Below are 235,610 nucleotides of genomic sequence, written 5' to 3'. Positions count from 1 at the left end.
TATGAAGATCCATCCTGACTCCCCTCTTTGCGCTTCCTGTTAGTCTGCTCCTTTCCTTTCGATTGTAAGCTCCCATGAGCAGGCTCCTCTTATCCTCATGTCCTTTTCCTCCTGTCCATCTGCCTTCAGCATCATTATTAGGACCTTGGTCACCCCTTCTTCCCTGCCTTTGCAACCCCTGTCTCCATTTGATCCTTATAGTACAGTACTCCTAGGTACAGGTTCAGCTAGTTTTAGTACACCCTCCCCCCCCCCCCTCCCACACACACAACTCCCCCTTTTTCTAGTCTCTTCTCTTAAGTGTTCTGGCACCACTTATACCTCTTTGCCCGGTGTACCAGGCTTGAGCTGGGTCGTTAATTCAATTTAATTGGACTTTGTTTGTATACCGTTGTTTCAGCCCATGCATTCTCTGTAAGGCAAGAGCATTTGTTACACCATAAAAATAAAAGATAATAATAATATAAAGACAACCATTTCTCATTAAGTCTTCGTGAACTATGGAACTCAATGTGTTTTCAAGATTCAAAGGTCCATTTTCTCCAGTCGGATGCAGTGTAATATCCTGTTATGATATCGGACACGCCACAGTTTAGCCATGAAAGAAGGGATCCATGATTGCTTTTACACCAGGAAACTTGATTTTATAGTTCTCTTTTTATCAGGCATTTTGCCATTAACAATGACTGGATGATGCATGTTTTTTATAGTATACAAGAGAATGTGGTCAACTGATGTTTATGTTGATAGTGGATTCTAAATTTTCTCAGTTTGAGACACCCTAAAGGTCTCCATAATTTTTTCAATGCACCCCTATGCCAAAATAGTTACTAAGTAGTTGGCACCCAAATGAGATTGAACAGTTTGGGAACCGCTGAGTTAAGAGAACTTATAGCTACAGCATTGCTAATTTGTCATGCTATGTGTAAATACATTGACTATATAAGCAAAGGGAGTAGTCCCACCTCAGAGCCTTAACATGGACTAGAAAACAGCAGGGCCCGACTGTGTGACTTGTTCCACAAAACGTGCAGGAATCTTACTCCCCTACTGTGGAAACTGATCACTGCCACTTCTGTATGCTGCTTTCTTATCACTAAAGCTATGCAAAATATATTCTTTCCTATCCATGGTGTGGTGTCTTTCTTTCAAGATTTTTCTGACATGTGACTTTGGGTGCATTTATGGGGTTGTATTAAATGCTGGAATTGGTTGCAGAGTTCAATCTGTTCCTTGTCACCATTACAGGGCATACTTTACTCTAAATCGAATGAAGTCATAGGGTTGAAAACAAAAGTAAACATTTCAGGTGTTCACCTTTTCATTTTCAGTTTGTCTTGAAGAGACTGCTCATAACGAGCCTGATGGACTTTCCTTGTTATCAACATAAGAATATTAAATGTAGCCTGGATTTAAAAGTAACTAACAACTAGGTACTAGTTAAAGAATTAAACAATGTATATTATAACTAGAGTGCATTGGCTTCCCTTCTGTATAGGGCAACTCTGTAACACAGGGCATGAATGTACCAGTTTTTGCTACACAAAGTATTTAAAATGAACACTTTATACAGACTGCATGAGCAGAAACAGAATCACACAGATCCTGGACACCGTATATTGCAAATGAAATGCCTGCCTGTCAAGGGTCAAACAGTTTTATAATTACCATAAGAGTGTGTATACAAATCCTATAATTATAAACAAAAATAACTTATTACACAGACCCATTCTATAGCAGTAATGATTTTGGTATCTATTAAGTAACTAAGTAACTATGTGGTACAAATCACAAACTTACAGCAAGAAAGCAAATAAAGCAGAGCTTCAAAACATTTCGTGAACACGACCATTTAAATAATCATACCTTCATTTAAAACCCTGAGCATTCTTATTTTCTAAACACAGTCTCACTTTTCCTCCAATGTGACTTGGGCGATCTTCAAGAATATTTGAGCTATTTATTAATATGAACGTTCTGATGTCTAACAAGAGATGTTTTACGGGAAAAACATTTCCCACATTCAGAGCAACAATATGGCCTTTCCCCTGTGTGACTTCTCTGATGTGTAATAAGATCTGAGTTATTGATAAAATATTTTCCACATTCAGAGCAAGAAAATGTATTTTCTCCTGTGTGAATTCTTTGATGTCTAATGAGGTATGAGCTAGTGTTAAAACATTTCCCACATTCAGAACATGAATACGATTCCTTCCCCGAGTGTATTTCCTGGTGTTTAACAAAATCTGAATCACTAATAAAGGATTTCCCACATTCAAAACAAGAATAAGGTTTCGCTCCAACATGAATTAACTGATGTCTGACAAGATTTGATCTTCTGCTAAAACATTTGTCACATTCTTCACAAGAATATGGTTTCACTCCTGTGTGAATTCTCTGGTGTTTAACCATAGCTGATTTTCGTTTAAAACATTTCCCACATTCAGAGCAAGAAAATGGTTTCTCTCCCGTGTGAATTATCTGATGTGTGACAAGATATGAGTTACTGCTAAAACATTTCCCACATTCCAAACAGGAATATGGTTTCTCTCCTGTATGAATTCTCTCGTGTGTAAGAAGTCTTGAATTACTGCTAAAACATTTTCCACATGCAGTGCAGGAATATGGTTTTTCTCCTGTGTGACTTCTCTGATGAACAACAAGTTCTGAGCTTGTGAAACAACATTTTCCACATTCAGAGCAGGAATATGGTTTCTCTCCTGTGTGAAATCGCTTGTGTATAACCAGATATGAGTTACTGTAAAAACATTTTCCACATAAAGTACAAGAGTAAGATTTAGGACTAGTGTGAATTCGCAGGTGTTTCATTAGATTTGAGTTACGGGTAAAACATCTCCCACATTCACTACAAGAATATGGTGTCTCTCCAGTGTGAAATCGTTCATGTAGCACCAAGTAGGAGTTACTTTTAAACATTTTCCCACATACAGAGCAAGCATAAGATTGATCACTTGTGTGGATTTTCTGATGTTTCATTAGATTCGAGTTACGGATAAAACATTTTCCACATTCAATACAAGAATATGGCTTCTCTCCTGTGTGACTTCTTTGATGCCGAACAAGATCTGATTTTTTATAAAAAGAAGTTTCACAATCAGAGCAAGAATATGGTTTCACTCCTGTGTGACTCTTCAGGTGTTCGCTAAGAGTTGCCTTCCAGGTAAAACTTTTCTTACAAACAGAACAAGAGAACGGCTTCTCTCCTGTGTGAATCCTTTGATGTCTGTTGAGTACTGACCTCTGGGTAAAACATTTCCCACATTCAGCACAGGGAAATGATTTTTCTGGATTATAACATCTCCCAAGTTCAGAGCATGAAACCAGATTATTCTCGCTATCAATTTCCTGATGATTACCTTCCTCAAATGAGTCAGATTCCTCCTTAATATGAGTAATCAAATATTGTGTATGATCGGTGGGTGAGTCAATGTCAGCATCTGTGAGATTTCCTTCTTTACATGACTCGGATTCTTCCTTAACAATAGCAGATGCGTATTGTGTATAATCGGTGGGTGTGTACGTGTCAGTGTTGGTGAGACTTCCTTCTTCACATGAGACAGATTCCTCCTTAATAAGAGTAGATGTATAATGTGTATGATCCACGGGTATATACATTACAGTGTCTGGGATATCGCTCTCCTCAAATGAGACCAATTCCTCCTTAATATAATTCGATTTACACTGTGTATTATCCGTTAGTGTATAATTGTCAGGATCAATGAGATGCCCTTTTCCACACGAGACAGATTCCTCCTTAATACGAGTAGATGTATACGGTGTTTGACCTGTGGGTGTATAAATGTCAGTGTCTGTGATATTTCCTTCCTCAAATGATACTGACTCTTCCTTAATATCAGTAGATGTAAAATGTCTATGATCTGTGAGTGGATAAATGTCAGCATTGGTGAGATGCTCTTTTGCACATGAAACAGTTTCCGCCTTAATATGAGTAGATTTATATTGTATATTATCCGTGTGTGTATAAATGTTGGTGTTAGTAAGATTCCCTCCCTCACATGAAGTTGGGTTCTCAGTAACGTTCTCCAGGCAGCTGGTCATGTTTTGTTCATTTGTTGATAAGTTCTTTGTAGTCTGGATATTTATAACCATACTGTGGTCCTCATTCAAACAATCCAGCGAAGAAATAGGGGTGTAAGGTCCTCCAGATATTTTGGTATCCTCAGTGAAATCTGTTGGAGATAAACAAATTGTGGTTAGACGCTATAAATACTAGAGTAATAAAGAGGAGAAAGGGCTCTTGCGAGTGACATTCCTGCAGAGAACATTTTGTAGTCTGTGGCTCTACTGACTGCTGATGCTACAGGTTGTAGGAGGAGAAGTTGTAGTCTATGGCAGGAGAAGGACAACTGCCAGCTCTCTGACTGTGACCATCTTCACCCGGTAATCTCCTGCTCTAGTCTCCCATCTCACCCCAAACCAAAATATCCTCTAACTCACACAAGCCAATAACACACAGTCACCTATACCGACTTCTCACAGACTGTTATTTACACCTGTGAATTCCTGCACTGTGTAAAACAATGTTGTACAGAAGAGGTTATTGTTACACCCTGAAACAATATAGTGCGCTGTATTGCCAAAGGCAAGTAAATTCCGCAAGAAACCTGGCACAACAGAGGTACACACACATATACGGGCACACAGTAAATTGCAATCATTAAAAACTCCTATTTGCATCATTAATAACCCCTCAATTCTACAGTATTAACTCTTCCTCAGCGGATTGTCATTCTGCCATCATTAACTCCTTCCACTCACTCCCCATAGCTCTGCTCCTCCATTTACTGAGAGAGGATCTGATATATCAGTTTCCCTGTGAGTACTGACATAAAAGAATCACTTGCTCTGATAGAAGAAAAGATAAAGGATGAAAGGATTTAACTATAACTAATAGCACAAGTCCCATACTGTGGAGCTAGGTGATAGTCAGCCTTTCATAGTGTCTTAGATAAAACTGATGGCCTTATAATCTATTAATAAAGCAGGAATATGTTGCACTACAGTATTTTTTAGCTTTCAAAGATAACAAAGATGCTGCTGTCTTGAACAAACTCAGTGGTAGCATCTGTAAGCAGGTAAAAATGTAGAAATCCTAGAGACACAAATTCAATTTTAGTTGGTAGAATATGGAAAATATGGAAAGCACTCTACCAAACCCATCTATCCACAAGACCTCCAGAATCCATTTACAACACTGTCACCTGTAGTAAAATTGTGACTACCTGAGTAGCCAGTATACCCATTTTAAATTACCTCGAAAACAGCAAATCTAAAAAGGCAATACCGAGAAATGCCAAACGCTGCCACAACCACCATTCTCTATCCGTATCTTGATCAACCTTCCCGTACAGAAATACGGCCAGAAATAACTTATTTTGAACAATAATCAGCGCACAGCGCCTTGTGGATATTACTGTAAATACAGAGAGTGTATTAAGTGTAGAACAATCAGAACATGTTTGTGTCACACTCGCATGATAATTACCATCTGATCTAAGCAAAAGGTGGGGAATAGAAATCACAGTGGAAAACGCTATTCTTTTGTTTGAATACCTAGCGTGGGTGTAGGGGTGGGGGCTTCATATGGAGGGTATTACTGTTTCCAGTGGAATCTATCACAATGATGAACCATGTATTGATTTGGGAATCACATATTACTGTGAATTGTCTTTAAAACCTAATTTTAGATTTTAGCCCATTTTACACTGGTCCCAGAACTATTGCCTAATGCTAACAATTAATATCTAATATTCCTGTGTTGGAAGCTCTACTGGTTTTCAAGTGGTGAGGTCTGACCTCCAGATTGGTCACCCTGCTCAAACATCTACTAGGATTGGTCCAGTATTTCAAGTGCATATTTGAATCTATGGCAGAGGTAGAAACCGGTTTTGGCTGTATACAAGGAGCACATGCTGCTGTATTCTGTGTGTACATTCCTGTATTCCGCCAAGGTGCATCATTACTACTACAAAGTCATATGGAAAAGTCCTTCTAAGAGTTATATGTGACCAATAAAAACTACTCTTCCTACAAGATCCTGCATGACAGCGAAAACTTGCTGTCACCCTGTGACTTACCAATAAGAGCTAACACTCTAATCTGTTCCCCGGCTCTCTTGTGTTGATATAATGAACCCAGCGCCTGAGTCAATGTTCTGCCTGTTACACTGAATTCCTGATCCTTAATAAACGGTCAGGCGGAATCAGCTACAGTCACCAGGAAAGAGATTCTGCAGCAGCTATACACAACACCTATATGTACGTGGTTCCAAGTGCCCATGGCAGCGACTACTCTACTACTGGTGCACAGTTGGCACTCATAGTGGGTGAGTGCCTGATGGCCAAGTAATACCAGTAGGAGAGGTCAGTAGCAGCAGGTCACTGTCAGTAAAGTAATCCTAGGATGAATAGGTAAAACTAATGATAAACAGCGACGGACATGGGGGCAGAGTAAGAGCACTTGTCACTGTATCACATGAATTACCCAAATAATGTGGATGGAGACATTTTTAAGCATACAATTATGTCGCTATTTCTTACAGAAGTGACAGGCTACAGTGATGTCACAAGATCCAAGAGAACTGATTGGCTGAGGGCCAAAGTGAGGTTACTAATTTCTAGAGAATTGATAGTCCGCTTGCCATTACTTCCTAGTGAATTCATAGGCTGTGTGCCTCAGTGATGTCACCAGATCTTAAAGAATCCCCAGAATGAATTTTGATATATACCCAAAGTGAGACTAACAGAATAAGTGGTTGAAATAAATTAGTCTGCAATCTTTTTTAAATCCCCAACCCCGCACAGACCAGCCAGTCATCCATCACAGAACAACCCAATATGAAGAGTGATGAAGCGAGACAACATTTATTTTACATAAACATTAGCTTGACACCCATTCTGGAAAAATACTGACTCCCTAATCTTTGTTATCTCCATGTCTTACTAATAACATTCATATAGAGTCCAATTTTTACTGGCCAGATAGTTCATACGCACTGATGGTCCTGAGCAACACCAGAGATCATCATTGGTACATTTGATCATTATGGTAAATTCTGCCAGTATAAATTTGTGTTTGCAAGTGCCGGATAGACCTTATAATATACATGTACAATCTTTGTTCTACCTTAAGTGCATTTTAACTAAATTGCCAACAGTCAACTCATGTGATGAACACAGATGAAGGACAATCACATCAACACTGGTAATTTGTAAAAACCCAATGTGCCTGAGAGCAATTCACATTCTAAGCTGGGCATTTCATGTGTGTTTTGATGTTGGCGAACCCACCAGTAAGGTATGATGAAACTGTACATTTGAAACAGAATTGACGTTCATTGGCCATTGTCACATGATTGTGCCAAGTTGAGGGTCGTCGCCTGTAGCGGCATTAACATTACTCTGTGTAAATACGACTTCTGTTTATTGAGATCAGATACAATAAAATCATCCTCTTGGCAGCACCCAAAACACGAATCAGTTGTACCACATGGTCCAGTAGTTTCAAACTGGGAATTTAACTCATCCCCACCCCAGTCATATGCTGCAGACTTTGTGTACAGTAGGTGGTTGCAATAGTTCAGTGTAGCAAGGACAAGGGTAAATTAAGTGTTCTTAAATATGTGCATACAGCTAGGTATACATATTCTGAACCAAGGTGGAGCCAATAGGAGAAGGTTGTATTGTCCTTTTCAATTCTATGTCTTATTGCTCTGCAGTTAGTTATGTCAGGAATGTAGATAACATCTAACCAGCTATTCCCTGTTATTAGTATAAGTGCTTCCAGCCCCGAACACAGGTAACTACTGAGAGGGAGTCAGTGACAGTTATTATATGACAGGAAGTGTCCTCACCATTCCGAACAATGTACAATGATAATAGCACATAGACTATTGATATACATCCCAGCAATGTCCTCTTTCTGTTAGTGTATGTGACTCCCAGATCCATCATCCTCACACTATATACATGTAACAATGTATTAATACACACAGCGATCAAATCTCCTATATACACAGACATGACTGGGATTAAACCTTCTCTTACCTTGTGATGTGAGGGGCTGGTGATTCTCCATCATCACGTCCTTGTAGAGATCCTTGTGTCCTTCTAAATACTCCGACTCCTCCATGGAGAAATAGACAGTGACATCCTGACACCTTATAGGAACCTGACACACACAATGATACAGTCATCACCCAGACACATCCCCTGGTGTTACTGTATAATGTCCCATTCCCAGCAGTCACCTCTCCAGTCAGCAGCTGGATGATGTTCAATGTAGCACACGTTCTCCTGACAGCTCAAACTACAAACAGAAAAAAACTTGATAAAAACAGTTACAAAATCTAAAGGCAGCATTCTCACAATGTAGACTCAGGAAACAAGTATTAGAATATAACAGATTCATATAAATTGTGTTAAAGCTTAAATTGTGTTAGCTCCATGGTTAAAGGATATATTACATCCTAGTGGTAATTAATGAATGTGATTTATCTTTGCGAGCCATCTTGGATCAGGGGGCGGTGTTACCCCCTGCTAACAGTTGTGTTAGAATCTGTATAGAAAGGAGCTCTGTTTGACCATGTATCAGTATACAATCTTTAACTTCTGGAAAGCTCGCAAACAGATGTGTTTAACTGTCCTTAGAAGGGCTACTTGAGCTAATAAAACAACATTGCTACGAGATCCTGCTTTGACGACTACTTACCTGCTGTAATTCCTGTGACCACAGCTTAGACCAATCTAATCTGTTATCCGGCTGCTCTGATGTTCGGACCTAGCATTCCAGTACCATTGCTTTGCCTGCTACCAGCTGCTATGGCCAGTGTGATAGGCCAGGGGGAATCATCCACAGCAACCCTGATCTGAAGGCAAGAGGTCAGGAGTACCAGCCCAGGTGCCCAGTAAGGGGGTACACTAGCAGCTAGAGTTACCCAGAAGGACGCAGTTCTAGGTGCCGCTAAGGAGCTTAGTGGTGGCAGACACCTACCGCAGTTAGAGGGCACATTTATATTAAACTCATATTTCGGCAAGCGGTAAGTTCCCTTTTACTTCTGATCCTAGATTCCTACAACCATGCCCTTAATTCTAACCAGACAGATTCTCACTTTTAACTCACCCCTTTATATACATCATGCTTGTAAACACAGCCCCCCACCAACATTGCTAATGTAGGTTACTCGCTTCCTTTCTAATTCATATCTCCTATCTAACCAATTTAAAACTTCTTTATTGTTCTGTTTCTGTTTTACGCCCATCTACCTTCCAATAACTGACCTCAGCTTGGGCATTCCCCACCAACTACTTTTCTAGCAGACTCCAAACATCCTGTAAATTGCACCAACTCCTCTCAGAGTGACAATAGTCTGCATATGTCTCAGACATTTATCAACAACAAATCTGTGCAGATAATGCAGTGGATTCTCAGAGACATGTTCAGTCAAGGTTGAAATTTGTTTATTATTTGGCCAGTTTAATAATCACTTATGAGTACCTGTGTTTTTAAAGCATAAAATATATTGGACCACTATTGGGTAGAGCGTATACACGCAAGTTAAATTTAGAAGGTACAATTAAAGGTTTTTTTCACTTTACTAGTACATTGGAGATTATCCCAATTTCTTAGACACCACAATTTCATCCAATCAGTTCTGGCAGCTGCAGGACAAAGACATCTGACACAATAATTGAACTGTCAGCTCCTGACTAGTTGGCCAGGGAACATGACCAATCAGGAGCTGTCTGACATTTCAACCCTTCTTCAGGTCCTTTAACTCTCTCAGACTGCTATAAGTCCCCTGTCATAGTAAATACAGGATCATGCTGCATTGGAGAAAAGGAGGATGACCACACCCTAATAGGGCAATTTATGCCACCCAAGTTATTTAATCCTCAAGAAAATACTTTTTCAAATTATTCTGTTCAGTGCCAGTTTAAAGTGACAGGAGTCATTTGGGGCAGGCTGGACTGCCGGTGATTTCACCACAGATATAATAGAGTGTAACACTTTGCCCCTGTCCTGTTATCTGGGGGAGGATAAATTGATGATTGCACCTGTACCATGTGGAATAGATAACATCTTATAATAAATGTCATCGCTTGACGTTACTAACCGATTAATCAGCAGCTGCAATGTCTCCTATTTCCCGTCTTCCATGTGTGTCAGAACCGGAAGTTGCGAATAAAGCACATCCTGCTTGTGCGTTCCAACAGACTCATTGTGCGTTCCAGCTGTGGGTTTAATCAGGCTTTCTAATAGTGATGCGTTGCACTGCTCTCCTTTGTGCCATTATAACTGAACTATAGAAGTAATTATATTGTTTTAAATATTCATTTTAGGTCCATAGTGGCTACAGCCTGCTCTGAACTCAGTGTTTTCTTCCGACCGGGCGGTAAGTGGAACGCACAGGCCGGAAGTCAGTCTGGAACGCACAGGCCGGAAGTCAGTCTGGAACGCACATACACTGCTGTGTTGAAACCTTCCTATTCAGAATACAGTGATAGAAGTATAGCATTGATACTTGTATTATAAACTGTTATTATGCATACTGCCCAACACTGAGACATGGAAATTCGGGACAAAATATTATTATATAAATATATCTATCACACTTATGTAATAATTCACTCCACATATAATACAGGTGGAGCAGACTATTTGTGTCACTATCCTGCCCTGTCTGATTATAATTAGTTTTAAAAAAAAGTTTCAGTGCCAAGAGCTCCCTTGTGATGTATATGTCCCTGTAACATCACTTACTGAGCATAAACTACCCCTTCACACCCTTCACCCCTTCCCACATCACCTCACGTTGCTCCGCACCACTGCATCCTTCCCTGGACACAACCCCACCCTTCCCCTGATCCTCCGTGCTGCTGCGCTTTCATAACCAATATTTAATAAATTTTTAGTGGCTCTACATATAGGTATGTCCCATGTAACAATGGGGCACTGTAAAATCCATCATAACATGCAAACTGGACTTTATTATTATGTAATTTTTTATATATTACATCCTACTAACTTTTTGTATTATCTTACAGTGCGGTTGTCAGGGACAAGTGAAGCATCAGAGTAAGAGGATTTATGTCACTCCGGTGCTGCAAGCCTCAACATGAATGTGTTAAAGCACAGCGGAACAGTTACATGAACACGCAGTTAAGGCAAAATAATACGTAGTGTATAGACGTACTTATTGCAGCCACACTAGAAAATAATGAATAAAGTTAAAGGAAGATCTGGGGGAATCAAATGTTCAACTGACTATGTTCTTCAGATGATGGGCCACTAATTATAATGAAGAGAATGTTATTGCAGAAGATCAAAAAAGCTGGTCTTTTGAATATGTTTTTTAGTCTGTTCACAAGGAAAGAAGAAAGGATACAGGATATAGCTTGTGTAGCAATAGCCTATACACACCATTAAATATTACTTATCTAACACAGGAGGAGAAGCAGTTACATCTAAAGAAGCTAAAGACTTATCAAGCACCTGACACAAATGGAATCCACTATTTTAGTTATGGTCTCCCCCATAACGAGCAGTGTCACAAGATTGGAAGAAATGGTACAGCACATGCCGTGCCAATCTTTAATAACATTATAAGCATGTGTCATTGGTAAATTAATTGAAGGAATTTTGAAGAATGTGGTTCTGAATTATTGTAGAACATAGTTTGATAACATGTTAACAACTCTAATGTAGCCCCACTGAATCCAGGGTCACCCCTACTTTACTCCATTACAGATTATGAAATGTGGGTTTGAGGTTGTTCTCTCCTTGAACATGAGACAAAATGAGTCATAAAAGTACAAGCTGGGTGGGTGGGAAATGGTATATCTTCTGTGGGATCTACTCAACAAAGGGGAGATGGACACTTTTCAGGGTTCTCCCAGACATTCTGGGGCTCAATTGCTTCCAAAATATGTTGCAGATGGTCGAATGATCCCCACCACCACCCCATTAGTCCTAAAAGAATCTCCACCAAAAGCAGAGTCTATAAGAGTAAGTTCTGACAAAGGATCTTCGGTTCATGGTAGTTCTGTAAATGATCGAGTAAAGCATAAAAAGGTCTATTTAAATCCTGTTCCCATGAATGGAACCTACAACTCTGTACTTTCACCACAGCTAATAGGATTATTGATCCAATTTATCAGAGCTGCAGAGCTAACTATGTAATCAGCCCTGCACAGAGATTGGTAGCAGTGATTCACACTAAATTATTGGGGGTATTGGTGTAGACTGCAAACCCTTGAATTAGAGGAATGAATGCGAACCTGAGACCCTGACTTGGCATGGAATTACCCAGAATAGATCAAGTGCATGTGGCTATTGGATAATAAATTGTAAAATGTAAGTACATGCTGAGTATTTTAGGCAGTCTCCATACCTCTAAGAGTTTCCAGTCCCACTGTCCTGGATATAGACTAACTAGAAGAAAACCACCAGTGGCCAGGGAAAGATAGATCTTTGGGCATCAGATGCATACGGCCTAGCTGTATTTTATATAGGTACTGACTGTTTAAACTAATGACATAAATAAATGTAAGAGGTTAAAATTGTGTTCCAAAGAAAGAATTGGGACAATGGGAGGAGTAGGATGTGAGATTGTGCAGAGCTTCTCTGCCATCATTAAAAGTTGAGCCAAACCACACACATGGGAAATTAAACCAGACTCAAAAGGTGCTTCAAATGTGGCATGGCTTTAAAACTCACACCAAGGAAACTGCTCACCAGCATGGTTGTAGGAGAATCATTGCTGCTTTCATTAGGCTCTGTCCCTAGCACCTGGAACTGCTTGCTTCTCGGTGGTGCTGGTTATTCTGGCCTTATCATCTTGACCACGATTGCTGGATAGCGGAAAGATGATTGACTCAAGATATTGCGTGTTCTTTGATCAATGTACTACCAGTGTGAGGGAGGGCTCAGCCCCCTCTACTCCATAGCTCAAGTAATTCTGGATGTGGAAATATAGGACCTCATTTAAAGCTAGGAGCAAGTTCAGCTGGGGTACAAATTTGCATCTGGCCATACCATGTTGAAATGCAAAGGGTACACATACAATTTGCACGCAGAAAAAATACTGGCTGCTTTTGCATTTAGCACACAAATCCTGGGCAGCTTATTTTACACTGTGGATTAGAGTGAAGCTAGGGTTTGGATTTGCACTTTTTTTTTTTTATACAATGGGCCTAATTCATCAAGTGACGTATCTGCCGTTTTTGTGTACCCATACGCTAAATTACCGTTCTCTTGCTCAGAACCAGCTCATATGACACTGAACGCAGCTACATCCAATTCATCTTCGTTTGAAAATGACACTTAATACAGCCTACGATTCCTGGGAGGGAACAGTGAGAAAGGGGCTTTCACTCATTGTCTATGTACAGTAAAGATGTGCCAAACTCCAGCGCGTGCAGCCACGTCCGATTCAAGCTCTGGGCATCTCAAAGGTCCTAATTTTTTTACGTATCTCTTGCTCCAACCATATAACATGTTTGCCAATAGGAGCAACTGTAAAAATGCATTTTATGCTCAATTAAGATGTATTACATGGGGAAAAATATATTTAAAAACATATATTTTATTTTTTTAAATTAAATTCTTATTGGGTTTTCCAGAATATACAGATTAAATATAATGCGCAATGAAATTCACATTACTGGTTGTCTCCTAATATATATATATATATAAAGCGAAATAGGGGTCTGATTCATTAAGGATCATAACTTGAGAAACTTCTTATTTCAGTCTCCTGGACAAAACCATGTTACAATGCAAGGGGTGCAAATTAGTATTCTGTTTTGCACATAAGTTAAATACTGACTGTTTTTTCATGTAGTACACAAATACTTGATAGCTTATTTGTACACTGAAATGTAAAGTTGATATCTGTGTGCTACATGAAAAAAACAGTATGTATAGTAGTTTTTCTCAAGTACACAGAAAAATGACAAAACAACAAAATATAACATATGTACAGGGGTTAGGAAATGGAAAAGAGGGAAGGTTCAAGGAAAGGAGAGGGAAGCAGATCCATTTTTCAAGATCCAGGAAACGATTCTCTATTAATCAGAAGTTCTAAATGATGAGCTCTGTTGATTTTAAAACTATATTAAGTTCTATGTAAGCTGGTAAGGGTGAAGATATAGATAAATATTCAGGAGAATCAATAAAATCCAACCATGGACCCCAAATGGTGTAATACATTTCAATTTTATCATCTGCCGAGAGAAGCATATGATCCATAGACCTGTAGAATTCCGGTCTTCTAAACCATTCCTGAATTGTAGGGGGTGACGTAGATCGCCTATGTAATTTCAGGAGGGATTTCTTAAAGTAAGACGGGCAAAAATGAAGAATCAGAAATCGATCTTCTCAGGACTTTTTGATTATATTTAACAGATGATATTAATTGAATATGCTTTTTTTTTCCTGTGCCTTCTTTTGCGAATGTATATTCCACATATGCATTGGACGTATCCTGCCGTGTCTTGTGCAGTAGAGCACAGCAGACCTACACCTGAATTCATCAGCAAACGTATCTTCAGATCCGTTCCTTGTTGAATTCAGGATGGCTCAGAGCTGATTTACGTGCGTTCTGGAACAAAGGCACAATGCACTCAGTATGCGTTCCTTTATGAATCAGGCCCAATATGTTCCTACAACGTCACTTACAATGGCCTGAGTGAGATTGCTGGCTTAAGGCAGCAATGGGCGGACCCGCCGCCTGTATACATTATACAGGCGGCGGGTCGTGGCATTGCCGCCTTAAATCCAGCAAACTCACTCTGGCCATTGTGACGAGATTCCTACTCACCGCCTTTTCTCCACTCGCAATTTACAGCAGCCGTACATGACAGGTATCGGATATACTGCCTATGTGAATCATAAGTCTATATTTCCTATTTCCTCCATGTCGCCCTTATAGTAATCGTCCTTTTTAAGTCGCTCTAACTATTGTCCCCATTACTGTATTTGTAAAAACATACCCCACCCAGATATATAATGTATGTGGTAATTTTTATCTTTCAGTCTCGTTATAGGGCTGGCCACTTTCTTTTTACAAAGAACTTTATCCAAAACTTTCCATTTTTGTTAACAAATTCATAAAAATTAGGTCTATTTAGCAGAAATAATCTTTAAATGTTTTTACATGAGATATATTGCAGTTTGCAGTGTACACCACACGTGCATACCACAGGATATTTCAGTAGATTTGTTTAGCCTCCATGTCGAGTACCTGTGCTCTATAGTAATGCATTGTCACTCACCGGACTGTGAGTGCCACTTCCCGTGTATTCAGGAACCGTGGCCGTCCGCCATCCTGAGGGGCTGCGCATGTGCAGCCCTTTCAAACCTTCAGTACCTGTTGCTTTTAATTGATTGGATGATCAGGCAACCCTCCCTATTTAAACCACCTGTGATCATTACCTGGTTGCCTGATCTTGGAGTCTCATTCCCCATGAGCCTCTGAAGGTGTTCCTGTGTTCCTCGTGTATTCAGCTCCTGCTGATTCCTGTTTACTGCTATTGTGGTTTCCAGACCACTTCAACTCTCCTGTGTTCATCGTGCCTGCACTCAGCTGATTCCTATCCGCTGCCTCCGTTACTTCTACAGAGTTCCTGCTCACTTCAACTCTCCTGTGTTCATCGTGCCTGCACTCAGCTGATTCCTATCCGCTGCCTCCGTTACTTCTACAGAGTTCCTGCTCACTTCAACTCTCCTGTGTTCATCGTGCCTGCACTCAGCTGATTCCTATCCGCTGCCTCCGTTACTTCTACAGAGTTCCTGCTCACTTCAACTCTCCCGTGTTCATCGTGTCTGCACTCAACTGATTCCTATCCGCTGCCTCCGTTACTTCTACAGAGTTCCTGATCGTCTCAACTCTCCTGGGTTTATCGTGTCAGCGCTCCGCTGCCTCCACCTCTACTACTGGATACCAGACAGCCTCAACTCTCCCGTGTTCTTCATGTTTCCAGTTCCACTTACTACTGCTTCCTGAGTATTGCTTCGTTCATTCTGGATTACCTGCCGTGCGCTGCACCAACCTGATTACCGCTTCCACCTTCCAGTGGTCTCTCCTCCTGCCGGCCTTCAGCCGTTCAGGTATCCCTGCACGTCTCTCTGACAGCCTGCTCTCCTGAACCGCGGTATGCATACTTTCCATTGACTTTGCTTGTGTATTGCATATCCATCTGGACTGAGTTGTGTTCTCCTCCGGAGCCTCCTATCCACTGAAGCTATTGTTACCATTGACTGTGTTTCCTATTGCCTGGATAGTTATTGTGACTTTGTATACTTAAGCAGTGCTGGTCAGTTATCGTTGTATTGTGGATATCATCGTGGGATCAAGTTCTGTGTGCCCCGTGTATACTCTGCTTTACATTCATCTCCTCGTGCCCCTCCTCACATATATATAGCAGTGGTACAACTTGCTGACGCAGACCACTGACTCCTGTTCCCTGTTTCACCAGTTTCAAGTATCCTCTCACATAAGCAGTGGTACAACTTGCTATACGCAGACCGCTGACTCTCACTACCTCCTCGCTACTCCTGGACTTTCCACCTCACTATAGCAGTGGTACAACTTGCTATACGCAGACCACTGACTTTCCTCACGTTCCCTTGTACATCTGGTTCCTCGTGTACATTCATCTACTCATTACCAGTTGCTGCTAGTCATAGACTTTGCTCGAGCATTCTCTCACCATCTGCTGTTTCTCATGTTCCGTTGTCACCCTGCTACCAGAGAACCATACTACCAACTATATTACTCTGGTAAGTCCATCATCTGGTGATATCCTGTGCAAAGACTCCTAGTGCCCGTGACATGCATAAGCTAAAGGTATTTAATAAACATGTGTATATATATATATATATATATATATATATATATATATATATATATATATATACATACAGCGATCAGCCACAACATTAAAACCACTGACAAGTGAAGTGAATAACACTGATTATCTCGTTAGCATGGTATCTGTCACAGGGTGGGTATATTAGGCTGCAAGTGAACAGTCGGTTCTTGAAGTTCATGTGTTGGAAGCAGGAAAATAGGCAAGCGTAAAAATCTGAGCTAATTTGATAAGGGCCAAATTGTGATGGCTACGACTGAGGCAGAACATCTCCAAAACAGCAGGTCTTGTGGGTGTTCCCAGTATGCAGTGGTTGGTACATACCAAAGGTTGTCCAAGAAAGGACAAATGGAGAGGAGGTCATGGGCGCCCAAAGCTCATTGGGAAGCGAAGGCTGGCCCATCTGATCCAATCCCTCAGAAGAGCTACTGCTACACAAAATTACTTAAATAGTTAATGCTAGCTATGTTAGAGAGGTGTCAGAACACACAGTGCATCTCAGCTTGCTGTGTATGGGCTGCGTACCCGCTGCCCGGTTATGGTGCCCATGCTGACCCCTGTACACTGCCAAAAGTGTGTATAATGGGAATGCGAGAGCCAAAACTGGACTAGAAGCAATGGAAGATGACCTGGTCTGATGAATAACATTTTTATAAATCATGTCGAAGGCCGAGTGCATGTGCATCATTTATCTGGGTAAGAGATGGCACCAGGATACACTATGGGAAGAAGGCAAGCTGGAGATGGCAGTGTGATGCTCTGTGCAATGTTCTGCTGGAAAACCTTGGGTCCTGACATTCATGTGGATGTTACTTTGACACATGACATAGCACATAGCTATACATTGTTGCAGTCCAAATACAGCCCTTCACGACCAAGGTATTCCCTGATGGCAGTAGCCAGGTTCAGCAGGATAATGAACCCTGCCACACTGCAAAAGTTGTACAGGAATGGTTTGAGGAACATGACAAAGAGTTCAAGGTGTTGAATTAGCTCCAAATTTCCAAGATCTCAATCCAATCAAGCATCTGAAGGATGGGCTGGAGAAGCAATTCAGAGCCATGGAGACCTCACTTCGCAACTTACAAGATTGAAAGGATCTGCTGCTAACATTTTGGTGCCAAATTCCACAGGACACCTTCAGAGGTCTTGTGGAGTCCATGCCTCGATGGGTCAGAGCTGTTTTTTGTAGCACAACAGGGACCTATACAATATTAAGCAGGTGGGTTTAATGTTGTGACACTTAAGATTGCATGGCCTTCAGTAAAAGTGAAAAGGGCATTCTGTTAAAGTGATCTGGCCTGTGTTTGGGCTATATATGTCAGCACATGTAATAAAGAGGCACTCCTCCATGTCAACCTTTAGTTGGAGAGCAAAGATTATTAATTATCTGCTGTTGTGAGTATTGGGGGGTGGAGGAATAGATTTTGGGAGCAGATTCTGCTTTAAAGTGTTTCCCATAACAATGGTACCTGGACTGTAACCAATGATTAATTCCTTTAACATTATTTGATCCAACATTAAATAAGTCAGCTTTCTGTTAGGGACATCTATCTTGGTAGCCTCCCAGTACGTAGGACTGGCATTACTCATACTTACCAACCCTTAGTGAGTTATTTCTGGGACATCCCAAGCAGGGGGGCATGGGAGGGGTGGGGCGCAGTAATTTGTGCCATTTTGGCCCCGTCACAAACCGCCGTTTTTGTCGCAGGGGGCGGGGCCAAAATGGCGCAATTCACCGCGAATCTCGTCATTTTGAGGAGTTGATTCCATATCCGGGATATTTGCCTGCTCTCCCGGGAGACCTACCCAAATTTCAGGAGTCTCCCAGACATTCCGGGAGAGTTGGCAAGTATGGCATTACTAGAGGGATTCTGCACCCTAAAATAAAGGATCAGGATAATTAGGTGGCAGAGAGCAGATAAACCAGGACTAGTCACAACCAACAAGGTGTTAACAAAGAGGCCCTTGAAGGACCACATTAAGCAAGCTTATGAGAAAGATAACTGTCTGTAAGAGGAACTGGACACAGGGGAATTCATTAGGGGGGATATGGATGATAATTACAGGAGATAGTCTGTTACTAACTGTTACTACTAACATAAAAATGTAATTAGACCAGGAGCAAATTACTGCAGGTGTCTAATAGCTTTTCAGCTTCTAATTATGCATACAAGCATTCACATGTACATAGACCAGTGTTGGCTAACCTGTGACACTCCAGGTGTTTGTGAAACTACAGGTCCCAGCATACCCTTCCAGCAATAAGCTGCTATATATTGGCAAAGCATGCTGGGACTTGTAGTTTCACAACACCTGGTGTGTCACAGGTTAGCCAACACTGACATAGAATGATATCTATAAATTAATTACATGTCATTAAACATTTAGTAAGCAGAGGCAAAGCAGGGGCACCAGCAGACCACTCCCAAGTATGCCTCAGAGGAGGTTGGAAGGCACAAGCAGCCCCTGCTCATTACATACCTCCCAACTTCCTGCCAGTTGGGACAAAGTGCTGATCGCATGGGACAATCGGCAGTCATGCAATTATGATTCATTCAGTACAGGTATTCGGAATAGTAAATTAAGTGGATGCAGGCCAATTTGTACCAAGTGGAAGGGTCTGCATACCCCCTGCTCAGAGACCATTACACAGGAAAGCATCCCATGACTTGCAGTTCACCTGTCTGTATAAAGTAGGTTATACTTTTGTTAATTACAATTCTGCAATTCTCACTTACTCCTCAAACACTGAATTAAGCCGAGTTGACTCAAATATAGTCATTCACAATTCTGTTCTAGACCAAACTGTCTGACTGTACCACCAGGGAGAAGCTTGCAACGCATAACCAGGAAATCAGGTGGACCGCAAAACCAGGAAGTCATGTGGAACGCATATACAGGAAGTACTCTGCTAACCACATCCTACCTAGACAGAAGCAATAGAAAACAGAGAGGAGATTCTGCTGATAGTAACACCAGGTAATGACATTTATTATAAGATGGTATTTATATGTTTGTGTCTTGTTAATTATTTCACTTAGTGCAGGTGGATCAGACTGCCGTGATCTGGTGAACACCCTGTTGTTGTTATTATAGAGGTGTGTGTTCTATGGCTGATTTAAACCTGTTTAATGGCCATATTATTCTGTGACACACACATTAAACATTAAATGCTGTATGAATATTATGCAAGAATAGCACCTTTTTATTTTATTCCTGACCTCATATACCTTGAGGAATTCATTTAAATTCCTTTATGAACACTGTAGCTCTGATGTGATTAATGTATTTATAAAATATGCAGTATGCTCCAAGTAGACATAAGAGTCCTCTCAATCTGATCCCATGATACCAACAGCTCTCATTACCTACAGAATATTAAGCAGTGGGTGACAGAGAATCATGTTCATATAAGTTAAGGTTTTTTTCTTCCGTTGACTTTGTTATATGAATAAGGAAAACATTAATGTCATATTTGTCTTTTATATTGAATGGTATTGCGAGCAGTTGTAAATGTATTTATAGACATAGATATACATAGCTGAATACACTGGGTGTTGTATAGCTGACAATAAGTCAGTAGTGTTTTAATTACTATGGTTTCAAGTAATAAACAAATGAAGCTTGTAATGTAGTAAGGTATAATTGATCCTATAAAAACAAAAATGTGGTTTTGGGTGTTTTTTCATAAATGGAGCCCATGCTCCAAAGGTTACTTACCCAGGATCTGGCATTCAAGCTTTCCAACAAGTCCCCTGATATCCTGCACGCACCTGCTGCCATTACGCTCGCACCTGCACGCACCTGCTGCCGTTACGCTCGCACCTGCTGCCGTTACGCTCGCACCTGCTGCCATTACGCTCGCACCTGCTGCCGTTACGCTCGCACCTGCTGCCGCTACGCTCGCACCTGCTGCCGCTACGCACGCACCTGCTGCCGTTACGCTCGCACCTGCAGGCACCTGCTGCCGTTACACAAGCACCTGCTGCCGTTATGCTCGCACCTGCTGTCGTTGCGCTCGCACCTGCTGCCGTTACGCTCGCACCTGCTGCCGTTACTCACACCTGCACGCACCTGCTGCAGTTACACTTGCACCTGCTGCCGTTACGCTCGCACCTGCACGCACCTGCTGCCGTTACGTACGCACCTGCTGCCGTAACACTCGCACCCGCACGCACCTGCGACCGTAATGCTCGCAGCTGCACGCACCTGCTGCCGTTACGCTCGCACCTGCACGCAACTACTGCCGTTACAGTCACACCTGCTACCGTTACGCTCGCACCTGCTGCCGTTACGCTCGCAGCTGCACGCACCTGCTGCCGTTACGCTCGCAGCTGCACGCACCTGCTGCCGTTACGCTCGTAGCTGCACGCACCTGCTGCCGTTACGCTCGCACCTGCACGCACCTGCTGCCGTTACGCTCGCACCTTCACGCACCTGCTGCCGTTACACACGCACCTGCTGCCGTTACGCACGCACCTTCACGCACCTGGTGCCGTTACGTTCGCACCTGCTGCCATTACGCTCGCACCTGTACGCACCTGCTGCCGTTACGCATGCACCTGCACGCACCTGCTGCCGTTACGCATGCACCTGCACGCACCTGCTGCCGTTACGCATGCACCTGCACGCACCTGCTGCCGTTATGCTATCACCTGCACGCACCTGCTGCCGTTACGCTCGCACCTTCACGCACCTGCTGCCGTTACAGACGCACCTGCTGCCGTTACGCACGCACCTTCACGCACCTGCTGCCGTTACGTTCGCACCTGCTGCCATTACGCTTGCACCTGCACGCACCTGCTGCCGTTACGCTCGCACCTGCACGCACCTGCTGCCGTTACGCTCGCACCTGCACGCACCTGCTGCCGTTACGCTCGCACCTGCACGCACCTGCTGCCGTTACGCTCGCACCTGCACGCACCTGCTGCCGTTACGCTCGCACCTGCACGCACCTGCTGCCGTTACGCTCGCACCTGCACGCACCTGCTGCCGTTACGTTAGCACCTGCACGCACCTGCTGACGTTTCGCTCGCACCTTCACGCACCTGCTGCTGTTATACACGCACCTGCTGCCGTTACGCACGCACCTTCACGCACCTGGTGCCGTTACGCTCGCACCTGCTGCCATTATGCTCGCACCTGCAAGCACCTGCTGCCGTTTCGCTCGCACCTGCTGCCGTTTCGCTCGCACCTGCTGCCGTTACGCTCGCACGTGCACACACCTTCTGCCGTTACACTCGCACCTGCACGCACCTGTTTCCGTTACGCTCGTACCTGCTGCCGTTGTGCTCGCACCTGCACGCACCTGCTGCCGTTACGCTCGCACCTGCATGCACCTGCTGCCGTTACGCTCGCACATTCACGCACCTGCTGCCGTTACGCTCGCACCTGCTGCCTATATGCTCCCACCTGCTGCCGGTACGCTTGCACCTTCAGGTACCTGCTGCCGGTACGCTCGCACCTGCGCGCACACCTACTGCCATTACGCTCACACCTGCACGCACCTGCTGGCAGTGTGTTGCCTTAATAAAAGAGGATGGTAGGAGTGAGAAGATTGTGGCAGACACCATTGGACTTTCATTGCTCCTGCAAAGGTGATCTTATTTTTAAACAGGCACTGCAGGAGCAAGTGGTGCAGCAGTGGATGCATGTGGGAGGTTGGTCGGACCCATTGGAGAGCCTGAACACTTGACAACACATAAGTGGCCTTTGGGGACCTGGTTTCATTTAGCATATTCCGCCCAAAGCTGAATTATTAGTTTGGGTTGTGATTATCCTTTAATGTGACAGCTACAATTTTTTCCTTCCTAGGGTGTAGCAACATTCCAATGCTAATTTTTGGAACCTTTTTACCAATCTTTCATTGTTCTTCTTAATCCTGATAAAGGCCACAAACCCCAAGCTTAAAAGTAAAAAAGATAAGTTGCACAATAGGTTTATAGCAGAATGTGCAGACAATGGAGAAGCAATTATTTAGTTACTAATTCACTCCAATTACCTTATGTATTAAAATTATTAATATTATTGTGCTCAGTAATTTGCAGCCTTTGACATGCCAACGTGATATAGTGGCTTTTCTTGTGCAGGCCACATATGCGGTTATATAGGCCATTTAACCCAAATCAACAAGTGTGTGTGGCCCTAAACAAGCACAATGCCGAGAATAATCTCATTACAGTCAACTGACCATTATTGTTTGTAAATACAGTCAGAACATGACCTCTTCCAGCGGCACTAACAGGCCTCGGTGTGGTCTGTGGAGTGCTCTGAAGAACTGGTTTTCATATTAGTCATTCAAGTCTGTGGCCAAATTAGATATCCATCCTCTTGCCCCGCATTCATATCCGTCCAGCATTATCATGAAAGTATTTGTAGTGGTCATTATTATATAACATGCAAGTACTGCTAATTAATATCAGCTTGAATATCACAGATAGTGGTAAACACGGTGGCTTTAGGCCTGTACATACCTTACGAATATTTTATTACCAGTAGTATTAATACATATACAGTAGTACATCATACATATAATATGTGGTGCTCATGTTTCTAAGTGGGAAATACTGACTAGTTTGTAACCTAAGTTACAGTATTATACTACAGGTTGGGTTGCAAAACATCAACAAAGCTGCACCAACAGACATCTCCTCTCTTGTCTCAAAATATCTCCCAACTCAGCAACTTCGTTCTGCACAAGATCTGAGTCTCTCATCCACCCTCATTACATCCTCTAATTCCCGGTTACATGATTTTTTTCGGGCTGCACACACTCTATGGAATTCTCTTTCTCACACAATAAGACTCTCCTCTGGTCTACAAACTTTCAGGCGTTCTCTGAAAACCCACCTCTTCAGACAAGCTTATAATATTCCTCAACCACCCTCTTAACCTCACTACATTACCCCATTACCACCTGTTACACAATTTCACACAAGACAACTACCCCCTGACCAACATTGTTGTGGGACAGGATCATTTAGCCTATGAGTCACTTTTACCTTTGCAGCCTGGCTGGGCCGAAATGCAAAATGTAGACTTAGCCTTAGCCTCATGTGTCAAACTCCCATTGTCCCATAGATTGTAAGCTTGTGAGCAGGGCCTTCTCACCTCTTTGTCTGTTTTACCCAGTTTGTTTATTAGTTTACTATGTTTGTCCCCTATTGTAAAGCGCTACGGAATATGTTGGCGCTATATAATTAAATGATGATGATGTACCAGTAGCACCCAACACATTTTCCAGGAGAGCCCGGCACATTTACTGCACAGTGGGCAGCATGTTCAGCAGTGCCTAATACGTTTACCCAGCAGGTGCCTCCCAGCAACTAAACTGCCCAATATGTGCTTGCAATGTTCATCACATACAATAATAATAACCCATAATAATTACAAAAAGAGATGAAACTGCAGGGACAAAGTACACTGCACTAGTGTTAGGAAAACATTTTTCTAAAGATCATCATCATCAACATTTCTTTATATGGCGCCAGAAAATTCCGTAGGGCTTTACAATTGGGGCCAAACATAGTAATAAGTAAAAAAGACAATACTGGGTAATACAGACAAATAGGTGAGAAAGCCTTGCTCGCAAACTTACAATCTATAAGGAAATATTGTGTGAAGCCAAACAAAATGAGGGAATAGAGAGAAAATATAAGTCTTGTTCAGAAAGAGACTTCAGTTGGATACCAAGGGGTATATTTACTAAACTGCGGGTTTGAAAAAGTAGAGATGTTTCCTGTAGCAACCAATCAGACTCTAGTTATTTATTTAGTACATTCTACAAAATGACAGCTAGAATCTGATTGGTTGCTATCGGCAACATCTCCACTTTTTCAAACCCACAAATTAATAAATATACCCCCCAAAACTCCATCTTGTTTGCTAATGAGGGAGAATGTAATAATATTACCACATGAGAAAACACAGCTCTGCCATGAGCATATGAAAGGGTTCTTTCAGGGGCAGACTGGGCTTTGCCGAGACAAAGCAGCATCCTAAGGTACAAGCGAAGGCAGATCATTACAGAACCCAGATATTTTAGACAAAGGTAGAGATTGACTTATATTACTTCAAGTTGTTAATGAGGTTGGGGGCTTCATGGTAAGAAAGCCATAAAGACTACTATAGCGGTGGTAATCATTTTTACGATTACCACTATTCCGACATGTTTAAGCCCTAAAAATAAAATCCGAAATGTTCAATCGGAATCACTTGCTGTCAGCATGGTGCTTTCATCGGAGATGTCCAGCGTCGGGTCGAAGGTAAGTCTGTTTATTTTCACATCAGTTTTTCATAATTTCGGATTTTATTTGTAGGGCTTAAACATGTCGGAATAATGGTAATAGTTAAAGCGTACCCAACCCATACTATAGAATTTGATTTGTCAGTCGTGGATTTGTAATGTGCTCCTTGTGATGTGTCTTCCAGATCTTCCTGGATGCAGCTAAAATTGTGGAGGGATTGAGGTAGGGTGGTTCAGTTAGCGCTACTGGGCCTTTTTCCACATTTAACATGTGCATAATAAATCTTGCCGCATGTATGGAAATGAGCCGTGAAGGAGAAAGAAAGAGGGACATATCACTAGATTTACTCCAGTATTTTTATTTGTTTAATAAAACCTATAGCAATGTTAGTCAGAAATAATAAATAAAGACTTATTAGGTAGCTGGTCTCAATTAGTCTCTGTAAGGCTAAATTGGTAACTTTACCACTAGATGTGTAGCTTGGTCCTCCAATGGATCAACAATATTAGAATTTGAGAGATTGAACTTGATAGACTTGTCTTTTTTCAACCTTACTAAGTAATGTATGGTTTACTTGCTACAATTGTTGTATGTCATTATTATTATCTTTTATTTATAAGGCGCCACAAAAGGTCCGCAGCACCCCGTACATGACATATACAGAAAACAGTGATCCATAACACATAACATGATACATGAAGAACATATCTGTATGTCTTTGAACCGTTGAAGGAAACTTTGAGCCTCTGGAGGATTCCCCAGCAAACACTAGGAGAGCATACAAATTTCACATACATATCGACCAGGCAAGGAGACTAAAATGTTGGGTGTCGGGCTCAGTTACAATTGCTCAGTGGATGAAAATGTAAATTCTGTTATTGAAGGCTGAATTCACCTTTATGGAATTTGTTTTTGTTTAATGTATTTAGTTGTTATATGTTAACAAAGGGTCTTTATTTACAGATATAATCATCATTCCCTTAGATTGTACGCTCCTCTGAGCAGGGCCATCTCTCCTCCTGTTTCCACCACTTCTAACTCTGCTCTCCAGCTACTTAGCCCTCCTCCTCGAGGGTCCTCCACCCCACGTCCACTCTCGCTCCCTCCTCCCCCCTGGGGGTCTCCCTATCTTCCACGCCCTCCTTCTTGGGCCCCGTGGTTTGCGGATCCTCCCTTCTCCGCCCTCTCTAGCTGTGCATTGAGCTTATTGAGTTACTGTGCTTACTGTTTACTGTACTGTGCTGTCTCCCATTGTATTGTAATTTGTTTGTCCCTGTACGGCGCTACGGACACCTTGTGGCGCCTTATAAATAAAAATTAATAATAATAATAATAATCATCAGCTATTTATATAGCGCCACTAATACCGCAGCGTTGTACAGAGAACTCGCTCACATCAGTCCCTGTTCCATTGGAGCTTACAGTCTAACTTCCCTAACATACACAAAGACTATGGTCAATTTGACAGCAGCCAAATAACCTACCAGTATGCTTTTTGGAGTGTGGGAGGAATCCAGAGCACCCGGAGGAAACCCACGCAAACATGGGAAGAACATACAAACTCCACACAGATAAGGCCATTCGGGAATGAAATTCATGACCTTAGTGCTGGGAGGCAGAAGCTAACCACTTAGCCTCTGTGCTGTCCGTAATCCCCATGCTATCTGTACCTGTGTGCAATATACACTATCTAATAGACTGTACATAGCACTTACCTCATAATTGCCAACCTTTTTATTGTCCCCTCTGGGAGATCTCTGTGGGAACATGATGCACAACTGCAGATCAGAATCATGTAATGAAGACCCCATCTCACCTACTTCACTAGGAAGTGGGCAGGATGCGGTTGAGTTGCCTACTCTCCTGGGATTTGAGGAGACCTACCCAAACTTTGGGAGACTCCCAAGAAATTCCGGTAGATTTTGTAGGTGTGACTTACCTCCTGTACAGCTCCTGCCATCTTCTTTGGACTGAACAGAGACGTCATCAGGTTTGAACTGAATAGCTTGAATTGCGCAAAGTGATAGATGGGACGCGTCCTATTTTCAGAATATATCCTTTTGTTTCTGTTTTAAGACATGCAACCACATAGCCAGAGTCTTCCTTTATTTAGTTGAATTTACCTAGGTGAATTTTTCCTAGGTATGCACTAAAAATGATCAGACTGTAATAATTGTATTGCTAATGTGTTTAAAAACATGATTACAGAAGAAGCAGTCGAACATGTGTTAGTTTAAACAAGGATATTGATTAATCTGTGTCTTAAAGTCATTTAATATTCTAACTATTTTGTGTTTTGTGAATTATCAGGTGTAAGGATATCATTGTCTATTACAAAGAGTGGTATTTAGAAGGGCACAAGGACGTGATGATGGAGAATCACCGGCCCCGCACATTACCGGGTAAGAGGAGGATTAATCACCGTCCTGTCTGTATATATAGGAGATGTGATCACTGTGTATAAATACATTGTTACATGTGTACAGTGTGAGGATGAGAGATAGAGGACTTTGATTGCTGGTACCTGCTATATACTGGTACAAACAGACAGTAATCTGTCATGAAATAAAAAAAGAACTTAAAATGTGAGATACTTAAAAATAAAGTAGCATTTGATCGATATAAATTAAATAAAACCAGAGGCAAAAGAACTGACTCAACCATCTGGTGAAGTTCCTTGGATAGCAAATGGTCCACAAACACAGGACCTGGTAAGTGAGGCAAAAAACACACTGGGCCTTTCTTTAGAAATATCCTGGTTAGCTAAAACTGCGATCAAAAAAGTGTGGTCTATTTATTGAAGCTCAAAATTTACTATATTAAATTTGTCTCAAAGCTTATTGCTGTTGGTCCTCCTACCAGCCAGTGTGAACAGTCGCTGCTCCATGCCATTTCATGAACTATTTGCTCTTGCTCATCTTACCTGGCTGTGTATTCATTTGTTTACTTCCCACAACAGGTCAAGCAACTTAATCTGTTTGCTCTATTGCATACTCTCTATGTTGTCCCCCTCCTCCCTTCCTTCACCTGCTCACCCGCATCCTACATCCCCCATCCACAGCTCTGTCCCTACACCCTATGCCCCCCTCCCCTTGCTCCTCCACGCCTGCTCTACCGGTAGCACCCTCTGCTCCCCAAGTCTCACACCTAGGTGTAAATGTATCAAGCTGAGAGTTTTCTGGCGGGTTTGAAAACCCAATCAGATTCTAGCTATAATTTATTTAGTACATTCTACAAAATGAATGCTAGAATCTGATTGGTTCCTATCGGCAACATCTCCACTTTTTAAACCAGCCAGAAAACTCTCAGCTTGATACATTTACCCCCTAGTCTCTATCTCTCTCCACAAGGCCCTATCTGTCCGTCTCGCCCGCCCATCCCCTTCCTCAAGCACCAACCTCTCCATGCTCCTCTCCCCCATCGCCTCCTCTCGCATCTTCCTCCTCACTTCCCTCCTGTTCCTGTCCTCAGCCCTGCCCTGGATCCAGCCACCCCTGCGCATCCACATCATCCTACTTCCCTCTTTCTCCTGTGCTCTCTGGTAAGCCATATCCATCTGCACTAAACTGGCCTCTATTCACAACTCTCTTGACCTCCTTGCCATCAAAGAAACCTATTGTCCACAAATACCAATTCCCATTCCGCTCTCTCCTTTGGTGGCCACTCAGCCAGACCTCTGGGACTGACCAGTCTCCAGTGTGGGCATCCTTCTCTCAACAAACTGCACCTTCCATGTCATTCCCCCTGAGCCCTCCCTTTCATTCTCCTCCTTTGACGTCCATCCATCTCTTCTACGTCCTCCATCTCCAGAACTTGGTCATCTACTGCCCCCTTGCCCTACCTCCCAATTTCCTGATAACTTTGTGGTCTGGCTCTCTAACTTTCTGCCTTTTAGACCTTTCCTCCATCACCCTGGGTGACTTCTCTGTTGATAACCCTGCTAACATCAAACTTCTCTCAGCCTCTTGCCCTTTCACAATAGAATTTATTTCCCATCCATTGTCTCGATCACCCCTTTGACCTCGTCTTCTCTCACCTCTGTGCACTTAGACTTCTCCAAATTTCCCTTCCCAGTCTCCGACTACCACCTCCTCTCCTTCATCCTCCCTCACCAAATGTAATATTGATACCCTTGACCCTGCAATCTGCTCCTCCTCACTTTAAACACTTCTCTTCCAATAAGCATACTGGACTGACCCAACCTCTACAAATATATCCTCTGCTGACCCCACCACCTCTGTCAGCCTCTGGTGAACCAAATCCCCAACCTTGGCATTCTAAACTTACCAGGTTCCTATAAAAATGTTCTCATACGGCTAAATGCCACTGGAGGGAATCTGACTCCCTTGGTGACTTCCTCCACTTCAAGTTCATCCTCTTCTACAGCTGTACCCTCTCCCTTACCAAACAATCCTTAAGTCTCTCGCCTCCTTCCAGTCTCCTTCCAGTCCAACTCTGCCACCTCTTGGCCACCTTCAACTCTGTCCTATTCTCTCCCACCACTTCAACACCACTGACTTCACCACTTCAAAAATTGATACCATCAGACGTGAAATCTCCTTCTGCCAAGTCCCTCCTCTCATGCCATTTATATGTCATGTTATATTATGTCATGTCTCTTGTCTTGTTTACCTGTTTCATCCTACCTACTGTACACTGCTGCTTTTGTGGAACCATATAAATATTAATTAAATCAACAGCATTAAATGAAAATTGAAGCGGGCAAACCACCAGCCTGCAGCTTCAGCGATGCCACCCCTGACATGTCTGCAAAATCATCCTGCATGGAGTAGTAAGAAAGGATATTCTGAGTGCACTGTTCACGATGAGGTGTATATGGAGAATGCAGGTTCATGCTCACCACATGTAGGTCCATGTTCACTATATACAGCCATTTGTTTCGCTCATGCCCACCAACCCCAATCCCTTGCCTACCATACACTAGTTCCCACCAGCATGTTTACTGCAATCCCAGGCTTGTCAGCCCAATATAGCCACCATAAGCTGCACTATGCCCAGCTTTATGACCACCAGTCTCTTGCCTGCCATATACTTCTCAGTCCCCAGCCTTATCGATGCCAGTTCATTTCTGAATGCCCACTATATATGGTCATTTGTTCAGCCAAAGATTCACCTCTACCCTTTTCCCTGTTTTGGTTGTGATTAGTTTTTTCTTCACTTTAGCAGAGACCAGAGCACACTACTATCCAGGTGAGTCAGAGGATAGGAAACCTTAGCAATTTCATCCAGGGAAATCACAGATAGAGTCATCCAATAAAACCACCATGATTTAAGTCAGTAAAGCCACAGCAAGTGTGGTCCCTTTTGACTGGAATACTCACATAATATGATTAGACATATAAATCGAAGGTGGAGTGTGACCATTTCAAGGGGAAATGTCCCTCTTCAGTTATGTTTTACTCAACTTTTATTTAATGAATTTCTTTAACATCCTAGCTTCTGTGCTTTTCAGTTGACATGTTTATTATCCAGTAGAGGTTTAATTTCGTAGCCCCTGGGATACGACACAGCTCTGCCGAGCTCCCTGCATTGCATACAGTTGTATACAAAGACCAATCTTTTGTCCTATCCCAGAGCAACATCTATTAATAACACTGATATATTTTTATGATATAAAGAATTGGTTAAAAAGCACAGAATAGAGCTATGAAGAATATGAATATATAAAGTAACACTTTCAGGAAGAGCAGGCCCAATACATTAAAGTTACATGAGGGTGCATATCACCTTTTACATGAACCTACTGCACAGCTTAAATGCCCATGTTTGTATATGTGAGATTCAATATTTCTTGTGTGTTAATATATATTATTTGTATGAGAATCTAATATAACAATAGGATGCAGACAAATCTTGATAAATCTGTGCAAAATCTAGTAGGCAGCTCAAATTTTACTGCCGATTATTTCCCACAAAACGTAAACAGATATAGGTATTAATCTATCACTACTACCTGTGAGGATTCTCTTTCCCGTCTGCTCTACTTACAATTATTAGTTTGTTATTTGCTGATCAAGTTCCTGTTCTGAACTCCAGCTGCCAATCAGCATACAGCGGAAAAAGGAAACTGTACTCTCAGCCATTAATATGTTCAGAGCAGCTGAAAGACCAGGTGAGAGGAAGGTAGTTGGCACTCCAGGTGGCAGCAGACGTGTTTTGATCACCATGGCATACTGGCTGTGGTAAGAGGATTCAGCAGGATGGATAGGATATTTAGCCCAATCAGTTAGGTGAAAAAATAAACCGTTACATAGCACCACATGTGCATACTGCTGATTAATATACCAATAAACTGGTATAAATGTCTCGCATAAAAAGACAGGGAAAATACAGAGAATAACGCACTTGTAGAATACTGCTTTAGTACTCCTCCAGGGAACTTGAGCTCTGAAATGTTCCATTGCTGTCAATGTGGCACTGACACTCAAAATGGCAAATTTATAAAAGATAGAATTAAAATCCGTTCTTTGTACTCCCATGTTGGCAAACAGTCCTTGGTGCTCTGGGTACATGCAACACAAAAATAACCCATTCTATTGCACCCAGAGTAACCTGAGATGAGGGACATATTTAGAACATAAGGACTAAAAACAATACTAGGAAACATGCTATACGCTGTAGTTCCCTTTATGAGAAAGGGGGTACCAGGCTAGTTTGACCTTTATTAAACACTGTCCAAGTATCCCATTTAGCCACACTGGAGGCCTGGATGACTGTTATAATCTGTATCAAGTATGTCCACGATACAGTAAGTGATTTGTTGTGATGGATAAAAGGTACTGTTAACATTCACATGTTACATATATAAACATTTAAGGAAGTTATTAAAATGTAAGAAATTTCACATAAAACAGTGATTATGACAGGCAAACTACTCCGTCTAAAACACTGCAGGGAAAAGTAAAAGCCTAAAATGACCTAAAAAAAAAAAAAAAAAAGAACAGCCTCCATATCTCTTCATTGCAATATTACCAACGATTTGGAATATCCTATGTTTTTTTCAGATATTGGAATGACAGAGTGTAGTGGGTCTCGTATGTTTCTGACAGACTTACTATCCCTAGTGTTGTGTTACACAGTGCTGGGTTTCACAAATATCAATAATACGGGGAGCAGCCTGTATTCGTGTCTATATTATTGGGCTGTGGGAGTGAGGGTACTATGGCTGGGAGTGAGATGGAACAATTGAGCAGGAGATCACTTCCTGAAGATAGTCGGAGTGCTGGCATTTGTCCTTTTCTCCTTTTTATTATCCCAGTTTTTATATAATCTAACCACAATATATTTCTCTCCAACAGATCTCACTGAGGGTACAATAATATCTGGAGGATCTCACACCCCTATTTCTTCACCAGATTGTAAGAATGAGGATCGCAGTATTGTTATAAATATCCAGACTGCAAAATCCTCATCCACAGATGAAAAAAATACAATCAACTCTCTGGACAGTGTTACTGAGAATCCACCTTCATATGAAGGAGGAAACTTCACTGACCTTTATAGATTCACAGATCATACACAATATACATCTACTTATATTAAGGGGGAATCCGTCACATGTGAAGGAGACATTGCTGACACTAACATTTACACACTCCCAGATCATACACAATATATAGCTACTCGTATTAAGGAGGAACCAGTCTCATGTGAAGAAGCAGACCTTACTGATACCGACATTTATACACCCATAGATTATACACAATATACATCTATCAATGTTAAGGAAGAATCGATCTCATGTGAAGAAGGAAACCTCACAGACACAGACATGTATATACCCACATATACACAATATACATCTACTCATATTAAAGAGGAATCAGTCTCATGTGAAGAAGGAAATCTCCCACATAATGATATTTATACACCCACAGATCAAACACAATATACATCTACTCTTATTAAGGAGGAATCGGTCTCATGTAAAGAAGGCAATCTCCCACATACTGATATTTCTACACCAATAGATTGTACACAATATCCATCTGCTGTTAAGGAGGAATCTGTCTCATGTGAAGAAGGAAGTCTGCATTCTGAATTTGCTCATACTATGGAACATTGTGCAGTAGACAATAATATACAGGCTAGAAAAGAGGATGTCTTAAAAAATGGTTCAGGATATGATAAAGATGTACATGATATATCCGTACCATTAAATCATCAAACCAATAATATTACAGATTGGATATATAACTGTTCTGAGTGTCAAATGCTATTTACCGACAACTATGATTTTCTTAAACATCAGGAAATGCATAAACAGAATACGGTTCCAGGCTCTGAAAGTGGGAAATGCCTTACAAGAGAAAAGTCGTTTTTGTGCGCTGTATGTGGGAAATGTTTTACCCAAAAGTCAGCTCTCAATAGACATCAATTGGTTCACACAGGAGAGAAACCATTTTCCTGCTCTGTTTGTGAGAAAAGATTTACATGGAAGACAAATCTCATGGAGCATAATAAAATTCACACTGGAGAGAAACCATATTCCTGTTCTGAGTGTGGAAAATCTTTTGCCAGTAACTCCACTTTTATTAGTCATAAGAAGATTCATGGAGGAGAAAAACCATATGCTTGTACTGAATGTGGGAAGTGTTTTATGAAAAAAACAAATCTTATTTGTCATCAAAGGATCCACACGGGAGAAAGACCATATCCTTGCTCTGAATGTGGAAAATGCTTTATCAGTAACTCAGAACTTGTTGTACATCAGAGGATTCACACAGGAGAGAGGCCATATCCTTGCTCCGAATGTGGAAAATCTTTTGTCTGTAGATCAGATCTTGTTAAACATCAGAGAATTCACACAGGAGAGAAACCTTATTCTTGCTCTGAGTGCGGGAAATGTTTTGCCAGTAATTCAACTCTTCTTACTCATCAGAAAATTCATATAGGAGAGAGACCATATTCTTGCAACGAATGTGGAAAATGTTTTAAGAGGACAACAAATCTTATTACTCATCAGAGAATTCACAAAGGTGAAAAGCCATATTCTTGTGCTGAATGTGGAAAGTGCTTCATTAGTAATATTAGTCTTGTTCAACATCAGAGAGTTCACACAGGAGAAAAACCATATATGTGCTCTGAATGTGGGAAATGTTTTGTCTCTAGGTCAGCTTTAGTTAGACACCAGAGAATTCATACAGGAGAAAAACCATATTCTTGTACTGAATGCGGAAAGTGTTTTATCTGTAGGTCAGCACTTGTTAGTCATCAGAAAATTCACACTGGAGAGAAACCATTTTGCTGCTCTGAATGTGGGAAATGTTTTATTAAGAAAACAAATCTTAATAACCATCAGAAAATTCACACAGGAGAAAAACCATTTTCTTGCTCTGAATGCAGGAAAAGTTTTATCAGTAACTCAGAACTAGTTAAACATCAGAGAAATCACACAGGGGAAACACTATGTGTGTGCTCTGTTTGTGGGAAATGTTTTACTCTGAAATCAGCACTTAATAGACATCAGAGAGTTCACACAGGTGAGAAACTTTTTTCATGTGTTGTTTGTAAGAAAAGTTTTGCCTGGAAGTCAAATCTCACAAAGCACGAGATGAGTCATACCCAAGATAAACCAAAATCTGTTTGTGAGAAATGACTTGCCAGTTACTCCAAATTTGTAAACTTAAGCAGTTTCACAGAAAGAAGCTGCAAGGATCTTGACAATCCATAACCTTTTTTGGCACTTGTTAACCATATGTGTGCAACTATGACTCACCAGCAATGTGGCATTTACACTTGAACCACTGTTTCAAATCTCCTATTGTCTGGCTGACATCCATAAATTGTAATGCCAACAGTGTCCAATTTCTTGTCCTTTTTCAGGTTCTTGGTTGGAGCTTCCTTAGGGGATACGGGCACTTTCTTGGATTGTCTCTTTAGTGACAGCAAAAGTTTCATTACTTGTTCATGAGAAGCATCGCTAGTTAGCTACAGTCAGCAAAGCAGATGTGCTCTAATCTCCTGCTGCCTGGCTTTTTTTCTTTACTCTTGAGGGCTAGCTAGAGGGAGATTTAAAACAGCAGTTCAAGTGGAAGTGGTAGGTTATAAGGTTGCCTGTAAAATTAACCATTAACCCTTTTTACAATGTCCTAGACATGGTGTCCCTTGTTCCTTCTTCGATCAACAATTAATGTGTATTATAACAATCTGTTCCCTCTATAGAATTGAGAACTTACTATTGTTGTATGTGTTGCATGTGTACTTTTTATACTATACAACAGGGGTTAAACAGCATTTGTATAGTCTCCTATGTTTCCATTCCACCATCTCCAATATATAGAAAAGTACCACAAGGTTTCAGTTCTCAGTGTGATCTTATTAGAAACATTAAAGGGTTACAGTTTTGGGCAGTCCCTGTCTTTTATCAAGTGGAATGTAATAAGTAACAATATAGCAAAAAGTTATCATTAAATAAGGACAAATGTGAAGTAAAATACGTAAAGGTGTAACCACAGGTGTAATGTGGTTAATCTGCACAGAAACTAGAAAAAAATATGTATTTTATACAGACGTAGGTTTAGACTGTAGCAAGAAACCAAATCTGAATAGGACTATATCCGTAGTTTATTATCCTGCAAACTAATATGTTTGCAAAATATATAGTGGGGAAAAATACAAATAATACCCAGAGATAAACTATTAAGACACAAGATACATCCTGTTATAATAAGAAGAATAATTCTTATAAATTTTTAATCACGATTAAGACCCTATGGCCAGCATATGTTGAGTTAATGTATTCTGTGTACGTCACACAGACTGAGCATTAAGGTCAGGTGACCCCCTTTCCGGGATTTAGGTATATGATCAATGATTTGGAACATGGCTATACCTGGACATTTACAGACAATTGTTAATTTATTTGTACAAAGGGTACAATTCAGATACAAGTGGCATACGGGCAGATTGTGATGAAAATCTAGTGTTAGGATTTAGTACATGAGCAAAAATATTTTATTCATTCTGTAATATTGATTTGGGATAACGTCTTTTCATTAATGTTGTTTTCATTTTCTCTAAATCAGAACTCGTTCTAATATACTAAAAACCATTTGGTTACAGGGTATTGATGCAAATACACTGGGTCGGTGGAAACTGAAAATGTAGCAACTAATTACAATCGGTTACTTTACTATGTGCAAATCTGTAAAATAATTTTGTGTTGATCAATAGATTCTATACATGTAATATTTAATTGTGGAATCACCAAATAAATGTGAATGAATTCAAAGCAAACTTGTCAACCCGCTTTGAGAATACATGATTTATGATCATACATTGGAATTGACATGATCATCAAACATACCCATATTTACACTAGAGTGAGAACCCATAAAAACATTTCCGCCCCATGTAGTTGCAGATAATTGCTATTATGAAACAGGAAATTATTACTTTTCAATATTAAATGCAAAAGTTGTATTAAAAAAATGAGTTTGCAATGAGGTATATCAGCCATTCTTTTCTAGCAATGATGATACGTCCACAATACCCTGTTCTTGCACAGTATAGGCCTGATTTAAGTGCAAACGCAACTTGCACACGAGTCATATAATAAGTTTCGATTTGAATCTGGGTGTAAGTACACTCTGGCTAATCAGTACCTGCCACACGTAGACAGACAGAACAGACTGGTATACGCACATGCTTAATGATGGCTTGCTTCACTGATTTTGACAGCTCTTTGGATCTCATATTGAGAGTCGACAGCAACAGATTCCAAATGCAAGTGTCACACCTAGAATCAACTCCAGACCTTTTACCTGCTTACTTGATGAAATAACGAGGGAATAGCCCACACTTAGTAAGTTCTTCATTGGTCCAGGCATGATGGCATTCCAGTTCCTTGCAAGTTATAGGTCAGTTCATTTGATCCTTACAGAGGGTGAGGGGAACATCCCCCACCCTATTGTTCCCATGATTTGACTCTGAATGACCAGTTCAAACTGACCCACATAAAAGTATTTAAGAGCATTAATCCCATATTGCTTGTATCTTGCGATCGCTATTCCATCCACACCGGGTTAATGCTGGTGAAATAAGCTTTAATATGAGACCAAACTCTTTATATTTTAAAACACCTGAACCATAAAAACCTTTACTATAGTATTATATATAAATAAATATACAATCTAATACATTTTACTAATAAATGAATGTGGATTGGAACCTTTAATAAATATGAAATATATAAATAACCAAATGTTTTAGTGCGAGTGTGTGCGTATTTTACCGCGTCATGGCGCCATGCCCCGTGTAGCGTGGCATGCTGAGTGCAATCGCACGATAAAACAATATTAACCAATATACTTTTCGTTCATCCAATTATACGACTTCAACACTGCACACAAGAGATGAGTGAAGAATATTCCTTCAGGAAGATATTTATTCCAGAATAGCATAAAGTCAATATATAATCATTACGACAATTGTGATTCATTATTTAATTAACCATTATATGAAAGTCCCAAAAAGAATAATATATTGCTTGGATTTCAAAGTATACATAATTATACAATAAAAATCTTACAAATGTATTCATAAATTGTAAAACATTCCCATAATTATTATTATTATTATTATTATTATTATTATTATTAATTTTTATGTATAGGGCGCCACAAAGTATCCGTAGCCCCGTACAAGGACTAACAATGGCACAGTACAAGGTGAAACAGCACAGTACAAGTAACAGTAAGCACTATAACTCTGGGGGCTCAGGCACAGCATGAAAGAGAGGGAGGGAGGGGAAAAGTGAGTATAGGCAGGTAACTATGGCCCAAGAGGGTGGGCACGGATGACAGGTTGACTGAGGAAAGCGGAGAGAAGCGAGAGGAGACAGAGGGCAGAGGGACAGAGAGGAGGTGAGCTGAGTAGCTGGAGAGCATAGTTAAAAGTGATGGAAACAGGAGGTAGGAGAGCCCTGCTCAAAGGAGCGAACAATCTAAAGGGAGTGGAAGACAGACAGACACATGGATGAGACGGAGACGGAGTCGAGGAAGGGGGAGAAGGGAAGAAGGGATGAGAAAGAGAGGTAGCCGACCGGTGGGAGTTTAGGCATGAGACTCTTTACCCCTTATTTCTGAGCTCTTTTATCGTATCAAAGATGCAACCATATACTTTAAATAGAAATTTAGGGGTACATACAAACCTATCTGCATCAGAGAGCGGGGTGAAGATGGCCTTTAAACCAGGGATGGGAATTATGAATACCTAGGAATGCATTTTGGTTTATTTTAATGCTATGTCTTCCAAAACTTAACAAACAAAATTTGGTAGTATGTGGTATATCAATTTGTAGTTATGTACCTGGATCACATACTAATCTTTTCTCACAACACTAAAACTCACAAGGAACGCGTTGTGGAGGTTCTAATACATCTTAAGATTCATCATGTATACTGTAAGTTAGAGAAGTGTATATTCAAACATCAACAACTACCCTATCTGGGTTCTATAGTGTCAGATTCCAGTCTCCAGGTGGACTCTGACAAGGTAGAAGCTATTAGAAACTGGCCTTAGCTTACCAGAATCAAAACCATCCATTTCTTTCTTAGTGTTCGCTAACTACAGCAGTTTATTAGAGGAAATTCCATCTTGGTTCCTCCCATCACAGCCATGACCCATAAATCTGCCAACCCTAAGGTATGGCCTACCGAGGCATCCCAATCCTTCAGCTTCCTGAAGCAGGCTTCTCTTCAGCTCCCATTCTTAAGCAATATTATATCTTCCATCCATTCTTCTTTGAGGTTGATGCCTTATCTGTTGGGGTAGGGGCAGTCTTGTGTCAACATGTCTCTACTGGAAATTGCCATCCTTGTGAACTCTTCCCACAAACTCCAGCAAGCAGAGAGGATTTACACCACTGAAGATGAAACATCTTTCAGAAATCAAATTGGCTCTAGAGGAATGAAGGCATGTTCTTGAGGGGGCTACATTTTGCCATGTTAGTCTTTTCCTGAATAAGATCTAAACGGCTAAAGACCCAATAATCGGGTAAACCAATAATACTGGTTATAGCAAAGGTATAAAATAGGCTATGGTAATACACACAAGTTCAAATATGCAAGCTGTAGTAATAAGCACAAGTTCAAATATGGAGGCTCTGATAGCAGACAGTAGCTGTTTCAGTGGTACAGCATGTGGAACGAGTGGTGGAATGACACCATGATACCAGAGGGAGTCAGAAGCAGAGAGACAGAACTTGTGCTTAGCGATGCAGAGCTTGATTCAAAAATTAAAGGTACTGGAGTTCCAGGGCTTAAGCGGCCGCCAGATACTGATCAGACGACAATAATCTGGCAACTGTGGACTGCTTTTATAGGCAGGGGTCTGGAGGTCTACGCTTGTGATTGATTAATTTGTCTTGGGGGTTGCTGCCCAATAGAGGGTACAGGGGATCCAGTCCTGTGGTTTTACAATTTTGTGTTTGGAGATTTTTGTGGCTCAGTATAGGTTATTGTGATGTTTTATTACTGCTGACGTGTGGATGTTCTGTGACTAGAATCGGCCACTCTCTTAGTTCGGTACATTATTGTTTTTGGATGGATGACTTCCTAGAGGATGGGCGCACATTTTTGAATACTGAAAACCGACCATAGAAACTAGTCTACTTGTGAATTTGCTCTTTTGGAATCATTATTATATCAGTTGGAGATATGATCCCCCCCCTCACCGCCCTCCTTCCCATTCGCAAACCATAATAAACAACCATCTATATAATTATATTGAATCTAGTTTAAGGGGCTTCTTTTCACCCTGCCAAGATCTGACACATTATTTTTTATTTTAAGCTGGCTGTGGATGCCCAGACGCAAGGAGCACATCTGGGTGCAAGCAAGACGTACCACTGGCTCCAGAGGCAAATCTTCCTGCGTGGATTGCATGACAAAAACAAACAAACCGTGGTTAAAAACACTTAAAGCTAAATATCTAGTAAATTAACTAGACAACTACACAACTTGATCCTCCTCCTCCCTCAAAAATATGAGAAAGCTGCTTTAAGCACAGCATGTATTGTTCACATCACATATTTGTGTGTGCTTGTTACAAAATATTCAAATATTACATATAACAAACCAGCTGTCTGCAGTATGAAGCAGCACACAGAAGGCTCTGGTAAGGTTCATTTACAGTGACAAGTAAATTATTCCACTTGCTGGTCACATGTTCTATTTGAACGCTTCCTTAACCAGGCGAGCTTTTAGCAGGGTCTTGCAGGTAGAGAGAGAATACTTGGTAGGCATTCAGGTGAAGAGTTCCAGGGGTAGGGTGCAGCTTACAAGAAGGGTTGTAGTCCTGAGAGCTGTGGTAACCTAGGAAGAGAAGGAAGGTTGGCGTGAGCAGAGAGTTGGGATCTAATGAGATAGTCAGCTTAGATCTTAGTAGAAAGCACTAAATACTTTTGTAGTGAATGCATAATATAATAGGAAGACAAGGTGATTTCATTAAGAATAAGGCAGATGATGATCAAGAGGAGAGAGGTTATTCTTGTAGCAGAAATTTCAAAAAGATTCTTATAATGTTCTTATAAGATGGGGACTATATATTTGGTATGTTCTTATAAGATGGGGGTTATATATTTGGTATGTTCTTATAAGATGGGTACTATATATTTGGTATGTTCTTATAAGATGGGGACTATATATGTGTTATGTTCTTATGAGATGGGGACTATATATTTGGTATGTTCTTATAAGATGGGGGTTATATATGTGGTATGTTCTTATAAGATGGGGACTATATATGTGGTATGTTCTTATAAGATGGGAACTATATATGTGGTATGTTCTTATAAGATGGGGATTACATATGTGGTATGTTCTTATTTCCCTAATGTTATCCTGAGCCTCTGTACAAGGTATAGGGGTTACCCTAATGCTCGGTTCTTCATATCCTTAATGTGGTGACTTACTGCTCTTTCCATGTAGGGCCTCCTGTAACTGGGTAATCTGAACATTACACAGATCATAGGCCATCCCTGTGATAAACAGAAATACAGGTTTATGTATATGTCAGGGTCAGCAGTTCATAGTCCTACCATGTACTTTAGCAGTCCAGGCCGTTCATCAACAAGTGCTGGGTGCCAACAACTTATCTATCACTGTAACTGAGAGCTGGAAGCAGCTGATGGCTGCTTCCGTTGTGTTGTCTCTAGAATCACAGCTTTGTGAGAGCTGACATGGATTTACATACTCAGAATCAGCAAGACAAAAATTACAAAATTACAATGATATTTAAACCCAAAAATATATGACCAGGTTGGCTCTATGTTGGAGGGATAGTTATTTCCTCTTCCTGAATTGTGTATTCTCTGATGGTCTCCTAAGTTATTAATGCTGGAAGTAATGGTGCTGTAAACCAGAGTACATCCACCCTCCCTCAGGTACCACCATCAGACCACATTTTGAGCACTCTCCTTTTTTTACGCAAAGATGAACTAACGCATTTGATCGCACCAGTAATTATCCCACATGTTCCTGAGCTGTTCTCATAACCTTAAGCGTTGCTGTTTATTTCTCGTGTCCATAGTGGCTACATCCTTCTTACTGTTTCAGCTGTCTGTTTTGCTATCAATAAACAGTGTGTGTGTGTGTGTGTGTGTGTGTGTGTGTGTGTGTGTGTGTGTGTGTGTGTGTGTGTGTGTGTGTGTGTGTGTGTGTGATTTCCTCTCCTGCCATTTTATGATGTGGTAAGTACTTTGTCTATGATGGTGTCTCTCCCTCTTGTCACTAACTTGATGTCATCAGGGTTGAACTGAGTGGCACAAATTTTTTTCTCGACTGTATTATGTTGACAAGATGACGTAGTAGCAGGACCAGCCATACAAGGACTCATAGTGGACGTCCTCTGGCTGATGGGAGGAGTTGCAGGCACATTAGTGCTATGTATACTGTACTAGAGCGATTATACAGCAAATGATTACAGATAGGGGTTATGTTTGCAAAATAAACCATAGGGTCTATCCCCAAACTGTAATAAGTGGTGTTTTCCTTTTAATGAATAAAAGGAACCCCATTCTTTTCACCAGGATGGACAAGAGTCTTCATGGAAAGGTCACATCTATGTTTGCAGGCTCTTAAACATGTCACCACAAAAGCTCAATAGGGCTGTGGATGGTAAACCTTTGTTATGTAATGTCTGTCTGTATCCCCTTGGATGGAATGTAATACAATGGAGGATATTACATTATCCATTAAGTGCTAACAGGACAAGATTTTCTTACTTCTGCGCTCTAATAAGTTTTCCTATAACAAACCACCATGGCTGTTACCAAAGTACTTTACATTTATCCAAAGCATGGGAGACCTTCTGTCTGTGGATATCTAATGTCACCCATCATTAATGCAATGTATGTATTGACTAACACCCTTTACATATGAACCCTCCATTCATACATTGTTAGAATGTAAATTTACCTCATAGCAGTTATTTTTCCATAATACATATTTTTTTGCTTTTGGACTTTACCTGTCAAGTAAAGAAATATAAAAGTTCTGTTACCACAGAGAATTATACAAGACCTATGTATAATATTTGGTCAGCATTAAAAAATAAGCAGTATTCACATATGATAGTTTTGCAAAAACCCATCAAAGCTCTCAGACTGCACTTGTTCATTTTCTCATTTCTCCCACTGCAGTCTGAAACCATTAAGTAAATTTTCCTCCCTCCGTTGTTGGGACAGGACCCACTCTGAAATTCACTATGGGAGTCATAAAATGACTACAGCACAAGTAGAATGATCACTGTCCATTACTAATTATATATCACTTAGTGTTAGCACTAAAACACACATATCACATACACTGCAGCTGGGGGAATACTCAGTCACACTGTTATAATATACAATTTGCTGCCATGTAACCAGCTGATACACTACAATGTGTCCTGTGTGTAAGACTGATCTCTGGGATTAATGCCTGTACAGCAGATCACACTGAATAAACCTGACAGAGAAGACAATTCCTCCATCTGCAGTCAGTATAAAATATTACAGTTTGTAACTAGATCACTGCTCTGTCTGATTCCCCATCACTGTCATAGATACACAGGGACACTGCAGCCTCCTCTGTGTACCACGTGACTACAGCTGTCACATGACCTGGTGACCCGAATACTTTCAGTAACTACACAGGAACATTACAGCAGCCTTAGCAGCCTCAGCCTCCTCTGTGTACCACGTGACTAGAGCGCCCACATGACTTGGTGACGTCAGAAGGTCCTTTAGCTGAAGGGGATCTAGCTGTTACCCTGAAAGAACTAGTGACACCAGGTAATGACATATGTGTATAATGACATCATTGGACTGTGTTTTCTGATTTACCCCACATAGTGCAGGTGGAGCAGCCTCATGTTTACCGTTTAACTGTTATTTAAATTGTAGTCTTTATATAATGTTTAATATAAAACAAAGGCAACAACATAGAGAGAGTTAGTGCAACAAAGACAACTAGAGGGGTATAGTACACTTGCCAGCTCTCCATAATTTCCATGGACAGCTCCAGATTATACATATTTGTTCCTGGAAATGTCCCTATATTTTTAAAAACTGCACATTACATATTTTTATTTTTCTGCCACTTAAATGCAATTCTTACCACCTATTCTTAATATATGGCTTACTAAACCTTAGTGGTTGGCATCAGGGTGTAGATATTGGCACAGTGAACAATTGAATTTAAATATAATTTAAAGTTTGCTGTGATTCCCAAATAACTGCATATGCCTATACAGATTTGGTTTACAATTGAGATAATTTCCACTACTAGCCTCTCCTTATACAGGAACACTCCTCACTCTGCACTCAATCATCAGAATGTGGTGGTCAAGGTAACACTATCCCCCTACCTGGGTTCAGATCAGAGACTCCGAAACATGCCATGTCCTGTGTCACAGAATCATGCAAACATGCTGTGGGCATCCTGTATCAGAAAGTCAGCACCTAAATACATTTTCTTTATTGCCAATAGAATACACTGGACGTACTGCACTGTCAATAGAAATACATTTATACAATGTTATTTGTCCACATTTATGCAGGTGAAGGGAATCCAGAAAGATAGGTGCATTGTCCATTTATCGATTGGACGGCTGTGAGGGTTGTTCGCACCCAACTGAACGGACAGCTATTCTGTACAGACTGAAACTTCTTCAGGCTTTTATGTCTGTAGCTGCATCTGGTAAAAGAGGAGAGAAAGATTGTTGATACATTTTATTTGCCTGGAGTGCTTATTTTAAATGTGTGTCGAAGGGAAGTTTGTCCGTGTCAAGTGTAGAGAGGAATAGCCTGAGTCATTAAGGAAAGTAAGACAAAAAAAAGGAGTAACTGTTCTCTGGGACAAACCATGTTACAATGCAAGTGGTGAAAATTAGTTTATTATTTTGCAGATAAGTTAAATATTGGCTGTTTTTACATCTAACAGACAAATACTTGCTATCTTTAATTTTACACTGAAATTTAAAATTGATCTAGGACATGCCCTATACCAACTATAAATCTGTACCCACATTTAACATTTACCTCTCCCTCCAATGCACAATGCAACAGGGTTTTGCCAAAAGTTACTCCATTTTTATGCTTTGCTCTCCTTAATGACTCGGGCCCGAAGTGTGTCTGCCTGTCAGTGTGTGGTGTGGAGGGGATATGTGTCTCTCTGTGTCTAATGTGGAGTTGAAGTGTGTGTGCTATATAGCAAGTGGAGTGGATATATGGCTGTGTCAAGTGTTGAGGGGACATGTGTGTCTACCTGTATAAGGGTTTGAAAGAACTTTTGTTTCTCTGTGTAGAGTGGAACTGTGTCTCTGTCGAGTGTGAAGGGAAAACATTTGTCTGTGTCAAGTGTGTTCGTTTTAATATATTTAGAGCCATAATGGTGCGTGAAGGTGAGACCCATCTGCAGGGAATAGATTCCTGTACACATCATCCAACTCACTCATTTATGGATAAAGACAAGAGTAACCTGACTGAGAGGATATTAAATCTCACCCTGGAGATCATCTTCCAGCTGACTGGAGAGGTGAGGGGTTCTGGAAATGTGACTGTGAAATCACACTTATCTCAGTTGTGTATAGAGACAAGAGTATGTTTATTCATTTCATACGGGAAATAGTATATGATAGTATATAGGAAATAGAAAATAGTATATAGAAATAGGAAATAGTATATATATTAGTGTGTATATGTATATTATAACGTTTATTGTCTCTTAATGCACAGGATTACACAGTAGTGAAGAAGACCTTTGGAGAGCATGAGACACTGATCAGTTGTCCCTGTGTCTCTGTGGGATTGAGCAGGACCCAGAGCCCTATCACGGTGCCTCCACCTCACTCACTGATACATGAGAGAAACATTGACCAGAGGATTCTAGAACTCACCAACAAGATCATTCAGCTGCTGACTGGAGAGGTGACTGCTGGGAATGGGACATTATACAGTAACACCAGGGGATGTGTCTGGGTGATGACTGTATCATTGTGTGTGTCAGGTTCCTATAAGGTGTGAGGACGTCACTGTCTATTTCTCCATGGAGGAGTGGGAGTATTTAGAGGGACACAAGGATCTGTACACTGACGTCATGATGGAGAATCATCGACCCCTCACATCACTGGGTAAGAGGAGACTTTATTGTAAAGAAGAGAGTGATATTGAGGATCCCCCAGATGCATATATCATCTGATAGACACATATTAACAATGTATTAAATCACTTTGTGTGTTTCCTACAGATGGATACAGTAACAGAAATACCCCAGAGAGATGTTCCCGTCTTCCTCATTCCCTGGAGGATACAGAGGAAAATCAAAAAATCTCACACGATTATCAGGTAGATGGGATTGGGTTTCGAGATACCAAAGACATAATTCAATGTGTTATTCATTTTTTTGTGTTCAATTTAGGGTGAAAACCTGAAAGATGTGAAGACTGATTTATCATACATTGATGATGGAGAAGAGAAGTATGTGAGGGGTGATCAGCAGTGTAAAGAGGAGGAAACTACAGATAACAGCACAGGTTGGTAATAACCAAAAAATATAGGAAATAGTCACATATTCTCCTTGTTCGGTCTGCACACCCTCCTCTGTCAGTACAAAGTAATGAGGAAAAAGTATCTGCCTAGTGGGAGAGTCAGAACCCATCAGCCCCAATTAGACTCCTGTTCTCCTCCTCACATCATATCACTGTGTGTTACCAGACAAGAGATCTGACCAGTCTCCTCCACACACTCTCTGGTGTTTCTCATACATCAGGAGACATCAGCCCCTATTAGACTCCTGTTCTCCTCCTCACATCATATCACTGTGTGTTACCAGACAAGAGATCTGACCAGTCTCCTCCACACACTCTGTGGTGTTTCTCTTGATTACCGGTAACCAAGCTATATACTGAAACTGCACAGTTGTTAATCTTTTTAGTGACGTTCAAGACCATGCATGTACATTTTTTTTAAGCATTGCCGTTTTTAAATGCTTTAAATTTTAAAATATAAAGGGTGAATGATTACCCTGGTGGTGGAATGGATCAGCTGGTCCCAGTGGTGTTTGGGCTTTCATCCGTGCTCCCAAATGCTTAGAAGGGTTGAAGGCAGAGCTAGCAGGCCCACCACAATAGCTCTCTGCAGGGTTCACATGAACCTTAGAGGAGTGAGTGTGTTAGAGGGGGTGAGCAGCATTTGGGCTGCTGCAACTTGTTTCCCCCAGCATTGCTGAACACCTTTCCTATAGCACCCGAGGGGATCAAATGTATCCGTGTGGTTTGCTGCCCTCTGCGTGTGCCAAGAGGAGCAAAGCAACACAGCTACGTCCAAAATAACCCTGGAATCTGGGTGGAGCTGATTTCGGCTTGGAGATGGCACTAGACCCTGTGCAGAAGTCCTAGAAGTTATTTTTGTCAGGGGTTCTAGAGATTAAGGGGCTAGTATAGAGTTTGGAGCTAACCAGTATGTGTAAGCAGCCTGCAAGGCCACATAGTGTTTGATCTTCAACGTGGTTTGCTCTGCTGCAAATTCTGCACCCCATCAAAATCTCCTGGCCCAGACTTAGTGGATGTCCCCCTAAGTCCACGCACTTTGTGACCCTTCCATCCTCCCTGCCACTAAAAGCAGTGGTTAAAAAAGAAAAGAAATGCTAGACCTCAACTGGTTCTTTTAAAAGTCCCAGCTGGGACTGGTTAAATGGACTTGGGTCTAGTTTACCCCCTGTCCACAGGTTGTGTGAAAACTGTATAAAACAAGGGCTTGCATCTCACACAGTGTACAACACCTTCCTTACCACCAAGTGTTGGAGTGTGTAACAGCTCTTTTAAGAGCTATTTATGAACAATAAATCATTACAACTACTACTGATCCTGCTCTGTTCCTGGTACACTGATCTGTGTCCTACAGCTAAGAGATAACACACTAATCCAGGCCTGGCCAACTTTTGGCTTGTCAGGTGTCGTGAAACTACAAGTCCCAGCATGCTTTGTCAGCAGATAGCTCGCTGATATCTGGCACGGCATGCTGGGATTTGTAGTTTCACAACACCTGGAGAGCCACCGGTTGGCCACGCCTGCACTAATCCATTTATCTCCCTACGCTGTCCTGTGTTCGGACTCCAGTACCGCTCAATACCTCAGCTGGGCATGACCTGAAGATGTGAGAGGGTTATTCAAAACAAAGCCACCTGGTTTGTCCAAAAATGACAAAAACTTTTCCAAAATTACATCTCCCACATCACTTATAAACTATCAGGTTCTGCCCCCACTAAGATCTGATTCAAGAGCTGACACTGTTTAGTCTTCAGTCACTCCCTGTCATATCCCACAATCACAACCTACCTTCATCAGGGTTACTGTACCAAACAATTATTTCACTTAAATATATCTTATAAAATAAGCCTACCTGACATGTGAATTATTTAAGATCACAAAGAGAGAATGTTATTAAGGGGACTTTAATATGACAAAGTCACAATGATTATTATATAAAAATGGTAACAAATTGACATACAGAAAAACAAATACAAGACCGTTTCTTAAAACAAACAGAATAAAAATAGATAACTGACAGACTTTTCTGTTGCATTGGGGAAGACTAGAATGTCAGCACATTCTCGGTAGCAAAAACTGACAATTTTCAACATAATTTTAGCATATTTTAAGCAGTCTCGTTCCTCTAACCTTTCCTGAAAGAAGTCTGTGAGTATGTTAATCGGCATTACAACTGCTTTTATTGCCTCTTCACAAACTCTTTTAGTAGTGAATTCTATATCTGGGATATCTCTTCTTGGGAACATAACAGAGATATAATAGAAAGTGCAATAAGCACATTATGATTCCCCGCATGCATACATACATATGAAACATGAATATGCTTGATTGATCCTTTAAGAAATTACATATTTTTCTATCTTCCTTTACTGCTAATGTTTATTAATGACACAAGTCATGTGGCTATTAAAGATCTGTACAGAATTCTTCTGAAACATGTATTATGAAAACTATTGTTTTGATGTATTTCCCTGCATGGAATATAATGCAAGGAGGTGACTGTAACTATTGTTTGTACTCAGAGCATCTGGGCTGTGCCAGGAACCACAGATGACTGCTGGTCTTATGTTGTTACTGGGTCCCAGGCTTCTCCAAGTATAAATGTTCCAGCTGGGGTGACAAGACACAGGCCTTTAGATTCAACATCCCTTGACCCCCGGTTTAGTTGCATATATTATCTTCACAGTTTTATATAATTCATATCTTACAGAATATATTATTTTTTTAAACCCCTGATTATGTCATAATCATGAAACCCACTATCCTGCCTCAACACTTTACCAGTTACCCAACAATCCTGATCCAAAGTAAGCAGTCACGAGGATTCAACTAAAGTAACCGGCAAAGAGTTGCTGTAGCAGCTACCCGCACCACCCTGAAGCAAGCGGTTCCAGTTGATGTTAAAGGAGCCTAGTGAGGGCAATGATACCCTCCTACCACTGGGGGCACCAACTTGGTGCACATCTGTCCTATACAAGTGACTAATTTGGCCAATCAACACAAGTAGAAATGGTCAGTGATAGCGACTTACTTACTTTAATGAAACCTAAGAGTGTGGCAAAATAAGCCCATCCTGATACAGATAATACTGGTGGTCACTACAATATGCCTATCAATATTGTCATAATTATGGCATAGTCAAGAGGTAATAAAATAATATATAAATATTCATTCCACACAGCAGGATTTGTTTCTATCCTGTGATTGTTATGTGTATCAGTAACCCAGGGGTTAACTTTGCTGAATCTCTTTGTAAGGCCCGTGGAATCTTTGAGATTGGTGTCTAAAGTGTCTGTGTCTTGTCACCTAGTTCGGTTGTTTATATTCTGTTGTGGCCTAAAAACACAGCTAATGGAATTTCTGGTAAGGTTTTAAGGCACCCTCCAGATGCTAGGCCTATAGAGCACAATGTGACCATCCCAAGCCTTCATATATATCATATAGGGGATGTAATACACCAAACCACTGGATTTTATGAATCCATATTTAGGAGGGTTACTGTATGTATTTATATTCTGGATAATTAGCTGCATCAAATACGTCAATAATAAGTACCAGTATTTGAAGAAAAATAAAGAGGTGCATGTATTTGTGTGCGAATACATTGTCCGGAGCACACAGGTACTGCCAACGCTAACGTGAGTGGTTTTCGCCAGGGATATCTTCGAAGAAATAAGATCTTTGCGGCTATCCCCACGCAGGTCCTGGTCCTCTGTACAGATATCGGTCATGACCGGCAGGTAAATGTAACCAAGAGCAGATAGAAGATGAGTGGAGATACCAGGATAGTACCGGATAGATGTAGATACCAGGAATAAACCTGGTAGGTGTTAATATGGTGAGTGTGCTGGATAGAGGATGCCAGGAACACACTGGAACAAGAGCCAAACAGTCAGGATAGTACAGCTAGATAGACCTGAAGATCTTGCACCATATTGCAGCATCAGCTGAAACGAAGGCACAGAGGCAGTAGTCAGTTGGAGAAAAGAGGAACTTATAAATAGTGGTTGTGTGCGCCCAAGAACCAAGATGACTGTCGCCATCAACAGTGTGAATCAGCAGCGCCCGAGGGGACCTGTCCTGTGTCGCTACCTGGAAGACCCATGGGAGAGTACCGGACCCCAGTAGTTTGTTGATTGGACTTATTTTATTTCTATGATTTCCCAAGAAAAGATATTTCATTCATAGAATTCCTGACTAAAGTGTGCTGAACAAAAGTCCTAAAACTGATTAGCATATGCACAGACTTTTTGTTTAGAGGCCTTACAGTGAAGGGAGGGTTGGTGGGCAGCAGTGAATGTTTAAAAGTAAATGTAATGATTTGAGAAATTGTAATTTCTTGTGGTCAATCTAAGATTGAAGATCTGTCCCATGTTTCAGCCTCCCCTGGCACAGTCGCACAAAAGTATGGGAGTTTTTCTCCTGTTTATTTTACGGAACGCTTTTGCAATAATATTACAGTAACTGATTCATATAAGTTGTGAGTATATTTTGAGATAGTTCAGGGATTAATTGAAGACGGCTTTAGAGTGTCCAGTAGAACTAGGTCGGTAATAGTGGGTGTGAGATAATTTGGGGCAGTTAAGCATCTTACAAATGCTCAGATGGGTCTTGCAGTACCAATTGTAAAAATAAAATTGGTATAAACATTCATTTTTTCCATATTTCTCTTATCTACAACAGATGGACACGGCAACATGAATACTACGGGTGGACATCTCATTATATCCCCAGATTGTAAGATAGAAGATGATATCATCATACTAGATTATACAGGAGAAAACCCCATTACCCCAAATATACATCCAGTACCTAACAATGCAGAAATATCATCTGATCCCTCTACACATGGGATTTGCTTTCCTGACAACTCAGATATTGTTACACATAATACAGCTCAAATGAATGAAGAGATGTTTACATATACTAATTATGATGAATGTTTTTACGATACTGGAAATCTTGCTTTGCAACAGAAAATGTACCCAGATGAGAAGCAATTTTCATATTCTGCGTGTGAAAATTTTACAAAGAAATCAAATCTATTTGTACATCAACAAAGTGAGAAGCCATTTGCATGTTCTGTATGTGGAAAATGTTTTACCCAGAGATCATATCTTGTTAAGCATCAGAGAATTCACACAGGTGAGAAACCATTTTCATGTTCTGAATGTGGGAAATGTTTTATAAAGAAATCGCATCATCTTCAGCATCAGAGAATACACACAGGAGAGAAGCCGTTTTCATGTTCTGATTGTGGGAAATATTTTGCACACAAATCTAATTTTGATAAACATCAGAAAATTCACACAGGTGAGAAACCATTTTCGTGTGCTGAATGTGGGAAACGGTTTACACAGAAAACGAATCATCTTCAGCACCAGAGAATTCACACAGGAGAGAAGCCATTTTCATGTTCTTATTGTGGAAAATGTTTTACACAGAAATCAGGTTTTTATAAACATCTGAAAATCCATACAGGTGAAAAGCCATATGCGTGCTCTGAATGTGGGAAATGTTTTACACACAAATCACATCTTATTCAACATCAGACAATTCACACAGGTGAGAAACCATTTTCATGTTCTGAATGTGGGAAGTATTTTGCACACAAATCAAGTTTTTATAAACATCAGAGAGTTCACACAGGTGCAAAGCCGTTTTCATGTTCTGACTGTGGGCAATCTTTTACGCAAAAATCAAGTCTTGTTAGACACCAGAGAGTACGCACACATTTACGCAGGTGAAAAATTGTAGATTTGTTTGTAAGTGGAAAGAAAAACAAAACAAAAAAAAAAAGTATTCACCTCTGACACAGTGATTCCACTTATTTTGCTGATATAAAAGTTTGCTTTTTTTATTGCAGTTTTGCCTGTCCTTTCCCATGTATATATTGGCTGGCAAATATCCCTCTTTAAATTATATTTCATGTATAACCTACTGGATTATTGTCATTGTATGCGTGTCCAATCTTATTTTGCCCTTACAGCATTGAACAAAAGTACTTGGATTAAAATAAAGTTTCATAACATCATGTGTAATGATGTCACCCATTTATGTGATTTTCCATAAACATTAATTTGAAAAGATTGTCATTGTCATCCCTTCCCTATCCTACCGTTGGTGGTATAGTCTTGCATATTTATGGAAATATTCAACAGGGAGCTCAGACTGGTGCAGGGGTTATCTCTCCATCAAACTAGGTGGACAATTTGGAGGGTAACCTCCAAACAAATTGTTGGTCACCTAATGTTGGAAATCTTGGGTTGTGTTCAATAACAGTCAATCTCTTTGAGGAGTTGAGGGTGTGACTTGACTTGACTTAACACTGTTCCCTCGTGAGAAATGGCAGGTAATACATACCTTTAAGACTCTGGCCTGAGACTTTGGTGCATATAATTTGCTGCTGTACAGCTAAATAGTGGGGCAATTGTCTATTAAAGTCTCGTAGGTGTATACATTAGTAACAGGTAGAAGGTTCGGTAGCCAACTGCAGAGGGGCTTTACTTTTCTCTCTCCTTCACACCTTCCTCTTGCTCATCCCAAAGACATCACTTCTCTTCTCTTACCTGAGCTGCCAGTGTAGAGGCAAAGACATTCTGTATGGCTTCATCAGGCATGAAGGCCAGATTTTGTTTTAAGAATGTCAAATATTGGTCCACGATGGTGTGAGACGGAAGCACAGGAAGTTTGATTTAATTATAAACAAGGAAATTTCAACCGAAAATCACATAGTATTTCTCCTTTCTAGGTTTACAAACTCAACTATTGGTTTCTATTTTTTACACCAGAAAGTTGCCTAGTACTTACAGCACATTCCAAAAAACAATTGCAGCCATCCCATAGATTTTACAGGAGACCTTGCCTTATACTTCTAATTTTTAATCCAATTTTTCCAAATTCCTGGAACCCACAGTATAAACAAAGGAATTACGTGATCTAACAATTCCATGCCTGTTAAAGCTTCCTAGTATCTTCTTTATTGTCCTCCTCGAGAATCAACTTGTTCTTTTTATCTAAAGGGGCTTAACTGCAGGTATGTTATCCGTTTGCCAGAAGACGGACCTTTCCTGAAAATCCCCTGGCATCGCACAGTGGTACTAACCAGTGGAAGGCCACATGTGCAGATTGTCTTTTCCAAGGAAGAGTACCTTCTGCTGGGGCAAGGAACTATGTAAGGCTATTGGGGGCTGTACTTTAAACAATGCAGGATGCCTGGAGCATCCATGAGACCCAGTCACATGATGATGGTAATGCAATGCATATTGGGGTACATAAATCTTTAATCCTGTGGAGTGCAGCATTTACTTCTATTGTGGCGGCATGGAGGATAAATATCCCAGCCACCCTGAGTAAGACCCAAGGAGTTTTTGTTTTTTAGCTGATAGGATTTCATGGAAAAAAATGAGAAAGAAAGAATACTAGCCCCCGATCAAGAAACCTAAATATAAGAAATTAATATGAAATATCAGAATTATATATTAAGGACAAATAAAAAACAAAAAAGGTGTTCTCTGATCTATGTGGAGATGAGATTGTACCATTATTTTTTTTTTTTCCCCTTTGTTATATGATGTGATCCCCACCCTGCCCTCATCTGTTAATCTGTGGTTCTCTTATCGTGGGTAACCTGCCATTCCTGATCACTCCTACTGGTGTTACTCGGCCACCAGTCCCTCAGTCAGTGCCAACTGTACACCAATTGTAGGAGAGTAGTCGCTGCCACAAACAGGCTCCGTCACAAGCACCGGAAATGACTTCTGAGTGTTCTGTATCACTAATTGCTTGTGGCTGGTACCTCCTGACCGCTTACTTGGGATCAGGATAGTGGGCAGAGCGTTAACTGGGAGCTGGGTTCAACACAGGACAGCCGCTCAATGGATTAGACATCTAGCTCTTATCTGTGGGTCACAGGAACACAGCAGGTGATGGGCATTGTAAGCAAAATGGTGTTGCTTATAAGTAGTCCTTACAAGGACTGTTGCACATCCCCTTTGTGATAGGGATGATACACAGAACTTGAATACAAGAAGATACACACACAATTCAGCAACATGTGCTCATTATCTAGAGCTTATATCAGCTTCCACCAGTCTATCTGGGAGTGGAGGTAGAGTGAACTGAGCCAACCAATCCGGACTAGATTTTACTGGGCCAATGGGCAGGGTCGTTATGCCCATGCCCAGATCAATTTGCACCTGGCCATGCAAGAAAAAGAGGCCTCATCTGCTGCAGACCAGGAGATCTTTCAATACGGGGATATCACATTTAACATTTTTTATCATTGGGTGTCTGACCACAGAGAGCAATGAGTTGTCTAAAATTAGGCTTTAACCACAATTTACAGTAATATGTGATCCCCAAAGAGCTGTATTGGTTCAACATTAGGAGAGTTTATCCTATTATCTTTAACACACAAACATATACACACACACAATGAGGACCCCCCTCTGCTGGAAAAGGACTGTGGTGGTCAAGGTAACTGTCACGGTTTGGTAATCTGGATTTGTGGGTCTGCCTAACTTGGCGCTACTTCCAGTAGGGCGCAGATTGTAACGGACGGATGGTCTTCACCAGTGACCACCGCAAGGTGATTTGGGCTTAGCGGCATCCGCCCGCAGGTTGCGGCCCCTACCAGGAGGGTCAGGCGAGGCCCTAGGGGTGTAGATAAGTGCAGATGTTACAGGGAGACACAATGAAGGCAGATGGAGCGTAAGCTCTTTGGCCAGTGGGAAAATGGAGACAATGGAGCGTAAGCTCTTCAGCCCAATGGCAGAGTACAGACAGATATATGGTGGGCAATTCAGCCAGCAGAATAATGAAGACAAGTGCAGCTTGAACAGTGCAAGCCGTAGTGAAGTGACCCAATGAAGATAAGCGCAGCTTGAGCAATTCAGTCCGTAGTACAGCAGCGCTACAGGGGTAGGTGCAGCAAGAACAGTCCAGCCAGCACGGTACCGGAGGCAGGTGCAGCTTAAACAATTGAGCCCGTAGTCTAGCAGCACAGCGGAGACAGGTGCAGTGTGAACAGTCCAGCCAGCAAGGTAACGGAGGCAGGTGCAGCTTGAGCAGTTGAGCCCGTAGTCTAGCAGCACAGCGGAGACTGGCGCAGTGTGAAGAGTCCAGCCAGCAAGGTAACGGAGGCAGGTGCAGCTTGAGCAGTTGAGCCCGTAGTACAGCCGCACAGTGGAGACAGGTGCAGCGTGAACAGTCCAGCCAGAAAAGTAACAGGTGCAGCTTGAGCAGTTGAGCCCGTAGTATAGCCGCACAGCGGAGACTGGCACAGCGTGAAGAGTCCTGCCTACAAGGTAACGGAGATCAAGGAGGCGTTGAGGATCCAAAGTAAACGCACAGGACACAGACAAAGTCTAATCAGGCAGGTAACTTGATCAACAGGCACTGAGGAGAATGGGGAAGTGCCTTTTTAAGTTTGTAGCCAAAGCTGGTAGCCAATAGGGGACATACAGAGAAAACTAAGGTTAACATCTGCGCATGCGCAGAACCAAATCCAAAACGCCAGCAGCTGAAGCATGAGTAAATGAGGAACAGGTTAGCGTGTCGGTCTTCGTTTATGGAAGCCGAATGAGCGCCGTGTGACAGTAACATCACCTACTTGGCTCAAGTTGGATGTTAATTTACATGTGATTTTACAATGCTGATAAAAGAAATGCATTGAAATAATAAGTTATGTCTTCCCATTTTAATGTGAGTGAAGGTGGATCCAGCCGTTCTCCTATCAGGGACCACACAGGGGAATAAATAGGAGTCTCTGGCACCATCAGGGTGTCAGAGTATTGGTTTCATCCTGCTCCAGCACTTGTTAATTTCCTGATCCTGTTCCAGTTCTGACCTGGCTATCACATTGACCTTCCTTTTGATTACGCTTTGTACCTTGCTGCTAGTCTGGTTTCCTGATTCCTGGCCTGCCTCTGACTATTCTTTGGATTATCCTCACATACCTTGCCGCCTGTTTGCTTCTGACCCAGATAGATTGACTACGCTTTGTCCACTCTATTGCTACGCTGGTGGCTGTCCTGGAGAACCGCGACCTGCGCAACCTCTTACAGCAAAACCCAAACTCCCTTGTGGAAGTCCCTGGTGAATACTTGCAGTGCATTAGACTCCGCTCTTCCTTGCTCAGCTGCGCCAATACCAGCTAGCAATTCCTCTCTGAACATGACACCCACTAATACTAAAGATGTTCACTGACCCCCATGTTTTGGTTTTGGATCTGGATTAACTTCGTGTTTTGGTTTTGGCAAAACCAACCTCGCGTGTTTTGGTTTTGGTTTTTTTCCCTAAAATCACATAATTTGGCTCTTTTTGTTCCTACATTATTATTAATCTCAATAACATTAATTTCCAGTCAATTTTTGTCAAGTAAGAAGAACACTCCTACCCCTCCTGTTTCTGTATGAGCAATGGCACTGAGCAATGTCACTGGAGAATGGAGAGTGACAAGAACACTGCTACCTCTGTTTCTGTGTGAGCAATGTAACTGAGCAATGTAACTGGAGAATGGAGAGTGACAAGAACACTGCTAACCTTGTTTCTGTGTGAGCAATGGCACTGAGCAATGTCACTGGAGACTGGAGAGTGACAAGAACACTGCTACCCCTGTTTCTGTGTGAGCAATGGCGCTGGATCTCCTGGGGAGGGAGGTACCTATGGAATCCAAAACCCGCGAGATCCGACAATGCAACAATGACGTTTTGCCTCGATTCAGATCAGAGGACGCGCGAAAATGCAGAGCCGGCTCGTGAGCCTACTGGGATCCCCTAAGTGGGTTTTCGGAAAACCGAGCCCAAGCATCTCTAATACTATAAACTATAAACACAGCAAGTACAATTTGATCCAAATATATAAACATAACTTCTCAACAAAATCACTTTACACAAAGGATCACTTCTGCGACTATCGTACAACCCAGTTACAGAAAGAATCACTTGGAAACTGCAATAATGATAGCTAAAATAATATTCCTTTCCCTCTTGTTTTCTCCGCTCATGTCCTTTATGGATCTCTTTCCTTTCCCTTCCCTCTTCTGTTCTCTCTCCCTCCTGTTCTTTTTCCTTTCCCTCCTCTCTCCCTCTTCTCCCATCTCTGGTTCTCTCTTTTTCCTGTATGTCCTCCCTCTCCTCTCAGTTCTATTAAAGTATTTTCATAGTTTTCCAATAAGCATTGTCGAAGCGATTTGTGTGGTTCCAAAGCACAAGCAATTTATTTAGCAAAAGCAAAATTTTAGCAGTTCAATAAATAAGTAAAGTACAGTACAGCCGATATATTATACATACATACATATATACGCTGCGACCGCTGCGCTCCGCTGGCACCAGCTACAATCCTTCAGTCCAGAAGACTGTGGTCAGAGTGACTGTTTAGCTGATCTCAGGGAGCTGTATATATACACTTAGTGATACAGTGAGAACAATACAGATGATGTGGCTTGCTTCAATAGGTCCAGGCTTCAGGAGGGTCCAGTGTAAAGCAGTCCATGGGCTAGATTTACTAAGCTGCGGGTTTGAGAAAGTGGGGATGTTGCCTATGGCAACCAATCAGATTCTAGCTGTCATTTTGTAGAAGGTACTAAATAAATGACAGCTAGAATCTGATTGGTTGCTATAGACAACATCCCCACTTTTTCAAACCCGCAGCTTAGTAAATCTAGCCCCATAGGTCAGTTCAAACAACCCCCTCCAAGGATGGGGGTCAACATTCCATGGGTGGGGGTCAACTCTCCAGATGATGCATATTGAACTTAAAATATCACTAAAGTGTATATATAAACTTATAATATATAATTATAAACCAAATAACATCTGCTCATAAACGACTGTGGAATGGAACCATTATAAATAGGAAATATATAAATAAATGAATGTAAAAGCGCGAGTGTATGCGTGCGTGTTTCATCGTGTGATCGCGCCATGACACGTAAAGCGTGGTATACTGATCGCAATCACACAGTAAAACAATATTAATCAATATACTTTCTTTCATCCATTATACGACTTTGACAGTTCTCTCTCCCCTCGGTATCTCTCCTTCTTCCTGCTCTTCCCTTGCCCTCTCTCTTTCTGGTTCTCTCCTCGTTCCCTCTCCTTTCCAGTACTCTCTCTTCCCCTTAATCCTGTTCACCCCCCAAATACTATACATACCCAAGGAATCAATAAAATATAAAAATATTTAATGAATACATAAAAACAAAAAACAATCACATTAATATCAATGTAATAAAAAAAAAATATATAATGAACCATGGACCACTTTGGCAAAGCTCAGAAAAATCATTGTATCAGAAGTATATCTTGTTAAATGTTCAGCAGCATATATTGGAAAAAATATAAAAATAAATAGTTTTTTCTTTTCTTGTGATTATCCTCTGTATTTTCATTAGATGCTATGTGTGCTTATAGCACACAGCAATAATTCCAGATGATATATTGTATCAGTTCAAATAGTAGCTGGAATAACTCCTATCTTCGGGCTTACATCGTTGTAATCACGGCTAGATAAGTGGGTGCGTCCACACACTCTCTTGGGGGCACATTTATCAAAACGCAAAAAATGAAAAATAGTTTTCAATCCTTATCGCATTGATAAGGATTGAACTATTTCTCATATTTATTAAAAAAGCAACACAGGAACAGCAGTTCCAAAAAACTGCTGTTCCTGTGAAGTGGAAATCATACTTACCTCTCCATCTTCGTACCCGAAGCAGCATGCGATGAACGGGGCTCCTCTTCTGACTCCAGTGCGCATGTACCGAGTGAAACCCTCGGGCATGCGCACAGACATCTCTGCTCTTGCACTGCAACTATAGTTGCAGAGAGTGAGTGGAGAGTGACAGGGAGGGATCATGTGATCCCTCCACACATGCGCTGTCCAGCTCTGCTCTTCGGAGCAGAGCTGACAGCACTGAAACTTTTCATTAATGATAATGTACGCCAGCTTCTGCTGACGTACATTAACATGTTTGAAAAGTTAATTACATTTATTGTTAAATAGCGTTACTGAGCACTCCCCATACATTGTTATGGGGAGTGCTCAGTAAAACGATAGGAGATGCAAAGCAGCAGATATCTATGATATCTGCTGCGATGCTACTATCATAAATAGCAAATTAGTGTTTAATCCCCGAAAACTGTTGTTTTCTGGGATTTTACAGGGTAGAAACCTTTGATAAATAGGCCCCTAAGTCCAAAGCCACTTGAGGTTAATGTCCTTAAAGATCGCCTCTGTAAAAAGCGTAACTCGCCCGATCTAGAAGAGAATAGCTGGATATAAAATAACATCCTTTAACATGCTTCGTCACAGACATCTCTCATCAGCTGTTCTTGTTTAGTGTATCCTGTAGGTGCGACTGGTGAGACTGTCCGGACAGAACTAAGGAAACCAAATTTTTGTTCCTTCACTGATTACAGAGGATATTGTATCACACTCTTGCTGGGGATAGCGATCTCCACAATAATAGTACTCTGAGCCTCCAAATATGTAGTTAGGTACAACATAAGTATTAGAAAGCGACGCGTTTCGTCTGCACCATGCAGACTTTCTCAAGCCATGTCCTTTGCTCAATGCTTTTTCTTGTTGAGGACTGACACTTTCTCCTATGAGCAGCTGCGTTTGGGATCCCTTACAACATACCTTGTCTTTCTACAACACACAATTAAGCGCCTGAGACTCCTTTATTTTCTGCAGCATTACTCTACCCGAGTATAAAATAAGTGATTATTATATACAACCGTAGATGGCAGCAGTACTACATCTAACTTTTACATTTATTGCTATATTTCTTCTCAGGGTCGATAACCATCCAGAAAGACAAGATACATATTTTTCCAGCATAAACACCACAAATACCAGGTATCTGGCCAGTTGGTACAGTAAAGCCCTGAGTTACATATATAGGTTTTTAAGTTTAGTGCAATGTTCATGAATCAAATACTGCAGCCAAACTTGTATCCAACAGGTACAGAAGTTTTTCTTCTGATTGAATTTGTTGAACATATGCAGTGAAGGCCGTCTAGGACCCTATAACTGATCACACACAGCGATCTCAGCATCAGTATTACGTACCAATATTTTAAGGAGGGAAATCAGGACAAGAGAAGCCCCTCCCTTCATCCACCAAAGCCACATCAATACCTGCCAGATCACATCCACACTCTTGTGTAGACAACCCTTTCAGATAATGAGGTCAGTCCTGCCAAAGAACCTATTAAATTTCAGACAACAATCTGATATTCAGTTGGATTATTATCAAACATATTGGGAAATGTGTTCTGAAGATGACTGCTGTTGGGCTATGTATACAGCAATTTGTTTCCATTGCACTCCCATCCCCAGTGAAGCCAGACAGCATCTCTGAAATTCTTGACTCTTGTGCCAAATGTCCAAATCTCAACAAACTGGACACTGATCCTGCTGCTAGGAGCTCAGTCCCAATGGCCCAGGTCACAGTATTACAAAGCTGTTATTTGGAAGTGCTGTGGTTCCAGGACCTGGAGGGCTCAATCTCCCCGGTGGAATGGACATTATTGTGAAACAGAGCATGCTTGCCAGTCTACAAACCTATGCAACCAACTAAACTTGTGTAAATCGCACCAGGAGTGTTCTATATCCTTATAGGTTATGGTTGTTTAATTGTTTTAATCCATATAATTAATATTTTTATATAGTACCATATATCCTGAAGGTGGTGCTCCCACACAAGATATCAAGAATTCAAGTCAACAGAGAGCCAATGTGTTTAAATGGGGCACTCATAGATTAGAATCAATATAAAACATATTCATTTTTATTGATATACATTAAAATAAAATCATCAAAAATAGTAAATAATAGAGTAGTGAAATATTAAAAGATGTAATTGACAAATTAAACCAAAATGATTTGTGAATATCTGTTAAGACTAGCAATCTCTGCTAGTACGCGCCGTCCTTTCTTTTAATATATTCTATCAATTATTCTATCTATATTAAAAGAAAGGACGAGACACTGGAACTCCAGGAATTCCAGGATTACGCCTTCCTATCTAAACTGAATACACTGAGATGAGTGACAATGGATACACTGTGACAGCAATAAAATAGCGACACTGTTGAAAGTTACCACTAGAGGGTGTTGTGTAAGCAGATATCTATTTAGTGAGACTATATCTACAAGCAGAGTATCAATCAAAGCGTCCTGGGAATAGTAGTCCTAGCGTTCGTGTACACTGGACTACAATACCCACAATTCACCTCAAAAACACATTTTAGACCGATAATCTAGTTGAGTCCAATACAGAGATCAATACGAAGTATCATAATATATTGTAGTTTGGAACGCACAGCCAGGAAGTCGTATGGAACGCACAGCCAGGAAGTCGTATGGAACGCACAGCCAGGAAGTCGTATGGAACGCACAGAAAGGAAGCGCTTTGTTTGAGCTCTGTCCGGTTGAGACAGAAGTAGTAGAAAGCAGAAAGGATACATTGTTGCTGAAGTGACTGTGAGTAATGACGTTTATTATAAGCACTTATTATATGTCTGAGTAATTTTATTTACCCCACACAGTACTGGTGTTCCAGGGAAGTGTCACATTTTTATTTAATGTAGAGAACAAAACAAGCAGTATAATTTAACACTTAACACTGTAGGGGACAAGATATAATAAGAGAAGAAGAAACAATTAATAAATTAGTTTGAATGGTTCAGAGGGACACCCTTATACTACTATACTGGTACTACTACCCCATAGTGCCCCACCATTCATTTATATTGTCCCTGGAATTGTTTTAACAGTTTAGCAGCTATGGACACAGGCTTTAAAAAAAGACAGTCTAATATATTGTGTGTCCATCAGTCCTTTAAATGATAACTAGTTATTAGGTAGGATTTGCCACTGACTTGCTCTCTTCTGTTCCAGACTGTCTCCCCGATGCCTAATAAAAAGAGTGGGGAAAGCTCTTGTTTTCTGAAATTCTGAAACTTAGGTGTGGTCTTCTCCTGTTTGCAGGAGATACATTATTTCTACCAGCGTTTGATTGTTCCACTTCTGATACCCGTCTCATCTCTCATTTCATGTGATTTCCTTATGTGTTTGATTTTTATGTGGCGCACACTATTATAGATTCTTCTTTTTCTAACAGGAATGCAGGTTGGTATAAGTATTTGTCTTTGGATTGGCATCATCTAACCCATAAGTGGACAAACCCTGGTTGCCAAGTTACCATGACAAATAAAATGCACAACATGTCAACCAGATTATTTCCCTTCCTATCTGTAGAGAAAACCCCTTTATAGTACGTTTGCTGGGAACAGCTACAACTGGATCCCAGTGATTAGAGATCGCAGGCACAGCTCTGTGATACGTAGGGTTATATTTACTAAACTGCGGGTTTGAAAAAGTGGAGATGTTGCCTATAGCAACCAATCAGATTCTAGCTGTCATTTATTTAGTACATTATACAAAATGACAGTTACAATCTGATTGGTTGCTATAGGCAATGTCTCCACTTTTTATACCCACAGTTTAGCAAATATACCCCGTAGTGTTATGTTAGCAGTAAGAGCTGCAGTTCTTGTATTTATCATAAAATCTCGGTGGTATCGTGACCAGGATTTTAATATTCAAGAGAACATCCCTAACTTATGAAAACGCTGTGCTTCCAATCTCTTATCACTGGGAACCACTGCTAAAGAGTCCTATAGGCTGGAATAATAACCAGATAATTTAAGCAATATAATGTACTGCATACCTCTCTCAAGTGTATAACTACACACCTAAAAAAAAAAAATATGTGTAAAAATAAAGTCGGCAGTGATAATGTCTACGATGTTATGATGTTGTCCAACAAAACGTTTACAAGTTCATCATATCTACACATACATAAAATGTGGACACATTTGACACGCTGTCATAATGTCGACATAAATAAATAGATCTAAACAAAAAAAATGGCAATTAATGTAAAAACAAAAACAAAAAAATGGTGTGCCCCCAACATTACTATTCCCAGCAATAGGCTTTGCCAGCCTGGGCAATTGGCACTATAGCAGGGAAACCCGCAGCAAGCTGTAATGCACTGTGTACTTACACCTTTCTGTAATAGTCAACATTATCTTTTTTAGCAATTTTTGCTACAGTAGCTCTTCTGTGGGATTGGACCAGGCGTTCTAGCCTTCGCTCTCCACGTACATCAGTGAGCCTTTGGTGCCCATGACCCTGTCGCCAGTTCACCGGTTGTCCTCCATTGGACCACTTTTGGTAAGTACTAAACACTGAATATAAGGAACACCCCACAAGATGCTCTGACCCAGTCGTCTACACAACACAATTTGGCTGTCAATGTACTCGGATCCTTACACTTGCCCATTCTTCCTGCTTCCAACACATCAACTGACTGACTGTTCACTTTCTGCCTAATATATCCCTCCCCTTGACATTGTAATTGTAACAAGAGAATCAGTGATATTCACTGCACTTGTCAGGGTTTTAATGTTGTGGCTGATTGGTCTATAGCAGGCCTGGCCAACCTGTGGCTCTCCAGGTGTTGTGAAACTACAAGCCCCAGCATGCTTTGCCAGTAAATAGCAGCTAATAGCTGTCAGGGCATGCTGGGACTTGTAGTTTCACAACACTTGGAGAGTCACAGCTTGGCCGGGCCTTGTCTATAGCCATCATGCTCTCTTTCACTTTTCTACAAAAAGTTGACTTGTTAGGAGGGGTGGGGCTTCTGTAACACAGCAGATGCAGAGGGGCTCATGTAAAGTTGGACAAACATGTAGAAAGCGGCATGCAAAAAAATGCAGCATTTACGTGTTTTTTCTGAATTGCTTGTAACTTAAAATAGACACGTTTGAAGCATTTGAAGCGTATCTTCATTCGTCCTCTTATTAGAGACTCCAGTCATCATCATCAACTTAATGATGATGACTGGCATTTTAATGAAGTCTTGGGGCTAGATTTACTAAGCTGCAGGTTTGAAAAAGTGGAGATGTTGCCTATAGCAACCAATCAGATTCTAGCTGTCAAGTTTGTAGAAGGTACTGAATAAATGAAAGCTAGAATCTAATTGGTTGCTATAGGCAACATCCCCACTTTTTCAAACCCGCAGCTTAGTAAATCTAGCCCTTAAAGTGATATAAGCACCAGAGCGCAGAGACTGGGCTGGTTGCCGTGTGTTTGCGCGTTCCCCTTAATTTCATATATTAGTCATTATATGGATATATTGATTTAAATATTTAAAGGGAGATGCTACCACTTAACTAGGGACTAATGTGAATTCATAAGAAGAAGAGAGAGTTAATATTTGCAGTGCACCATAACAGGAAGTATATAGACAATCTAATATTGTAAAATGTGTAATAATGAATGTGTCATGTGCTTCTTTACACGAAGTTACAATATAACCGTTAAGTATGCATTGAAAAATCAAACTTAGGTATTGATAAAATAATGTGAACATAGCGTAGCAGCTATCATTTTCAATTGTAGCACTGGGTCAGTGATTGGCTGTGATCGGGGTACGTGCGCCGGATTGATATTTATCTGCAGGACTTCATTCAATGTGATTAGCATCATAACGCACCCTCTGATCGCTATGATATAAATTGGTAATATGTAAACACATAAAAAATGACAACATAAAGTGAATTGCGGTATAAGTAATCAAGACACAATTAGAACAGGTTGCACATAGCAGTCTGGATACGGTTATACATAATAATAGCCCAACCTACAGAATGGCAGGTTACAGACTGCACAGCACCTGGAAAATCAATTCATAGAGCTCACTCTATACCGGGTTCCCTTAAATGTGTAGCATACCCACACTGTTTCTTACAGAATAAAAAGGATTTTCTCTTTTTTTCTGCGGACATAACACAGAGTAAAACTACCAACTATGAATTTAAATTCAATACTTATCTGAAATTTTCTTTTTCTATTTACAATCTACAGGAACCAGAAAATTAATATTTGCAATAGCTGAAATGCTATCGCATAAATTGAAAACGAAAAATCAATAAAATATAAAGATGTAATCACTCAAAAATCTCAATTTAGAAGAATATTAATAAATAAGAACAACTAACTAATATTATAATCAAGGAATGTTACACCTGACAAGCATAATACTTAAATAAGAGGATTGAATATACCCTATACCTTTTTTCTACGCAAATTCTTCCTCTTGGCTCCCAAAGTGTAGTTTTAATACACCACATCGACACATACATTTTTATCTTAATTTCGCTAGAAATTGATTTTAATATTTTTAATTGTTAATAAAGAATAATAATTTGTGAATTTAACAGAAGTGTACAAACCAAATAAAACTATAAATTTTTTTATATATATAATGAAATAATATAAATCTTTCTCTTTCTTTCTCATGTATTCATAAAATAAATCCGCAAATTTAAAAATGTGTGTGTGTATATATATATATATATATATATATATATATATATATTAGTTATTTTTTTAAAGTACGCCTAATGTAAACACCAACCTTGTAATAATTATCACAAAAAGTCCTTTTTGAATATTATATACTGGTAGTTCAGGTCGTTCCAAAGTTATACCAGTAATGTATTCAGGGCCCTGAATTCACAGGCTGGTCACACAGTAACAGGGAACCCTGCATCATGGTGTCCATCTGATATAGTGGGACACAGCCCCAACCTGGGTATGATGCTGAATCCCCTAGGGGTATCGGGCCTGCTAAAAAAAAAAAAGCCACTTTATGTATTATGCACTTCAGGTCCCAGCAAGCCCTGGAAGCAATAAACTGTTTATCTCGTTCTCTGACCAATCAGAGCGTAGCCACTCTGTATTGGTTAGTTGCTGCTGCCTGGCTTGCCATACGTGTCCAGTTCTGCGGGTACATATGTTCGTATATTTTTTTTTTTAACCCTTTGGATTAAATGCAGGAACAATGAGAGGTGATTGAGAGATTTGGGGGAGTCTTTATTTAAATAAAGTTTTTAAAATAATTTTTCTGTTGTATTTTTTTTTTTTCACTGTATTTTTCTAAGTGACACTACAGGTCCCAGTATGCCCTGGCTGCGAGGGCATCCTGGTGCCAGTATGCTCTGGCACCCATGAGTTTGCTGACACTTGTAGTTCTACATGCACAAGTATCTCTAGCGGGTGCAGAGACTGACTTCTAATTCACTCTGGACACAGACAGACAGATTGACTTCCCATTCACTGCCCTTCTTTTTTCTTAACCCTACATATATCTGTCTGTCTGTGCCCAGAGTGGATGGGAAGTCTGTCCGTCTGTGCCCAGAGTGGATGGGAAGTCTGTCTGTCTAGAGAGGATGAGAAGTGTGAAACTGGAAAAGAATGATCAGTATCTTTTATCTTCATATCAAAACTGAGATACCTATTTTCAGTCTGTTAACTGATTTACTCTCTGTTTCCTAATAAAGGTGTGAGGTTACGTGAAGGTGAAAATTTGTCTGCAAGGGAGAGATTCCCATGTTGTTCATCTGACTGACTGAGAATGGACAAGGAGACAAGTCACATGACTGAGAGGATATTAAATCTCACCCTGCAGATCATCTACCTGCTGATGGGAGAGGTGAGGGATTCTGGGAGTGTCATAGTGACATCACTTATATCGCTATTAATAAAACAGGGACCTGACTGAAGAGGTGAAGAATTCTGGGAATATCACAATGACGCGTATCATTTGCTATAACTGGGACCTGCAGAGCATGTAACTAGACCAGGCTTAAAGAGACCGGGATGCATTTTAAGACTTGGGATGCTGAGGGTCAAAAAATTGTGGAGTAACATGGAAAGAAATGCAAATAAGAGATGTGGGAGGTGGAAAGATTTTCATATAACTTAACATATTGATAATAGAAGAGGCAAATTACTTAGTGCAGTAAGGGTGAAAGGGCTTGTAGGTCATAAGTTATTTTTGCCAAAGAATCTATTGTAATTGTTACGGGTGGTGTGAAACATCTTATTCCTCTTCTATCCTTTCTAGTCAGTGACAGTCCTTTTCATTCTTATGATACAGACATATGCTTCAATGAAGGAAGTCTTTTGTTTAAATATACAGGATTACACAATAGTGAAAAAAACATCTGGAGAGTGTGTGACACCCAGAAGCAATCCCCATATATCAGGAGGAATGTTCAGGACCCAGAGCCCCATCATGGAGCCTCCACCTCACTCACTGATACATGAAAGAAACAATGACCAGAGGATTCTAGAACTCACCAACAAGATCATTCAGCTGCTGACTGGAGAGGTGACTGCTGGGAATGGGACATTATACAGTAACACCAGGGGATGTGTCTGGGTGATGACTGTATCATTGTGTGTGTCAGGTTCCTATAAGGTGTCAGGATGTCACTGTCTATTTCTCCATGGAGGAGTGGGATTATTTAGAGGGACACAAGGATCTGTACAAGGATGTAATGATGGAGAATCACCAGACTCTCACATCACTGGGTAAGAGGACACTTTAATCTATTGAAAATAAAATAACAGTATTGAGGACCCCCCTAGATACACACATCATCTAATAACATATAAAAAATGTATTCAGCCACTGTTTGTGTTCCCTACAGATGGATCCAGTATCATAAATAGCCCAGAGAGATGTCCCAGTCCAGTTTATTTTCAGGATTGTACAGAGGAAAATCACAGTATCCCACAGGATTATGAGGTAGATGGAATTGGGGTCTCAACCAATACCAGAGTTACTATTCTGTGGCAGAAGGAGCTTATTCTGCCACCCTGTCTTTTAATCCCACTGCTGCCACCAGTTATAAACTGTGAGGATGGACTTACTCTTCCATTCTGTATTTTATCTCACTGCAGTTTATTTGGGGTTTCCTGCCATTACTGATTTACTGTACTTGAACACCAGACACTTGCCAAATGCCAGTTGTAGGAGAGTAGTTGCTGCCACCACCACAATGCTTCGACAACTGGAACTGCTTTTGGGTGTAGTGTACAGCTGCTGCAGCACCTCTTTTCTGGTGATTATGACTGCTACCTCCTGACTGATTAGTTTGGATCAGGACTGCGGGTAACAGGCAGAGCGTTGACACAGCACGCTGGGTTCAACGCAGGGCAGCTGGGGATAGGACAGAGTTGAGCTCTGATCTGTAGGTCACAGCATACAGCAGGCTCTTGAAAGAAGAATGTTGTTTGTCCGTTACATACCAGTGTAAGGTACTAGCGATCATTTAGAAGTGCAAGATTGAATACACTTACATTGGACTCCACTGCCCTTTATATACACTGTTTTACTCACATGTAAGCATCATCATCATCATCATCATCATCATTTATTTATATAGCGCCAACATATTCCGTAGCGCTTTACAATTGGGGACAAACGTAATAAACTAATAAACAAACTGGGTAAAACAGACAAAGAGGTGAGAAGGCCCTGCTCGCAAGCTTACAATCTATGGGGGTAATCCAGTCATCTGCCTCTTTAACCAACCCTGGCGTCACAAAGTCTGTGCTGGGATAGCACATTTTTATATTAATGCATCAGTGGATAGCTCAGGAAGCATCATCTATGTTTACAAGAACTATTTGTTTGCTTCATCACAATTGATATATTCTCCCTATTATCTGGAATACCGAGTTGGATACTTTTGCACCCTGAACGTAAGCAGGAAAAGATGCACGCATGAAAAAGGGCATTCGCCTGCATGTCCGTTCATTCGAATGCGTCCAGGTGTACTTCACTAGCCTTTACCCCAGGTGTACTTCACTAGCCTTTACCCCAGGTGTACTTCACTAGCCTTTACCCCAGGTGTACTTCACTAGCCTTTACCCCAGGTGTACTTCACTAGCCTTTACCCCAGGTGTACTTCACTAGCCTTTACCCCAGGTGTACTTCACTAGCCTTTACCCCAGGTGTACTTCACTAGCCTTTACCCCAGGTGTACTTCAGGAGTAAAATGTGTGTACATTTGTGTCGCGTGATAGCGTATATATGTGGCTTGGCAATATTAGTAGTAAATGTGAAAGTCACATCACCTCATTTGTATACAATAAAAAAATGTAATGAATTGTCACATACACAAGATAGAATGGACCCTGTTATTAATAAATGCGAAATTCGCATATCTAATACACAGTATAATTAAAAACAAACAGTTGTTTTCTCCCCTTTAATAATCATCAAATGGGAATCTTCTTTCATGCAAAAGTCCAAATGGAAATATCAATGAAGTAATGCAAATAGACGGCTTAACTCCATATAAGATTGCAGACACACAAATGATTTAAGTATCGGCAAGAGGGGTCAATCCGCAATCAGCCAATCACAAGCGGCTAGCTAGTGCCCCTGATCGTCATCACCAGTGGCAAACTCTTGTCTGTCCCTTCCCCCCCTCGTTCCTCTCCAGTTCCAAGAATCAAGTGTAAAATTCCCCTATATGTGTGGTCTGTAGAGAAGCTGGGAGCGTCTTATAAACAGATTATCTTGTTTCATCTCAATTCATTAAATTACAAATTATTAAAATGTATTTTGTATGCTATTTAGGATGAAAACCAAATAAATATCAAAGTTGAAGTTATAGCCCCTGAAGAAGAGACGTATGTGAGGGGTGATCAGCAGTGTAAGGAGGAGGAAATCCCTCCAGATATCGGCACAGGTGAGTAATAAACACTAAATACAGAGTCCCATATTCTCATTGTTCAGTCACTACAACAATCTTTTATTCTACACCCTCCTCTGTCAGTACAAACTAATGAGGGAAAGTTATCTGTTCTCACAATACCGGGTCACACAGGCTACTTAACCGCCCCCACCAGCAGAGAGAGTACTCTGACTAAACGGGCAAAGACTCCCACACCAAGCCAGCTCATTCCAGGATACCACAGCCTATCACCTACTTCCAGTACCATGGATGTGGGAACATATTTTCATACCCAGGCAAAGATTTTAATAAAGTGTAGTAATAAAGTTTACTAACACGAAGTCACCAATAGCGCTATATACATTTTATCCTTTACACCATAGGGGTTGTAGCATACCGTATAGGGAACACAATTACAGTACAGTACTGGTCGCCTTTTATCAAACCCTGGGGTATCCGCTCCGGGCTTGATCCTTTGTAGCTTAGCTCCTCTCCTGCTTCACTGTCGCCCTGCTTTCAGAGGGATCACAGATCAACAACACATGCAGGGGATGAAGGAAGAAGATTAATGGACTTTGCAGTCTTTTGTTACAAGCATCTTGGTCAGTCCAGGAACCATAACCCCCTCACTAGTCCTGATATCCAGCTTCACGATCTCTCCGCTGTCTCCAGGCATAGGATTTCATTTGGATCACTGGATATGAGATTAGAGGGGCCATTTCTTTGGATTAACCCTATCCATCTCCAGTATGCAGATAATAGCACTCAAGCCACTCTTCTGAAGGAACAGTCTGACTTCCCGCAGAAGCCGGCGCTTGTCACATATATGCATACTTGCCGACTTTAAGAAGACGGCGTCCGGGAGCTGCCTGGGTGAGATGGCCGTTTCGGGGGTGGGGCTATGCAAAGCACCCCATTGGGCCAAATGCCGCGTTTCCTTGAGAATCGTGGCTTTTTAGCTCTAACTCTGCCCACTTCCTAGTTAACATTGCACTAACCAAATATAAGCTTGCATAAGCAATAAGTTTTCAACTAACACAATAGTATTACGAACATAACAAAAATGTTACAGATTTAATACAAGATCTTATTTGTTTCAATTGTCAATGGATAGATATCTGTTTATCCGGATTAGGATAGCACTCAGACTGACGGATCCAATCTGTTGTCCTGGATCAACTAAATATCAAAAGTATTTAGCTACACAAAGACCATATAAAGATGGTAATATTATATGGATTTTTTTCCAAAAAATGATCGGATCCAGATATTGGAGTCCCATTTCAGTAATACTGCTAGCAGGTGATCAGGGGGAAAAAAAAATCCAAACACGAATGTAAATCAGTCCACCTCAAACAAACATTTCAATAATTAATATACCAGACTTTAAATCTTCCACTCTCATGGGCAATATCCAACAGGCCGTTCAGACCCAGTAGTATTACTAATCGATTATACTGTACCACGTAGAGGGCTCCTGAATCTCCCATTCTGGATTTGAAACAGAAGTTATTCCATTAATTGGAGTTATTCTCATCTCCTTCGCACCCGACTCCTGGGTGTGGCAGGCTAACAACCAGATGTGTCTGGCTCTGAGATCGGCGACCAGACCTCTCCAGGGTGTGTAGAAATCACCATTCTAGGTGAAGAAATGCGTCAGGCTAGTGTGGAGTATTTAGCAAGTGGCCACGGATATTGTTTAGAGGCTTCCATTTTATCTGGAAAGTCACACGCTGAAAAGGACACGCACTGGAGATTTCAAAGCAACCTCCATTAGTACAAGCACAATCTCCAAACATATTCCAGTTCTCACAGTCCTATTACAATTCCAAGGGTAACCGTTCACTCCAAAAATGCACCAGTATAATCCTGTACTACACAAGCTTCATGTTCTCCTGTATATATGTCACATAACTCCATTATGCATACTTGCCAACATTGCTGTCTAGGAGGTGACTCTGTCATGGGGGTGTGGCCACGGGATTTGTGTCATTAGGCCCTCCCCCTGTCAATCGCTGTCAATTTCGGCCTATCACATCAATTTTGGCCTATCGCATCCTGGCTCCTGGGAGGGGCCAGGATGCCACATTCAGCCCTGCTCCCACAAACGAACGGGGCATGATCCGGGAGGTTGCCCTGCTCTCTCGGGAGTTCGGGAGAGATGCCAAAAATGTGCGAGTCTCTCTGACATTTTGGGAGTGTAGGCATCTCTGCCATTGTATACAAACACAATTCACATTTATTTTTATTTTTTAAGAACTTTTTATTTTTCAAAAGTTTTGCAAAAAATCAAGGAGTAAATAGAGAATACAATAAAAGTCATCTCCGAAACATGCAAATAACAATATACTTTTTCAATACCAGCAATATATACACATTTGGGAAGGGGGAAGGGTTAGGGAGAGGGAAAGGTGATGTGTTTCTCAGAGTCTTCTGTATTTTCAGCTCTCTTGGCAGAGCCCAGTACAAGAAGTGGTAATGTATGTGAAATGCAGGGTATTTGTGTGTGTGTGTGTGTGTGTGTGTGTGTGTTGGCTAAACCAGTTTGGCAAGTGAACAAAGGCAAAATGGCCGATTCAACCACATGTTTTAAGGAAAATTGAAATGGCAGATTCTGGAGAGAAGGCTTAATGATGTGTCACAAAATAGAGTATCACTGATCTTCTTTTCATTACTGGCTATAATCTCCTAATATTGAAGCTGTCTCTTAATACTTCCTGTACAGTTAACTGCAAAATGCCTATAGTAATTCCTATAGACATTTTATGACATTCAAGATTAGATTATGTTAATTGTTAAAATGTGTTTAGACTGCAGATTGAAACATTAGTTTCCGTGATCGGTAACGCGCGAAGTGTGCATTAACGAAGTTAATACGGTACCGCAATAATGCAGATTTTCCTTCACAACCCTATGGGGTGCAAAGGAAAATCGGAGTTACTGTGGTGCTGCGGATTACGTTCGCACCCCGTTCCGCCGCGTTACAGCAATCATGGGACCTAATTGAATATGCCCCATAGAATTCAGTCACAGTATGGACATTTTTTATTACTGCAATATGCTCATTATAAAAATAAAATTGTATGCAAGCATTCATATTTCTATACATTTCTCTTATCTCCAGCAGATGTACATAACAGTAGGAATACCCCAGACGGACATCTAATTTTATCTTCAGATTGTAAGATAGAAGATAAGATCAGACAAGACTCTTCAGGAGAATATCCCATTACCCCAAATATATATGCCATGCCTCACAATGCAGACATATCATCTGATCTCTCTATACATGGGAGATATTTATCTGATAACTCAGATTTTACACGTGTTACATCTCACAGAGATGGTCAAATGTTTTCATATTCTAATTATGATGAATGTTTTAACCTTAACCCAAATCTTCTCACACAACAGAGAATTCCTTTAGTTGAGTCACAGTATCCATGTTATGAATGTGGAAAATGTTTTTCAAACCCATCAAATCTGGCTGAACATTGGATAATTCACACAGGGGAACAACACTACCTATGCTCTGAATGTGGGAAATGGCTTTCAAATAATTCAGAGTTTGTTTTACATCAGAGAATGCACACATATGAGAAGCCGTTTACATGTTCTGAATGTGGGAAATGTTTTACACAGAAGGCAGAGCTTGTAAGACATCGGAGATATCATACAGGTGAGAAGCTATTCTCATGTTATGAATGTGGAAAATGTTTTATAAAGAAATCAGATTTTGCTAGACATCAGAGATATCACACGGGTGAAAAGCCATTCTCTTGTTATGAATGTGGGAAATGTTTTTCACAAAAGGCGGATTTTGTTAGACATCAGAGAATTCACACGGGTGAGAAGCCATTTATATGTTCTGAATGTGGGAAATGTTTTACACTGAAAGCAAATCTTCTTCTCCATCAGAGAATACACACTGGCGAGAAGCCATATTCTTGTACTGAATGTGGGAAATGTTTTGCACAAAAATCCTATCTTGTCATTCATCAAAAAACACACACAGGTGAGAAGCCATATTCATGCTCTGGCTGTGGTAAATGTTTTACACAAAAATCAAGTCTTGCTAGACATGAGAGAATTTACAAACATTCACAGAAATGAAAAGCTGTTACTATATGTGTTAGTGGAAAGTGTTCTACCTAGAATACTATTCTCATGAAAGATATTTCCCCACAGCTGATTTAGGCTTTGTCTGGTCTCTCTGACCAGTTATTTATACTGACATAAAGGTTTGAGTTGGCGACCTATGTACTTTTTTTATATATGTTTTCTTCTGTTCTTATGGTTTACCTTTTTATTGTAAATTCACATGTCATTAACTTGAACATTTTGATATTTATCACACTGGATTACTGACACCATTATATGGATATCCTGTTTCCAAGTCTTGCAGCTTTCAATAAACACAAAAATTAAGTGTTTCATTAAAAAAAAACCTTTTATTAGATTTAAATGTGGAAAGAGGAGTGAATTAAAAATCAGGTTTCAAGATTACAATCATGAAATACTAGCACAAAGAAAAACGGATACACTCACAAACTATGTATAAGAGTATCACAAGTAAAATACTTAGCTTCCATAAGTAGTTAGAAAATACATACAGTGACTTGTTAAAGTTTTCAACGCCCAAGAAGTCAACAGATTTGTCTGCATTACAAATGACAGACCGATTGTTCCAGTCAGTATTTTTATTGCGACCCGCAAGCTTTTAAAATACATTTTCAAATTCATACTTATTTGTCTGCAGATTTAAAAAAAAAAATGAAAAATGATGTTTGCATAAGTACTCAACCCATGTACTGTGGAAGCTCCAAGTTTACACAATGAAACATAGTGACTTAACAATTGGCTTTCAATTTGCCTCTACCTGTGGATCATTTTGAAAGGTTAGCTTTTATGGATAAAAGACCCCCTAATCAGGGGCGGGCTGGGCAGGGGGGTATATACCAGACAGCCAAAGTCCATTTTGGGCCAGTGCAGGGACAGTGCGGTAGTTGGCTTCTGGCCCCTCCTCCAGGACCAGCCCCCTTTCTTCATTTGGCCATGGATCTTATGATCCGTCCCTCCATCCTTCTATGTGCAGCCATCCCTCCCATCCCCCTATCCCTAAAGATGTCACATGGGACACGCACCATGTAACAGGCACCGTCCCATGTGTGCAGAGCAGCTCCAACAAAGCATGGATGAAACAAGGTAAGTGTAAGGAAAGGAAGGTGGGATTTTAATATAATGTGTGATGGAAGGGAGGGGGCATCTTAATATAATGTGTGATGGAAGTGAGTGGGGGGTCTTAATATAATGTGGGAGGTAGGCTATTAATTTAATGGGGTGTAGATGGGGGTAACTAATGGGTTCTATTTTATTTTTGGTGTGATGGTGGGACAATTTCATTTATTGGTGAGGCCTATCAATTTAAGATGGGGTAATGGGACCTTTAACTTAATGGTGGGGTGGTTTGGGAGCTATTAATTCAGTGTAGGATGTTTGGGGAGAATGAGTTCTATTTATTAAATGTAAATATAAATTATTTAATAGTACTGATGGTTGCGGAAAATAGGTATATTTATTAAACGGAAATGCTATTTATTGCCAGGGTGGGGGGGTCTCAAATATAAATACAAATATAACTATATATACATACTATAACTAATAGTATATACAAATATATATACTATATACAATATACAAATATACAATATACATACTATATACAAATATATATATATACAAATATAATCTCCTCCTGAGTGGAGATTCTTGGTTAAAAATTACTTAGAGAAAAGAAAGGGAGGTTGGCTCTGCACCAGATATGAACAGACCATCCAATAAATAAATGTGTGATTATTATATGTATCACATTTGAAATTGGGGGTGCACCAATAGAGTAAATGATTAGAAGAAAAACTCGAAAGGAGGAAATCTCCTGACAAGAGAAAGAATATGATGCACTCCAGTCTGAAATAGATAAATTTATTTATTATTTTGTATATAAAACATAACTACTTTAATGATTAATAATGGTTCCTGGTCTAAAGAAAGTGAAATATGAGTGATTAAAAATAAAAATTGTGGATGTGTGCCACAAAATTGTACACACTAGTCCAAAATTAGATTAAAATTGCCTAAGGAGGAGAGCAAAGGGTCATAACTGTATAATGTCTGCTCTAAAATTGCAGTTTGGGAAATTAGGTGAGTCAGGGAAATTATCCCTTTATAATTGTATCCCCAAGGTTAAAGGCAGAAAATATCACTATTGGCTGATTGCAGTCTCTTGGCACTCAAACTGGAGTGAATAGTTGACAAATAGCCAGAACCTGAAAGGGCTGGGAAGATGGCAATTGGAGCCTGATCAACAGAATAGACTACAAAACCAATGAAACTGAAATTAGTATAGGGTCAGTAATCTATCTGAAAGCTCTCATTGGTAACCGCTGAATAGCATAAAAATAGTTCCATATGCCATCCCCATATTAAAATAAGGAATATTATTCCGTGTGCACTCCGTTCTGTATCAGTAAGGGTGTAACCATATATGGGTCTATCACATACTATTAAGCGGAAAAAAAGAATCTAAGACTCATTATTTGAACTCATGCCCAGCGTGTGATTAAACAATTCCAATCATGTTTGTGGTTTCCATTCAAAAGAATAAGTCTGTAGTGTGTAATTCTCCCTCCGAGTCAAGTCCATAAATATTGGGACATCGACACATTTCTCATATTTTGGGTTCTAGTCACCACCACAATGGATTTGAAATGAAACTAACAAGATGTGCTTTAACTGCAGACTTTCAGCTTAAATTTGAGTGTATTTACATCCAAATCAGGTGAACGGTGTAGGAATTACAACGGTTTCTATATGTGCCTCCCACTTTTTAAGGGACCAAAAGTAATAGAGCCCAAAATATGATAATTGTGTCGATGTCCCAATATTTATGGACTTGACTGTATGTAAATGTAATGAAATAAGGCAATGTCAGTATTCATTCACTAAAGGTCTGATTGTAATTCCAAGAGAAAAAGGATTGTTGTATCACAATTCCCACAATTGAGCTTTGTAAATAGCTATTGAATAAATGGGATAATGAGGAAGAACAATGTCGGTATTATTAAGGCAGAAAGCCGTGGAGCCCCATGTTACTGATTGCGGCTTAATCGAGAGAAAGAGAGAAGAAATAGTCTCTCCACAAAAGGGACTCTGTATAGAGCTGACAAATTAATGAAATAATCCATAAAATCAGATGGTGATATTGCTTAGTTCAAAACACAGCATGACTGATATCTTGTAAGAGCGATTGTGCCTCAGGGAGAAAAGAAAGGGTTTTTACATGTGTACTGTCTCGCAGTAGCGCCTGTATAAATGACTGCTCATTTCCTAGGGTTGCTGGCACACAGGGTTCCTAGATTTAAATGGAAGGTGCTTTGAACCAGTTCTTATGAGTGTACTAACTCTTAGTGGCGGCTTTGAGACGTCCCCATGGTTCCCCAACAGGATGGAAAGAAATATTGGATTTTTATACTTACGTTAAATCTTTTTTCACTAATGATCCGGCAACTTAGCATGGCAAATTTAAAGCAGCAATGGCTTTAAAGGCAAAACTTGAAAATAAAACATATAAATCTCAGTTTCTGCCATTCTCCTGACACTCTTAAAACGGTGGGAAATTATTTCAGGGAAAATCTGGGAGTTGCATAGATATAAGGAGTTCAAGGGAGCATTGTGGGTCAGGATATGGGTAGAAGCAGCCTGTGATTTATACATGGTGCTGAACCATTACATAATTGCAAGGGATTTAACTATGCTGTGAGAGTCCAGAAATTGCATAGCTGCCAACATTTCAAAATAATTACTGAGTACACTTTGCTATGGATAGTGTATCTAAGCTCATTATGTACCAGACCTTGGAGCACTGCAATCCCCATAATGTCCCCATTTATAACACTTGTCAATAAATATTAACTTAAAAAACTCAGAACATAAGAAACAGATGAAAAAAAATATTTAAGAAGAAAAATAGGACTTTTTTTTTCCAGGAACACATCTCTAAATCCTCCAAATGTCCCTGGATATTAAGAGACAGTTGGCAATTATGTATCATGCATATGTTTCCCTGAATGATCTGCGTTATCAAATATAATAATCAGACCCTCTAACATGACCCATCTACATAAAAACATCTCTCTAGTGAGTTAATTATTTAAGCCCATGTAATTGCAATGGTAAATTAAGAAGGGACGTGTAGGATCAGAGCACTCACTTAGTACTAGATGGATAGAGTTATGTGGACGGTACTGTACTACACATTAAGCAGCCAGACAGACGACTGCAGGAGCCAATGGAGACGATTACTAATACATATCATACTGACTATGAAATGAAACACGAACATGAGGATTTCAGTCCAATAAAGGGGCATATGACTGTTATGAGGACATGTGTAGCACATCAGATAGTCATATGTACAAAGGTCACGCTGGAGGTTGTAGTACAGCTGCGTCTGTGCTCTGAAAACCAAGTTATTGTTCTGGACTGTCACGAACGCGCTCCCAGCTGCCGTGACGTTGGGGTGTTTGCTGTATGAGGTCACACACGATTTCAGCCCGCAGTCTCTCTCACCTATCACACAGGTTCTTAGACCTACGGAATCGCCCCCAAACACAGCGCTCTCACACCCCCCAGACACTTCAGGTACAGCCACCACCTATTGGTTACGGGCAATAGGACCCCAATATACTGTCCCACGCTGGCACACAGGCTTCTAGTTCCACAAACTAGCAAGACTCCCACCAGCACACACAGGGTTAACTCTTCACACCTCCAGACTATTACACAAATGTACATACAAGCACACACAGCTTGTTAATCAAATGTATCAACCAATCACACACTGGGTAACCTGGACAAGCAATCTCTCTTCTACACAGGCTATGGATTCTTTAGAGTATCAAGGACGCAACTTATTAAATTTTAGATTTAATATACAAAAGGTACAGGGCATACAGATATAAAGAAAAATAATGAATAAACAAATAATAAATTTGACATAACAAGCAAAACAGTTTAAAATAAAAGAGATAACGTACAGAGCATTACTTACATATAATAATCTGTATGCCTGGGGCAGGCAGAAATGATGGACAGTCCTTCAAATTAGATTGATCCCCAAAAGTCTGACAATTTGTTCCCTCAGAACACAGATTTTTAAGCAACCTCAAATGGGTGCGGCATTCACAGGGGCAGGGTTAATGCTAATCGGGGTTGTGTCCTGGGACACCTTTTCAAACCAAATTTACCTGTTGCCTGATTTATTAACCAATTCTACAATGTGATATATTTGTCCTGGACAGCGTTACATCGATCCAATCTTATCATTAACAAATCCCTTATGACTTGGTTCATCTTGTCATATCAAACATGCCTAAGTACAGGGCATTCGCAGAGCTTCCACTCCTTTTCTCCATTTCTCTGTGGGTCAGAATTCTTAATTTACCATATGAGCTGCCCTTCCTCATGCTATTGAGGAATAGGTGGTTGATCTCTGCTTTTATTGATTTTAAGTGGCATATTTTAAAACTGAATTCTTTCTGTCTATACAGTATTACATATAGGCTATGTTATCCCCTGGCCTCATTGAGCCAGGCCACATGCTGAGCGGTACCTACAAGTCTATTCAAGTGTCACAAGCAAACAGTGCTATGTCCTGGAAGCTGCTAAAAGTGGCAGGCTTATCTCCTCACACTGGGATGTAAAAACCTCCAAACACCATTACATCAGACTCTGCGTCTTTTACTGTTACACTAGCTTATCAATGGATTCATTTGATACAACCTATTTACCCTGCAGTTATGAATTATCCCTTGTAAATAACTGCAAGCTCTCTAATTTACACCTAGGGGTTAGTTTGTGTTTATACTACCTATTGAAGGGAAGTAAATTAGCTAGGGAAATACATGATCAAATACAATGGATGTCTGATCTGCATATCTAAAGCTGGTCTCTGCACAAAGGGTTTACCTAACTCAATTACCTGTTCCTGGGCTCATTTAGTCACACCTTTATCTGAATTGAACATCAGGTGAATTTAGGTATTCATGCAAACATTTATTTGGGTCCTGACATCCAATATTCTATTTCAGCATATCAGATTTATGCTTTATCCTGACATCTCCCCCCTTCAAGAGATGGCATGGGCATTGACTGACAGGTCAATGCCCAAGATCATCTCATCTAATTTCCCCCTGGGTCCACTGTAATAGCTGCTAGCTGGCTCTCACTGTCATTATGAGCCTTCAACCGATTATTATGAAAATTTCTCTCTATCATCCTGGCAGGGGAATCATACCACTGCTTCTGGCTGGTCTGGGCCTGCATCACGTTCTCGTGTACCAACCCTGTTACAGTGTGCACTTTGTCTCTAATCCTCATGTCTTCTAAGTGAAAGCCTGAGGGAAAAATGGCCAGGAATTCCTGATACTGTACTTCTAAGTGGGAACCCCTTAAGGCTGGCACAGCAGAATACCTACTTCTACTCTGCCCTACTCCCCAGTTACAACCTTCCCTGTCAGTGGGACACCCTATGCACTTCTTATCTTGGGGCCTACATAACAGGACACTCCCCTCCCCCTTGGACTCATCTATCTGGGGATGTAGAGTAGCCGGGAGTATGGGCCCCTCATTTATCTCCTCTAAGCCGTTAGATGGCTGGCTAAGTGAGTGTGGGCTAGCAACTGACCCCCTTGTCTCTATGGAAAACTCAGACGAATGGTCAGAACTCATATGTAGATCTGAGTGGTGAACATTCGAACTACAGGTCCCAGCAACAAAGTAAGAATTGCTGTCACTCGCTACTTCCCGTTGGTCAGGACTATGTGTCTCCCCCACATGCTCAATCGCTCTGTATGCAGCTGGTTCAGGCACAGAATATACATCTTCACTCTGCCCTCCCTCCCAGTTACCTGGTACAGCATCTTCCGAGCACATTACCTGGGTAGAAACATTGTCTTTCTCTAGCACAACAGAATTAATCACATTGTCATCTGTCCCATTTCTAGTAAGCATATTATCTACACCAGTATTAATGCCAACATCTGCAATAACAATGTCCGCTGTCCCTATCCCATGACAAGATGTCAGTGTAAAAACAGGTTTGGATTCTAACACAATACTGTTATTGACATTATCCTCATTATAGGCAGTAGGTCCAATAAGACATTCTCTTTCCTTATCACATCCTGGCACCTCGGGTTCTTCCCGTAAATCATCATAATTGCCAGAGTTAACACTGGCACGTATCAGCTTCTCATCATCACATTTCACTCGCACAGCACCAGATGCAAAATGATTACAGAACAGTTCAGGTTCTTTACACAAAGTCACATCATTGGCAGGTTCAGCATTATCCCATACTACCTGGGCTGAGTCACATGGTGTAACAGAATTAGAGATAGTAGGAACAACATTTGCGGGAACATACTGAGAATTTAACCATCCAAGATCAGTAACTACTAAAACATTTGTGGGAATATCTTCAGGCACTTCCATTTTTCCCCCAGAAATAGTCTTCTCAACAATTATGTCCTCTTTAAAATCAGCCTCCTCCAATAGCAAATTCTGTGCAGCATCTGGTAGTATGCTGCTAGCATCATCAGCTTCCCCCAGCAGATTAAAAGGGGCCTCTGGATGCAAAATCTCGGTAGCATATTCCATGTTATCTGTAGCTGGCAGGGGTACCTTTTCCTCGTGGGCCACCCCTATAGGCTGGGCGATTACTGATCCAGCTTGTGAAAGAAGCTGCTGCAGGTGCTGCCTTTCGTCAGCCACCCGGCGACACTGATCTAGCCAGAATGGGGTATGAAGTCCACCCCTGAAAGATACCTCTTCCTGAGCGTATTCAAAACTCTCCTCCAGGTAGTCCAGCCGTTCCATAAGACTCATCGTGTAGCCCGGAATAAGGACCATCATGCGATACTCGCTGAAAGGATGTATCGGGCTTTCCTCTTCCCAGTCGCGGTGTTCGATGATCTCCCTGCGTGTCTTGTTGTGGCAGGAGAAACCTCGCAGCTGAGCTTCTTCAATTAGCTCTGCCATACTCATCATGACAAGTGGATTCTTTGGATTTAAGAAAATGTACCTACTCGGATCCTCTGGTTCAGTGACATTATCCACACCTTGATCCTCTGGTTCTGTCTTGCTCCCCAGCTCAGGTTCCATATCACATTGCTTCTTTGCATCATCCTCCAATAATGCGTGAACCAGCTCCTTTTTAGTTTTATCTGTCCAGTCGAGACCTCGCTGCTCACACAGGGCAATTAAAACTTCTTTGGCTTTTTTCTTGTAAGCAGCTGCCATCCTTGCAGTCACTTTGCAAAATAAAAGATAGAAAAGAAAAACAAGAGAGAAGGGAAGGGAACTGCTTTGCACGTATGTCTTCAAAAATTATAGCCCTGAGTTTCGTCCTTGTAAAACTATTGTATTCCTCGCAAGGTTACAATCAGTTTATAAGTGCAAGGGTTAATTGCTTAAACCATGCACTTAATACTCTAAGAAATTAAATCATCCCACCGCTATGCCACCAATTTGTCACGAACGCGCTCCCAGCTGCCGTGACGTTGGGGTGTTTGCTGTATGAGGTCACACACGATTTCAGCCCGCAGTCTCTCTCACCTATCACACAGGTTCTTAGACCTACGGAATCGCCCCCAAACACAGCGCTCTCACACCCCCCAGACACTTCAGGTACAGCCACCACCTATTGGTTACGGGCAATAGGACCCCAATATACTGTCCCACGCTGGCACACAGGCTTCTAGTTCCACAAACTAGCAAGACTCCCACCAGCACACACAGGGTTAACTCTTCACACCTCCAGACTATTACACAAATGTACATACAAGCACACACAGCTTGTTAATCAAATGTATCAACCAATCACACACTGGGTAACCTGGACAAGCAATCTCTCTTCTACACAGGCTATGGATTCTTTAGAGTATCAAGGACGCAACTTATTAAATTTTAGATTTAATATACAAAAGGTACAGGGCATACAGATATAAAGAAAAATAATGAATAAACAAATAATAAATTTGACATAACAAGCAAAACAGTTTAAAATAAAAGAGATAACGTACAGAGCATTACTTACATATAATAATCTGTATGCCTGGGGCAGGCAGAAATGATGGACAGTCCTTCAAATTAGATTGATCCCCAAAAGTCTGACAATTTGTTCCCTCAGAACACAGATTTTTAAGCAACCTCAAATGGGTGCGGCATTCACAGGGGCAGGGTTAATGCTAATCGGGGTTGTGTCCTGGGACACCTTTTCAAACCAAATTTACCTGTTGCCTGATTTATTAACCAATTCTACAATGTGATATATTTGTCCTGGACAGCGTTACATCGATCCAATCTTATCATTAACAAATCCCTTATGACTTGGTTCATCTTGTCATATCAAACATGCCTAAGTACAGGGCATTCGCAGAGCTTCCACTCCTTTTCTCCATTTCTCTGTGGGTCAGAATTCTTAATTTACCATATGAGCTGCCCTTCCTCATGCTATTGAGGAATAGGTGGTTGATCTCTGCTTTTATTGATTTTAAGTGGCATATTTTAAAACTGAATTCTTTCTGTCTATACAGTATTACATATAGGCTATGTTATCCCCTGGCCTCATTGAGCCAGGCCACATGCTGAGCGGTACCTACAAGTCTATTCAAGTGTCACAAGCAAACAGTGCTATGTCCTGGAAGCTGCTAAAAGTGGCAGGCTTATCTCCTCACACTGGGATGTAAAAACCTCCAAACACCATTACATCAGACTCTGCGTCTTTTACTGTTACACTAGCTTATCAATGGAGTCATTTGATACAACCTATTTACCCTGCAGTTATGAATTATCCCTTGTAAATAACTGCAAGCTCTCTAATTTACACCTAGGGGTTAGTTTGTGTTTATACTACCTATTGAAGGGAAGTAAATTAGCTAGGGAAATACATGATCAAATACAATGGATGTCTGATCTGCATATCTAAAGCTGGTCTCTGCACAAAGGGTTTACCTAACTCAATTACCTGTTCCTGGGCTCATTTAGTCACACCTTTATCTGAATTGAACATCAGGTGAATTTAGGTATTCATGCAAACATTTATTTGGGTCCTGACATCCAATATTCTATTTCAGCATATCAGATTTATGCTTTATCCTGACATGGACTATAAAAAAAGACGTAACAAGCCGATTGGAACGCACAGACCGGAAGTGTATTAATGTCAACATCCGGTTAAGGCAGAAGCTGTAGATCGCAGAGAGAACAGACATTACTGCTGATATAAGTGAGTAACACCAGGTAATGGTATTTATTATAGTCTGTGCCTTGTTACCTACTTCATATAGTATATTTGGAGCAATCATTTTATTTTTGCATCTGTTTTATCCTTTCCCCAAGTTACAAGACAGAGTCCCTTTCACACTCTGTTATATTTGTGTTAAGGAAGAAAATGTATTATTATTATTATTATCATTTATTTGTTGGGCGCCACAGGGTTTTCGCAGCGCCTTACATAATACGAACAGTAGACCATACAGGGTAAACATCACAGAACAATAAACACTAAGTACCAATGCTTCGGAAACTCCGGGCAGACATATGGAGTGAGGGCGGAGCAGAAGAGTCGGTATGAAGACAGGAGGGGAGAGGGCCCTGCTCATACGAGCTTACATCCTAAGGGAGGGTGGACAAAACAGGCAGGAAGGGAGGCAGTAATATACCTGTAACTTTAGTGCAGGAAGTGGATGCCAGCCCGTGCTTGTAGGTAGGTTTCATGGTGTATATACATGAGACATTTCTTGATTCCTGCTGTTAGTAAGTTGTTGTAGTACGTCCAGGTCTCTTTTACCTAGGAATCTGTGTAAATCACTACCATAATTGTAAAATCAAAAGAATAAATCTGCTCCCTGTTTCAATTTATGCAATTTTTTTTCTTGTTCACTATAATCTCCCATTTCCAGATTGATAAATTGGATCTGTACAAGGACGTGATGATGGAGAAACACCGGCTTCTCACATCACTGGGTAAGATGAGGTTTAATTACAGTCCTGTCTGTGTGTATAGGATATGTCATCACTATGTGTATACATACATTTACATGTGTACAGTGTGAAGATGACAGATCTGGGAGTCACATACACTGACATAGAAATAACTTTGATTGGCTGTATATCCATAGATAGATAGATTGCAACCATACCACACCACTAGTAGGTGCACAGAAATGCTAGTAATATTGGTGGCTGATAATGCGTCTGCCTAACAGTAGCCACACACACAATGTCCCTACTGACAGCTACAATTGTATTTCCACTACCTTATGTATTAATTGTTTCCCTCACCTCTTAGATTTTAACCTTAATAGGGCAGTGACATACTTACCTTCTGCTTACTGTCATTGGACAGAATTTATTTCATGATCCCCCTCAATGTAAAGCACTGCATAATATGTTGTGTTAAATAAAGCATAATTCTAATAATAATAATAATAGGTATGTTGAGGACATTTACTGTTATAAAATATGTGTCACTAACTCTTTATTCCAACATCTCTTGGAGACTGGGGACACTCACAATAAGAATAATAAGAAAGCTTAGACGTCCACACGTGATCTTTTGGGATAGAAATAAATTACAGGAAGAGGACAGAGAATGAAATTGCATGGTAAAGTTGGAAATGAATAACAAGGTGGAGTGGTTGAGGAAAAAATGAATTAATAGATATAGGTGATGGTTGTGGCAACTAAATTACTTTGTAAAGTTTACATTTTGGAAGAACAATATAACTTAGAGTCCACCCAACAAAAAAATATTTCATGCCCTCCAGTGATATAATGGAATATACACTGCATGACCAAAAGTATGTGAACATCGCTTCTAATTAGTGTGTTTGGCCATTTCAGCCACACACATTGCCAACGTACATAAAATCAAGCATACAGCCATGCAATCTCCATAGACAAACATTAGCAGTAGAATGTGTTGTACTGAAGAGCTCAGTGACTTTCAACGTGACACTGTCATAATATGCCACCTTTATTAGGTATGTGATTGTGCAGCTACTCAGTGACTTGTAATATCCATATAATCAACAGTAAGGAGGTATGTTTTCCCATACATAAGGAGATTGCAATCATTAACAATAAGGTTGCTGATTTACGTGGTGCAGTGCGGCTGTTGTTTCAGACTATGAGGGGAGAGGTCCGGTAGGGATGGCTTTGTGGGGAGGGTAGAATGACTTAAATTTCTCATCATCCCCGAATGTATCAATTTTCCTTGTAGGAAAGTCCCGTTAATTTTCCAAAATTGTATCCGTTATCCTTGTTCCGCTATATCTTCTATTTTTTTGTTGGTTAAAAACACTTATTTGTTATGATATAGCTCTTTTGCACGCTGTTTAAAGCTTGTAATGGAAATTGCTTGGATGGTACAGCCTACCTGACTTCTGCCCTTGTAGTCTGAACCAACAACCACCCTGCATAACTCCCACACCATCACTGGGCCACGGAAAGCTTCAACAAACCCCACGTACCCACAAGCACAGAATGTCCAGAACCTCACTCTCCAACCATTAACAATAACCTGAAAAGGGGAAGCACAAACCCCAGCCATCGTATCCTATCTTTGTGTAATTAAAACGGGCCTCATCAGAAATGTGTAACACGTGTACCTAGACAGGCTTGGAGCACATAAAATAAATCAATAAATCTTCAGGGGTTACATTGTTTGGAGTACTTAAATTCATAAAATTGGATAGGTGGATCAAGATGAATTTCCAAACCCCATACATTTAATAATATACCTACTACCCCAGCCCCTTAATTTTTTGCACCATGCATATTTTATCTATGTGCTCATTGGCAGCCACATTCCCCAGCCCCATTACACCAAAGTTACTGTCAATGACGCCTGGACCAAGTCAGAGCTTATCGAGCGAAATTCAGCCCGTCCTTCACCCCCAGAACCATGGATGTGGGTACATATATTCACACCCGGGCAAATATACATTCATTCTTACAAAAAGTTCAATAGCACTTTTATTATGGGGTTAAATCAATCACATAAGGCAACACAATTTCAGTACAATACCATACTCTTTTTATCAAACAATGGAGTACCCGCTTTGGGCCTCCATTGTTTGTAGCAAAGGCTCCACTCCTGTCTCTTTTCTGGTCTCCGTACACATCCTTTTATCTTGGATCTGGTTACCATGCTTGTGGCTTCTGGGTAACTGCTGGCTACCTAATTGTCAATCTTTATCTCCAAATGACTGTACGGAGACTGACAGCTGCCCGTCTCAATCCTGGACCCCATTCAGGGTCTGGCTCCATAATGTCTGGAGATAACGGGCTTAGATAATTGTTCTCGACAAAGGCAGCCTAATTTAGGATGTTTAGTTTAGCTCTGGTAACTTCCCTAAATGAACACTGTCCAGTCTTTGGGTGAGACAGTCCACTGCGTGTATAGTTTTGCCACTAATTGTTTCAAGAGCCGATGCTAAACACACCTATGGAGCAGGCTGTGCTTCGATCAGCCTTTTTCTGGACGAGCTACAACTCTTTCACAGATATATTCTTAGTACATAAAAATACAGTTTCAGCATATATTATACATAACATAAACATATAGGGAAATGGGGGTGGGATAACTGAAGGAGAGCAGGTCACAGCAGTCTTAATCTTTTATTGAACATACACTGCACCTGCCTCTCCTAGATCGTGGGGATGTAGAGGAACAAAGGAGTAAAATGTACTCTGACCGACGTCCATACTGTGTACGAACTGAGGCAAGTCATAGTTGCAGCACAATTAACCCATCATTTCATGACAGGTTTGTGGAAAGGATATCATATCGTCCCCCTATGCTTTAGCCAGCCTACAACTGCTACACTGACTGCTGAAGTGGCAGTAAGCACATCCATCACCTCCGCATGACCATAATTATTTTGCCACTTGATGGCTCTGCAGCACAAGACCTCTCAATCCTATGTGCATGCCAATAATCCGACTTTGGTATGAAATCAGACAAGCTCAAGTGCAATAGTTTGATCAGGATTTCACAAACATAAATAAATAGGTGAGCACTCTGTATCTGTGTCTGTGTTATTGGTCTATGAGAGTGAGGGGACTGTGCAGGAATGTTTTTATACAATTTATTTTCTTCCTCCAACACAATTTTTAATTATAAATATATAATCATAAACAAACCACATAAAAATACACATTTAATAATGTAGTTATTAGATTATATTAAAAACAGTGACAAAGCTTCTCCCAAAATATTAAATATAAGACAAATTACATATATGAACTGTCCATACATGATGCAAATATCGACAAATTTGCAGTAGTCCATAATAAATTTATATATCAATGGAAGGGTCATTCTTTAACATTCCACTTTGCAGATTGAAAACATTGATAGATTTGATGTTTAATATTGGACAGGAGTGAATTTACCCATATATTGAATAATTTCTTCACCTGTCTCTCCTTATATATAGAAGCTTCTATCCAGTCCATCTTAAACACAGGATATCTTATCTTTAAATAATGTTAAGGAAGGAGATGGAGAGTGTAAAAAAAATTGTAGAATACACTTTTGCCACTGTTGAAATAACAAGAAGCAATTTCTTATTGCCTATGGTACATTTAAAAGATTTATCCAAAATCCCTAACACCGACCATTCAGGAGATAATGGAACAAAGTTTACTAATTCTGCCGTGGCATAATTCTTAATTTGAATCCAAAATCGTTTTATGTGTGAGCAATCCCACCGATAGTGATATAGTGAAGTGTCAGGTTGAAGACATTTTAAGCAATATGAAACAGTGCTAATACCTATATTATAAGATCTAGTAGGTGACAAATAACCCATATAAAAAGTTTAAAGAACATTTTACGATACGTGCTCGTGGTTAAAGAGCAGTTAGAATATAAACATGTTTCTTGAATAGATGAAAGGTGAATGTGTGGAAAGTATATCAACCACTGAGACATTCCCGTTTGTCTATTAATAGTATAGTGTAGAATATGTAAAAGTTTATTCAAATTTGATAAAACTTTATTAGTGATTCTAGTAGGTAGTCCTGCCACAGACTTAACCTCATCCACCAGTGGAACCACAGACTACAAATTTCTGTGCAGGAATGTCACTCCCAGGAGCCTTCTCTTCATTATTCAAGTTTTTATATACTCCAACCTCAATGTATTTTTCTCCAATAGATCTCACAGAGGATGCAAAAATATCTGGAGGATCCCACTCCTCTATTTCTTCATCGGATTGTATGAAGGAGGATCACAGTATTGTTATAAATATCCAGACTGCAAAATGCTTAACAACAGATGTGCAAAACAAATTCAAGTGTCTGGAGAATGTTACTGAGAAAAGAAGCTTTAGTGAAATTGGAAACCTCACAGACATTTATACACTCACAGACCATAAGCCGTATACATCTATTCATATTAAGGAGGAACCAGTCTCATATGAGGAAGGAAATATTACAGACACTGACATGTATACACCTACAGATAATACACAATATACAACACCTATTCATATTAAGGAGGAATCATGTGATGAAGGAAACCTCAACACTTATACACCCACCTGTAATAATCAATATACATTTACACATATTAAAGCGGAATCAGTTTCAAGTGATGAAGGAAATCTCCCACACACTGATATTTATACACCTACAGATCATACACAATATAAATTTACTTACAGTAAGGAGGAATCAGTCTCATATGAAGAAAGGATTCTACAATCTGCAACCCCTCAGCGTGTGAGACCTTGTGAAGTGGACAGTAAAACACAAATAAGAAACTCCAATGAAAATTGTACAGAATATGATATAAGTGTATACAATGTATTAAGTTCTGTAAATTACCATACCACTCATATTGCAGACATGACGTATAACTGCACAGAGTGTCAGATGTTCTTTTCAGACTATTGTGATTTCCTTAAACATGAGGAAACACATAGACACAACAATAAATCAATTCCATGTTCTCAACTTGGGAAATGTTTCACTGAAGAAAAGTCCTTTTCTTGTTCAGAATGTGGGAAATGTTTTACCAAGAAGTCAAACCTCACTCGACATCAGCGGATTCACACTGGAGAGAAGCCGTTTTCATGTTCAGTTTGTAAGGAAAGTTTTACCTGGAAGATATAGCTTGTAACGCACCAGATGAGCCACACAGGGACTAAGCCATATTCCTGTTCTGAATGTGGAAAATCTTTTAATTTTAGCTCTGGTCTTGTTATATATCAAAGAATTCACACGGGAGAGAAACCGTACTGTTGCACTGAATGTGGGAAATCTTTTAATTGCAATTCACATCTTGTTGTACACCAGCGAACTCACACTGAAGAAAAACCTTTTCTTTGCTCTGAATGTGGGAAATGTTTCGTCAGTAGTGCACATCTTATTAGACATCGGAGGATTCACACAGGAGAGAAGCGCTACTCTTGCTTTAAGTGTGGGAAATATTTTACCGATAAGACAGGACTCACTAGACATGAGAGGGTTCACACAGGAGAAAAACCATATTGTTGTTTTGAGTGTGGGAGAAGTTTTCTCAGTGATGCAAGTCTTTTAAATCATCAGAAAATTCACACTGGAGCGAATGAGGGAAACGTTCTGCACTAAAATGAAATATAAGATACTGTAAATAAAATATACTTAACTTATCCACAAACTTGCTTGTTTTCTGAAAGTGTCTTATAACATACCTTATAGGCAACAAAAGTATCAGTGTTATGGAATGAATCTATATCAGTGTTTCCCAAACTCAGTCCTCAGGGACCCCTAACAGTGCTTGTTTTCCATATCTCTTGGCTGGAGCACAGGTGTATTCATTACTGATTGACACATTTTGAAAGACGGTACCTATCATTTCACTTGTGACTTGGAAAACGTACTGTTATGGGTCCCTGAGCACTGGATTTGGGAAACACTGGTTTATATTATGGTCAGTAGAACTATTTTATACAAGAGTATACTTTGTCTATAATCACAAAGTAAAATGTTTTAAAATGTATTAAAACATACTAAAATCAATTTATTCACGATGCATCAAAACAGTAATGGAACTGATATATATACAAGATGGTGACTACTGTGTCACTACTTGAGAAGTTCTAGCCACCCCAGTATAAAAAATAAAAAAACAGGTGTATATATCGAAAATTGCAATAAAACAAGTATACGAGAAATAATGTGTCTAATTATTCAAATGGAATCACATATTAATAAGCATACAATTTAAGTTGAAAAATCAACTTTGAGTGAAGAAGCAAATAATCAGAGTGCCTAATTAGCATGGCACTGAAGGGGTGATTTTAAAGAGGGGCAAGGGACAGGGCTTGGCATGCCCATGGGGATATGGCATGCACCCCGTTTGGCGTGACCACTTCTCGTCTTGCACTCGTGATGTCAGTTGACTAAAAAACGTTATAAATAGGACGGCAAAGAGATGAAGATTGACTAGAGTCTGAGCACCTTATTTTATTCAAGCAACTTGTTTTTGCTTATAGAGTTTATTAAAGTTGCATCACCATGTATGCAGGTACCAGTATTGTCCTCTCGCTGGAGACCGAGTGGTTCATGTTACAGACCTGACCGAAACCACCTGTGTCATACTGTATAGATGGTGTGACTATGAGGACCAGTCAGAAGCCACAGTCGTGGAGATCAGATTCTGATTGGGTCTTCACAAATGGCAAATAGAAAGCTTCTCCACATTAGGTGGTAATGCTGCTTTAATTAAATAAAGAACATTATTTGGAGGAGTTTCTATTTCCATCTATTCATATATCTGGATGACCCTCTTTTATCAATACACATATGCAAAGTTAACTAATATCATTTTAAAAGGATACATTCAGACGGAACTAAAAACTTTGTTTTGGGTGGGATTAAGCGAGATATGGTAATAAGAAAATTTCACTTACCTGTATTTCCTCCAGTCCAGCGGGATCCACAAAGCCTGTAATGGGACATTTTTAAATGGTTAGTGGTGCTGTTAAGCCAAATGAGGAGTTTTGCTTTAAATTCTCCTTTAACGGTTACATCACTGTGCATGTGGATCTGATATCACTCTAAAAAAAATCTTTATATTATTTTAATTATTTTTTTTTTTACCCCTAATCTATTCAATAGAGGAGGGAGTAAACAGCCAAAACAGCAAAAAAAAAAAAAAAAAAAAAGCTACAACTGCTTAACAGCGGCTGCCTTCCCTTCAAGCATCCCCTGCAGATTCAAAGCTCCCAGCTCCTGAATGGTCCCCCTTATAGGAAGCAGATGCAATGTATCCATCTCCTGGTCCCAGCGATTGCTTCGAATTGTGGGCATGGGTTAACCTGAAGGGATCTGAGATCATTGGGGTGCTTGGGCTTCACAGCAATTACTCCCTTAGGTCATGCCACTAATTAGCAATAATTGCAAGAACAAGGAAATGGATGCAGGGTCTGCACATCTGTTTCCAGTAGAGGGCAAAAGGCCTGCAATTGAAGGTAGTCCCGGGTTTAAATAGTGGACCCTCCATTTAGCAGGGGTGGCTTACAGATTTTTTTTTTTATGCAAGATGACAATGCGACCCCTCATTTTCTTGTTCATTATAAAGTTGAGAGGCCATGTTAGAACTCAAATAAATCCTGCATTATCTATTAAATAAGTGGGAGGCACTGTGCAGTTTTGAGCTCACATGGAACTACTAGTCCCAGTATAATCTCCCATTGACTTTCAATTCGCCAGTAGGTCAGAGACACACACTGTCTACCTCCTGAAAAAATACTATGCTTCCACACTGGCCTATCTCTTCAATCAGAGGTAGACAACCTGCGGCATCCTGAAATGGAAGGTTATTCAATCATAAATAGATAATTTTTAGGATTCTGAATCCAATTTAAAACACCGGAGAGTAGTAAAAGGGCTTTAACTAAACAAAGAGGAAGCCGAGTGAAACGCAAAACCAGGTGGAACGCATAGTCTGGAAGCCACGTGGAACGCAGGTGGAACGCATAGTCTGGAAGCCACGTGGAACGCAGGTGGAACGCAAAGGCTTCGGAACGCACAGCCAGGTGGAACGCATAGTCTGGAAGCCACGTGGGACGCATAGGCTTCGGAACGCACAGCCAGGTGGAACGCACAGCCTAGAAGCGTTTTGACAGCTTCCAAGAGAGACGTAATAAATTGCAAGAGGAGACATAACTGCCGCTGATGTGACTGAGTAACACCAGGTAATAACATCATACAGGCTGTTATTATATGACGTCTGCATAAGGATTTTGTTGGCAGGAACACATTGGAATCATGCAAGCAGGCCTGTGCCATGGTGGTGCTGCCCATAGCAGCTCATTAGCTTTTAACTAATTTTAATTTGGATGTAGCTATTGCTAGAGCGCCTTTCTGTATTCATTCATAACTCTGCCTTGTCCCTGCCCCCTTTTGCTTGTGGGTAGAAATAGAACAAAGTGCAGGGGGTATAACAAGCCCTAGGCACTAATGGCTAGTGATAAAGATATACATATATATCTAATATATAAATTGCACACATTCCAATCTATTTATTATACACATTAAATAGTAATTTCCTGTGCAAAGAGAAATCACTACTCAAATGCAGCGTCCAAAGAAAATTCTAGCTCTGTGTCCAAATAACAGGACGCAGATTCAATTGCCTGACACCTAAGAAGGATTCCCTGAAGTATGTGAACATTGTATGCACACAAATTGCAACTCCAGCCGGCACCTATTCCTGCAAGTGTTGCAGATATCTGTAAAGAAAGGTATCGCGCAGCCTGGTGTAATCATCACTTAATATAAATAAAAATATAATGGAGAAAACACATGACAAAACAGAAATACATGGTTAGATAAAATACTGAACATCTTATATCAAAATATACTTGTGTGTATGTATGTGTATGTGTGTATATATATATATATATATATATATATATATATATATATAGAAAAGTAAATAACAGGTGGCAGCTCACCGCTTGCACTATTTTGATAGGGTGCCTAGCTAAATCCTCCTATGAAGAGAGAATAGTACAATACACAAAGTTCTGCACTCTCCATTTAAAGCTGAAACCAAAATATTGCTTCCTTTCAGTCTTGTAACAGGACCTTTTTCAAGGACATATAACAACAGCACAGTGCAAGGACTTCTGCTTACCCTTATTTCCCATACTTCTTTACTCCCAACACCTGAAGTAATCAGGTTGGGAATCAAGGGGTGTGTTCAACTTTTAAAAACATATACACAAATTTGCAGCAAAAAGCACCCAAAAATCACAAGGTCAGAACATAGTATAACTTTCTAAAAAATAATCGAAAATGTAAGATGATAATAACTACAAAGTAACTAGCATTGTACTGACATAATTTCAAACTGGACTGGACTTTGTATCAACACAGTTGTCAATTAATGACACATATGGAATTTCCTACCACGCTCAATCAGGCTTTCCCACAGCCTTCAAATGTTTAGATGCTCTTTGAAAACCCATCTCTTTTTTAGAGGTGACTTTATCCCCGATAACACTATTCACACTAATACACCCTCACAACTATCCCAATCTCCACTCTGAGCCACACTGGCTCCTCTTGTTTCAGATGTGCCCTCTTCCACTTAGAATGTAAGCTCTGTAATGAGCAGGGTCCTCCATACCCTTTGTTTTCATGTCGCCATTAATTTTGTCTGTTCTTGTTTTAAGTATTTACTGTTTTATGTATGTCCTTGTTTTCTGTACTGTACGGCGCCTTACAAATCTACGATAATAATAATAATAATGACATACTCCTTTAGCTGAATAATTATACAGGAGAGAAAGCAGTGAGCTTCAAAGGATCATGTCCCAGTAATAATACTTTCTGCTGGGGGAAAAACAATTACAAATCTTCTATATTGTACACACTACATCCGATATCAACAGAGTTAATTTTGTCAGTTAAATCCCATATAGCTATATGCCAGCTGCAGTGACAAACACAAAACTTTAAACATATGTAATATATTGCATATTGTGCTGATTAAATTGTTTGCAAGCAATGCCTCAATGAAAATGGATATTACACAGTGTTATAGTTCTAAGCCATTATTATATATATATTAAATGCATTCTACTACATTGAATGTATCTATCTATATTCATAATCCCTATAGCACTATTAATTAAAAATAAAGCTATAGCTGAAAAAGGAAAACGTGAAGGTATAGTGATGAAAACATAAATACGATTTCCAATTGTCAATCCAAATTATATAAATATCTTTAAACACCCTATAGCTATGTTCTTATACCATTTTATGTGTTGTCTCTTGATTGATCTCCAGTGGCGAAGTCCTGTATAGATCATCATTCAGCTGCTGACTGGAGAGGTGACTGCTGGGAATGGGACATTATACAGTAACACCAGGGGATGTGTCTGGGTGATGACTGTATCATTGTGTGTGTCAGGTTCCTATAAGGTGTCAGGATGTCACTGTCTATTTCTCCATGGAGGAGTGGGAGTATTTAGAAGGACACAAAGATCTGTACAAGGACGTGATGATGGAGAATCACCGGCCCCTCACATCACTGGGTAAGAGGAGGAATAATCACAGTCTTGTCTGTGTGTATATAGATGTGATCACTGTGTGTATAGATACATTGTTTCATGTGTACAGTGTGAGGAAGACGGATCTGGGAGCCACATACACTGATAAAGGAAGGACATTGCTGGGATGTATATGAATACTCTATATGCTGTGATCATTGTATATAGATAGGAATGATCAGTGGCGCACGCAGGGGGGGTTTCTGAGTCTCCAGAAACCCCCCCCCCTGCGCTAACTAAGTGGCTGCTATAGCTGCACTGTCCTATACAGCAGCCGTGGCGATGTCAAAGAAGCGTCCGTGGCGGTGCTGCAGTGTATACAGCACCGCCGCGGACGCTTCTTAGACAGCGCTGCTGCTGCTGTATAGGACAGCGCTGAAAAAACGGAGCGGGGGGTGGGTTTTTTTGGGAGTCGGGGGGGAACCCCCCCCCCCTCCCCCACGACAATCCTCCGTTCGCCCCTGATGATGAGGACACTTCCTAGCATACTGTAACTGTCACTGATTCCCTTTACCGGTGGCTGGGAACACTCCCACTATAAGCAGGGTACTGGAGGCCAGTTCAGGAAACCTTTTTTAAGCTGCCGACACACTGGGGCATATTCAATTGTTGGCGTTACACGGAAAAGTAACCCGGCGGGCGCACTATTGCCGTCATTACGGTAATAGTGCGCGTAATTACCATTATTACGGTACCTCTACTAGTAACCTGGAAATGTTAGCCGGGTGGGTAGTGGGTACTATATCGGGGGAGGAAATGCCACGTATTAGTCACTAGACTGAAAGAATACCATGTCTGGCCGTAGACTCCTTCTCCTTCTCCCTCACCCTATAGCATCGGCAGCCAGTGGAACCGGACACTACAAACTTTCCTGTGCAGGAATGTCACTCCCAGAAGCCTTTTCTCCTCTTTGTTATCACAGTGTTTATATAATCTAACCACATTGATTTCTCTCCAACAGATTTCACTGAGGATACAAAAATATCTGGAGGATTTCACACTCCTATTTTTTCACTGCATTGTATGACTGAGGATCACAGTATTGTTAGAAATATCCAGCCTGAAAAATCCTCATCAACAGATGAACAAAACATGATTAACTCCATGGAGAATATTATCAAGAAACCAACTTCATGTGAAGGAGGAAACCTTACAGACACTGACATTTATACACCCACAGATGATATACAATATACATCTACTCATATTAAGGAGGAATCTGTCTTATGCGAGGGTAGGAATCTCCCACACACTGACATTTATACACCCACATATCCTGCTCTATATATATCTACTCATACTAAGGAGGAATCCATCTCATGTGTGGGAGGAAACATCACAGACACTTCCATATATACACCCACAGATCATACACCATATACATCTACTCATTTTAAGGAGGAATCAGTCTCATATGACGAAAAAAATCTCATCAACACTGACATTTATTCCCCCACAGATCACACACAATATACATCTACTTATGTAAAGGAGGAATCAGTCTCATATGAAGAAAGAGATCTACATTCTAAACTTAATCATAGTGTTGAAGATGGTGAAATGAACAGTAATACACAGTCAAGAAAGAGTTGTGCAGGACATAATATGACTGTATGTAATGCATCAACTTCTATAATTCAGAAACCTGTTCAGGATAGAGATCAGACATATAAATGTTCTGAGTGTGGAATGATATTTACTGTCAATTCTGATTTTCTTAAACATGAGGCAATTCATAGACAGAATAAATCAATTCCTTGTTCTGAACTTGGAAAATGTTTCACTGGAAAAAAGTCATTTTCCTGCTCTGCTTGTGGAAGGTGTTTTACCCAGAAGGCAAACCTCATTAGACATCAGCGTATTCACACTGGAGAGAAGCCATTTTCATGTTCTGTTTGCATGAAAAGTTTTAACCAGAAGTCAAATCTCCTAACACATCAGATGAGCCACACAGGAAACAAGTCATATACTTGTTCTGAATGTGGAAAATCTTTCAACTTTAAATCGGATCTTGTTGTACATCAGAGAATTCATACAGGAGAGAAACCATATTCTTGCACTGAATGTGGGAAATGTTTTGCTCGTAATTCAGCTCTTATTAGACATCATAGGAGTCACACAGGAGAGAAACCATACTTTTGTTCTGAATGTGGGAAATATTTCATAACAGAATCACATCTTAAAATGCATCAGCGAATTCACACAGGAGAAAAATTATTTTCCTGCTCCTTATGTGGGAAACGTTTTACTGGAAACGGAACACTCACTAGACATCAGAAGGTTCATACAGGAGAAAAAAAGTATTCTTGCTCCGAATGTGGGAAATGTTTCACACACCGGTCAAATCTCAAAATTCATCAAATAATTCACACTGGAGAAAAATTTTCCTGCTCTGTATGTTGGAAAGAGTTTGCAGATAAGTCAGGACTTATTAGGCATCAGAAAATTCACACCGGAGAGAAAGCATATTCGTGCACTGAATGTGGGAAATGTTTCATCACAAGCTCAAATCTTAAGGCACATCACAAAGTTCATACTGGAGAAAAGTCATGTTCCTGCTCTGAATGTGGGAAATGTTTTACCGATAAGTCAGGGCTTATTAAACATCAGAAGGTCCACACAGGAGTGAAACCATATTTGTGCTCTGACTGTGGGAAATGTTTCACCACTAAATCGCATCTTATGACACATCAGAGAATTCACACTGGAGAAAAATAATTATCATACTTTTGCCATTCTGCTCCACTAGATGTTTCTGTCCTCCCTGAGCTCATCTTGTAGGAATAAACGTTTTAATAACAACGTGTTAAATAGATATCAAAGGGTTTATGGATAAATATAATCCATATTGTTGCTCTCAATGTGGTAAATATTGTATTAGTAAATCAATTTTTATGGCAACAGAAAATACATGCTGAAGAAGTGCTTTTTGTCATCTGTATGTGGGGAATGTTCAGTTGGCATGAAAATGTTCGTACAGGGGAGGAATCAGAGTCTTATTCTGAAGATGGAAAGTATTTCAGTTTTGGCTCACATCACTCGTAACTACATCTTGTACATCACATAACTCACACTAAAAAGAAACCTTTCTTCTCTGCTATGTGCACACTTCATCATATTAGACATCAAAGAAATTGCACAGGTAGTATTTTGTTCTGAATGGGGGGGAGGGGGGTCCATATTGAGCAATGCTCCAAGAACTAATCTATATTTGTGCTTTGTTTAATTAATTTAAAATAAGTCTTGTTGACAATCAGAATTCATATGGGTATGAATGTGGGTAGTATTTTACATAAACCAATACTGCAAACAAACAGTAAAAAACAGAAAAAAACAGCTATTTAAACACTTATTTATATGCAAGCTGACTTGCTGTATGAAACTGATAATAACGCATTACCTAATTGACAGAAAAAGTTTCAGGCTTATAGAATGGGTCTGTTTTATGGTCACAAAAGTGTACTCATATTTTTACATCAAATAAATTAAGTATTGCAAAAAATAAAAGGAAAAAAAGGCTCCTCCTAGTGCAATACTCCAATTCTTGCAGCCTTATTTCATGCAATAAAAATTGCGAACCTACCATATGAATGGTGACATTCAGCTCATTTGTGTAGTATGATGATCCAGTGTATCTCATAAGACTCTGCTCCATATATCCAAGGACGTTAACATAAAACTAACAGAGAAGATGAAAGGATTGCAATATTGCCTTTTTCTAGCCAAACACCAGTGCAAAACCACACTAATAAGGTGTATTTTTACCAGATAATCTCCTTTTTTACAGCATATTTCCATAATTAATCTAAAGATCCAATGTGGACACCAACTTCCCATAAAATAGAATCATTCCAAACTCTGTACAATTCACCAGTGGTGAATAAATAAATTGCCTACATACCTGCAATCATTTATTAAGATGTATATCTCCTTTCGTGGAACTTTTTAGTTTCAAACTTCTTTAATGTTGCACTTATTGTGAACTCCAAAATAAATATAAAATAATAACATAGTGTAATACCCTTAAAAATGTATTATATTAAAAAATATATTGCACATACATCAAAAATTCTTGAGACAAAGACTTATCTGATCATTTTCTATTGAGGTTTTCCTGGAACATTGTGAAGACATCTTATCACCATGAGGTCCATACAAAACAGCATCCACGAGGAGGACTGGGCCTCAGAAGTGTCCCCAATACATTTCCTTTTTCTATAGGACTTCCCCATGGGTAATAACACTGTATTCAGTTCTTGACAAAAACACGTTTTGTGTATTTTTTATATTCTTTATATTTTCAGGAAATGAACAAGTATCTAAATGTGGTCGCTGAATACCGAAAAATGGCCAGAAATTTTACGACCCACAGATAGCATCTCCTGCATGACCTCTCATTTTTTAAGACATTCTGACCAAGTTTTCTGTACAAGGCATGCTACAAACGCTATGAAACATAGTGCCAGAGCACTGGCAGATAGGATGGTCATTTTAGACAAGTAGATAGACGAAGGCGGGCTGCACCTTGAAGAAAAATGGTGAGAGAAAGACGAATGCTGTCTAATGTTAATAATATAGGACCTGATTCATTAAGGAAAGTAAGGCAAAAACAAGGAGTACATTTTCTCCTGGACAAAACTATGTTACAATGCAAGGAGTGAAAATTTGTTTTTTATTTTGCATATAAGTTAGAAACTGTCTGTTTTTCATTTAGCACACAAATACTTGATAGCTTATTTGTACATTGAAATTGAAAGTTCATCTAGGACATGCCCTAACCCAAATATAAATCTGTTATCACATTTTAAATGCATTCCCCTCCAATGCAACATGGTTTTGCCAAGGTGCAAAGTTACTTTTTGCTTTACTTTCCTTAATGAAAGGCCCTATATTATTAACATTAGACAGCATTCGTCATTGAAAGTGAAGCGGAGAGCTCGTTAGACGGACAGCAGCACCAGTAGACATTTAGACAAGTAGATAGACAAAGGTGAGTTGCACCCAGAAGAAAAATGGTGATAGGAAGACTACACACACTATATTGGTAATGTTTGACAGCATGCACCATAGAAAGTGAAGAGGCAATAATTAGAGCTCATTAGATGGTCATCTGCAGCATCAATAGACATTTTAAACAAGATGATAGACCAAGGCCATAATGTCATATATTGCAAGATGGAATTGTCCTTGGGACCCATATGTTAAAAAGGACATGCACATAGACTAACAAACCAAACAGTGACTGGGACTGCCACTTTTGTGGCTGAAGAGCTGAACATTTTGGTTATTGGTTGCTTAACTGGAGAATATGGATTTTAACAATTTACTAATGGGCATATGGCTAACAGATCAGCATCCTCATTCTCATCACAGATGTCTAGATCAATTACATTTTTAGTGTAGAAAAGAAGATACACCAAGTAAGTAACCATTAGGCAGCAGCGGCAGTATCAGAGCTCATTAGACGGACAACAGTGACATCAGTCATTTAACAGATGATGCTAGACCAAGGTCATAATGTAAAACTAAGAGGGAATTATCCTTGGGCACTCCCACACACCTATATGCTAAAAAGGAAATGCATAATTTAACAAACCCAGCACTTTACCGAGAGGGACTATCACTTATGTGGCTGAAGTGCTTGATTTGTTTGAGCCTCCACAAAAGAGAAACATTTGTTAGATAATGGGGATTTAGCTACCAGTGGTCATCGTCCTCAATGGTGACACTGTCATCACCCTCATCACAGATGTCTAGATTAACTAAATTGTTATTTTACAAAAGAAGATACACCAGGTGGGTAACCGTTAGGCAGCATGTGTGACACATTGTAGAGGGACATGTTTATTTCCTACACACACCATGTCTGAGCTTAGGAGCTTACCATGAAACGTGCCGTGCCTAAATTCCAAATACAGATGCTCACTTGCTGAAGAAACGGGCAGATCTAGAATTTTGTTTTAGGGTGCGCGATTTAGTCTCCGCCTCCTTTTTGACAGGTGAGGCTGTCTGCAGCCGCTTACTATGTGCAGGTCTATTTGGCAAAGACAGGCAGGCAGAGTATGCTGCCCGGCTGCTCTGATTGTGTTTAAAACACAATCAGAGCTTCCGGGCAGTTTTCTCTGTCTACCTGTCTCTGCCGTCACAGACCTACACATGGTATTCGGCAGTAGACAGCACGCCCCCTCCCCCTTCCCTAGATCCGCCAGTGTGAAGAAATATAAAGTTTTGTCAAGCAATGAGCATGATGCCAAAGAAAAATTCTGGGCACACAGCTCCTCAGAGCTGCCAGACAACCACAAGAGTGGCCATGCAGCACAAAAGCGACATCCGAAGTGGAAGTTGTGATAAATGGTGAAGGACAGTCATGGTTGTCAGCAGCTGACCGTCTTAAGATATCTACAATGACTAGTTCATCTTTCACATCTCAACCTTCCACTATATCTCCTCATTTCAACCTAACTACACAACCAGTAGCTGCACAGAAATACCAGTCACCAATGGCTGCTTCAGTATCAGTGGTTGATCATGTTTCCACGTTACTGGAGCCACATTAACGCTTTCCTTTCTTTACCACCTACAATTGTTATTGTGCTAACTTATGTATCAATTGTTCCACAAACCTCTTAGATTGTAAGATCATTGGGGCAAGACCATCTTTACCATGTTCCATGTCATTGTAAGCTATCATCATCACCGTCATTTATTTATGTAGCGCCAGCAAATTTCCGTAGCTCTTTACAATTGAGGAGAAACAGCAATAAACAATATTGGGTAATACAGAAAAAAAGGTAAGCGGGCCCGGCTCACAAGTTTACAGTCTATAGAGCTATTTATTTATTTAACAAGGTGCTTTATTTATTAACACTTATTTGTATAACACCGCCATATTATACAGTGTTTTCCATAGAAAACTGAAACGTTCACATCATTCCCTCCCCCAGTATAAATTACCTACCACCTTGGCACAGCAGTAACCTTTTCTGGTGCTCAGCAGATCAAAATCACATAGTGAGAAAAACATTGTAGAAAAGACTTGCAAAGCATTATAACTCATAGACATTTGCTAGGGTGGCAACTGGCCTGGGGCAGGGAAGGCACAGGTGAGGTGAAATGAGAATGCATTGTGCGCTGTGTGAATAACGGAACATGGAGGTGAGTCTTTGATGAGCAGTAGTGTCATACAGGTGCGGAGCACCTACCTGCGGCTATAAGATCTACCCCGGTGCAAATGTGCTTTGCCAGATATTCCCAGTGGAACATATGTTCAAATAATAACAGAGATTTATTAAGTGACTATAAAAAACTTACTAACAATAAAAACAAATCGCCATTAAGTGATGATATAGTTAATACTTAGATACAAATAGTGATCAGTAAGGGAGCCCTGTTGTCTCATTTCATTTCGGACACCTGATTTCTTTGGAGAAGACTTCTGGGCATCAGTTTATTTTCTTGTGATTCCAGTGTGAGGCTGGTCTTTCTTTGTTTCACTCATTCTTATATAGAATTTATCCTAAAGACGGCTCCCTTGATCATGACCATATAAGGTAATAATACAAATGTACATATATGATTTGCTTAGCACAGCATACCAGCTATGGCTACATCATTCAAGTAGAAACAATAATATACATTGAAAGTATATTGCCACCTAAAAAGCACATTTCTGTTTAACCCCTGCACCAGATTATTGAGTCTATCCCTGATTAGCACCATTCTCATCTACTGATTACTTGTTTACCTGACCTTAGCTTCCATTCCTGACCACCACCTGTCTGCCACCTACAACTGTGACCCCGGCTTCTATTCTGATCATCGCTCTTGATCGCTGTTTGCCATCTCTAACCTGCATGCATCCGTTTCTGAAATTTGTCCAATGAGGCTGTGTACCTGACCCCGCTATTACTTGACTCCCGGTACTTGCATTTCACTGAAGCAGGTATAAGTTTGTAGTGTAGAGAGCTGTCTGCAACCAGAGCTCACTGCTTTACCGGTACTGTGTTCCTGCTGAGCATTCTGTATCACTATACTCTGTGCTTGAAACTTGCTGTGTTGCTCTCTGTCTGAGTTTCCAGCATTACCAGTGCCCATGGAAGAATTATATTGCCCATATATCCGACTCTACATGAACACCAAAATGTGTAATAAGCCTCAGACAGGAAGTATTCAGGGATCTTTGAAAATTCGAGGAGGGAAACAGAAGGCAAGACTGATACACCATGATGAGAGCTTTCTAGTGACGGATATATACAGGCATTCTAGAGACCACTATACAATACAAGAATCATCCTAGTTAAAAAGCTGGGAGGTATGTGTGGTAGTGTATGGGGACCAGAATAAGCACTTTACAAATATGTATGTGAGAGATAGCAGCTGCTACATGAACTGTTTACTGCATAGCAAACAGGAAGTACATAACACAACAAGATATTCATGCGCCTTGACAATATATGTATCTCGTTGTCTACATCTACCGGGACAAAGTAGTTCCTGTCAAAAACACTACACTCCTTCCTTTATAGGCAAGAAACAATAATTCAACATGCAATAACAAGGTAATAGTAACTGGAATGTGCTTTATTGTTCTAATCACCATTGCAAAATAACAGATAAAGTCTTTCGGGTGATCTTCTATTTCTCTCTGGGTAATGATTATGAAACCCCAATGAAAGCCTAACTGACTGTGATTCTTCTTGAGGAACTGAACTCACTGCTGGTGCATTTGCAGACCCAAATTCTTGTTGAGTGCTTGGTGAAGTTGTTAACATTCCCCTTGGAGCATCCTTTGAGATGAGTGTCTTTGGTGTGACATCTTACGTATGCCCTGCCGTGCACACAGCCTGTATTGGGCATGGCTCTGTAACCGGGTGTGCAACCTCCTTTCTTTGTCTAGATCTGGTGTACATGACGTTGCCATGTATTTTCCCTATGTCCACCGTGTACATTACAGGCCCAGACCTAGTGGCTATTACTCCATGTTGCCATTTATCGACTCTAAAATCACATGTCAACACTTCTTGGCCAACTCTAAAATTTCTGGTCGGTTACAGGTACATGTGTTTGAATTCTTAGTCATGCACCTTCTGGTGCACATAGGGTTTCAATAAATCCCAGCATGATCTTGGGTTCCTTTTGAGGAACATCACTGCAAGTGACTATCCAGTAGTTGCATGTTCTGCATTACAGAACACAAATAGGAAGTTCTCTATTTTATGTTGTGATCCATAAATGGCTCTTTTAAATATTTGGACGATCCTCTCTCCCAAACTGTTAGTAGCTAGGTGATCCGGTGCTGAAGTGAAGTGTATTATACTATTCTCTCTTATTAATTTCTGATATTCTTCCAAGATGTATTGTTGTCTGTTATCACTTTAAATCTGCTCAGGCAACCCATTTCTGAAATATATTTTCGCAAGACAACTATGTTCTTTCAGAAGTAGTTTTGACTTTATCTTGTGGACCTCAGGCCACTTGGAATGCACATCCACTGCAATTAGATACATGTGGTCCATCAATAAGCCAGCAAAGTCATTATCAACCTGTTACCACAGTGATGAAGGTCATTCCCAAGGGTGTAATGGGAAAGGTGAAGGTGCATTCTGGGTTTTGTAACACCCTTCACAATCTTTAGTCAGGGTTTTAATCTGCCGTCAATTTCTGGCCACCTGTTAGGAACTTACCTGCTCCACACACTAGCTTAGTGTCAGAGCAACAGTTTATTCACCCCAGCGTCTGACTCTTGTAAACCTCTCTGCTTGTGTCTTCTGTCTCCCTGTTTTTCACCCTTTGCCTGCCTGACTGCGTCCTTTGGTATCTCCTAGCCCTTTGGTATCTAACCTCGGCATATACCTTCTGACTTCGATCTATGTGACAGGCCTATCAAAATGGGATCTCCCTTGGTACTACACGGACAGACTAGTGCAGAGGTGGGCAAACCAGTCCTCAAGGGCTATCAACAGTTCATGTTTTTAGGATTTCTTTAATCATGCACAGCTGAGTTAATCTATTTGGCTGGGTCAGTAATTATCCCAGCTGTTTCTACAGACAGAAATCCTAAAAACATGAACTGTTGGTAGCCCTTGAGGACTGGTTTGCCCACCTCTGGACTAGTGTATCAGACCAAGATAACTCTTGTCAGCCCATCTACCCACATACAAGAAAGGTAAACTATGGAACTTTTCTCCTACCCCTTTCTCCAATACAGTCTCCTTCTCCTTGACTCCCTTACATTCCCCTGCCCTCCACCCCCTACTTTGGAATCTTCAGCAATTTTAATGTGTTTCCTACTTATCTAATATATACATATATTTCTCATTGTATATTTTGTTTATTATTTGCCAAATGTACTTACTGTTCAACTGAGATTGCACTCCCCCACCCCTTTTATATTTCCTTTTTTGGTCGGGAGCACCTAAGTTATTATCTTTGAAAATACCTGAGGAAGTATTTCTTAAAAAAAAGAAAAAAAAGAAAGGAAACCTGTGACAAGAGTTTTCGACTACTACAATGTCCAAGGAGCCTGCTCTGCTCAAGAACAGGCAGATAATGGATGACTATTGATAAGCCTGACCATTATTTTGGATTGCATTTACAAATAAAATCACTGGTTTACGTTAAGGAGGATTTGAATACAACCAGGAAGTCAAGTGGAACGCACAGCCAGGAAGTCAGGTGGAACGCACTACCAGGAAATAAGGTGGAACGCACGGACAGGAAGTCACGTGGAACACAAAGACCGGAAGTGCTTTGTTATCATTATCAACGAGTGCAAGAGGCATTTAGGAGATACTACTGGTAATATACATGTGAGTAGCACCAGATAATGACATTTATTATAAGCTGTTATTATTTCTCCGTGTCTTGTCATTTACTGCACATAATGCTACAGAAGCAAGACTATTCATCATTTCTCCCCCAGATAACAGGCAGGGTCAGAGTTTCTTTGTATCTCTGTGCTAAGGTAGGAAACAATCACATTCCCCATAGATAAGAGTGGGGAAAGGGAAAGACAGAAAGTGGGAGAGACACTAATAACTGGATGTATGGAGGGCTTGGGGGTACCTACTGTGCTTATCTGGATGTAAACTACATCATGAAAGAGAAACATGGGTAGGTGAGCTAATAGAAAAGAGGGGGCAAATAAAGTTTAGTTTTCTTTATTTCTCACTAAATATTAATGAATGATTTTCACAATTTTTGGGGTGAGGCTCTAATTAAACAACCCTTTTCCCGACTTCCTATACTTGTTGTGGAGGGGTCCTCTGCTCTGTTACAGTGTGTCACAGTCACAGGAGGGGTCTGACAGGTGGACTGATACAACAGTAGGCTCTTGAATGGACAAGTGACCTGGCCAATGGCGTTTCTTGTTGTCTGTTTTATCCTTTAGCTCTCCTACAGTATTGCAGCAGAGGTCTCACAATAAACACAGAGCCCTACTGCACTGAGGACACTGAGGGTGCCAGGAACCCTCAAGAACATTCTAGTTTGTGGGTAAGAGGAGTTATGTAGGTGACCGCCCAAAATGTGAGTCTATCCTCACTTGTATGTCACTCCTGCACAGGGTGAGACCTTGCTTTAGTCCTGAACGTGATGTTGCCGCCTCATGACTGCAGCAGTCTGTGTTAAGGTGCTACTTCAGTACTTGGCAGGCTGCACCAGGCCAGTCATTGTGAGCCTTCAGCTCACTTGTCAGACTTGTTGCTACCACATCATGTGACTTCACACGGCCGACAAATGGTGCTGCTCGTCGGAATCATTTGAAGTATAATATCAAGTATAATATGTTGTTGTATATTGGGTACAAGCAGACCAGAGTCCACTCCCATACTTTTCACTTTGTTCCGTAGACTTTGCAGCTGAATATTTTTGGGATGCCCACTAATGACTCGAATGACTCTACTGCATCCACCGTGTCTTCTACTTCTAATTCAGTATTCTATTTACTCGCACCTTATGTCCCAAGCAGACTCTTAAAACAACTTTGCTTTCTTCACTTTCGCTTTCTCTCTCTCACCCCTCCTGTTTTTCTGGCCCTGTCATTATTTTTTGTTACCGAGGTATTACTGTATTATGGATAAATGACTAATGCTTAGTGGGCAGTTCGGCATGTGGGGTAACTAGTGTTACTATGAGCGACATTAAGTAACTATACGGTCTAGGTCATTAGATGTGTACTTGAAGGGGGTTATCTTCTAAATGGTAAAGTTTTCCCCTAGCTTCTGTTTTTAGCTAATGTATTTTCTGTTTCTAGATTGACCAGTATGGTCGCATAAAAGTTAAACCCATGTAAAAGGCAGAGAGTCCTATATAAATCATCATTCAGCTGCTGACTGGAGAGGTGACTGCTGGGAACAGGACATTATACAGTAACACCAGGGGATGTGTCTGGGTGATGACTGTATCATTGTGTGTGTCAGGTTCCTATAAGGTGTCAGGATGTCACTGTCTATTTCTCCATGGAGGAGTGGGAGTATTTAGAAGGACACAAGGGTCTGTACACGGACGTCATGATGGAGAATCACCGGCCCCTCACATCACTGGGTAAGAAGAGGTTTAGTCAGACCCGTCTTTGTATATAAAAGGTGTTATCACTGTGGGTATAACATAAATACATTGTTACATGTGTGCAGTGTGAGGATGAGGTATCTGGAAGTCACATGCAGTGACAGAGAAATGACTTAGCTGGGCTGCATATCCATAGTATATGATGTTAGTATTGTATATCACTGACTCCTATTACCCCCACTTAGTACTTACCTGTCCTGGTAACTCAGGACATTCACACTAATACCAGGGAACTGTAGACCAGTGCAGGAAACCTTTCTTAAGCTGCCCCCCACACAGTCAAATTTTGACTGATTAATTTGTTCAATTCAACTAAATTGACCAACCATTGTACTATGTTTGGCCCCATTCTAGGAAATCATAATGCTATCCACTAGTATGGAAACTCAGATTGGCTGTTCTTTCGTGGGATCTTATGGGAAATCTTCAAGCCATCTAGAGCACTTGTTAGATGTTGGAATAGTTAGAAGTTTGACTATAACTGGTTTTGCTTGTTTATTGGACCATTTTCTATAGGGCCAAGCCTGTGTTCTTCAGTAACAAGTATTGAGATGGCAGATGTACATCTAATGTTAGTCATCTTGCACAGAGTTGCACTAAAACGTCCCCTTTAACATTTATTCAGCATTTCAGTTATCCTCATGTTGTTGTTTTTCAGTGGTAAGAAATTACTCTTCCAGATGATGAATTTGTTTCTCAGAGTGATGCATTGTTGTAAAGTCAGCCTATAGTGCACTGATAGAATCTTCTGATTCTGATATTCTGTAAGCATGCACTGACAAGTCTTGTTTGAGGTCTGTCAGGGAGGTTTGTAATTTTTCCAGTAATGCTCCAGACACCTCTGTAGTTGTTTTTTTGTACTTAAGTGATGGAGCGGCTCTATCCATCACTAGCTGATTGACGTCACCAACTCCACGAGTGGGACAACTTGTGGCAATTTACTCCTATCTTGTCAAATGTTCACCAGACTTTGATGCACTTTCTGTACATTATTAGTTTAGTCCCTTTATGCCGAGTGGGTCAGTTATGTTGCTCTAGGCAGCTAGCGCTCTGAGATAACATTGGGTTGATACATGCTGAAGTCAGAGCCTCCTAGCTCATAGGCACCATGAAATTAAGCTTTCTTTAAGGTTTTAATTACATTGCTTTCCAGTATGCACAGCGGCTCCCCTTTGTTTGCACTTAGGACAGGGCACAACTTCCATTGTACAACTCTAAACAGACATAATAATCCATAATGTGGATATATTGTGTGAGTAAGCCACTGCCTGTAATTCTCCAAATGAGTAATGTATATAGTAGATTCCCTACTAAACTATTAATACTTTTTAACTGGTGGTTTAGATAGCCAAACGTGGTTACACAATGTATAAATGATGTTAATACATTGACATACGTGGTGAATCCTAAATCTCATATACTGTATAGTTGTCAGAGCTGGCTATGTATAGTGTCCTCCTGTCCCAAAGAAACACAGGCTATGTTGTTCTGATAATAAATATACAGTTTGTGCACCCCAGTGTGTGGGTGTCTGAAATAGCTAAGCAGACTTGTTGCCCACTGTTCCGTGTAAGTGAGGTCCATAATTCCGGCATCGGGATCTAGGTAAATGAAGGACTCGCTGTCTCTTCAACTATTTTATTACAAGTAAAGGTTGCGCTTACATATAGTGTCCTTTCAGTTGAGCATAAAATAGTAGTCAGTGGTAAATCACAGTCTCTCTGTGCTTCTCCTTCTTGGTCTGTGTGATGTCAAATTTAGCAAGCATTAGGAACGATGTTGCATTTCCACAGAATGTCCATTCCACAGAATGGTGGGTTTAAATTCAGGTCTGATCCAAACATGGTGAGAAATATATTGCATTTGGTCAGGTGTTACTGAACAGTGGACTATTTTAAAATATACAGTGTTGGGTTTTACAGAGATAAATAATACAAGTAGAAGTCTGTATATGTGTCTGTGTTACTGGGCTGTAGGAGTGAGGGAAGAGTAGAGCAGGAAATCACCTTATGAAGATGGTTATAGTCATAGAGTTGGCAGTTGTTTTTATTATTATCCTTTATTTCCGCAGTGCTGTACACAATACAAACACTAGACCATACTGGGTAAAAGTACAGAACAATAAACGAATAATACCAAGACTTCAGGAACTCCAGGCACGGCTATTGTAGTGAAGTTGGAGCAGAAGACTAGGTATAGAGACAGGAGGGAAGAGGGCCCTGCTCGTAAGAGCTTACATCCTAAAGGGAGGGTAAACAGGCATCAGGCACAGAGTGGTGTCAGTAGAGGGGATATAGCACAGGAGGAGTGAATAAAGAGGCCGGGAAGACACAGGAGATAAGAACGAGCGTTAGGTGGATGGCTGGTAGAGTTGTATTTGTTCTGCTAGACTACACTTCCTCCTCTGTCACCCTATAAAATCTGCAGCCCGTGGAGCAGACTACAAAGAGTCCTGTGCATGAATGTCATTCACAGGAGCCTTTTCTCCTCTTTGTTATTCTAGTGTGTCTACAAAATAACCACAATGCATTTATCTCCAACAGATTTCACTGATGATGCAAAAATATCTGGAGGATCCCACACTCGTATTTCTTCTTCGGATTGTATGACTGAGGATCACAGTATTGTTCTAAATATCCACACTGCAAAATCATTAACAGAGAAACAAAAGATCAACTGTATGGAGAATGTTACTGAGATACCAACTTCATGTAAAGAGGGAAACCACACCAACTCTGACATTTATCCACCGACAAATCATACACAATATACATCTACTTATATTAAGGAAGAATCTGTCTCATGTGAATCAAGAAACCTCTCATACACTGACATTTATACCCTATGTTCATCTTCTCATATTAAAGAAGAATCAGCCTCATATGAAGAAGGAAATATTCTACACCCTGACAGTTATACCCCCACAGATCATGCACTGTGCAGACCTACCGATATTAAGGAGGAATCTGTCTCATGTGATGAAGGAAATCTCACAGACTCTGACATTTTTACACCCACAGATCATACACATTATACCTCTATTCAAATTAAGGAGGAATCAGTTTCATGCGAAGAAGGAAATCTCACAGAGTCTGAAATTTTTACACCCACAGATTATACACAATATAAATCTCATGTTAAGGAGGAATCTGTCTCATGTGATGAAGAAAATCTCAGCGACGTTGACATTTATACAACTTCAGATCATATACAATATACATCTATTCATATTAAGGATGGTTCAGTCTCGTCTGAAGAAGAAAATCTAGTCACTACACCTACTTATAGTGTGCAAGATGGTGAAATGGACAGTAATACACAGACAAGAAATGTCTCTGAAAATTGTACAGGTTATGATATAAATATATTTAATGATTCAAATTCTGTGAATCGTCAAACCTCTCAGAGGGCAAGTAGCATATATAACTGCTCTGAGTGTCAAATCTTTTTTACTGACAATGATGATTTTCTTAAACATGAGGAAATTCATAGACAGAATAAATCTATTCCTTGTTCTGAACATGAACAATGCTCCACTGATGAAAAATCATATTCCTGCACTGTTTGTGGGAAACAGTTTACCCAGAAAGCAAACCTCACTAGACACCAACGCATTCACACTGGAGAGAAGCCATTTTCATGTTCTGTTTGTAAGAAGAGTTTTACCTGGAAGTCAACTCTCATAACACATGAGATGAGTCACACAGGAGAAAAGCCATACTCTTGCTCAGAATGTGGAAAATCTTTTAATTGTAACTCTACTCTTGTCATTCACCAGAGAATTCACACTGGAGAGAAACCATATCCTTGCTCTGAATGTGGGAAATGTTTTATCACTAAATCAATGCTTGTTGTTCATCAAAGAATTCACACAGAAGAGAAACCATATTCTTGTTCTGAATGTGGAAAATGTTTTAACAGTAGCGCGCATCTTATTAGACATCGGAGAATTCACACAGGAGAGAAACCATACTCTTGCTCTGAATGTGGGAAAGGGTTCATCACAAAATCGAATCTTAAGACACATCAGAGAATTCACACTGGAGAAAAGTTGTTCTCCTGTTCTGTTTGTGAGAAATGGTTTAAGGAGAAAGCGGCTCTCACCAGACATCAAATGGTTCACACAGGAGAGAAACCATATTCTTGCTCTGAATGTGGGAAATGTTTTGCAGCTAAAGCAACCCTTATGACCCATCAGAGATACCATTCTGGAGAAAAGTCATTTTCTTGCTCTGTATGTGGGAAATGTTTTACTGATAAGTCAGGGCTCATTAGACATGAAAGAGTTCACACAGGAGAGAAACCATATTCTTGCTCTGAATGTGGGAAATGTTTCTCCACTTCAACACATCTTATAACGCATCAGAGAATTCACACTGGAGAAAAGGCATTTTCTTGCTCTTTGTGTGGGAAATCTTTTACTGATCAATCAGGGCTCACTAGACATCACAGGGTCCACACATTACCATATTGTTGTTTTGAATGTGGGAGAAGTTTCCTCAGTAATGCCAGTCTTGTTAATCATCAGCAAATTCACACTGGAGCAAATGCAGGAAATACTGAACCTTAACAAAAACACTGTAGTCATATATTGAAAAATCTTAATTGAATGGACTTATTCCAGGGCTGTATAAATTCCAGGAACCAGATTGAAAATGTGCCTAAAAGATTACTGCTGGCAAGTTACCTTTTTCAAATAATTTACGTGGTCAATGAATGAATTTCCTTCCTATCCCCTAGATTAGATGGACTGGCTGCTGAATTCTACATTATTTTGCCCACCCCTGACTTTTTTATAAAACTTTATACAGTTATCCTACTATATAAACATGTCTCAAAACACAGAGCTACCTAATAGACAACAAGTAAAAGGAAAAACATGGAATAGTGTATAAGGGCTTGATTCATTAAGGAACTTAGGCAAAAAATTGAGTAAGTTTTCCTACTTAAGTTTTCTGGACAAAACCATGTTGCAATGCAACGGGTGTAAATTTGTTTATTATTTTGCACATAAGTTAAATACTGGCTGTTTTTTCATGTAGCTCACAAATATCAACTTTAAATTTCAGTGTACAAAAAATAAGCTATCAAGTATTTGTGTGCTACATGAAAAAACAGCCAGTATTTAACTTATGTGCAAAACAGAAAACTAATTTGCACCCCTTGCATTGTAACATGGTTTTGTCCAGGAGACTTAAATAAGAAACGTCTTCATTTAAGTTCCTTAATGATCAGGCCCCTTGTGATTAAGTAGTTTCTTCGCTGGGTAAGTAATTTTCACCCCTTGCATTGCAACATGGTTTTGTCCAGAAAATTTACTCATTCAATTTCTTGCTAAAGTTCCCTAATGAATTAGGCCCTAAGTGTCCAAAACTCAACTATCAACCATGGATAAATAACAATGTTTATTCCAAATACATGAAAAACCCACGATCAATAAGTGGCAATAAATCAATAATAAAGGAATGAAAAAACAGAAAATTATGACAAATATCATATCGATTGTTAATCACATGTGTGCATACTCCAAATCTATTCATATAGTTGTAATATAAAGAATCACTTTCAGGAAACAAAATATATATATATATATATATATATATATATATATATATATATATATGCATGAACAGAGTCACAGAGTTGCATAACTCCCAGCAGTCCAAATAGAAGAGATAAATACTGTATAAACCAAATCTGCCACTGGTGAAAAGGCAAATGTTATAATGTTATTGATAATAATAACGGTTGTGAGGCACAAACCAACAATTAGGATATGCGGAGTAGCGATCATAAAGCATGTGCAGTCACTTAGCTCCTTACCAGATAATAATCATGGAGAAGAAGTGACCTGTAGCTGAAACGATGCAGATGAAACAGTGCTCTCTCGTGCACAACCTTCACATCCGTAGAGGGAGTAATCCAATACAACTTCCTCCAACAACTTCTCCATGATTACATCAAGGACTTATTCTCCGGTTATCCGGTAAGGAGCTAAGCGACTGCACATGCTTTATTATCGCCACTCCGCATATTCTAATTGGTTTCCGCCTCACAACCGTTGTTATTATCAATAACATTGTATTATTTTGCTTATAACATTTGCCTTTTGACCAGTGGCAGATTTGGTTTATACAATCTTTACCTCTTCTATGTGGACTGCTGGGAGTTTTACAGCTCTGTAACTGTTCATGCATATATATATATATATATATATATATATATATATATATATATATATATATATATATATATATATATAGTTTCCTGAAAGTGATTCTCTATATTACAACTATATGAATAGATTTGGAGTATGCACACATGTGATTAACAATTGATATGATATTCTATATGTCATCATTGTATGTTTTTTTTATTCCTTTATTATCGATATATTGACACTTATTGATGATGGTTTCTTATGTATTTGGAATAAACAGTGTTATTTATTCATGGTTCATAGTTGATTTTTGAACACTTATACACCATTGCTTATTTTTCCTTTTACTTATTGTTTATTGGAGGATTGCAGACCTCCTGCAATTAGTGGTTTGTGTCCATTGCCAATACAGTACTAAGATGAAAACAATCTTTTTTTTATCTAATAGACAACAAAACTTACTTTTATAGAATGGGTATGTGTTCATTAGATTTGATAAAGTGTAATTTATGCATATATTCATACTAATTAAAGAGATGGATAAAGCATATTTTGGCATTTTATACATTATTTATATTTACAGAATGGGAGCAGTGTAACAGATTACATTGGGGTATAATATTTGCATCAGTTTTAACACTCATTGCCAACCATCTGTCCGAAATAAAAAAATCCTTGTTTGTGTCATGGCAATGGTTAACCCTTCTGAAATGAATGTTCTTCATAAGCACCTGTCCAGGACCTCCCTTTCTCCAGACAATCTAATGAAGGTGTGATAACCCTTTCACAATACAATATCTTGGGCCATCGGGCATGTGTTACATCATTATGGGCAGGGTAAGGTTTGGGGGAGTGTCCAGCTCAAGAAAGGATATAATAAATGGCAGAGTAGGCAAGAAGATGATAGACATAACCTAGAGTTGCTCGTAGCCTGGGCAAAGGCATACCACACAATCATGTCTTGGATATACAATTCCCTGTGCTAGGCACAACTAACATTACAGTGGTGTTTTCACATATGCTCCATGCTAGCTATGCATCTTTCACATACAACATAGGCAATTAAAGAAACGCTTGACATGTATTCATCTACTTCTCCCATGTATGGGAATATCATATGTGTGTGCTTTACCTATTGTTTTAGCATGTTAGAGGGCCCAACAACAAATGCCTGCTCTTAATATCTCTTTCCATTTGTTTTATGCAAGGGTTAAATTATATTTATTGTGTTATATTCAAATTATAATAATATTTCATTTACCAGTGTTCTGTATATTAATCACATACATTAGGGCCAAGTTTCATATATATTGTCAGGCATTCTCTACTATGTATCAGTTTCTGCCCAGGAGGTTTAAACTTTTACCAGTAAATTGTCAGCAGGTGGTTCTCTAGAACTTGTCAGTTACATATCCCTCTGTTATCTGGGATTTACCCAAAATAATTTAACACATTCAGTTTATCTGCTATTCCCTTGTTAGCATCATCAGTATGGCTGGGTACACACTACAGAAAATCTTGCCCGATGCAATATCGTTAACAATTGAATGTCCAGATTGGCAGCCGATTCTTGTGTGCACACTATTCCCGGTATACACGATTTACCATGAGATATGTGCTCTTCATCTGTCATAATCATTGACTGATAAGATCGTGACTCTGCACATTCCACAGAGATCTGCCTACACTGCTGGACATGAGTGTGTACACACTGCAGAATTGGAACAACATCGTTCCATCATTGATCAAGATTTTTAGTCCGTTTATAAAATCAAATCAAAGGATATGATGTGCTTTGGAACAATAATCGTTCATCGTTGGAGCGTACACACTAATGAGATATCGGGCCGAATGGTTGTTTATCATGTGCTTGGCCCGAAAACCTAAATTGTATATGTAGCCGGATGTACCTTTGAGATTTCTGAGATTAGACTCAATGTTACTTATCTGCCCCGGGATTCACAATATTCATAACTGACCATGACTGCGTCTGAATCAGTGATTCCTGCTGTTAATCGCTGTCAAATTCAATATCATACTGAGTCTTATTGATAATATTAAATGCTTGCTATAACGATAGATATCAACTGCATTGCGGAGATGATCACAGATAAAACAAGTCTTAATAAAGTTAATGTCTTAGTTTGAATACTTGCTATAAGTGCCAGGGTCTCTTAATTCTAGCACAGATGTAACAACTTTCCAACTACCGATTCACGTTGACCAAGGTGACTTGTTAAATAGTCACTACAGCTGCTGAACATGCACCGCCGCAACTCCCCGCCCCTGGTCTCTGGCGTCCCGGCCGTCGTTATGACGACTGGGACGTCACATCCGGTCCCGACGTCCCGGGATGCCTGCATTTATCTGCCGCCACGCCCGGCCAGCTGTCAGATAGCGGGCTGATTAAAGGGGATCCTATTACTCTTACTGGCTGTATGCCAGTAATTTATTATGCAGCCACCTGGCTGATTACTACTAGCTGGGTACCTTTATCCTCATTGGCCACCAGCATTACTATCAATTACGCTAGTCCTGTGGATGCTTGCAGGGCTCTGTTCTGATTAGCTCTTAGTACTATTTAAGGCAGTGAGGACTGAGCCTCACTGCCTGTTATAGCGTTATGTCCCAGTACTGTTGCCTGTTCCTGTTTGGTGTTGAAACCTTAGATTGATTTACCCGTGTATGACCTCTGCCTGTACCTGGACTTTGAACCATTGCCTGTGACCCAGATCTTTTGCCTGTACCCGGACTCTGAACCATTGCCTGTGACCCAGACCTTTTGCCTGTCCCCGGATTCCGAACCATTGCCTGTGACCCTGACCCTGCTGGTACCTGACATCTCCGGTGCTCTGTCCAGTCCGCAGATCTCTGGCCTGCCTCTGCTCCGTGTACTACCTCCTGTACCTGTGCACTGCCATGTTAGCATAAACTTATACTACTCTGAGCTGAGTCCTGGGGGCATCCGAGTACCTGTGAGCGTAACCAGTCTCTACGGGAAAGGCGGCTGCTAAAGGTGAAGACCTCTTCTACTGTTTCTATGAGTTTCTGCCGCACTGGTGGCCGTAACACACATAAACTAAGATGCAAGTGCCGTATTTTCCCTCCTAACCATACTAGAGTGTCTAAATACATCTATATCAAGTCAACTTTAGATTTCACATATGTCAAAAAGGTTTATCACTCATAACATGGAAACATCTGTTATTTCTATAGTATATAGCCATTTGTACATAGAGATTTAAACAGTATGGGGGTCTATGTAGCAAGCGATGAAGAGCTAAAATGCCTGCAAATGGCTCTTCCACAGCTTTTTGCTATGTAAGAAAGGGTTAACACTGTAATAATCAGAGATTTTTCTGGCCTTAACCCTATTAACGGAGCTTATGGAAGTCCCTGTAGACCTCTGTGGGGACAGTAGATTTAGTTAATTTATTAAGCCTCAAAATGCTTTGTTTTTCTCAGCAAAGTAACACTATCTCAGGATTCTGGATTAAAGAACCAGAGTCTGATATTTCTAAATGTAAAAAAAGATCATTGTGGCCACATGCGCACTGTCAGATGTCAATGGACATTCTGGAAAGGACATTTATTTTAATAGTATTGTATCTTCCAAAGCATAGCTCCTCCACTGTGATATGTGCAGGTGTAAATTGTTGATTGAACTGGCTGTGTTTTTCTGGTTAGGCGATTATTAGTGTTAAAGCAAACATCAGAAGGTAGATACCCTTATTGCGGAAACTGTAAGTATACTTTTGAACAGACGATGTGGCAATGCAGAGATGAAAATGAAATAATGTTTTGCATGCAGGGAAATACTGCCTGCTTTTGCATGTAGCACACAAATACTGGGCAGCTTTATTTTTAAAATGCAATTTAGAGTTGATCTAGGACATCTTTCCCAACACTAAATCACATTTAAAATTTCCCACACCGCCAGCAGTGCAACATGGTTTTGCCACAGTGCAAATTTGCTTGATTTATTGCTTTACCCCTATCTCAGCATCAGGCCCCAAGTGTATGCCTCTCTCTGACAAAGCACTTGTGTGGCTTCCGTGTAACCAAAAGTACTGGTGTCCTCCTCAATGTAATATTATAGGACCTGGATGATGGAAATGTTCCATGCAAAGCATTCAGAAGATATTCCTGAGAGAAAAATGATCGTATTGTTGCTTACTGAAATATTTAAGGCAAGCAATAATGTGGGAAGCAAAAAAATAGCTTTATACAAGACAGTATACACGACATCACTGTGGCTTTATTCTGCTGTGTTATTTCAACAAAAATCCACTATCTGGTTAAGCTGAAGAGCATTATTGATGGAAATTGCCCCTAATGAGGCAATTAGAGAATCATTTTTGGAAATAATTGAGTTTCTCTAGGATTAAATAATTAAAAATACTCCCATACAATAATACACATATATGTGATTATTGGTTGCTGCTCAAATATGGTACTTAAACATATATACTTGGTTATGAATTGTAGCTTTAATAATCACACATTGTTCTTTCACATTTCTCCATTTATCTCTGAAGATAAAGAGATTCCATCTGACCTTAATTATGGCAAAACCTTTTGACTTGACTTTTGAAGCATTGCTCAAGAAGCCTTGATTGTACTCGCCATCACTGAGCCCAGGGTCTTGAGCTGCTCCTCAAAGTGCCTCTGTAATAAATGTAATATGTTTCTTTTGTCTGTGAGGATCCTCAAATATTACTAGACATTTTTCTGAGCAGTTTGTAGATTAGTGTTTATTGATATATGGTATATTACATGATGTTGAGTAGGAATGTGGGAAAGTTACCGCAGTTATGGACCCAGTTCTTGCCGTGGAGCCTACAGGGTTACGAGGGAAGAAGGAAAGAGTAAAGGAGTTCTGGACTGGCACAGTAGAAACATAGGTTAAGTTCTTCTGCGATGATGTTCTTCCTTAGTTAGATGGGGGCGAGGACCACCTACAGATCTAGGTGTCCCTGTAGTCAGAGACACCTAGATCTTTACGCCTAGGCTTGCTGGTAAAGTGGGGATGCTGTGCCTGCAAAAACCTCCCCATATCCCTACTTAGTTCAGTGAGCTGCTCCCTTATCTTTACTGCTTGTAGGTAAAGGGTCTGTTTCAGGGCAGTTCATGAGGTGGGAGGCAAACTGCCATTGCCCCAACTTTCTGTTCCAGGTGCACTTAGACTTGGTTAATGTGGGAGTTCTTCAACCGAGTGCCTGTGTTATCTAGGGCCCCTGTATAATCTATGACACTGTGCCTCTGCATTATAGTATAGGGTTTAGCCCAGGTAGCCTGTATTGCTTCTTCCAATACCTACAATTTAGATATTTTTTATAAGTTTTAGAATTAACACACTGATTTAGAACTGGAATGCAACATCCTTTAGAAACATTCTACTATCAAATATTTTCTTCTAAAGGCTTAATCACGACTCTTTACCAACTAATGTTGAAACACAATCAATTTTCCAAAGAACCCAAAGAGCTTTGGTGGTAAAAGAACATGAGGGATACTTTGGGCCTCAAAGAGTCCCTAACTCATCACTCCTTTGTTGTAGAGCCTGTGGACAGGAGGGCCTCCGGCTCATATTTAGTGAAATTGCTCTAAATCGTTTCCACCTTGGAAAGAATTGAATCTCCTTATAGAAACCAAACCTGGAATCCCTACGGATTTCTTATTCCTTTCTCCCATGTAATATACCAAGCACCACTTAACACATTTAGAGCCTAATTACATATAGTTTGAGTGCAACAAAATGCTAAGTTGCACCATATCGGAACAATCCTCGGCCAACTCCTCCATTCCATTTTCCTCAAAGCTCCCTTCCCTCGGGACCTACCAATCACTAGCCTATATCCCCTTCCGCTTTGTATTTAGATTAGAAATCCACTATAAGTATTTGATGAGGCCCTTTTTCTTTTTTTCATGTTGTCTGAATCATAGGGTTACTGCTAGTTTTTGATTAATGTTGTTTATGATGTGATTTTAGTATTTTGCTTCCTTGAAATGCTCCTCTTCCATCTTCTTCAATAAAAAAGCATATGCATATCTTTAAGCACAGTAAATAATCAAATAATGGTACCAACTTCAACTATTATGCTAAATCACCTTTTCTGTTGTGCTATATTAGGCTGCAGGAGGAAAGGCAATATATAGTAGTTACAGTTGAAAGAGACCAATAATTTGGTGTTGGTGTTCGGCTTAGCTGTCCTTACTACCCTGATATAGCTCTCTATTAGTGAAGTACTGAAAGTTGGGGCGACCTTTGCTGCATTTTAGTGTATTGGCAATATGTCAATGGTGGTGAAAAATTCAGACATGTATCACATTTTCTATCCTACCTGGTCAGAAGATGGAAAGGGTACCAACATTAAGTGACTCCCACAGCTGTCAAGATGTTAAGACACATCTTGGACTGTGGTAATGCATTCATGGACAAGAATAACTGGATTACATCCTGATAAGTCTACAGGGCCTATGGCTCAACAACCCGTCCCAATCTCCTCTATGACAGTCTATCTTTTAACAATGCAGATGGTTATAGCTATGCCCACTAATAAAACATTGATTTGTGAAGTATCCTTCAAAAGTTTTCAACAAATTTATACTATTTTTATTAAACAAAAGTGTTACTGTTACCTTTGTATATGTACAAAGTTAGAGATTGGATAACTTAAACCTATAGTCAGCAGTTAAACTGGTGTCATCTCCAAGCTAAGAGGGACTGTGCTCTATTCAAATCATGATGAGAAGCAAAACAATAACAAATGTAAATTGTGCATTATGATGTAACATCAATAGAACATTCAATTATATTTAATGGTGCACGTGTTTACACATGGCTATTTAAATTAATTAAATTGGCACAAAGTACATTTTCCAAATGTACCTACTCTAGAACAAAAAGATTTTATATTGTCATAAAGCAGTTTGGATAATACATATTTTTCAATGATATGGCAATGATCACAATCCAGTGGTATTTATTAAAATACATGATCAAGTTTGTAGATAAAGTACAAGTTCTGTTGCTCACACAACATTCATCTATGGTGGTGTATTTTGTTTTAATCTTGCATTAATGAGATCATGAAAAACATTTGTATCACCTGGGTTGGGTACCATTTAACGATGGTGGTAATACCGACATAGGTTAAACCTACAAAAAAATAGCTATTTAAAGAATGCCTACAAAAATAAAATAATGACTTACAATAAAAATGACAGTGGGCATCCTTACGCTACATACCGATTGGTGTCAATGCCGGGAGTTTCAGTTCACGTCAGTGTTCACAGCGACAGTGGTATGTTTGTATTTAAAGCGGCAATGCCTAACCCTAACGTGTAAATGAGATATCAAAGTCGTGGGGTCCTTGCATTGCCGCTTTAAATACAAAGATAAAGAGTGACGTAATTTGAGAGTGCCAGCATTGACAGGAATCGGTATGTAGTGTATGGATGCTGAGGATGTCCACTGTCATTTTTATTGTAAGTATTTTTTTTTTTGTAGGCATTCTTTAAATCACTTTTTTTTTTTTGTAGGTCTAACCTATGTCAGTATAGTGGTAATCATTAATATGACTGCCACAGATATCACCTCACATGTAAAAATTTTATTAAAAAAATATTTTACAGGTGAAGCTTTTTCATGTATAGATACATCCTATAGGCTATAACAATGTTTACTTGTCTAGACGGACTACCTGTGTTCACAAAAGATTTCTTACACCTAATGCAAGAATATGGATTCTATCTTGTGTGAATTCTCTGATGTTTAACAAGATGTGATTTACTCGTAAAACATTTCCCACATTTAGAGCAAGAATATGGTTTCTCTCCTGTGTGAATCCTCAGATGAACTACAAGATTTCCATTACTGGTAAAGCATTTTCCACATACAGAGCAAGAATATGGTTTCTCTCCTGTGTGAATCCTTTGATGTTTAACGAGATGTGAATTACTAGTAAAACATTTCCCACATTTAATGCAAGAGTATGGTTTCTCTCCAGTGTGACTTCTTTGATGTCTAACAAGATCTGATTTGCTGCAAAAACATTTACTACATTCAGAACAAGAATATGGTTTCTCTCCTGTGTGAACCCTGTGATGTACAATAAGATTTCCATTACTAATGAAACATTTTCCACACACAGAGCAAGAATATGGTTTCTCTCCTGTGTGACTTTTCTGATGTATCACAAGATGCGCATTACATATAAAACATTTTCCACATTCAGAGCAAGTATAGGGCTTCTCTCCTGTGTGAATTCTCTGGTGTATAATAAGGTTAGAAGTATTGGCAAAAGATTTCATACAAACAGAGCAAGAATATGGTTTCACTCCTGTGTGACTTCTTAAATGTTCAACAAGGTTTGAGTTACTGATAAAACATTTCCCACATTCAGAACAAGTATATGGTTTTTCGCCAGTGTGAATTCTTTGATGTATAACAAGATAGGAATTACTAATGAAGAATTTCCCGCATTCTGAGCACTGCGGCTTCTCCCTTGTGTGATGTCTTTGATGTTGTATAAGTTTTGAGTTACTGTTAAAACATTTTGCACATTCGGAACAAGAATATGGTTTCTCTTCAATATGAATGTTATGATGTTCAACATCAGATGAGCTATTTAAAAAACTTTCTCCATAATTGGTACATGAATATTGTTTCTCTGCTGTGTGAATTTTCTGATGTTTGTTGCGGTGTGAGTTACGTTTAAAACATTTCCCACATTCAGTACAAGAATAAGGTTTTTCTCCTGTGTGAATTCGCTGATGTACAACAAGATAAGAGTTGGTGCTAAAACATTTCCCACATTCAGTGCAAGAAAATGGTTTCTCTCCTGTGTGACTTTTCTGATGCCTTGCAAGTACTGATATACTAATAACACGTTTACCACACACAGAGCAAGAATATGGTTTCTCTCCAGTGTGAATTCTCTGATGCACAACAAGATGAGCTTTACTAACAAAACATTTCTTACACACAGAGCAAGGAAATGGTTTCTCTCCTGTGTGAATTCTCTGATGTTTTACAAGATTGGAGTTGTTAATAAAACATTTACCACACACTGAACAAGAATATGGCTTTACTCCTGTGTGGATTTTTTCATGTGCAACAAGATTTCCCTTACTACTAAAACATTTCTGACATTCAGAGCAGGTATATGGTTTTTCACCTTTATAAACAATCTCATGTATAACAAGATTTGAGGTAATAATAGATGTATATTGTGTATGATCTGTTGGTGTATGCATATCATTGTGTGAAAAATGTCCTTCTTCACACGAGACTGATTCCTCCTTAATATGAGTAGATGTATACTGTGTTTGACCTGTGGGTGTATAAATTTCAGCGTCTGTGAGATTTTCTTCTTCAAACGAGACCCTTTTTACCTTAATATGAGTATATGGATATTGTGTATGATCGGTAGCTGTATAAATATCAGTTTGTGTGAGATTTCCTTCTTCACATGAGAATGATTCCTCCTTAATATAAGTAGATGTATATTGTGTATGATCTGTGGGTGTATAAATGTCAGTTTGTGTGAGATTTCCTTCTTCACCAGAGACTAATTCCTCCTTAATAGCGTTTGATGTATCTTGTGTATGATCTGTAGATATATACATGTTGTGGTCGTTGAGGTTTCCTTCTTTGCATGGGACCGATTCATCCTTTATATGAGTAGATGGCGATTGTGTATGATCTAAACATCGATACAGATCAGTGAGGTGTTCTTCACATGGCATTAAAGCTTCCTGATTGTGAGTAGGTTGTTGTTTAAGATACTTGGGTGGATTAAGGTCAGTATGCGTGAGGTTTCCTCCTTCACCAGAGACAGATTCCTCCAAAATATGAGTAGATGGAAATTCAGTTGCAGCACAGTTAGGGAAACCTGCGAGGAAGAAATGCATTCTTGTCATTTTTAATTGTTACTTTACTTTTTGCTACTACTAGTTATATCATATTAATATCCAACTACATATATTTGTTAGAAAGTTAAGTTTTCTTACACTGTTTTGATGTTTCTTACCTAGAAATGTGAGGGGCTGGTGAATCTCCATCATAATGTCCTTATACAGATCCTTGTGTCCTTTTGATTACTCCACTCCTGCATGGAGAAACAGCAATATCTTCACACATTATAAGAACCCGACCCACAAAGTTAGAGTCATCATAAAGACACATGCCTGTGATGGAATAGCCCTAGATCACAGAATGTTGTGGAATTTTAACATGTTACCTGCTCTGCTCGCTAGGACTCCCGCACACCTGAACCCCCACTGACACCATTCTCTTCTTGCTGTCACATAGGATGCCCTTTTTCTTGTTCTCTACTCTCGCTGGACAAAACTGCTACAGTACTACACATGGGCCTGCTGAATAGGGGTTGTGTCCAAAGTAGAAAAGGTGTTGGATGGAGTAGTGGCCCCGACCAGGAAGGTAGTTGAAAACTAGGTAGGCCCAGAGGTGTTGAAGACCAAAAAGGATTGCTATTGGAGGACTATTGTGCATAGTGCTGGTCTGGTATGAGCAAACACTGTAGTGGATGGCAGAACAAGAATACTTGTGTTTGCTGTGGATTATAACGTTTTCATATTGCTGTAAATAGGGGTACCTTGTAATGAAAGTGAATCTATTTCTGTACTGTGCCTCTGTCCACTATTGTATATCACAACAAAGTGGCCCCTGGAGCTTTGTAAAAAGGAAGAATGATGGATAAATATAGCGATGCTGGAAATCCATAGTGAATCACAGCATTATTTTCACTTATAATGCCACGGAATATCTTATTTTAAGCTTTTACTTGTTACGCAAAAATTCTTGTTCATCATGCATTCCATGATTGGTAACACATTTATATACTGTGCTATATATGAACTGCTGGAATGAAAGTCCAGATTCTGGATCCCTGATGAGCATCTGACAACATGGAGAGAAATCTTCTGTGCATGTTAATTAGGCATTTGGTCTGAGCCCAGGAAATGGGAAGGTATCACCTTGACAACCACATGCCTTTGATTGAACGCCCACAAGGGGGTCTATCTGTGTGTGTATCGTCACTACTTCTCAGTGACATGTAACAGAATTTGTAGAGCTACTATTGAGTAACAAACACTACTCTTTTATCCTGATCTATTCTTACGAGACACCTATATCTGCAGAAATCCTATGACGTACAAATAAGAGCTACCACACTCCTCTGTCCCCTTGCTGTCCTGTATTGACCCCAGCACCTTGATTCAAACACTCTGCCTGTTACCCTGCAATCCCGAGCCAAAGTGAGCGGTCAGGAGGAACCAGCCACATTATTCACCAGTAAAAAGGTGCTACAGCAGCTACACACAGCACCCAGAAGAAAGCGGTTCCTGGTGACACTGATGGAACCTCGTGGTTGCAGTACATACTCTACTATCACTGGTGTGCAGTGCACTTGGCACTTACTGGTCAGAGAGTGGCTGGTGCCCAAGGAACACCAGTAGAAATGGTCAGTAATGGCAGGTTACTGATGGTAAGAGGAACCCCAAGATAATTCGGAAAAAGACTGTTGATTGTTTTTGGGTGTGGTTTGGAATACCTGTAGTAAAATTGAGTAGGACGGATAGTTCGGGATTCTCAGTCCAGTTATGATCTTGATTAATTGGTGCAAATCTTTCCATGGTGAAGCTATTTTGGGACAGCTCCTCCAGATGTGGAACAGAGTGCCCTCCTGTCTGCAGGAATGCAGGCATAGGTTAGAGGATGTAGAGTAAATTGCATGTAACCGGGACAGTACAATGTTTCACCTATAAAGGATATTGTAGGAGTTTTCTTTAATACTTATGGAAAAAGGAGTTAGTGTCTACCTTATGTCCTCCTCTCATTTGATTTCATGAGAATCTTCGAGAGGTTGCATTTTCTGCATTACAATCATATACACAAGGCACTGTGTTCCATCAAGAGAAATACATTTATACAATTCTTCCCATTTTCGTGTGCGGAAAAGGGAGCAAGCCACAGGCATCTGCAAGTCTCTTTTAATATAAAGCTATAGATAAGTCTGGTCCAGGTGCCACTGTATTCTTAGGTCTTTTATAGCTTGGGCTAACTCTTCTGGCGATATCACTTTATTTGATGTTCGATCTGGGAATAAGACAGATATGGCAGGCTGCAAGAGCTCAATAATTCCTGTATTTTGTATTTGAGTACAGCAGAGTTTTTCTTGGGAGTGAAATTCTACAATGAGGCATAATATCGGAAGCAGTATGCAATCCAACTGTAAATTACTGTTTTGGTCTCAAAACAAGCCTATATTAAGACTGACAGTCAGTGCAGCACTGAATGCACAGCTGTCAACAGAGTAAACTCGTTATATAAGTAACAATTGGTAGAAAACAGCACTCAAACTAAGGTAACTTAAGTATGGGTCTATGTCGTTAGGTGAAATCATTTAAATGTAACAAAAGGTCAACCAAGATGTAACCTGCTAACTAAAAGTTGCATAGACTCAACGTACAGAGTTAGTCAGTGGGATAGGTTCCTTGTTAGGATTATCATCTGGGAAGATGTGCTCTGGAAAGTAATTCAATCAGGAGTCTGGGCGTCTTGATAGCAAAGACTCTGGTAAGGGAATGGGCTTCTATTTTTATTTTTGTGGCTCAGAGAACGATACAGAAGTTGTTATTTTGGCAGTAATGCCCAGATTGCGGTGGAGGGGTTCAGGGAGTCTTGATTGTGAGAAGGTAATTAAATAGTTTCTGGTTTAATAATAGCACTTGTAGTGATAGGGTTAATGTAATCTTCATTATAGTGTCCATTTCTGATGCAATCGCTTTCTCTTGTGTCGCACTTTCAGGTATGTGAAGAGTGAATTGTTTGCTCGTTACATCGTTTTATGGCTCGTTTTATGGTCACTAACTGAAGATAAGCAAAGGAATATTGTGGCTGGATCACTTATAAATAACTTATTGCATAAATATATTTAAATTATTAGCACAGTGTGCTAATTTAGATCATTGCAAATTTTACTGATTTTTTAAACTGGGTATTAGAAATGTACTGATTTCTGAGACAGTATGTCATATTTGGGTTTTGTAACTTTTCTATAAGAAATCCCAAGCAAGCATATGTGTGGAGGGAATGTGTTTTTGAAACTGTCTGGAGACAGGTAATCTCATGTTAATTAGACTTTTTCATCGGTGAGTGACCAACACGTCTGCTGAGCCTGAAATCACAGGAGGGGTAATTAGACTTGCTAGTAGACTTCCCATGCGTATGGATGCAAGTGATCACAGATTGATGTGAATCTTGCAAGTTAAATTTTGTTAAAAGCAAGATTAGAGAAAGTGTTATATCCTGATGGTAAACATTCAATACAAAAACCTCAGACGTTGTGGTGCCACTAGCAGTAATGTAAAAAGCTGTTAAAGCCCTCCAGGCTCATTTATATGCAGGCTTCATGAAGCACCTGGATTGGTTAGAGGGACAGGAGGCTGAATTACCTCCTGCGAGGGTATCTGTGTAAATCTGTATAAAAAGCGGACTAATGTAATCTGTTATCCAGCTGTTCTGAGGTTGGGACCCAGCATTCCAGTACCAACGCTCTGCCCGCTACCTTGCTGGACTTTCTGTTTCTTAATCAATGGGGTGGTTCTTGCCTTCATGAGACACTATCAGTTGAAAGGTAAATCCACATTTATATTTTATACCATTATTCTGAAGAGTGTTAGTTAAGTTGATAAGGTTTCATCTTTTTTTGAGTGTAGATGGAACCAAATCTTAAAACATGTGGAGCTTAGGTTCTGCACATGGAATGGCATTTCTGGTAGCCACCATAATTCTCTCTTATGTTTTGAAATCATGAAACTGACAGACGACATCCCAAGGAGGCTGATCTGTTGTTGATTTAAGGCACAGGGCCCAGTGGGCTCAATCAAGTTTTAGATTCTCTAATGCAGTATCAGGTGACAATTGTCAGAGTGTCCATCTTTACTAATTCTGAAATGTATTTGATTTGGAAACTCTTTCTTCTGGATTTATTTTTTCAGATCTTGCATGTGGTCCTTGAAAGCCTTGAAATTTGGGTGATAGTTTCCTGGTGTTTGCAGAGTTAGTCTGTTTTTTTGTTAGTGTGTTAGTTCAGTTACCTAGTACTGCTAGCTGAGACTTGAATTTGCCTACGATGGCCCATATTTTGTCTGAATGTTAGTTTGACAAATTAATTAATGTATTCAGAGAATTAATTACTAATTTCTGTGGAGGGGGGATTCCTCCAGGATTATTTTGAAAGTTGTATGCTTGGGGCTGATTTGTCCTTTTTAAAGCTATGCAAAAATGGAAGTTGTTTAAACAATTTAGAAATTCACAGCAGGTTCTTGAAATGGTGGGGTGATCAAGAAAAAAAATCCCCCAACACACTGCTGTAACCCATTAAATTAGCTGATATTCTACTTGTCTATAAAATGCAGAGTCTCAGTTACACATATTTGCAAATATATTATAAGCCACCCACCCTGTTAAGGTGTTTCTGCTAATAAGGTGGTCTTAACTCTAAAGAATGAGAGTCCTTATATTGGGTCATACATTCACATGGTTTTAAACTTAGAGCTTACTTACCAAGAAGCACCCTAGGAACCTCCAATTGGCAATACTCTCTATCAGCTACTGATCCCACAGATGCCTCTCAAACAAAAATGCAAACATTGAATTTGCTCAATCAATTTATAAGTTCACAGCAGGTTAATATATATATATGGGAGCAAGTCAGTAAGTTTCAGCAATACTGCAGAGCTGTTTAACTGTATTTAAGTAGGTGTTGTTGTATTGTTTTTATATAACTAACCTGTTTGAAGATAGACAACTTCTAAGGAGTCCTCGGTAAGTGCAGGAATATAACTGGGCAGAAGCTAGAGTGTGGCGATCGCTGTTGTAAGCCTGAAGAGCAGTTTCTTTGGCCTGAAGCTTCTTTTTGGTTCTATCTTAGGCCCAAGATGGAATAGGAGGTATGCAGATGTGATGGATGCAAGGCCGATGTAGGAAGCAAGTGTGGTACGATCACATGTAGCTGCCCAGATATTTCACAGTTACTGCAGCTAACCTCCCTTATATAACTGTGCTATCTCCTCTGTAAGGAAGATTGCCCTCAGTTGCCTAACTGTGCATCACTTGTGAGAAGACATCCAGTAGACTATGAGACTTCACAATCAAGCCGGACTTCATCAAAATTCTTGGAGTTTGGTTCGGTGGAGAGGAGGCGGCCCTGAAGTGCTGGGAAGAGAGACTGGCAACAGTCCGGCAAAAGATTGGACTGTGGAGCCTCAGACTTCTTACCATCGAAGGGAAAGCACTGGTACTGCGCAACGAGATTCTTCCCGTTCTTCAGTACACGGCCCAAGCTTGGCCACCTCTTGCTGCCGTCTGTAAGACCATCACGAGGACAGTCTTTCACTTCATCTGGGGCTCCAAAATGGACAGAGTGAAGCGGTCTGTTATGTACAAGGAGCCCCACAAAGGTGGGAAAGGGATCCCTGATATCCCCACCATGCTGCGGGCCTTCTTTGTTTGCAACTGTATCCGCAGGACACTCCTTGAAAAGAATGTTTGCTCTGCTGGGAAGTCCATGTCACGCTTTTTCCTTCTCCCTCTTTGGAGGAAACTTGGTTGGGACAAGTGGGACAGCTCCTTCCCTTACAACTGGACTACACCTTGGTTTTACCTGGATGTTGGACAATTTGTGAGGGAGCACCATCTGGAGGGACTTAAACCAGACTTGTGGAAACCTAAAACTATCCACAAGCTCATCAGAGCTAAGGACATTATGGAGTCTGTTCCAGGGCTCCCTGTGGCCACGGCCAAACATGTTTGGGAGAATGTGGCCTCCAAGAGACTGACTAATGGACATAAAGACATTGCATGGATGGCCATTCAGGGGGGTTTGCCTCTCAGGACATTTATGCACTCCCGGAACCTGTGCAGATATGTTCACTGCCCCTTTTGTATTACCAAGAGGGAGACTGCTCAACATATCTTTTGGGACTGCCCCACTGCACAGGCATTGTTGGATGCCCTGGAACATGAACTTAAGGACAGTGTGCCCAGGACTTGCCTTTCATACCATTCGGTATTTTATGGATTATTTCCTGGGACTCACACCGTTGAGGCAATCCAGGAGGCCTGGCGCCTTATGAACTGTTTTAAGGACGCTATGTGGCTTGCCAGGAACCGCCTCATCTTGAAGCGGGAGAAGATGACCATCCAGGACTGTCGCAGGCTTATCCATAGCCTGTTAAGAGACTATAACACCCTTGACAGTCCTGAGGAAGATGAAGACGACGATTGATTGTAATTGATTGACTGTTGTCTCCTCTTCTCCTCCCCATTGTGTCTATTTTCAATAAAAAAACTTTGGTTTGTGCTCCCCTCCCTTTCCCCCTCCAACCCACTCCCCTTCACAGCATGAAGTATTATTGAATGTCATGTCTATTTATGCACCCTTCCCTTTGTGTCTGTCCTCAATAAAAACTTTTTGCTCGTGACTCCATCACCCTACCCCTCTCACCTACCTCCCCCTCACATCCAATGTTATTTTATTGCACTGTGATACGTTTTAAGTTTGAATGGTTAGTGCAGTACTTGATGTATATAGTGTAGGATGTCATGTCTTGTATTGTACTAAAACGTATGCATGATCATGTCTTACGGTGTACTGCGTACACTTGAATGAAATGTATGAACTGTGTTTTTTGTACTTTATACAAAATAAAGCTACTTTTTCAATCAAAAATGAGACTGTGACGTTTCCAGAATTCTTCACATCTCTAGTGAGGTCACAGTTTAAATTAACAGAGATAACAGAGATGTCGCAATGGCATTCCCAAAATCCTTTACCTCTACAGACAGAGGATATTTAGGTTTAAATTTAATATCCTGTCGGCAATGAAGAATGACTGCAGTGAGACTATAGTGAAAAGGAGTATAGGCAGTTTAGTGTAATACTGTGTAAGGAAGGAATACAATCTATAAATGTTGTACAAGCGGAAGCCACAGGACATAGAGATGAGCTGATGCAAAGTAAAAGAGGACTGTCAGATGGATGTTATTGTAGCATGCTTTACTATATAGAAGATATTATTGGTACGGGGATAGAAGTAAGTCGCATGCGAGGAAGCACCATATATGCAACACTGTTTATGTGGTTCATAGATCCAAAGATACTGATACTATATTATGTCTATATGTAAGCAAGTAGTGATAGAAAACTACAAGAAAAAACAACCTTATCTGAAAAGTGTTTTTCACATTTGTTGGGGTAAATGTTGTTCTAAATCAGAGGCAAGCGTAAGGGAAGTAGGAATATAATCCTAAAAGCAATAATACTTAAGAGCATGAGAGTAATACTGGACTGTCTTGTGGTAAAGAGCAAAACAGAGAAAGAAGGTTACTTGGCATACATTTATACACATAAGGGGGTTTACAAGTGCCAGCATGCTCTGGCACTCATGGATATGCTGGCACTTCCTACAAGCGCCAGCATACCCAAGCAGTTTATGGCTGCCAGAGGCTTCCTGGGACCAGTAGTGCCACATACCTAAATTTACACTATTACATCAACACCCATCAATAGGGCTGTTGGGAAGGGTTCCTGTGTCAAAAACATGTTTTTCCTGGGGGGTAGGAGGCAGGAACCTAAGAAAATCAGCCCTGTGCTGAGCAGGCTGGGGTCGTGTGATATAATGACAGAAGGAACTAATGCTGCAGGTTTCCTTGTTACAGTGTTATCTGCCAGCCGGTCATAGCCTGGTTCTGGTTGCAGCTTTTAAGGGTGGATCCCCTCCTTGTTCATCCCCATTCTATTGCCACAACCAGCCCGGGGTATGAGGCCATGAGTGAGTCTGACATTGCTTGCTGCAGGGCACTATTAATGAGGTCTTAACAAGATGAAGTCGTACTCCACGCCACCCACAACAGGAAAAGAGGTAAACTTCCATGATGATCAGTGCAGCCTGCACTTACACACTAAGCTGACTAACAAGATGGGCTTCTCGTAATATGGGATAAAAGTGTTGCTGTGCTTCTGACATGCATCACAGAAGAGAAAGTAGTTGCCTAAATGTGACCTTTTCAAAAAACAAACAGAGCACATAAGGACCCATGCTGTAGATACTGGTGTCATTTCCATTGAATACCCAACCATATTATACTGAAAAGAAGATAAATTATAGAGATATTTTATCTTGTTTTAACTATGAAGGCCCTACACCTATGTTATTATATCATGCACCATACCATAATATAGAAGATCTAGGTATAAATGGGATGACAGGCAGTTCTCACAATCCCCTCATCTGAATATTCATTATTACTCATTAATATTCATGAGCTGAATATACCAGAACTCACCTGAAACCCTATCTCACAGGTCATTACCGGAAGTCACTGACCGATCCAGCGTCACTGCCAGCTTTACTCCCCTTCCGGCGTCACGGGTGAAGACAGAGTGATACAGGGAGAAAGGACTAAACAAAGCCACCTCCCACTCACTGGTATAACATGGAATACATAGGACGTCACCAGCGCTAACGCATTTTATATACGAACACTAGTGTAATACTTGTATAATCTAATACTACAATAAATGTCCCCAGAGACAGGCAGCGGCCATTTTCCTGTGGTTCATGATGATGAAAAACATACTCGGACCCTTCTACAGGTCCGAGTCTGTCATATTACCCAGTATTTCTGTAAGTAAACAGGAATTATACATCTTGTATACAACTCTCCAGAGTATTACAGCAATAGATTAGATAGTGACCATTTTCTTGTGCTCAGAATCTCAGAAATAAATGTAGAGGTTGTGTTTTATTATTGTCAGTTTAAGTATTAAATGTTAAACAAAACTGTGGGGTGCACCTTAAAAACAACTGGTAAAGAAAAGTGGGGCATATTCAATTGTCCGCGTTCCTCGCAAAAGTAACCCGGCTTGCGCACTATTACAGCGATTACGGTAATAGTCCGCGTAATTACCGTTATTATGATACCTTTCGAGCTCAGGGAGCTGCGAGCTGAAATCCAGGTTACATTTAGAATAACGGTAATACTTTTAACGCCGCGTTACTTTTGCGAGTAACGTGGACAATTGAATATGCCCCTATGTTGTTTACTGGAGTCATTCTAACAGGAAGTGTTGCTGTTTATTGTGAAGCAAACAATACAAGTATCTTTGATATCAAGCAAGAAGCTGTCAGAGACTGATATCTGCCTGGTGTCATATATATATATATATATATATATATATATATATATATATATATATATATATATACACATCTATACCTATCCGTTTGCTGCTGCTCCCTCTCCTTTACAAGTGCTGTGGCTCTCCCATCTGGCAATAGGATGAATGAACTTCTTTCATTCATCCTATTGGCTAATTGCCTTTCCTATTCTATATGCTTAAAGCACCTGCTGCATTGCTTAGGTGCCAGATTTTCAGGTTTCCCTACCTGTTAGAATGCACCTTCTACTGGCTCTTATACATCTTCTCGGACTTCCAGTGTATCTGGACCCAGCATTCTCCTGCAGACCATCGCACCTCCTGTAGATCCTGCATCAGAGCTTCCTAGCTTTCCAGGACCTCTGCGCTACACCCCATTTGTATGCAGACCTTCGCACTCCTGGGGTTCCAGATTCTCCATTCCAGTTTCCCAGATCTCAGTGTTCTCCTGCAGACCGTCGTGCCAAGTATTGATACTGCACCAGGGCTTCCCAGCTCACCAGGAAAACTGCGCTACACTACTATGCAGACCTCCGCACCCCTGTGTGCTCTTGATTCACCATACCAACTTACCTGTGTCTCTGCTTACCTCCTCCTTGCTGATAACTACTCCTTTCAGCACCTTGCTGATAACTACTCCTTTCAGCAGACCCTCCACTCTCAGACCTTAGGTATTGGGTTCTCCACCTGGTCTCGCTTGTCACTCACTTGAGGGCCCGGACCTGTGGTCAGGGAACTGCTAAGTCCATATTCCCTTGCGGGGATCCGTGGTGAAAACCTCTCTTTCCGTTAGACTCTGAGCCTCTTTGCGGGTGTTGTCAAGCTAAGCAGACCCCGAGGTCCCTCCGGACTCCTGGAGTGTGACATGTCAGAACTGAAAAGTCAGGTTTTAGCTACCCTGTAATTACTTCTCACCAGAATGGCTTACAAACATGATTTTACCTCCACACAACAGGTCATAAGTTCCCCTTCATCTGCATACCACACATGACTCCTGTAAGCTTCATATAGGAGAAATTATGATATGACATTTTCCTGTGTCACTAGTCCATTAACATATAACAGTTGCCAGTTTCAGCAATCAAGATGCCTAAGTTTGGTGCATATCAATGTAAAAGAGGTATTTCAAAGGCCTCAACTTTTGCGACCTGCCATAAATGTACAAGGTGCTTATCCGTACCCATGTGTCTGGTTCTTATCTACAAAACCATATATGGAGGACAGGGGAGTTTAACATAATCAAAGGGACACATTGATTTAGTTTCAGCTTGAAAGTATTAACATCTGACTGCACACAGAGCTCCTCTGAGCCATATCAAGCTATTGCTAGGAGTTCACAGTCACATATTTGCAGTTTTATGCCTAGAAATTAGCTTTTACATGACAATATACATTTTATATATATATATATATATATATATATATATATATATATATATATATATATATATATATATTTTACGCATTATTTTATTTTACGCTTTATTTATGAGTTGAATAATAATTAACAGTAGTCAACAATAACAGTTCCAGAGAACCAGCAAAGCAATTCAGCAACATACATTTTTTTTTCTTGTACAGAAGAACATATACCAACACTGGGGGGATGACAGACAGACAAGGGGGTGGTGGGAGTGAGGGAAATAGGGAGAGGGCAATAGGAGAGATAATTGGGTGCAAATTAAAGTGCCAAAATATACAAACCACTGTTTGCAATAGGAAACCATTCCAGGATAACTCAGCTTAGTGCCATCTCGGTGTAAAAGTTGTTACTGTGGTGTGAGAGAGGATAGTCAGTCGTCTCTTTAAATTCCAGCCAACTGAACCAAGTGCCTGTAAACTCAGTGTTCAGATTACTGGCCGATAGGATCAGATCCTCCATGGACATATAAAAATCAATGTTATTGAACCACTCAGACAAAGTAGGAGTTGAGGGAGACTTCCAACGGACCGGCATCAGAGACTTTGCTGCATTGTTCAGGTGTTTAAGAAATTATATTTTATAAGAGAAAATGGGAATGCTGGACAACGACAAGAGCCAGAAAACAGGGTCAGTCGGCACATCCGCACCTGTGATCAATTTAGAGAGGTGTATTATTTTGTTCCAATAAGGAGAGATCTTAGGGCAGGACCACCGGATGTGGAGTTGAGAACCTAAATAAGAGTTACATATCAAACAAAGAGGGGATACTGATGGCAAAAATGAATTCAACAATTTGGGACACCTGTACTATTGTGTTATAACTTTGTATTGGGTTTCAACAATAGTGGTGTTTTGTGAACAGACATGAGTAGCCATGAACACTTTCGGCCACTGGATTGGTCCAATAAGCTCTTGTAGATCTTTTTCTCATGAATCTGTGAAACGAGGTTTATATGTGAATTTATCCTCAATGAGTAATTTGTAGATTGTTTAAATAGTATGTTTGGGTGTGCTTTGGAGAGTACACAGGCGTAAGCGGCCTGTTGATTTTAGTTAATGTGACCTTCATGTGGAAAAGAGAACGGAGTTGTAAATATCTCCAAGGCTCGTTGGGAAGCGAGACGTCTGATTGGAGTTCCCATCCTTGAGCAGGTAACTTAATCATTGGATACCGCTCTGAGTCCAAGCAGCTACATTTCATATTTATATACATGTGCCTTGGGGACCACCTCCACTGCAAGTCTTGGGCAGTCCCCTTTACCCTGGGATTGGATGAAGCTTGCTTCCCCTGGGAGGCTGATTCTTCAGCCCTCCCCATAAATATATACGAGTCCCCTGGTTTGATTCAGAAGGGCAGCAGTATGGCACAGACCATACAAGTGATATAAGATATGAAAGCTCTGCTCTTGGATACCGATGAATGATCTGCCCATTGAGAAGTGCATAGTGCTAGTCTTTTAGAGATGGGCGGACTCGGTTTCCTTAAAACCGAACCCACCCGAACTTTGGGTTCTGAGTACCGAGCCGAGTCAAAACGTCATTGTGACGTCGTCGGATCTCGCGAGTTTTGGAATCAATAAATACCCGCCTCCACGGCGATCTAGCACCATTTGAGAGAGGAACAGAGAAGGGTTAGGTCAGAGTATAGAGCAGGCAAAGTGATCGAATAGAAATTGGAGGGTGGTAATCCTAATATATCAGTCATTGCACTGTATTTTTCTGAATTTGCACTACAAAGTGTACATGTACATGCTACCTCTCCTAAAACTAAATGGAAATCACTGGAAATTAGTGAGGTTAACAATAATGTAGGTACAAAGTAATAATGAAATTATGGGATTTTACCCCAAAAATCAAATTTAGTAAAAAAAAATAGCTAAACAAAACCAAAACACGCAAGGGCGGTTTTGGCAAAACCAAAACCCGAAGCTAATCCAGATCCAAAACCAAAACACTGGGGTCAGTGAGCATCTCTATAGTCTTTGAAGTTTTTGGTATGGGTGCAGGCCAACTTCGTCTATTTATTTTATACATGTCTAACTCTAATCATTCATACCACTGTCCATCCAGTGACCTCTGCCTATTATTGTAGCTTCACTATCTATGATGGATGCCCTGTAACATTCAAAATGTATTGTGTGCTTAGTCTTTGAAGTTTTGTATTATGGGTGCAGATCAGTCACCTTCGTCTATCAGCATCAAAATTTATTTATATAGTGACAGCAAATTACATAGCGCTTTATAGTTGGGTATCTACTGTTTCTGTCCATCTAATGACATCTGATTGTTACTGCCTATTCACTCTCCATGATGCATGCTGTCTAACGTTCCAATTTTAGTGTGTGCGTAGCATTTTAACAGATTTTTATCTCTTGCAGCTTACACTAATTTTTATTTGTTGTTTAATTTATCTAATGGGCTTGCTTCAGTTGGTGGCATGGCATTTGACATTTTTTTTGCAGCCACTGCAATGTTCTACATGCAGTCGCTGAATGGCGAAAATGCTCAAAAAAATTCCTCACACACACACAACACCCTTTTATAAATATAGATGTCACTGTATGACCCTTTCAAAAATGAAAAATAGCAATGATTTGAATATTGAAAAGACGGAAATACTGTAATGTAACCTACATTACTAATTAGCAGATGGTGGTGGCTATTTATCCTGTAACTTTGGTCTTTCAGTATAGTTTTAAAGTGATTTCAGTTCATTAACCTGTAGGAAATATCTTTTTACACTTGGAAACATTGAAAACTGTGACAGTTCCTCCGTTATGCAGTATGTCTGCTACTTCATTCAACAACTACTAGTGTGTATTACTTTTAGCTTATTACTTGATTCACTGTGTCATAAGTTTATACTAAATACTATATACTGAGGAGTAATTTTGTATAATTTTACATCACTTTACTTTCACTTCTTATCAGTGACTTATATACACTTTTGGCATCATATTGTTGCTTTTTATTTTACTATTGGTTAATATTGGGATATGAATGACACCCGCACTTTATATTTTCCTGTTCATGCATTTGCCTTCTGTCCTGGCCCTGCTTCTGTACTGTGTATACCACACAGTACAGAAGCAGTACTGTGTTAGAAAAAAAATTCTTCCTCTTCTGTATCTCATGTCATTCTGTCATTGGTGAGCTTTTCATACAAGGACTCATTTAGAGGTGGATGCAAAGTGTTTTTTCTTCACTACACATGTGCATGGAAAATGTGCATCCCCGTGTCCATATTACGCTTTTGTGTATCCTTATAGTCTTCTTGCGTCTGGAGAGCTGCAACTAGGGAGGGAAGCAAAAGAGAAAATATGCAAGTGTGGGGTGGACCAATCAAAAACCAAATTGATAGACTGCGGTAATATAAACAATTGTTTTTTTCACAGATAAATCCGTATAATATAAAAACATAAAAACACTTGCAATATTTTAAAACTAAGCTCCAAGCATATATTGCAAACTGCAAGATAACAGTAAAGTGGAAAAAAAACAGTCTTATTTTGATATTAGAGCTGAGCACACTTATTGTTAGCCTCAAACAGAATGATCTAAATATGTCCCACAATATATGGAAAGTATTGCGATGATATTAGTATTTAACAGGTTCCAAAGTTCTCAAGGAGCTACACCAGCGGTTCCCAAAGTGTGCGCCGCGGCACCCCGCTGTCACAGGGGCGTCACGGCAAGCCAGAGTGAAAAAACAAAACAGAAACCTCACCAATCCGCGCGGCGCCCAGGACCCAGCATCCTCCTCTCTCCTGCAGCGCGCCCGACATTCAGTGACAAGCTGCGGGAGAGAGTAGGATGCTGGGTCCCAGGCGCCGCGCGGATTGGTAAGTTTTTTTGGGGGTTTTCTTTCTCTGGCAGGCCGCGGCAGAGGGGGCAGAGTGAGAGGAGGTAGTATGAGAGAGGGCAGAGGGGGCAGTGTGAGAGGAGGCAGCGTGAGAGAGGGCAGAGGGGGCAGTGTGAGAGGAGGCAGCGTGAGAGAGGGCAGAGGGGGCAGTGTGGGAGGAGGCAGCGTGAGAGAGGGCAGAGGGGGCAGTGTGAGAGGAGGCAGCGTGAGAGAGGACAGAGGGAGCAGTGTGGGAGAGGGCAGAGGGGGCAGTGTGAGAGGAGGCAGCGTGAGAGAGGGCAGAGGGGGCAGTGTGAGAGAGGGCAGAGGGAGCAGTGTGGGAGGAGGCAGCGTGACTGGATGCAGAGGAGGCAGAGTGAGAGGAGGCAGCGTGAGAGATGGCAGAGGGAGCTGTGTGAGAGGGGCAGTGTGACTGGAAGAAGAGGGGGCAGCATGACTGGATGCAGACGGGGCAGTGTGAGAGGGGAGAGCGTGACTGGATGCAGAGGGGCCAGCGTGACGATGCAGAGGGGACAGCGTGACTGGATGCAGAGGGGGCAGCGTGACTGGATGCAGAGGGGGCAGAGTGTGTGGAGATGAAGGAGGGCACAGTGTGAGTTAGCTGTCAATTTTTCTTTGACAGAAATATAATTGAAAAAAATATATAAAAATATTATTGACGCCGGTCAGGAGGCATATCTGTTGCCCATAATATCCAATATATTATTCACTTAATGAAGGGGAACCTCTTCTTTCTACCAACCATAAGGAAAATAAAATAAAATAGAAACACTGAATTTTTCATATCACAACAAACATCTCTACATCAGCAATAAAATATCATCACACCGTTCGCCCTAATGTAATAACTTAGATCCTACAAATCTGTCCTATTATACTGTAGGAAAGAATAGGAGATTCTGAGGTATTAGGGTATTAGGTAGTTAGAAAGAAATGTCTGGTAACTGTACTTTTCTGAGTAGATTAGAGATGTTCCTGAGAGTTGTGGTTGTGGTATTTGAAAATTCTAGGAGCTGTAATAATATACAGAAAGGGATTCTGGGAGTTGGGCATATACAGCAAGGGATTCTGGGAGTTGTGGTTATATACAGCAAGGGATTCTGGGAGTTGGGCATATACAGCAAGGGATTCTGGGAGTTGGGCATATACAGCAAGGGATTCTGGGAGTTGTGGTTATATACAGCAAGGGATTCTGGGAGTTGCAGTTATATACAGCAAGGGATTCTGGGAGTTGTGGTTATATACAGCAAGGGATTCTGGGGGTTGTGGTTATATACAGCAAGGGATTCTGGGAGTTTATGGTTATATACAGAAAGGGATTCTGGGGGTTGTGGTTATATACAGCAAGGGATTCTGGGAAACAGTTGTGAGTGTATAAAGCAAGGGATTTTGGGAGCTGTAGTCATATACGGCAAGGGATTCTGGGAGCTGAATTCATGTATCAGAAACATACTGATTTTTGTACCCCCCTCCCCCCGCAAATGCCCGCCACCCTACTCCTCTGTACACTTCAATTACTATAATATATAGTTTCTAATATAGAACACTAGGTGACGCGACAGATATTGCTGTAGACCTGGCGTACGCAATATATCCCGTTTTCTTTATATAGTGTAATAAAGGGTAAACAGACGACAACAAAATGGTCGCCGCTTTCTTGTACCGAAGACAACCCTTACATTAACACTTTGATTAACACCTAGTATTCAATATAATGGTGCTCTAGTACCGGTGACCTCATACATTCCATATTTGGTCATCGCAGTGACAACATTGCCTTTGTTATCTGCCTGGCAGTCAGGGCTGCAACTACAGAGCAATCTGTCAGCGGGGTGCAGTGATGTACGGTCTGTGCCTGTAAGTGGGAGGGGTGCAGCAGGTGAGTGCTGGTGTGTTCAACTCATGAATATCAATGAGTTATAATGAATATTCAGATCGATGAGAGGGGATTGTGGGAACAGGCTGTATCCATGTCATTCTCATTAATCCACTGTATACATTGTGTCCTGTAATTCTCTAGTCTCAGTCCCTTCATTACACACCTACATTATATACAGCTCATACTCACTGTCATACACCTATATTATCATTCAGCTCATCCCTACAATTTCAAAATGATCTTTTCATTCATTCCTACGCCTTCTATGTAACAGTCCCATCCCTATAACTTCTGTATTGTTACATTCCTACTTATTATATCGTGGAAAAAGTCCAGTAGAAACAGAAATGTTTTCTTTGGCGCTAAATAATCTAAAATAAATATATTCTGTACATAACTGAATGAATAAATAAATAAAAACACAAACATAAAGTCCCAAATGTAGCTGTTCAGAGAAGGAAGGGTCAATCCTTCAACATATGCAAAAAGTTAAACAAGAAAACACAACACTGAACTGCGCAGATAGGACATATAAATCAATAATACACCAATAGAAAATATGTATAAAGCATGAATTAAATCTACTTAAGAAAACACAATAAGTTTAAAATCACACCATTTAATTATCAATAATATAAAAACACATATCATAATGTAACACAATATAATTAAGCATATGAAAAAAAAAAAAATAAAGAATGAAAAAGAATATATATATGTATATATATATATATATATATATACAAGTTAACCCGTGCATGATACTCATGCATTCTAGTCAAATCGAGCTACTTAAGGTGTTAAAAAGGTTCTTGTCATGCATTTGGGGCTAGGCCAGGCCTCCTCATGGGAAGAGCGTTACTTCCCAACGCAAGTGCCTTTTTTAACGTGGTTTTGTCCACATGTCACCACCTCATCATTCTTCTCCATCACCTCATCCTTCATTTTCATCGCCACATCTATCCAGATGTCTATCCAGACACAGGGATCTCTCTCAGCGGTCCTGAGTATCACACTCCTCTCGCTCTGTCACCCCCGGCAACCACCAACCACTCCCCACTGTCACCCCCGGCAACCACCAACCACTCCCAACTGTCACTTCTCCTTGAAAAAATATATATATATTTTTTTTAAATCTTTATAAACACTTTTAACAATTAACAAATTAAAAACATCTTAGTATACCAAGTTTCAGCCCTTTCTGATTTTTTCCCCCCACACACACTAAGAACTTAGTAGGTCAGTGTATAACTCCGCCCAGCAGGTGGCGCTGCAGCTTGGTTTTATTTTTCCCACACACAGACAGACTTAACACACGCCACTAAGCATTTATATTATAGATAGATATATATATATATATATATATATATATATATATATTATATATATATATATATATATATATATATATATATATATATATATCCCGATAGAATATAAACTAAACAGGCGCTCCAAAGTGCAACGTGCAAATAGAATTATTTTTTTATACTTAGTAAATGAGTTGGCAGCTCCCAAACTATTCGTCACCTATCTGCAAGTGTCAGCCTAACAAGTAAAATACAAAAGAGAAGTGGCTCCACACATAGTGCATTAATTGTGAAACATAATCAAGATAAACTCCACAAATATAATATTCCTGTACCAGAGGTGTAAATAATGCAAGCTTGGATCATATACTGATGTATCCCATCAAAGTAACAGTTGTAGTGGACCACTGAAGCACAAGGATCTGTGAAGGGGGCAAGGAGTCCTCCAAAAGGAACACAGCACTGAAGCTCCAGATGGCTGAAACTCAGAAACGGCCACAATAGTATAATACCATCAGACAAAGTGACTGATACGTACAAAGTTTATTTAGAACACAAGGCTAATTGCCCCACACTGCAGCTCAAGTATAAAATGCCTGTACATAAAATAAAATATAAAACAGCTTATCTGTCCTCTCCTCATATGTAGATGGAAATCAGTGAGGCAATACTGGCCAGTGTACCCCACACTAGCACACGAGTCAGGAACAGCAAGCAGACCAACACGATATTCCCGACGCGTTTCGTCCTCCAATGGCAGACTTTCTCAAGGGGTCCCCTTGAGAAATCACAAGGCTTTTCTCTGATGACACCACAGGTGTTTTGAGCCATTTCATATTGAATTGCATCTTCTATCTGAAGTACTGAGAGTTACTGCAGTAAGTTGGGCGACCCAGCATAATTATTTTAAGAAGTCAAATAATGTTTCTTCATTTATATATAATCAGTGGAGTGACTCTTTACCATATTGCTAAATTCTCTTGTAAATTATAAATATATGAGATCCCCATTTTGGTAGTGATTTAATTCAGTTTGACATCTTTCTTCAGTATTAACTGGCCAACTTTAGGTCATTATAACTAATAAATCTTGTTTGGTAAATTTTGGTGCTAGGATTGGCTTCAGATTAGGAGTTTACCTCATTAAAGTTTTACATCTTTATTTAGAGAGGGCGCCTCTGGGTCAGCAGTCACCAACTCCCACCAGAACCAGAGCCTGTAGGATGGACAAGGACAGGAGTCACATGAGTGAGATGATATTGAATTACACCCTGGAGATCATCTATCTGCTGATTGGAGAGGTGAGGGATTCTGGGAATGTCACAGTAACATAGCTCTTATATATGTTTGTTCAAGTACAATAAAGTACAATAACATGTAAACAATAAACAGAGCAAAGTAATTTACTATGATAAACTTGTAAAACAACATGTCTGAAAAAACTAGGCATATTTTAAGAGAGAAACAAATATTTCAAGCTATTTTTTTGTAGACAACTGAAAGATGAAGGTGTGTGTGTGGGGGGGGGGGGGGATTTAAGGAAAGAAGACAAGACACAAGAGGAAGTAAGCAAATAGCAATGATAGGGTGGCAAGAGGGTAGAGAAATAGGTTAGATCCAGGCAGAGAGCTTTAAGTGATGATTCCCGATATGAGCTAATAATAAGTTACAAATGAAAGGGTAATTGCAAATTAAAGTGAACTACCCATAGTTCCCAAATCTTACAGAGTGATTAAGAAGAATTATTCAAGATCAAGTCACGTATTCCATATGGTATACATGAAAAAATGGTTTAGTACAACTTGGTGGGAGGGGTGAAGGAGATTTGCAATCAGCTGACAGGTAGCCACAGAGGTAATCTGTTTTATTAGCTTATTTTGGTGTTGAGTTGCTGAGGAAAAAATATTTGGGGAAGAAGTGGTTGCAGCAGCATGGTGGTAATAGTAATGGGGGTTGTTTGTAAGATGTGTCTTAATTGTAAATATTGATAAAATCCCTTGGAGGAGATGGCAAGTTTATCCTGGATATCACAAAAAGTAGGGAAGGTTTGGAGAAGGGATAAGCCATTTACAACTTGTGCACAGCTGGGTTCCCATAAATGAAAGGAAAGTGAATGTTTCTTGGTGCATAATTAGGATTACCCCAAACTGGAACAACGATACAGTGGGATGGTTTTTAATTGAGGGGGTCCGTTAATGTTTGGGAAACCAAAGATGTGGCGTTAGAGTAGACAAAGAACCACTTCCCGCTTCAATTGAAAGCCAGAGTCGGTAAAGGTGGAAAGCTAAACAATTCTGATTACAATACAGTATGTCTAAGCCGCCTCTTTGTGATGATCTTTGCAAAATATTGAGTCAGATTCTAGGCAGCTTCTGGGCCTAAATAAAATGGGATGTATAGTGACAGCGATGTTTGAAGGCCAAAGGAGGGTTATGAATGGAAAGTGTCTGGAAGAGAAAGATATAATCTTGGCAGTATATTCATTTTAATAGAATTTATACAACCAATAATAATAAATAATAAGATGTAGGAAAGATCCAGAAAAGAAAGAGAAACATAAAAATTTCAGATTATCACAACAGCCGTCATAACCGAGTAACCCTTTAATTTAATTAAATGGAATACAGAGATGGTTTTTCTCTGACTGTATAGGCTAAGAGAGTATCTGGTTATACTGACTTGCTTTCAAATGTGTGCATTGCTCTTTTAGAGAGGAGGGTGTTTAGTTGACTTTTGAGTGTTGACATTATAGAAAGTAAAGAAGGAGATGTACAAGATTTATGGTTAGGAGAAAGGACTAGCTGCTTTTCTATGGTTGAAATTACTAGTGTTGCTTTCCTCTTTAGGTTCGCAGCTAAGCTAATGAAAGTGCCCTCAAATGGTAGCTTTGTGAGCTTCCCACCACCTGCTAGGAAGAGGTGTCCTTTTACAAATTAAATTGAAGGGATGTCTCAATGACTGTGCCAACCTCTTGTGTAATAAATGGGTTATGGAGAGGAGATTCTTTGAGATGCCAACAATATTGTTTCAGGGGAGAATAATCGTATAGTCGCATGAAATTAAACATAGATCGGTCAAAATAGGGTTTATTAGTGACTTACTAGGGGTGATTCAATTAGATGCGAATCGCAGGTTATTTTACTACGTGAAATGTCATTCAGTTACACCCCTGTGAAGTTACTAAAGTGGTGTGAGGGAAGATATTCAGGCTATGAATTACAAGATTTTGTGGATTTGTTTTGGATCAAGATGAAAATTTGAGTTATTCTTTGACCGATAACAAACACAAGGACATTGAATTTCAAAGTAGTTCATTTTAGACTTAGTTAGAAGGTAGGGCAGTTAAACTTAAAAAAACACTAGTGGGAGGCTATTCAGTAAGATATAGTGCATTCACCAAGTCTCAATAACAAGTCCAGTACTGTAGGTGTTCTTGTGCACAAGAACAAAACCTTTCAAAGCAAGCTGATGGCAGAATCAGTCCTTGGATATTGATTATCAGATGTTTGCAAACCAAGAACAAATAACTTGGTATTAAGTTCCTGCAATGCCCTCCATTGGGCTAAATGTGGCACCAGGCAGTGAGAGCTAGTAAAAAGATTCAGGATTGTTTTCTTTTGGGCTGGATGGAGGCTCGGGTTATGAATTCTGGTGTTGTGGCCTCTAAAAAATACCCTACCTTTGGGTTAGTGTGACCTTGAAATTACCCTTCCTTTGGGTTAGAGTGACGGAAACCCAAACAGCTCATCTTGAAGTTTAGACCACGGATGTCGATAGCCTTTCTGTAGGACACTTTCCCCCAGGCTCCAGCTGATCCAGGGTATATAGTAGGCTGGTTTCTCAACAGTTTTGTGTAGTTTGTAGCCAGGAACTTGCATCAGGTAAGGACAACCAGTGCTCGATGTAGATGAGAGCCACTTGTCGTTGAAGTTGCAGTGGCTGCAGCAAGGCCACATGAAGCCTGTCAATGCACATCTCTATTGCTATGCTGGTAAGGCTGCTTGAAGTTCAGGTAAGTGTCGATTGTCAATAAATGGAATCCACAGCTTTCCAATATGTCCTATGTACTCATCAGTAACGGAAAACTGGATTGGGAAAAGGTGATCTCCGATATTTATTTAAAGATTTTGTATATGCTTGTCCAGAGCCAGAATGAAATGTGTCCTATTGCTGTGGCCACAAGCCCAGCTCTTATCTCTATAAATAAAACAGGGACCTAACTGGTGAGATGCAGTAATATGGGTAAGGCTAGGTACACACTACAGAAGTTATCTCCCCATGTGTTCTAATGATTTTACCAACGACTGATTAAAAAAAAGAAAAGTCCCGATCAGTATGCCGATCTATGTGTACACATTTATACACGTTTTACAAGATTTACCTTCAAATCGACTGATATGAATGAGTTCTCTGTACAGCGCTGTGGAATCAGTGGCGCTATATAAATAAATGGTGATGACGATGATGAAATCTGTGCTCATCTATGATAACCATCAGGTGAAAACATTATTACTCTGCAAACTCAATGGAGATCCTGATCGTGAGTGCATACACAATGCAGGATTGGAACATTGTTCTATTGCTGAACAAGATTTTCAGTTCAGTTTAAAAATCTTGATCAACGATTTCATGTGCTTTGGAACGATAATCGTTCATCGTACCAGGGTACACACTACTGTAATATCCGGCCAGTCAGTCGTTTATCGTCTGTTTGGCCCAATAATCTGCTGAAAACACTGTCATCTGTTCCTAGCCTAAGTCAGAAAAACTTCAGTCCTCAGTACACATTATCCTGCAACCTGTGTGTAGTCAGACATGCAAGTAAACTTTCCTACCCTCCAATAAACCAGACTGGGATAGATGTCTGAAGCATATTAATTTATTGAAGCAATAGGTTGGTAAAACTGAAAGAAAAACTGACAAGAGGGTATACAATTACAACATGCACACCTGCTCCAAAATTCCTCCACAGACCTTCTTACATCCCCCCCCTCACAAACCTCTTCACATGTCCCTTACAATCTCCACATACTTACCTGCTAGAGTCCGCACAGGAAAGAAGGGGAGAATGTTGTCCAAAACGCACTGCACTAACTTCTCCTTTGATTGGTTGTGCTGCCTGATTTCCCTGCAGTGTGCAGAGGAGGTCACATGATGTGGCAGCCAGCTACTCATGTTCAATCTTATTCTCTACTTGAGTGAGATCGGGAACAGCAGGCTGGGGCTGCAGGCGAAGGCTCGGACCTCAGGACATCTGTTGCCCACCATTGTCTCAAAGGATCAAAACACTGCTTATAATGCAGCCAGCCACTAGAAGGAGCTCACAAAATGTCGGTACACATAACAGGAAATGAATGGTACTGAAGACATGACACTATTAATAGAATAGAAAGTTGCCCGTAAAGAGTGAAAGATCCTGTGATTGTCCGAGCCATCACTCTTCTCTAAATTAATATACAGGGACCTAACTGGAGAGGTGGGGGACTTTGGTAATGTAATAATGACATCACTCTTTTTCTTCCTGGCTACACAAAAAAACAAAAAGTTATTTCAATGGGTTGACCGACTTGCAAAAGACATGTAATGTTTGGGGGGACTTTAACGTTATTCTAATTGTTATTCTTGACCCCTTCGACTTGATCAGAGAATCTCAAGAACTTCCGATACTAATCTCCCAGTTCAGCTTCCACTACACTTGGTGTCTCAAAAACTCAACAACCAGGGATTATACTCACTACTCGGCCCCATCCATTATACCTCTGCATAGACATGCTGTCTGTTTCTTCATCTCTTACACAAAGAGTTATTTATGCAGATATAAAACCTCTCACCTGGATGGATCATGCAGCTGTGTTTGTATTTTTTTAAAACTTTTTTTAGTTCGTGACACATGCCACACATTGGCGGTTAGATGATCCCCTTCTATTAAACAAGGCAAGAGCTTATGGAATCTACAACCAGGTTTTCTTTACATTAACAGTAAAGTAGCATCGGAAACATGCTTCCAGTTCTGCTCTTCGAAAGTCATCTGCCCAAGAAATCTCTACTTTAAAGTCCCAAATTGCCTCACTTCTTAAGCAATATGCAAATGACAAATGAACACCTTTAAAGAGTAACTAAACTCTCTACTGTCAGAAAAAAAAATCTGCTTCCACTATTAAGAAGTTGCAGCAGGACCCTTTTGATAAAGCAGATACATCTGACTCAATATTGGCCAACAAGCTTCAGCAAAAAATCAACATCATTTATAAACACAATTAAATTACAAAATTACACTATTTTTGTATGATCCCTACAAAATATTCAAGGCATGTCAGAATTATTGTGGAGCACTATATAAGCTTCTCAATACATCTGACCTCAAGCACCAGGATAGTGTGTTGGATGCATATGTCTCAATGAATTTCTTACTAAAGATCTCTCGGGAAAGCAAAGGGAGGATACGACACAAGCCTTCAAATTGTTCAAAAAAATCTCCTCAGCACCTGACTCTGATGGCCTTACCCTCCAATTTCATAAGAAATTCACTAGTATCGTTGCCCCAACGGCTAATGGATCTATTTAACTCCATCCTAGATGGAGCCTTTGATCCAGCCAACTTGAAGGCCAACATACTGGTAATCCCAAAGCCCGGATGCGACCCTGTGTAGCAATTATAGGCCCATCTCTTTATTAAATGTTGACCTAAACATTTTCACACAAATCCTAGCCACCCATCTCAACCAAGCCTCTGCCACCTGACCCACAAGTGATATAATTTATACTATAGAGAAATAAAAGGGTCCCACTGTCCTCATGGCCCTCAAGGCTGAAAAAGGATATTCTAGTCATTCCTGTTTTGCCTTCTAACCGCAATGGGCTTCTCTGGTAAATTCATCAATGATATTTCTACCCTATGCCATATCCCCTCGGCGACCATCTGAACGGCATAATGTCAGCCACCTTTTAAAATATCTAACCGAACAAAACAAGGCTGTCCCCTCTCACTATTGATATTCGCACTAGTGATTGATCCTTTGGCTATTAAGATACATACCAGTTCATTGATCACTGGCATTTCCACTGCATCCTCAATGCACAAGATTTCTCTGTATGACGACAACATCAGTTGTCCATCACTGATCCGCAGACATCTCTTCCACACCTGTTACCTGAAATTGAGCTAAATGGCTCTCTTTCTGAATATACACAAATCAGTAACAACATTAAAACCACTTAAAAAGTGAAATGTATAACATTGATTATCTCCTTACAATGGCACATGTCAAGGGGTGGGATATAGTAGGCAGCATGTGAACAGTTCTTGAAGTTGATGTGTTGTAAGCAGGAATAATTGACACGCACAAGGATCTGAGCGACTTTGACAAGGACCAAATTGTGATGGCTAAATGACTGGGTCAGAGAATTTTCAAAACGGCAGCTCTTGTGGGGCGTTCTCGGTATGTAGTGGTTAGTACGTACCAAAGGTGGTCCAAGGAAGTAAAACCCGTAAATCCGGCTACAGTGTCATGGTCGCCCAAGTCTCAGTGATGTGTGTGGGGAACGAACGTTAGCCAATCTGATTTAATCCCACAGAAGAGCTACTGTAGCGCATATTACTGAAAACGTTAATGCTGGCTATGATAGAAAGGTGTCAGAACACACAGAACATCACAGCTTGCTGCGTATGGTGCTGCGTGGCTGCAGACAGGTCAGAGTGCCCATGCTGATCCCTGTCCACCGACGGAAGCGCCTTCAATGGGAACATGAGTACTAGAACTGGACCATTGAGCAATGGAAGAAGATGGTCTAGGTTGATGAATCACTTTTTCGTTTACATCATGTGGAAGACCAGGTGTTTGAGTGTCATTACCCTGGGGAAGAAATGGCACCTGGAGGCACTATTGAAAGAAGGCAAGTCGGAGGAGGCTGTGTGTGCTCTGGGAAATGTTCTGCTGGGAAACCTTGAGTCCTGGCATTCATGCGGATATTAGTTTGACACATACCATTTACCTAAGCATTATTGCAGACCAAGCTCTGTACTTGTAGCTTCTTTTTGGCCCTCTCGGTCAAACCCCAATACACTGTAGCACAGTATCTGCTTTGCCAGTGCTTTGTACTTGAGAAACAGAGGAGTCCTGGGAAAAACTGTTTCAGTGAGCAACTCCTGGTTCTCTACTATGGAGAAAGCAGTTCAGTAGAATTTTTTACAATTAACCAGGATTAAAGCTTAAACTAAAACAGAGATCAAACTGGTGAGGTGAGGAGATTGTGAGAATGTCACCATTGTTTTCTGTCTCTTAATAAAATGTGGACCTGACTGGAAAGGTGAATGATTTTGGCAATGCTTTTATCTCATCCACTGCTCAGAGACTTTACAAGAATTCATACTTAATATTTTTTTCAATCCATAGGATTTTACAGTGGTGAAGAAGACATCTGGTGAGAGTGTGACCTCCGGCAGCTATCCTTGTGTATTAGGAGGATTGAGCTGGACCCAGAGCCCCATCACGGTGCATCCACCTCACTCACTGATACATGAGAGAAACAATGACCAGAGGATTCTAGAACTCACCAACAAGATCATTCAGCTGCTGACTGGAGAGGTGACTGCTGGGAATGGGACATTATACAGTAACACCAGGGGATGTGTCTGGGTGATGACTGTATCATTGTGTGTGTCAGGTTCCTATAAGGTGTGAGGATGTCACTGTCTATTTCTCCATGGAGGAGTGGGAGTATCTAGAAGGACACAAGGGTCTGTACAAGGACGTGACGATGGAGAATCATCAGCCCCTCACATCACTGGGTAAGAGGAGACTTTAAAGTATTGTAAAGGAGAGCACATATATTCTTATAAACCCATATAAACAATGTATTCAGTCAATGTATGTGTGTTTCCTACAGATGGATCCAGTAACATAAATATCCTGGAGAGATGTCCCAGTCCTCTTTATTCCCAGGAATGTATAGAGGAAAATCACAATATCCCACTTGATGATCAGGTAGATGAAATTGATGGATTTACCAGAGAAGAATTCTAGATCATATGAACTGATATCCTTCTTTGTGCTACACCTGCAGCCTAGGTATACCTCTCCTCATGCATACTCTCTAATGTCCCACAATGTTACCATACTGCAGCTGCTCACTGCCAGTTTGGGAGAGGAGAGCTCTGCCAACAAGAACTGATGTGGAGATTCAATCTTTTAGTATTTAAATAGCGATTGTGGTGCATTATTGGAGAAGTGTGTCATTATTCATATTTACTACACTACCCTCATCTTCTTTACATCAATAACGGAGAAGATTGGTCCTGAAGTACTGTAAACGCTCCCCTCTCCACCCAACTGAAGAGATACCTGAGGGAGGTATGTCTATCTACCAGGGGTTGTACAATGGCTTTTATCTTATTTCATTATATCACACATGTTCATTGTATATTACTTAGGAAGAAGCCATGATTGTTATTAAAGTAGAAGATATAGAGGAAGAAGAGATGTATGTGAGGGGTGATCAGCAGCGTAAGGAGATGGCAATCCCTACAATTATTAGCAATGGTGAGTAATGAACACTAAATGCAGAAAAGTGTCACATATTCTCCTTGTTCAGTCACTACAACAGTCTCTTATTCTACATCCTTCTATGTCTGTACACACTAATGAGGAAAAGGTATCTGCTCAGTGGGGGAGTCAGGAACCATCAGACTCTATTAGACTCTTGCTCTCCTCACATCATTTCATTGTGAGCTACCAGACAGCTTCAATGTGATTTTTATTCACAGACCCCAGAGTCACCATAGTGACATTTCCCAAAAGCCTCTCTGTGCATTATCAAATAAGAGATCACTCACATATCTGTGTATGTGATACTCAGTACTGAATATATTGCCTCAGTTTAGCCTCATCCATACTGTATACCAACACTACAATTGTCTACATATGTAGACTTAATATTCAAGTTGTCTTGTCTCTGCTTTCTAGACTTTTTGTGTACTGCCCATAGGGAAGCTTCCTTCTCACCTCCAGACACATATGCTCTGGATGTCCTCCATACTGCTCAGTATGTGTGGTGCTAGTGTGAGCTTAAGGTCCATTTATCTGCTGCTTTCCTCTCCTAGTTATTTGTGACCAAAATGTTGGAGGACCTTACCTGCCTTTCTATAGTGTGTAGGCTATGCTGCTGTTTGTTTTGGGAGTCTCTTCACTTCTCCTGGCTGCACCTTGTGTTAAGTTCATACATTAATGGAACTGCCAACAGTGCATCATGTACGTATATTGTATGCTGTCCTTCTCTGACAAAACTCCTAGTTCTGTACTGGTAAACCCTTGGGGCTCACTGGCATTACACCCAATATTGCGTTGTACTTGGTGCTTAGGGATAGATTAGTCACCACTCTTTTTCGATGCCTGGAGCATTGAATATTCTGTGATGTCTAATTAATGCTTCCTTTGGAGTTCACTTAAAGGTTTCCTTTCCTCAGGAATAGTGTAACTTATTGCCGTATGTTTCCTTTCCTTTTTACAGTCTTGTTGACTTTTGCATGCTTGCGTGCTCTGTTGGCCCAAAATGGTCAAGCACCCTTCTACACCTGTTGTCCTTTTCGTTGTTTCTGGTGAATTTGGCAGCTCACCAGTTGGTCTTCACCTCACAGCTTAACAGGAGAGGCTGTCCACTTTTCATATTTTCAGACTATTTTACAGTAGTTTTAGTATTGTGGATTGATATTGGTCCTTTATAGGGAACTGATGGTTTTTTGTGGTCTGTAGGTGAATATACAACATCCACACAGGCAACCTTCGAAAGGAGTGTAATTTAGGTTTTGCTCTATAAACAAGCATCTCTAAGTATAGGGCTTTGGGAAATATTTATCAGTTGAGTATTTGTCCCTTGGAGAGAGAGGCTTTGAGAGAGGCTTTTATTTACTTACAAATAAATCCTTTGATCTGCCCTTTAAGGGATGACTCTGATTGTTATTTGGTCTGGTGACATTTTTTGGGTTGGTTTATGCTTTATCTCATTTTCTGTTGCTATATATAAACTGGGACCTGAAGGGTTATGAAGGGAGGAAGGAGACATCATTTTTTCTATGTTTTATAAAAGTACCCTGCATCTCAAAGGGGATACTTAACAGCAATAATGAGTCTATGTGGCCTAGTAGCTTTCCAAAAAATATTAGCCAATAAGTAAACAATTCCCTTTATTATGTATCTTACAGATAGAAAGAACTGCAGGAAGACATTGGAGGGACATCTCATTTTATCTCCTTATCGTGAAATGGAAGATAACTACATCGCATGCGATTCTCCAGGAGAAAACTCCATTACCCTAAATATACCTCCCTTGTTTAACAATGGAGATATGTTTTCTAACCCCTTCACACATGGGAGATGTTTCATTGATAATTCAGATATTGTTACACATAACAATGCTCATAGAGATGGTGAAATATTTGCATGTTTAGAAGAAGAAAATTGTTTTAGCCAGAACGCAAAACCTATTCGACATAAGAAAATTCACCAAAGTGCTAAGCCATTTTCATGTCCTGAATGTGGGAAATGTTTTACATACAAATCAGTTCTTGCTGTACATCTGAGAATTCACACAGGCGAAAAGCCGTTTTCATGTTCTGTATGTGGGAAATGTTTTACAAAGAAATCAATTCTTGTTGAACATCAGAGAATTCACACAGGTGAGAAGCCATTTCCATGTCTTGAATGTGGGAAATGTTTTACACAGAAATCAACTCTTTTTGAACATCGAAAAATCCACTCTGTTGAGAAGGAATTTTTGTGGTCTGATTTGGGGGAATGTTTTGCACAAAGATCGATTATTATGGAACATCAAAGAGTTCACAAGTCTAAAAAGTCATTTTCATGTTCTGAATGTGGTAAATGTTTTAGACAGAAATCAAATCTTGCTGAGCATCAGAGAGTCCACACAGGTGAGAAGCCATTTTTGTGCGCTGAATGTGGGAAATGTTTTACAGGCAAGCAACTTCTTGTCATACATCAGAGAATTCACACAGGTGAGAAGCCTTTTCCATGTTCTGATTGTGGGAAATGTTTCAGAAAAAAATCAATTCTTGTTGAACATAAGAGAATTCACACAGGTGAGAAGCCATTTCCATGCTCTGAGTGTGGGAAATGTTTTACACAGAAATCAACTCTTTTTAATCATCAAAAAATCCACTCTGTTGAGAAGCCATTTCCATGCTCTGATTGTGGTAAATGTTTTACACATAAATCAATTCTTGAAAAACATCACAGAGTTCACACAGGTGAGAAGCCATTTTCATGTTCTGTATGCGGGAATAGTTTTACACAGAAATCAAGTTTACTTGATCATCAGAAAATTCACACTGGTGAGAAGCCATTTTTATGTTCTGATTGTGGAAAATGCTTTACAAAGAAATGCATTCTTCTTACTCATCAAAAAGCTCATGCTGTAGAGAAGCCATTTCCAATTTAAACACAAATCATATCTTGTTCCACATCAGAGAATTCACACGAGAAATCATGTTTGTATTATGAATGTGGGAAATGTTTTATTTTTCACTTTTCCAAACAACCTATTTTGTTAAGAAGCCATTTCCAGGTTCTAAAAGTGTAAAATATTTAAACATAAACAAATGTTTACACATAAACCAATATTTGAATTAAAAATTGCAGATTATCCTGCAGTAACTTTGCTAACACAATTATTTATGTCAGTAAATAATTTAAGTGTTTACTTGAATTTGTGTATCAATTATCTCTGCTGAATGTAAGTATAAATATTGTCTCAGCTGCTCCATCAATACTTGTACCAGTAAAAGTAGATTATTGCTGATAACATTGTCAGTTTTTGACTACAAGGACATATTATTTTCCAAGCAATATAACGGTTTGCAGAAAGCAGCTGTTATATCTAATCATCTGTTACAGTTGCTCATATTATAATCTTCAAGAGTATTAACATAGTGTGCATTGTGGAAATTATGAATTAGAAAGCTGTTTAATCTACAGCTAGTTCATTCAATCACTGCACAGACTGCAGATTTACACTTCATTGTTCCTGCCTTATTACATCTCTCAGATGACCTGAGTGAATTGAGCAAAGAATGAAAATTCTTATCCTGGCTCTTGTTTGAAATAAAACTCTCTACTGATCATTATTCAAGTAGTCTGGTAGTTGAGATCAGTATAGTATAGTTATACTGATCTATGATAATTAAAGTGCTGGTATAAATCAATTCTACCTAAATCCTTGTTAAATATTGTTACTCTCTAATCTATTTGGATTATAGTTGGATTAGTAGATAAGTAGCAGCGAGCAGAGTGTAATGTTTGTGGCAGAACTTGCTAGGCTTTTTCAAGACAATCCAGGTACGTGTTATCATTGACCTTTTATACTCTCATGGCCAAGCCCTCAGTAGGACGTTCTAGTTCATATCCAATCACCTCATTGCTAAGACTGTCATTGATTGACAGTAAAAGTAGCATCCTATCGAATTATCAGGTGGTTGTTAAGCCCGTCTCTCACTCTTTCCTATTGGTTATAAAGCATGAATGAGTTATATAATGTCTTGAGGGAGCAAAGCATTCTCAATTTGCAAATAAATCTATCGCATTGAAAACAGGGTAATTGGGGGATCCGTACTAAGAGAAGTTTATCCTATTCAGTTTTTCATAAATGGAGCCAAAAAAAACACTAGATGCAATATAAATAAAATGTATGTCCCTGACATAACCGATTTTACTAAAGTTCTTAGTTGACAAACATTTGTCTCGTAGTATAGCATATATCGTGTTGTAGAGTTCTTCTGTAAATATAATCCTAATTCATTAAGCACCAATATAAGTCTTTGCTACAAAGGAATCATTACAAAGTCCTAGCATGTTTAACCAAGTTTTACCAGACGCTTAATAAGCAAATCTGCCCCCTCCAGTGGTCATCAGAGGCATTTCTATTAATTTCAAATGGTAAACTGCTTTTCCCAAAATAGGCTACATGGATGCATAAAGAGATATTATAGCTCTGAACTGGAACAAGTATGCGGCCTGAAAAGGGCCTTTGTGTGTGAGAAAAGGTAAGAACCGGTGTTTAGTCTCCGAAGCCATACAGGGTGCGGCCCTGATGTTTCAGAGTGTACACTAAATCCATAGCGACAACGGTCTTCTTCCTGGCGAGCTAGGTGTAGGGGATGGCGTTCCAGATAACTTTCTGCAAGAACACCTTCAGCACCCTGCGGGTCTCCTCAAAAAGGAGATGCGCTTCAAACCCCCTCTCTGGACCGGATTGCAGGATTAGTGATCCCCTGGATGTTGTTCCGCAACACTTTTTTGTGCCGCTTGGTGCCTCCCTTCCCGAGTCCTTTTCCTCTGCCGGACCTGATTCTTTCTTTTATCTCTGGAACAAAGACAAAAAAGTGATTTACATGAAGAACTAGTTCTCCTTTCATACAGTTTGAGCAGACCTGGGGGTAAATGTATGGAGTTCCGATTTTTTAAACTCGCTGGAAATCGACGATTTTGCAGCTAAAATTTAAAGTGGCAATGGCTTGTAAAGGCAAGTTTGCCTTTACAAGCCATCGCCACTTTAAATTTTAGCAAGAAAGTCGCCAATTTCCGTCAAGTTGAAAAAATCGGAGCTTCATACATTTACCCCCTGATGTGAGACTACTATGATATGGGGGAGGAGTTTCTAGCCGATAGCTTTTGAGCAATCGGCTACAGCCTGACAATAGTGATTTCGGACTGGTCTAGTACAACAGTTAAATCCCCCTACAATAAGTCCATTCTTTGTACAATGTTTAACGTGGCTGCCTCAGGTTTACACACAATGTGCATATGCTGATATTATTAAGCATTTAGTACAAGCACTGGTGTATTCCTCACCTAGACTTTGCCTCTTGTACAGACATATGGCCACCATGTACACTATTAACGAGCTCTTTATCTTGGTCTATACACCACGCTCCTATCCTGTCTGCAAGGTCAAATTACTGGCTCAAGTATCAGGCTGCCCGATGATCAGCATATTGGCATTGACTGCTCGGTGCCTGGGATAAGGTACAGAGAGAGAATAGACCTGTGCAAGATGGGAAAGAGCTTTATGCTTCTTCAGTGGCTTTGCCAGGCATCTTGGGCGATATAAGTAAACACATGATGAAGGGGGCTCGTGACTTCCAGTTGAAAATAGGAGAATGAGTCAACATTCTCATATTTCCTATAATACTCCCATCTCCTGTATCCAGTGAAACACTTAGGAGAGAGCAGACATATTGGAACGGCAAGCAAGAATATACTGGGCCTGGCTATTATCCACCAATAAGAAATGCTGATCTTTCAAGTCATCCAATGGCCGCGCGGCCCTGCAGTCTATAAAAACTGAACTAGACGACCTCCCCAACCAGAGTGGGGATACACTAGCCAGGCACATCTCATATCAGCAACGTGAATCCTCTATCCCACCACATTTATTATCTAGCCCAGGCTACCACTTCCTTTGGAGTCTGGCCCAGACAATTCCAAATGTATTCACCATTGCACATAGAAATCCTAAAGGGCACCAGGTTATCTAAACATGTTTGTGAATGTATGTCTTAGTACCAGAAAATGCACGTAAATAGCCGCAGTGCAATAAGCTCTTGCAGAGCCTTTGTGTTACGTGGGCGTCAGTACTGACGTGTATCCAGTAGGAAATCATTTGCTCTTGGCCGGCTTGTGGCTCTCGGTCTTCATGGGCAGCAGCACGGCCTGGATGTTGGGCAGGACGCCTCCCTGGGCGATCGTCACCCCACCCAGCAGCTTGTTCAGCTCCTCGTCGTTGCGCACTGCCAGCTGGAGGTGACGGGGGATGATGCGAGTCTTCTTGTTGTCGCGGGCGGCGTTCCCGGCCAGCTCCAGAATCTCAGCCGACAGATACTCCAGTACCATGGCCAGATACACCGAGGCTCCTGCTCCCACACGCTGCGCGTAGTTCCCCTTCCTGAGGAGTCGATGTACAGTCATGGCCAAAAGTTTTGAGAATGACGCAAATATTATTTTTCGCAAAGTTTGCTGCCTCAGTTTTTATGATGGCAATTTGCATATACTCCAGAATGTCATGAAGAGTGATCAGATGAGTTGCAATTAATTCCAAAGTCCCTCTTTGCCATGACAATGAACTTTATACAAAAAACAACATTTACACTGCTTTTCAGCCCTGCCACAAAAGGACCAGCTGACATCAGGTCAGTGATTCACTTGTTAACACAGGTGAGAGTGTTGACGAGGACAATAGTGATGGGTAGTTCACGAATGATTAGTTCAAATGAACTAATCTTCAAAGTGAACTAAATCATTTAGTTCACAGCTCTGGCAAAGATTAGTTCCCCAGGAACTAAAACAAGTGGGAGGAGTTAGAGATAAAGCCGAGCAGCTCCAGCAGCCTCACTCACTGTCTCACTCACACTGGCTCTTTTGTTTCTATTCAGCTCTCATTTAATACTCATGCCTCTAAACTACCAAAGGTGGCGCTGCTGTGCTCAGACATTGTGTGAGACTCTGGAGCTGATCACTGAGCTATGAGTCATGAGTCATTCTCCTGGCTCAGGAGTTCAATAGTTCATCTAGTTCATTTCACTCTCTGGGGCATATTCAATTTCGATCCGCGGAATCGCGCCGGAACGGGCCGCAAACCTAATCCACGGTACCACAATAATGTGGATTTTCGTTCGCAGCCCTTAGGGCTGCGTACGAAAATCCACGTTATTGCGGTACCGTATTACCGGCAGTAGTGCGCATTTTCCACGGTAATGCGCGTTACTGCGGATCGGGATCGGAATTGAATATGCCCCTCTGACTTATTTCACTCATCTGAATCTTTTCACTCTCTGAATCTTTTGGATCATTTAGCTCATGAGTCACAGGATACATTCCCCTCCCTGTCAGCTCCAGACACACTGCACTGCCGAGTGCTGCATGCTATATACTGTAGTTCAGTTTACTGCACCATATATACAGGGAAGATGAATCAAACCTTCAAGAGAGATAAAGTGGAAATGTTACCCATAGCAACTAATCAGTTTCTGCCATTTTATAGACTCTGCTAGATAAATGACAGAAGCTGATTAGTTATAATTGCCGACATTATGTTGGTTACGTCTGGGAGTTCCTGGAGCGGGGTATGGGGTGGGGCTTCGTGAATTGCCCAATTTTGCCCCCCCCCCCAGTGACGTGATGCCCGTTTTGAGTCTTTTTCATTTGCATACTATGGAAGCAATAAATAATGAAAATGTAATTAACTTTGCAGAGCTCAACATGTCACTACTAGTTTTTGTATAAGTGATTGCCCTTTTTAAAATATTAAAAATGATCTGACATATTAAAATTATCGGATCATTTTAACAGGACTATAACTGATCTAATGAGGTAGTAGTAGATATGTCTACAGTATGTGTAATAGACTAGATCTATGTCTCCAATCACTTCTCTCAGCAGTGTTTCAGAGCCAGTGATCTAACTGAACTAACTGAGCTAAATGAACTGAATAAGTCAAATGAACTACTGAGTCAAATGAGTGAAATGAACTAATCTTTTGTGTGAACTAGATCAGAATGAACTAATCTTCAAAACGAACTAGATTTCCCATCACTAGAGGACAAGGCTGGAGATCACTTTGTCATGCTGATTGAGTTAGAATACCAGAGTGGAAGCTTTAAAAAGAGGGTGGTGCTTGAAATCATTGTTCTTCCGTTGTAAACCATGGTTCCATTCAAGGAAACACGTGCGGTCATCATTGCTTTGCACAAATAGAGCTTCACAGGCAAGGATATTGCTGCTAGTAAGACTGCATCTAAATCAACCATTTATCGGATCATCAAGAAGTTCAAGGAGAGAGGTTCAACAGTTGTGAAGAAGGCATGAGGGCGCCCAAGAACGTCCAGCAAGTGGTCCAAATCACTAGCAGAAACAAAAAAAGGAGGCCTTTTAAAAAAAAAAAATATATAGGTATCCAATAGCAGCAGCCTAAAGGAATGATTGACAGTTGTGTCTATGATACAACGATTGAACACATTAAAGAATTGATTACAACATGGCTGCGCCCAGCGGTGAATCTACTTAATTAAAGATACTATCTGAAGCCTTATTACTGATGTGACTGAGATGCATTGTGGCTGCCCCATGTCTCAGTTGGAGCCTAACACTAGGATAATCAGGGTAATTGTATGAATGTCCCTTACCCCATCTTTCAGCAACACAAAATGTGAATATCCAATTTAAGAAGATTAAATATGTTTGTTAGACTTAAGCACTTTTACTTGTATTTCAAATATAATGCTCTAATTTAGGTATATTAGTTACGCCTCTCTGAATTCAAAATAATTTTCTGGGGAAACTCCATCTGCTTGTCAATTCAACTAGTACTCTATGTAGTCAGTATAATTCTAATAATAGTACAAAATTATTTATGAGCATTAATAAGTCTCTGTGTCACTCTATTACTCTTGGTGGACTGAGGAACTAGAGGATGTGTAGTCCCCTTTACCTACCAAATAATGGTAGATCCAACATTTGGACGCGTTCTTAAGATCCCTCTAATGTACTATGTCATATATCACTAGGGCCAGATTAAGGTCCACATGGGCCTGGGGCTGTAAATTATAAATGGGCCTATTGTGAAAAGTGGTGTTCCACCGGAGGTGTGGCCAGTGATGTGTGGTCGTGGATAGCATTTTGGTGACCTCAAAATACAAATAGACAAACACAGTTAACTGTCAATGGCACCAGGGTATAATCTCCTTTGAAAAGGTTAATCATTTTATTTCTAGAAAAGGAACTGATGCCTATGCTAATACACACGGGCCATTCACACATGCATATTATATTTTCACATATCCCCTGTTGTCACGTATCCTGATGTCACATATCCTCTGTTAAAAATGAATTGTTCCTACCTGTTGTGTTGAGCGCCACTGACCTCCATCTGAGACTGGGTGGAAGTTGGTACAGGATTTGTCACGCACAACCTCTGTAGGCGCAGCCCCCACTCAGCCATTGGCTACCTGTTACGCTCCAATGATGGGACCGTCCCCTGGCAACCAGGGAATCCTCACCACTCCGCATCACTCATCGTCCCGAAACCCCCGCCCCCTCACCGCCCCAGGTGCTCTCACATTTTTTTATTTTTTAGTCTAGGCCAGCCTGGTCCTATTTCTGTGGAGAGGCCTGGGGCTACAGCCCCTTCAGGCCCATTATTAATCCAGCCCTACATATCACTCTGTTCAACTGTATAAAACTGAGGAGATTGGGATATACCGTCCAGCTATATAACCAGTGCTCAGTAATGGACTTTTAATACTGGTGAAATACACATTTAGATTAATTACTTCAATTCTTACTGGTCCCAATTTTGGTTGCAGTGGTGGTGTATGTGTTACAGCTGTCTTGTCATGCATTTGGCAGGTAATACAAGACTTGATAACTGCTTCAACTTGCACATCCGTTCCTGGCCACCAGTACAGGTAACATGGACGTTGCTTTGCTTTTACTATTCCCTCATGGGTGTCATGTGGAAGCTGTATTAAATGTGTCTCCAGATGATCCGCAACAAGAAGAGGGTTTGTACCTCGAGTGACACCTGCACCATGCAGCAAAAGAACCTCCCCCCCTCAAATGCCTCATTCTGCTGAAATCCCTGTTGATAGTCAGAGACTTTCTTTGCAAAAAACAATATACCTGCAACATGCAAAATTGATTTTTTTTTTACGTGATCTCTAGATCTATTGTCGCAATATTATCTGTATCTGGTTTTAAGTACTTGAGTTGGTGGTCACAAGGTTGCCCTATGTATTGTGTAGCTATAACACAATGGTGCTTCTTTGTTGTGTGGCGGTCACAAGGGTGCTGTGTATTGTTGGGTGGTCACAAAGGTGCCCTCTGTATTGTTTGGCAGTCACAAAGGTGCCCTCTGTATTGTGTGACCGTCACAAAGGCACTCTATGTATTGTGTGGTGTCACAAGGGTGCTGTGTATTGGTTTGTTTCTATTGTAGGAAATAGGGGCTAAGAGGCTGGGGAGCTGCCATTGAAGGACAGACATATGGGTTCAAAACCCCAACAAAACCTGGTTTATTTCAAGACGGAGCGTGCAGGACTGAGAGGAGCAGTGACTGGAGCACATCATGAACATTCCAATACTGAGAGGAGCAGTGGCTGGTGCACATCATGAACATGCCAGGACTGAGAGGAGCAGTAACTGTACCACATCATGAACATTCCAATACTGACAGGAGCAGTGGCTGGTGCACATCATGAACATGCCAGGACTGAGAGGAGCAGTAACTGTACCACATCATGAACATTCCAATACTGAGAGGAGCAGTGGCTGGTGCACATCATGAACATTCCAATACTGAGAGAAGCAGTGGCTGTACCACATCATGAACATTCCAGGGCCGAGAGGAGCAGTGACTGAAGCACACTGTGTACATTCCAGGACTGAGAGGAGCAGTGACTGGAGCACATAATAAACATTCCAGGACCAAGAGGAGCAGTGACTGGAGCACATAATGAACATTCCAGGACTGAGAGGAGCAGTGACTGGAGCACATCATGAACATTCCAGGACTGAGAGGAGCAGTGACTGGAGCACATCATGAACATTCCAGTACTGAGAGGAGCAGTGGCTGGTGCACATCATGAACATGCCAGGACCGAGAGGAGCAGTGACTGGAGCACATCATAAATATTCCAGGACTGAGAGGAGCAGTGACTGGAGCACATCATGAACATTCCAGAACTGAGAGGAACAGTGACTGGAGCACATCATGAACATTCCAGAACCGAGAGGAGCAGTGACTGGAGCACAATATGAGCATTCTAGGACTGAGAGGAGCAGTGACTGGTGCACATCATGAACATTCCAGGACTGAGAGGAGCAGTGACTGGAGCACATCATGAACATTCCAGGACTGAGAGGAGCAGTGACTGGAGCACATCATAAATATTCCAGGACTGAGAGGAGCAGTGACTGGAGCACATCATGAAAATTCCAGAACTGAGAGGAACAGTGACTGGAGCACATCATGAACATTCCAGAACCGAGAGGAGCAGTGACTGGAGCACAATATGAGCATTCTAGGACTGAGAGGAGCAGTGACTGGTGCACATCATGAACATTCCAGGACTGAGAGGAGCAGTGACTGGAGCACATCATGAACATTCCAGGACTGAGAGGAGCAGTGACTGGAGCACATCATAAATATTCCAGGACTGAGAGGAGCAGTGACTGGAGCACATCATGAACATTCCAGAACTGAGAGGAGCAGTGACTGGAGTACATTATAAATATTCCAGGACTTAGAGGAGCACTGACTGGAGCACAATATGAGCATTCTAGGACTGAGAGGAGCAGTGACTGGAGCACATCATGAACATTCCAGGACTGAGAGGAGCAGTGACTGGAGCACATCATGAACATTCCAGGACTGAGAGGAGCAGTGACTGGAGCACATCATAAATATTCCAGGACTGAGAGGAGCAGTGACTGGAGCACATCATGAAAATTCCAGAACTGAGAGGAACAGTGACTGGAGCACATCATGAACATTCCAGAACCGAGAGGAGCAGTGACTGGAGCACAATATGAGCATTCTAGGACTGAGAGGAGCAGTGACTGGTGCACATCATGAACATTCCAGGACTGAGAGGAGCAGTGACTGGAGCACATCATGAACATTCCAGGACTGAGAGGAGCAGTGACTGGAGCACATCATAAATATTCCAGGACTGAGAGGAGCAGTGACTGGAGCACATCATGAACATTCCAGAACTGAGAGGAGCAGTGACTGGAGTACATTATAAATATTCCAGGACTTAGAGGAGCACTGACTGGAGCACAATATGAGCATTCTAGGACTGAGAGGAGCAGTGACTGGAGCACATCATGAACATTCCAGGACTGAGAGGAACAGTGACTGGAGCACATCATGAACATTCCAGGACTGAGAGGAACAGTGACTGGAGCACATCATGAATATTCCAGTACTGAGAGGAGCAGTGGCAGGTGCACATCGTGAACATGCCAGGACTGAGAGGACCAGTGACTGGTGCACATCATAAATATTCCAGGACTGAGAGGAGCAGTGACTGGTGCACATCATAAATATTCCAGGACTGAGGGGAGCAGTGACTGGTGCACATCATAAATATTCCAGGACTGAGAGGAGCAGTGACTGGTGCACATCATAAATATTCCAGGACTGAGAGGAGCAGTGACTGGTGCACATCATAAATATTCCAGGACTGAGGGGAGCAGTGACTGGAGTACATCATGAACATTCCAGGACTGAGGGGAGCAGTACCTGGTGCACATGGCATCTTATGGTTTAGTGTGTAATGGTTGGTGAGCTTTCTGCAACTCTGGCATATTTAAACCATGGGTACTATGTTCTCCCCTCCAGAGAGCTGACATCTGATTGGCCAGTGTCTTACCCTAAAACTGAAAACAAATTGCTTTTTGATGACTCTCAGAAAATTCTCTGGCTTCAGAATTGCCTCCAAATATGAGTGCAGCTGCCTAGGTGGTATATGCACTTGTATATTGCATCTGACATGCAGAAAAATAGGGATTACATTATGCAGTTTTCAAACCTGAAAATCATGGACATTTCCAGTGACAAAAATTTCCAGGGACAAACCATTCATACTTGGAAAATAGAAACAGTTGGCATTAATTAATGAACTGAGGTGTTTTTAAAACCCAGGTACATTATATAACACAACTAACTGCATTAGTAAATTAATTGTGAGAGTAGAACATGTTTTTCCAGATGGACACAGCGCATCCAACTGGACACTCACGGATGTTCCCAGGTTTCAGAGATTTGTCCTGGCATATGTCCTCATTTTTCAATATTGACCAACTACACAATAAAAATCTTATTTTTCTGCTTTTAAAATTCCATTCTTCTTTTGGGCTTTGTTAGTTGATATTTATTGAGGAGTATTTGTAATGCAAAAATGTTTGTTCCAAGGTCCGCTGTGATGTGCTTTGATGCATCGGCTCAGCAACAAAGCATCCCTGGATACTATTCTGAGATATTGGCCAACTTTGCATGAAATACAAAAAGGAAAAAAGTGTGAGATCTGCATGGAAATGCACATCAGCCTGACTTTGAGTCCTCGACTGCTCTGGGTACACCTTATGTTCTCAGAAGAACATGGAGCTGCTGTAATCTCTTCTGGTCCCTGAGCGCCACCTTGGCAGGAAGTGCAGCTGGTTGTGAGAACAATCTGGACAGGGTGCCACAGACAATAATGTAAGGCCTGAAGGGAGATACACAGCTGCAGGTAGTAAGAAAAACACCTATTGCCCCTCTTTTAATCCCTGGCTATCAGGGGCACCCACTTTCTGGCAAGGGCATTCCTTTTATAGTTACCAACTGTCCTTAATTTCCAGAGACAGTCCCAGATTTAGATGTTTCCCTGAAAATGTGTCTATTTTGCAGGACTGACCTGCTGCATCATGAATGATACATTATTAGCAGATAAAGGAGGCATATAAGAACGTTAAGGCGCAATAAGGGTTGACAGTTTTATCTCTTTTCATGGATCGTTACATGTAACCATCCAGATCAATCTAGACACTTTGTTTAATATATGGATTTCATAATTACCATGAACAGGAAGTTTGGTGGTACCAGGTGGAGGGATTACTACAAGTCATGTATAGCATGGTAACCTTGTAGTGAATTTTGGCTCTAGTCACATGTTATTGCTGCCGTGCAGCAGTCTTGTCACCGTACTATTTTGAAGGCTGCTCATCTGGTTACAGGGCAGACAGAGAACAAGGAAAATAATATAAATCTAAATAAGCAGGACTCTAATACATTTGCTGGCAATACAATGAGAACAAATGTATGTGATAGGGCTATAAAGAGAAACATCCATATGCAGACCGCTTCAATGGAAAGGCAGCCCTCACATATGCCTGAAAAATGAGGTGGAAGTTTACGATGCCATCAACAAGTCTTCTGTGCAGTTTTTAGTACCAATTTTTTAACCAGGCTTTAACTTTAATGAGAGGTTGTGGTGAGAGATCTTTGCTTCTGGGTTTGGCATTGAATTAGATTCCCCCCCCCCCTCCCAGGAGGGTACTTTGATAATCAATCCTTGTCTGTGGGGTGTTTCCACCTCTAGCTGCATTTATGAATGGTTCAGTTTTGTGATTCACCTGATTGTATGGAATGTATTCCGTTTCCATACCTTTGCACAATACCAGGAAAACTTCTTATTAATAAGGCCTAATTTGTCTAGTCAGCACAGTAGGATGTTGTGCTGTCTACAATTTGTGTTGACTGACAAAGAGCTTACAATCGTTGAGGAAAAGACTAAAGGTCAACAGCTTGTTTATCCTTCCTGGGCATCTAGTAGACATAGTAGCTAAGGGTTGCAAGGTCACCAGCCTATTGAGGCTCATCCAGCATCTGTCACACAAATGGAATTACAGTTTCAATTCCCCCCCCCCTCCCCCTATAAAGTGTGATATCTGACCACCAGAAAATTTGACTTGTTGATCATAGGCTACATTTTTTAATTATTCCTGTGGCTTATCCCTGCCTGTGCAGGTACTATGACTTTTAAAGTATTGATCAAAGGCATTTATTTTACCTCTGCTACTGGAATCTACTAGTTTATTATCAGGCTATCTGTTCATGGCATTACAATAACCTTGTCCATTTCCCCTCCAAGGCTATGTAAAGTAATGTTTGCATTCACACAGCAGCTGTGGTAGGGTAAGGTATCAAAGTCATGCATGGCGGCAGTGTTGTCGAGTGTTTCTTTCTTTGTGAAAACAGAGGTGCTTCCTAATCTTAATAAAGACTTTAGGGTTAAACAGACAGTATGGGTGTATGAGTTTACCTGTAAGCTTGATTCCCACCTCCTCACGACACAAATTTAATTTACAAATTTTTATAGCTCATACTTGCCAACTTTTATAACCTTCCCTCCGGGAGATCCTGGAGGGAAGGTCAAGTGACAAGTGGCGGGTATGAGGGGACGTGGAGATGCCACAGCGTCATCGTGTCCTCGCCCCTTGCTGTCAAATGCCCCACATCATGGCTTTGCATAGTGGGTGCTGGGCTTAATGTTGCGATTTCGATTCATTAAACCCCGCCTCCACTGTAGTCTGGGAGGATGCCTACTTTTCCAGGAGTCCGGAATGTCTCCCCGAAATTTGGGAGCCACCTGGAAATTCCGGGAGAGTAGCGAAGTATATTATAGCAGTTATCGTATTATGATGTCAAGATGATTATGAGACAGCACTGGTTGCTTGAGATTTCTTACTGACTTTTAATGTGCATACAAATTAAGTGAGCTTACTCATTATCTTACTCACCGCTCATAAGATGAACTCTCCACTGTTGCAATTAAGTTGCCGTTTTTAATATTTGGCGCCCACTTTTTAGAATCGGTGCAACAACTGCAATGGCTCATAAGTGTTCATCAGCACCTTTGATTATGGCACTAGTGTGTTGAAATCCTGCCAGGTACATTCACATATGTCAAGCCAAAGGGAGCCGCAGATAGTAGTAATTAATGTTACTACTAATCCATGCCATCTGTTCTCTCTTAGTTGCTTTTAGGGTCTGATTGCCAAGCCATTCTCTTCTTTGCTGGTCTTTGATCTCAAGTGTTTTAATATGGAATATTCTTGCAAATACAGCATTCGACTAAAAGTCCCCAGATTTCTTGTTGCACATTCCTCAGAGGCCGTACAGAAATACTTTATCACCGGGCTCTTTGCAGATCCCTCACTGAACGCACCACCTTGCAGATTGCATTGCATACAAACCATATAAAGCTTATTGCATATACATTTTGACAGATTCAGACTCCACTGCAAGTTTTATTTGGACAGATTCCACACCTATATGCTGATGGGGTTGGTCTGGGCTCTGTAACATATATAGGAGGAATACATATATAATGAATTCCTATGAGCAGTACTACCTTTAGGCTATGTGAATTACACACCAGTAAATACTGAGGATTCAGGGCTTAATGGTAGCACACTTAAATTATTGCCATTACAGCTGCTCAGCATATACAATGGTCATAAGCTGGTAATTTTGGAGAGGATGGTGGTTGTTGTGTAGTGCGATCAGGAGGAGACACAGCAGAAGTGTGGTACTGTGTGTAACTGCATAAATATGTTGTAGTGAGGAAAGATCAATAAGACATAAGATGAGTCTGGGGGTCCACATTCTTCTTTGGTGGATCAGATCTCCCTATGGAATCTAGCCCCGTACTGACCAACGTTGAGGTTTTCTCTGCTATATAGTGCCACCAGTCCAGGTGGACAAATTCTAATGCTGGTAATAGTAAATTGGGGGGACCCCACACTTTTGTCCCTGTGTGACAGGTCTATCAAAATGGCAGCTGAACTCCATTTTGTTGTTTTCATACTTTTCTGTGTGTATTGTAAATTGCTTATCTGATCCAAGGCTGGGCCAAGATGTCTCCATATATTATGCCAGGACGGTTTCTCAAATGCTTTTTGCACGTGAAAATAATGTATCTTTCTTATCAGTAATGTACCAATAGAGAGTCTGAAAATCATACTTGTCAACTCTCCCGGAATGTCCGGGAAACTCCCGAAATTCGGGTCGGTCTCATGGACTCCTGGGAGAGCTGGCAAGTCTCCCGCATCCCACAATTGCGGGGCTAAAATGACGCAATTTGTGGTGAAAATGATGCGTTTGGCCGCGCACCGTCCCTCCCGCCCTCTAGACACACCCCTCTCCCGGATACAACTTGCCAAAAGTAGGTAAGTATGCTGAAAATATGTTCATACCCTTATATGTAAGTTGATTCCAAGACCCTTTGTTCTCAGAGTATAAGAGCTGGAATGTGTTTTTCCACTTTTCCTGTGAAAGGATGGTCCTGGAAATTTACTATTACTTGACCATATGAGATTCAATATTGTAAGCTATTTGTTTACTTTCACTTTTATATTATATTCACTGTAATTAAAATATACTTTTGTTGAAAACCCTGGTGTCATGTGTTATTAAACTCTTGTTACTCGAATCTGATTGTTTCTACCCAGAACACCCCGATTTTGCTAGTACCAGCATGATTAAGCTGTTTGAAGTAACATTTGCTTCTGTTTTTACAATATTACTGGTTTAAATCTAATGCTTTATGTCGACTTAATGAACATGTCAACATTCTGAATGTTGACATAGAAGAAAGGCCAACAATCTTCTATAAGTTATTTAAGGTTTGATACACAACAATCCCACAGAAGAGCAGCAATTATCATTATCATATTAATTTGATCTGTGACTTTTTTGAAGATTAGAGAATTGTTCTATATAATTTTTGACTTAATGAATCCATTTAAATAAATTTTAAATTAAATTAATTTCCTTATTGAAATTTCACAGAAGCGGCCAATATTACCCATTCTTCTAGATAGGATAAAAAATCATTTGCTTTTTGAATGCCGATATGTTCATTGGCAACATTTCATACCCAACCCCCAGAAATATGCCTATTGGACACGAACTACCAACTCCGAGTTGTAGAAATGCAGCCTTTGTGCAGTGAGCCACAGGCTCAGTAAATACCCTACTGGTAAGTTGCTGCCAACACCTGAAGCTACTTTCAGGCCCATATAAGCAGTTTCCTGGGAATAACACACTTATAATTCATTGAGCTTCAACCTTGAACCAGCACGCCGGATCCTGTATTTACCTGGATACCTTTCTGTGTTTGATCCTTTTAACCTCAGATTACCTAATCTGGCTTTGACCCCTGGCTCTCAGATGGTTACTATGCCTGGTTTATCCCTGGACTTGCTACTACATGGGTCCTTAGACTCATGTTAAAGTTGAATTTTATAATAAATCATTATGATTGTATCTTTAATCATCAGTTAATTGTATTTTACAATGACATTATATATGTCTTTGATAAATAGGATCAAAAACAAGATTCCTATATTGAATAAATTACCATTCGTTCAGACAGTCTGGGTGAAACCCAGATTTTTACATATGGTTAGTATAAACGCAAGTAAGGTATAAATATACAATACTGAATAATATTTCCATAATCAGCTAACACTTTACAATGGTTAGGGGAGGCTCTGATTACCATTCTCAGATAAGACAGGAATCTCTGTCCAATATCTTAATAATAACATAAGTATTATGTAAAAGATATAGTCTTGGGAAATGTCACGATCATATATGTTGTTAAATCCTTATTAATTTAACACGAAATATGACTTCACTAATTGTAATATTTCTACTTAAAATGTATCTGTTTAAATTGACCAAAAAAGCCAATGTTGACATTGCCTGAGGGACCAAAAACAAAGATGACATTTCATCCGTCCACAGAGACAGAGCTCATTGATATTATAATTAACTTCTTTTTAGAACACTGTAATAATTTATGCATATTTGTGAACTGTTTTTTTATTGTTCAAATGGTATAAAAACCTTCCTCTTACTGACTATGGGTCAGAGGGTTCAGTAATGAAACTCCACTTTGCATAATTCAATCTTAAACTAATGCTTTATTAAATAAATGTATTTATTTTTCCTTTAAGAAACTGGATCAGGCAATCAATTATTTTTCTTTACTATTCATTCTCAGTATTTAAAGGTACAGCACTTCTTTTCACTAAAGCCTGTTCCTGTGTGCTATTGATACTGGAATCCAACAATCCATTATTTACAAATATAAATCATAGTGCCCTGACAGATACATTGAGGTGAAACTTAAAAATATATACTACTCAATATATTTTATAGGCATAAGCTGAAAGAAGCAGTCAATTTCCTATATCCATTAGCTGTTGGAAGCTGCTGTTTGGAGCCATCATATGACTCTCCATCTACCCCCTTAGGATGTAAGCTCGTATGAGCAGGGCCCCCTCCCCTCCTGTCTTCATACCTGTTCTTCCTCTCCGTCTTTACTGCATATGACTGGCCGGAGTTTCTGAAGTATTGGTACTTTTTTTTTCATTGTTCTGTATGGTTTCACCCTGTATAGTCTACTGTTAGTACTGTGTGCGGCGCTGCGGATACCTTGTGGCACCTAACAAATAAATGATAATAATAATAATAATAATACCCCGTTTGGTTGTTATAACCCTGTATGCAACTACCAAAGAGAAGTAGCTAATCAACTCATCTCGCTAAAGTATTTTGTGCCTGCTAATATCATTCTTAACATTTAATGGACATAACACAAATCCAATAAAATTGTTTATTTACTACCTATTTGCTATAAAACACTTAGTACAAATGTGGTACGAGTTGATTTTTTTAAATACATATTATTAATAACTTAAAATAATTTAATACTTTCACCATATTCATCACTAGTATATGGATTTTGTAACGTGTGTCTTACAAATTTTGATTTACACATGAAACTTCAGAGGAAGAATATGGTTTATATCCCGTCTCAATTCTCTGATGTTTCATAAGTACCGACTTCTGGTAAAACATTCATCACATGCAAAAAGAGAAGTTTTCCAGTTTCTATTTTCTGCTGTTTCATCACATGTAACGTATTCACAAAACATTTTCGAATTCTTAGAAAGAAAGAGTAGAATATGGGTTGCTTCCTGCATGAGTTCTCTGATGAGCAGTGAGATTTGACGGTGTTGTGAAACATTTCCCACATACCGAGCAAGAATATGGTTTCTCTCCTGTGTGAATTCTTTGATGTATTATAACATGTGATTTATGGACAAAACGTTTCCCACAATCTGAGCAAGAATATGGTTTCTCTCCTGTGTGAATTCTCTGATGGACAGTGAGATTTGATAGTGTTGTGAAACATTTCCCACATTCAGGGCAAGAATATGGTTTCTCCCCAGTGTGAATTCTCTGATGAACAGTGAGATTTGTTGGTGTAGTAAAACTTTTACCACATTCAGGGCAAGAATATGGTTTCACTCCTGTGTGAATTCTCTGATGAACAGTGAGCCCTGACTTCTCAGTAAAACACTTCCCACATATGCAGCAGGCAAAAGACCTCTCTCCAGTGTGAATTCTGTGGTGTTTCCGAAGATTGGCTTTCCTGATAAAAGATTTTCCACACTCAGGGCAAAAATAAGGTTTCTCTCCTGTGTGAATTCTCTGATGGAGACTGAGATCTGTTGGCGTCGTAAAACATTTCCCACATTCAAGACAAGAATATGGTTTCTCCCCTGTGTGTATTCTCTGATGAACAGTGAGATTTGTTGGTGTTGTAAAACATTTACCACATTCAGGGCAAGAATATGGCTTTACTCCTGTGTGAATTCGTTGATGAACAGTGAGCCCTGACTTCTCAGTAAAACACTTCCCACAAATGCAACAGGAAAATGACCTCTCTCCCGTGTGAATTCTCTGGTGTTTTGCAAGATGTGATTTCATGACAAAACATTTCCCACAATCAGAGCAAGAGTATGGTTTAATTCCTGTGTGAATCATCTCATGTGTTATGAGATTTGACTTCCTGGTAAACCTTTTCTCACAAATGGTGCACAAAAATGGCTTCTCTCCTCTGTGAATACTCTGATGTCTGGTGAGTATTGAAATCCCTGTAAAACATTTCCCACAAACAGAGCAGGGAAATCTATTTTCTCCAGGGATACTTTGTCCAAGTTCAGAACATGGAATCAATCTAGTTTGTCTATGAATTTCCTTGTGTTTCAGGAAATCACTATGGTTAGTAAAAATACTTTCACACTCATAACAGTTATATGGCAGGTCTCTCAACAGAGTTGTTTGGGGATTAAGGGACACAGAGGTATGTAGGTTTTCATCACATCCTGAACCATTTTTTAAATAATGCCTATTTTTTGTCTGTGTATTACAGTCCATTTCATAATGTTCCATTGTATGAGTATAATTAGACAGCAAATTTGCCTCACACATGACCGATTGTTCTGTAATATAAGGAGATGCATATTGTGTATCATCTGTGGGTTTATAAATGTCAGTGTCTGTGAGATTTCCTTCTTCACATGATACTGGTTCATCCTTAATAAGAGTATATGTATATAGTGATGAATCTGTGGTTGTGTGAATGTCTGTATCAGCGAGACTTCCTTCTTCCTCCTTAATAAAGGTAGATGTATATAGTGTATCATCTGGTGGTGTATATATGTCAGTGTGTGGGAGGTTTCTTCCACATGACACTGATTCCTCCTTTATAGCAGTAGATGCATATTGTGTGCGTTTTTCTTCTTCACATGAAGTTGGTTTCTCAGTGAAATTGTCCAGGAAGGTGATCGTGTTTTGTTCATCTGTTGATGAGGATATTGCAGTCTGGTTATTTATAACAATACTGTGATCCTCATTCATACAACCTGGTGAAGAAATATGTGTAGGGGATCCTCCACTTATTTTCATATCCTCAGTGAAATCTGCTGGAGAGAAATACATTGTGGTTAAACTATATGAACCTCGGAAATAAGAGAGGGAGAAAAGGTTCCTGGGAGTGACATTGCTGCACAGGACAGTTTATAGTCTGTGGTTCTACTGGCTGCTGCTGCTATAGTCTGAGGGAGGTCAACTGCGGATAAAGCAGTCATTTGAATGATTGTGACATCACTCTGCATCCTCCTGTATATGAATCCACCAATCCACACAGTACACTTCTGCTTAAAGAAGCATTTTCCCAATAACAAGACAATCTGCGGAAGAGGAGGGAACGATGGCATGATGGACATATTTAGTTCAATATAAACACTCCTGATCACGCTCATATTGTATGGACATGTGCTATGCAGATATATTCATACTGCTCTCTATGTGCCAAGAAGCTCCTGGTTTTTTGTTCAAATAATCTTTACATAATCACTTTGATTGGTGCCATTTAACATTACACAACTTGCATTTTAGGATTAGGTGCCCTTATTATAACATTTACTTATATCGTGCCAGCATATTTCTGCCCTTACACTATACCCACACTCCAGTAAGTCCTGGTGAGTTATTGTGTCATAGACACATTGTCAACCGTGCAAAAAACGTCAAAACTGCAGCAGTGTCACCCAAAAACCGAACTCCACTTAGTGTCACATTATGGGAGGCTAAGGGACAGGAAATGTGGTTTATGGACTCTGTTGCATAAATAACCAGCTGCATAATTAAATTTCTTTTTCATTGGGGGAAGCACAGTGGCCTAGTAGTTAGCACTTCTGCCTCACAGCGCTGGGGTCATGAGTTCAATTCCCAACCATGGCCTTATCTGTGTGGAGTTTGTATGTTCTCCCCGTGTTTGCGTGGGTTTCCTCCGGGTCCTCCGGTTTCCTCCCACACTCCAAAAACATACTGGCAGGTTAATTGGCTGCTATCAAAATTGGTGTGTGTGCGTGTGTCTATGTTAGGGAATTTAGACTGTAAGCTCCAATGGGGCAGGGAGTGATGTGAATGAGTCCTCTGTACAGCGCTGCGGAATTAGTGGCGCTATATAAATAACTGATGTACTAATAAGCTACTGATAGTACCTGCAGTATGTCACTCTGATCCCAAGCTTCTGAGACCGCAACAAAAGCTTGAGAATTACCACCACAAACAGCACAGAAGCAGCCATATTGCAAGACCCGGCATAAAGCCTGGATAAATCTTTATACCTGCAACTGGAAGAGCATACCTCATAAGTTCTAGCTGCGATTGAAAATTTCCAGACCGTGCTAACCAATGCACTTACCTATAAAGTAGAAGGTCCGAAGAGATGTAACAATACTGATACACAATCTCTAAATATCAGGTGGACCTGTAGCACTGAATTTCTGAGGTAGAGAATCGCCTTCAATGGATGGAGTCGGGGGTGCTGGAGGCTAAAAAAACCTGTTTAGTGCTTGAGGGACATGTGGATGATTTTGAAGAAAGGCTTTGGCATAAGACTATTGGGATCCTCAGCTTATCTGAAAAAATGGAGTACCGACATCCAGAAGTTCTGGGCACCTCTGCAATATCGATTTGTCAACCCTCATTCCACCCAGAGCCACAGCCAGGCTCTTACTTACATTTTTTGGTATGGAGTGCTACACAAAAAACTATTAATCTTACCAATGATAGAATTAAAAATGTTCTTTTAGCAGACTTATTCTATTGCCCTGCAGAAGCAAAGGAGCACTTTTGTAGTTGTGAAATGGCAACTTTGGAATAAGAGTATCACATATGCCATGACTTCTCCTTCAAAACTGTGGATTCAGTGTAATGATAAATACCATTTCTTTAACATACCCGCAGAAGAATAATCTTGGCTTGAGCATGAGCATCTAGTGAACGATTCTAGAAACATCGACAAACAACTCTATCAATTTCAGATGTCCCAAGCAAATGTCCCTTTAGACAGCCACAGTACCATTCACTAGTTTTCCGCATTTGTTAACGAAGTTTGGAGTACCATAGGTTGGATTCCTGTTCAATTCCAGAACACAGCTATTGTCTTAATCTTTGTCTTCCACTTTTGAACTTTATTTAGGGTGTTAAAGAATTTAAACTCACTTGGGTAGGGTGGGTCTGACAAAAAAGTTTGCCCAAAGGGTGTATTATTACTTTATACATGTTTCTTGTTTATATATTATTCTGCAGTTGTTGTTCCCATCCTACCTGATCCATAGTCTCCTATGTGAATTAATATACCTGCAACCAATTCTGTGGTATAATGTAGTCACAATGTGTTCTATGCAAGTGTCAATAAACTTTTGAAATTAGCCAGACCCAGGGATAGATAAGCTTCTCTGAGGAGTTTTTTTTGTATGCAGAGTATGTGGACGTGACCAGCCAAGCAGAACGAGCAGAGGTGAAAACTCAGGCCCTGTGAACATTACAGATCTCAGGACATCCATAACTCACTTCGGAAAGCTTTGTATCATTTTGGGAATCATTCTGACTTCATTGAAAATGTAATTCCTAACGCGGGGGTGAAGAAGCACGTAAGAAGGGTTTAAAATCTTCAACTTTAGACATTACAGTGTGCATTTTCATGAAGGGGTCTATCAAGACTGAAATATTTCTCAATTGTGTTCCCTCACACACGCCAAGTCTTAACTAGTAAGTAGTGACTCTGGTTTTATTTCCTATTTTATTTCTGAAACTTATTTCTGCAACTTACTGTATGTGTTGTTGGTGTTATTATTATTATTGTTTTGTAATTAAGCCTTGGAAACATTTTTCAGATTAAAATACATTTAATCTAGTGTATTCTCCATGATTCTTTGTGAATTTACGAAGCCCAGTGAGGCTCATGCTACATGTGTATGTGATTCAAGTGTGAAACATTAATAAGTGGTTTTGGTGAACGTAATGACACCATAGTAAATCCTTTGTGGTGGCAGAAAAGGTGTATTCATTGCTAAGAGAGATGCCAGTCACGGCCAGCTGTTCAGACTGCTGTATCTGAGAAAGGCTGGGTGTTCGTGACAAAAACAGATACTTTGGGCCCACTGCACTGGGATACTCCTGCTAATCATCAGTCATTCTCGCATGCTGACCGAGCTCCCCATCATTAGCTGTACTGACTAACTACCCTGGAGCATTATGAATCACTGCTTTCTCCAAATTAAAGTGGTCTTTCACACACACCCTCAAAGATCCCTTCTTCTATCTATCCTAGATCTCTAATGTTATTGCTACCATTATAGCAGATTACTTTCACCTAAATTTGGCCACAGCAGGTGTCTGTGTGGATCATATAACATCTCTAAGTGTAAAAGGTGGAAAAATGCCTAAAGGACGAATAATATGAAGCATTCTGGGATAAGGTGAGGCAGTCTGAAATCCACTCCAGGCTCCAACTTGTGATGCTTTGGAAACAGTCCAATTGCATTCCTCCCATTGTTGCCACTTGGGACTCCGTAACGTGCTTTGCAGCACCTCTGCCTAATTGCAAACTCTGACAATTCTACACCCAACTATATAGCTCCTCCAGCATAGGATTACCAAATTCCTCCAATGAATATCCTTTGGTGTTGAATATCCCTCAGCCTTCTGCCATTTCCTCCAATTCGGTTGGAGGAAATTATAGCAGCTATAAAATTATGTCGTTTGGCCAAGACCCCAGGTTCAGATGGTATCACAAATGATGTATATAGAAACATGCTGAATCTCCGATTCCCTGCTTGCTGAATTGCTACACTTCAGCCTTGGAACGAGAACACTCCACCCATTGCTGCCTGAAGCCTGTATTATTGCTTTTCTTAAGAAGGGCAAAGATCCAAAAACATGTGAATCATATCCCTTTCTATGGAGAGCCATGCTCAAATTTTTCTCCATGTTTCATCATTGGCTAGATTCAGATGTCATAGCAGCAATCAGTGGCTAGGATACAAACTAGGGGAGATGGAATGTTCTCCTATTTCACCAATATGAGTGACTGAAGAGGAAAGCCCACCTCCCCTGCCTTTATTCACAATGACACTTAAACCCTTTGCCATAATAGCAATTAAGAATGTGCTTTGGCAACACGCACAAAATAATTGGTCTGCATGCCGACACCCTACATTTCCTTAGTGACCAATATACTTCACGGCTAGCAGCTCTTCTTCATTTTGGGCAAATCACTTATTTGACTCATATATATTCAGGTATAATATCTCTTGCCTCCTTCAATATTTCTTGGAATTCCACAATTTACAAAGACTGTCACAATTATGTACAGCTAAACATAACAGTGACAAATCGATTCAGGAAACACCTATCCTGGTAAAGACCAGTCACTCCCCTTACTGGCAGCCACAGCCACTATTTCCCTGAATTCAATCTCTGAATACTTTATCAATATGGGCCCAAAACCATCCAAGGCCGTGATGCCCACAATGAAGTGGAAGCCCAAAATACGTGCAATTACTACCAAATTTCAGCTCTCTGTGTCCTGGATGGTGGTTAGTGGCTATGGAGCAGTCTTTGGATGCAGCCTGTTGGGGAGAATAGTTAAACTGCCCCTTCCTACCTGACATTCACTAAGACATTCATCTGAAACAAAACACCTATTACTCAACTATTTAAACCTTGGGTGAGATGTGTGTGGTCAACTGCACACTGTGGTGTCATCGTCCCCCTGCCCCATTTGGTAAAAGATTGTTTTGATGGGTATAAGGCCTCCTTAAAATAGGGTTCCCCATCTCTCAAGGACTGCAACAAAAGTACACATGCTTAATCCCCATCTGCCCCATCCTGTCTCCTACATCCCTCTAGGACAGATGTACCCAAACTCAGTGCTCAAGGGCTACCAACAGTTCATGTTTCCAGGATTTCTTTAATCAAGCACAGGTGATTTAATCTATTTTGCTGGGTCAGTAATTATCCCACCTGTCTCTTGTTAAAGTTGTATATATAATAATAACAACAACATTTAGTGTCAGCAACCTGATTTGCAATATTATTATATATTATTGTTTTAATACATATTATTATATTGAGGAATTGCTGGTATAATACTGTGAAAAGGCTAGGAACTTTATCTTGTGCAAATATCTCTTCTAAGAAAGTAGATCCGTGAAGGTAATCCTGATTCATTGTAAGCCATTGACCTCTGTGATGACATCATTTTGTAAACACACCCACCATTGTAAAAGTTTTTAAATTGACCTGCAGTCAACTGAGTGCAGACACACTCTCTCTGCTAAGAATCATGGTCTGCATGCCGTATGGTAACTATGTAACTTAAGATCTAAAAATGAAGTAAATCTCTTTTTATTGCAAAATCTACAATTGGACTGGACAATATTGATTTATTCTGGAAATTAACTCAACACTCTACAGACAGAAATCCTTAAAACATGACCTGTTGGTAGCTCTTGAGGACCAAGTTTGGACACCTCTGCTCTAGAATGCAAGCTCTCAAGGACAGGGCCATCTCTGCCCCTTGTCTGTTTGTATGTTCTTGTTACATTGTACGTTACATATGCTATGCTGTATTGTTCCATATAAATGTTAGCTATGTATATTGTTGTATTTGTTCTACTCGTATCTATATATTATTACCATATGTATTTGTTTTTTATTGCTGTATGGTGCTGTGGAATCTGTAGCGCTTTATAAATAAAAGATTATGAAGACTTCTATAGATACCTACAATTTGTTAAACATCAACATCTATGGACACCAATCTTCAGCACTTGTCTTACATATAGAAACAAATGATTCCAATTTGAACTATAAAATAATATAAAAAATAAAAATAAAAGTCTCATGGAGCTACAAAAGGTTTCACCTGAGGTCTGCTGCACTACTTTGCCTGCAGGAACAGAGCTATGAAATTATCCATCCTGTAAAAATTCCAGAATCAGGGCCCTCTGTGCTGTTCTTGGGTTTATTGTCCCTCTACAGGCAGAAGTATAAAAAAATGTCTAAATCATGTTGCAGGATGCTGGAGTATTATGTTTCCAGGCTTTGCGCATTTACAAAACTTTTCTCTGCAGGTTTAAACTCTCAATTTCCACACTTAGGTCCACTTAGGACCCTGTCGCAGCAGGTCCAGCCTATTTGTATCGGCCAAGGTTTTACCAATGCCACGCTTAGTGTCTGAGAAAACCATACCCTTCCTTGCCAGACGGTTAGCACTGCTATGACCTCCATCTTCTCTTGTTTTACCTTTCCTATTAATTTTAGTACTATAGGTAACAGAGTGAATACGTATCCCAAGCTGAAAACGATGATCCTGTTAGTGCATCTATTCTTTCTGTTCAACTTCGTACCTTCACATTCAAAGTATATTCACATTCTCTATTGTAGTTATGTTTATCTTTGGTTTTACGTTTTTAACCGCTATTAACTGGAATGCTTCCTGATGCAATTGCCATTTACTTTGTATCTGCTGAGATAATCCAATTTCAAATTGCCTTCTCCAGCTAAATTGCATAGACTGCAGACAACTTCTGCTCTGTTCATTGAAGGACCTTTCTTGTTCCTCTCATCATAGGGCAACATATTATGTCACTGTAGCAGTTGAGAAAAGAGGTTATTGTTCAGCTGTCTGACAGCACATTAACTGTCCTTTGAATGCTTCCATTCTGTGCCAGAATGCTTTAAATTCCAACATGTTTGCAGTTAGACTCCTTTCCTTCTCTCTTTTATTTTTTCTTGAGCCATTATTTCCTCTAAGAGTACTCCCCAGCAATATTTGCTAGCAAGCAAACATGATTCTATTTTCCAGACTCCTTTTTTGGTTCCAATTTTGTTGAGTACTGTTTTGCAGAGATTACCTTGCTGCTATCGTTAGACAAGTTAAACGGTTAAGATTGCCCTTTTCTTGGTTCCGATCTGCGCTTACATTCTACTGCATTTATCAAGTGCAAACCTAGGCCCTGGGCAATGCCTTGACTTTTGAGAAAAACAGTCTCAAAACTACCAGATATTACCGGAAGCTTCTCTTCAGTTAGACACTTGACTGCTACCTTGACAATTCTCATTAATTCTTATCGCATCTAACTCACAAGTGAGGAGAAAAGCCTCATACCCTGCTTATTAATGGTTGTCTCGTACTAATTCCAAAAATGTTGCAACAACTCGAACATCAGTACCAGGCAGGGGCTGCTAAAATTAAATTACATATTGTGCTTAGAAATAAAAAGGAGGTAAAATACATCATTGTATAAACAATCAAAGGCTAATCCTGGGCAGCACGGTGGCTAAGTGGTTATCATTTCTGCCTCACAGTAATCGGGTCATGAGTTCAATTCCCGACCATGGCCTTATCTGTGTGGAGTTTGTATGTTCTCCCCGTGTTTGCGTGGGTTTCCTCCGGGTGCTCCGATTTCCTCCCATACTCCAAAAACATACGAGTAGGCTAATTGGCTGCTATCAAAATTGACCCTAGTCTCTCTCTCTCTCTCTCTCTGTGTGTGTATGTTAGGGAATTTAGAATGTAAGCTCCAATGGGGCAGGGACTGATGTGAGTTCTCTGTACAGCGCTGCGGAATCAGTGGCGCTATATAAATAAATGGTGATGATGATAATGATAAACCTACAATATAGAAAATTATATTGGTGATATTAAAATGAAAATTATTAAATATATTAATTGAAAGCAAACAAACCATTATTATAACTCAATAGTTCCCTAACTGGAATTTTAGGGGCTAAGTGAATGTATGTGAGCTGACTATGGTGAAAGTAGATCTATTAGGAATAACATACAGGAACAACTTATGTGACAATGTAGGAGGAATGTATTATACATGGTATTATTTTACATTACAAAGGAGCAGATTCAGTTAGGAACGAGGTCCTGCAGAAACTTCGCACAGCAGTGATCTCCCCAGCAGCTATTTCCCGGGTGCTCCAAACGGCTGTTTTAACTTGTCATCCGGCTCTTGGAGCCCAACAGAGTCCTATTATAATAGAATAAACCACTGGTTCTCCTATTAGAACAGGCACTATGTGAGCACTACAGCCAGCAGTGTGTGTTAGACCACTGACCACCAGTCTGACCAGTCCTGGCAGGTGTGGGCAATGACCTCCAACATTTTTCATTATTATTGCAAAGTATTACTCTGCCCCCACCCGGCTGCTTCTTAATGCCACCCGGCTGGCAATATTTTTTGGGGAGAATATTGCACAGGTTCCTCCTCGGCAAGTTCATAGATAAAATCTTTGCTCTCTTGCTCACACCTCAGAGGTGTGAGCAACATTGAACATCAATTTCTGTGCCGATACTGTGCACAGTAACACCTCAGGGTTATTTGAAACCCTTATGAATATTTTCCATATACGGATCTAAAACTTATCTTACCATAGTAGCTTATGATGAGTGCTAACTTGCTTGTCACACAGACAAAGAACTCCTTCTGACATAATCATACACACTACAAAGATCTCTCTTACACACACACCCTACACACCACACAGTTCTAACTTACACACAAATCTCACAAAAGTCACCCAGAACACTCTCTCACACAAGCTCATTCACAAATCACTCACACACAAATCTCACAAGCGATACAGAACTCTCTCACACAAACCACACAGATTTCTCACACACTTACAAACAACTGTCTCACACACATACACAAATCTCATACGTCACAGATATCTCTTGCACACACTCATTCACAAATCTCCTACACACACAAATCTCCTACAGGCCAGACAGATTTCACTTACACACACAAAACTCCCGCCCCCACACACAACTGTCTCTCTCTCACACACAAATTTCACACATAAAACTCTCTCACATCCCCCACGAACTCTCTCAACCACACATAAACACCACACACTCACAGAATTCTCTCACAAACACTCATACACAAAGCTATCCCATCCCGTTCCCCCACCACACACACAATTTCTCTTGGACCGGAGACAACTCTCTCACATGTGCTAATCTCACACAAGATTTTTCTCACACATGTGCACAAACACAAATCACACACACACTGGCAGAAGTTTCACTCTTACGCACGCACTTGCAGAAGTCTTAGCGCCTGTTACACTTTTGTAGGAACGTGTGTTTTAGGCACATCAATGTAATAATAACCACACAAAAGTAATACATGTAATGAGGGCAGTCCCAATATTACCTCCATATCACGATTAATTTACAGACATAAATGAGGGGAAATTGAACAGTATTTTGGGACAGAGATGTGATTGGTGAAATTAACGAAGGGGTGGTTATAAAGTTGTTTTACATGGATATTTCTATGTTTTTTACAGTTTCCACCAGGCACATTTTTAGAAATATCTATGAAACCAACAATGTAGGAGCACCCCCACTATACGGACATAAAAGCACTCGGTGCCTAGTATTGTAGGCTGGTGGATAAGCCAGAGAAAGGTGCAGGCTGGGTATAGTAAAAACATCACATCACAAGTCCAGTCTATTACCAATTTAACAATCCCCATTTATTATAATGTTTCCATTTTCCATCTAAATACTGTTCAGATTAACCTCATTTATGTCTTAAATTAATCATGAGAGTAAGGAGACATCAGGACTGCTGTTATTACATGAAGTACTTTGTGTGTGTGAAGGTTATTATCGCATGGATCAAAGTGTGTCTGTAGAAGTGTGTCCAGGACCTGGTCTCCTGCACCTCTGAACAACTTTGTGGGGAGAAAGAGGCTACACATCCACCTGCAAAGATGGTGATGTCCCCATAAATATCCCTTCCCCACCCCTTTACCCATTTAAATAATCTCATCTGTCAAAATTAAATCCTGTTTTTGCACTTCTATGCAAAAGTGGGCTCATGTGCACAATCTGCACTCAGCAAGGAGCACCCTCGATCCATTAGTTGATGCAAACTTCTACACCCCCACAGGCGTTGCCATTTTCGCCCTTCACTGAAAAACTAGGGGCACCTGTGTAAAAGTAGGTACGTGAAGTCACAAAGGGAGGCATTTACACTGCAGTTATTGTACACTGATAGAAAGTGTCTTCTGTCAGTGTATGTGACTCCCAGATCCATTATGCTTACAATACACACATGTAAGAATATATTTATACACACAGAGATGACATTTCCTCTATATACAGAAGTTTTAACACTCCTCTTACCCAGTGATGCGAGGTGAGGGTGATTCTCCATCATCATGTCCTTGTACCGACTCTTGTGTCCTTCTAAATACTCCCACTCCTCCATGGAGAAATAGACAGTGACATCATCACACCTTATAGGAACCTGACACACACAATGATACAGTCATCACCCAGACACATCCCCTGGAGTTACTGTATAATGTCCCATTCCCAGCAGTCACCTCTCCAGTCAGCAGCTGAATGATCTTGTTGGTGAGTTCTAGAATCCTCTGGTCATTGTTTTGCTCATATATCAGTGAGTGAGGTGGAGGTTCCGTGATGGGGTGCTGGGTCCTGCTCCATCCTCCTGACCCATGGGGACTGGTGCTGGGTGTCTCACACTCACCAGATGTGTTCTTCACTAGTGTGTAACCCTGTGTATTCAAAGGGGAAAAATTGAGAAAGAGGAAAAGAGACACATAATTTGAGTCAAGAATCTGTGCTCTCTGGTCATATATATCCATGTATACTGTTTTGAAACTGTATACTGCAACAGAAGGGTCCTATTAGTAGCTATAATTAACGTCACTTTGAGATTCCTAGAATCCATCACCCCTCATCTCCCCAGTCAGGTGCATGAAACAGTGATAAAAGGGATGTGAATATGACATTTTTGTCATTCAGGGTCCTTCAATTTTCCAATCAGGTCTCTGTTTTATTAAGAGAAAAAAAGAGTGATGTCATTGTAACACTCCCAGAATCCCTCACCTCTCCAGTCAGCAGGTAGATGATCTCCAGGGTGTGATTTAATATCCTCTCAGTCATGTGACTCCTGCCCTTATCCATCCTGGAAGAGACAGGAAAATGATCTTTAGAGGACACTCTGCATATATTAGCTGGTCTCATGCCCATAGCTGTGACATGACAGATATATCTACAAATTAATTGGATAAGAGCATAGTTATAGAAGCAGATGACCAAGGGCAAATTCATGGTTTTTCATCTTGTTTTCACAAACACACAGGGACAATACATCTACTATGGATTAAATTGTCAGACTGCCTTTCACTCCTCTTAACAAGCTCAGCAAAAACCCTGCTTTTCAAACATCCAGAGTCCCTGTAACAGCCTGATTTGTTTCCATAGCAGAGACTCAAACATTTGGGAGATGGAGAATAAAGAATAATCTACCACTTAAAGAGGCACTATTTATTATTATTATTATTATTATTATTATCTTTAACTTATAAGTCGCCACAAAGGGTCCGCAGCGCCGTACATGACATATACAGAAAGCAGAGAGCCAAGACACAACATGATACAGAAAGAACAAAAATATATGCAAACACAGGTAACAGGGTAAAGCAAATCAGATTATTTCTGGGACAATGAGTGAAAGGGATGGTAGAAATCAGCGAGAAGAAGGCCGAAGCTAAAGAATACAGGGAAAACAGGGCTTGCAAAGCAGGCCAAGAGGTACAGAGGGTGATGGAATAGTAGAAGGAGCACACAAGGAAAGAGGGCTCTGCTCCTGAGAGATTACATCCTAAAGAGAAGGGGGAGACACAAATAGGGTGGTACTAACTGGGGGAGAGAGCCAGGACAAGGAAGTTAGGAGGAGAACTGATAGACTTGAATAAAGAAATGAGTCTAAATAATATGAAGGGCTGTGCGTTGCTGAACTGAATAATATACATCAAATAAGTGAAGGGTTTATACCTATGTCTCCCATGCTTTTCTTCCTACCTCTATAGCAGGTTGCCATGTGAGGAGAGAGATACTTCTCTCACAGGACAGACACAGTGACTGCTAAGCTGCTTGGCAGAAATGCACTCTATGGCTTCATACACATGGGCGGAACCAGTGATGTCACAGCAACTTAAATGACAGCATTCTCAGTGTTTGACCTGTATCAGATTCCCTCAGAACTCGATCATAAAGATGTCGGAGGAGTGTCAGCTGCCTGCATTGTAGTGGGGATGTAATACTTTACATTTAGCTGCAGTCAGGGTAACACTGAGCAATGCATTTTACCTTCACGTTTCATATCTTGAATAATAATAATATCTGAGCAATAGCCTGGGAACATATGATACTGCTGCTGTCTTATCAGACGATCATGATATTTATATCAGATATTTTCCTTTACATAGATTGCTACGTCTGCCATGATATGAGAGGCCAAAACCCAACTGCAACTACCAACCAGGCGGAGTGCTGCATTGAATTACTGGATTTAGGTACCGGTATATACCATCTTTTCATCATTATCTACTTCCTTGATAAGGGGTGGAATGGATATTGTGTGTGATTCACAATGTCCATTGCATTTAAATCTTTTTTTATATACATACATGTATGACTCAATTCCTTTTATTAAGTTTTGGAAGGTTTCAAATTACCTATTCCTTTTTTAACAGATAAGGGAAGGCATTAATAGACTGAAAGTTGTTACAGCCACAGAGCGTTATGTACCCTGTTATAGAAATGAATTGTTAGTGTAGGAACCCATCTGAATTAGGTCACCTTGATGCGGTAGATGGGCATTCACAATATTGCCAAAATGTGCATTAAGAACCTCGGGCCTGATTCATTAGTGATCTTATCTGCCGTTTTTGCTTATCTTAAGCAAATCCACTCTGTGCATGCTCAGAAAAAGAAGATAAGAAGCAAAATCCACTGCGTAAGTGAAGAATTTCTTAAGTTAAGATGAAAATCCATGGTAACTTCACTCTTATCTCCCCGTTTCTTCTTAAAAATAAGCATCTTAACTTTTGCACAAGATAAGATCACTAATGAATTAGACCCCTCATGTTTATTTCTGACACTATATGCGGATATTGCAGAACCTAATACCCAAATGTTGTTGTGATTGGTATGTCTTTAGTGTGTTCTCATTCTTGTCCTGTATTATTGTGACTGGATCACTTACAAGTAACTTATGGTATAAATTTATTTAAAGGAAATAGCGCAGGGCGCTTATTTATATAATTGCCAATGCACTTATTTTTGATATTGTGTATATTTTGATATAGGAAATCTTTATTTACGAGACAAGGGGAGAAAATGTGTTTTTTTCTGTTTTAACCTTGCTAGAGGAAATGAATTATTTCTGATGTATATATCTGATACAATAAGCCTTTGTTTAGAAAGTCTTTTGTATATCTTGGTGTAAGGAAATGCCTTGTTTGGTGTTTGCAACTTTTCATGGGGAATTCTTTTCTGGAGGAAATGTGTATTCTGCAACTGTTGGAAGAAAGCACCCATGCTAATCTCATGTTGATTAGACCTTTTGATGCGAGTGTCCAATACCCCTTAAGGGAAAGGAAGGAGTAATTAGACTTGCTGTCAGATGTCCACGACAAGATGCAGGATGTCACAGCAAGGTTTTAGGATATCACAGATAAGCATAAATATTGTTAGCTTTGCATTGTATGTAAATCCATGTTTGGGTAAACAGGTTGCATCCTGATTCTAAAAATAGCCTGTGAGGCTGTGTCTAAAACTGTATAAAAAGAGAGCCCTTGTAAACTGCAATGTATCATTCTGATGTTCCATCTGACCTGACCACCGATACCTTTAATCAGTGGAACTGTCCTTGTCAGGACACTTGAGCGAAATAAACATCTCTCTCTCCTTCAAGATCCGGCTTGACAACTTCTTCAATATTTCTGTAATCCTGTGACCTACAGATTAGACCCTAAATCTAATCCATCCTCCGGCTGTTTCTGAAGTTTGGACCCAGCTCTCCAGTACCACCACTCTGCCGCTACCCAGCAGCTCTGGTCAGTGTGATAGGTCAGGGGGGATCCCATCCACAGCACCCTGCTCCATAGTAAGCGGTCAGGGGTACCAGCCCAAGTGTACCAGCACAGAAGTACATTAGCAGCGTCAGTTACCCAGAAGGAACGTGGTTCTGGACGCCATAAAAGAGTCCAGTGGTCCAGCAGGCTCCTCCTACTGCGGCAGGAGGGGTGTATTCAGAATAACAAAAGGGGGCAGTGGCAAAGTAAGCCCAGCCGGTTCCCAGCAACAACAAACAGGGTGGCATAGGCGGTCCATTCTGTCACAATTATATTAAGTTAGTCACATCTGTGTTGCACCTTTTCCTTGAAGTTTGTCTTATATTACACTTTCAGAGTCTGGGATCTGTATTTATAACTTTTACTATGTATCTAAGTGTAATACTGCTGCCATTTACTCTTATATATAGTGATCATATATTGTACGCTTGGATAGAGGAATACCGCCACTGAATGAATCGGCATGGTGAACGGGACTTTCAGTCGTTGGTAAAATCGTTAACAATATCGCATTGGGAGAAATTTTCTATAGTGCGTACCCAGCCTAAGACCCTTACAAACTCTTCAGGAGATGCACTAATCATACACTCTAGACACCCAGACATAAACCCAAAGCCAGAACTTAAAGCTGCAGTACCATTTTTTTTAAATGTACAAATGACTACTTTAGATATTGTTTTATTTTATTAAAAAAATATTTATCTCCTTATCCCCTATGCCATCCCATAAACATATCTACTTCATATAGTTTACTGATAGAAACAGGTACCATTTTTTCATAAGATAAATATTCAAAGCTTTAGCATGGGAAAAATATTAAGGCTGCATCCAGACAGTCTTTTTTGGAACATATTTTAAGTGCTTATTGATCTGCTTCTATGAAGCACTCAAAAGGTCTCTATTAACTTGAAAAGGATTCAGGAGACAAAATGTCATAAGCACATACAAGTTTGTATTTAGAATATGCCTGGTCCAGGTGCTCATTCAATATTTTCTGCTCCTGTACATAGTGACGGATAAAAAAACAACAACTTGTTAAAAATAGTAAAGAAACAGTCACCTCTGGAGGTCTGAATGTTGCGCCTAAAAACCAGTGACCAGACAGCATTGATCACCAGCTAGACTAAACATGATGTTCCCTGAACTGCTCAAATATGGTGGGGACTGTTCCATCATGTAGGTGTATTAGAAGGAGAAGCAACATTACATGAGAGGACAGTAGCTGGTACAATGAAAGGGCACAGGATGCTTTAATATGGCCATAAGGATGGGATAATAAGGGCAGGGACAACGATGTAGCATAGACTGTGATAACGGTGGCAGCAGGGTTTAAAATAATACTATGGGATACAGGCTGTTGTAATGTGGCCTTGTGAATAGGGTGCGGGTATGTGTTATGTACAGGCTTGTATATAATTAGTATATAGCATAATGTGGGGGGTATGAGGAAAAGAAGCGGTATAGACACAATGAGACAGAGATGACATGTTACCTGGTATTACCCGTTACATCAGCTGCAGCAGCCTCCTCTCTGTCTCTGGTAACACATCACTTCCGGGGTTTGCGTTCCACACGTTCCCTGGAACGCACCGACAGGAAGTGCTGTAGCATAGACTTCCGGTATGCAACACCGTAAAGGAGAAAGAGAGGAGACATTGGTGCTAGTAGTAACACCAGGTAATGACATTTACTTCAAGCTGTCATTATATCTATGTATCTTGTTATTGTGAGTAGAAGGGGATCTGGCAAGAGGGGGTTTATCTACCAGGGGTCATGTTGAAGGGGAATTATTTTCTCTGTCATATTGTATATTACTTTTCCCTTTCATAATATCTCATCTCATTACACTATTTATATAGGATTGCAGGTGTAATATTACAGGGAGGGATTTCCAGTGGGACATGTATTAGCCTGATGTAGTGTGCACACAGTTACTGTAACTTATAGCAACAGACACATAACATACTGAGGAGAGGATAAATTAAAGTTTTTAGTGAGACACAGATCCATAAACAATGTGATCCTCATTGTCCTATATCTGGGAATTTCGACATCTTCATGGCTGTAATTGGAACGACTTTCACCCATCTCTCCAGCTGGCTCTCGGACACAGCCCCCCCCCCCCCCCCCCCCCCTCACTGCCGTCCTGCTTGCATTACCCATTTATTTATGGATTTAATGCTTGCAAGGTCCCCCAATGTTTGGTCTTATCCACTTTACCTCTTCAGTGCTGATCCAGTGTTTTCACACAGCTCTACTCTATGAGTATCAGTACACCCAGCCCAGAGTGGTTTCATCCATTACTGGTCCATATCCTGGAATCTCTCACATATTCCTGGGCTGGCAAATACAGATCCTATCACACATCCCCACCCATCTCTCTCCAACTGCTTCTTGCTTACCTGCGCTGACAACAAGTAGCCCAATCCACTTCGTTTTCTAAAGTGAGATGCAAAAAAAAAATTTAAATGTTCATTTTAATGCCTAGTTGTAAGTATATATACATATGTACAAACACATAAGAATAATAATAAATGAAGGTAAAAAGCCAGGAGATTCACTGCAGAGTCTACTAGACTACCTAACCATTTCCCTCGGTCCCTGGGCCACAATGCTCACTCATCTTCCAGCTGGGCATAGACAATGTCCAATGTGTTCCTGCTTTTAGCAGGTTTACAGAGCAGCATACACAATCCTAAATCAGTCCAACAGGAGCCGTGATCCCTAGTCAGCACTGTCCTCAAGTGAGTGAGAGAGAGAACAGCAATGTGTGCTCCTTAAATAACTCCACAGCATATTCCACCCCTATCATAAATTCATATAAGTTCTTGAGACGTGCACCAACCCTGTATATGTGTCTGCCCAAGACTAGCCAATCAGCCGGGGGGTTGTCTGTCATAGCTAACCAATCTGTACAGGATATGACTGGGCCAACAAAATATAAAAATTAAAATTTACCAGCAGAAAGTAGCTCTGACCTTAGGGGGAAATGCCTTCTCTCCTATTAAAATTCAATCATTATACAACACATAATATACAGGAACAATAGTTCTTTCAGCAGTCCTCTTTACAATATAGAATTCTATAGGGAAGTTTGTGTTACACACAAAGGGGTAGGGTTTTTGTTTGTCCACCCGTCTCTTGAGGATTGATCACAAGTTCTTAATGGGATTAAGGTCTGGGGAGTTTCCTGGCCATGGACCCAAAATTTTGATGTTTTGATCCCCGATCCACTTGGTTATCACTTTTGCTTTTTGGCAAGGGACTCCATCATGCTGGAAAAGGCATTGTTCATTGCCAAACTGTTCTTGGAGGGTTGGGAGAAGTTGCTCTTGGAGAATGTTTTAATATCATTCTTTATTCATGGCTCTGTTCTTAGGCAAAATTGTGAGTGAGCCCACTTCCTTGGCCGAGAAGCAACCACACACATGAATGGTCTCAGGATGCTTTACTGTTGGCATGACACAGGACTGATGGTAGTGCTCACCTTTTCTTCTCCGGACAAGCGTTTTTCCAGATGCACCAAACAATCTGGACGGGAATTCATCAGAGAAAATGACTTTACCCCAGTCCTCAGCAGTCTAATCTCTGTACATATTGGAGAATATCAGTCTGTCCTGATGTTTTTCCTGTAGAGAAGTGGCTTCTTTGCTGGCCTTCTTGACACCAGGCCATCCTCCAAAAGTCTTCGCCTCACTGTGCATGCAGATGCACTCACACCTGCCTGCTACCATTTCTGAGCAAGCTCTGCACTGGTGGTACTCGATCCCGCAGCTGAATCAACTTTAGGAGATGATCCTGGCGCTTGCTGGACGTTCTTGGGCGCCCTGAAGCCTTCTTCACAACTATTGAACCTCTCTCTTTAAAGATCTTGATGATCCGATAAATGGTTGATTTAGATGCAATCTTACTAGCAGCAATATCCTTGCCAGTGAAGCCCTTTTTGTGTAAAGCAATGATGACTGCACGTGTTTCCTTGCAGGTAAACATGGTTTACAGAGGAAGAACAATGATTTCAAGCACCACCTCCTTTTAAAGCATCCAGTCTGTTGTTCAATCAGCATGACAGAGTGATCTCCAGCCTTGTCCTCATCAACACTCTCACCTGTGTTAATGAGAGAATCACTGTCCTGATGATAGCTGCTCCTTTTGTGGCAGGGTTGAAATGCAGTGTAAATGTTTTGGGGATAAAGGTCATTGTCAAGGCAAAGAGGGACGTTGAAATTAATTGCAATTCTTCTGATCACTCTTCATGACATTCTGGAGTATATGCAAATTGCCATCATAAAAACAGCAGACTTTGTGAAAAATAATATTTGTGTCATTCTCAAAACTTTTGACCATGACTGTATGTTTAGTCAGGCCAGCTTTTATACCAATATTCAATTTAACAGGAGAAGAACCACTGACAAAACAGAACATATTTGTTTCATATGGATTTAATGGACATGTGCAATGTCTACAATAAACAAATATGACGTCTCATTTGATACCATTTCTTCCTTCCATTCCAGACCATACAAATCACCAACATACTGTTTGGTCTGAGAACACCGTCAGGGAGTAAAACACTTAAGTAGCAGAGGACAAAAAGGGAATAAAAATGGAAGTTCAGTCTTTGGTTAAATTTAAGGACATGTTCACCTTGGTTGACATTTGTTCGGATATATATAGGGAATGTTTTGCCAATACAAGTCTACAGCTAGTCTGCATTGTTGGTTAGCTTCACTCTCTAGCAGAATGTTAATAACAGTACCTGAATATGCTGGAATTGAACAGTCTTGAAGTTCCCAGGATGTAAGGCTATTCACATCAGGATTTTTTCAAAAGCACACTGGTTCTGGCACGCTTATGAGAAGGACTGCATAGTATATAGTATACATGCCACCAGAAGAGAGAAGACACTTTATTGTCACATGTTCAGGCAGCGTTAGATACTTTCTGTGTATCTAAAAAGTCATCCAGGTTATGGATGGACCCTATAGATCTATTACATCTTATTGAAAAGAAACACAATTCCACAGAATTCAACATGTCCTTTAAGTTTACTTTAATAGTTAAATGTTTGTATTATCTAGTTTATTATTTATTTCTAGGTCTGTAAAGTCATATGAAGCTGAAACTGGACTATTGAAGGGACTCGAGTGTAGATCATCTGGCTGATTCACAGAGAATGGACAAGGACAATAGTTACTGGACTGAGAGGATATTAAATCTCACTCTGGAGATCATCTCCCTGCTGACTGGAGAGGTGAGGGATTCTGGAAATGTCACAGTTATCTCTATTAATAAAACAGGGATCTGAATGAAGTGGTGAGAGAGTTCTTAGAGGACTTGGAATGCACAAAAATGCAGTGTTCATAAATTAGTGGTAAGGGAGTCTGTGAATTCTACAGTGACATTACTGAGAGAATTCTCTCCATTTCTCTTCCTCTCCTGTTTCTGAATGACTGTTTGTGTGTCCTGGCTTTCCTGTGCCATTACCTTACCAGGAGCTATGATAATGTGTATAGATAGGATGCGTTCAAATCTGGGCAATCGCCATCATGCAGGTTACTGAGTTTGAAAGCATCCTACCTGATTCAGTGACCAGGCTCTTGCAGACCCTTCTGATGAGCTCAGGTAGGGGGGGTTGCAGGCTGCTATTTAATGTTCTTAGAGGGGATTTAGACTAGCATATAGTGTGGGCACAGATGGGTATATTATATTGGCACAAGGTAATGTGTTGATGAAGGGTTAAGGCTGGTATGTAATATGGTGATGGGGGCCCAGGCTGGTATGTAATGTGCTGATGGGGGCCCAGGCTGGTATGTAATATGGTGATGGGGGCCCAGGCTGGTATGTAATATGGTGATGGGGGCCCAGGCTGGTATGTAATGTGCTGATGGGGGCCCAGGCTGGTATGTAATGTGCTGATGGGGGCCCAGGCTGGTATGTAATATGGTGATGGGGGCCCAGGCTGGTATGTAATATGGTGATGGGGGCCCAGGCTGGTGTGTAATATGGTGATGGGGGCCCAGGCTGGTATGTAATGTGCTGATGGGGGCCCAGGCTGGTATGTAATGTGCTGATGGGGGCCTAAGCTGGTTCGCTAGCATGGGGCATAGACATGCATTTAATGTAAGTAAAGACAACGGCTAGTATGTAACGTGGGACAGGCTATCATATTATCATGGGGGACAGGCTGGTATGTAATCCAGTATAGGTCAGCATAGTATTTTGACAGAATGGACTTTCTTTGTCACCTTTTTGGGGGTTTACATATTGCTTTGTTTGTTTGTTTTTTACCATCAGTAGTGTGATGTTATAGACCACTGCTACTAGTGCAGATTGACTGTTTTTTGGTTATGTTTCTTTCCTGACCGCTTACTTTGGATAAATGAACAGGGTAGGTGGCAAAGCAATTGGATTCTTAGTGTGGACAGTCAAGGAAAGGTTTAGAGTGTTAACTCTGCTCTGTGGTCAGGATCGTTAGCAACAGTGATGGTTTATTGCTCAAGTATCTCTTACAAGAGCTGTTACACGCAACACCCTTACGGGCTATCCAGTTTATCTTTTATACAGCTTCCACACAACATGCTGGTAGTGTGGGAGGAGAGGGGCAGAGGTAATCTCTGTCTTTTCAACCGGGACTGCAGTCCTACAGCTACTACATCCAGAGCTCTTTGAGACTAACTGTGGTGTTTTGCTCCTTGGCACCCACAGGAGGCAGCGCACTGTCTACATTTATTGATGATACTGCTCTCTGGTTCTCACCTGGGGATTTGCAGTGTAGCAGCCTGGATGTGGGTCAGGTTCATTTTGTTAAATTAAGGATGTATCCGTTTGGCTTCTAGTGTCTTATCTTCTCGAGGTGGGAGTTCCTGTTGTGGGTCAGGTTCTGTGATGCTGGGAATAAACTGTATCAGTGTATTGTTCCCTTGTAGTTATTTTTATATTTATGAATCATATGAGTGTAGGTGGCTCTGCTTCAGTACAATCTTGGTGTTGTGAGCCGTATATTTCCTTTGTGCCAGGTTACACTCCTCAGTTGCATCTCTGGAAGGCCGCTCTTAGTTTAACGCACCCCATAGAGATAGATCAGATAGCTGAGCTTCACTGAACTCCCTCCTGTGCCCCTGAATCTCTACTAGGGGTATATTGGCTTATAGGATCTGTCATGATTGGGTTAGTAATAGGAAGGTCACTACTCTCCGCTAGAGCTAGTTACGCAGTAGGGACAGGAACATTACTGGACAACCCAACAGGATAAGGCTGGATGGAAATAACATCCCCTGTGTTGCTAGGTGTTTTGGAAATCAGGCTTGTATCTCAGGTCTTTTCTTCTGGGATGGGTGATGGTGGTGTAGCTTATCCTGGAGTACACGACAATTTAGGCTCCAGATTGTAGACCCTGTCCAGAACACCACCCTATGGCGACAAGTCAAGTAAAGACAAACCAGAATTTGCATCAGGAATGGAAGCTGCATCTCTGCATCCCATGCCCTATGGTAAGCCTGCCTCGGTATCCAAATGGCACTTATTGGGCAACCTAGGTTTACAGTGGATTTTAAGATGTGTTAAATGTCTTATGTAAGTCTAGATTCTGTGATGGTGTGTTATTGTAACGCATGGTACTTCATTAGTCTTAAATAAATGTTGGCTGTGACATGATCAGCTTACTCTGACAGGTTAAGCTACTCTGTCTCGCTGCCACCAGCTATTTCTGTCACAGGATATACTTACTCTGCCAGCGTGTCTGCATTAATTGTGGTTTTACCGTTTCATATTGGGGTTCATTTTACCTTCGGTAACCTGCTATTACGGACAACGCCTACGTGTTTTCCTCGGCCCCCAAACACTCACTAAATATCAATGCTTACTATGCACCAGTTGTAGGAGATTAGTCACTGCCAGTCACTCACCAGCACCTGGGACCGCTTTCTTCTGGGTGTTGTGTATAGCTGCTGCAGCATCTCTCTGCTGGTGGCTGTGCCTGGTTTCTCCTGACCACTTACTCTGGTCAGTACTGTAGGATGGCAGTCTGCATTGGCTTCAACACAGGACAGCTGAGGAGCAAATTAGAGTGGTAGCTCAAAGGTATAAGTGGATTTCTGCAATTATAGGCATCTTGCAGGAATGTAGTGGAATCTTGAAGAAGAGTACTGTTTATTGCGCAATAGTAGATCTTACAAGGGCTGTTACACATTGCTGAGAAGTATGGATGATATACATACAAATGGACTAAACACCAAATACTCAGAATATATATATATATATATATATATATATATATATAAAAATATATATGCTCTTTATACAGAGCAAAAAAGAGTTTCCACCCCTTTCATAAATTCAAATAAACAATTAAAATACTGGACCAATTCTGCTGGGTGATGTGATCATGGTGTGGAGGTAGACTGCTCTGAGTTAATCAGGACTAGATTTGACTGGACCAATAGACAAGGACTTTATGATCTTGTGCAGTTCAATTTCTCTCCTGGTTTGGCAAGAGGACAGATCTCTCCTCTTGTAAATAGGAGAGCATTCAATCACAGCAATAATACATATTAGTGGTCAGCTCTGGGCACAAGGAATGATAGATTATCGAAAATGGGGATGTAAACACTTTTCACCATAATCTGTGACTCCCAAATAGTTGAATGGTTTACCATTGGGAATGTTTACACTACTATCATCATCACCATTTATTTATATAGCGCCACTGATTCCGCAGGGCTGTACAGAGAACTCCTTCACATCAGTCCCTGCCCCATTGGAGCTTACAGTCTAAATTCCCTAACATACACACAGACTAGGGTCAATTTGTTAGCCCATTAACCTACCAGTATGTTTTTGGAGTGTGGGAGGAAACCGGAGGAAACCCACACAAACACAGGGGGAACATACAAACTCCTCACAGATAAGGCCATGGTTGGGAATTGAACTCATGACCCCAGTGCTGTGAGGCAGAAGTGCTAACCACTAGGCCACGGTGCTGCCCACTACTAGTCTTTTCTTAGACAAGGATACTCCCTTGTGTGTACACAATCAAAGGAATGTGCTTGCCAAGGTCATGTCTTTCTACCTGGACTCAGACCGAAAAATTCTGTGGGCTTTCCCGCCTTTGAGATATGTCAATACCTTAATACATTTACAGCGTTTACAATGATATACATAATGCATACTGTGCGGACATTAGAAATACATTTATAAAATAAGTTATTTCTTTCCATTTTCATATTGTGGAAAGTGGATCCTGCCACAATAAATATAATTATATTTATAGTTTATCATTTGTTTTAATTAATAAAAAGCTTGTTGGTGTTTCTCCTCCACACATCTTTCTTTCATATCTCTATAACAGATTGTCATGTTAAGAGGGAGGTGCTTCCCAAGCAGAGCAGACAATGACTGACTGGCAGCCCAGCGCACTTTTATTTGTTTGTTTGAAATGCACTCATTGATTCATTTTTTGACGTGTATCAGATCCCAGTAGGACACCATTCTATACCTGTCGGTATTTGGCAGGGATGGGTACTACAATGTCTTCCACTATAATTTCACCACATTATGAATGGTTTTTTTACCCAACTCATCAAAGTTTATATAAAATCAAGTTGTAGTTTGACTTTGAAAAAAATATGTTACCTTCATTTAATGACCAATTGGATGTTTTAATATTTTTCTTTTGGATCAACAGACTATAATACTCTGTAATGGCATGATATATTTGTACATATTTGTCACAGGGTAGAGTGTAATTCATTTTGTATATAGGATTACACCATAGTGAATAAGGGATCTAGAGAGTATATGACACCCAGCAGCCACACAGGAGGATTGAGCGAGACCCAGAGACCGTTCCTGGTACCTCCATATTTTCACAGCAGACTTTAAACAATACGCATTTATTTTGTGGTTTTATTCAAATCCAGATCACAGTGACATCGCTATGTTAATAAAGTAGGGACCTGACTGGTGAGATGAGGGATTCTGAGCAATGTAGAAGAGTTGTCTCTGTACAGCATTATTTTTTCCCCTTTCATAACTCAGGATTACAAAGTAGTGAAGAAGATATCTTGTGAGCGTATGAACAGCAGTCCCAATGTGACATTACCAGGAGGACTGAGCAGGACCCAGAGCCCTATCATGGAACCTCCACCTCACTCACTGATACATGAGAGAAACAATGACCAGAGGATTCTAGAACTCACCAACAAGATCATTCAGCTGCTGACTGGAGAGGTGACTGCTGGGAATGGGACATTATACAGTAACACCAGGGGATGTGTCTGGGTGATGACTGTATCATTGTGTGTGTCAGGTTCCTATAAGGTGTGAGGATGTCACTATCTATTTCTCCATGGAGGAGTGGGAGTATTTAGAGGGACACAAGGATCTGTACACTGACGTCATGATGGAGAATCACCGGCCCCTCACATCACTGGGTAAGAGGAGAGTTAATTTATTGTAAAGGAAAGAGCACTATTGATGACCCGCCTAGATACACATCATCTGATAAACCAATATAAACGCTGCATTCAGTCACTGTGTGTTTCCTACAGGTGGATCCAGTAACAGAAATACCCCAGACAGATGTCAGAGCGCTCATTATTCCCAGGATTGTGCAAAGAAAAATCTCAATATCCCACAGGATTATCAGGTAGACTTTGCACTGTAGGAGAAGCTGTGTGAGTCTAATACACTGATTGTTTTCTGTGTCATCTTATTTGATTACATCAGATCTTTTTAAAATAGATTTAATTATTTTATAGGTTGAAAACCAAATTAATATCAAAGTTGAAGTTATAGAGGGAGAAGAAGAGATGTATATAAGAGGTGATCAGCAGTGTAAGGAGGAGGAAATCCCTACAGATATCAGCAACGGTGAGTAATAAACACTAAATAGAGAAAATAGTCACATATTCTCTTTGTACATTCACTACAAAGATCTCTTATTCTACAATCTCCTCTGTCAGTACACACTATTGAAGAAAGAGTATCTGCCCAGTGGGAGAAAATAGGAGCCATCAGCCCCTGTTAGACTCCTGCTCTCTTCCTCCAAGAGATCTGATAAGTCGCCCCCCACATTTTCTGTTGTTTCTCATACATCTAAGTACAAGTGACCTTAGTTTGATCTTTATTCGCACTATAGTGTTTCATTGACTGAGTGAGAAAATACATCATGTTACATTACCCATGACCCTCCATGTGCACTACTAATGTGACATTATAGAAGGATGAGGGTGGTTAGCGCTTCCTTGTTGAAAGTAATAGAAGATGGCTGCCTGGGGGGGCCAGAAAATAAGGAATAGTCCCAACCCTTGGATAAATGGCATAAACTTGGATCGAAGGTCTCCTTGGCGCACAGTAAGTGTGGAGGTAAAGATGTATGTAAAAGTTGGGCAAAAGGTGTGCCCCTTAAATTTTATTGATACAGATTTACAGCATATTACCACATAAATCAATCAATCAAGATACTTTGATTTATGTGGTAATATGTTGTAAATCTGTATTAATAAAATGTAAGGGGCACACCTTTTGCCCAACTTTTACATACATCTTTACCTCTACACTTACTGTGCGCCAAGGGGACCAATGTGACATTACCCATGATGCTCCTTGTGCATTACAACATGTGACATGGCTCATATAACCTCCCTTTGCCTATGTCCTAATACATGTGACATTGTCTATAACCCTCCCTGTGCCCTGCTACATGTGACATTACCTTGATCCTGTTACAATACCTATTGTTACGTTATCCTCGATTCTCTGTGTGCCCTACTACATTTAACATTACCAATGATTGTCTGTGCCCGACCATATGTCTGATTTTCCCTTCCACATTACACATGATCCTCCCTGAGCAATATCCCAAGTTGCAGTACCCATGATTCACTCTATGCACAACATGTGACATTACCCATAAACTGCTCTCTGCCAAATTACTTATGATTCTTCCTATGTATTTTACTATGTGACTGTTAGAGCTACCGACTATTGACATAAGCTTCCAGAACAGGTGACGGAGGTCTTCGTCTATAGCAGCCGCCTTTCCCGTAGAGCTTGTTGCGCTCTAGCTTGGATGCATCCAGGTCTTAACTCTTAGCATAGTTGTAGCTTATATGCAATACAGCAGCAGGTAGATAGAAGGCGGTAGCTAAGACTGAAACAGATGATAAATGAGCAGTCCGAGGTCAGGGGTCCATAGCAAGTAGAATGGTCAGGGCTGGCAGCGAGTAGGGATATCCAATAACAAGCAAAGGTCAGGACAGTCAGAGTTCAAACAGGATCCAGAAACAAGCCAGGGGGTCACAACAGGAATCAGTCAATCAGAAGACGCTATAACCGTCAGGGAGGCTAAGTCCTCCCTGCCTTTAATACTCAAACTGTCCAATTAGAAAACAGGCATTTCATGTGTATAATTAGCCCCAGGAGGCTTGTTAATTAATGTATGTTTATTGTGTCCGCACCCGCCTGCCACAGATGCCGGGACATGGCGCTTGAGGACGCATCCCGGCCATTGCCCTGGTCACTTCTGTTTTAGCCGTCCCGGCTGTTACCATGACAGCCACAGCGCAGCTGAGGGTGACCTGGAGCGAGCCGCAGCTCGCAAAAGTGATGTGGTTCTTTTTTTTCTATAATATTACATTACCTTTTTGTTCACTAATAGTAATACTATTCTTCTGATTTTTTACATTACTTTTCTTCTGATTTCTACATTGTTAATATTGTCATAATTCATCCTGAATCAAACTGTAAATGAGTTGTTCCTACAGAATAATTTTGTGATATTCTGGATCATACAGTCGTGGCCAAAAATATTGGTACCCTTGCAGTTTTTTCCAATAATGTACCATTTCTTCCATTGTTGAAACTAAACAATATTTTTGTATCCGCATATGTATTTTTTTAGTCTGCAATGTAATAAAACACAAAAAAGCAGAACAATGTAGCTTTCTGCACAAATGTAGAGAGAAAAGGACTCATTCTCCTGTCTTGTCTCTCTGTGTGTACTGCAATGAGCATGGAGAAAAGCCAAAGAAAGAAAGCCATAGAATTGCCTGTGAAGGTCAGGCAAGATTGTAGCCAAGCACGTTGATCTTCCCATTCCCACCGTAATAAGGATATTAAGAAGTGTATGGCCCATGCCACTGTAGCCAACTGTCCTGCAAAGAGAAAACTTGATAGAAGATTGCAGCGCAGGATTGTTCGAATGTTGGAGAAAGCACCTGGATCAACAGATTCAAGCTAACTGTCAGACAGGACTCACACAATTGCCATCTCAATGAATGTAGTTTATATGGTAAGAATCAAAATAATTCAGACTCAAAAAGAAAGGTTCTATATATTAACAGAGAGCTCTGTGGAGACCAAACACTGTTGTTAATTCCACCTTATGTTTAGAGGAGATTGTAAGTTATTTGAAAAAAGTACAAGGCTGCCAATCTTTTTGGCCATGACTGTATATGCACATTTCTCGGTTTTATAAACTGTTCATAAAGTTCAACATAAAACCTTCTTTGTATGGAAACTTTAGGACCATGCCATATTTTCACATTGGAAACAAATCACATTCCCTCACATTAATCTTCTCTCCAGCAGATGGACACAACAGACCGAACACCCCAGAGGGAAGTCTCAATTTATCTCCATATTGTAAGATAGAAGATAACGACATCACACAAGACTCTCCAGGAGAAAACCCCATTACCCCAAATATACATTCAGAACCCCACAATGCAGATATATCATCTGATCCCGCTACACATGGAATATATTTTTCTGATAATTCAGATCTTGTTACACAGGATACAGCTCATGCAGATGGAGAAATATTTTCATACTCTGAGGTCATACTTGAGAAGCCATTTTCATGTTCTATTTGTAGGAAAAGTTTTACAAGGAAATCAAATCTTGTTAAACATCAAAGAATCCACACAGGTGAAAAACCATTTTTGTGTTCTCAGTGTGGGAAATGTTTTACTCAGAAACCACATCTTGTTAGCCACCAGAGAACTCACACAGGTTTGAAGCCATTTTCATGTTCTCAATGTGGGAAATGCTATATACATAAACCAGATCTTGTTAGACACCAGAGAACTCACACAGGTTTGAGACCATTTTTATGTTCTGAATGTGGGAAATGTTTTACACACAAACTAAATCTTGTAGAGCATCAGAAAACTCATTCAGGTGTAAAACCATTTAAATGTTTTGACTGTGGGAAATGTTTTACACAGAAATCAAATCTTGTTAAACATCAGAGAATTCACACAGGTGAAAAGCCATTTCCGTGTTCTGATTGTGGCAGGTGTTTTAGACAAAAATCAAATCTTATTGAACATCTGAGAACTCACACAGGTGAAAAACCATTTTCATGTTCTGATTGTGGGAAATGTTTTGCACATAAATCAACTCTTGTTGAGCATTGGAGACGACACACAGGTGAGAAACCATTTCCATGTTCAGAATGTGGGAAATGTTTTACACAAAAATCACATCTGGTTGAACATCAGAAAACTCACAGACGTTTAGAAAGGTGAAAAGCTTTTGTTATGTTTGTAAATGTCAAGTGTTTTATCAAGAGAACACATGTAAAAGCATACCACTGCAGTCCACAGAGGAGTCTGACAACATAAAAAATTTCTCCACACCTGATACATTCTCTGCCCTGGCCTCTTCCTCCAGTTCATTTTTACGATTTAAGAGATTGAAATTGTGCCTGTTAAAAGTAAATATTTAAGTTTCACTTAAACTGAGGTTCAGGTACACATGAAATATCGACAAGGAGAAGGAATAATAGCAGACATGGAGATATAATGATTAACAGTAAGAGGTTTTTTTTTTTCTATTAAGCTTTATACGTTGGCAAACAGGTAGTCAAGAACAAGTACATGATATCTAAGGCAATTGCATGGTTGAAGACCTTTAAACGGGAGAGCGTCAGCACACTGATATGCAGTCCATTGGAGAGATTCAGAGTGCTTCTGTTGACACAAGTTTTTATACTGAATCGGATGCTTTAAGATTATGTTAATTAGAAGTACAATATGTGATTATTACGTACAACAGTAAATGGTGGTGATACTATATAATGAAAGCTATTCCAATATTTGTTTACTTCAAGGGCCAGGCCATCTTAAAATAAGGGACTTTGTATTTTGTCTTGAAATACACGTTTCTGAACATGTTTTGAGAACATTCAAACACTGACAATGTTAAAGGATAAAAGAACACAATGGGCCTGAGTCATTAAGGCAAAAAATGAGTAAATGTTCTCTGGGACAAACCATGTTACAATGCAAGGGATGCAAATGAGTTTATTATTTTGCACATAAGTTAAATACTGGCTGTTTTTTTATCTAGCATACAAATACTTGACAGCTTTATTATTACACTGAAATTTATAGTTGATATAGGACATGTCCTACCCCAACTATAAATCTGTCCCCACATTTTAAATGTACCTCTCCCTTCAATGCAACATGGTTTTGCCCAGGTCCAAGTGTTACTCCTTTTTTATGCTTTGCTCTCCTTAATGACTCGGGTCCAATATGTTTTATATACAGAATATAATGTGTACAGCAAAGCCTTGCCATATGTATGTGTTGTCATAAGATCATGTTGAGGTTACCATCTTCTGGGGAAGACGGTGCACTTCACTCACTTCAGCCAGATAAATCATACCAGTCCAGTGATTCAGGTTAAATAGCCTCAGCTAGTTTTATTCACTAGCATGAAAATAAAACAAAACATAGACAGAATCCTTGCCCTCTAGCTACTACACAGGCACTACCTCTTTAAAGTGAGGGACCTAGTGTTCCACACATGTAGAAAACAACAGAACTTACAGATTATAAATAGCAGTATCCTCTCATGTAATGAGAGTGAGTAAATTGCCTAGCAGCCTTTTAACAGCACCTCATCAGGTGCAACTCCTAATTTGCCATCCGCTTGCTAACTCTCTGGAAAACCTGAAATGGGCCATATAAATGGAGCCCATCCTCCTCTCCACTCAAAACCCCCAGGGACCTTAACCAGTTTTTCTTACAGCTGAAGACAATCTCTGGGAAGCTTTTCCCAGCAACAAACAATCTCCCTGGGGTTTCAAAACACAAATGACAGTGAATGGTAGGTATATAAGTCCTGAATTTCTATTTTCCCAGTGCTTCTCTCACAGTGTATAAAAAAATAATTATTAATACAATACACATTGTGAATCACAAACCACCTCTGTCACAGTGCCCTATCAACCACTGTTGTATTATCAATTTCCCAAGATAATCCTGTTTAATTGATCTTTAACTTACATGTGTAAGATGTTTGTTATAAAATATTGGATGTGTATTCTGTTTTCAGATTTCAGCTTTTATTAAAATATGCTTGAGATAAAAGTCCACTTAGAAATAGGCCATAGCTGAAGCCGTTAGTTTGAGTGAATTGATAAGCTGAATATTTGTGCAGCCAATATGTCTGACTCCACTGTGAATAGGCAACAAGTGCGCTTTAAATGCTGACACATGAATTCAAGTCTCTGAGGCCATCTGATAAACACATATCTGATTCATACAAACCAATAAATATCATATATCTATAAGTTACTACATGATATATGTCTCTAAATATTGGTTAATGCACATTTAGCTTAGACAATAGCGGATAACTCTTAGCAATAATTCCTTTTCCACCAAGGCCGCCATTACTCTGGGTAGATTCTCTTTCCAGTTTACAAAAACACACACTGGATGTAGCTCCTCCTTTTCCCTTATGTGTTTGAGTTGCTTCTCACGTGTCTGAAAAAATCTAAACTACAAAAATTACAAGCATGGGTGGGAAATTGACCTGCCATACAGTATTTGAGGAAAAGGAATTATTATAAACATAATCCTCTGTTTTCCTGTTCAAACCTCCATAAGAGTGTTAGGAACAGCAGCTAGAAATCAATTGCCTTACTTGTGCTGTTAACGAGCATTAGGGTCTTTATCTGTGTAGTGCAATCACATGATCCGTGCAGGCTATTTCTACTAGACTGTCAGTTCAAGAACAAGTGTCTCAGGGCTCCCCAGCACAAGAGGTTGAAGTAAAAGAACCTGAATTGCAACTTTTAGTTGCAAACTAGATTTTAAATTTTGCCCTTTGGCTTTTGGGTTTCAGTCACAACTTGTTGACCTCATCATCATCTCTTTATTACTGGGATATCTGCAGAAGTGGGCGTTCAGTTTGGATCCTGACAGTGTCGTACTTTCACCCATGGCTCTGGGCCTGTTGTATGGCTATCCAGATAAAGTATGCCTAAGCGGAATATCATTTGCGCTCTTTGAAATAGGGTCGTCAGACAGTTGAATATTGTATCGAATTTCAAGCTAGGCCTCAGATTGTGAGTGGGATGACTCAGTCCTCTGCAGCCAAATCAGTTTTGGAACAAATAAAGGATGCTTTGGCCCAGAATCCAGTTTCCAAATTACTTGATTCTTAGAGGTGTTTATTCATTTGGATTGACAGATGCTTTTGTGAAGGAAGGGAAGGGAAAAATTGTGTTTCTCTTCTTTCTAAGCCAGATTAGTTTGAAGACCCTAAGCCCATGCAAATTGCAGTCTCTCACCTCACCCCTGAAAAAAGGTTGAGATGTGAAACTCATTGATTGTGTTGACTGTGTTGAGAAAGCACAGTCATGCTTCTACAAGTCAGGGAAACACCCAGAGATGATTTGAAGGAAGTCCATCTAGGCATGCTATACTGTGCAAAAGTTTTAGGCAGGTGTGGAAAAAATGCAGCAAAGTAAGAATGCTTTCAAAATTAGAGGTGTTAATAGTTTATTTTTATCAATTAACAAAATGCAAAGTGAATGAACAGAAGGGAAATCAAAATCAAATCAATATTTGGTGTGACCACCCTTTGTCTTCAAAACAGCATCAATGCACCAATTATTCTAGGTACACTTGCACACAGTTTTTGAAGGAACTTGACAGGGAAGTTGTTTCAAACATCTTGGAGAACTAACCACAGATCTTGTGTGGATGTAGGCTTGCTCAAATCCTTCTGTCTCTTCATGTAATCCCAGACAGACTCGATGATGTTGAGATCAGGGCTCTGTGGGGGCCATATTATCACTTCCAGGAATCCTTGTTCTTCTTTACGATGAAGAAAGTTCTTAATGACATTGGCTGTATGTTCGGGGTCCTTATCCTGCTGTAGAATAAATTTGGAACCAGTCAGACGCATCCCTGATGGTATTGCATGATGGATAATTACCTGTCTGTATTTTTAAGCCTTGCCTTGAGGACACCATTAATCCTTAATAAATCCCCAACTCCATTTACTGAAATACAGCCCCAAACTTGTAAGGAACCTCCACCATGCTTCACTGTTGCCTGCAGACACTTAATATTGTTACTATTGTATGTGATGTGATGACATTTTTTCTTGTTCACAATCCAGCCATGTTATTCCCAAACTGTCACTTCAGCAGTCCTGCAACTGACACTGTTCTGATTCCCACACAACAGGAATCTTCCGGATTAGGCCATATTTTAATTAATAATTTCCTCTCTTCTGCCATACAACTGGTTAGTACCTCGGTAAAAGGCCTTGAAGATGTTATCATCCCAAATGTCAGGCATGTGAACTGAAAGTTGACCTAGGACCCAGAATCTGAGAAACTTCCTGTGATGAACCACTATTGCGAAATAAAAAGAGGCATCTGGAAGAGCTATGAATGTGAGAAAGTCTCCATTGTCGAAGGTCGTGAGGATGGAATTCACAGACTCCCATGTAGAAATGTCTATTATGGACAAACTTGCTGAGCCTCTTCTAATCCAGAAGAGTGTGAAAACCCTCTGATGACTTTATGAAGAGGAAAAGTCTGGAATAGAAACCTGTGCCTTTTTGATTGTCAGAAACAAAAGAAATTGCATGGGTCTCTCTTAATGTTTGTAGACTATTTTGTAAGATTACCAATTCTGCCCTGGTTGATGAAGCTTTAGACTGAACAAAGTAGTACCCTTTGGGATAGTGATGAAACTATCTCGTACCCATTTCTTACAATGTCCATCCAACACCCACTGATCTATGATTCTGTCCCTTCTGGTATCAATGGGGGCTGATCTTGACAATAGTAGATTTTTTTATTTGACCTCCCTTCCTTGTTCCTAAAAGTGCAAAAGGACTGTTTGGAAGTGGTAGGCACATTTATTCTGACATTGTTGTCGTGGCTTATAACTTTTCACCTCCCTGAAGTGGTGATGAGCAAAGGAAGAAAATTTAGGGTTCCTATCTTGTGGCAGGCGATTAGATTTTACCACTGAGGACTTCTATATAATAGTGACTCGCAAGGGATTACTGTTCCCACAGGGCTGTGATAGATCCTGGCACGAGAGGAAATATAGGGTAAATCATAAGGTGCTGTATTTAATCCCCAAAAACTGTCTTGGTTACAAAGTGTGCATGCCAAGAAAAGAGTTAATGTTAGCTGGACCTCTGCCTCGCTGGCAGTAAGGGGGGAATTCACTTAACTGCAAAATGTCTCTGGAACGTCCACGAGACACTTCTCAGCGGAGATTTGACAAATATCCACTCAGGAGGTGCAAGGACAAATGAGTGGAGATTTGTACCATACCTGCCAACAATGTGCGTGTCGCATTACCCGTGTGCCACAGCGCCAGCAATTGAATTCCCCCCTTAGAGTGAACAAGATTAGTTATTTCACAGAATGTGTCCCAGGGACTGGCTTTAAGTGTGTGTATATTGTTATATTAATTTACTTGTTGCAAGTTTATAATCATGAAGTGTGAAGGTGTAAATTGTTCTTAAAAGTGCTAAAGTTCTTGGTTTTCAATAAACTTAACATTCTTTATTCAGATATTTGCAGGAAAGGGCCAAAGTATAAATCTGGATCTGCTGATCTAGTCACTGTCATTGCCGATAAACTTACATACACTCCAGGCTGGGTGGCAAGGATGAATAGCCAGTAGGTAGCCCACGTATTGTGACATGTATGGTAACACATCTGCAGCCACCATTCTGAGGACTTACACCCTTCACAACCAACAGATCAGAAATGTTCTAACATCTTCAATCCCACACACTTTACCTGATACATATACCAGTGTGAATGGGAAGTTCACGGGAGAGGTGTATTGACAACCAAGGCAAGTTTTAACCAGGTAGTGTGAAAAGTGTGCCCAGCTGCATGGGCCATTATGCCAATGAACGCAATTGACACGACTCCCTACGACTTAAGAGACAGAGCAGGGGGGAAGTGACGGACTAAGTAAGGGCGTTCCAATGCAGATACGGACAATTCAAGTCCTGGGTTTCTCGTTAGTATGCTTGGTTTCAGCCATATTATTTACACCCACTACAGGGCAGTGGTGTAAATGCCAACTGATAGTGATGACTGACCAGGCATAGTCTTTGCTTTAAAATTTACATGTATGCGTTTCACAACCTATCACAGAACAACTGTATGCAACTATGATATAGTATCAGGCCTGGCCGACTAGGCAATGTGTCTTAAAATATTTTAAGCTTTGTGTTGGTGAATTTGTGTGATCCCTGCGAGTGGAAACACAGACTAGCTTTCTTAAATAAATATCCCACAAGCTGCCTACAATTTGCCACGGCAAGTCTCACCTGGGCATGCATGAGATGTGGATGTGAAAGAGTTAATCAAAACAAAACCACCTGGTTTGTCTAAATTTGACTACAATTTAGTTGAAGAGCCGACACTCTTAGGAATTTCAGTTGCTGTCTGATCCCAAACTGGAATCACAACTGAATTTAATCAGAATTTCTGTAAACCATCATCATCACCATTTATATAGCGCCACTAATTCCGCAGCGCTGTACAGAGAACTCATTCACATCAGTCCCTGCCCCATTGGAGCTTACAGTCTAAATTCCTTAATATACACACAGATAGAGAGACAGAGACTAGGGTCAATTAACCTACCAGTATATTTTTGGAGTGTGGGAGATAACCGGAGCATCCGAAGGAAACCCACGCAAACACGGAGAGAACATACAAACTCCACACAGATAACACCATGGTCTGGAATTGAACTCATGACCCCAGCGCTGTGAGGCAGAAGTGCTAACCACTAAGCCACCGTGCTGCCCACATCCAAAGAATTCTCTACAGATATCTGGCACATTCATCATTTAGTAACACAAAGACAGAATGTTAGTAAATGGAGAGAAATATGTAAGCAAAACCACAACACTTATTGAAAAACTGGTGAAAACAAATTGATCTACAGCAATATAAATATAAAGCATACAATACAGTAAAATTACACTCATGCAATCTGCCACCTGTTGACAGGGTTTGACAATTATCAGTAGAAGACTGATCCCCAAAGACTGACAATTGCAGCACTTTTACCCCCCCCCCCCCTCTCCAACATCAGGGCAGGAGGTGTCCTGGAATGCTAATGTGTTTTACATCTATTTTATTGCCCTTTTTGTCAAAAGTAATAAATGCTATACATGTTTAAGTCTCCTCTAAAACATTGCAAATATATGACAAATCCATTAAACAGAGTGTGATTTTTCGCACATATGCATAGGAAACATGTTATATAAATTGCTTATGGATATATTATCAGCATAGCTTATGGAGATGGTACATATTGATGAGACATCATGTGGCTGGATCCACTGATTACAAATGTATATAGAGGTCTCCTCAAACATGGATTATAGAAGGTAATACTTTGTGGGTTGTGCAATAAGCACCCGGAAAGAAACCCTGAAACTTACATTTGACAAATGCAGATGTTGGAGCCAGCCCACACAATGGGATGCCTCTATCGCTTTCCTGAGACACATTCTTATTACTAGAGTGGCAGGGTTCTACACCAGGGGTCGACAACCCCCGGCATGCCTGTCAGACATGGCACGTCAACCACTTCTGGCGGAGATACCTAAAACGCAGCTTCTCACTTGTGTAAAATATGTACAAGTTGTTTTTTTTTTAACAAAATTTATGAGGTCAGCCACTGATGTTGGACGAGAAGGCTTGGCTCGCAATCTCCATTCCAGTTCATCCCAAAGGTGTTTGATCGGGTTGAGGTCAGGGCCCTGTGTGGCCCAGTCAAGTTCTTCCACACTGCACTCATCACACCATTTCTTTGTAGTCTGCTGCAGAATTTTAACAGCACCTGATGCACCTTTGACACCTACGCCGGACTGGTTAGGTTATATATATATAAATACATATATATATATATATATATATATATATATATAGAGAGAGAGAGAGAGAGAGATATATAATAAATATGAGGGGGGCTTTATTGTAGACTAAACTGATAGTTTCCATCTCTCTCTCTCTCTCTCTCTCTCTCTCTATATATATATATATATATCTCCACACACATCATTTTCTGTCATGACTATATATTGGACCAGAACTTCTTTTGAGACAGTCTGTAGCCTTGGATGAAATAAAGACGGAATTGGCCGTTGCTGCGTGGTCCTGCTGCCATATGCCGGTGGTGATTGGAGTGTGAAGTATATGGGTATATTGGGGTATAAATAACTGATCGAGTGCCTTGAAAATCTCTACAGTGGACCACATCTGGATGCCCTTCATCATCATCATCATCATTTATTTATATAGCGCCAACATATTCCGTAGCGCTTTACAATTGGGGACAAACGTAAAACTAATAAACAAACTGGGTAAAACAGACAAAGAGGTGAGAAGGCCCTGCTCACAAGCTTACAATCTATGGGACAATGGGAGATTGACACATGAGGTTAAGTATACATTTTGCATCATGGCCCAGCCAGACTGCAAAGGTAAGGTGACTCATAAGCTAAATGATCCTGTCACACAACAATGTTGGTCCGGGGGTAGTTGTCTTCTGTGAAATTGTGTAACAGGCTAAAGGTAGTGAGGTTAAGAGGGTGGTTGAGGAATATTATAAGCTTGTCTGAATAGGTAGGTTTTCAGAGAACGCTTGAAAGTTTGTAGACCAGAGGAGAGTCTTATTGTGCGAGGGAGAGAGTTCCATAGAGTGGGTGCAGCCCGAAAAAAGTCCTGTAACCGGGAATGGGAGGATGTAATGAGGGTGGATGAGAGACGCAGATCTTTTGCAGAACGGAGTTGCCGAGTTGGGAGATATTTTGAGACAAGAGAGGAGATGTATGTTGGTGCAGCTTTGTTGATGGCCTTGTAGGTTAGTAAAAGTATTTTATATTGGATTCGGTAGAAGACAGGCAGCCAGTGTAGAGACATACAGAGTGATTCAACAGAGGAATAGCTATTTGCAAGGAAAATCAGTCTTGCCGAAGCATGCAAAATAGATTTTAGGGGTTTGAGTCTGTTTTTGGGAAGACCAGTAAGGAGGGAATGGCAATAGTCAATGCGGGAGATGATTAGTGCAATAATTAAGGTTTTAGCAGTGTCTTGTGTGAGATATGTGCAGATTCTGGAAATGTTCTTTAGATGTATGTAACATGATTTAGATATAGAGTCAATGTGGGGAACAAAGGATAGGCGTGAATCAAGGATTACACCTAGGCAGCGAGCTTGTGGGGTGGGATTTATGGTCATGTTATCAACAGAGATAGAAATGTCAGGTATGCTCTTGTTGGCGGGTGGGAATATTATTAACTCTGTTTTAGAAAGATTAAGTTTGAGTTGACGAGAGGACATCCAAGATGATATGGCAGAAAGACAGTCAGTTACACGGGACAACACAGATGTCGAGATATCAGGAGAGGATAGATAGATTTGGGTATCATCCGCATAGAGATGATACTGAAAGCCAAAGGAACTTATTAGATTTCCAAGAGAAGCGGTATAGATAGAGAACAGCAGAGGACCTAGCACCGAGCCTTGTGGTACTCCAACTGATAGGGGAAGCGGAGCAGAGGTGGCTCCGGAGAAATTAACAGTGAAAGAGCGATTAGAGAGGTAGGATGAGAACCAGGATAGAACTGTGTCTTGAAGACCTAGGGATTGCAGCGTTTGTATGAGAAGAGAGTGGTCAACGGTGTCAAATACAGCCGAGAGATCCAGGAGAATTAGGAGAGAGTAATGGCGTTCAGTCTTAGCAGTGATCAGATCATTAACAACCTTGGTCAGCGCAGTCTCTGTGGAGTGTTGAGAACGAAAGCCAGACTGAAGAGGATCCAACAGGTTGTTTGCGGAAAGAAAGCGTGTGAGGCGAGTGTAGGCAAGTCTCTCTAGAAGCTTGGAGGGGCAAGGGAGCTGAGAGATGGGACGGTAATTTGAGAGAGAGTTTGGGTCGGAGTTTTGTTTTTTTAGAATAGGAGTAATCACTGCATGCTTGTATAGTGATGGAAAGATGTCAGTAGAGAGTGAGAGATTACAGATTTGAGTTAGAGGTGAAATGAGCACAGAAGACAGGGATCTACCAATTTGCGAGGGAATAGGATCAAGAGGACAGGAGGTAGAGTAGGAAGATAAGAAGAGCATAGAAATTTCCTCTTCATTTGTGGGGTCAAATGAAGAGAGGGTGTCAGATGGTAGTGGGATGGAATTGAGCTGATGGCTTGTTGAGGAAGAGGATACCATTTCTAGTCTGATCTTGTCAATCTTGTCCTTGAAGTAGGAAGCAAGATCCTGAGCACTGATAGTAGATGGAGGGTTCGGGGTGGGAGGATTGAGAAGATGATTAAATGTCTTGAAAAGGCGTTTGGGGTTAGAAGCCTGAGCATAGATAAGAGATTGAAAGTATGTTTGTTTTGCAGTGTCCAGAGCTTTTCAATAGGAGTGGTAGACAGAAGTATATGTGAAGAAGTCATTAGAGCTTCGAGATTTACGCCAGTGACGTTCTGCTTTACGGGACAGTTTTTGAAGATTTCGTGTTGCTTTGGTGTGCCACGGTTGACATCGAAGTCGACGTGTAGTATGTAGTGTCGCTGGAGCCACTTGATCAAGGGCCGTTGCTAAGGTTAGGTGAAAATGAGGTACTGCCATCTCAGGGGATGAGAATGTAGAGATAGGGGAGAGAAGGTGTTGGAGAGAGGTGGAAAATTGTTGAAGATTAATAGAATTAAGATTTCTACGAGTATGAGGAGGATTGGTTGAGTTAGACAGTAGAGAGGTTAGAGCAGTGGGGGTGAGAGTGTAGCTGATAAGGTGATGATCCGAGAGGGGGAAGGGTGTATTAATAAAATTAGAAACTGAGCATAGTCTAGAGAAAACAAGATCAAGGCAGTGGCTATCCTTATGAGTAGATGATTCAATCCACTGGGAGAGGTCAAGTGAGGATGTTAGAGAGAGTAGTTTGGAAGCAGCTTTGGAAGTTGGGTAATCAATGGGGATGTTGAAGTCACCCATGATGATGGTGGGGATGTCTGAAGATAAGAAGTGAGGGAACCAATCCTCAATAAATTGTTGGTGTGCTCCAGGGGGACAATAGATCACCGCAACACGTAGGGAGAATGGATTAAAAATGTGAATAGCATGTACTTTAAAAGATGTGAACGTGAATGATGGGACATTTGGTAGAACTGTGTATGTGCACTGTGGGGAGAGAAGTAGTCCAACCCCACCTCCTTGTCTGCCTTCAGGTCTGGAGGTGTGGGTGAGATGGAGGCCACCATGTGAAAGTGCTGCAGGTGAGGCAGTGTCTGATTGCATGAGCCATGTCTCTGTTATTGCCAGAAGGTTGAGGTTTTTTGAGAGGAAGAGATCATGAATGGAGGTAAGTTTGTTACAAACAGAGCGTGCATTCCAAAGGGCACATTTAAAGGACTTAGGAAGACAGGGGAGACAGGTGATGTGTTTGAGGTTTGCTATAGAACGGTAGTGCTCAGATGTATGTGTGTGTGAGGAGTGTGGGGGACCTGGATTAGGTGATATATCACCAGCTAATAGAAGCAGAGTGAGCGAAAGATAGGCAAGGGGATTGTAAGATGTGTGGCCTTTTATTTTCTGGCGACAGGTGGAGGCTGTACTTGTTAGAGATAATAAATAGGATAACAGTTCATGGGTGTTAAATAGAGGTAAGTGGAGTAATGCAGGTGCAATATGAACAAATTTGTGTGTTGGTGGAGGGGTGAAAGATGACACAGTCCTAAAGATCATGCCATGAAATGAGACTAAGAAAAGCAATTTGTGAAACATTGTGATAAAAGGGGTAAAAGCAAAAAGCAAGGGTATTTTAAGAATTACCTGTTAGCAGTCTTCCATATAAATAGACAAGTAGTGCAGAAATAGGCTGTGGCAGATGTAGCTTATTGCTGGGAGTAAAATCAAGTCAAATGTAGTCCAATGTTTGGCCAACTGTGTTGTCTAACTGTGCATTTTCGTCCACTTTGTGAGAAAATCCCACTTAGTGTAGAAATCACACACGTCTAACCCCACATACGTCTCCCCATAGAATGAATGCCCTTAAGCTCTTCCAACTCCTTATATATGTTTAATAACCTAAGTTAAGTAAAGGCTGTATCTCTTAATTAATTGTTATATTTCTGTGTCTGTGGTTATTCCTTTTGTGTTGAGTTACATGAATGTGTGAGATGAACCCTATGTGAAGTGAAATTGAAATATTCACTGATGACAAGGGCCCAAGAGGATTGGTCCCAATAGCTTGTGGGACCAATCCAAACCAAATTCTTCAGGCTCACCAAATTAAAATGTCGTAGGAGAGGGGGTGCGACGACAACACGTGGCAGTGTACCATCAACACTGACAACTGTAACGCTGCATAATTAGTGTTTTGCTAATGAAAAAGACAAACAGGTCTAAGAGACCTCACCTACATCATCAGCACTTCTACTAAAGGTCAAGTCAATCAGGTCTAAGGGGTATATTTACTAAACTGCGGGTTTGAAAAGTTTCAAACCCGCAGTTTAGTAAATCTAGTCCTAAGACGCAACATCTGTATATAAAGCTCATGCTCCTACTAAGCGTTGCATGAGTAAAATTTGGATTCTGCTGATGCTTCATTGAGCCTTGTTTTGTTTGCCTGTTCATCGACTTCAGATTCGTCCCTCGTTATTCTACTTTCTCCAACCGATTGAATTCAGCATCGTCCCTCATGACCCCTCCTCTCAGGAATAAGCGGCTCGGGGCGGACATGGTGTGTTTGACAGCTACCCCAACCAAGTGGTTCTCCCTGGGGAACAATTACCACCATGACACAATCACTATCATTGTTTGCTGGATACTAGGTTGCTACATTATCTTTGTCTCATGTAACTGCATTACAGGATCTATATTATAATCTGGAAAATTGTTGTTTAATGGGACTATATTATGCACTGTACAATTGTTAGTTTGTAGTCATATTAGTTTATTATTCGTTGCTATGTTGCAGGGAGGAGCATACATACATACAAATACAGAACTCCCTGGTCACAGAGCAAATCAGCCAGGCACCAGTTTGCCAGTGGAACCCGCACCAACTGTGCTTGGTACTAGCTGTACAGCTACAGGTAATATTTCATAGAGCCCCTGCTCCATGTTCCCTTGAATCAAAGGAGAGGGCACATTTCCAGGCTTGGTCTTATCTGTGCAGTGCAGGAGGTGGTGGCAGAAGTCTGTGAAAACACTGGATATTTCATCTGATGCTGCATATGCATTGTGTGTTTTCACAAAGCACATCCTAGTGTGGTTACACAGCCAGAGACTGATGAGAAACAAATGTATATAAAGAGAACTGAGGCTGCAGATATTCTAAGTGAGTCCAGGGTTGGGGTGGACATTGGGCCTTGTAGGACTTTCATTTGTAGAGAATTGTATTTTTTTATATCCTGCTTCACTAGGTTTAAATCCCAGCTGTGAGTTAGACCTTGGAAGAAACTTAAGTGTTTACTTCACACAGGGGTCCGTATCCCAACATGGGCCTTCTCTGGAATTGGGGCTTGGTGATGTGGCCATGTCATATGGGGTGTTGCCATGTCTAAAGCGCTAGGCACGCACCCAGCCCTCTCAAAATCCTCTTGAATTGGACTGCACACCAGAAACTGGAAATCAGGACAAACAAGGAACAGTCCAACTAAAGCAGAACAGTTGGGCGCTATGGACTATTGTAACTGTCAGAGTAAGGTCTGTTTTCTGGTCATGCCACACGAATGGGCTGTAAAGAGGTTATGGATGATTACACATTAAATCTGGCACTAGATTATTTTGCACCCTATTCATATAAAACAACTGTACACGTGTGCCATGAGTGTGTGCAATAAGATTATGTGGATTTTATATGAAAAAATGTGGTGACAGTAATACAGATAAGTGACTCAGAGATGCTGGACATGAGTAAATGTGATTTATAGGATTTCCTCAGTGTCTATCTGTATAGTCACTGCATATACTATGTATTTGTCCATGTCCTCACCTTTCATATTATACACAATAAGTGACATCAACAGTGAGATTATATGCAGGAAATGTTTATGTAGTTTCCCTCCTTACACCAGCAACAGCCTCCTCCTCCCTCTGTCTGATCCGGACAATGGTACTGCAGTATTTCCGGTCCGTGCGTTCCATCTGAGAAGCCGGAATGCGGGTGGAATGTAGATGCTGTGTGTAGCTAGAGGAGTCATTGGCAGGTAATGGCTGTTATTATACGCTGTTGTTGCATCTAGGGCAGCAGCATTATGGGGCCGCTTATTGCGGACCTTACACTTTGTACAGCTGATCGGAGTTTCACCAGCCATACATACATTACATACATTCTTCCATCCCCTTCCTGCTCTTCCACCTCCCAATCTGCCAGTCAGTGAGAGTAACCTTAACTTGGCTGTGTATGTATTTAATAGGTGATTGTTCCTCAAGAACCGAACCCGCCCGAACTTCACCTATCCAAGTACCGAGCCGAGCAGGCTCGGTACTCTGGCGCCAATTCGGATTCAAAATCGAGGCAAAACGTCATTGTGACGTCATCGGAGCTCGGTTCTCGCGATATTTGAAATCCTTAAATACCCGCTTCCACAGCAATCCATCACCATTTGACAGAGGGAGAGAGAAGGGTTAGGTCGCAGGCAGCATTAGAGCAGGGACAGAGCAATTATTCTTGCAATTCTTCTAGCAGGAAGAGAGGAGGATAGAGGAAACATTTTTGCAAACATTACCAACTGTTTGGGGTGTCATATTCCCTCCTCCAGAAACTATTTTCTGGCTGCAGAAATAAAAATATACCAGCAGTCCTAAAGTTTGGATTTTGCACTACAAGTGCTTTGGGGTGTCCCATGTTCCCCAGTGTGAACAAACAATTTTTCTGGTGCTGAAAGTATTATCTAGCAGCACTATCTATTTCATATTTTGCACTACAAGTGCTTTGGGGTGTCCCATATTCGCAAGTGTGAAACAACAATTTTTCTGGTGTTGAAAGTGTTATCTAGCAGCACTATCTATTTAATATTTTAAATAGATAGTGCCAACATGCCATTCTACACACACGGTGGCAAAGAAAGAATGAGGCCTTCGCCTTTCTCTATTCCTACCAGATCTAAAAATGTTACTGAGCCTTCTTCTTGTAAGGTCACTCGTGAGCAAGCAAGACCAAGTAATTTGGAGTCCAAAAGTCGTGCACAAGAACTGTTACGTGTGAAAGCCGAGCTGCAAGAACACAGTAAGGCATTAGAGGAAAATGTATGCTCAGAATCAGAAATTACACCAAACCCTGAGGAGAGTCCATCCACGAGTGGTATGTGTAATCGTGACCATTCTGATAGTGTACCCATAAATAAGGGCCCTTTCAGCATTTCTGATGCTGTGTGCCTGAACAGCCCGAGTGTAGCCGTTGATACACCAAGCGAGGATGACACTTTGGAATTAGAAGAGGATGAGGGGGAGATTTGGGTAGCCGACGAGGGCGCTGATGAGGATTCGGTTGATTGTATAAGTCCTGCATGTGGTACCAGTGGCAGCAGTTCTGGCACGTGAGGTTCTGGCATCAATTTACACTTTCCAAACACAAGCAGGGATGACGCAGGTGGCAGACAACAGTTTGACATCTGGGCTGGTTTGAAAGATTTGACCAAAAAATTTGTGACGTTGCCCATAACTCCAACCAATCCTACTATTAACATGCAAAGGATGGTAGAGGGTCTAGCAGGGATTCAACTGTATTTTTCCTAATTTGCACTAATAAGGTTTGGGTGTAATATACACCCAAAGACGAGTGCACAATTGCTAAGTCATTGATGAAGAGAAAGACAAGCAGGCTTGTCTGTAGAATTTGCAGGCAAATTCTACTGCATTACATAGGTAACACCCAAAGAGAAGAGCTCCATTGCTCTATTGCTAATTGTAATTTCTGAGATAGAAATAATAGGGCTGACAGTCTTGGTCTAAATCTGCAGTTACATTTTATTGTAACATAGCTCACTCAGAAACAGGAGAGGTGGCAGGGTTCAGTGCTATTCTTCCTCAAACAATACTAATTCATCCCCACTGGAATCCACCATCATAGAAGTCTGTGTACTATGATGTAATTGCCGATAATGGCCTTCTTAATGGAATTAGTAGTTCATTTTAGGCCAGAGCTGTCACGATTTTTGGCCAATTCTTTTACAGCAGAGCAAATATCAAAATGTTGTGCGGACTCATCTGCATCACCACTGGGTGTCTTGGGAAAGCACATTTTTTTCCAAAAAGTAGTTGCCACAGAAACTGAAGACATCATTACAAGATGTTGACAGCTCTTGGATTCTGGCGAAGCAAATTAAGTATTTAATCTACAATCAACTGAATATCACACACTGGTATTATAACTAAAGTGCAAGGAGAGGATCATGGGTAATCTGGGTGAGAGCATGTGGACAGGAGAAGGATCAGATATCTTGGCTGAGAGCATCTCATCCCAAATGATGGGGATCTCTTAATTCTATACTATAATCATTAAAAAAATATATATTGTTCAGCAATATATACATAAATCAGGATGTTCTTAATGTGTACTGTACATACAATGCATGGTTATATTCTCGCTTACTTGCACAGAAATGTTCTTTGCTATTTTTATTTTTAAAACAAAGACAATGCCATGTAAGTCATCATTATCAAACGGCACTTACACCTGCTCTGTAGCTGGTGCAAATGATAAGACAAAAGAACACATACTTAAGAGAAACCCACGCCTTGGCACGCCCCTACTGTACAATTGCCTACTTTCATTCACCCATTCCTTCCTCGTTCCACTCTTCAAGTTGAAGCTTGTCATTTGTGTTCAGACATAAATTGCGATCATTTGCGCAAGGTATTTTTCTGAGCAAGCGCAGAGCTGTTTCACGGTAGGCAAGAAGGACTTACGTCCAAAGATGAATTGGGCTCAAGATGCTTATTAGGAGCTGTTGTTATTTTTCATTAAGATGTTTGGATTACTATACTCAGGATGACATTGACATATACTTATCATATATTTTATTCTTAATTAATAAATTGTTTTTCATGTACCACCACCAGTGAATCTTAGTGAATCATAGTTTGAGACTCAAGTGCTGTTCAATTTTTTTTTTTTTTGATTGAGGACAACCATTCTACCTGCCAGATGGTGAAACGTGATTAGTCAATAAAGAGAACATAATTCCACTGCTTCAGAGTCTAATGGCAGTGTGCTTTACACCACTCCAGTCGACGTTTGGCATTGTGCATGATAATCTAAAGCTTCTGTGCAACTGCTTGGCCATGAAAATCCAATCCATGAAGCTCTTGATGAACATTTCTTGTGTGGATGTTGCCACCGGAAGCAGTTTGGAACTCAGTAGTGAGTGTTGAAACAAAGGACAGGCGATGTTTACACGCTTCAGCACTCGGCAGTCCAGGTCTCTGAGCTTTTGTGGCCTAGTGCTTCGCGGCTGGGCTGTTGTTGCTATTAGAAATTCCACTGCACAATAACAGCATTTACAGTTGACCGGGGAAGCTCTAGCATTGCAGAAATTTGACAAACTGACTCGTTGGAATGGTGGCATTCTACTATGTAGAAAGTCACTGAGCTCTTCATTACAACCAATGTTTGACTATGGAGATATATGGCTGCAAGCTTGATTGTATGCACCAGTTAGCAATGAATGTGGCTGAAATGACCAAACACTTATTAGAAGGGGTGTCCACATACTTTTGGCCAAGTATTGTATATTGAAATGCTTTGTTATTTGATCTTTCACCCATTTTACTTCACAAGTCAAAATCACACTGCAATAATGTATTGATATACATAGTGATGACATAGTCATATACACAGACCAAACTGTAATTAACCCTCCTCTTACTCATTACTTACTGATTCTCATCACTGATGATCATCACGTTCTTGTACAGACCCTTGTGTTCCTCTAAATACTCCCACTCCTCCATGGAGAAATAGACAGTGACATCCTGACACCTTATAGGAACCTGACACACACAATGATACAGTCATCACCCAGACACATCCCCTGGTGTTACTGTATAATGTCCCATTCCCAGCAGTCACCTCTCCAGTCAGCAGCTGAATGATCTTGTTGGTGAGTTCTAGAATCCTCTGGTCATTGTTTCTCTCATGTATCAGTGAGTGAGGTGGAGGCTCCGTGATGGGGGCTCTGGGTCCTGATTAATACCCCTGATACACAGGGACTAATTCTGGGTGCTGTACGCCTCTTGGAAGTCTTTTTCACAACTGTGTGGTCCTGAGCAGTGGAAGAGACAATATTGCTCTACAGAGACAACTAGTGTGCCATAGTTAACTTTTACTAAATCTATTTAATCCATAGTCTGGATTCACATTGAAATGATTTAAAACAGACATCTATAAGTGTTCTAAAATGTTTCTAGTTAATTGAACATTAATTTATATATAATGGCCTGCCTTATATGGGGAAATCAGATATAACAAAACTTCTGAGCTAGTTTTGTTTTTATAGCTTTTTGCTCTTTTTTTCAAATTTAATTTTTGTATACCACAATTAATCCCCCAAAAAACATAAAACCAAACAAGTTTACTTACTACCCATCGTCAATTGAACTAATTTACTACAGATCTTTTGCGAGCAGATGTTATATTTGGCAAGACTTTATACTGCATATTGATACTCTGCAGATCTCTTGTGGTAAATGTGATAAGTGCAATGCCACGGTTCTATGCCCAGTATTGCCAGAATCCCTCAGCCCTTCAGTCAGCATGTAGTTAATCTCCAGGGTGAGATGTAATATCCTTGTTCATTCTGAGGACACTGATCCTGGTCCCTAATGTGAGCTCTGTACATGTATATATATATAACAAATCTGTCATAAAAAAGTCAGCTGAGCTCAGCATTTCACACAATCCAATCAGCTAAGGAGAAGCAGAAAGGAACAGAAGCACAACACTTGAATAATACACCTAATTTTAAATAAGTCCCGTAGAGAGACATCTATAACTGATGGACAGCACTGGGTGTTCCATGTTCACATGGAAATGGGGAAAAACAAGCAGATTTTGAATCTTAAAACAGTGATCTCTCCAGAAAATGTTGCCAGCCGGATGGTATTAAGAAGCAGCCGGGTGGGGGCAGTTGCAAAACTTTGCAATGACAATGAAAAATGTTGGTGGTTATTGCCCACACCTGCCAGGACTGGTCAGACTGGTGGTCAGTGGTATAACACATACTGCTGGCTGTATTGCTCACATAGAGCCTGTTCTAACAGGAGAAACAGTGGTTTATTCTATTATAATAGGACTCTGTTGAGCTCCGTGGCGGGTGGCAAGTAAAAACAGCCGGGTGCAGCACCCGGAAAATAGGTGCTGGGGAGAACACTGTTAAATCATACTTGCAGTGTTCCTATGTGCTCTATCAGTGCTGCAGAATTAGTGGCGCTATATAAATAAACAGATGATGATAGCTGTGAGTGTATAATCACAGTTATTACGTAAATTCAGCAACACAGATCCTCCAGATTTACTTCTACATCAAGAGACAGAGAGTAGATAGACTAGGGATGAACAACCCGATACACTTCAAGGACAGCAAGGTGCATCCCTCTTACCTTCAAAAGGGCCGCACATTACTATTAATCTCAGTAACAAGTTAAAACAATACATTTAATCAAAGAGAGAGACCTATACAATAACATATTAGCAAACATTTTAAACAAGTAGTGCACGTAATAACAAACAAATCTTATGACATAGTTAAGAAGGGGCTTGCGGGCCACAAGTGAAGGCACTGGTGGACTCAAATGGCCCTAGGTGTTGCCCATCGCTGAGATGGACCATGTAGTTCTGGTTGTTGTAGTTACCCACACATTGCAGGACACTGCAGTTCTGGGAATTGCAAGCATGTAGATAGGGTAGGATATTCTATGTGTTACAATCGTGTATTTAGAGCACGGAGGGGTTTCTGGGAGTTATAGTTATGTAAATAAAACATAGTTGCTTTGCCTACTCCCAAATTTCTGGAAGTCCTCCCGCACTCCCGGGAGAGCAGGCAAACCTCCCGATTCCCCAAAAACTATATAGTACGGTGGCGGGGGGAGGATGGGATTTAATGACGCGAATTACACGTCAATCGTGGCCCCACCCCAACACGCCCTTCTCCCATTGCACTAATTGCCAATGTTGGCAAGTATGAATTAAAGATGAGGATTTATACAGCTATATGTAGAGATTTTACTTGTAGCCATTTACATAGGAAAGGGGTCAATGGGGGGTTTTCTATCATGTATACAGAGAAGTATATTATGTGACATGTGGCCATGTATCAGGTACACAGACTTTAGGAGAATGTTTTTTTTAGTTTACCTATTAGTCTTTTGGTGAACCATAAGAAAATGGTCGCCACTAATAAACACTGGTCGTTGGAAAATGATTTGCAATACGATATTACATCTACACTTACTGTAAATTAATAGGTAGGCAGTGAATATTATTGTAGTAATTCCCTTCTCTTATTTACTGAATGAAATTGTGACTCGAGTGAGAGTGCGCGTATTTCATCTTCCTATCCGAAGAAAAACTGTTCTACAAGAAAATGGCCGCCACTCGCCTTGCGCTGACAGTAATTAGCGATTAACTCCCTGCTATTATAGCCAAAGGAGGGTGACGTCATCGCATTCCATGTCTGGCCATCGCACTGAACACAATACAAAGGAGCCCCGGCCTGAGGGGGACAAGGTGTGTACCAACGCTTCTTTCTTTTGTTATTGCCCGGACGTGTGAGCCGCTCGTTCCATCTTTTACCAAAGTCCAACCGGAAATGATAGAGAGCGAGTAGTCACTTCCGGTTTGTGAGAGTGAGAAAGTGCTGCAGGTGAGTGCTGGTGTTCAACTCATGAATATTAATGAATAATAATGAATATTCAATGATATTACCATTGTGATTCATCCAATTCATTTATTGTATCCTGTAATTCTCTGGTCTTAGTCTCCACCTGTGTCCCCTGTCTCCATTCTCCTAATTACACCCCAAATTCTATTCTACTCACAGCTCATGTCATTCCATGCCTTCCAAATTACCATTCCATTGATTCATTCTTACACCCCCAATGTTATCATTCCACTCGTTCCTACATAGTCTATATTATCATTGAATTAAAGCATCTTCCATATTATCCCATTAATACAGCGTCCATATTATCCCATTATTCCAACACATTCTATATGTATTCTCATTCACCTTCTATACTTTCATCCCACTTATCCCTACACCTCCTATATTATTATCCCCTTCATTCTTACATCTTTTATATTATCACTCAATTAATCGTACTGTCCCTTCCACCGGTATACATGGGACCGCACTGCCCCTTCCACCGGTATACATGGGACCGCACTGCCCCTTCCACCGGTATACATGGGACCGCACTGCCCCTTCCACCGGTCTACATGGGACCGCACTGCCCCTTCCACCGGTCTACATGGGACCGCACTGCCCCTTCCACCGGTCTACATGGGACCGCACTGCCCCTTCCACCGGTCTACATGGGACCGCACTGCCCCTTCCACCGGTCTACATGGGACCGCACTGCCCCTTCCACCGGTCTACATGGGACCGCACTGCCCCTTCCACCGGTCTACATGGGACCGCACTGCCCCTTCCACCGGTCTACATGGGACCGCACTGCCCCTTCCACCGGTCTACATGGGACCGCACTGCCCCTTCCACCGGTCTACATGGGACCGCACTGCCCCTTCCACCGGTCTACATGGGACCGCACTGCCCCTTCCACCGGTCTACATGGGACCGCACTGCCCCTTCCACCGGTCTACATGGGACTGGTATACATGGGACCGCACTGCCCCTTCCCAGTATATATCAACTCAGTCGGCTCCCTGCCCAGTACATAAATTCAGATCACATGCCTCCCCTCCACTGTATATATTGGCTCACAAAGCTCCCCCCTAATACATATTAAATTCCACAAATCCACCCTAGTATACATAGGCTCACACAGCTTCCTCAGTATATATCAGAAAACACAGTTCTATCCATGATGATATATAACATCTCACAGTCTCCTCATTATATATAAAAATGTTATGCCTTCAAACTAGAACTTCACCTTGGGGTCACTTCATCCAGAACCAGAGCCCATTCTCAGAGTCTTCAGGATGGACAAGAACAGGAGTCACATGACTGAGAGGTTATTAAATCTCACCCTGGAGATCATCTACCTGCTGACTGGAGAGGTGAGGGATTCTGGGATTGTTTTTAACATCACTTATCCATTTCATTGCCACATGACTGTTACGTAAAAGTTTAAAAAGTCTATTCATAGTGATGTTTTCATTACACAGGATTACACAGTAGTGAAGAAGACATCTGGAGAGTGTGTGACACCCAGCAGCCATCTCCATGTATCAGAAGGATTGAGCAGGACCCAGAGCCCCATCATGGAACCTCCACATCACTCACTGATACATGAGAGAAACAATGACCAGAGGATTCTAGAACTCACCAACAAGATCATTCAGCTGCTGACTGGAGAGGTGACTGCTGGGAATGGGACATTATACAGTAACACCAGGGGATGTGTCTGGGTGATGACTGTATCATTGTGTGTGTCAGGTTCCTATAAGGTGTCAGGATGTCACTGTCTATTTCTCCATGGAGGAGTGGGAGTATTTAGAGGGACACAGGGGTCTGTACAAGGACTTCATGATGGAGAATCGCCAGCCCCTCACATCACTTGGTAAGAGGCTATCATCATCATCATCACCATTTATTTATATAGCGCCACTGATTCTGCAGCGCTGTACAGAGAACTCATTCACATCAGTCCCTGCCCCATTGGAGCTTACAGTCTAAATTCCCTAACATACACACACAGACAGAGAGAGAGAGAGAGAGAGAGAGAGAGAGAGCTATCTTACTTTGTTAAATAGGAGAGCGCAGTATTGAGGACCTAGATGCACACTGTGGCTGAGTCCTTTTCACCTCTGATCCGCAGGTGCGTAAGAAAATGTTTTAGCTTAAATTGCTGACACAGTCTGCCTTGTGTAGGAAATATATGTATGCATAATATATTTAAACATTTTAAAAAATAGAGAGCACTTACCCTAGTGGTCCTGTGTGGATCTCCAGTTCCAAGTACAGGTACAATCTCTCGGACATTTCACTGTAGTACCACGCAGGGTTCTGATGGAGTCTGCAGGAGCAATGGTTGCTGGTCGTGGGGAACTAACAGTGTTTGTGCTGCCATACACCCATCCTCTGACCTAAATTGCAGAGCAGCAGTGCCAGAGCTCATTCTAATAGTGCCAGCCAGATTCTATTAAATCAGCAAGGGGTCTCCCCAACATATGAATTCCAACCGCAGGTAGCCACCATGAAGGTGGCCCAAGATCCAAGACCTGGGGGTAAATGTATTAATCTGTCCTTCTGGCCAGTCACCGATATTCGGCCACTTTGCCAGGTAAATTTAAAACAGCAATGTGTTTAAAGGCTAGTTTTTAAACACATTGCAGTTTTAAATTTGCCCGACAAAGTAACTGAATATTGTTGATTTGCCAGAAGGACAGATTAATAGATTTAGCCCCTGGAGTTCAGTATGGGTGGGAGATTTAATGCTAAAATCGTACAATTGTGCAGCTAGGGCAGAGAAAAGGCTGAACACCCCATGACTGACTGCACATGGACCAGGGAGTGAATACAACCCCTGCCACTGAAAATGCTAAAGTATAATGAATGTCCCCGAATAATCCTTGTGATAAATAAGAGCATTAGTCATGGTTGGTTAAGGGAGAGTGGACTAGTGTATCCCCTCCAAGATGTGTGTCTGTAACTGCATAAAAGGAGGGCTTGAAGCCCATGTACTTGTAACATTACTACAATCAAGCCCTGTGTAATATCTATTGTAAGAGCTATTGAGCAATAAACATCTTGCAGATTCGAGCTATCACAATAATCCATCTGTCACCTGTCCTACGTTGAGCCCAGCATCCTACCTCAGCACTCTACCTCTACCCAGCAGTAGTGATCTAAAGCAAGCGATCAAGAGAAATTATTTACAGTAGCCAGCAATGAGGTTCTGCAGCAGCTTTACACACTGCCCAGAAGGGTTAGCACTTCCAGAGGCCGGTGAATGGGCCATGTGGTGCCAGCTATACCCTCCCACATCTTAGGGCACCATGTTGGTCGATAAGTTTCTGGTAATCAAACACTGCTGGTGGAAGTCACCAGTGACAACACTTGCTGGCTAATAGTTAAACTGCATACAAATTGGTTACCGACAGGGTGGCAGAGTATGCCCATATGTCACACAGTCATCATCTAATTTACACATATATACAATGTATGTCTCTTACAGAAGGATCCAGTAACAGAAACACTCCAGAGAGATGTCCCCGTCCTCTCTCTTCTGAGGATGATACAGAGGAAGATTTCAATAACCCACAGGATTATCAGGTATATAGAATTGCAGTTCTCACTAAATACCAAAGTAATTCTACACTGCAACTGTACAGAAGTTTTGTTCATGTTAAAAATTGATCTTTTTTTTTATTTTCAATTCAGTGTTATTTTTATTGTTTTATTGGCAGTTTACCGTAATGATCTGATGTATAAGTCAGAGCACCATGTTGTTTCAGTTCATTACTTTCATCATTTTTTAGTGTGAAGACCTGATTGTTATTAAAGTAGAAGACATAGAGGGAGAAGAAGAGATGTATGTGAGGGGTGATCAGCAGTGTAAGGCGGAGGAATTCCGGACAGGTGTCCGCACAGGTGAGTAATAAACAATGATACAGGAAAGAGTCACTTACTCTCCTTGTTCAGTCATTACTGCAATCTCTTATACTACACCCTGCTCTGTCTGACTGATCCTTTTATAATACGTCATTTCTATGTAAAGGTATAGCGACATTTCTTTGTATGTACTGCACTTATCATTGAAAAATTCATGAATTGCAACGTGCTGACTTCCAATATTGTGGACATTGCAATATTCTCCACATAGTAAACAAATAAGACTTCCTGGGTTTTACTGTTCTCGAACAATTTTAACTAAAAAGTTTGTCTGCCGAAGCAATTTTGATATATGAAAACTGCCTATTTACAGCAATGTTTCGGGAAGTATCAGGGCCCTTTATCAAGCATGCATCAATGTAATCCTTTTAAAACTCAAAAGGATTACATCACCACAGAGCAAATACAGATTGGAAAGATAGGTTACCTGATTGGTAAGGTGGAAATATCATACGGAAGAATATTTGAGTGTTGATTGATCAGAAGTTTGTTTGTTTATTGAAGTTCCATTCAGTAGGAGAACACGTGCTCTCTTTTGTAAGATTTGTGACAAGTCCATATATCCTAATACACATATATAAATAAAGTAATAAGATTTATTATTTTAATACAAGATAGTATTTTAACAAAAACATCTTGCAAATTTACGTCTAAACATTATTTTAAAACATTGTGCGCAGACAAATATATAAAAAAGACATTAATCCTCTGAGCTTACCAAAACTTTATTAATGCTATTCTAGCAATTTTAAGCCTTACTCCATATCAAAGACCCTTTATCATCATCATCACCATTAATATGATCCAGCATTTAGTCAAATTGGTTACACTTGATTACCGTCTATAGTCCATGTATTATCTTTATATGAAGAATGTCCTGTCCATATAGAATAGGTGCAAAAGACAAGTCAAGTAAGAAATGTAGACCTCCTGTACCTGCTTCTAGTTCTGCAGCAATGTAGGTGGAGGCAAGAGAAGGGATTTTATTGTGTGTCCAATGTGAAATGCTCATACAGCCTTATGTGGGGCAACTCTTACCGTCTGAAAAGCCATATTTTCATACAACGCACTACAAATGTTGAATCTGGCGGTTTTAGGTTAATAAGCTCTTTGGTGGCAAGTAACCTTTACTGCCCTGGAGAAGAGCATAAGACTTCTTGCGTGGATCCAGGTGTTCTGAGCTTGACATTTGACAGCTGCTTGGCTGGAGTGAAGATTTTCTCTGGTGCATCTTTTTATACAAAAAATCTCCTGGTTCAATGGAGTGGAATGGCTGTTTGTTTTATTTTTGTATCGGATGCCTGAAACAAGGGATGTATTAATACAAAGACTTGTGCAATGGGATTGGGAGCATCCTGACATAATGGAGCTCATGAATCAGAGGGGGAAGGAACAGACCCTGGACCAGGTCAGGCCCCCATCAGGGCAAGGGTCCCATATAAGCATCTCTTCCAGCAGCTCTGCCACGTCTGTGACTTATTTTTTAGCCGCACTGAGGGCTTGCATAATGGAGGTTTCCACAGATGGGGTATCCTTGAGGCTGGAGTATAGGGATGTGCCCCCATTCAATGATACAAGCTATTTTTTTCCCCTGTGGACTAAACCAGACAAGTGGGCACCTACTCGGCAGGAGAGATGATAATGTGTGCACTGCATTTCATCAGCTGTCCCATCCAAGACCTAGGAGTATCCTAGCCATTCCTATACCATGGGAATGTGAGGTGACCTGGCAGGGTGGGAATTTTGGACTGCTTAAAAAGTCTGCAAGACTCTTGAGGGTGCTCCAGTTTGGGAAGAGCTTGGTGTTGGAGTTTCTGCTTCTACTAAAGTTAGAAAGGCTTTGAGAATTAGAATGATAGTGAGCTAATATTGGTGAAAAGGTTCTTTAAGTGCTGGATGTAAGAAAAATAATAATGACATTGGCAATTAATATTAGTATAGTTGTACAGAATAAGAATTAATATAATGAATAGATCTATAGGTGGAATAAAAGTAAAGATTAAAAGGAAGGATATACTAAGAATACGGAGATAAATAAATAGAATAAAAGCATAAAATATATAAAAATAAAAAATATATAAACAATAAATTGAAATAAATCAGTTGATCAAACTGCGTCCTGGGTAATCCGTGTGGTGTGTGTGTGTGTGTAGGTAAATTCAAATGCGCTTTGCCACCAGTTGTGGCTTGCTCAATGGTTTCTTTTGCAAGGCTCAGTAGATAAAATGTCTGCTCTGTAACATTGCTGAAATGTTTCTTGTATGAGAAAGAGACTATCAAAACAAGCTGCTTTGACCTTTTTATACTCCCCAGTGTCTTCAGCTGCCAAACCCAAATAGGCCACATGTGCTTCACTTGTTCCCCAGGAACTTGTGGGACAGGCCTGGGCTAACGCTACTCAACTGTGGTTATAAATTCAACAGGAATGCCTCTGTCCTTTATCTTAGACATCAGGGCAGTCTCCAGCATCTCTGAAGACTGAGTTGGTTGTCTCAGCCCTAATTTTTCGCACCGCCTCTTGATGCTTAGCTTTCTTCTGTTTGAACTGCGCAAGAAGATCTCAAATATGTTTGGTCTTGTACTCCATCTGCGCCTACTGTAGTTCTTGCTGTTATCACAAGCATCCAGTCTTGTAATATATAAAATGAGCTGTTGTATGAGGGTCTCCATGTTGGCATTACTTTGTCTTAAGGGTCAATACTTGACTCTATCCCACCCAGGGCAGGGGTTGAGACAGGACTGTGCAGACTGGTGTATATATATCAACCATGACTTTATTATGCCCAAATGCAGGGACAGCAACATAGTAGATAAAAAGGTCAGGTATAATACAAGTAGTGTTTAACTAGGCAGAGAGTTGCAGATTAAGTAAGCAGACTACACTGAGCCTGCTAGGCCTTATAAAGGGCATGAGCCTTCCCAGTGTGAATTTGAGTTTTCTTTCCTTGGTACCTGCCTGTTTAGTATTAGACCAGCGGTCTAAAGGGGTGGGAAAGAATTGCCCCCCTAGAGGTCCTGGACTGATGCTAAGTAGTATGGCCCATTTAAGATTGGGGAGGGATTTTTCTTTTTTAAACACTTTCTATAATGACGTTTTTTTCTAAACCTCATGTGATGTTTCAAAATCGCTGGACATTGCTGACGATTTGAGAACTCTCAAAACCGCTGTATAATACGTCCGGTGGTTTGGAGGTTAAAATCTCTGGCAAAGTGCGGCGCTTTAGAAACCTCCCCAAAAATTGTAGCTTGATACATTTCCCCCCTAGGACATTTTATCATGCTCACTGGCTTTGACTAAGAGCTTGGGGATATAAAAAAAAAAAATGCTAGATTTAGGATCTATGCAGATTGCCAATAAAGATACACTTTCATCACCTTAGAGGGAAATTGTAAATATTAAATTAATTTCTAATGGATGTACTCACACTTACATAGATTTATTTTCTTTCCAGCAGATGGAAAGAACAACAGGATTACCTCAGAACATCATCTTTTAGCTCCAGACTGTGAAATGAAAACTAATAAAATAACACAACATTCTCCAGGAGCAAACACTATTACTCCAAGTACACATCCTGTACTACTCAGTGCAGATATATCATCTGATCCTTCAGCACATGGAAGATGTTCTCATGATACCCATAATGCTAATTCACTACACAAAATCCGTTCAGTTGAGAAGCCATTTTCATGTTCTGAATGTGGGAAATGTTTTAAACACGGGTCAATTCTTGTTCGCCATCTCAGAGTACACGCTCCTAAGGAGTCATTTATTTGTTCTCAATGTGGGAAAAGTTTTGCACACCCATCCAATCTTGTTGCACATCAGAGAATTCACACAGGTGAGAAGCCATTTTCATGTCCTGAATGTGGCAAATGTTTTGCCAATAAGTCCACTTTAATTGATCATCGGAGAATTCACACAGGTGAGAAGCCATTTTCATGCCCTGATTGTGGGAAATGCTTTACACAGAAATCGAGTGTTGTAGCACATCAAAGAATTCACACGCGTGAGAAGCCTTTTCTTTGTTCCGATTGTGGTAAGAGTTTTTCACATAAAACTAATCTTGTTAAACACCAAAGAATTCATACAGGTGAGAAGCCATTTTCATGTCTAGAATGTGGAAAATGTTTTGCAGAGAAATCCGATCTTGTCAAACATCAGAGAATTCACACAGGTGAAAAGCCATTTTCTTGTTCTGACTGTGGGAGATGTTTTACACAGAAGTCAACTCTTGTTGAACACCAGAAAACTCACAGGTAAAACTATGTTCCATTTCTCGACTGTGGAAATATTTTCAATCAATTATAGGTAGAAAAAAGGAATCTTGATGTAAAACAGTTCATCAGGGTAAACCTATTATTTGTTAATGCTGTTTATCCATAAGAAGGCAAAGCAAAAGCTCAGTGAACAGTTGCAAAATTGTTCTCACAGTAGGGGAAGAAATCAATAAACGGAAATCAGATTAATTATTTGGATCAGTGTTCCAGGTAGAATGAGGTTCTTTCCGTTTCAAAGAGTTAATGACTCATGAATGCAAGATTTATTGTGACGTTTACCTTTATTTTTACAATGAACATAACATAAACGTAAATCAAATATTAGCTTCCAATTTGTTCAAGTAGCAGGCAATTTCCAGGACCCCTCTTTCACATGAAAGCTGGAAAAACAATAGGCACCTTTCTTCATCAAGGTCCAGTCATGAGACCAGGGTCTCTCTGGCTGCATTCCAGATTTATACTCAGAGAACAAAGGGTCTTAGAGTCAACTTACATATAAGGGTATAAACATATTTTCAAACTCTCTATTGGTACATTACTGGTAAGAAAGACTATATTCTCACTCATGTACAGAAGTATCTGAGACACTGCCCTGGCATGATATGTGGAGATGTCTTGGTCCAGCCTACGATCAGATAAGCATTTTACAATACACACAGAAAAGTATGAATACAACAAAAATAGAGCTCAGTGGCCATTTTGATAGGACTGTCACACTCAATCAACCCAACAATTGAATATGTAAAGCTTTCTTGTTAAAAAGGCATCAAATCTACTTTTAAATTCTGTTAAAAAATGTACCATCATAACTTACATTGCAGAGATTTTCTTAGTCTTACTAACCTTGCCAGATGCAGTTGATGCCTCTTGTGCCTGGTCCTTGGTATAAAAAGCTTATTAGAAATCTCTTTTTTTATTGACCTTGGGTATATTTATAAGTAGTGACTAGGTCAGTTCTAAAGCCCCTTTTTTCAAAGTAAGTAATGCCAATTTATTAGATATGTCTTTTTATGTTCTGAATGTCGGAAATGTTTTACACAGAAATCAAATCTTAGTAAAACATCAGATTATCCATACAGAAACCTGTTGCTATATTTGTAAGTGAAAAGTGTTTATCCAGAGTAATAATCTCATGAAACAAAGTATTTCAAACCATAAAATGGGTTCTGCACTGATCTGTTGTCCTAGTTACCTTTCCTGATATAGTATAAGGCATGCCTAGCCAACCTATGGCTCTCCAGATGTTATAAAAATACAAGCCCCAGTATGTTTTGTCACAAGATAGCCAGCCAATAACTTAGGCCATACTGGTATTTGTAGAGGCCCACATGTTGTCCAGGCCTGATATTCGGGTCTGAGCAGGCCATATGTGTGCTATACTTTGGTTTTTAATGTTTTATTTAGTCATATGTTTTACTAGATAGTATTGTTTTCCTGGTTATTACTTTTATATTGGGGCTTTTGTTACATATTGTTTTCATAATGTGGCAATATTGTGTCTCTTGTATATTCTACAGGATTATTGTACTGACAGCATTGTATTTATATCCTGGTTTGTTCTGTAAAATTTTACTACAAAATGCTGGAAATAAAAAAAAACATAAAAGAAGTTACCTATATATAAATGTTAGGAGAGAACTATCAGTTATTATAATAAACATATACAGACATTAAGTGTTAACTGAGATTTTAATTATCTTATTACCCTGGAATCTTGCCTTATGCAAAATGTAATAATCACTTCAGTTCTGGTCTGAGTCTCTTTCCAGTACAGAAAGGAATGTGTTTCTGTTCCTGCAGCATCATCCGTACACTAGGCTCTTATGTGCTAGTAACAAAACTGCTGGGACTTCTTCAAGAACCATCATCCTCATTTATTTATAAGGTGCCACAAAACCCTGCAGTGCCTGAGAGTCAGTGTAACAAATCGTACAAAAAAACAAATTATACAAACAGAACAAGGGGTGGAGTACAGAAGAACAGCAATGTAAAAGCCGACAAAGTTTTAAACGATGGGAGAATAACGATGGGTATAAGCCCGGCAATAATAAAATCACTATTTACCATATAACAGACATGAAGTTTTTCCGAAACTTTAAATCACCGTCCAGTGTAAAATCCGAATGGGCTAAACGGCTACAGTACCCAAATTACGTCATTTACTATGGACACAGTGAAAATGTCGCTTTAAAAGCGGCAATACTTGGACCCCATGCTTGTATTCCATTATACATGGCTTGGGGTAAAGTTAAAGATTTGAAGCCTGATTAGATGTGATCATTCTATAGGTAGGTAGCAGCGTGGGAAAAGTCTTGTACATGAAAGAGGTGAATGTACGAAAGGAGGCACAGGAAGTTTGAGATATATTAAGGGTTGTTGGTTGTTAGGACTTTGTTGGAGAGGGTGAGTAATTTGAATTGCATTCTGGAGGGTATGGGGGTCCAATGTACAGATTGTAGATAGGTAAGGTGGATATGGAGCTGTGTGGAGCTGTGAGAGACAATCAGTCTTGCCACAACATGGATGGATGGCTGAAGGGAATTCCAGGTTGAAGGAGGCCCTAGCTTGATCCCTGCTCCACCAGCATCTGGGAGCACTGACAGCCAGGTGAATGCACCAGCAATGGAGAAGGAAAAAATTGGAAACCCCCAGCCTGAGAGGCCTAGCTCCAGTAACATAATTGGGGTACCAGCCTGGCCACGAGGGGAGCTTCACCCAGGTAAGGACCCTGCAGCAGTTGCATTTTCAACATCTATGAAAAGCGGCCGGAGACAATGATGAGAAAGAAGGAGGTGATAGCGGTGAAAGCAGTTAAAAATGTCACAGAACTAGCAGAATCTAACCAGAATGGTAATGTTGACTAGAAAGAGGCCCTGCAGACAGGTATTCCTGGGTGATTACGCTGAGCGGGAGTAGTATGGTGGGAGAGCTAGCATCTGGTCAAGCAGCTACTGGGTTTAGGCACCTAGGCTGACCAGATGGAACGCCAACTCAAATTAAAAACTAATGATGTGGATGATGCAGTTAAAATGGAGGCACTGACTGTTGATGTAGCAGTCTAAGCAAATAATGTGAATGGTAACTACCAAAATGTTCGGTGATAATAATGACAGCATCAAATAAGACCGTAAAAGCTGCAGGCAGCGCAGAACATGTAACATTGTGTAGTAAACCAAATGTAAATAATACCAACATATTAGGTCTGAGTGCAGCAGCAATGTATATCTGGCCTCCCAACAGGAGAGTCTGGGGTTTCTATGGACGCCCAAGTGAGTGACGGGAGAAGCCTGAAAGTACAGAGATACTGTGGGATGGGAGGGAGGGTGAATGATCATTTGAGAAAGGGAACATGTGAACCTTTCGTTCAGCAGCAGGGAGCTCAGATCATTAACAGTGGAGCATTGCGGGAGATCCAACAGAAAAAGGATGTAAGAATGAATAAATTGGTCCCGCAGCAGCTGGAGAAGCAAGAGGCTGTTGGGTCAAGATCAGCAGGAGAAGCAAGAGGCTGTTAGGTCAAGATCAGCAGGAGAAGCAAGAGGCTGCCAGTTCTTAAAGGTTAATTAATGAAATTGTTATAGTGTCTGAGATTATGAAGAGACATGAGAAAGAAAATCGAAGCACAATGTAGGACACCAGAGCTGTAACTTGACTGGCATGAGAGGATATGGAAAAACAGTGTACTTCATTGCTGTGGATAGCTTACCCCAAGAGTCCATCACCCTCTTTCCCAGTAACGTGTGGTAGTTATATTAAATAGCAAATTACACAGTCCATATGGTAGGCTGCATTTCAGCAGTTGCATGTGTAAAAATTATCAGACAAATCACAAAATGTATAAAAGACAGAAGTGGGGGCTGAGCCACCTAGGGAAGAATGGGAGGTAGTAGAATGAAGGTAAAGAGGGAGGAAAACAAATGAACGTGGAGCCTAGTGTCATAAATATTAACAGGTTCTTGGCTTTGGTTGTAGAAGAATCTGAGGAGCAAGAGGTTCATCTGGAGGGAAATGGGGAATTGGTCCTTAGAACAGACATGTAGGTGATCAAGACAGGCTGTAGATGGCAAAGTGGGTGGGTAGGTGGAGAAGGGGAAAGCTCAGGAGGACAGTACTGGACAAAAAGAGGAGGTGAAAGAAAAGAGGGTTATGTCTGTGAGTGTAAAGTTGGTGGTGCGGGAGAAGGTTGTAGAAGATCGCTATGAAGAACTTGATATTTCATATAGTGATGTTCTCCCTTCAGGTATTATTGTTAATACAAGAGTCTCCTCGGAAGAGGAGTCTCCAAAGAGGTAATTAGGTCCCACTTTAATCACCCAAAAGGGTGGATCCCCAACCTATTAGATTTGCCACCATTAATAAGTCATCTATATTATCTGAATATGCTTGTTTCATGGCCTTTGATTTTTTTCAACATGATTGAGGCTGATTACTTATTTTTGTAAGAGACCAAGGATAGGTAAGTTGGCAGACCTCCACAAGACTAAGTGTGAGTAATAGGTCTAGCATAGATAGTTTTTTTGTAAAAGAGGGCTCTGAGGACACAGCTTTTGAGCTGAGGGCGATGGAGTTCTCCAGTCACGTCATTCTTTCTGTAGGCTTCAATGCCTCAGATACCCATTGGGGAGGGAAGGGACTCTGGAGACTGAACTCTACACTCATAGAGGAAGAGGAGGTGAGACAGCCCTTCAATGGCTTCTTTCAATCACAGGAGTCAATTTTGGAGGCAGAGTGGTGGGAGATATGCAAAAAGAATTCAAACTTGTTTCCGCAATTTTGTGCCAAAAAAAACAATTGATAAAATACACTGTTCTTGAATGTTGCCAGCTGGGTTCCATAGCTAAATGTATTCACGTTATTAGTACAGCGTGCCTGGTTTATTATCGAAAATGCAGTAACTGTATTTTAGTTACTGGTATTTTTTTTATAGCCTAACTATAGAAATCAGCCTCTTATCTGAGTTAAGGGTGATGGTGTTATCTTGACCACCACATTCTTGG

General features: G+C 40.5%; 10 protein-coding genes, 3 long non-coding RNA genes and 1 pseudogene across 22 annotated transcripts; 8 read left to right on the top strand and 6 right to left on the bottom strand.

Moving 5' to 3' along the window:
- Positions 1-1,621: 1,621 nt before the first annotated feature.
- On the bottom strand, positions 1,622-8,333 carry LOC142159796 (uncharacterized). The gene is made up of 3 exons (XM_075214534.1): positions 8,291-8,333; positions 8,088-8,211; positions 1,622-4,211 (listed from the first exon to the last, which is right to left on the bottom strand). The coding sequence occupies exons 2-3, from the start codon at positions 8,170-8,172 to the stop codon at positions 1,957-1,959; spliced, it is 2,340 nt and encodes a 779-aa protein (XP_075070635.1). The 5' UTR covers positions 8,173-8,211; positions 8,291-8,333; the 3' UTR covers positions 1,622-1,956.
- An 11,522-nt stretch (positions 8,334-19,855) lies between these two features.
- Positions 19,856-37,140, top strand: LOC142159797 (uncharacterized). The gene is made up of 3 exons (XM_075214535.1): positions 19,856-19,895; positions 27,473-27,564; positions 32,482-37,140. Exons 2-3 carry the CDS (start codon positions 27,531-27,533, stop codon positions 34,779-34,781), a joined length of 2,334 nt encoding a protein of 777 aa, XP_075070636.1. The 5' UTR covers positions 19,856-19,895; positions 27,473-27,530; the 3' UTR covers positions 34,782-37,140.
- Positions 37,141-40,352: 3,212 nt separating this feature from the next.
- On the bottom strand, positions 40,353-43,262 carry LOC142160055 (uncharacterized). The gene is made up of 3 exons (XR_012693038.1): positions 42,604-43,262; positions 41,100-41,165; positions 40,353-40,500 (listed from the first exon to the last, which is right to left on the bottom strand). It is a non-coding gene; the product is annotated as an uncharacterized LOC142160055 (long non-coding RNA).
- LOC142159828 (uncharacterized) lies at positions 43,221-155,068 on the top strand. 5 transcript variants are annotated; one of them, XM_075214604.1, is made up of 8 exons: positions 43,221-43,460; positions 44,228-44,367; positions 45,051-45,204; positions 45,405-45,596; positions 150,637-150,760; positions 150,859-150,956; positions 151,403-151,511; positions 153,170-154,872. In XM_075214604.1, the coding sequence occupies exons 3-8, from the start codon at positions 45,058-45,060 to the stop codon at positions 154,420-154,422; spliced, it is 1,923 nt and encodes a 640-aa protein (XP_075070705.1). In that variant the 5' UTR covers positions 43,221-43,460; positions 44,228-44,367; positions 45,051-45,057; the 3' UTR covers positions 154,423-154,872. The 5 variants fall into 5 exon arrangements, with proteins under 5 accessions (XP_075070705.1, XP_075070706.1, XP_075070707.1 ...); XM_075214605.1 differs by lacking the exons at positions 43,221-43,460; positions 44,228-44,367; positions 45,051-45,204; positions 45,405-45,596 and adding exons at positions 140,255-140,663; positions 142,623-142,851; positions 143,140-143,273; positions 150,366-150,557 and having other exon boundaries at positions 153,170-155,066; XM_075214606.1 differs by lacking the exons at positions 43,221-43,460; positions 44,228-44,367; positions 45,051-45,204; positions 45,405-45,596 and adding exons at positions 140,255-140,673; positions 142,623-142,851; positions 143,140-143,273; positions 150,366-150,557 and having other exon boundaries at positions 153,170-155,066.
- LOC142159956 (uncharacterized) lies at positions 45,922-52,250 on the top strand. The gene is made up of 2 exons (XM_075214866.1): positions 45,922-46,201; positions 50,900-52,250. Exon 2 carries the CDS (start codon positions 50,914-50,916, stop codon positions 51,961-51,963), a length of 1,050 nt encoding a protein of 349 aa, XP_075070967.1. The 5' UTR covers positions 45,922-46,201; positions 50,900-50,913; the 3' UTR covers positions 51,964-52,250.
- On the top strand, positions 63,191-90,599 carry LOC142160028 (uncharacterized; annotated as a pseudogene).
- On the top strand, positions 84,135-87,985 carry LOC142160050 (uncharacterized). Of its 2 annotated transcripts, none has more exons than XR_012693031.1 (3): positions 84,135-84,181; positions 84,858-84,921; positions 87,728-87,985. It is a non-coding gene; the product is annotated as an uncharacterized LOC142160050 (long non-coding RNA). The 2 variants fall into 2 exon arrangements; XR_012693032.1 differs by having other exon boundaries at positions 84,150-84,195.
- Positions 93,086-99,059, top strand: LOC142159839 (uncharacterized). 3 transcript variants are annotated; one of them, XM_075214635.1, is made up of 3 exons: positions 95,078-95,298; positions 95,378-95,501; positions 96,478-99,059. In XM_075214635.1, the coding sequence occupies exons 2-3, from the start codon at positions 95,417-95,419 to the stop codon at positions 98,232-98,234; spliced, it is 1,842 nt and encodes a 613-aa protein (XP_075070736.1). In that variant the 5' UTR covers positions 95,078-95,298; positions 95,378-95,416; the 3' UTR covers positions 98,235-99,059. The 3 variants fall into 3 exon arrangements, with proteins under 3 accessions (XP_075070737.1, XP_075070736.1, XP_075070735.1); XM_075214636.1 differs by lacking the exons at positions 95,078-95,298; positions 95,378-95,501 and adding an exon at positions 93,086-93,149; XM_075214634.1 differs by having other exon boundaries at positions 95,078-95,501.
- LOC142159814 (uncharacterized) lies at positions 105,649-113,000 on the top strand. Of its 2 annotated transcripts, XM_075214582.1 has the most exons (3): positions 105,649-106,324; positions 107,770-108,059; positions 110,627-113,000. In XM_075214582.1, exons 2-3 carry the CDS (start codon positions 107,975-107,977, stop codon positions 112,651-112,653), a joined length of 2,112 nt encoding a protein of 703 aa, XP_075070683.1. In that variant the 5' UTR covers positions 105,649-106,324; positions 107,770-107,974; the 3' UTR covers positions 112,654-113,000. The 2 variants fall into 2 exon arrangements, with proteins under 2 accessions (XP_075070683.1, XP_075070684.1); XM_075214583.1 differs by lacking the exon at positions 107,770-108,059.
- LOC142159809 (uncharacterized) lies at positions 121,191-132,755 on the bottom strand. The gene is made up of 3 exons (XM_075214560.1): positions 132,626-132,755; positions 124,281-124,358; positions 121,191-124,142 (listed from the first exon to the last, which is right to left on the bottom strand). Exons 2-3 carry the CDS (start codon positions 124,312-124,314, stop codon positions 121,996-121,998), a joined length of 2,181 nt encoding a protein of 726 aa, XP_075070661.1. The 5' UTR covers positions 124,315-124,358; positions 132,626-132,755; the 3' UTR covers positions 121,191-121,995.
- A 2,569-nt stretch (positions 155,069-157,637) lies between the features above and the next one.
- On the bottom strand, positions 157,638-157,946 carry LOC142095461 (histone H2A type 2-B-like). Its single transcript, XM_075178407.1, has one exon. It carries the CDS (start codon positions 157,944-157,946, stop codon positions 157,638-157,640), a length of 309 nt encoding a protein of 102 aa, XP_075034508.1.
- A 13,245-nt stretch (positions 157,947-171,191) lies between these two features.
- Positions 171,192-183,608, bottom strand: LOC142159830 (uncharacterized). 2 transcript variants are annotated; one of them, XM_075214611.1, is made up of 2 exons: positions 183,455-183,608; positions 171,192-173,363 (listed from the first exon to the last, which is right to left on the bottom strand). In XM_075214611.1, the coding sequence occupies exons 1-2, from the start codon at positions 183,537-183,539 to the stop codon at positions 171,538-171,540; spliced, it is 1,911 nt and encodes a 636-aa protein (XP_075070712.1). In that variant the 5' UTR covers positions 183,540-183,608; the 3' UTR covers positions 171,192-171,537. The 2 variants fall into 2 exon arrangements, with proteins under 2 accessions (XP_075070712.1, XP_075070713.1); XM_075214612.1 differs by having other exon boundaries at positions 171,192-173,360.
- Positions 183,609-183,634: 26 nt separating this feature from the next.
- Positions 183,635-188,798, bottom strand: LOC142160040 (uncharacterized). Its single transcript, XR_012693019.1, has 3 exons — positions 188,711-188,798; positions 184,184-184,262; positions 183,635-183,849 (listed from the first exon to the last, which is right to left on the bottom strand). It is a non-coding gene; the product is annotated as an uncharacterized LOC142160040 (long non-coding RNA).
- A 17-nt stretch (positions 188,799-188,815) lies between these two features.
- LOC142095460 (uncharacterized) lies at positions 188,816-232,275 on the top strand. The gene is made up of 12 exons (XM_075178406.1): positions 188,816-188,895; positions 192,315-192,469; positions 197,254-197,445; positions 197,525-197,648; positions 197,766-197,863; positions 197,976-198,087; positions 200,809-201,745; positions 214,172-214,268; positions 224,143-224,278; positions 225,896-225,993; positions 226,200-226,311; positions 229,785-232,275. The coding sequence occupies exons 2-12, from the start codon at positions 192,392-192,394 to the stop codon at positions 230,594-230,596; spliced, it is 2,796 nt and encodes a 931-aa protein (XP_075034507.1). The 5' UTR covers positions 188,816-188,895; positions 192,315-192,391; the 3' UTR covers positions 230,597-232,275.
- Positions 232,276-235,610: the final 3,335 nt, after the last annotated feature.

Source organism: Mixophyes fleayi, chromosome 6 (assembly GCF_038048845.1).
Source record: "Mixophyes fleayi isolate aMixFle1 chromosome 6, aMixFle1.hap1, whole genome shotgun sequence".
NCBI lineage: Eukaryota > Metazoa > Chordata > Amphibia > Anura > Limnodynastidae > Mixophyes > Mixophyes fleayi.
The sequence above is the reverse complement of the archived record's forward strand: the minus strand, read 5'-3'. Positions and strand labels throughout refer to the sequence as shown.

Excerpts from the sequence above, each read along its gene's own strand:
- LOC142159796 (XM_075214534.1), bottom strand. The coding sequence starts at position 8,172 with ATGGAGGAGTCGGAGTATTTAGAAGGACACAAGGATCTCTACAAGGAC. Across the intron at positions 4,212-8,087 it reads CCAGCCCCTCACATCACAAG|ATTTCACTGAGGATACCAAA; the intron begins GTAAGAGAAGGT and ends TATCTCCAACAG.
- LOC142159797 (XM_075214535.1), top strand. The coding sequence starts at position 27,531 with ATGATGGAGAATCACCGGCCCCGCACATTACCGG. Across the intron at positions 27,565-32,481 it reads CCGGCCCCGCACATTACCGG|ATCTCACTGAGGGTACAATA; the intron begins GTAAGAGGAGGA and ends TCTCTCCAACAG.
- LOC142159828 (XM_075214604.1), top strand. The coding sequence starts at position 45,058 with ATGGTGCGTGAAGGTGAGACCCATCTGCAGGGAATAGATTCCTGTACA. Across the intron at positions 45,597-150,636 it reads TTCAGCTGCTGACTGGAGAG|GTTCCTATAAGGTGTGAGGA; the intron begins GTGACTGCTGGG and ends TGTGTGTGTCAG. Across the intron at positions 150,761-150,858 it reads TCAGCCCCTCACATCACTGG|ATGGATCCAGTAACATAAAT; the intron begins GTAAGAGGAGAC and ends TGTTTCCTACAG.
- LOC142159956 (XM_075214866.1), top strand. The coding sequence starts at position 50,914 with ATGAATACTACGGGTGGACATCTCATTATATCCCCAGATTGTAAGATA.
- LOC142159839 (XM_075214635.1), top strand. The coding sequence starts at position 95,417 with ATGGAGGAGTGGGAGTATTTAGAAGGACACAAAGATCTGTACAAGGAC. Across the intron at positions 95,502-96,477 it reads CCGGCCCCTCACATCACTGG|ATTTCACTGAGGATACAAAA; the intron begins GTAAGAGGAGGA and ends TCTCTCCAACAG.
- LOC142159814 (XM_075214582.1), top strand. The coding sequence starts at position 107,975 with ATGGAGGAGTGGGAGTATTTAGAAGGACACAAGGGTCTGTACACGGAC. Across the intron at positions 108,060-110,626 it reads CCGGCCCCTCACATCACTGG|ATTTCACTGATGATGCAAAA; the intron begins GTAAGAAGAGGT and ends TATCTCCAACAG.
- LOC142159809 (XM_075214560.1), bottom strand. The coding sequence starts at position 124,314 with ATGATGGAGATTCACCAGCCCCTCACATTTCTAG. Across the intron at positions 124,143-124,280 it reads CCAGCCCCTCACATTTCTAG|GTTTCCCTAACTGTGCTGCA; the intron begins GTAAGAAACATC and ends TCTTCCTCGCAG.
- LOC142095461 (XM_075178407.1), bottom strand. The coding sequence starts at position 157,946 with ATGACTGTACATCGACTCCTCAGGAAGGGGAACTACGCGCAGCGTGTG.
- LOC142159830 (XM_075214611.1), bottom strand. The coding sequence starts at position 183,539 with ATGGAGGAGTGGGAGTATTTAGAAGGACACAAGAGTCGGTACAAGGAC. Across the intron at positions 173,364-183,454 it reads CCCTCACCTCGCATCACTGG|CAGATTTCACTGAGGATATG; the intron begins GTAAGAGGAGTG and ends ATTTCTCTCCAG.
- LOC142095460 (XM_075178406.1), top strand. The coding sequence starts at position 192,392 with ATGGACAAGGACAATAGTTACTGGACTGAGAGGATATTAAATCTCACT. Across the intron at positions 197,864-197,975 it reads ATATCCCACAGGATTATCAG|GTTGAAAACCAAATTAATAT; the intron begins GTAGACTTTGCA and ends ATTATTTTATAG. Across the intron at positions 198,088-200,808 it reads CCCTACAGATATCAGCAACG|ATGGACACAACAGACCGAAC; the intron begins GTGAGTAATAAA and ends TCTCTCCAGCAG.